Source organism: Prionailurus viverrinus, chromosome C2 (genome assembly GCF_022837055.1).
Source record: "Prionailurus viverrinus isolate Anna chromosome C2, UM_Priviv_1.0, whole genome shotgun sequence".
Lineage (NCBI taxonomy): Eukaryota > Metazoa > Chordata > Mammalia > Carnivora > Felidae > Prionailurus > Prionailurus viverrinus.
Genome location: NC_062569.1, coordinates 60,752,630 through 60,962,567, shown reverse-complemented (window position 1 = coordinate 60,962,567; position 209,938 = coordinate 60,752,630). Strand labels below are relative to the sequence as shown.

The following is a 209,938-nucleotide window of genomic DNA, read 5'->3' as shown; positions in this document are numbered from 1 at the left end:
GTTTTTTATAACCAAAGTAGCCTGATCTACATTGCCTCATGGGTAGCTGTATTCGTGGAGTACTGATTATTAAGCACTCATATTTATTTTCCTAATGCTAAAACACTAGATTTATTCTCTTATTTTCCCTATTTCCCCCAATATATGCCCCCCCCCCACTTTCTTTGCTGATAATTTACCACTAAAATGAAGGAAAGGGGAGAAAAAGGAAGTAGACTGTGTAATTAGGCATTCCTCTTCTTTCTGTTGGTCTGCACAGTTACCAGCTAGAAAGCTCCCCTGGCTAATCAGATTTTTCTTGTAATTTAGAAAAGAATGATCCCTAAAATTCTATCTATAACTAGTTAATTGGAAATAGCTAGATTTGTTTTCCACTTTTTCTTTCCTAAGAGGAAAAAGAAGAAGAAGAAGAAGAAAAACAAAAACAAAACAAAACAAAAACCAGATACTTCTCTGTTCCCAGGTAAAAGGAAAAAAAAAAAAAAAAAAGAAATAACCTTTACCTATTCCTTTGCTGTCTTTGTGTTCAAAATACAAAAAGGCAGAGAAATCTGGGAAAATGATTTCACACCTAAGGAAACACACTCCAGCATTTATGGCCTGTTCTTGATCAGACATGTCACTTAGCTGGTTCTCAAAAACCTATGTCCAGCAATTCCAAAAGCACACTTTAACCTTTTAACCTTGCACATGCACTAGTATTTCCAACAAGACAAATGTTATCTTCCTAGTTGTTTATATAGGTTATTAGGTTATAGGTAACAAAACTCTAAGTAATGTTTAAATAAATAGTTGGTTTTTTTAACATAAGAAATCTTGAAAAAAAAAAAAACAGTTGCTGATGTTGGTTAAGGGGCTTAAGTATTAATTTTCTGACATTTTTGTTGTTTTTTCCCTCTGCTATTCCAGTCATCCTGTCAGCATACAGGGCAGGATGAAGAGAAGAGGGAGTACCTTTCCTGTTTTATTTAAAGCAAAAGACTTTCAAGGTCCCAACAGGCTTCCACGTATGGTTTCATTGTCCAGAACTGTGTCATTATGTCACATGGCCATTTCTGCCTGGAAGGGAATCTGGGAAGGCAAGCTGTCTTTCCTGGTGTTGGGCACAATGTTGTGTATGGAACGGGGTTCTACTAGCAAGGCAGACGCCAGAAGGGGATGTTGGATAGGAAACCCAAATTGCTGGCAAGATAGCTAGGAGGAAAATGTTAATGGGTCCTTTAGTAGCCTTTCTGAGCCTCAGAGATGCCTTGGTATTTGACCTTTTGCAAACTTGCTCTCTCCACATTAATTCCAGGAATTATAAGGAGAATCCAACTAAGGAAACTGTTCAATCACCTATGCTTCACTGTTGCAAATGTTTATACTCAATAGCCAATACTATGAGAAACAAGCAATATTATGAGATGCAGACTCCACTGGAGAATGGGCACTGTCATGGGTACCTGGGTGGCGAGGAGGGGTGCTGTGTGACTCCTGGATATAAAAGCTGAACTGACCCCAGAGCCAGTGGCTTCCATGAGGGAGGCTTGTCCTCATAAACTCAGCAGGACATCAGTGGTGCTTCACCTGCTTGAGCTCAAATTCTGAAATTTTCACTGTTAACTTTTAGCTTGAAAACATTTCAAAACTACATTAACTGTAAGAATAGTGCAATAATATCTATGTATGTGTGTGTTGATAGCTGTTATATAAGATTATTATTGAGTATAGCACTGTAGGATAATCCTGTACTTATTTATCTCACCCTACTAGAGACAGGACCAATTTGGCTTTGTCACTTTATATCACCAGTGCTGAACGCTATGCTTGGCACATAGTATCAAGGTATGAAAAGGAACAACTAAGCGAATAAAGAACTACATTTCAACTGTATTCTTTTCAAAGAATCCACTTGCCATTAAGTGTTAAAATCGCCACTGGCAATGTAACAAGAGTTCCTGGTAGTTCACGGTTCAGCATCGGTAAAAAAAAAAAAACAAAAAAACAAGTACTTACTGCCAGTATGAATGCAGTAATACCACCTAAACATAGCATCTTTTTTTTTTTTGGTGGGGGGGGAAGCCCCTATAGAGCATTCTTATACTTCCCCCTCTCCCCCTTTTTAAAACTAAGTACTGGAGGGGAATTTTACAGATCATGTGATTTAGTCTTCTAATTCTACTCATGACAATTCTGAAACCAGAGAAGTTGAGTAACTTCCCCAAGTTCATGCAGCTGGTTATTGTCATAAATTTACATCATTTTTTTTCTCTTAGTTGAGACCTGACTCACTTCTCTAAATGTAGCATCCTGCTTGGTACATTTATCTGCCAGACCATTACCATCTTTGTATTTTCCCAAAAGGGGGCATGAACTCTTCCCTGAGCTAAGTGGCCTCCACCACACCACATGCACGCACGCACACACACACACACACACACACACACACACTCACACCTGAGGTGACCATGAACACACATAATCAGCACTCCTATCATCTGCTCAACACATGTGTAACTCCCTGCCTCATTCAAGAGTATATTTGTAAAGCTTGTCTTTAAAGGACCTCATGTTTTTCAGACATTGGCAAAAATGAATCTTGAAAATTACAAAATCAAAATATGTTGAGTAAATTAAGATCCATTTTCTCTGACAGTATTTGGTCTAGGCAATGATTGCAAAACTCCATCTGCATTTTGTAAGATGACTTCTCTGTGAGCACACTTGGAACAGCTTGATTTAGGAGTGTCCTTCCGGTATTAATTTGACTATCCCTGCTCCTGCCGCAGAGAAATAGAGCCCCTTGGTCTTTAGGGCTCTTCATCAGAGCACCATGTTTGGGAGCACTGTGTTCTGCGGGAAATATTTATTGAGGCAGCATTCTCTCTCAGGCTCACAGCTTTCAATCTTTTAAAGTACAGTTTGTCTCAGAACTTTGCTATAAGTTTTGAATTCCTTTTTATTGCCTTTTTCCCCTTTGCTTTCCTAGACAGAATTTCTTAGAGTAAACAAAGGTAAAATGGCAGCATTTTTCATAGTAGTTTGGATTTTTTTGTTTCTTTGTGTGTGTGATCAGTGGAAGATTGGCACAGGAAAAAAGAACATATGAAATATATAATATACACTATGAATATATATGATTCATAATATGAAATATATGATATATTCTATATTATAATATACATAAAATAATATATATATTATATGACAATTCCTTTTTGTTTGAGCTCCTTTTAATTTATTAAACATTCATTTGGGGCACTGGGGTGGCTCATTCAGTTAAGCATATGACTTTGGCTTAGGTCACTATCTCATGGTTCATGAGTTCAAGCCCCACATTGGGCTCTCTGCTGACAGCGTGGAGCCCACTTTGGATCCTCTCTGCCCACCCCCCCTCTGCCCTTCCCCTGCTTGCGTGCTCTCTCTCTCTCTCAAAATTAAATACACATTTAAAGAACACATTTGTTCAATAAATATTTATTTGATGCTTACTATGTGCCAAGCTAGCTAGCTGTGCTAGGTACCTAATAAATATATTATTATAATGATTATATTTACATTTTACATTAGTTTATACACAATATACATAATAAGCATGGTAACATAAGCTGTCTTGTATTTTCATACCTCATTTGAATGTCAAAGCAGGTGTTTGAAGTGGTCATGTAGGAATTATTATCTTCACTTATGACCGTAGAAACTGAAGCCCAAAGAAAATATATGTCCAGAGTTACATGGATATGGTGAAGACTGCATGAAAATCCAGCTTTCCTGACTCTGACCTTGGATCTCTTGTCCCATAGTATTTTATCCCTTTTGGAGGTACTTTTGTCTCCACATTTTGCCTCTGCAACCCCAGTTAGTGATCAGTGCCCACCCAAAGCACTGTGGCTGCCCATGGTCCTCCCTTGAGGTAACTTATAGGACAAGCTCTCAGTCTTACACTCTTACATGTCTCCTCTCTCAATCTCTGTTTCTGTCTCTGTTGTATATGTGTATGTATATGTATATGTACACGTACATGTATATGTATATGTGTATATAGTAGCTTGCCTGACACTAAACCACTCAGGGCATTCAGATTGAATTAAAATGCACTTTGCTTCTAGAATAAAGTTTTTAATGCTTTATAAATAAAACATCTAATGCTGGGGATTCAGGCATTCAAATAGTCTAAGAAGGTCATGTTATGACAGACAGTTGTTATACTGCTTTGGTTATGGGAAAAAGTTATTTCTGTTATTATTAAAAATAGATTCAGACAGTACCAGATAGACGAAGTCTTCTTAGAGAAAACTTTGATAGTTGCCACTAGCAATCCTAAGGCAGAAAATGTTTTTCAAAGTGATAACCACCCCCCCTCCACACACACACAATAATTACATTTAATAACTAATCTCGAAAAAATTGGTATGCCATTGTTCTCTCTGGGATTAATTTAGATGTAAGAACTTCCTAGAAGCAATGAAAATGATTATAGAATGTCAGCTTCAATACAAAATACCATACTGTGGATAATTTTCCTTCATTCTGTCTTCCAGTTACAATATTCCAATCCCTCCTACCTGGTCTCCCTGAATTTGCAGGGACTTTGCCTTCCTCTGACTATGTACCGATATTAGTGCTAATTCATGTGCAGAATTTATGATTTATATATAGCTTTGACCATATTATCTCATTTTAACCTTAAAACAATTCTGAGATAAACCATATTGCCATCTTTATTTTGAGTTATTACTCAGTTTGCTCAAGATCATAGGGTCTGAAAGTGAGAGAACCAAGACGTGACCCTGGTATTCTGACTCCAAATTCTAAACTCCTTTGACTTCATTACCTAGTATATGCTTTCCATCTCCTCACTTCTTATACCTCTCAGCTTTCAAACTGGATTTGAAATCACCCTGGTGTTTAACAGATTTCTCTGCACATGGCTTTATACTATGGAATACATAAAAGGATCTGGGTTTTCAATTCCAACTTCTCTACTTCTTTGCTGGGTGATCTTAGGTAAGTTATTTAATCCATCTAAGTCCCAGCTTATCCGTCTATAAGATGATGACCATAATAGTGCCCATATCAAAGGATACCAAAGTAAATTAAATGAAATAATCGATGTGAAGTGTTAGCAGAGACCATATCATGGTATTATTACGTTATGCAATTTATAAGTTGTGTAAGGTTGGGCAAGATACTTAATCTTGTTCAGTTCCATCATTAAGAAAAAAAGAAATATTAAGTATCTTGCGGGCGTATAATGAGGTTTAAATAAAATAACATTTGTGAAAGTGCCTAACAGTCGTTGGAACTCAGTAATTTTTCATTTTCAACCCACTTGCTTTCTGTCTTTCTTCAAAGAGAAAATCAATAAATGTTTACTGGATTTCCAGTCACTCCTTTCATGGCAATGATTTTATGACTATGTGTTAGTGGTTCTATACATGGATGCAAGTGTTCGATACCAAGGTGACTTTGATAAACTGTTCTAAAGCTCCTTGTAGAATAAAATGCAGTGTCCTTTGAGAGAGGTAACATAAAGGAATTTGGTAACCTAGTTCAGAGTAATTGCCCAGAAAGTGGCTCCCCAGTGAAAGCCGTGCAGACAGCCAGCCCACATGTACTTTGGGCATGGACGCATTTCAAGGAGAAGGGTTTGTTAAACCAAAGAGGTGCTCAAAAGTGATTAGCTGTTGGAAACACCCATTCAAATTTGCATAAAAACATTGAACCTGAGAATATTTTTAAGCAGTGATTTTCAATATCCCTTTCATTGGATCCTATGTGTCTACTGACACAAGAAAAGCACAGTGGTAGAATGCACCTTTTCAAGTGGTAGAAATACTTGTCAATAATTAGAATGTTCTTAATTTTACCTTTCACTTCCACATATTTTTTAATTTGGCTGCCACTGCCAAATTATAAATTTATAGCATGCAATTTATTGCAAAATTATATATTTAGTTCTTTTAGGATATCATTATTTTGTGACTTCTCAGTGTTTAAATACTTGAACAGTCTGAGAAATGCTATTATGAAAATACGGTTTTGTTACTATGGACATTGTTCAGCAGATCAAGAGGCAAACATTACATTGCCTAAGAGTTCACTGAAGACCTGCTTTCTCCAAAGATAGGATTAATTTAAAACCAACCTTTTACTATTATTTGTGTCTCTGAGCAACGGTGCGTGTGTCTCATTCATCGTTGCTTTTCTGGCATCTAGAGCAGTGTCTGGGATGGAACAGGGTTGCAACACATTTCCATCTTACACAGAAACTGTATGTATAAAAAATGCTTTGTTGCAAAAGCACTTAACTGGTTTATTCTAAGTGCTTTGAAGATTCAATCTTTTGTTTCCCTCACTCATTTTATTTCTCATGGAATTTTGCTTCTGTTTCTGATTCAGTGTCACCCATTCCCAGGATCCTTCCCTGACATCTCAGAGCTATGGGTGAAGTTCACTTTCTGCCCATCCCATTTTAAAATGAGCACACATTGCTGTACTGCTGTGTGGCTTATGCGAAGCTCTGTGTTGGCAATGTAAGTCTCGAGCATTAGTGAGGTATCATCCTTGTTCTTAGAGAGTTAATGTAGTAGGAGACAGAGATACACAGGCAACTAATTATACTGCAAGGCAGAAAGAAAAAGTGCTGTGCTTAAAGTATAAACAAAATGCTGTGGTTGCAGAGTGGAAGGAGTAATTAATTCAAACGGGGAGGATCAGGAACAAGGAAGGAAAGAAGCTAATATTTATTGAGGACTTAAAAGTTGCAGAAGGCAAGCCTAGTGCTTTCCCTCAGGCTCTGGCAGGAGGTTGTTATTTAAACTGAGCTGTGGGGTGTTGGGCCGCTGGGCCATGTTGGGAAGGCATGGGGTCAAGAAACAAGGATACCAGGAGAAGACACCCTTCTGCTGTGCCCGTGCAACGGGGACTGGGACAGCCTTCACGTGGGATAGTCTGGTGGAAAACTGGGTTGGTAAGGGAAAGCCGGTTTCTGTCAAAATGAGGAGGTGCAGGGAGAATTCTAGGCAAAGATGAAGAATGTCGGTAAGGATAGGCTTCAGTGTGAGGGGAGGGCAAACTAAGGAAGGGGGATTGGAGGAAAGGCGAGGCCCACATGTACACTGGTGGGTATAAGTTACGGGCTGGACCGGGGCGTCACGTAAGCACACTTAGGAGAGCGTGTTCGGTGGGGACAATGATTCAGTCCCAAGGTTCCAAAGGAAGCACAGGCCAGTGGACGCTTCCGCTGGCTCTACCCTTTCACGTGTGAGCGCTCCACGGGGCTGGCGAGTGTTGGCGGGTCCCTACAGGGAAGGGGAGCAGGTGTCCCCTAGCTCACCAGCCTTCTCTGCTGACTCAAACGTCCACTCCTGCTCTCCTGACTCAAACTGTCTTCATCACTGGGCGTTCGCCCACAGAGCCCGGCATTGGAGGTGGCCTGGGGCAGGTTTTCACACAATCATAATTGATTCCCGGCAAGCAAGAAGGTAAATTTCAGCGGAGTCAAGAGGCTAGTTATGGATTTTACAGTGCTGTGGAAGTTTAACCTGAAAATTAACCACACAGTTACTAAGAAGGTTAGAGCCATTTAAGACTTTACGATCAAGAATTATTTCCCACGCCGTAATTTTACCTAACCAAACTGTGTCGATTGATTAACTTCTGCGGTAATTTATTAGCTGCTCGTTATACTTTCCTGTTTTGACTAATGAAAACGTTTAGAGCTGCATCTCGATGGCAGCTAAGTAGGCCAGGCAGTTTGTCTAAGAATAATTAGAGAATTTTGCATTGTTAGCCAGTGGGGTACCTACCTCTCCCGGTGCAGCTTCAGAGAATGGTTTTTCTGTTTCCTCAGCCTTCCCTCATTAGTGGCTCTTCCTGGATAAAGCCCAACTCTCCAGAACATCACTATAAAATATTTTACAAACATTTATGAGACTGATCCAGCTGATCCAAACTATTATTAGTTTTCTAATTAGGATGGCAAAAAGAACTATTTTGTTCCTATTGAGACAGCTTAGGGGAATTTATAATATTAGGGCTTAAAAACATTTTCCTAGCTTAGGTGAAGGTCTAAATCAGGAAAGGCCAACCTTGGGTAAACACGCCCCCCCTTTGCCCTTCTGTGCCCGTGATACACATCTGTAATCTATAATGCCACTCCTTTCCTCTGAGCCTAGATATGACTTCAGAATCTTTCTCAACACAGCACCAGAAACAGCAAGAGGTTGGGATTGGCATGAAAGATGAACTAGCCAGGTAATTGCTCCTACAAGCCTATAAAACTCCCTCAGGTGCAGGGACCAGATCCAATTCAGGACACGACATACAGTAGGTTCTTAATAAATGGTCTTTGGAATGAACAGTGGACAGAGAGCTAGATGAATTAAATGGATGCATGAATGATATTTTTCCCCTCTAAAACTGGTGTAGGAATGCCTTTAGGATGCTTCCTTCTCTGTGTTCTTCGGAATGCACTGTGTATCACCATAGCCTTGTGAACACCAGCTCATAGAAATGATAGAGCTGGAAGAGACCTGAGAAAATACCGAGTGACGGCTTTTCAGTTTTGCAAAGGTGAACGAAAGGTGCAGAGAGGACATCCATCTGTGGCTCAGTCTCTGAAGCCTGGGAGCCATCCCCCGTATTTCATACCTTATTATCTCTTGTGGCTTTTGGCATTTTCTTTTTCTCTTCACCTGTAAAGTGGGGAGAGTGATTTTGTCTATCTCGTCTGCTTTGCAGGGTTGTTGTAAAGCTAAGCAAGCAAAAGAATGCAAAATGCTTGGTGTAGTGCCTAGCATATGGTAAATACTCAAAAGTACTTCTTTTTTCCCCCTTTCTTTAATGGTAGCTGAACCAGTGATGATACTGTAAGTGGTTTTATTACAAAGCTTATCATGTGATGCTGTGGTTTCCCCCCTTCTGTTCAATGAATTGATGAACATCCCCATTTTAGATACATAAAACTAAGACAAAGAGAAGATAGGAATGGATTCTTATTAATTAAGAATAAAAGGTTTCCTATATGGAAAACATAAAATTCCAGAATGTCATTCTCTTTGCTTTGGCTAATCTTATTATTTCATAATATATAACATGCTTCATAGAAATACATATTTATAAAACTTACTTCTAAATAATAGAACAATGAAGTTTAATTAAAAAGGAGGGAGATGAGCAGTGCCTGGGTGGCTCAGTCGGTTAAGCTTCTGACCAGCTCAGGTCATGATCTCAAAGTCTGCGGGTTTGAGCCCCATGCTGGGCTCTGTACTGACAGCTCAGAGCCTGGAACCTGCTTTGGATTCCTTGGTTCCCTCTCTCTCTGCCCCTCCCCCACTCATGCTCTGTCTCTCTTTCTCAAAAATGAACAAACATTAAAAAAATAAAATAAGGGCCGCCTGGGTGGCTCAGTCGGTTAAGCAGCCGACTTCGGCTCAGGTCACGATCTCGTGGTCCGTGAGTTCGAGCCCCGCATAGGACTCTGTGCTGGCAGCTTGGAGCCTGGAGCCTGTTTCGGGATTCTGCGCCTCCCTCTCTCTGACCCTCCCCTGTTCATACTCTGTCTCTCCCTGTCTCAAAAATAAATAAAACGTTAAAAAAAATTAAAAAAATAAAATAGAAAAGAAGGTAGCTGAATTGTCCTTTAAAAAAAAACAAAAACATTTACATCACACATTGAAACCTTGAGGCCAGTAATTAGTTGTGTGGGCGGGGGGTGGGGAGCGGGGAGGGTTAGGTAAAGTTGTAGTTGGCTTCACTTTGGTTGCCAGGAAACACACAAAGGCAAGCAGGAGCAGATGAAACAAAGAATTGCACATTGCTGGTAATGTGGCCTTCGGAGGCAAGCCCTCCGTTGGGACAGAAGTCTTGCAGCTGCAAGTCACACAAGAAAATGGAGTTTAAACCCCTGACATGCTAACGGAAGCAAGGTTAGCCAAAGAAGTTTTGAGAAGTTGCTTTTTTAAATGCGTTTCAAAGGAGATTTACAAGCTGCGTTCTGTATTGGTTGGTATAAACATGGGGGGAAGCTTTATCCATTTTTAATCAAGCCAGATTAAACAGAATATAAGGAGGGGTGTTCTAAAAGGATTCGATTTTAGATTTTGAAAGTAAACTGTGGAATTAAAGACATGTGGGGGTTGAGGGCTTTTACTCCCTACCTTGAACATTTTGTCTCCTAATTGTCTGCCTTGAAATGTGCTTTCATTTTGGAATTCTGTTGCTAAATTGGGTTTGTTTTCAAAGGCACCTGTTGAATAAAACAAAAAAGTATAGAAATAGTTGAAGGCAGCTGAAAAGAGGTGAAGCCATTATGAGTGACCAGAATGCACTTGAGTTGAACAAGGGGCCACAGCTGGGGTCAAAGAGCCCCAGGGGAACAGGAAGTGTGGCCACAGATGAAGACCACCACCCTGCCCTGCTTGAAAACCAGCTCTGTGTGGGCGACTTTCTCAAAATACAGAGTGCTTTTGAGGTAAGCCTTAATCTTAATTACTGGAGGGTTTAAATTGTTCATGAAGACTAGGATGAAACAGATTTTTCCCTTAAAATTGTTTATGTATTTAATGGTTAAGACCTTCGATGGTTAAGTGTCTGACTTGGGCTCAGGTCTAGTGGTTCATGAGTTGGAGCCCCTCGCCTGGCTCTGTGCTGACAGCCTGGAGCCTGCTTTGGATTCTGTGTCTCTCTCTGCCCCTCCCCTGCTCACACTGTCTCTCTCTCTCTCAAAAGTAAATAAACATTAAAAACAACAAACAGGGAATTGAAAAGAACTGATCAGGCTTGGATTTCACGCCAGAGTAACGTTAGTCCTCAGTTCTGTGGGCCAAAAAATATGATTTAGTTCAAAATTGCCACTGTTGAATATCCTTGCCATCAAGGAAGGATTAATTCTTGGACAAAATTTTTCTTAGAGATCACCATTGTTTTGGAAACCCAAAGGTTATGGTTGTGAGTGGGGACCAAGGTGACTCCCAGCACAACTGTCCTTAGGAAGTCTGGAAATGCAAATAAGCAGTTTGTAAACATTCTCCCCTGCTTCACTCCAAGTGACTCCATTTTGGGGGGGTGGGGGGCACTTAATTGTCCCAGGATCCGTGTGAGCGACAGTCTCCCACTTTTTTGGTAATTATCGGAACAATGCCAATCGAAACAAAATGTAAAGTTTTCATTTTAATTCTACATATGAAATAGACCTTAGGAATTTTAACTATAAATAAATAAGTTCCTTCTCTTTATCTTAGCTAATTAATTTGGAATTCTGCAGCTGTGCATTGTAACCCGCATACATCAAAATGATTTTTAGTTTCTCATGTGAGTACGAAGAAGTGCTCTTTCGTGCTGTGGAATTTAGGTAGACATGAGCCCTCCTCCTTTCTACTTCATTATGTTTGCTAAAATATGTTCTCAGGACTTCAGAAGATCCTCTGAGGGTGCTTGGGAGTATCCACATTAATTTGAGACAGACATGCAATATTTTGGAATACCACCTTGAAATTAATAAAGCATGATGAAATGTAACAATTATATCAGCCTGTAATTGGCATAAATTTTAATCTTCAGCTTTCTCCCCCCAAAAGAGTTGCTAACTACTGGAAAAGTCTGCTGTACCCTGTTTTGCATAACCAGTTAGATTCTACCTATAGTGATAAATTAATGTCCCAATTATATCAATCATTTCTTTATAATATAATCCATCATATTTAGTAGGAAAGACATGCTCTGCCCTACACTTTCCTCATTTTAATTGTCATATATTTGCTATTCGTCCAACCCCATTTGCCTGAAAAGTTTCAGTGTTGCTCATGTCCAATGCCCCAAATGGATCTGGCATATTTTGATAGACATAGCAAACATTTTGACAGCTTGAGAACATTCAGAAAAACGTAACTCCAGATCATGACAGCTTTGACTCCGCCATGAACAGAAATATGGTGGTTTGTTCTGCTAGGACACAAAGAATCTGAATTCTAGGGTCTGTTAGGAGAGTCGACATCCTGAAGTTGATGTGTTCAAGCGTGAAACTGCTGCCGAAGGGTGGGAGTGGGTGTTCTCTTCAACCACTGATCAGCCTGGAGTGAAGCCAATGAAACAGGATAATCAGTCTCAAGATTTTTTTTTTTTTTAACTTTAAATGTTTCAAAGATTGGATCACTTATCTTGAAATTACCAGTTGGAAAAGCAGGTATTACTGAGAGAGAAGAGATTGCAATTGGAGCTTGCATGAACATAGAAAATCTAATGACAGTTAAAAAAAAAAAAAAAGAAATTGAGCTTTGCATATACACTTTTCAGAGAAAATGAAGTCTGTCCATTTTTCACAGACTCAACAGACACAGAATGGAATAATCCAATGGCAAATGTGCAACAGGACTAAAAGGCCCTTGAGACAGTCTGATTTCTAAACACAGCATGGATACTGAGAGAAGGATGATACACTTGATAATTTCACTGGAGTTCGGTCCATCTGTCATGAACGTTAGGCCCACAGGCCACAGGTGTAGATTGCTGTAAAAGGACAAATTGCCCTAAGTGTCCTGCAACATGGAACTCTAAAGGTGGTGATTTGTAGTCCAACCATTAAAGACATGCTCTTGGAAATGCGAAGATTCTGTCACTAGATCTCTTTATCTCCTCTTTTTTTTTGTACACAGATTGCTTATTTGGGGCTGAAGATTTGTCAGATATTAGATAAAGTCCATATCCTTAATTGAAAAATGGGGAGTTGGATCTTTGAATTTGCATATTGAATGTTTCACGTGTATTTCCAAATGAAATATACACACCGTATACATCTTAGTAGTAACATTTAGGAATGAAGCAAGTAATGCTTACATGTATTGTAAAGTGGTATAAATGACTCAGAGTCACTAACCGTAAGCTCTTTTATCAGATTTCTTGGATTTAAATCCCAGTTTTGCCTCTAACAGTATGTCTTTGTGCAAATTACTTAACCCTTTGGGCCTTGGTTTTCCTTTATTTCTAACGTGGGGGACAACAGATTTGTGGTGAAGATTAGATAAGCTGTTATCTGAAAAATACTTGGAAGAGTGCTTGACACAGAGTAAGTGCTCAATTAACATGGGTGTTATTCAGGGAGTAGACGTTGAATCACATGGCCTCTAACATTCTCCTGATTCTAACTCCTACATTTCCTAAAGGGATTTGAACTTTGAATAACACAACTATGCTTTTACATTCCTTTAGTTGCTGTAGGAAGTGGAAGCAGTGAGTTGCAAAGACAAATTCACATAGAAGTACACAAAGGCATCATTCTTCACCTCTTATTTCACATTTTATTAGCATTCAAAAGATTTTAACTGATGTCTTGATCCTCATCTTTATTTTTTTAAATTTTATTGTATTTTATTTTAAATCGATCCCCATCTTTAGAACAAAGAAATTACCTGGATAGAAGTACTAGAAATTTCATTTTCTTTCAAGTGATGGTGTCCAAAAAGCCATATATCAACCTGAATGGAATGAAACTTGTATTCTTCAAAGAATTGTAAAATGGTTGTTACTCAAACTTCCCTGTAGCACTTGCAATGCTTAGAGAAATGACATGGTCTCTGGATATTCATATTATTTTGATGTCCACCATATTTTACATTTTCTTAGATACTTCAAAAGCTATAGCTATTATGTAGAAAAAGATGGCTGTGGTTTGATGATTTTAGAGGAATGCAGATAAGTGAAAATTATGGTCCAAGGGAAATGGAATTTTGGAAAAGCCCCATTGAGACCTGTTATATATTGAGGTTCTTCAGAGTCTGGCTATGTAAATTTGTGAGTATTTCTTCCCTTGAATTCCACATTGTTGACCTCTACATGCCAGGACTTTCTGTTCTTCAGTCCTGGATGCCCTGCTGCCTGTTTGGCCTGGGATTATGGTTTGCCCACCCTGCTGGACTCACTGGGTCGGGTCCCTACCTACCTCTGACAGCAGCTGTGTCTGTATATCATCTCCTGGAACTTCTGTTCTGGCCAAGGTTGTGGGCCCAGAATGAGGGACTGGCCCTATCCTGTCTATTCCATGCCGCTATTTGCCCCAGCCCTGCTAAATTTTTTGCTTAAATAGCTAGAAATGAAATCTAAACCACATGCAAAAGATGAGCTATTTATGCTCAAAGCATAAAACATTGAGAAAAGCATAGCAAAAATCCTAGTAGAATTTTTAACATCCCCAGAGATGTTCAGGGAGGTTCTCAGAACAAACCTGTCTTGGGGGTAAATGGAATGTGCACAGTACACTTGTGCTAACTTAGTCTCGAAACATCAGAGAAGTTCAGAAGGCAATTCCACGGTTCCTGAAAATTGTGCTTGTGATGTAATAAAACGATTAAATCCACAGAATTTATGTTATCCTTATTCTTGGTCGTCTTTATAAAATTCGCAAGAGTCTGCCTATAGACAGATTCTACAGCTGAGCCTATGAATGATGCTTCCTTGTTCCGACAGGACAAAGCTAAAGGCTCTGAGATCCTGCCAGGCAGTGTAGACTCTAAGGGAATATGGAAAGATGGATTAGGTCTTTCCTGCCTTTGCTTTATTTGTCCTTTTTTATTATTATTATTTTTTTCTTTGTCTTTTTTTTTTTTAACATTTATTCATTTTTGAGAGACAAAGAGAGACAGAGCACAAGCAGGGGTGGGGCAGAGAGAGAGAGGGAGACATAGAATCTGAAGCAGGCTCCAGGCTCTGAGCCGTCAGCACAGAGCCCAATGTGGGGCTCGAACTCATGAACCATAAGATCATGACCTGAGCTGAAGTCAAACACTTAACTGACCGAGCCACCCAGGCACCCCTATTTGTCCTTCTTTCTAATCCGTCAAGATTTCTCCCTGTTCCATAAGGTCCCAGTCTTCTCTCAGCCTTTTCATTGCTCATTGTATCTTCACTATTAAGGTCCCCAAATGGACAGGCCTTTTTGGACATATCTCATGTTCCAGAAGAATTCTTGTCTCTTGCTTCTTTCTTTTCCACTCCAGGCATTACTATCCTAAACACAAATAAAATCCCCCATCTTTGTTTCATTCCCTTTCCTTACAACTATTAGATTTTGCTTATCTCTGACAAAATAGGAGACAGTTCAGGAAGATCATTAAAAAAAAAAAATTAGGTAAAACTGATAGTTAAAAACTCTATATTATGTTATCCAGTAAAGTTCCACATTAGACAATTTGTATTTTCATAGCTTGTGCACACTGTAAAATATATAATAGCTCATACACATTAGAGGTTTATTTCTTGCTCATATAAATTAGAAAGTAGATATTTCTAATTGGTGGGCAGCTCCAGGTAAGGATTCAGGTGCCTGGGCTCCATCCATCTCTCACCATTTGTGATTGCCACACATCAAGCTAGTAGCAGGAGTGAGAGCAAAAAGGGTCACATGTGGAAGGTTTTCATGGATCCCGGACGCATCCCAACTGCAAGGGCAGCTGGAACACAGGTTATGTACACAGGTTGTGCCCAGAAAATAGTCTCATCCCCAATCCTTAGAGTTTAATGGTAGAAAAAGTTCTGTCTCTCCTAATAAACCAACATGCTTCCTTTCATAGATTAAGGAGAATTCATGTGCCTAACAATGTTTTGTGTTTTGCCTTAATTGCCAGGTTTGAATTTAGTGTTCAATTAATACCACTCTTCTTAATGTAGATTTTTCTGGAACAGCTATCTGCTATTTTCATTATATGACCCCTGTTCTTTTATCTTTGCTTTAATGGTCTAACCACCTATGTACCTTCATTGTAACTGAACTAAAACTCTTTCTGGAAATCAGTGGAGGTGAAAATGATGAATAAAAATTTAATATCTTTCAAGTATGATAAGATTTTATAAAGCACTTCTATAGGCATCATGTTATTTGATCCTCTCACCAGCCTGGAATGTAGGCAGGGTAGACATTTTTATTTCCCATTTACACACAAGAAGAATGAAGCGCAAAAATATTCAACTGAATTACCTCGTGGGGCAGAGCCAGGACCCAGGGACAGATTGTCAACTTTCCAGCCCATTGTATGGCACGGCTCCCATTGGCCACAAGGCAACGCTGTGGGATGTTGTTGTAAGGAACAGGAATCCGATAGGATAAGGACTTGGTTAACAAACCAACCACGTTAAGTTAATAACACATAGGCGCTCAGCCCTCGTAACTTGGGATTAACGTACAATCAGCAAATAATCAATAATCAAATCAATGCAGAGAAAAGGTGGAAGAAAAAAAGGAAAAATAAGAATAATTTAGTACTTTATTATTATTTTTTTCCTTTCTAAAGACATCTTATGGGGCACCTAGGTGGCTCAGTCAGCTAAGCATCTGACTCGAGCCCAGGTCATGATCCCATGGTTCATAGGTTTGAGCCCCACGTTGGGCTCTGTGCTGACAGCTCAGAGCCTGGAGCCTGTTTTGGATTCTGTGTGTGTGTGTCTCTCTCTCTGCCCCTCGCCTGCTCACACTCTGTCTCTCTCTCTCTCTCTCAAAAATAAATAAACATAAAATAAAATTAAAAAAAATAAATAAAATAAAGGCATCTCAATGGAGGCTTATGAGAAGGTAAACAGGTAAAGCTTAATCTAGAACTCTGTTATATAGTACGTTGTACATTCAGCAGCCTCAGTCAATTCATGACCTGCTAAACAAAGGCAGTAGGTCAGAGCATTTCTTACCTCAACTCTCTTAGTGGAATCAAAAAACCCATTTTTGGTGGCAGCAGGAAATCAGTGAAGCTCAGGGGGGGTCTCCCCTACCGCTCACCCAACACTAAAGTAATAACACGAAGCAAATCCAACACCACTGCAGCTGGTACAATTGGAAATGACTGACATTCTTTGGAGGTTTTGTTTGACTTGCTAGAATTCATGGTTGAGGCTAGCAAACAATGTCATCACCAAAACAAAAGCAAGTAGTTTGTCAACACACATGAAAAATCAGCCTTCTTAAACGCTGCTGACTTTGTGCCGAATTGTGTGATGAGTTCTAACAGCTTCATGCCCTTTCCCATTTCTCTGTGTGCTTTTGGAGCAGGTGCTTATAAAAATTGATCCGGGTCAGAGAGGGTGGTGAAGAATGCTTTAGGTGAACAAATATTTTAACCTTGAGCTTTGGCCAGGATTGGAGCAGAGAAGGCAACCAAGAAACTTGTTATAAAGGTGAGAGAAAGACAGTACAGTGCCTGTTGCTATTCATTTGTGGTGCATCAACTTAGCCAGACCTGTAGACCAAGGGCACGGCCTACTTTTTCAATTTTCTTGAGAATTAAAAAAGAAAAATTAAACAGGCAACCGAAGGACTATAACGTGTGCCATTACTGCACATTTGTCATTCATTACCAAGTATATTACACTCAGTGATAACACAACCTACCACCCCAGGAAGTCTTTGGATTGTCCCTTGGTGATTTCCAACTTTTTCCCAAGGCTCTGCTTCACACTTCCACAAGCACCTCAGAGTCTTTTCCTCCCTCATCGTGTCTTACCACCATCTCATGGATATATGACCCCCATTAAATCTGGACTCTCTGGGCACTGACATTCTCTGCTGAGGACTACCAGGGGCACTGTTTTCCTCTACTCCTTCCCCTTCCACGTGTGCACATGTTCTTCTCTAATTCTCTCAACACTTCTGAGGCCAGGTTGCCACATTGCTCCAGACCTGCGTTGTCCAATATGGTGGCCATGAGCCCCAGGTGGTTATTTAAATTAAAGTGAAAATTAAAAAAAGAAGAATTTAATAAAATGAAAGGTTCAGTTCTTCACAAGCACCAGCCATATTTAAAGTACTCAGTAGCCACAAGTGGTTAATAGCTATCGTATTGGATAATTAAGTTTATACAATGTTTTTATCATTGCAGACAGTCCTATTGGGCAATGCTGTTTTGGACCCTTCTCATGGTATCCTTCTGATTTGTTCCATTTCTTTGTTTCTGGTTACATTAATATGGCAAAGAGGTTACTCTTTCTGTAAACCTACCCGGAGGTTGAAGAAAATATTTTTCTTCAGAAAATAGAGCCTGGAGGCCAGAAAATATTTTCCTTCACTCTAGTCTCAGACCTATTTTTCTACATTCCTCCCCTGGGATGGTAAAGAATACATAACATCTATTCCTTTCAGGGGAATCCTTATCTCCTCATCTGATCCCTTTCCACCTCCCCACAGGTAGTTCGTCTAGATTTATGGTTCCAACATATCAGTCACAAAATTATCCAGCACCGTAACATTACCCAAATTATTTAAGTCATGCTGGTCATATTTTAGTTATTTGAATGATTTAACAGTATTGCTATTTTAGGGCCTATCAAATGCTGGTGTCAGCTTGGAATATTCCTGCCCCCTCCCCCACAATTTCCCAGCAAGTTCATACTCATACTTCATATTTACATACTTCCCTCTCGAGAAAGTCTTCTCTCACCATCAAGGCTGGGTTATCACCTTCCCAGGTTTCTGTTCACCTCTTTTTGTAGCTTTCTGTATGTTCTTTTTGTTGTTTTAATTGCATATGCCCTGACTAAGTACAATGCTGTTATTTAAAACCAAGTAGAAGGATCAGGCAGGCAGAGAGAAGTCAGTGCGACGTCAATAGATCCCAGAGGGTGGACACTATGGATGCAGATGAGATATCTGGAGAAGAGAGCAGAGTGTCTAAGACAGATCTTAGGGGAATTTTTCAAGGAGGTAGAGAAACTGGAGTGGATACAATAAACAAAGAAGCAAGGTTATTTCCTGGAAGTTGAAAGGAGAGAAGCCAACAGAAAAAGAGAGTATAGCCAGTGAAATACAATTTCATTCATTTTTATGATTCCTATTTAGCAGTCCCTTTATTATTAAAACAAAGGTAGGAGGAAAACATTATTCTCATTGTAAAAAGTTGAGTCACACATGAAATTGCCCTCTTACCACGGCCCACCCTCAGCCACTGCTCTGCCCCAAGTTAACTACTCTTGCGTTGCATCTTTCCAATGTATTTTTTTATTCATTTCTGCCCATAAATGCACATCCCCATATCACATATAGTTCTATTCTTCATAACTATGCCTACATATTTTATGCATTCAAGGACAAAATGCCACACAAATAGCTCCTAATCATGTGAAAAGATATTCAAATTCATTAGGAATTTGATTTGAAATGCAAATAAAAAAAGAAGACATCTTTTTTCATTCATCAGCTTGGCAAAGATATATTCCCGATATACATTGTTGGCAAAGAATCAGGGAAATGGGTACTATTATTAAGACTGAATTGTCAAAGCTTTTTTGGTAGGCCGTTTTCCAGAACATATCAAGTGTAAAATGTATCCAATGTGTACTTTTTGAATGAGCAATTCCAATTCTGTCAGCTATCCTAAATGAATTATGACGTGCATAAAAAAAAATCTATGTACAAGAATATTCATTGTAATTCATTTTAATATTGTCAGTAAGATGGACTATTTAAAATGGCCCAAATATTTGTCAATAAATGAATAGATAAGGAAATTACAGTATACTCCTACTACTCAGCTATTAAAAAGAATAAGGCAAGCATATGAAATTGTCAGGATTTACCGTTCAATGGAAAAAGGAAAATTGCAGAACCGTGCAAATCATATTCTAAAATGAAAAATGTGTGTGTTTCAATATGTATTGAGGTCTCAATCACGGACAAATAGAATCTTACTTGTAGCAGGACGAGCATAGCAGATGACTTGTGGGCACCTTATCTGTATCGTAATTCAGAGCAAAGATAAATGTCATTAAAATGTCAGCATATCTAATAACCTAAAAATTCCATGGTACTCTCCTAAATGTGTGTCTAACAACGCTGAATTTAAGCAATGCTGAATTTAAAAGTGACGCCTTTTATAAATACTTCGAGCTTCTACTAAGTAATGTTTCTCCACCAGCTTCCTTTCGCTGAGTTTTAGCATTAAGAGACAGACTGTGGAGACCTATTTTATTGCCTTCATTTTACATGAGAGGAAACAAAAATCTGAAACAAAGGGATTTGTTTTTGTCCAGCTCCATTTGACTTGTGGGCAAAGCCAGAACATTGCTCAGTGTCTTCTGATATCCATTTCCGTCCCTTTTCTCATGGTGGACAACCCTAAACTTCGTTTAGAATTGTTTCGAATTTTCCAACATTATTTTACACAGTGTTTTCCTATAACTTGACCGTTGTTTATTACTATGATCTCCTTCTGAAATTTGCTGTTACTGGTAAAACAGATGAGCATCTCTTCCGCAGTATGGAAGAGGACGGTAAAAATATTTTCATCCATTATCTCATTCTTGCAACAGGTATTTATTGAATGTCTACCCTGTGGGATTTGAAAAGCACTTAGACCCTGACCTTCCTTCACAGAAGGGTATATGCCAACAAGTAAACTTGCAGTTGCTCTGTAATCACTCCGTGCTCTGAGGAAAGAACAGTACTGGGAGAGCATATGGCTCACATAGGAGAAGGGCCTCCTGGAAGGCTTCTTGGAGGAAGTAAAGTCAAAGCCACAATCTGAGGGAAGGGCATCACGCAGGCAGGTAAATGCAGGTTGGGAGGTCAGTTTTCTGGAAAGAGGATATGAAGTGCAGAGTTTGGTTGGGCAGAAGTAGCTGGTACTTTCAGGCATCGATTTACCTGTGTCTTTGTTAGTCACAAGATTTTAATTCTGTCCAGACTCGTGAGCCCTCGAATCATTGATATCATCCTGTAAATGAAAATTAAAACTAAAATTCATTGAAGCAAGCCAAAAAAAAAAAAAAGGCAATATGAACCTTGGCTGGCAGACTAGTGTCTCCTGTTGTGCTGTTCAGTCTCTCATGAAAGTTGGTAGGTGAACATAGCAGACGATGATTTAAACTGATGCATCTGTTTTGAAATAGCATATCTAATCTTCTGCTCCAGAAGATGTTCACAAGGGTTGACAGCAAACGCTAATACATATTCATAACCAATAGGCTTCGTAACCAAGGGAAATTGAGGCAAGTGCAACAGAATGCAGCATGAGACAGCAGCATGTTAATTTTAAATTTAATTATAGAGATGGAGGAAAGAATGCATTTTGATAGTGCACACTCATTCAGCTGTCATGGAACATTACCCCCAAATCATGCCAAATATTTGACAAGAAGAAATAGTATTTTGGGTGAAATGCTTGATAAAACTAGCAGGTTCTGGAGAAAATGAGACTCTGAAACCGTATTAGAAACTATTTTTCATGTAGAGAAAAAAAAAAGCATTGCAGAATTTTAATGATAGGAAGTAAAAAAAAAATAAAAAGCTTTCAAACTAAGGAAAGGTTTCTGGTCTATAGAATATTTTCAACATGCGTAAATGCTAAATTCAGTTTGAAGATCATGCATCTTGTCTTGTTCAAAGCTGATACCAAATGCTTCAAATAGTATTTGGCATGGAGCAGTTGCTTGATAATTATCTGTTGAATATGAATATGAATGAATAAATAAACCTACCCCATGCTACTTTGTCTGATGTACAGGTTCAATATATATTTATTAATGAATAGATCAGTGGATGGATGGATGGATGGATGGATGGGTGGGTGGGTGGAAATATCTGCCTAAGCCAACTCACATTTTGTTTTTGTTTTTGCTTTTAATTTTTTTTAATGTTTATTTATTTTTGAGACAGAGAGAGACAGAGCATGAACAAGGGAGGGGCGGAGAGAGAGGGAGACACAGAATCTGAAGCAGGCTCCAGGCTCTGAGCTGTCAGCACAGAGCCCGACGCAGGGCTCGAACTCACGGACCGTGAGATCATGACCTGAGCCGAAGTCGGACGCTTAACCGACCGAGCCACCCAGGCGCCCCATGCCAACTCACATTTTGGCATTAATTCGCAGGATTCATTACTCACCAGTGAATGGTGGCAGTGAACTTTGGGTCAGTGACATGTTAACCCACTGCTAGCTTTGACATGGGAGAAAATACCTAGATTTCTGAGGAAATTGGATTGTCAGTCTCTCCATAGTTTTTAACTGGCACTTGTATTCTTATCTTGGGCAAATCCTTATTTACAGAGCAGGGAATAAAGAGGAAAAAATTTCTTTCCCTATTTAATTAAAAAAATATTGCTACAAGAAAAAGTTAAGGAAAAAATAAATATAAATAGCATTTCTAAAAGTTGGCAGAATTTAAAAGAAGGAAGCGTCTGCTTTAAAAATGTATTGCTTTGTTTTGCCAGCAAGTATGTGAACGTTTAGGCTTATTAGAACTTTTTTTTCAGCAGCCAACTGGTGAGTCTTAAGAGGAATGAGCTCAGTGGGGGTTTTGGGTATAGACAATCTCATACTTTACTGATGGAAATGTAAATTTGTTCAACTTTTTGGAGGAGGATTTGGCAAGATATATCAAATGCTTTAAGAATATTTAAATTCTGGGGCGCCTGGGTGGCGCAGTCAGTTAAGCGTCCGACTTCAGCCAGGTCACGATCTCGCGGTCCGTGAGTTCGAGCCCCGCGTCGGGCTCTGGGCTGATGGCTCAGAGCCTGGAGCCTGTTTCTGATTCTGTGTCTCCCTCTCTCTCTGCCCCTCCCCCGTTCATGCTCTGTCTCTCTCTGTCCCCAAAAAAATAAACGTTGAAAAAAAAAAAGAATATTTAAATTCTGACCCAGCAATTATGTTTCCAGGAAATTTCCCTCAGGAAATAATTGGACAAATAAGCAAAGACATATGTGTTGGGATGTTTATTGCAGGACTGTTTATATAAAACAACAAAGCATTGGGAACAATTGAAATTTTTACTACTGTGGGGCCATAAATTGTATATCTTCTCCATAGAATATTGTGCAGCTGTTAAAAATGATGGTAAAGACCAACCTATATTGCACAAGGCAACCTTCATGATATGCTGTAACATGGAAAAGCAGCACACAAAGATACATATATCATGACACCATTTCAGAAATAATACACAGGTATTTCTATTTCTGCCCAGAAGAAAATCTGAGCCGTTGATGGCATTATGGAGGATTTTAATTTTGGGATTATTTATATTTTCTATTTTCTATAGTAAACATGAACAATGTTGTGCAAAAAAATGATTTTACAAATGTATTGGCACACTTACACGTTACTAATTGAAAGCACATGATCGCTTCTTAATTTAAAGAAAGGCTGTCAAGTTTCTTACAAAGGGTATATTTTTGGAGGTTTGCACTGAGGTTTTAGTGCTTAGTTTTGACATAAGTTATAGTGAAATCCAAATCTTAGAAATCTCAAAGGCTGGAGGAAGTTTTATAGAGTTCGCGCTTCTTTTTTTTTTCTTTTTTTTTATAAGAATAGCTTATGAGAACTGAGCGTATCTGCAGAAAATGCTTTCTAGGCAAAAGGAAAGGATTTTTCGAATATTCTTTGAAAGGTTTTCAGGCAGACAGGAAGATTTTCTAAATGTCTAAAGTTGTGCCCACTGAGATAATCAAGCAGACATCCTGAGTATGTTAGCTTTTTTGCAAGAAAAGTTGGAAGCAATACTGGGGTTTTTTTTTTTTAATTGCTCAATAGTTACATAGACATAGGGAAATAAATTTACAAGGATTATCTTAGAAGAGCTGAATGAGAATATGTTTTCTAATAGAGCAGACATTTTTCACGTTTATTATAAGAGAAGTTTCAAAAATACAGGGATATTAATTTTTTACCTCAAAAAGAACCAGACAGATGGGGTGCCTGGGTGGCTCAGCTGGTTAAACATCCAACTCTTGCTTTTGGCTCAGGTTATGATCTCGCAGTTGGTGAGATCGAGCCCCTTGTTGGGCTCTGTGCACTGACAGTGAGAGGCCTGCTTGGGATTCTCTTCTCTCCCTCTCTCAGCTTCTCTCTCCTTTCCCCCACCCCAGAAAAAAATAGAAATGAAAGGGTATACTTTCAAAATCTGTTAGGAGTTTTTGTTTGGAAAGTCTGTATTCAAATTGGAACAAATGTCTACCAGAAGAAGGTTTTATTAAAGCCATACTTTTTACTAAAGCCAAATTAAATTTTCAACTGAAGGGACTGACAGTTAATTATTTTAGGCTGTATGTTTTATATTTCCTAAATTCTTTATATTTCCCTAGCTATATTAAATATATGCTTGTGAATTTAGGTTGATGTGTATGTGTCTTCAACAATAATAACTTAAAGTTGTAATAAAATTATTTAATGTAAAGAAGGCCTATGTGCAGATTATCTTATTGGACCTTCATACAAACCCTGAGAGATGTTATGACTGACTTGTGGGCCCACAAATATTAGGTAGTGAATTCAAGCATAATATTCAGATGTTAACTAAATTAGTATTAATTTAGATATATACATATACTTAAACACATATACATGTATTTTTTCCCCAAAATGACTCAAAGGTATGTTATTTCGCCACTGAGTACTGAATCTAATACAGATTGAGAGTTTATAGCAACCAAATCATGGTATATGGAAGCTCATTTTTAGATTGAAGGATTATTTTATCTTTCTTCCTGTGGAGTTACCTTCTGCCAAGAAGCCCAGGATAGGAACCTCTGGCTCACCTAAAGTTCATAAAGTAGCAGTTGAAATGGCTCATGATGAGGTACAGGCTACAGTGAGTCACAATGACAAGATGTTGGTCTTGTATGCATGAAATGGTTTTGGGTTCTGGAAACGGGTAGGTAAACTTTACTTTCACTGGGCTCACTTGGAACAGTTTTGTATTTGAGGAAGACCAACTGACACAGTGTATACAGTTGCTATTTTGTATTAAGCCCCAAACTAGCATCTGCTACCCCGATGGCAATGGTCACAGAAACTGAGAACTTCGCATAATCCTGTTAGTAGAGTCTCCTTCACATAATCTTCGGGCCCGCTGAGAAGTCTCTTAGAAGCTAATTAGCAACTAGCCCCTCCTGATAGATAGGATCAGTTTACTAAAATTAGTAATTATGTACACCTCCAAATCCTTACACACACACACACACACACACACACACACACACACACACATCAACAAATGAATTTAGCTAAATCCTTACAGAAGACTCATTGCTGGTGTGAAGTCCTTCTGTTCTTTAAACTATTTAGCAGGGAATTAACATTTCTTGGGTATAAATGTGTTGTACTCACATTAAATGATCCCATGTTGTCCGCATAAAATATCAGCTAAGCCTGGTAACAACCCTAACAGTTATTATTATCTCTATTTACTTTTAAATGTTTATTTATTTGAGAGCACACGTGTGTGCATGTGTATGAGTGGGGGGGAGGAGCAGAGAGAGAGAGAGAGAGACAGAGAGAGAGAGAGAGAGAGAGAGAGAATCTCAAGCAGGCTCCACTCTGTCAGCACAGAGCCAGACACAGGCCTCATTCCCACACACCCATAAGATCATGACCTGAGCTGAAATCAAGAGTCAGTCACTCAAACGACTGAGCCATCCAGGCACCCCTTATTGTCCCTATTTAGAGGTACAGTAACTGAAGCTAAGGCTTAGACCTCCAATTGCACACCTACACTCTCCCTACCACAGTGTGCGATGAGTATAATATAATGGAATGAGTGAATTAATTCTAGTACCAGAAGATAAGTGGGAGCCACTGATAAAATGAGAATTAACTGTGAGGTTGAAGTTAATGCATATGTGCCTTTAAGTTTATATAAAAGATCACATACTTTCTTGTACATTTAATTTATTAAAGCTGGCATATAATAGAATTAATAAACCACATACTGATCAAAGCATAATGCTTCTTGAAACAAGTTGGGAATTTTTAATAGCAAATTCGTTTTTTTCTTTTTTTTTAATTAAAAAAAATTTAATGTTTATTTATTTTTGAGAGAGAGAGAGAGAGAGAGAGAGAGAGATAGAACACAAGTGGGAGAGGGACAGAGAGAGAGGAGACACAGAATCCAAAGCAGGCTCCAGGCTCTGAACTGTCAGCACAGAGCCCAACGTGGGGCTTGAACCCATGAACTGTGAGATTATGACCTGAGCCAAAGTCAGACACTTAACAGACTGAGACACCTAGGTGCCCCAATAAAAGCAAATTCCTAAATTTTAACCAAAGGTATGGCAAAAACTGGTTTTATTTTCAAACTTAAATCACTAAACAATCAATAATAGAGCTTCAGGTATATTATATAGTTGCATAAATTGGGAGTATTCCTCAAATCTCCCAGTGCAGAGTGACATTATCAATGTGTAGAAAATTATAAAGGTCATTGTGTATGTTACTTTGGGGAAGAAAGTTTGTTGTCTTGTTTATGGTCTAGTTGTAATTCCATATTTTAGAATATAAAAAAGACTCATTTTGGTATTTATCAATCAAAACAGTTTCCTGTTCTTAGAAATAAAAATAAATCACTAACTCATAGGAAGAAAATACTCTGAGATTCAGCTTTAAAATGTTTTAAACATAACATAATATAATAACATAAATATGCAGCCGATTGATGTCATTATAGAACAGTTTAAAATAAAACTTTTGATCAACATTGACTTAGCTTTCAGAAACAGTTTGCAGTCTTGGCTCAAATGGAGTGGTTTTAGGATCAGATTTCTTTCTCCACACTTAAAATCTGGGTCACTGAAAATTTTCCATCTCTCTAAATGTTTGGGGCTAAAAATAATTTAACAAACAAAAGAATGATGGACTTCTGAGTAGTTCAAAGGGATGTATACCAATTATTTCTCAGAAAGTTAATTTAATTAAGTTAAAAGCCTAGACCAAAGTCTATTAAACACTTGACTACTTAGTTTTTGCTCACATGATACCTCACTTGATTTTTTTTTATTAAGATGTCATATTTTTAAAGTAGTTTTAGGCTAACAACAAAATTAAGGGGAGGGTACAGAGATTACCTATATCCTCCCTACCCTGAAACATGCATAGCCTCCCCCATTATCAACATCCCCAACCAGAGTGGTACATTTGTTACAGTTGATGAGCCTACATTGACCTATCATAATCATCCAAAGTCCACAGTTTACATTAGGATTCACTCTCGGTGTTGTATATTCTGTGGGGTTTGGACAAATGCATAATGATGTATATCCACCATTATAGTATCATTCAGAGTAGTTTCACTGCCCTGAAAATCCTCTATGTTCTGCCCATTCTTCCCTCCCCCACTCCTCCAACCCCTGGCAACCGCTGATTTTTTTACTGTCTCTACAGTTTTGTTTTTTCCAGAATTTGATGGATTTGGAATCATACAATATGTAACCTTTTTCAGAGTGGCTTTTCTCATTTAGTACTATGCATTTCCAGGTCTTTTCATGACGTGACAGCTCGTCTCTTTTTAGCGCTGAATAATATTCTATTCTCCAGACATGCCTCAGTTTATTTATCCATTCACCCATTGAAGGACAGCAACTGGGTTGCTTCCAAATATTGGCAATTATGAATAAAGCTACTATAAACATCTGTGCAGTTTTTTGTGTGGACATAATTTTCAGTTCATTTGGGTTAAGACCAAGGAGTGTGATTGCTGGATCATATAATAAGAATGTGTTCAGCTTGGTAAGAAACCACCAAACTGTCTTCCAAAGTGTCTGTCTGATGTTACATTCCCATCAGAAATGTATGAGAGTTCCTGTTCTAGATCCTTGCTGGCATTCGCTGCTTCAGTGTTCCAGATTTTGGCCATTCGAATAGGGTGTGTAGTGATACCTTGCTGTTTTAATTTTCATTTCCCTGATGACATATGATGTTCTTTTCATATGCTTATTTGCCATCTGTATCTGTATATCTTCTTTTGTGAAGAATTCAGTAAGGTCTTTGGCCCATTTTTAAGTTGGGTTGTTTTCTTATTAAATTTTAAGAATTTTTAAGACATATTTTGGATGAGTTCTCTATCAGATATATCTTTTGAAAATATCTTCTCCAAGTCTATGGCTTTTCTTCTCATTCTTTTCACATTGTATTTCACAGAGCAGAAGTTTTCAATTTTAATGAAGTCTATGAATTCTTTCTTTCATGGATTATGCCTTTGGTGTTGCATCTAAAAAGTCATCTCCAAACTGAAGGTCATATAACTTTATTTCTATGTTATCTTCTAGAGTTTTATAGTTTTGTGTCTTACATTTAGGTCTGCAATCCATTTTGAGTTAATTTTTCTGAAGGGTGTAAGGTCTGTGTCTAGATTCGTTTTTAATCATGTGGATGTCTGGTTATTCCAGCACCACTTGTTATAAGTATTATCTTTTCTCTATTGTATTGCCTTGGACCTTTTTCAAAGATCTGTTGACTATATTTATATGGGTCTATTTCTGAGCTCTCTGTTCCATTGATCTTTTTATCTGTTCTTATGCCAATAATGCACTATTTTGGTACTTACTGTAGCTTTATAGTAAGTCTTGAAGTCAGGTAGAGTTAGTCCTCCAACTTTGTTCTTGTCCTTTAATATTGTGTTAGCTCATCTGGGTATTTGGCTTCTCCATATAAACTTTAGAATCAGGTGGTTGATATCCACAAAATAATTTTCTGGGATTTTGATTGGAATTGCAAAGAATCTATAGATTATTTTTGGAATAATTGAGATCATAACAATATTGAATCTTCCTATCTTGGATCTTGGAATATCTCCATTTATTTATTTCTTCTTGATTTCATTGATTGGAGATTTGTTTACCTTGTTTAGGTCTTATACATATTTTGTTAGATTTATATTCATTTCATTTTTCTGGTTACTGATATAAATGGTATTGTGTTTTTAATTTCAAATTCCACTTATTTGTTGTTGGTATATAGCAAAGCAATCGACTTTTATATATTTTCCTTGTATCCTGCAGTCTTGCTGTAATGGCTTATTAGTTCCAGGAGTTTATTTGTTGGTTCTTTCAGGTTTTCTACATAGATGAGTATGTCATCTGTGAACAAAGATAATTTTATTGATTCTTTTCTAATCTTTAAACCTTTTATTTTCTTTTCTTGTCTTATTGCCTTAGCTAGAACTTTCATTATGATGTTAAAAAGCAATTGTGAGATATCTTGTACCAGATCTTAGTAGGAAAGCTTCCAGTTTCTCACCATTGAGTGTGATGTCAGATGTCCATTTTTTTTTTGCAGATATTCTTTAGTAAGTTGAGGAAGTTCCCCTCTATTCTTTGTTTACCAAGAATTTTTATCATGAATGGCCATTGAATTTTGTCAAATGCTTTTTCTACATGTATTGATATATCAATTAATTTTAAAAACAATTTTATTGTAACTGATATTGCCATATCCACTTTACAGATGGGGAGAGTAAGCCTCAGCACTGAAGTAACTTTCCAGCAGTTCCTACAATTACTGGTGGAATTAGGGTTAAATCTGCAATTACTTGACTTGCTCTGCAATATGCTTCCTCCCAGAGCTTACTATCAATCCTGACTCTTTGACTCTAAGGTAGTAGGAAAAGTAGATTACTCATCATAAATCTCACCAAACTAAACAACCTATTAAATAGTAAAATATATACTTATTTGAAATATTATTACTTCAAATAATAATAATAATAATAATAATATAGTATTATTCTCTTTATTCACAGATTTTGTATTTGTGAGTTTGCCTACTTACTAAAATTTATTTGTAACCCCAAAAATGAATCCTGAAAACACTTTCATGGTCATTCACAGACATGTACAGAGTGGCAAAAGGTTTCTGCCTCCAATGTTCATATTCCAGGATGAGGTCAAACAACATAACACTCTACCTTTTTATTCTAGCACTCACACTGCAAACAAGCGTCCTACTTGAGGTCTACTAATACCAAGTTCATTTTGCATTTTTTGTTTTTGTTGGTTATTTCACTGTTTAAAATGGTCCCCAAGTGTGGTGGTAAGGTTCTGATTAGTGTTCCTAAGTACAAGAAGGCTATGATGTGGGGTCACCTGGGTGGCTCAGTCTGTTAAGCATCTGACTTTGGCTCAGGTCATAATCTTGAAGTTTGTGGGTTTGAGCCCTGTGTTGGGCTCTGTGCAGACAGCTGAGCCTGGAGCCTGCTTTGGATTCTATGTCTCTCTCTCTCTCTCTCTACCCCTCTCAGCTCATGTTCTCTCTCTCAAAAATAAACATTAAGAAGGCTGTGATATGCCTTATGGAGAAAATACAGGTGTTAGATAAACTTTGTTCTATTGGTCATGAATTAAATATTAATAAGTTAACTTCATATGCTAAGTTAAGTGTCTTTCAACAGAAACACACAAAACAAATTATGAATTGATCAAGTGATGAAAATATTGTGACCAAAGGGTCATAGAAACATAACTCTGTATTTCGTCTCTGAACTATGGTTCAGTAGCTGCTAATTTAGTATTTGCAAAGACTTTATAGAGCATAAGTGCCACTCATCACAAAAATCAAACATATGTGCTTTTACTGTAATGGTGTACTTGTAATTTCACTGTAATGGTGTATTTACCAAAGTGGACTGCTTGCTTATGGATTAAAGTTTCACTGTGGTATAATTTCACTGGCTGTGCTAAACTCTGTTCATCTATCTTCTGTTAACCACTATACTAGTTTCCGACTGATGTTATAACAAATTAGCACAAACATAGTGGTTTAAGCCACAAGTTTATTATCTTACTTTGGAGGTCAGAAGTCCAAAGTGGGTTCGACAGGGCTAAAATCAGGATGTGTCAGAATTGTCTTCCTTCTGGAGTCTCTAATGGAAATGCTGTTTCACCTTTTCCTGCTGCTGGAGGTGCTTGCCTTCCTTGGAACATAGCCCCACGTTACTCTGACTGCTGCTTCTATCATGGTATCAAATCATTGACTCTCCTGCCTCCCTTTTCCAGTTATAAGGACATTGGTTATTGAGAATGTCAGCTTGTAGCCCTGTCAGTTATTTGCTCCCCAGCCCAAATTAACTTAAGTATAGTTATAAAGTAAAAGACAATTTTTTTTTAAGCTGGGAAGACTTGCTGATTAGGTCCACATTTGGGTGTGGTATCGTACAATGCCCTAGTACTTATGATGCTTTCACTATCATCTTGTTTTCATTCCTATTTCTAGCCCTCAGAACCATGTCAAACTATTTGCATGTCCAGAGAAGAGTTTATGCAAAGAATGACAGAGATTGTTGGTTGGGGCACAAAGGAAGAATATGGGGAGTTCTTTGACAAAGTGGATGTGGCCCAAGATGGCTTCATTAACTGGGACAAGTTGACTTCATTTATGCTGTTAGCACTTCATGAGAACGATGAACGAGCAAAGGCAACTGTGGTTCCCCAGTGGAAAGACCTTGAACTCCTTCCAACGAAACACAAGGACATCATTCAAAAAGTAATTTTCTTAAAAAGTTCAAGTCGTTATCTGACCATCAGTAAAGAAGGTTTATTAGGAATCTGGGGAGAGAATTTAAAGCTCCAAGAAACATTTCCCATCACTTCAGATGCCACCAAGCTTAAACACCTGTGGGTGACAAGTATGGTTTCTCTGGAAAATATAAACAAGGTACCAAGTCTTTATAAATAAATTATTGCCTGTAAAAGGGGAAAAATGATAGGATGGGGCTCCTGATCAATATCAAGTATAACACCAGCAGGGACTGAGAGCTTCAGTCCCACTTTGTGCCTCTCATCTGATCTGGAGGGAATGCGAGTAGAGCCAGTGAGCTTCTCAATTTCCCAAACTGTTTTCTTCAGCTCCTTTAAAGGACACAGCTGACAGTGACTCAGATTCTTGGCTCTGTCCCAAATGTGGCCATGCTGCATTACTGGCTGGTAAGACGTTTCTGACTCCACAGTTTGTGGTAGAATCATGGGTCTATATGAGGCACTGAGAGGTTATTACAATGCATGGCACAACTCAGTGCAATCACAGGGAACTGCTTATCTGATTTTAACCACTGTTCAATTTCTTAATTCTGATGGGTAGGGCCCACTCAGTACAAATATCCTTATGTAACAGCCTATGAGCAAGATAATGTATTGAAAGGAAAATCAGTGTGTGAAGGAAGGATGAAGATAACTTAAAGAATCCATATTCTTAGTATTTTATATTAAGCAGATGATAAACTTCACTATGAAAATTAAAAAAAAAATCTTTTAACATTCAGTTTTGAGAGAGAGAGACAGAGCATGAGCAGGGGAGGGGCAGAGAGAGAGGAAGACACGGTATCTGAAGCAGGCTCCAGGCTCTGAGCTGTCAGCACAGAGCCCGACGCAAGGCATGAACCCATGGACTGTGAAATCATGACCTGAGCCGAAGTCGGATGCTTAACCAACTGAGCTACCCAGGTGTCTCTACTATGAAAACTTTTAAATGCACATACAAGCAGAGATAACAGTATTTTTTTTTAATTTGTTTTATTTTTTATTTTTTTAAATTTACCTCCAAATTAGTTAGCATATAGTGCAACAATGATTTCAGGAGTAGATGCCTTAGTGCCCCTTGCTCATTTATCCCATTCCTCCTCCCACAACCCCTCCCGTAACCCTCAGTTTGTTCTCCATATTTATGAGTCTCTTCTGTTTTGTCCCCCCTCCCTGTTTTTATGTTATTTTTGTTTCCCTTCCCTTAAGTTCATCTGTTTTGTCTCTTAAAGTCCTCATATGAGTGAAGTCATATGATTTTTGTCTTTCTCTGACTAATTTCACTTAGCATAATACCCTCCAGTTCCATCCACGTAGTTGCAAATGGCAAGATTTCATTCTTTTTGATTGCCGAGTAATACTCCATTGTGTGTGTGTGTGTGTGTGTATATATATATATATATATATATATATATATATATATATATATCACATCTTTATCTAGTCATCCACCAATGGACATTTGGGCTCTTTTCCATAGTTTGGCTATTGTTGATAGTGCTGCTATAAACATGGGGGTACATGTGTCCCTTTGAAACAGTGTACCTGTATCCCTTGGATAAATGCCTAGTAGTGCAATTGCTGGGTCGTAGGTAGTTCTATTTTTAGTTTTTTGAGGAACCTCCACACTGTTTACCAGAGTGGCTGCACCAGCTTGCATTCCCAGAGATAACAGTATTAAGAACCAATATCTACCCTTGGCCATTTCCAATTCACAGCCAGTCTAGTTAGATCTATATCTCCCCTCTTTGAAATCCAAAACATGCAATTGCTTAATCTGTAAATATTTCATAAAAAATCTCCTTTTTTTTAGCATAACCATGATACCACGATCACATTTAATAACAATTACAATAATTCCTTATTCTCAAATATCCAGTCAAATACACATTTTCTTTTCTTGTAATTTTTTAATAGTTTGTTAATTCCTCATTTGATAGTTTATTTGCATCACAATCTGAGTAAGATCCAAACCATTGTGAATTGTTGATATGCCTCTTTTGATCTATGTGTTTTTCTCCACCTCTTCTTTATTATTGCATTGTTTTGTTATTGCTATTCTGTTTTTGTAAGAGAAAGTGGTGTTTATTCTTTAAAGTGTCTCAGTCTGGATTTTGCAGACTGTGTTTAGAAGGGGTTGTTTTACATGTCTCCTTGTTCCCCATATTTCCAGTAAATTGGTAGTCAAATCTAAAGCCTTGATCGGTTTCAAGATGGTTTGTTCTGGAATAGGTGTTCCTCAATCAGGAGGCACAAAATGCCTGTTCTCTCTCTTCTTGGGATGTTGACAGTTATTGCTGATTATTCCTTGATCTATCAATTTATTAGGGGTTGCAAGAGGATGACATTCTAATTCCATCATTTCTACTTTCTTTATAAGCTGGAATACCTGTATAAAAAGAAATTCCACCTGTCAAGTATTTAGTTATAATGTAGTACAAATCATAGAACAAAGGCAGGATGAATGGCTAATTCTTTACTTCTATTTGCCAGTATTCAAAATCCTCTAAAGACGAAAAATGAGCAAAACTATCATTATTGTTATCAATATCATCACAAACTCATGAGTTTAAGCAATTTTATTTGCTTCAGTCCACCGAGTTGCTAACTCATCCTTAAAATTGTACCATCTTTATACACTGGAATGAATACAAGTCAGCTTCTGAGTCTTTTCTGCTATAACTGTGTTAGTCTTTGAAAGCTTCTTTGTTTTCTGGTGTGACAAGCTGTTCCAGGATCATCTTGCATATTTATTATGCCAGAGCCAGAATCCTCCATGTTTCCAAAAACCCAGGGTTTTTGTAAGTGGGAAATGGTAGGCTCTACTGCCTTGAACGTAAAGAATCATCATCATCATTAACTTCCAACGTGATGCACCCTGCTCTATTAATCTTCTCGAGATCACCATGAAGTGGACATTGCTCCTACTTTAAGAATGAGAGACTAGGCAAGGAGAGGTTGTGGAATTTGCCCCAGGTCACACAGAATGCATGTTGTAAGATTTGTATACAGAGGCAGCTTGATTTCAGAACCTGTGTTTCAGAGTCTTTGCTACCTCTAGAGTGGTAGCTGGACGTCATCACATCCAGTCTCTTCTTGCTAAGGATCTGGTGTTAATGTTAACTATATGGGTTACAAGATGGTTCAAGCCCAGATTTTCTTTTATATCTGTGTGCAGCATTCTGTTATTATCATGCAATGTTTATGTTGTTATGTTGTGTAATGATTATGTTGCATTGTTTCTTCTTTCCAGGACTGATAACTAAATCTTAGCCTTTCCTTTGCACTTTTGCAACATAGAAGTTTAAAGAGGGTTGCTTTTTTCTTCTTTCCTCAAAGAGCTTTATTGAGATGTAATTATACAAAAAGCACCGCACATACTAAAAATACCCAAGTTGACAGATTTTAATACATTTGTCTACTGTGAAAAATCAACAGTACAATGAAGATAATGAACATAATCATCACGCTCAAAAATGCCCTTGTGCCCTTTTGTAATCTGTCCAATCTCTCCCATCTCCCCTTGTCAGGTAGCCACTGATATGCTGTGACCATACAATAGTTAGCATTTTCTAGATTTGTATATAATTTACATCATATAGTGTATACTCGTTTTGGTCTGACTTCTTTAACTTGGCACGTCATTGGATATATCAGTTTATCTTTTTATTGTTGTGTAACATTCCACCATGTGGATATAACATATCCTTACCAACATTTGGTATGATCAAGGTTTTCTTACCCACTTAATTTTGGCCATTTTAATAGGTTTGTATTTGATCTTATTGTGGTTTTAATTCACATTTCCCTAATGACTAATAATATTGAGCTTCTTTTCATATACTGATTTGCTACCTGTAGATCCTCTTTGGTGAATGTCTGTTCAAATCTTTTGCCCATTTTGTTGTTGGTTTTATTTCACTGAGTTTTGAGAGTTCTTTATATATTCTGGATATATACATTTATCAGATGGATGATTTACAAATACTGTCTTACAGCACATGTTTTGTCTTTGCATTTTCCTAACAATGCTTTTGGTAGTATCATTTTCAGATTGTTCATTACTAGGGTATAGAAAAAAATAGATTTTTAAAAATGATCTTATATCCTACAACTACACTGAACTCATTTACTGGTTTTGATCATTTTTTGTTGCTGTTATTCTTTAGGATTTTCTGTGTTTACGATTATGTCATCTACTAACAAAGATAGTCTAACTTCTTCCTTTCCAAACTGGATGCTTTTATTTCTTTTTCTTGCCTAATTTCCCTTTCTGGAAATTGCAGTGTGGTATTGAATAGTAGTGGTGAGAGTGAACATCCTCATCATGTTCCTGATCTTAGGGAGAATGCATTCAGTTTTCCACCATTAAGTATGATATCAGTTGTGGGTTCTTTGTATCAAGTTGAAGACGTTTTCTTCTATTCCTGGTTTGTTGAGCATTTTTATCATGAAAATGTGTTAGAATTGGTCAAATGCTTTTTTTGGATATATTGAGAGAATCATATAGATTTTGTCCTTTATTTTATTAATAGAGTGTGTTACGTTGATTGATATTTGTATGTTAAAGTAGGCTTGCTTTCTGGTATAAATATCAGTTGGTCATGGTATGTAATGGTTTTTATATGTTGTTGGATTCTCTTTGCTACTGTTTAGTTGACAATTTTTGCATCTATATTCATTAGGGTTCTTGATATGTAGTTTTCTTGTATGTTTTTGTGTAGTTTGGTATTAAGATGGTATTGGCTTCATAAAATGATTTTGGAAAAGTTGCCTCCACTTTATTTATTTATTTATTTTTTGTTTTTTGAAGAGTTTGAGAAACATTGTTGTTAATTCTTTAAATGTTTGGTCGCATTTATTAGTGACGACATCTGGGCCTGGGATTTTCTTTGTGACAATGTTTTTGATTACAATTCAATTTTGTTGTTTTACTGATACGTTTGCTGAGATTTTCTACTTGGTCTTGAGTTAGTTTAGGTACTATTTTTGTTTTCAGAAATTTGGAATTTCATCTAGGTCGTCTACTTTGTTGGCATGCCATTGTTTATGATATTCTCTTATAATCTCCTTTTATTTTTATCAGGTCGATAGCAGAATACACTTTTATTTCTGACTTCAGTAATGTGTATTTTCACTCTTTTTTATCTTGGGTTAGTTTAGCTGAAGTTTGGTCAATTTTATCGACAAATGTATTGACACTTTTAAAAATAGTTTTGGGATTTTACCTAACTTGTGAAGGCTACTTACAGAGTTTTTATCAACTGATTTTTGTGAAAGACTCTGCTTGCTTTATAAAGCATAATTTGTAAAGCTTCTGGTATGACTGTGTGATGCTCTAGACCTCTGTTTTTGTCTTTCCTTTGTGATTAATCATCTCGTCTCCCATGGATGGATGAGGTCGGCAGGTGTGTGAAGTGGAGATACAGAGGAAAATATGTTCAAATGCCTTTAACGGGAAGAACTTTTTCTTGGCTAGAGTCCAAAGTTAGAATGAAGTCCACTTGTGCCGCCATGCTGTGCCTCTATAATACTGTTAGTGACCTGAAGGGAACAGTGTCTGATTTGGGGCTAAGAGTCGCATGTCTCCTTTGTATACTGATTTCACTAAATTCATCAGAAAAAATACTTTCTGTATTTCTGTATTTCTTGAACAAATATTTTCTATTTGTTACTTTAGATAGCAGTGGCTTTTACGAGTAAAGAGATTTGTTTCTATGATCTTCTGTCCAAAGGAGAATTTCCTTGTCAATATAAACTCCAAGGCCTGAAGGGAACACCGATTTGTATGGAATATTGGTATGACGTCCTTGATGCCAATGAATCGATTCTTTCTTTTGGGGACATAACTGGAAAGGTAAGCGAGGGAAGGAAAAGTTGAACACTATGGATTTAATCAGCAAACTGTAGCTCAACATAGAAATAGTATACAACGAGTGTGACCTCCTAATTGAGCTACACTACAAATTATAAAGCCACACCTGCTGGGCGTGGAAAAGAAGGATTAGGTCACAGTTCCCTTTCTTGCTTATGAAAAACAGTCTTCATGTGGTTTTCTTGTCTATGTATAGTCTCATTTTCCTTATTTAGAAAGAAATTGTAATTTTTTTTCACCAAACGATGCTTGATCTCTTAGGTCCCAGTTTTAATAAACATCAAATTTTAAATGCCCAAAATTATCTCTTATAACTCTTTCAAATTAATTATCCTGATTTTCATTTAAAAGCCTCCTCTGGGGGCGCCTGGGTGGCTCAGTCGGTTGAGCGTCCAACTTCAGCTCAGGTCACGATCTTGCAGTCCCTGAGTCTGAGCCCCACGTCGGGCTCTGGGCTGATGGCTCAGAGCCTGGAGCCTGCTTCCGATTCTGTCTCCCTCTCTCTCTGCCCCTCCCCCGTTCATGCTCTGTCTCTCTCTGTCTCAAAAATAAATAAACGTTAAAAAAATTTTTTTTAAATAAAATAAAAGCCTCCTCTGTACCAGCTCCCTGGGCAGTGCTTGTTTCCTGCATCACTTAACAAAGGGATAGATGCATTAGAGAGGGCAGCACAAAAACCCGGACATTGGATGCAATGACTCCTCTATCACATTCCACCTATCCGCTAAAAAATTATTATTTGTTGAATGCCCATGAACTCTGAAGTGGTCTAATTTGAACAATTTCCTTTCCTAATTGTGAAAGCTTTTCACTCTTTGTGTTTTTAATCACAAGTGTATCATAAAAGCAAATAATGAACTGCTCTTGGTAATTGCTTTACCAACATTATAGTTGTTTTGTCTTTTAGTATGACTGCCTGCATCCTTTAAATAATATTGAGGAAATTCCCATTAATTCAATACCTATTCCTTATTAGTCTTAAAGAACATAGATTTTTTTTTCCAACAATGATCCTGCCCATTTTTCTTTTCCTTTCAATATCTCTCTCAAGGTTCAAGCAATTGTTTTCACTACGGCCTTGATTTCCCTGTTTGAGCGTCCTGCTAATGCACATGAAGACGAAGAAGCCACTGTGACTATTAACTGGGCAGAGCTGCTCTCTGGATATCACAAATGTTGCTATATATTAGAGCATAATCTTCATCATGGAGATTGGGTCAGGCAAGGTACTCAATTTGAACAGTAATGAAAGAAATGGTCACCTTTGACATCTACATTTACATTTTTTGTTGAAAATGTTTCCCATAAAATGTTAGTCTCACAACCAATAATTGGTTCTCTGGAGGTTTGGGCCTGGATTGTCAGCTATCCCCTGCACACTAACAGTTCTTTCTTTCTTTTCTTTCCTTCTAAAATTTCATGCAATTAGTTCAGGTGAACTGTGCATTGAAGACATCTCAAGAGAAAGGAAAAAATTATCATAGAATCCATTTAACTTCAACCCAACTCTGATCCTAAAAGTCTCATCTAGGGGCACCTGGGTGGCTCTGTCGGTTAAGCGTCCAACTTCGGCTCAGGTCATGATCTCACGGTTCGTGGGTTCGAGCTCCTCATCCCGCTCTGTGCTGACAGCTTGGAGCCTGGAGCCTGCTTCAGATTCTGTGACTCCCTCTCTCTCTCTCTCTGCCCCTCCCCTGCTCACACTCTGTCTCTGTCTCTCTCAAAAATAAATAAAAAGTTAAAAAAAATTTTTTTTCTAAGTCTCATCTAGCCACATCCATGGCTGCTTAGTGAAAGAATGTAACAAGTGCCCTCAAAACCACTCCTTTGTTTTCTTCATGTTTCATGAAAGTATATTCTTTTGATTGTCTTCAAAAAGGATCTTCTTTTTTTCCTGTTGATATAGTGACTGGGTTCCTCTGACTACAGTACTTGAGTAGTATTTCTCTGTGTGACAGATTATGTCATAAAATAGCATCTATAGAAAGCCAGAAAATTCCTAATACCTTGTCATCAATCAGTTTATTAGTTTCACAGTATATATAACTTATACAAAGTTTGCCTCTGGTCCAGGATCTACATGTGCAATATCTGTTCTGATATCTCTTGGGTCCTAGTATCTACTAGACTATGGTAACTTTTTCACTTTTAAATTACAACATTAAATTATGCCCATTGAAAGGAATGGAAACTAACAGTCTCTTTGACTATTATCTTATAGGTCTATTCCTAATATACTTTGAAAGAGAGATAGTCAAAATGGACCCAGCTCTTGGCCCTTTTAGTATTTTTACCCTCTTTGGAGTTTAGAAGGTTGCAACTAATTCTTTAATTCATGGCCCACAATAGTAATATCCCACAAGATGGGAACTATAGGTTCTATATTTTTTTCTTCACTATAAATCGTATCACATCTTTGATACCTTCTGCCCATCCTTTAATGCTGGCATGATATTGAATGTGGGAAAGACAGAAGATGATATTTTTTGGTTATCTCCTCTGTGTTGCAGGCACAAAATTGTGTGTTATGTTTGTATAACATGGATGTAAGAATCACAGTACTAGAAACTGCAGGGAGCTATTGCAGCTGCTTCCAAACAAGCATGGTAATTGAAATATACTAGACATGCAATGTTACATTAGGTTCAAGTGTACAACATAGTGATTCCACAACTCTGTACGTTACACTGTGTTCACCACAAGCGTAGCTATTATCTGTCACCATACAACCTATTACAATATCACTGACTATATTCCCCACACTGTACCTTTTATTCCTGTGATTTATTCATTCCATAACTGGAATCCTGTGTATCCCACTCCTCTTCATCAGTGTTGCCCATACCTCATCCCCAGCAACCATCAGTTTGCTTTCTGTCTTTATGGATGTTTCTGCTTTTTGTTTATTCATTCATTTTGTTTTCTAGATTCCACATAAAAGTGAAATTATAGGGTATTTGTCTTTCCCTATCTGATTTATTCCACTTATTATAATACCCTCTAGGTCCATCCATGTTGTTGCAAATTGGAAGCTCTCATTGTTTTTTATGGCTGAGTAGTATTCCATTGTGTGTGTGTATGAGTGCGTGTGTATATATGTATGTATATATGTATACCCGTGTGTGTATATATATATACACACATATATATATATATATATATATATATATATATATATATGTATATATGTCACCTCTTCTTTATTTTCCATATCTGGGCTATTCTAAATAATGCTACCATAAACATAGAAGTGCATCTATTTTTTTGAATTAGTGTTTTTGGGTTTGGGGGGTAAATACCTAATAGTAGAATTACCTGATCATGGTATTTCTATTTTAATTTTTTGAGGAAACTCCATCCTGTTTGCCAATTTATATTCCCACTAACAGTGCATGACGGTTCCTTTTTCTCCACGTCCTCACCAATACTTGTTGTTTCTGGTCTTTTTAATTCTAACCATTTGATAGGTGTAAGGTGATATCTCATTGTGGTTTTGATTTGTATTTCCCTGATGATTAGTAATGTCAAGCATTGTTTCATGTGTCTGTTTGCCATCTGTGTGTCTTCTTTGGGAAAAAATGTCTATTCATGTCTTCTGCCCATTTTTTAACTGGATTATTTTTGGATTTTTTCCTGTATTGAGTTGTATTAGTTCTTTATATATTTTGGATGCTAATCCCTTGTTGGATATATCATTTGAAAATACCTTTTTCCAGTCAGTAGGTTGCCTTTTCATTTTGTTGATGGTTTCCTTTGCTGTGAAAAAGCTTTTTATTTTGGTGTAGGTCCAGTAGTTTATTTTTACAAGCATGTTATTTTAATACATAAAACAAACACTAGATAGACTATAGTAATAAAGTACTAGTTCTTAAAATCTACTTGTAGTAGGCTTCCTCAAGATTAGTGTATTATTTGAGTTCCATGACCTTAAATTACTATGAATAAATACAGAGAAGTAGCTAAAAGAATTTTGTTATTGAAAAGATTGGGGATACAACAAGTAAAGTTTTCAATTTGATATTATATTTTCTGAATGTGAGTAGTATCTAAATACTCTCTTCACTTTCAGTGAGAGAATGAACAGTTTCCACTCTAGACCCTGTCATAATTTCATTTAAACCTCTCTAAATTCAACTCTGCTGGTAACTGCTTATAAGCATTTGTCTGTTAAGTTGCAGGACAAGGAGTTTTCTGTAGGTTCAAGTGAAATCATTGCTCATCGTGTTTCCAAAATATCATTCTAATCTTTGGTTCCCTCATCTAGTGACAAAAGAACATGGAAACTTAGTTTAGTATCAACACTGTAATTCATGTTTATGAACTAAGCAATCCAACTTTGGAATCTGGCCTCTGAATCACTGCAATTAGGAACTGGCTACAAAAACATTTTACATATGAAAGAAATATCAAGGATGTTTACTATCTTATTAGGATTACATATTTCTTAGCTCTGTGAATCAAAACTCATTGTAATTAAGTGATTAATTTTTGGAAAAATAGCCGAAAAAATATATTTACATTAGTCAGTTTATTTCAATTGTGGACTCAATTGAATCAATTGAGTCAATCAATCAACAATTATTTATTTGTCTTTTATGTGCTCTAAACTGTTTTAGGCCTTGGAGACTGTAGAAGAAAGATTAATTATAACCCTCAAGAAACTTAGTATAGGAATAAGAATTAAAGACTCATGTAAAATAACTTATTAGAACATTGTACAATGGTACTGAAAATTAGCTACTAAACCACATAAATGAGATATTAACTCCCATAGTAATTCTTAAGCAGCAAACATTATGAGGAAAGCTTCAAGAGTAGTTGGTGCTACTCAAAGGATGGATAGGTGGAGGGAAAAAGAACACAGAGAACATGAGTAAAGGGAGACAAGCAGACACATGAAGGGAAGAGAAATGGGCATGAATAGATGAGAGGCTGAGTATTGAGGAAATACAAGTGAGTAGGTCTAATAGGGACATATGTTGGAAATCTTGGCAACTAGCCCTATTTACACTTGATGGAAAATGAAGCAGTGAAGCATTGAAGGTTTTTGAGGATACTTGGAAGACCTAACGCACACAACATTTAGGAATGGTTTCTTTGGTAGTTCTGTTTGGCATAGGTTGGAGGACAAAGAAAGACACTGCGATCAGACTGGCTAATTATAAGGCTTTTGATGATGAGAAAGTGGAAATGATAAAGCAAGCAAGGAAGGAGGGAAATAAGCAACCTTCTGAAACAGGAATCTTCAGGACTTGAGGTCTGAAAATTTGAAATGATGAGCCATTTTAGAATGTCCCATAAAGACATCAGTTTCCAGGTGGGGCATGTTCTATTTGCAGATTGCAGATGCCCTGGTCCTACCCAGTGCTCATATTCTTCTCCATTCACGTTCTCAATGTGGACTACCTCTGAAGGATTCCCTTATTCTGGGATATTCCAGATCCTGCCACCAAAGCAGAGTCTTACTTGCCAGTTTTGACCCCGAAACTTCCCTTACCTTTACCAAACTCCTTATTTTGCTGTTTCTTGTAATTCATATGGACTTTGCCTTACATGATTTTCAGGGTTCTCAATTTGAGCTATGCTCCTGGCTTCTTAAAAATCTTGCTTTCAGGGACACCTGGGTGGCTTGGTCAGTTAAGCGTCCGACTTCGGCTCAGGTCATGATCTCGCGGTCCGTGAGTTTGAGCCCTGCGTTGGGCTCTGTGCTGACAGCTCAGAGCCTGGAGCCTGTTTCCGATTCTGTGTCTCCCTCTCTCTCTGCCCCTCCCCTGTTCATGCTCTGTCTCTCTCTGTCTCAAAAATAAATAAATGTTTAAAAAAAATTGAAAAAAAAATCTTGCTTTCAGATGCAGCTCAATCTGTGAAGGAATCCTAAAAATTTCTGTACCTACATCACAACTTTTGTCCTGCCTGTCATAACTCTTTCAAACCCAGAGGAAATTTGGATGTATCACATGCAAATCACATGTATACATAAACTGAAAGCTAAACTATCTTCTTAGGGCGTGTGATAGGTTTTTTATTCTCCATAGTGTCTACTGTAACACATGGTACCATGTTTTGCCCTATTTTCCCTTTCTCACTGTTTTTAAGTAACTTACTTGTGATGTGCTTCAGTTTATTGGTGTGTGTGTATGTGTGTGTGTGTGTGTGTGTGTGTGTGTGTGTGTGTGAGAGAGAGAGAGAGAGAGAGAGAAAGAGAGAGTGTGTGTGTGTGTGTTTACACTGCTTAGAATTCATTGAAATTCTTGGATATATGGGTCTGTAGTTTTTATTAAATTTGGAAATTTTTCTATTGTTATTTTTCCCAAAATTGTCTGAACCCTTCCTTTTTTTTTTCTGGGGCTCCCATTATGTGTGTGAAATATCTTAGATGTTTCATATTATCCTGCAATAAGCTTTATACATGTTTATTCAGTCTTTTTAAAATTTATTTGAAATCACTATGTTTTAGTTTAGTTAGATTTTCTTTCTATGTCTTTGAGTTTCTGTTTCTTTTCTTCTGAGATATTGCAGAATGGTTTCAGAGGATGGGGCTGCCTCTCTGGTTCATGTGGGCCAGATCGTCCCAACCTAGCTCTGAAGGGATGATGGCTCTGCAGAGTCATGGTGTAGCCACACCCAGAGGAGCCAGCACAGCGGTGGGACCTCCTCAGAGAGCTGCAGCATAGGTGGACAGCAGCACCAAGCCATGGGAGTAGCATGGCCATTCCAGTGGATTTGGAAGGGAGAGCATCAAGCCAAAGAGATTTATTCTTGAGTGTTAAGGTTTCACAGAGTTTTCTTGGTTAGACTTTGTATTTACTTAGTATCTAGTACCCCTTTATTCTTTCCTATTTCTCCCCTTTGGAATGGGAATGCTTACCATATGCCTGTTCCACCACTTTTTTGGAAGCACACAACTTGTTTGATTTCTTGAGTTCACAGCTTGGAAAGAAATTTTCCCCAGGATGAATTGTATCCCAAGTCTTTGTATCTGATTTAGATGAGACTTTGAACTTAGACTTTAGAGTTGATGCTGGAATGAGTTAAGACTTTTGAGACCATTGGGATGTAATTTGCTTTCAAGAAGGACATGGATAGGGGAGGGGCAGAATGTTAGGGACTAAATGTTTGTGTCCATTTCCAAATTCATATGTTGAAATCTTAAGCCCCATATGATGGTATTAGAAGGTAGTGCCTTTTGGGGCGCCTGGGCGACTCAATTGGTTGAGCGATCGACTTCAGCTCAGGTCACAATCTCATCATTCGTGACTTCAAGCCCCATGTCGGGCTCTGTGCTGACAGCTCAGAGCCTGGAGCCTGCTTCAGATTCTGTGACTTCCTCTCTCTCTGCCCCTCCCCCACTCATGCTCTGTCTCTCTCTGTCAGAAATAAATAAACATTAAAAAAAATTAAAAAAAAAAAGAAGGTAGTGCCTTTCGGAGGTGGCTAGTATAGCTCTCATGAATAGAATTCATGCTCTTATAAGATACCTCAGAGAGTCTCTCACTTCTTTCCCATGTGAGGATGCAGCAAGAATTTGGCCACCTATGAACCAGGAAATGGGCCCTTACCAGACACTGAATCTATTAGCGCCTTGATCTTGGACTTCCCAGTCTCCAAAACTGTGAAAAATAAATTTTTGTTGTTTAAGCTACCTGGTCTGTATATTTCATTATAGCAGCCTGAATAGATTAAGACACTGGATAAATACTACTGAAAAATATTTCAAAAGGAAAGAGAGATACCAAAAGAAATCTTGCTCATTATTAGTAGATTTAAAAAAAATAGGGGGCTTTTTATGGTTAAAAAAGTGATTGGGGTAAAAAAGATTGCAAATAGTATATAGTTTAATACTATGTGAATCAATATTGAGGAAAATGGATAGGGGAAAAGGCAATTTAAAAAGTATATAGAGTCTAGAAAGGTGAAGAGTTTATAACATTTTCTCTTATTTCAAATTTAATTTTTCTTAAAAATAATTTGTTTAGCGTTTATTTATTATTGAGAGACAGAGAGAGACAGAGCATGAACAGGGGAGGGGCAGAGGGAGACACAGAATCTGAAGCAGGTTCCAGGCTCTGAGCTGTCAGCACAGAGTCCGATGTGGGGCTCGAACTCACAAACTGCGAGATCATGACCTGAGCCAAAGTTGGACGCTTAACCGACGGAGCCACCCATGAGCCCCTCTTATTTCAAATTTTAGATTTGAAGCCCAAAGTACCTGTGAAAGAAGGACCTAATTCAGTCCTAACCAATGAATGAATGCCTGTTCCCAGATTTAGCAGTAGCTATTAGAAGCTTAAATACAACTTTTTTTGTTTATTTGCAGCTCAGTTATTTCAGTATGAGGAGAAGGAAAGAAATATTAAAATAATGAAGCAGGGAGAGGAGGGCAGGAAGGAATAAAAAATAGAACAGTGGGCCTAATAGTGATCCCTGGTCCACAAGACTTAACCTGCCAGGAGCAAGCAACCAACAGTTGCTTTCATTTGATATATAATTTTTTTTTTTTTACCCCAGCGACATGAATCGATACTGTTAGAACTCCTCAAGAAATATTTTTTGCTGATTTTATTCTTAGTGTGAGAAGAGAATATACAATTGGGGAAAGAAAGAAATAGATGAGCAAGTATGGTAATAATGTTTCATTGAAGCCAAGGATAAAATATTTATAAAACTGAAATGTCAAAGGAAAAACTTAGAGTCAGGGGCGCCTGGGTGGCGCAGTCGGTTGAGCGTCCGACTTCAGCCAGGTCACGATCTCGCGGGGTCCGTGAGTTCGAGCCCCGCGTCGGGCTCTGGGCTGATGGCTCAGAGCCTGGAGCCTGTTTCCGATTCTGTGTCTCCCTCTCTCTCTGCCCCTCTCCTGTTCATGCTCTGTCTCTCTCTGTCCCAAAAATAAATAAACGTTGAAAAAAAAAAATTAAAAAAAAAACAACAACTTAGAGTCAGACATAAGAGTATTAACTTACTGCTTCAAGATAAGGTTCAGATTTCTATTTTAAAACTTTGAAGGAGAAATATTTTCGTCTTGTCTGAGTGGTTCTGTGTCACATTTTAATAGAAAAATAATTACATTCTGAAAATGCTTGTAAAGTACAGAGATTTTATGCAATAGGGGCAAGACATAAGTGTCTTAAATCTGAGAGAAGTTTTCCTTTTTTGGTCCCAAGTAATTGTCTCCTCTTATAGACAATATCATTGGAAACCTTGGAAACCATAGACTGGCAGTATAGCTTTTGAAAAAGTGAGCACTAAATTGCCAATAATAAAAAAAGCATTGATTTTTTTTTTTTATTACGTTGAAAGGTGTTTTGTCTCCTTTGTTTGGCCATGGCTGGGAGAAGGTACAAAACAGTTTGGACTGATAACAAAATCACTAATTGCTGCACTAATTAATAGAGGTGTGCCAGAGAATTGAGAATACAGCTACCAGGCTACATTTCCTTAGGAAGCCTTTATAATTGATAGAGATGAACTTTGGAATAAGGGCTACATTTAGTCTCTTGTTGTGCTTTGTTCCACTGCTCTGCATCTAAATCAGTCCGGACAAAAAGAGGGTGCCTTCCTGAGTTAGCTAGAACACCGTGTCCTTCCTATCAGTTCTCTCACTGTGTTTAAAGCTGTCGAAATCAGCTTTGAGCTGGTAGCCTAGGTTTGAAGAGGTCTCTTCCTGCAGCCTGTTTAACAGCGTGATGGGCGTTAAGATCCATTTGTATCATGGGCATGGGCGTCCAATCAGCATTTTGAAAAGTCATTAAATTAATTGCATTATTATTTTTTAATGTGCCCAGCAGTACTGAGTTAGATGCATTTTGATTTTTAAAAATGAAATAAGGTGATTCTTTCTGTCCTTCTTACAATGGTAGCTGGTCAGAATATAGGCGGCCATGTGGTGGTCTCAGAGAAAGGGAGTCAAACTTCAAAATAAGAAATGCAACTGAAAACCAACTCTCACAAGCAAGAGATCATCAAAGAAAGTTCAAGATAGGGTGTTTTCCTAAAGCCGTATGACTCCTAAAGTAAAAAAGCTTGGAAAATGATAAGAGTTCTTAGAAATGGCCCCATTTTCTACTTTGCTACAGCTTGTACCTGTTGGCAGAGGATATCAGGTGGCCTCATTCTAGCTTATTTCAACTTCACCTAATGGCATTACTTACTTGGTTTTTAGGGATCACATTCCATTTTCAGATCACTTTCCTCACCTTAACTAATTGCCATTACACAGGGTCATCCTGACAGCACACCCACGAGAACAGAACAGGGATCAATGGCAGTTCGCTTAACGCCTTTTTTATGACTAAGTGGCAAAGAGCGGAAGCATGGAAAGTGAACATCTTAATGGACAGACATGATCAAGTTGTCTTTTTTCCCCCTGAAAATAGCATCTAAAAGTAATTTAAAAAGTATTTTCCTCCACCAATCTTGAAACTCACTGAGAATATTAAAAACAAATCATTTATTTTATCAGCTCACCCCATTCCCTAGCTTGATATTTTAAAAACTTTTCCATCATAACCTATCATTTCCTTTCCTGTCTTCAAGAAGGGAGGAAAACATTTTTATTTATCAGATAATTTGATTTTAAGGAAATGGCTTTACCCTCACCTTTTACTCAGGCATTCTCAGGAGCTCTGGCATTCCACAGTCTAATCAGATACAAGTTATATCTTGGTCTAGAAATAAAGTGTGAATTGTTAAGCCTCCAATATGTAACACTACAGGCCCATAAATGTCACTTGGTAGCCTGCAGATTCAAATCTAAAAGCAGTCCTTCGAATACCAGAGCAGAACGTACTTTTTTATATGTTTTTTCTTTATAGCCTCAAAACTGAAGATGATAGTTCAATGTAATGTGGGAACACAAGACAAAGTAATCTTCTGCACAGAAATACTTTATTTTGATTGTACCATAATGACATCGTGAAATTTCCATGGATTTGAAGATACAGCGTTTGTTATATACTCTAGATCAGATAGTATTGCTTCACTGAGTCAAGTTACAGTAACCCTTAGCATTTTCTGTAAACAAAAGGAATATTTTCAGTGAGGTTGCTTCCTAATGAGAACAGATGTCATCAGACTTAGACTGTTGGTACTTCCTGTAAAGAAGCAGCAGTGGTATAGCGGGTGCTCAGGGACCTTTATTGTCCTGACATTAATTGCTCCCTAGTGAGGTTCACCTTTGTAGAAGCTGATCACTTCTTTTTTTTAAATTTGTAATGCTTATTTATTTGAAGAGAGAAAGCCCATGCATGCACACGTGCGCACGTACACGCGTGCGTACACACACACAGACACACACACACACACAGACACACACACAGACACACACACACGAGTGGGTGAGGGGCAGAGAGAGGGAGAGAGAGAATCCCAAGCAGTCTCCATGCTGTCAGCACAGAGCCTCAACGGCACTTGATCTCAGGAACCATGAAATCATGACCTGAGCTGAAATCCAGAGTCACATGCTTGACCGACAGAGCCACCCAGGCGCCCCAGGAACTGATCCCTTCTTAGGTTTGTTCTCCCTTCCTTCTTCTCTCTTTTCTTTCTCTCTCTTTTTTTCTTTTTTGAAGGAAAGACAGGTGAGAGAAAATGATGGAGAGGAAACAAGGAGGAGATAAGAATACTGTTTCTGGAGGAACAGGCTATTTGTTTTTTGGAGCCTGGGAGTCCGACAGGTCCTCCTGGCAAGAGGCAGCAAGATCCTTGCTTGGGGAATGGGATTTTGTTCCACGGTATCTGGTGCTGTGTCCCTGAGGACATAGGAACAGCCATTTTACCCAAGTCCCTGGCTGTGTTTGTGCCAGACGTTGAGCTCTGTCTAGGTCCAGTCATGACTTAAACGAACCATGGTTCTGGCCCGGTTTGGACCTTGGAGAGCAGCAGAGGGTGTCTAAGCTTCAGTTTGCCTGCTTCAGATCCAGGAGGAAGAACCCAGGAATCTGGCCAATCACTCATCTTAAGACTCCAGAATCCCATATGATTATTGTGATTATGTTGTTTCCTGCCATGTGTGCCAACTTAAAAAAAAAATTTCAAGGTATCCTTAGATTGGGTAAAAGGTCAGAATGCAGACTTTGCTGTAACTTCCCACTGTAAATTCTGTAGTGGAGCGGGGAGGCATTAATGAGGTATTTTCTATGTATTGGGTTGTGTCCTCATAACCTGGGTTTAATTTTTGACTTTAGGTATTAAAACCATTGAATTTTGCTCGTGTTTTGTGAGAAACCAACTAAAGATCCATTTCTTTTTTTTTAATCAGTTACTTACAGTGCATCTTTAGATGCTATCATTTCCAGTACAACCAACAATACAAACACTGTGGTGCTGGCTTGGAGAGAGAAATCAAAAAAGCCTCTTAAAATGACATCCTTCAATGTTGCCGAGGGCATTCATGCTTTTGATTACCACTCTCGGCTCAATTTAATTGGTATGTAAAATAAATCATGGTAACTCTGAGGGCCTCATAAATAGTCTGGGATGTGTATTTGTATGCACGGGGCCTCTCCACCTTCTTGCTTTATTGCCAGAGAGACCAAGTTGAACAGCTCACATTTTATTGCCTGAGAATGTCTGATAATGATGCATTATGATGTGCGGCATGTATGAACTACATTGGGGTGGAAATACGAGGAAGGGCCCCAATGCTTGAATTAGCGTTTTTATTAGAATTTGGGGGAGATGTGAGATGATACAGAGAAAGAAGATGGTTTTGGTGCTGTGTCTGCTATTTTGCCATCTTTCTAACACCACCAAATGCTCAACCTCCTGCTGCTGCTGTTGTGGCTGCTGCTACTACTACCACCACCACCACCACTGCTGCTACTACGGCTACCACTACTACTATTACTACTACCACCACAACTACTACCACCACCACTACTACTACCACTACTACAATTATTACTACCACCACCACACTACTACTACTACAACCACCACCACTACAACTACTACGGCCACTACTACCACCACCACCACTACAACTACTACCACACTACTACCACCACTACTACTACTACTACAACCACCACCACTACTACAACTACTACCACTATCACCACCACCACCACCACCACCACTGCTGCTACTACAGCTACCACTACTACTATTACTACTGCCAGCACCACACTACTACTACTACAAGTACCACCACTACTACAAGTACACTATCACCACTACTATAACCACTACTTACTACTGCTGCTGCTGCTACCACTACTACTATTACTATTACCACTGCTACTACTACTACTACCACAACTACCACCACCACCACTACTACTACTACTACAACCACCACCACTACAACTACTATGGCCACTACTACTACTACCACCATCACCACTACTACTACCACTACTACTACTACAACCACCACCACTACAACTACTACGGCCACGACTACTACTACCACCACCACCACTACTACTACCACTACCACAACTACCACCACCACCACTACTACCACCACCACCACTACTACCACTACTACTACTACTACTACAACCACCACTGCTACTACTACTACCACTACAACTACCACCACCATCACTACTTCTACCACTACTACTACAACCACCACCACTACAACTACTACGGCCACGACTACTACTACCACCACCACCACTACTACTACCACTACTACTACTACTACTACTACAACCACCACCACTACAACTACTATGCCCACTACTACCACCACCACCACCACACAAGTACCACCACCACCACTACAACCACCACCACCACTACTACCACTACTACTACTACTACTACTACAACCACCACCACTGCTACTACTACTACCACCACAACTACCACCACCACCACTACTTCTACCACTACTACTACTAAAACCACCACCACTACAACTACTACGGCCACTACTACTACTACCACCACCATCACTACTACCACTACTACTACTACTACTACTACTACTACAACCACCACCACTACAACTACTATGGCCACTACTACCACCACCACCACCACACTACTACTACTACTACCACAACTACCACCACCACCACCACTACTACCACTACTACTACTACTACTACTACTACAACCACCACCACTACTATAACTACTACCACTACCACCACCACACTACTAGTACTACAACCACCACCACTGCTACTACTACCACTACCACTACTACAGCCACCACCGCCACCACTACTACTACTACAACTACTACCACTACCACCACCACCACTACTACTGCCACTACTGCAATTACTACTACTACCACTACTATGACTACGACTACTACTACTACTACTATGGCTGCTGCTGCTGCTTCTATAGCCACAACACACCTACACCAGAACTATGAAATATAGAATGTTTTCACTGTTCAGAATGCAACCCCCACTGCTTTTTGAACATTTTCAGATTACCCTAGTTTTAGTTTAAAATGAGAGTTCTTTTTTTGATATGAAAGAGTATATTTTAGCTGAGGAAATAAGCTATAAAGTTTCGGGCACTATTTAAAATATGTGATGTTTTGAAAGCTGATAATTTCATATGGTATATACATTAGTTCAAACACTATGAAAAAGTGAGGCACTAAAACCTAATAGGTTAGTTGTAGAGAATGGCCATACATGGCCTTTGGAATGGGTCATATTAATAACCCTCATTTAACAATTATCACTCACATGAAGAGTATTGGTATCAGCTAGGAGGCTGAGTCTCTAAAATCCCTAATAATCATGGCTGACAATCACAGTAAAAGATACCTTGAATAAAAAAAAAAAAAAAAGATACCTTGAATAGAAACTCAGGAATATGCCAATATTCACCTTTCAAAGAGAATTGTAGATCTATCTGATAAGGTTGGGTTAGCGAGTTGAGTTTGGAAGGATGCAAATATCAACTATTTCATTGATCCATCGATTGACTATTTCAACCCTACACACTGTCACTGCTTTGTACCTGGCATAGTGCTGGAAAGAGAACAGTGAATAAGTTCAGCTCTACAGTCGGCCCCAAAGAAGAGAAAAACAAAGAGTGCTCTACTGAGTTTCCACAGACCAGAAACATCACTGTTCCGCATGCTCTTGATGTCCTCCCTGAATAAAACAATTCATGTTCAAAAATATCGTGTTCTCTCAATAGAGCAGGTCAAAAATATAATTCTGCTGTTTGTGTGCTTGTAAATATTCAATTGTTTATATGGCAGTGGAAATAATTTGTTTCTGTATCTTTTTCATTAATTTGGAAACTTTAAATATTGGTTTAGTTCTTTCTTACTCCTGGGATAACTGACTGTAACTTGGTGTATATTCCTAGGCTGTGCTAGCAGTAGCAGGAAAGCATGAGGACTGAGAAGCAGGATTTTGTGGCCTCCTGGCTGGGCCATTGGCTGCCTCCTAAATGGGACTCTCTTGTCCTGTGGCCCCATGAATACTCGTTCCCCACGTCTCCTTCCATTTCCACCATTTCCGGTAATAGAACTCAGGCCCGTTAGTTTGCCATGATCTTCCTTTCTTCCAGGCAGGGTGCATTAGTGCTCAGAAAGCATTTAAGAACCTACAGATGTGCGACATGCACTCATTTCAAAAAGAAAATGTTATGGGTTATTCATGTACTAAAAGCACTTTTTTTTTTCTTTCTAATTCTGGTTAGCAACTGCTGGCATCAACAATAAAGTTTGCCTTTGGAACCCCTATGTTGTCTCTAAACCGGTTGGTGTCCTCTGGGGTCACTCAGCCAGTGTAATAGCTGTCCAATTCTTTGCTGCAAGAAAACAACTTTTCAGCTTCTCCAAAGATAAAGTGAGTGATATCGTACATTGAAAGTATTTACTTCTGCCTCCTGGGTTCCTCCCTAAATCTATCCTTGGTCCTGAATTCCTCTGGGGGATGGTGTAGATTTTTAAAATATACTGGCTAACTACTATGTCTTTGGAAATCTAAATTAGGAAAAGATATTTATGGTAACTTAAGCATAGTCCTGGGCAACTAGACAAAGTATTTCCTTAAAAAACTTTTCTAAATGATATACTCGTGGATTTAATCTTTATAGCTGCACTCTCAGAAGCTCACATCTGGAGAGTTTCCAAAGTTCTCACTAATGCAATAGAAAAAAAAAATAGCGATGGGGAAATGTTGCTTGGTAATTGTAAGATGTGGAATAGGCACAGCTAATTAGTTTTTTTTTTTATATTGAAACTCGGTAAATTAGAAATTTAAGTTAACCTGAAGACTATCAAGTTCATTAAGTACATTTCGATTGTGTAAATCAGTCCATTTCCATTTGGTGATGTTGATGGGATATTTTTTAAATGTCAGACAAAAACATGGTACCAGAACCAGGCATCCAGGTTGAATCCTGACCACATTATTTACTACCCATACTCCCCTTAGGAAAATTTCTTAATCTCTAATAATCTTGTCATTTGTTTCTCTGTCAAACTTTCATTTTACATAATACCTAATTTATAGATCCAGTTAACATGTGATAGATTTCAAGACACTTGGTTGTGAAGAGAAGAAGGGGCTCAGGGCTATAGGCTTATGGGAACAGGCCCCACCTGAGACTTTCAGTGAATCTGACTTTTTATTTTATTCTAAAGTGATACGTGTATATGTAAAATCTAAACAGAAACTCATCTTCAACTCCTTAAGCCTCATCCCACTCACAAGTCCTGCCAAACTTGTATATTTTGCTATAATACCTATTGTGTCAATCTTCTCCCAATTCTGGTTGATTCTACCATCCAAATATGTTTATCAGCCTCACCTCTCCCTCTCTGCTGCCACTGCTCTTAGTTCAAAATCTCATTTTCTTTTACCCAAAATATAACAAAGATTTCCTAACATTTCTCCCTACATCCCCATGATCTGACTCCAGTCTGCCCTTTATCCTGCTAATGAAGCGGTTTGTAAAAAAAAGCTTTTTTAGCACTTCATCTAATCCTCCGTCTAAATATCAACTCCAGAATTCTTAAGCTTTCATACAAAGCCCTCTCCCAGTCTGTCAGCCCCACTTTATTTCCTGCTTTTCTCTTTCATTCATTTAAGGCTTCAGCCATATCCCAGTTGGCTGTTCCCACCCTGCTGCCTCAGGGCTCTGCAGTGTGCTCTTCCTTCTGCCTTTAGTTCCCTCTCCTTGATGATCAATTGACAAACGTCTTTTCACCCTCAGTCTCAGACTTTCTGGAGTCTTTCTCGCACAGACTTCGGTGTTTGCTTCTCCACACTCCAGTTGCACCTGTGTGTCTCTTATTGGAACATGTATCCTGTTGTTTCAAAATTAACTGTTAGTTTGCTTCCTTAAGCAGGCGGTGGTGTCTTTTTGGCTTGTATCCTTGGTATCCCTAGTGTCTGGGACCTTGTAGTGTTTGTTCTGTGGTTATTTGTTGACACCTTGAAGGGAAGACATGTTACTATGAATCTAGAGTACCAAAAAACTCAGACTGAAAACGTTATTGATGTCCTCATCACATTTAATTATTTTTTGAGATCTTTGAGCACTTGGATATAACTTCCACTACTGAATTGAACGTAATGTGCTTTGTGTACTCAAAGGTTATACATGTATCTTTTCCTAGATTTTGAGTCCTTAAGAACAAAGGTTATTTGTTGAGTTCGTTTTTTTCTGTTTCCCAGGGCATAGCACATATTAATGTACTTAAACACATGTTAAATGGGACATATAAAATAGTGTAACTATCAATTAGCCGATGGGATCGATGAGGTTAAGGACTATTATATCTTTTTTGAATTGTGCCAAACACATAGTAACTCGTCCATACATCTTAAATGAATGAGTCTTTATCAAACATAAATACGAAACAAATAACAAGTATTTTATCATTACAGAATTCCATGAAAGTGTTGAGTGAAAGAAAAAAAAAGCCCATCTTAGAGTGGGTTAGTAAACACTTTATTTGTCTTATTGAAGATTCTACCCTGGGAGACAGGATTTCAGGTTGTTCTGAAGAACTGCTCCAAAGTTTGTCTATTATTTATTTATTTATTTATTTTTTCATTTTTTCTTAACGTTTATTTATTTAAAAAAAATTTTTTTTAAACGTTTATTTATTTTAGAGACAGAGAGAGACAGAGCATGAACGGGGGAGGGGCAGAGAGAGAGGGAGACACAGAATCTGAAGCAGGCTCCAGGCTCTGAGCCATCAGCCCAGAGCCCGATGCGGGGCTCGAACTCACGGACCGCGAGATGGTGACCTGAGCTGAAGTCGGATGCTTAACCGACTGAGCCACCCAGGCGCCCCAACGTTTATTTATTTTTGAGACACAGAGAGACAGAGCATGAGTGGGGGAGGGTCAGAGAGAGAAGGAGACACAGAATCTGAAACAGGCTTCAGGCTCTGAGCGGTCAGCACAGAGCCCGATGCAGGGCTCGAACCCCCAGACCGCGAGGTCATGACCTGAGCCAAAGTCCGAGGGTTAACCGACTCAGACACCCAGGCACCCCCAAAGTTTGTCAATTTATAGGGGATTGTATACAAAACGAGGGGAGGGGTATACATGCTCACAAGCAGTTCTCCAAGGTATAATTGCGTGTCACAAGGCAGACTTTGGTTGTAAAAATTAAGGTTTACTGATTTCCACACAGATGTGTGAAAGACCCCTTAGGTCATCTTAATACATTGTGTTTCTATCATATATGATTGTTCAAAAATACTGCCTGCATGCTTCCGCTTAACTGGTTTTCTGCTTCTTGTTTTTGGTTTCTCCTTGAGATCATTTGAGAGCCAGAGAAGGCTGACATCAGTTATCCACTCTGGTTTTAATGCACAAAGGGTTTTATAACTTTAAAAGCGAGTGAAAAAAAAAAGTTGTCAGAGTCACAATTGATTGTGTATAGGTATCATCAATGTTAAGACTACCTAACCTCTCCCAAAGCTGTTTTATCATTCTATTTTTGCTTTGACTTCTAAACCATTACGTTGTAATAAAGCTTGTCATGCTGTCTTTTACATTAGTCTAAATCTATTTCACTTTGATAAAGGCATAATAATCTTAGTCTTTACGTCTTTATAACAAACAACAGGGCTTTCTACTACCCGGTTAAGCCTTTGCTTTATTGCTATACAATTCTTTTGGATGTTTTATGGGACTAGGGTAAAGGAACAGGGCAAATGAAAGACAACATCTTTTTTTTTCAAAGAGCCTTTGAATGAATCGTATTTTTGTCAATGAGTTAGAGACTTTCAGACCAAAGCAATTTAGATCTAAATAATTTCTTCCAAAAATGATCTGAGACTTCAGGCGGTGGTTTTTTTTTTTTTTTTTTTTTTTGGAAGACTGCTGTAGTACCATTTTCCAGTGATGATTAAATAAATTTATCCCTATAGAATTTGGTAAATTTGGTACCATACTAAATAATAGTCCATTTGCATTTGGCTTTAGACTCCTAAACCTCACTAATGACAGCACCCTGCTGGGGGTCAGTAACTTGGGGATTTGGAGGAGGAATTACCATGGGGAGTAAAAGGATTTTCAAAGCCTAGCAGAGATCTCTCTGCTGGAGGCCAACATTGCAACCCGTGAGCCTGATTAGCCTCTTCTATTGCTCCTAACTCTTCTAGGCTCTTGACCTGATTTGCCCATCAGAATCATATCACTTGGGAACTTAATCCTTCATTTAAGGTTGTGATTTTTCTTCTTTTTTTTTTCTTCAAATTTTTATTTAAATTCTAGTTACATATAGTGTAATATTGGCTTCAGGAGTAGAATTTAGTGATTCATTACTTAAAACAGCCAGTGCATAACAGAACAAGTACCCTCCTTAATACCCATCACCCATTTAGCCCATCCTCCACCCACCTCCCCTCTATCAACCCTCAGTTTGTTCTCAATAGCTAAGACTCTCTTATGGCTTGCTTTCTTCTCTTCCCCCCCCCCCCCCACTTCCCCTATGTTCATCTGTTTTGTTTTTCTAAATTCAACATATGAGTGAAATCATATGGTATTTGTCTTTCTCTGACTGACTTACTTTGCTTATCATAATACCCTCTAGCTCCATCCACATCACTGTAAATGGCAAGATTTCATTCTTTTTGATGGTCAAGTAATAGTCCATTGTATCTATATACCACATCTTCTTTATCCATTCATTAGTTGATGGGCACATTGGCTCTTTCCATAATTTGGCTATTCCTGATAATGCTGCTGTAAACATTAGGGTGCATGTGCCCCTTCAAATCAGTATTTTTGTATACTTTGGGTAAATACCTAGTATACTAATGCAATTGCTGGTTCATACTATAGTTCTATTTTTAACTTTTTGAGGAAACTCATACTGTTTTTCACAGTGGCTGCACCAGTTTGCATTGCATTCCCAATAGTATAAGACGGTTCCCCTTTCTCCACATCCTCATCAACACTGGCTGTTTCTTGTGTTGTAAACTTTAGCCTTTCTGACAGGTGTGAGGTGGTAGCTTATTGTAGTTTTGAATTGTCATTCCCTGATGGTGAGTGATGTTGAGTATCTTTTCATGTGTTTGTTAGCTATCTGTATGTCTTCTTTGGAAAAAATGCCTACTCATGTCTTCTGCCCATTTCTTCACTGGATTTTTTTGGAGGGGTGTTGAGTTTGATAAGTTCTTTACAGATCTTTGATTCCAACCCTTTATCAGAGATGTAATTTGCAAATATCTTCTCCCATTCCACAGGCTGCCTTTTAGTTTTGTTGATTGTTTCCTTTACTATTTCCTTTGTTCCTTATCTGGATGAAGTCCCAGTAGCTCAGTTGTGCTTTTGTTTCCCTTGCCTCCAGAGATGTGTCTGGTAAGAAGTTGGTCAGGCCAACATCAAAGAGGTTGCTGCCTGTGTTCTCTAGGCTATTGATGGTTTCCTGTGTCACATATTGGTCTTTCATCCATTTTGAATTTATTTTTGTGTATGGTATAAGAAAATTTCATTCTTCTGCATGTTGCTGTCCAGTTTTTCCAACACCATTTGTTGAAGAGAGTGTCTTTGTTAATGGATATTCTTTTCTGCTTTGTCAAAGATTAGTTGGCCATATAGTTGGCCAGAAGTTGGGTCCACTTCTGGGTTTTCTGTTCCATTGATCTATGTGTCTGTTTTTGTGCCAGTACCATACCGTTTTCATGATTGCAACTTCATAACATAGCTTGACGTTTGGAATTGTGATGCCTCCAGCTTTCTTTTTCTTTTTCAAGACTGCTGTAATTATTCAGGGTCTTTTGTGATTCCATGAAAATTTTAGGAATGTTTGTTTAAGGTTCTGATTTTTTTCAGATGCTGATTTCTACATTGTAGACCCAAAGTTGATAAGAAAAATACAAAGTGAGACTTTGTGTTATGATTATATCTTACCTGCTTGTCTTCCTTTTCCTTCTGTGTACTCTTCCTCCTCAACTTCCCTCTGTTCATCCAGAAACAAAGCCATTTTCATTTTGTTTAAACTACACAGGTAAAGGGGCGCCTGGGTGGCTCAGTCGGTTAAGCATCCGACTTTGGCTCAGGTCATGATCTCACGGTCCGTAAGGTCGAGCCCCACGTCGGGCTCTGTGCTGACAGCTCAGAGCCTGGAGCCTGCTTCAGATTCTGTGTCTCCCTCTCTCTCTGCCCCTCCCCTGTTCATGCTCTGTCTCTCTCTGTCTCAAAAATAAATAAACATTAAAAAAATTTTTTTTAAAACTACACAGGTAAATAGGTTAATGCCCTTCCATAAATATTATAAATGAGGAAAAATGTAGTGCAAAAAATGGATATTCCTTTTGTTTATTTCCCCTTCAAATCCATTTCTCTCCCAAGAAACAGCCATTATTAACCCTTGATGTATATCGCCTCATAATTTTTGTTATACAGTTGGCCCTTAAATAGTGTGGGAGTTAGAGGCACTTACCCCACATATAGCCAAAATTTCATATGTAACTTTTCACTCCTCAAATACTTAACTACCAGTAGCCTACTACTGTTGACTAGAAGTCTTACTGATAAGTAAGTTAATCATAATAGTTGATTAACACATATTTTGTATATTTTATGTATTATAGACTGTATTCTTACCACAGAGTAAGGTGGAGAAAAGGCAATGCTAAGGAAACATAAGGAAGAGTAAATACATTTGCAGTACTGTACTGAATTTATATAAAAAAAAAAATCACATATAAGTGGGCCTGCAGAGTTCAAGCCCATGTTGTTCAAGGGTTGACTGTATTATATATTATGTATATATAATAATAGAATATATTTTATTATGTTATGTTATATTGTATTGTATTATAGTATTATATATACTATATATATAGTATGTATGTGTATGTATATACTATATATATAGTATATACATATATATGTATATGTTTATACTATATATATAGTATATATAATACTGTATACTATATATACAGTATTATATATACTATATATACAGTATATACTATATATAGTATATACTGTATATATAGTATATATACATATATACTATAGTATATACTATATATATATACTATATATACATGTATATACTATATATAGTATATATAGTATATACATGTATATATATAGTATATACATGTATATACTATATATATATACACTATAGTATATACTATATATATACTATATACGATATATATATACTATATATACTATATATATACTATATATACTATCCTGTGTATATCCTGTGTATAAATACAAGGTAGTATTTATTATTAATTTTTATGTAAATGGTATCATACAAGACATATTTTTTCTGCAGCTTGGTTTTCCTTAAATAATAGCTCCTGGAGATCTTTCTGTGTGACTACACAGAGACCTGAATTTTTACTTGCTGCATAGTAATCCATAGTAATAGATAGTCATAACTTTATTATCAAGCACCTGTTGATTGTAAAAGATATTTCTAAGTTTTTACTGTTATAAACAATCTTTTAAAAAATTTTTTCTGTTTATTTTTGAGAGAGAAAGAGAGAGAGAGAGAGAGAGAGCATGTGCGAGCATGAGTGAGGGTGGGGCAGAGAGAGAAGGGGACAGAGGATCCAAACTGGGCTCTGTGCTGACAGCCTGATGGGGGGCTCAAACTCAAAAACCGGGAGATCACGACCTGAGCCCTGAGATCATGACCTGAACCAAAGTGATAAGCTTAACCGACTGAACCACCCAGGTGCCCCAACCTTTATAAACCGTCTTACACACACACACACACACACACTTTAAAACACTGTATGTTAATTTCTTTGTGATAAGTTACTAATGTAAGTCCCTAGAATGAATGCTCTTGGGTCAACAGAGATGCATTCCTTAAATATTTTTTTAAATATTGCTGATTTCGGGGTGCCTGGGTGACTGTTGATTAAGCATCTGACTTCGGCTCACATCATGATCTCACCAGTCAGAATTTGAGCCCCGCATTGGGCTCTGTGCTGATGGCTGAGAGCCTGGAGCCTGCTTCCGATTCTATGTCTCCCTCTCTCTCTGCCCCTCCCCCATTTGTTCTATTTCTCTCTCTCTCTCTCTCTCTCTCTCTCTCAACAATAAACATTAAATTTTTAAAAACATAATCCTGATTTAGATCTAGAAACATTGTACTTGTCGATATACTCATCAGACGTGTGTAAATATGCCTGTTTCTCCAATCGTGTCAATAATGGATGCTATTGATGTGTTCACTTTTTTGTGTGTAAATCTGATGGACAAAAACCTATGATGAGTTTCTTTTTCACATTTCTTTTTACCTATTTATTTTTGGGGGGTGTATTACCTGATCATGCCCTTCATCTTATTAGCTCTTGTCTTTTTCTTATTGATTTGTAGTAGTTTGAAAAATATTTTGATTTTCCTTTATTATAGATAATGCAATATTTCACTTGCTTCAAGCATATAAGAAATGATTTTCTTTATGGCTCTAGATTTTGTATCTAGCTTAGGAATGTCTTCCACACTTCCTATTTATAAAATATGAAATATCTTCTTTATTTTCTACCAATAGTTTTTCTGTTGTTGAATATATTTTGCATTTACCTTTGCAGTTTGTCTAAAGTTTTTTTTCCTACAAATGGATATCCGAATTATTTTTTGAATAATTTGTCTCTCACTGGTTTGAAATGCTATTGTTATCATCATTTGAATTACTGTATGTATATGAATTTGTTTCTGGATGCTTTATTCTTTCTATCAGTCTACTTGTCTTTTCCTACATAATACACTATCTATCCAGCATAACTATTGATACCTGGTAGGTCGTTTTCTACCTCTTCTTTCCCTTTTTCAGTTTTAACTGTCTTCTGCATTTTATCCCTCCAAGTACATTTTAGGATCAATATTCATGTTTCATGAAAAAAAAATACACTAGTATTTGGGTTGAAATTTGATTGAATATGATGATATTTGACATCTGTAAAGTACTGAGAAACCACAGCCTCTATTTCACCATTTATTCATTCTTTTAGCTGTCTTTCAGAAAAATTTCATGCCACAAATCTCTTTCCCATTCCTTGTTCAGGTTTTTTGTACGTATTTTAGCAAGTGTGACCACCTTTAGGAGGTGTGGCCCCTGTCTATATAACCCATTCATTGAGTTTTTTATTTTAATGTAGTTTTTTTCTTCTAAAACATTTTTGTTAACTGTCTGGTAATTTGGGATACTCTCTTGGTGCTTGCTCATTTTGGGGATTTTGACTTCCAGCTCTTTCATTTCAACGTAATTATTATCTGTCCTTATGTAATAATTCCAGTATCTGGACCTTGAAAGATCTAAATCTGATATTGGCTATTCTGGTGATTCTTTCTCTTGGTGACTTGTTTCCTTTTTATGTTTTGTTATCTTTTATTGTCACCTCATTTGTCACTGTTGCTAAACTCTAGGCATTCTGAGGAACTAAACTGGAGATGCTTTCCTCCAGAAATTTCTATATGTTTCTGAAGGTGGAAACGAGCAAGGATGCTGCCTGCGGCTACCACGTGCTCCCTTTCTCTTGTCCAGTTTAATTGAACAGTCTTGCCTCGGTGCCTGCACCTAGCAGATGGTCCAGGGCTTAAGCTCCTGGTTGTAGGAGCTTTTCCGTGTTAAGTTTGTTACTTTTTTCCTCTTTTTTCTTTTGGATCTGTGGAGATTGTTCCCACTCCTTGAAAACTCAGCAAGGCAGCAGAAATGATGTTCTGTTCAGAACTGTGTTCCTTTGAAGCAGAAAGGCCCCCTACAAAAACCTAGACTGTAATGACACTTGAACCAGAGTTCTCTTGTTCCAGCTGGTTTTCATTTGTTTCCTTCAAAGCTGTGATTAGTATAGATCTCAAGAGAGAAGAAAGAAAGAGAGAGAGAGAGGAAGAAAGAAATTTGAAGTGTTTAAATTTACTTTGTAAAATAAGATAGGAATGGTGATCTTTGAAAAGCAAAATTAGAAAAAAAATTTTTTGAAGACTAAGAAAAATTCTGTTATGTGAGTAATGATAAGGGCAAAAAAATCAGTTTAATTGAGATTTTTTTCAATATCCCAAGTAAACTTTTGTTCTGAAAAAGGGAATCACCTGAAATAAAATGTTGGTATTAGTTAACTGTATTAAACTTGAGTTTGTTAAATTTAAATTTATTAAGGCTGAACTAGGACATCAATGAGATTTTTGCAGAATAATTCACAGTGTTAGTTAGAAAGGTTTTGACTTTTTCTAGTTCAGCAATAGAATATACAAACCAACACCTAACAGAAATTTAAGTCTTAGAGCTGTAGATCTTCTCTCATTTTCATTGAAAAGAATGAAGACAAAAAAACAAAAACAAAAAAAACCAGAGAAGATAATGGTTATGGTAACAATTTAAAGATGATTAGCTTGGGGCACCTGGGTGGCGCAGTCGGTTAAGCATCCGACTTCAGCCAGGTCACAATCTCGCGGTCCGTGAGTTCGAGCCCCGCGTCGGGCTCTGGGCTGATGGCTCAGAGCCTGGAGCCTGTTTCCGATTCTGTGGCTCCCTCTCTCTCTGCCCCTCCCCCGTTCATGCTCTGTCTCTCTCTGTCCCAAAAAATAAATAAATGTTGAAAAAAAAATTGAAAAAAAAGATGATTAGCTCAAGAGAAGATTTTAATTTCCAGCCAATATTTTGGGTTTGACTTCAGTCCTGGGGCAGGGGTGGGCGGGGGGGGGGGGGGGGAACTGGTAAAAATATTCCTTAAAGGAAACTCTGTTCTATGACTTTATGATAAAACATTATCTGAGGTATTCAGTAGAATACTTTTGCTTGCATATATCATGTCAAACAAAATAGCCTTTCAGGGTTCACTGGTGATGCTTTCGTGGATTATCCAGAGGCTTAAATTCTAAATAAATAAGCTTGTTAAAACATAAAGGACTATTCAGGAGACCCAATTCCATCAGGTCCTGTTATGCTATCGTCTGCAAGTAGGTTATCCATTTTTGTGGATTACCCTGGAGAGCTGAGCGGCTGTACTGCTGTCCTCAAAATCCCCTCGTGATACATACTCTCTTTCCCTTTTTCTTGTTTCATTTTATATCTATCCCCTACAGGACTGCAGGAGTTAGTAGCAAATGTTTGATGAAGCCAAACAGGTCTCACTTTGATAGCCACCTGAGTCTGTTTTCTACTTTTCTTTCCCTCACTTTTATATCATTATTGGGAAACTATAAACCTCTTTTGTCTCCTACTTTGAATTAAACTTGGAGGGGCGCCTGGGTGGCTCAGTCGGTTAAGCGTCCGACTTCAGCTCAGGTCATGATCTCACAGTTCCTGAGTTGAAGCTCTGTGTTGGGCTCTGTGCTGACAGCTCAGCCCGGAGCCTGCTTTTGATTCTGTTGTCTCCCTCTCTCTGCCCCTCCCACACTCACGCTTTTTCTCTCTCTGTCTCTCAAAAATGAATAAATGTTAAAACAAAATTAAAAGAAAAACTTGGAGATGTTGCCAGTATATAAATAATGCTGATTTGGTTTTCGAAAGTGCACTAAAAACAGATTCTTTATCTATCCGTACATCTATTCATGCATCCACCCATCCATGAAGTTACCCATTTACAAATCTAATAGAGGACGAAATAACAGTTTTATTTATTTATTTTCATATCTGTTTAATACAGTTTTACTATGTTTATGTGAAATGATGCTGTCTCTTGCAGGAAGCAGGGAAAAAAATTCTTCAGCAAAATTAGACTGACAACATGGTGAGGTCCTACATTTCTTTGGTCCAGTCTTCAGAGTGCACCTTCTTAAATCTGTTTGAATTGTTGTTGTTTTGGAATGCACAGATAATAGGTTGAGCAACCTCGGTACATTCTAGACACAATTGAGAGAATTTCAGAGCTGGCAGGGGTCCCTTTAGGAGAAAGGTGAGGAAATGAAAAGGTAACATTGCATACCTGAACTGCCAACTCGGAGTAGTATTAAAATGAGGGTCTAGGGGCGCCTGGGTGGCGCAGTCGGTTAAGCGGCCAACTTCAGCCAGGTCACGATCTCGCGGTCCGTGAGTTCGAGCCCCGCGTGGGGCTCTGGGCTGATGGCTCAGAGCCTGGAGCCTGTTTCCGATTCTGTGTCTCCCTCTCTCTCTGCCCCTCCCCTGTTCATGCTCTGTCTCTCTCTGTCCCCAAAAAAATAAATAAACGTTGAAAAAAAAATTAAAAAAAAAAAAATAAAATGAGGGTCTAGGTGTCTGGTCTCAGCCCAGTGACTTCTTGTTCTAATGTATACAAATAACAAAATATTTGCTTTGATAATCCTGCATTATTAAATGGCCAACAGTTGAAACAAGGGGAAGTTTAGGCAGAAAAACATGTCCGCATTGTTACGTAAAAAGCTAAATGTTGTCATGCTATTAAATCATAAGCTCGGGTACTCATTCCTTTTAATATAAAAATGGAGATGAAATAGAAAGCTCCCAAACATGCCATTTCAAGGACTAGACTTAGGAAGGCTGAGTGTGGACGGACATCACAAGCTCTCAGCTATCATGATGAAAGCCGGATGTGCAGTTTAAATGAAAATTTGTGGAAAATATAAAATAAAAAAGCATCGATTGTTCAATTGTAAGTTTTAAGCTTAGATGTTTGTCAGTCTATCTATTTTTCCTACTGAGAATGACGAAAACCTCTCTAGGAAATCTGGAATGAAAATTGGGATTAAATATATGTCTTTCTGCACTGTGGCCTAATTCTATCCCTGAAGTCAATTTCAACGTAACAGAGAAGAACCCGGGCTTCTCAAATACTAACTAGATATTTAAGTTACATTTTGTCAAAGAATGTGATTAATAAAACTGAATTAACGTGAGATATTTTTGTGATTAAAAGCATAAAGACTGATGAGGAAAGAAGGGGAATATAGTTATCTGGTTTAAAGCCAAGCCACATAATATTACTGACTAAGCTGAGAGAAAGATTTCTTGTTCAAGGATATTAGCACTGACCTGAAAACCATGTAGAGAAGCAGTCAAGGTAGAATGCAAAAGAAATGCTTGGGAAATTAAAAACGAACAAACAAAAACAAGAAAACAAAACACGAATGCCTGAGCCCCATCCTCAGAGATTCTGATTTAATAGACCTGGCAGAAGGGCCCAAATAGGTCATTTCTAAGGTACCATTGGTGTTCCTAACGTCAAGGTTAAGAACCATTTGTATAGAATGTGGTAGCGTAGAAAAGCTGGAAAACATGGTATGTGACATGATTTCTAAGAGAATACTAGAACACTGTTTTGTGCAGTGATGGTAATACATCAATATTGTTGCTTTGATTCTCAACAGAGAGAAAAATCAGGGAATTAAAGATGGGAGGGGACTTAAAGGGATCAGGGATCACTAAGAGAGTTAAGGGATCTTCAGAGGAAGAAGAGAAATCAGAACAATAAAATTAATTTTAAGAACAAGTAATGAATATACACATTTTGATAAAAACATATTTCTAGTTTTGACTGCTAATAGCAAGAACTAACCTATCATAGATGAGAGGTTATCACTCATCAATTTTTAATTTTTCATTTAATTTATGTAACTAAGTGTCAATAAAATATTAAAGGCAATATAAATTACTTGAACAACACAGTGGAAAATGATTCTGTGAAAATTATAGTCCATTAATACTGTTGAGTTATTATTAATCTATATTCAACTATGCCCCAGATTATTATCCTGACATGAAGTTAGTTTCTATTTTTTAGAAGGGAGTCTATACTAAACAAGACAGGATTCTGAACAATGAGGGTATAACGATTATAAGCAGTACGAGTGTTTGAGAATGATGGAGATGCATCTAATCTTGTGGCTTTAACATTCAAAATAAGTTTATCAATTCTATTTATATTTAGAGCACATTGAAAAATATTTGCAAGTCTTTGTTATTATAGTATTTATATATATATATATATATATATATATATATATATATATATATATTTTTTTTTTTTTTTTTAAGAACAGAATCTTTTTTTTTTTTAATTTTTTTTTCAACGTTTATTTATTTTTGGGACAGAGAGAGACAGAGCATGAATGGGGGAGGGGCAGAGAGAGAGGGAGACACAGAATCGGAAACAGGCTCCAGGCTCTGAGCCATCAGCCCAGAGCCTGACGCGGGGCTCAAACTCACGGACCGCGAGATTGTGACCTGGCTGAAGTCGGCCGCTTAACCGACTGCACCACCCAGGCGCCCCTGTTATTATAGTATTTATATTTTTGAGGATACATATATTCTGGAGTATTGCCAGAATAGTTTAAATAGAAATAATTTAGTAATGTTTAAGAACCAGAATGGTTCTTTAATGAAAAATTCTTGCCACAGAACCAACTTACTTCATAAATATATATTCTTGGGGTTAGAAGGATTGGTAATGCTGTTTATCTGGCAGGGGTTGATTAGGTCATTTTAAGTTTGTTATAATTGTTGGTAGATGGAGAGATTACCCTATACATGAAGCATAATTATTTCTATAAGATGTTTGAAAAAGTTTCATAAAATGTCATTGTGGATTTTATGAGACTTGCAATTGGGTGAATAACGATGCAGAAGTGAGGCAAGTTTTTATGGGGTTCTATATTCTTGGATTTTATCCTAGCTGATGAACTCCACCAATGAGCTGGATAAATAGTTATTAGCTGAGCCACAATGTTCAACAAATTAAAAAAAAAATTATTGAACATCTATTATGTCTCATGGGATATGTGGACAATTTAGGGAGGAATTGTCAATATAACTGAATTAGGATTCAAAACTATATTGTCATACTTGGAAACTTTTAACAAAAAGTAGGAAAATCCTAGTCTTAGCTTAAAGCATCAGATTTTTGAAGGCAGGATGATAGACGTCTGGATTGATTATTTGTTCGTGGGAGTAAGATTTAAGAGTTTTGCACAGAGCCTCAAGGTAAGCAAAATTCCTGATGGAGTGACTTAATCACGATGCAAAAATAAGTGACTTGAAAGCGGTCACAGCGCCTATAACAGTGTAGAACACACCTGAAATACTGGATCCATTCTGAGGATTTGTCTTACATTTTGATGAGTAGAGAGATGCTGTCTTAAATTGATAACGTGATAATTATTGTGTAAGTATATTATTTTAAAGTATCACAACCAGTAGGGCCAGAAAAAAAAGTTTAGATTGGGAGGAATGAGAAGGGAGAAAGAGCATGTAAGCAACGCCTTTTCATTCAAAGGAGAGTCATTTGATCAATATGTGATATTTGCACACACACACACACACACACACACACACACACACACACTGCTATTATTTGGTGTCATGGAGAAATCCATGACTCAGGAAGAGTTAAAGAAGGCTGTCTCCAAATAATAAAAATTTAAAAGATAATTTAAAAAAGGCTGTCTCTGAGGAGTAGGGCTTGAGGTTTAGAGGGATGGGGGATGGGCTGCTAATAAAGCCCTCCAGTGCTATTGGATTTCACACCGTCAACATATCCAACTATGGTTTCAAAAGTTAAAAAAATCTGAATGATGATCCTCCCCTGGAGAGAAAGTGCAAAGACTGAGAGAATCAAGAGGCTGCTATGGATCAGTGAGTTCTGATGTTAAGATGGTTGAAGGAACTGGGATCATTTACCATGGACAAGAAGTGTTAAGAAGAGGCTTATGATAAGAGACTCTTAACAACTGAGAGCAAACTGAGGGTTGATGGGCGGTGGGAGGGAGGGAAGGGTAGGTGATGGGCATTGAAGAGGGCATCTTTTGGGATGAGCACTGGGTGTTGTATGGAAACCAATTTGACAATAAATTTCATATATTAAAAAATAAAATAAAATAAAATAAAATAAAATAAAATAAAAAAAAGGCTTATGTAGAAGGTAGAAGAGGATATCTCTGGGTGAATGTACATAGTAGATACCACAGGGACTTTTAACCTGAAGATTCTGAGTCTATACATATGTTTGGGAGATGCGCATGTCTATACACTCAACTTATATGAAAGATTCTGTATATATATATGGGCATATGCATTTAGGAGGAGGGGATAGACCATCATTTTGAACAGATTTTATTTTCCCGAAAGATTATATGATTTAAAATAGGTTAAGGGACACCTGGGTGGCTCAGTCACTCAAGCCTCTGACTCTCAATCTCAGCTCAGGTCATGATCTACAGTTCGTGAGTTTGAGCCCCACATCAGGCTCTGTGCAGACGGCTCAGAGCCTGATTGGGGTTCTGTCTTTCCTCTCTGCCCCTCACCTGTTTGCGCTCTCTCTCTCTCTCTCTCTAAAGATAAAATAATGTACTTTAAAAATAAATAAATAAAATAAAATAGATTAAGAACTGGGGTGTCTGGGTGGCTCAGTCAGTTAAGCGTCCAACTCTTGATTTCAGCTCAGGTCATGATCTCATGATTTGTGAGTTCAAGGCCTGCACTGGGCTCTGCACTGACAGTGTAGAGCCTGCTTGGGATTCTCGCTCTCTCCCTCTTTCTCTGTTCTTCCCCCACTTGTGCTCTCTCTCTCTCTCAAAATAAATAAACTTAAAAAAATAAAAATAAGTTAAGAACTACAGGGTTGCCTGTAAACACTCATTTAAACAGAGACCGTTTTTTATCAATAATTTAGAAATCTTACATCGGATAACACAAAGACTAGTTTATTTGAAAGAACCCTTTCTGCTCTTAGGTTCTAATATTTACACGATGAAAAAAATAATAAAATACACTTAATAAAAGCATTTATTGAACACTTTTTACATGCTGGTTATCATACTAAATGCTTGACACGGGCTCTGGTTCAATCTTCAGAGCATTGGATGAGTTAGGTACTACCTCAAAACCTCAGACAGACAAATAAACTTGTTAGAGGTCACTGTAGAATAAGAGGCAGAACCAAGATGAGAACTCAAAAAGTCTAACTCTAGAGCTGGCCTGCTCGCATCTTTTGGAGGGACTTTTCACCGTCTTCACTGTGACTCTCCCTCACTGGCCTGCGTTAATGCTGTTCCATGAGTGAGAACAGCAGCGTGTATACCTGCAAAGCTGCTCTTCCTGTTTTCTCCCGTGTTTGTCTCATTCTGTCTGCATGTCATTTTTGTGCCTTGTTTGTCTGTGTTTGAATAAGAATCTGATGTCTGTGGTTTATGTGAACTTGAGTTCACTTAATACCGAGTCTTTTACTTCACACGCATACACAATATATATGTATGTATATACTATGTAGGTAATATGCTATACTCTATAGCTATAAAAGAGGTTAATATGTACATATAATGTGTAACAACTATATAAAAAGTGTTGTATATAATATTGCATATAGGAGAGAGAGAGAGAGACTCTGTATTACTTTTCATTTGCTATTGTAACAAATAACCACAAACTCAGTGGCTTAAAACAACACAGATGCATTTGTGTTCTGTAGGTTAGAATGCCAGCATAGGTCTCACTGGGCTAAAATGAAGGTGTTGGCAGGACTCTTCCTTTTTGGAAGCTCTGGGGGGAATTAGTTTCCTTGCCTTTTCCGGCTTCTTTGGCTCATGGCCCCCTTCCTCCATCTTCAAAACCAGCAATACTGGATGGAGTCCTTCTCATACCCCATCACTCTGATCTCCCTTATGATTACACTGGACTCACCCATAGCATCCAGGGTAATCTCTCCATCTCAAAGTCCTTAATTTATTACACCTGGAAAATCCCTTTTGTCATGCAAAACAACATATTCACACACTCCAGGGATTAGGACATGGGCATTTGGGGGGACTATTATTTTTGCCTACTACAAGCATTTGCTAAATACAACATCCTTCCGGGGATTGAGACAAAACACAATTCTTCCATGCGGAAGATTACAAGTGAGGAGACATTTGGGGCTTTTGGGTGGCTCAGTTGGTTAAGTATCTAACTCTTGATTTTGGCTCAGGTCATGACCACACAGTTGTGAGATTGAGCCCCACATTGGGCTTTGCTCTGGGTGTCGAGTCTGCTTAAGATTCTCTCTCTCTCTCTCTCTCTCTCTCTCTCTCTTCCTGTCTTCCTCTCTTCCTCCCTCCCTCTCCCTCAGCCCCTCCCCCCACTTGAGTGTGCTCTCTCTCTCTCATGTCATATGTGCCATATGTTACAGTATAAATAACTGTAACACTGTGGAGGAAACAACTATCTGCCCTGGGTTGAGAGTGAACTAGAAAAAAATTGGGCTAAAAGACTACAATTATTCTTGACATGTTCATATGACTTTGTCACTTTTTAACCAGGTTTTGAGACTCTGGGATATTCAGCACCAGCTGTCCATCCAGAGGATAGCTTGTTCTTTCTCCAAAAGTCAGGACTTCAGATGTCTCTTCCACTTTGATGAAGCCCACGGACGACTTTTCATCTCATTTAATAACCAGCTCGGACTGTTGGCAATGAAAAGCGAGGCCAGCAAGAGGGTGAAGAGTCACAAGAAAGCAGTCACTTGTGTTCTTTACAGTTCAGTCTTGAAGCAGGTAATGATGCTCCTCTGTCACTCTTCTGACACGTCCCCATGTCCAGAGGCTCATTTCCTTAATTCAGTGTAAGGCAACTGAGGACAAATAGAAAAAAAAAAAAAAAACCGTGGGGAAGAAATGATTGAACAGCCATGTGCTTTTCTGCAATAATGTGTGTTCAGGTGGAATTGAAGGGTGATTTCGTGTCCAGCCCGTGACCACAGCAGCACAGATAGAGTTGTAAGGAATTAGGATAGTCCGACTAAAACAAACACAACGTGTAATATAATTGAGCTTCTGTTCGTCGCTGGCTAGTTTGGGTCTTGGTGCCAAATGCCAGTGAACCTGGCTGTAAAGTTCTCTTTTATGAGCACCATCCTCCTGGATCTCCGCGGAAAGTTCTGAAATATGCATGAAATGTAATTAGCAGAGATCCATTTTGCCAGGCATATTTTACACCAGCGGCTCACAGTGGCAGCCCGGAATGTATTCATAATAAAATGATTCAGTTAAATGTGGCGCCACTTGGTATGCAGCGCCAGCGGCGTCTGTCTCCCCGCTACTTTAATGACACTTTGCAGCCTTTGCTTACGGGATCGCCACCTGCATGTCAATGAGGACGCCCTTGCTCCTCTGGACCTCCTCTGGACCCCAGGCCTTCCAAGAGGACCAGCTTGCGGCGTCGTGGAGGGAGAGGCACCGGGGAAGTTTAGCCTGCTGCAGTGATCACCTCAGGCCTGATGGTAACTGCACAGCAGGAGCGGAGCAGAGAGCTGGTATCCAGCTTGCGGCCAATTAAACAGTAACTCCAACCCGTCCTCCCTTCCCCTCCGCAGAAGCTTCTGCGCTCGTGCAGAAATGAGTGGTTCGGTTTTTGTGCAAGGGGTGGAAAGCCCTTTGTTGGTAATGAGTAGTGTGCCGTGTCAGTACTTTAAACACTCTGTTTTCTGGTTATTGTAGGAGATAAAAATCCTTTACAAAACAATCCATTTCGAATTCCATCTGCGGGGAACATTCTCCCGTAAATGTTTTACTGAAGTTTATGAAGGCAGCCAGTTAATTCGGCTCCCTGGTGGCCACTGAGAGATGTTATTTATTTCCAGGAGAACATTTTGCTAATTGAGATCTGCAAAATTAAAAAGCTAGGTCTGTACGTGGATGTGAAGCTCTTATGTTGTCTCGCCATTAGATGAGCAATCTCCCAGGCGGAATTCAGGAAACGGGACACGAAGATGAGGGATCTCCCATTTGGGATGTGAAGATAAAGCCAAGATAGCGGAAATATAGGCGAATTGCAGGGAACAATAGAACACGCACATATGGGGTACAAGCGGGAAGAATCACGTATGGTTGAGTTGGGTGTTCACACCTCTACTTATTTTTGCTGTTAGCAGTATAAATAATTAAAAGCATCAATATGTATATAAAGCACATAGAACCGACCCTAGCATACGTGTTTCGTAACTATAGCGGCTAGGCTACAGAGAAACACTTTAATGTGGCATTACATTTATAATTATAAACATGTATTGCAGTTAGGAGCAAAGAAAACAAAGTCACCCACAGTCCCACCCCCCAGTGAGAATGTATCATTTCAGAGTAATTAGACCAAGCAAATAAAACAGTTTTGAACAAGTCCAGGTGCCAGGAATGAGGAGTCAGATTCCTATACTCCCGTCTCTTCCTTCCAGTAGCTCGGGGAGATTCAGGTCCAGACCATCTTGGTGTTCACTGCTAAGCAGGGGCTCAATTCAGGATTGAGGGATGGAAGAAGGGGAGGCAGACACATTCCTAATTCACACCTTCAAGGTGGAATACAGTAAAACGCAGTAGAGATGAGAGCAAAGTGCTGTGTCCACGGCGGGTGGTCAGTTCTGCCTGGGGCTGGGCTGGGTGACAGAACAGAGCCCTGAAGTCTTAGAGTGGGACTCTGTAAAAGGGGAAGGAAGCAGTTCCAGACAGAAGACACAGCATGAGCTTTCAGAGAGCCTCCCGTACTCACAGGACATTTTTTTTTTTTCAACAGGGAGAGGATTTATTCTGGTGTTTGCAGGTACTTAGCAAATGTTGTGGGAGTTGAGGCAGTAAAGGGAGTTTACAGCCAGATTGTGAACGGCATTCACTGAATGTACCACAGCCTGGTCTTGGAAAAATAAAGCATGGGCTTGAGTTTAAAACGGCAATTTTCGGGGTGCCTGGGGGGCTCGGTTGGTCACATGTTCAGCTCTTGGTTTCAGCTCAGGTCATGATCCCAGGATGAGGGAATTGAGCCCTGCATCGGGCTCTGCGTTGAGCTCCATGCTGAGTATGGAGCCTGCTTGTGATTCTTTGTCTCCCCCTCTCTCTGCCCCTCCCTCCCTCCACTAAAATAAAAACTAAAAAATTAAAAAGAAAAAACCAGCAGTTTCACAGTGTGACCTCAGACCCCTGAGGGAGCTCAGATTCTTTCAGAGAATCTGCAAGATCAAAACTCTTTTCATCATAGTAGTAGTCATTCACGTTTTTCATTATTGTCTCCTGAGTGTATACTGGGGTTTTCTAGAGGCTGCGTGAGGGGTGATGACATCATTGCTGTAATGGTTAAAAGAATATAAGCTTTTGTATTCTTGTGTTTTCACAGTTTCTCAGTTTAAATTTCTAATATGGTAAATATATAGTATATTTATCTTTGTCTCTGTCTCCCACATAAACTAAACCTGTTTGGATTCTTCAGTAATTTTTAAGAGCCTTAAGGGATCCCAAGATCCCTTTGAGAGAGAGAGAGAGAGAGAGAGAGAGAGAGAGAGAGAGAGCACATGCATGGGAGGGGCAGAGAGAGAGAGAGAGAGGAGAGAGAGAATCCCAAGCAGGCTCCACAATGTCAGGGAAGAGTTAGAAAAGGCGCTCGGACCCATGAACTGTAAGATCATGACGTGAACCGAAATCATGCATTGGACACTTAACCAACTGAGCTGTCCAGGTGCCCCCAAGATCTAAAGTTTTTAGATCTGCTGAGTTAGATCAGAGTTCAGGGTCCAGCAGATAGCTTAACATGTCTAAGCTTCAGTTGATTGACTCTTAAAAATGTATGTGTCTTGTGGTGAGGGTGTTGGGTGATGGAGGTGGGGAGCATAGATGTGAAATTGGCAACAGCACATATCTTTGCAGCATTGCTTTGCTATAGCCTGCCTCTTAGAAACAACCAGCTTTATCAAGGCTCCCCCTGCCCCCTATACCTCTCAGGCTAAATGCTGGTGATTTACGACACTACTATTCTTAAACTTCTTGCTATTCCTTAATCTTTGTTTTAACCATGTGCATGTGAAAGCAAGATGTTAGGAGGATTAGAATGGAGGAGGGGATCCTGAATTGGGCTTATCGGGGAACACCACTTTAGGAGAGGTAGTTGTTGATCCTGCCCCTTCTCTCCTCACTTCCTGCTCATAAACATTCATCCCCAGAGCTCCTCTTGGGCCTCTCCGCTCCCAGAATCTGCAGGGACACCCCACACTTACCTCTCCCCTCTCTGAGTGTTGCTCACATTTCTAGTTGTTTCCCGTCAAACGCTTAACTAAACTCCCATTTTTCTCTCCTCCTTTGATTTTGATGTAAGGGGAAAGATCCTTCCATTCCACTTCTGTATCTCCCTACAACTCCTTAGACTCTCCCGAGCATCAAATACATCTCAATTGCTAGATTTGGTCACATATCACCCTTTCTCATTCCAGGTTCAAAAGGAATCCAGGCTTTTTCAGTCCACAGGAACTTGTTCTTGGGTTATCTGGTTTGGTGGGGTTTTTTGTTTTTTGTTTTGTTTTGTTTTGGTAGACTTTCTCTTTGTCTGAGTTTAATGAAAACCTCCCTTTCTGTTGTCATTTTAATATGTTGCCGAAGCTTTATTATTATTTCGTTCTCTTTGGACTTCGGCAGAGACCTGACATAATCCCTGTATTAAAGCAACTGGGCGCAGCTCTGCGACTTTTCTTTATCCACCTGCCTTTTGGTATCCTTGTACCCTAATCTAAGAAAGTGATGTTATACCCTGCAAAATCTTTTAAAAGAAACCACATGCTTTACCTCACCCGGCAAAGCTTGCCCTCACAGCTCACAGCAGAACAAGTTGGGACAGGATGAAGGAGTCCCTGGAATGCTGAATTTTGAAAGAATCAAAGGAACTCAATATCCCCGAGGCAGTTCTATGAACTGTCTTTCATAGTTCTTATGAATAGAACTTATGAAAGAAGTTCTAATGAACTGTCTTTGCACCGAGTTCTTAAATAGAGCTTTTATTAAAAACTCATGAGGTTAGGAAACTTAAAAGAAATGTATTTGTGGGACTCCTATAAACTGGAATAGATAAAATTTCTGAGTGATCACTCTGGCTCTCATCCTAATGATGTGGGTTTATGTTGTTTTTGTAAAATATGGTGATGTTTCAGTTTGTCTTGCATCTAGGACACATTTATAGTCAGACTAGATATTTAGGCATCATTGCATTTAGGCAGGGAACCATATTAACTATTTTTTATTATTTAAATAACTTAGCTTTGTAAAGCACTACATGCTTATTATAAGAAATTAAAACAATGCAGTAAGCTCAAATAAGGAACTAAGTATTGCTGAAATACCATCAATATGTTCTAAATATCTCTGTGTGCATAGAATATTTTATATAAATATGGTTCCGTAAGCTTCTTTTTTATTCTATAATATATTGGAATATATTTCCTTGTACCTAAGTGTATGTAGATCTACTAAATCATTTTTAAAAAGCAGCACAGTATCCCTGTGTGTGTATCATAATTTACTGATCCATTTGCCTTGATGAGAATTTTGCTATTATGAACTTTTTTGTGCATAAATATATTCACACTCATGACTTTATTTCTCTAGGGTAAAATCTTAGGAATGAATTCTAGGTTAAAATATATGCATATTAGATAATTTGATACACAAATTGCCTCCCAGAATCTTGCCATTTTACCCAATCTCCAAGAGTAAGCATATTAATCACATGCATGGTTATGTAAAGAGACATGTCCGCGGCTGCCTGGCTGCCTCCAGCAGGACCCTCGAGATCATTGGTGGGGTTCCCACGTCTCAGCATGGGATGTTGACTTGGAAAATTTGAAGACTAGACCCTCTTCATATTAGCCAGAGTGGTGCTCTTTATCGAGGACCACCTCTTGTACTATCACAGCAAGGCATAATGCCAAATCATTCATTAAAAATGGGGCTGGAGCCTGGGTGGCTCAGTCGGTTAAGCATCCGACTTCAGCTCAGGTCATTCTATAGAACCGCTATTCTATTCATACACAAGGAAACATATATACTCACTTTTAAATATAGATAGATTTAATTCTTAATATTTAAGAATTGATGTTATTTTAAATGCTGTTTACACAAACGATAGCATATTGTATGCACAGAAACACTGTTCTGTACATTGATTTTTCACCTAACAATACAGCCTAAAGATCATCTTATCTCATTACCTAGAGTAGCCTCTTACTTTGTTACAGTTGCACAGTATTCCATTACATGGTTGTAACAAAGTTTTTTCGTCAGCTTGTAACAAAGTTTTTTCGTCAGCTTTTACGGACATTTTTTGATTTCAGTATTTTTATATTACAAATAATGTAGTAGTTTTCAACCTTGAACACACAGATTTTAGCACTAGTGAGGAAATATCTGTGGAATAAATTCCTAGAGCTGAAATTATGGAGTCAGAGAGTATTTATGTCAGTGACCTTGATGGATATCGTCAAATAGTCTCCATAAAAGCCACCCTTTCCTCAGCCTCTCTCAACATCACAGTCTCAGCCTTTTTTAAAAAAAGAATTTTTGTTTTTTTGAAGACCACTTTCAGGTTCACAGCAAAATTGAGTAGAAAGTACAAAGATACCCCCATAGGCCCCCTGTCTTCCCACACTCATACCCTGCCCCACTATCCACACCCACCACTAGAGTGGTACATTTATTGCAAATGATGAACCTATACTGACACATCATTATCACCAAGCGTAACCACAGTTTACATTAGGGCCAATCTTGGTGTAGTACATTCTGAGAGTTTAGACAAATGTATAATCTCATGTATCCACCATTATAGCATACAGCCTTTTCAGATTGGCTTCTATCACTCAGTAATCTGCATTTATGTTTTCTCTATGTATTTCAATGGCTTGAGCGATCTTTTTTTTTTTTAATATTGAATGGTATTCCATTGTATAGATGTTCCACCGTTTATTTATCCATTCACTTACTGAAGGACATCTTTTTTAAATTTTTTTAAAATTTTTTTTAACGTTTATTTATTTATTTATTTATTTTTTCAGTTGAAGTTTTCTTTTAATGAAAGACCCAAAAATATGGAACGCTTCACGAATTTGCGTGTCATCCTTGCGCAGGGGCCATGCTAATCTTCTCTGTATCGTTCCAATTTTAGTATATGTGCTGCCGAAGCGAGCACTATTTATTTTTGAGACAGAGAGAGACAGAGCATGAACGGGGGAGGGGCAGAGAGAGAGAGGGAGACACAGATTCTGAAAACAGGCTTCAGGCTCTGAGCAGTCAGCACAGAGCCTGACGCGGGGCTCGAATTCATGGACAGTGAGATCGTGACCTGAGCCGAAGTAGGACGCTTAACCGACTGAGCCACCCAGGCACCCCTTTTTAAATTTTTTTTAATGTTTATTTTTGAGAGAGAGAGAGGAGAGACAGAATGCAAGTGGGGGAGGGGCAGAGAGAGAGACAGAGACAGAATCTGAAATAGGCTCCAGGCTCTGAGTTGTCAGCACAGAGCCCAACGCAGGGCTCAAACTCACAAACCATGAGATCATGACCTGAGCCCAAGTTGGATGCTTAACCGACTGAGCCACCCTGGTGCCCCTTACTGAAGGACATCTTGGCTGCGTTCCTGTATTGGCTATTATGAATAAAGCTTCTATAAACTTCCATGCATAGGCTTTTGTGTGGTCATGAGTTTTTAACTCCTTTGGGTAAATATCAAGAAACATGATTGGGAGCTTGTATGGTAAGAATATGCTTAGTTTTGTGCCTCCCAACGTGGCTGTACCAGTTTGCTTTCACACAGGCAATAAGAATGAATGATCTTACTGCTTTACAGCCTCATCAGCATTTGATGTTGTCAGTGTTCCAGATTTAAGCCATTCTATTGGAACGTGTAGTGTGTACAATAGATGTATAGTATCACATTATTATTTTACCTTGTATTTCCCCAATGCCATATAATGTGGAACATCTTTTCATATGCTTATTTGCCATTTGTTTATATTGTTTGGTTAGGTGTCTGTTAAGATCTTTGGCCCATTTTTTAATTGGATTGTTTTCTTGTTGAATTTTAAGAGTTTTTGTATATTTTGTATATTCTGGGTAACAGTTCACTTCAACATAAGTGTCTTTTGAAAATAATTTCTCCAAATCTGTGCCTTACCTTTTCATTCTCTTGACAGTGTCTTTTGCAGAGCAGAAATTTTTAAATTTAATGAAGTCCAGCTTATCAGTTTTTGTCTTTCATGGACCATACCTTCAACGTTTTATCTAAGAAGTCATTGCCAAACCCAAGGTCATTTAAATTTTCTCCAATGTGTCTTCTTGGCGTTTTACAGTTTTGTGTTTTATGTTTTTAGGTCTGTGATCCATTGTGTTGGTTTTTGTGAAGGGCTTGAGGTCTGCGTCTAGATTCATCTTCTTACATATGGATGTCCAGTTATTCCTGCACCATTTGTTGGAAACACTATCCTGTCTCCGTTATACTGCCCTGGTTTCTTTGGCAAAGATCAGTTGACCGCATTTATGTGCATCTATTTTTGGGGCTCTTTTTTCTGTTCCATTGATCTAGTTGTCCATTTTTATGCCAGTATTATACTGTGTTGATTATTGAAGCTTCATGGTAAATCATGAAGTTGGCAGTGTCAGTCTTCCAATTTTGTTCTTTTCCTATAATATTGTGTTAGCTCATTTGGGTCTTTGGTCTCTTTATGCAAAGTTTAGAATCGGTTTGTCAATATCCACAAAATGACTTGCTGGGATTTTTATTTGCATTGCATGGTATATATTGGTTAAGTTGGGGAGAACTGAGATCTTCAAAATATTGAGTTTTCCTATCCATAAAATATGGAATATCTCCATTTAGTTAGTTCTTTGATTTCATTTATCAGAGGTCTATAGTTTATGTCATATAGATCTTGTTCATTTTTTAAATTATACCTAAGTATTTAATTTCAGTAACTACGAATGTAAATGGAATTGCATTTTTATTTTCAAATTCTACTTTTCATTGCTGCTTTATAGGAAAATGATTGACTTTTATATATTAACCTTGTATCCTGCTATCTTGCTGTAATCACTTTGGTTCTAGGAGTTTTTTATTTATGCTTTTGTATTTTCTACATAGAGGATCATGTCATCTGTTAACCAAGGCAATTTATTCCTTCTTTTCTAATCTTTATACCTTTTATTTCCTTTACTTGTCTTAGTGGGTTAGGTAAAGTTTCTAGATGATGCTGAAAAGGAGTGATAAGAGGGGATATGCTTGCCTTTTACCTTAGTATGGAAGCTTCGTGTTTCTCACCATTAAGTATGATATTAGCTCTATGTTTTTTGCAAGTACTCTATCAAGTGGAGGAAGTTTCCCTCTACTGGTAGTTTACAGGTATATATATGTATATATATATATATATATGTATATATATATCTTTTTTTTTTGATAGAGACAGAGAGAGAGAACGAGGGGGAGCAGGGGAGAGGCAGAGGGAGAGGGTGAGAGAGAATCCTAAGCAGGCTCCCCTATCACAGAGCCTGACAACTGTGAGACCTCGATCTGAGTTGAAATCAAGAGCCAGTCACTTAACCACCTGAGACACCTGAGTACCCCAAGTTTACTGATAATTTTTATCATGAATAGGTATTGGATTTTGTCAGATGCTTTTTCTGCATCTACTAATATCACATGATGTTTCTTCCTATCAATGTGATGGTTTGCATTAATTGATTTTTAAATGTTGAAGCAGCCTTGCATACCTGGAATAAGTATCACTTGGTTACGCTATGTGACTTTTTTTATGCATTGTTGGATTTGATTTGCTATTATTTTGTTAAGTATTGGTGCATCTATGTTTATGAGACATATTGGTCTGTGGTTTTCTTTTCTGTAATGTCTTTGGTTTTGGTATTTTGTTTGGTTAGGGTGATGCTGGCCTCATAGAATGAGTCAGGAAGTATTCCCTCTGCTTCTATCCTCTGAACAAGACTATAGTAATTTGGTATCATTTCTTTCTTAAATTTTCATAGAATTCATCAATGAACCCATTCATCCTATGCTTTCTGTTTTGGAACATTATGTGTTTTTAACTTTTTTTAAGTTTATTTATTTATTTTGAGAGAGAGAGGCAGGGAGGGGCAGAGAGAGAATCCCAAGCAGGCTCTGCACTAACAGAGCGGAGCCTGATGCAGGGCTAGAACTTCATGAACCATGAGATCATGACGTGGTTATGAGTCAAGCGTGGTTAAGAGTCACGCTTAACCAACTGAGCCACCCAGGTGCTCCTGATTTAGAATATTATTAATTATACAGATTCATAGAGGTACATGCACCCCAATGTTCATAGCAACCTTGTCAACAATAGCCAAACGATAGAAAGATTCCAATTGTCCATCGACTGATAAGTGAATAAAGAAGATGTGGTACATATATACAATGGCATATTACTTGGCCATCAAAAATAATGAAATCTTGCCATTTGCAATGACATGGATGGAACTAGAGTGTATTACACTAACGAAATCAGAGAGAGACGAATAAATACCATGCGATTTCAGTCATGTGGAATTTAACAAAATAGATGAACATTTGGGAAGAGGGAAAAAGAGAGAGGGAAACAAATCATAAGAGACTCTTAATGATATAGGACAAACTGAGGGTTGATGAAGGGAGGTAGGTGGGGGATGGGCTAGATGGGGGATGGGCATTAATGAGGGCACATATGATGATGAGCACTGAGTGTTGTATATAAGTGATGAATCACTGAATTCTACTGACACCAATATTGCACTGAGTGTTGACTAACTAGAATTTAAATAATTTTTTTAAAAAGGCACATTATTAACTATTGATTTAATTTTTTTCACTGATATAAGCCTATTTGGACTTCTCTTATGTCTATTTTTTTCTAATATGTCTATTTCTCGTGAGAATTTGGGAAGATTGTGTATTTAAATAAGTTGGCCGATTTTGTCTAGGTTGTCAAATTTGTAGGCATAGAGTTTTTATAGTATGTATTCCTCTATTATCCTTTTAATGTCTATGGGATCTTTAGTGATGTCCCCTCTTTCATTTCTGATATTAGTGATTTATGTCTTCTCTCTTCTTTTTTTTCTTACTTAGGCTAGCTAAAGTCTTATCAGTTTTACTGATCTTTTCAATAAAGGTTTTGGTTTCACTGACTTTATTAATTTTTGGTTTTCAGTTTCATTGATTTCTGCTCTAACTTTAATTTTTTCTTTTCTTCTGCTTACTTTTAATTGCATTAACTTTTCTAATATATGCATAAATTTTCCTCTAAGCATTGCTTTCTCTGCATCCTAAAATTTTTATTTGTGTTTTAATTTAGTTAATATTTTAAAAATGCTCTTGAGAGTTTCTTTGACCTATGTGTTATTTAGAAATGTGCCATTTTTTTTTATTTAAAAAAAAATTTTTTTTTTCAACGTTTATTTATTTTTGGGACAGAGAGAGACAGAGCATGAACGGGGGAGGGGCAGAGAGAGAGGGAGACACAGAATCTGAAACAGGCTCCAGGCTCTGATCCATCAGCCCAGAGCCTGACGCGGGGCTCGAGCTCACGGACCGCGAGATCGTGACCTGGCTGAAGTCGGACGCTTAACCGACTACGCCACCCAGGCGCCCCAAGAAATGTGCCATTTAATCTCCAAGTATTAAGGGATTTTTCTAGTTACCTTTCTGTTGTTGATTTCTAGTTTAATTTCACTGTGGTCGAAGACCAGACATTGTATGATTTTTATTCTTTTAAATTTGTTTAAGGTGTGTTTTATGTCCCAAAATATGGGGCATATTATTTTGGTGAAAGTTCCATACAAGCTTGAGAAGAATATGTATTTTGTCATTGTTGCATGAGGTAGTTTATTTTATATTTGTATCCACTTGATTGATGATATTGTTGAGTTCAACTATACCATTACTGATTTTCTGCCTGCTGGTTCTGTCCCTTTCTGAAAGAGGAGTGTTGAAATCTTCAACTATAAAAGCGGATTAATGTATTTCTCCTTACAGTTCTACCAGTTTCGCCTCCTGTGGTTTGATGCAGTTTGTTAGAGTCACACACATTAAGGAATGTTATGTGTTCTTGGAGACTTGACCCTTTATTATTATTCCCGTCTTCATCCCTAATAACCTTCTTGCTCTAAAGTCTGCTTTGTCTGAAATCACTATAGCTACTCCCATGTCCTTTTCATTTGTGGTAGCATGGCATATCATTCTTTGTCCATTTTACTTTCAATCTGAATGTATTTTTATATTTAAATTGAGTTTCCTTTATACGACATATAGTTGGGTCTTGATTTTTTTATCCAATCTGACAATCTGGCTTGATTTGTTCATTTAGTGCATTTAGATTCAAAGTGATTATTGATATAGTTGGATAAATAGCTTTCACTTTGTCACTGTTTTCTATTGGTTGCCCTCGTTCTTTGTTCCTGTTTTAATCTTCTGTTCCTTTTCTATGGTTTTAATTGATTCTATTTCCTCTCTTTTTTTAGCATATCAGTTACATTTTGCTTTTAGCTTTTGAAAAATGGTTGCTCTAGAGTTTTCAATGTACGTTTATAACAGATCCCAGTCCACATTCACATAACACTATATTACTTTACAAGTAGTTTTCATGCCTTATAATAACAAAATAATGTAATTCCTCCCTCTTTCCCCCTGTATCACTGTTGTCATTCATTTCCCTTATATATTAACATATATCTCTATATAATCATGTATGTATACATAAGCATACATAATTTAGTGCATTGTTGGTATTATTGTTTTGATTGTTAGATCAAATTAAGATCAATTAAGAACAAGAAAAATAGGAGGTTTTGCAAGATGGCGGCTTAGGAGGACGCTGGGCTCACTGCTCGTCCTGCTGATCACTTAGATTCCATCTACACCTGCCTAAATAACCCAGAAAACCGCCAGAGGATTAGCAGAACGGAGTCGCCGGAGCCAAACGCAGACGAGAGGCCCACGGAAGAGGGTAGGAAGGGCGGCGAGGCGGTGCGCGCTCCACGGACTGGCGGGAGGGAGCCGGGGCGGAGGGGCGGCTCGCCGGCCAAGCAGAGCCCCCGAGTCTGGCTTGCAAAAGCGGAGGGGCCGGGCGGACTGTGTTCCGACAACAAGCGCGACTTAGCGTCTGGGAGGTCATAAGTTAACAGATCTGCTCAGAAAGCGGGAAGGCTGGAGGACAAAGGGAGGGAGAGTTGCTGAGCTCCCGGACGACAGAGCTCAGTTTGGTGGGGAACAAAGGCGCTCGCCAGCGCCATCTCCCCCGCCCATCCCCCAGCCAAAATCCCAAAGAGAACCAGTTCCTGCCGGGGAACTTGCTCGCTCCGCGCAAACACCCAACTCTGCGCTTCTGCGGAGCCAAACCTCCGGCAGCGGATCTGACTCCCTCCCGCTGCCACAGGGCCCCTCCTGAAGTGGATCACCTAAGGAGAAGCGATCTAAGCCTGCCCCTCCTGCCCCCGTGCACCTTGCCTACCCACCCCAGCTAATATGCCAGATCCCCAGCATCACAAGCCTGGCAGGGTGCAAGTAGCCCAGACAGCCACACCACCCCACAGTGAATCCCGCCCCTAGGAGAGGGGAAGAGAAGGCACACACCAGTCTGACTGTGGCCCCAGCGGTGGGCTGGGGGCAGACATCAGGTCTGACTGCGGCCCCGCCCACCAACTCCAGTTATACACCACAGCACAGGGGAAGTGCCCTGCAGGTCCTCACCACGCCAGGGACTATCCAAAATGACCAAGCGGAAGAATTCCCCTCAGAAGAATCTCCAGGAAATAACAACAGCTAATGAGCTCATCAAAAAGGATTTAAATAATATAACAGAAAGTGAATTTAGAATAATAGTCATAAAATTAATCGCTGGGCTTGAAAACAGTATACAGGACAGCAGAGAATCTCTTGCTACAGAGATCAAGGGACTAAGGAACAGTCACGAGGAGCTGAAAAACGCTTTAAACGAAATGCATAACAAAATGGAAACCACCACGGCTCGGCTTGAAGAGGCAGAGGAGAGAATAGGTGAACTAGAAGATAAAGTTATGGAAAAAGAGGAAGCTGAGAAAAAGAGAGATAAAAAAATCCAGGAGTATGAGGGGAAAATTAGAGAACTAAGTGATACACTAAAAAGAAATAATATACGCATAATTGGTATCCCAGAGGAGGAAGAGAGAGGGAAAGGTGCTGAAGGGGTACTTGAAGAAATAATAGCTGAGAACTTCCCTGAACTGGGGAAGGAAAAAGGCATTGAAATCCAAGAGGCACAGAGAACTCCCTTCAGACGTAACTTGAATCGATCTTCTGCATGACATATCATAGTGAAACTGGCAAAATACAAGGATAAAGAGAAAATTCTGAAAGCAGCAAGGGGTAAACGTGCCCTCACATATAAAGGGAGACCTATAAGACTCGTGACTGATCTCTCTTTTGAAACTTGGCAGGCCAGAAAGAATTGGCACGAGATTTTCAGGGTGCTAGACAGAAAAAATATGCAGCCAAGAATCCTTTATCCAGCAAGTCTGTCATTTAGAATAGAAGGAGAGATAAAGGTCTTCCCAAACAAACAAAAACTGAAGGAATTTGTCACCACTAAACCAGCCCTACAAGAGATCCTAAGGGGGACCCTGTGAGACAATGTCCCAGAGACATCACTACAAGCATAAAACATACAGACATCACAATGACTCTAAACCCGTATCTTTCTATAATAACACTGAATGTAAATGGATTAAATGCGCCAACCAAAAGACATAGGGTATCAGAATGGATAAAAAAACAAGACCCATCTATTTGCTGTCTACAAGAGACTCATTTTAGACCTGAGGACACCTTTAGATTGAGAGTGAGGGGATGGAGAACTATTTATCATGCGACTGGAAGCCAAAAGAAAGCTGGAGTAGCCATACTTATATCAGACAAACTAGACTTTAAATTAAAGGCTGTAACAAGAGATGAAGAAGGACATTATATAATAGTTACAGGGTCTATCCATCAGGAAGAGCTAACAATTATAAATGTCTATGCACCGAATACCGGAGCCCCCAAATATATAAAACAATTACTCATAAACATAAGCAACCTTATTGATAAGAATGTGGTAATTGCAGGGGACTTTAACACCCCACTTACAGAAATGGATAGATCATCTAGACACACAGTCAATAAAGAAACAAGGGCCCTGAATGAGACACTGGATCAGATGGACTTGACAGATATATTTAGAACTCTGCATCCCAAAGCAACAGAATATACTTTCTTCTCGAGTGCACATGGAACATTCTCCAAGATAGATCATATACTGGGTCACAAAACAGCCCTTCATAAGTTTACAAGAATTGAAATTATACCATGCTTACTTTCAGACCACAATGCTATGAAGCTTGAAATCAACCACAGAAAAAAGTCTGGAAAACCTCCAAAAGCATGGAGGTTAAAGAACACCCTACTAACGAATGAGTGGGCCAACCAGGCAATTATAGAAGAAATTAAAAAATATATGGAAACAAACGAAAATGAAAATACAACAATCCAAACGCTTTGGGACGCAGCAAAGGCAGTCCTGAGAGGAAAATACATTGCAATCCAGGCCTATCTCAAGAAACAAGAAAAATCCCAAATACAAAATCTAACAGCACACCTAAAGGAACTAGAAGCAGAACAGCAAAGGCAGCCTAAACCCAGCAGAAGAAGAGAAATAATAAAGATCAGAGCAGAAATAAACAATATAGAATCTAAAAAAACTATAGAGCAGATCAACGAAACCAAGAGTTGGTTTTTTGAAAAAATAAACAAAATTGACAAACCTCTAGCCAGGCTTCTCAAAAAGAAAAGGGAGATGACCCAAATAGATAAAATCATGAATGAGAATGGAATTATTACGACCAATCCCTCAGAGATACAAACAATCATCAGGGAATACTATGAAAACTTATATGCCAACAAATTGGACAACCTGGAAGAAATGGACAAATTCCTGAACACCCACACTCTTCCAAAACTCAATCAGGAGGAAATAGAAAGCTTGAACAGACCCATAACCAGCGAAGAAATTGAATCGGTTATCAAAAATCTCCCAACAAATAAGAGTCCAGGACCAGATGGCTTCCCAGGGGAGTTCTACCAGACGTTTAAAGCAGAGATAATACCTATCCTTCTCAAGCTATTCCAAGAAATAGAAAGGGAAGGAAAACTTCCAGACTCATTCTATGAAGCCAGTATTACTTTGATTCCTAAACCAGACAGAGACCCAGTAAAAAAAGAGAACTACAGGCCAATATCCCTGATGAATATGGATGCAAATATTCTCAATAAGATACTAGCAAATCGAATTCAACGGCATATAAAAAGAATTATTCACCATGATCAAGTGGGATTCATTCCTGGGATGCAGGGCTGGTTCAACATTCGCAAATCAATCAACGTGATACATCACATTAACAAAAAAAAAGAGAAGAACCATATGATCCTGTCAATCGATGCAGAAAAGGCCTTCGACAAAATCCAGCACCCTTTCTTAATAAAAACCCTTGAGAAAGTCGGGATAGAAGGAACATACTTAAAGATCATAAAAGCCATTTATGAAAAGCCCACAGCTAACATCATCCTCAACGGGGAAAAACTGAGAGCTTTTTCCCTGAGATCAGGAACACGACAAGGATGCCCACTCTCACCGCTGCTGTTTAACATAGTGCTGGAAGTTCTAGCATCAGCAATCAGACAACAAAAGGAAATCAAAGGCATCAAAATTGGCAAAGATGAAGTCAAGCTTTCGCTTTTTGCAGATGACATGATATTATACATGGAAAATCCGATAGACTCCACCAAAAGTCTGCTAGAACTGATACAGGAATTCAGCAAAGTTGCAGGATACAAGATCAATGTACAGAAATCAGTTGCATTCTTATACACTAACAATGAAGCAACAGAAAGACAAATAAAGAAACTGATCCCATTCACAATTGCACCAAGAAGCATAAAATACCTAGGAATAAATCTAACCAAAGATGTAAAGGATCTGTATGCTGAAAACTATAGAAAGCTTATGAAGGAAATTGAAGAAGATTTAAAGAAATGGAAAGACATTCCCTGCTCATGGATTGGAAAAATAAATATTGTCAAAATGTCAATACTACCCAAAGCTATCTACACATTCAATGCAATCCCAATCAAAATTGCACCAGCATTCTTCTGGAAACTAGAACAAGCCATCCTAAAATTCATATGGAACCACAAAAGGCCCCGAATAGCCAAAGGAATTTTGAAGAAGAAGACCAAAGCAGGAGGCATCACAATCCCAGACTTTAGCCTCTACTACAAAGCTGTCATCATCAAGACAGCATGGTATTGGCACCAAAACAGACACATAGACCAATGGAATAGAATAGAAACCCCAGAACTAGACCCACAAACGTATGGCCAACTCATCTTTGACAAAGCAGGAAAGAACATCCAATGGAAAAAAGACAGCCTCTTTAACAAATGGTGCTGGGAGAACTGGACAGCAACATGCAGAAGGTGGAAACTAGACCACTTTCTCACACCATTCACAAAAATAAACTCAAAATGGATAAAGGACCTAAATGTGAGACAGGAAACCATCAAAACCTTAGAGGAGAAAGCAGGAAAAGACCTCTCTGACCTCAGCCGTAGCAATCTCTTCCTCGACACATCCCCAAAGGCAAGGGAATTAAAAGCAAAAGTGAATTACTGGGACCTTATGAAGATCAAAAGCTTCTGCACAGCAAAGGAAACAACCAACAAAACTAAAAGGCAACCAACGGAATGGGAAAAGATATTCGCAAATGACATATCAGACAAAGGGCTAGTATCCAAAATCTATAAAGAGCTCACCAAACTCCACACCCGAAAAACAAATAACCCAGTGAAGAAATGGGCAGAAAACATGAATAGACACTTCTCTAAAGAAGACATCCGGATGGCCAACAGGCACATGAAAAGATGTTCAGCGTCGCTCCTTATCAGGGAAATACAAATCAAAACCACACTCAGGTATCACTTCACGCCAGTCAGAGTGGCCAAAATGAACAAATCAGGAGACTATAGATGCTGGAGAGGATGTGGAGAAACGGGAACCCTCTTGCACTGTTGGTGGGAATGCAAATTGGTGCAGCCGCTCTGGAAAGCAGTGTGGAGGTTCCTCAGAAAATTAAAAATAGACCTACCCTATGACCCAGCAATAGCACTGCTAGGAATTTACCCAAGGGATACAGGAGTACTGATGCATAGGGGCACTTGTACCCCAATGTTCATAGCAGCACTCTCAACAATAGCCAAATTATGGAAAGAGCCTAAATGTCCATCAACTGATGAATGGATAAAGAAATTGTGGTTTATATACACAATGGAATATTACGTGGCAATGAGAAAAAATGAAATATGGCCTTTTGTAGCAACGTGGATGGAACTGGAGAGTGTGATGCTAAGTGAAATAAGCCATACAGAGAAAGACAGATACCATATGTTTTCACTCTTATGTGGATCCTGAGAAACTTAACGGGAACCCATGGGGGAGGGGAAGAAAAAAAAAAAAAGAGGTTAGAATGGGAGAGAGCCAAAGCATAAGAGACTGTTAAAAACTGAGAACAAACTGAGGGTTGATGGGGGGTGGGAGGGAGGAGAGGGTGGGTGATGGGTATTGAGGAGGGCACCTTTTGGGATGAGCACTGGGTGTTGTATGGAAACCAATTTGTCAATAAAGTTCATAAAAAAAAAAAATAAAAATAAAATAAAATTAAAAAAAAAAAAGAACAAGAAAAATAAAAGTTTTTATTCTACCTTTACTTATTTTCTTTAATGTTTTTCCCTTTTGGTGTAGATCCAGTTTTCTGACTTTATTTTCTTTATCTTTAAAGATCTTTTAACATAGTTTGAAGGTAGGCCTACTGGCAACAAATTCCTTTAGTTTTTGTTTGTTTGAGAAAGTCTACTTCTCCTTTATTTTCAAGGTTATTTTCACGAGATACAGAATTCTAGGTTGGGAGGTTTATTCTCTCAACACTTTAAATATTTCACTTGACTCCCTTCTGGATTGTGTTTTCTAAGGAGAAGTCAATTGTAATTCTTATCTTTATTGTTCCTTTGAAGATAAGTTGTCTTTCTTATCTGGCTTCTCTTAAGATGTTACCTTTGACTTCACTAGGCCTAGGTGTTGCTATTTATTTATTTATTTATTTATTTTTATTTTTCTAGCATTTATTCTGCTTGGTGTCACATGAGCCTCCTGAATCTGTGGCTTGGTACCTGTCATTAATTTGCCAAAATTTTCTGTCATTACTGTTTCAGGTATTTCTTTTGTTCCTTTTTTTTCTTCTCCTACTTGTATTCACATTGTGTGAATATTATACCTTGGGTAGTTGCCCCACAGTTCTTGAATACTGTATTTTGTTTTTGTTTTCAGTCTTTGTCCTCTGCCTTTTCAGTTTTCAAGGTTTCTACTGATATATCCAGAAGCTCAGAGACTCTTTCCTCAGCCACATTTAGTCTGTTAGTAAGCACATGAAAGGCACACTTCCCTCCTGATCTGTAGCACCTCTTTCTGGTTCTTTCTAAGAATTTCCATCTCTCTGCTCATGTTACCCATCTGTTCTCACATGCTGTCTTTACCCATTAGAGCCTTTAGCACGTTAATCATAGTTGTTTTAAATTTCCGATCTGATAATTCCAACATCCCTGCTGCCATGTCTGGGTGTGATGCTTGCTCTCTTTCTTCAAACTATGTTTTTTTGCCTTTTAGAATGTTTTGTAGTGTTGCAGGATCTTTCACCACAATACCCAGGATTTGTTGTCTCTCCGCTTTGAAGAATTAAGAGGTGGACACAAAATGAGCAGCAGGCAAAAGTTTATTAGCGTATAAGATTACAAAGTTAGACTAGTTGGAAAGCTCTTTACAGATGGGGGATATTCAAAAGTGAATGTCCCCCCCCCCCCCCCCCCGCCCCCCAAGACACAAGGGTCTTGTTTTATAAGGTTTTGGTTAGCCCTCCCCTACTCTCCCCTTCACTTCCCCCTTGTTCCTTCTCAGGTTCTACCCTTATTGGCTGGATAACTCGAGGTGTTGAGTTGTCCATTCCTGATTGGCTAATTTCCATTGTATGAGGGGTGGCCTATAGCCATACCTAGGTCTTTCCTCCAATTCCTGAGGGAAACCTGAGGGACAGTAGGTGGGGGTATGTTAGTTCTTAAGAGGAACATTGCACCTGAGGGGATTTGCTGTGGTCAGACACTCCCAGCATTGTTCCAAAACATGTGTTTTTCCCCACCCAGGGACCTCAGGCCCTAATCTTTCCCTCTCTGCCTACTGAATCGATCTTCTCCTCTCATATTAATATTTTCTTGATAGTGGGACATATGGTGAAAGGAACTGCTGTAAATAGGCCTTTAGAAGTGTGGTGGTGAGGTGTGGGGGGCGGGGAAGGAGTCTATATTCCTAGGATTAGATGTCAGTCTTTTGTGAGCCTGTGCTTCTGGACATATGTGAGCTTCACATAGGCTTCCCAGTTGTTCCCCACCCTTATATCCCACAGGAAGGCTAGAGCCAGCTAGAATTTGGTATTTTCCTTCCTCAAGTCAGTTAAGTGCTGATAAACCCCCAGCAGGTGAGGCCCTGGTTAAGTAGTTTCCCTGGAGCGCAGACCTTGTTAAGAGGAACAGAATTACTCTAATGTATTTTGAAATCTTTTCTTTGCTTCTGCCCCTGCCAGAAGCAGGAGGGGGTTTTTCTCCAAAATTACAGTAAAAACCTGGTCGATATCCTCAAAATAAAGCTCATAAAATTGTGGGCCCCCCCCTATGACTGGCTCCCCCTGGAATTTTTAGCTCTCAGACTCGTCCACTTAGAGCCTCCAGCAATTCGTCAATTACGGTTCTTGTTTTTCTATCTCAGCACTGTTTCCCGTGGAGTTTCGGTTCACGAGTTCCTGCTCTGGTAAATTGTTATTTTGTCTATTTGCCTGTTGATATCTCCAGTTCTGGGGGATAGCGATTTGCCCTCATTTCTATTATTGATCCGGGAAGGGTTGTTGATTTTTGAATTTTGTTTGGCTTTTTACTTATTGTTAGGGTGGATGACTTCTGAGCAGGCAGAACTGGAACGTTGGAAGTCCAATCTCAACTACTTTTTGAAGTAGTGTTTTCTCAGCTATTTGTTTAGAATGAGGGAAGTGGTGAGGTTTTAGTCAGAGTTCCCAATACTTTGTATTGAGCAAGTGATTTTTAACTTCTTTAAACAAGAGTTTTCTTATCTATAAAATAGGGATTATAATACCTCCCTTGTAGATGTTCTGACAAAGGACAAAGGATATTCCATATAAACACACATGGAACAAAGCAGGAGTAAAAGCTAAGTAAATATTAGCTTCCTAATATTTACTAGTATGGCTTCCTCCTTTACCTCAGTCATGTCTTTCTTCAAATGATTCTTCAGGGAGGCTTTCTCTGAGCCCCCAGCTTTGCATTCACTCCCAGTGATTTCTTCCTCCTCAGTTTTATTTTTCTCCATAATGCTTATCACCACTAGCCATATATTTTTATTTTATTTTGTTTTCTCATCTGGTTGCGTCTCTTCCTCCTCTAAATGTAAGGGCAGGAATTGCTTACTGCTGAATCCCCAACACCTAAATCCCGGGTCTTCCATATTGTAGGGGTTCAGTAAACTCGAGGAATGAATTTGAAAGAGCAAATTACAAGTTACTCTACAAGAGGTAATAAATAAGATTTATAAATGGAGAATGGCTGCCTTAAAATATTTGAATCCTCTTCCATACCAGGACTTAGATATTATCATTCCCCTCGCCTCACTACTTACAGAGATGTAACTTCTAAGAGATTTGATGCACAATAGAAATAAAGGAGGTAGCCTGCTTTATATTATGGGGCCTCAAACAGGACTGACTGAAAATAGAACTATAAACAGCAATTAAATCAAATGTCCTCACCCCTTGGTAGCCAGCGATATCTGCTGCTGTAATTTTTGATTTCCCTTCCTGCTTAGACCTAGGACTTGGAATGCATGGAGAGACAACTAAAATGCCTACTGCTGTTGGAATATAAGAAGACAATTAAGGGACATGGATACAACCTCGTATCTCCTAGAATTGCCTCATTGGCTGTGACAGCTTCAGATGAGAGAGACAAAAAGACCCATAAATTCCTAAATGGTTATTAGCTTGGGTACATAAGGTGGAGAACAACGATTTGCTCTGAAACCCACTTGCGCTGGAGTGAAGTTCTTAGGTTAATGTCATTTCTGCCCTGCATACTTCTGGGGCCCTGCTGCTTCCTCATCAGTTGAGGTCTCATCTGATAAGAAGCAGCCAGGAATGAACCTAAAACTTCATGAGATTTGGTATCATCAAAATCCGGCCTGTAAATATGATGCCAATACTTATTCCTGGGCTTTATTACTGAGAAAATCAGCTTGCTAAAAATAAAGTCCTCACCGTCCCGTAGTCAAACACTTACTTCACCTGCCAAGTGATGTTTTTTTTTTTTTAATTTTTTTTTTCCAACGTTTATTTATTTTTGGGACAGAGAGAGACAGAGCATGAACGGGGGAGGGGCAGAGAGAGAGGGAGACACAGAATCGGAAACAGGCTCCAGGCTCTGAGCCATCAGCCCAGAGCCCGACGCGGGGCTCGAACTCACAGACCGCGAGATCGTGACCTGGCTGAAGCCGGAAGCTTAACCGACTGCGCCCCCCAGGCGCCCCCCAAGTGATGTTAAGTGCACTCCTCTCTCACCAAACTTTGAAAGTCTTTTCACCTGCCTTGCTATTCTTGTATTCTGAGATTGTCATAGTGACAGCAGAGTCTGGTTAATCCTGGTAGGATGTTTGTGACACAGTCAGTCCTTGTTTTTCAGCACATTGTTTTCCTGGGGGTTGCAGACTGCCATAAAATGAAATCCGACTGGCTATATACTATTGCCATTATTGATTCTGATTTCATGAAAAATCATTAAATGAGCAGAGAAAGGTGCTGAAAACTGATGAATAGTGTTGGGGCTCAGCCAGGTGGGCAGCGGAGGGAGAGTTTTGCTGCAAGTAGCAAAGTGTGAAAGTTACTAATTCCTCACTGAATGTCTACAGCAGATAAAAGTGGTGTGGTTGCTGATTAGATGCTTTGTGACGCGGACGATGCCAGTCTCGGACAAGTAGGCAAGGCTTCTCCTTGAACGTGGTTACATTTTACTTTGCTTTTTTCGTTTTGTGTTGTTTTGTCCTTATCAGGGAATGCCCATCATTTAGTATGGAAATGCCTAACATGTAAGTGGTCAATAAATACTTTTTGAATAGAAATAATAAAACCCTTCACAACCTTTAACCTTTTCTTAAAACGCCATCAAAATTTTCAGTCATGCTTGGAAAATTGTATGTTTTCATGGTTTTGTTTTTGATGAATGCAATTGAAATTCGTAGGTAATTACGTGAAAAATTCACAAATCTGATCTAATTTGAAATTTCAATGTACATCTATAATCTGGCTTCTAAAATTGTAATTGTCTATATTCGCTGCCATGGTTGAAAGAAAGAAAGACATTAAATATTTTTGAACTAGTTTGGATATGAAAAGTGATATCACCTAAAATAGAGAGTCAGACAAATAAAGCTTAACTAGAATAGTAACACTAGTTAACTTTTACGGCTTATTTATCGTATGCCATGCACTGTGCTAAATGCTTTATAAATATTAGTTTAGTTAAACCTTTTAAAAATGGTTTGAGGCAGTTACTATGATTCTCCCTGGTTTATAAGTGAAGGAACTGAAGCTTAGAGAGGTTAAGTAATGAGCCCAAGGTCAAACAATTGACCTCCAAACTCAGGCATCCTAGGTTCAGACCTGGTGCTCTCGACCCCCATGCATATTGCACACAGCAAAGGAACAGAAACACAGTCAGTTAATATCCAGTGGTAATTGAAGAGGTAGGTCACATTGTTTCAAGATTCAGGCCATTTGTCCTAGAAACCATGCTGTTGTTTCACAACGGTGATGAAATATTTAAGCTACTTTTGATTTCATGAGAGAAAATGTGTAGCATACATATAGTTTTACATCATTTAAGAATTGTTTGATTCAGAGTCGCAGTTTGTAATTTCAGGGGAAAAAGGCTGTAAGAGATCATGTGCTCACGATCAGTTCTTTGCTGAGCACAAATGTTGCTAAATGATGGCCCCTTTTTTCCCCCTGTCTCTTTTCTCCTTTTTACCTCTGAACTGCTGTTTCAGGTGAACATCTCTTGCCTGGACTATGACAGAAGTCCCCAGATGGTCTTCCTACACCCCCAGCTTGTTCTCCACATCGTTGCCAGGAGTACCTTCACAAACCAACAAAAAATGCTGTATCACTCTCGCCCTCACCAAGAACAGTGATTGCTGCTAATTTTGACGCATACATTCCACTTGACAGTTTCTTGCAAGCTAAGGCCCCTACCTAGTCATTTATACACATGACTCATTATTCTCTAACATTGCTCTTTTCAAACATTTTAATTGCAGTTTAGCTGACATACAGTGTCATGTTAGTTTCAGGTGTGCAGTATAGGGTTTCAACGTTTCCACACATCACCTGGTGCTCATCACGGCAAGTGCACTCCTTAATCTCCATCACCTGTCTCACCCAACCTTCCACCACCCCCCCCCCCCCTTCCCCTCTGCTCACCATTGGGCTAGTCTCCCTGGTTAGGATCTCCAGCACAGCTCAGTAGGAATTTCAGTAACAGTCACCAGCTTGCTTCTTCACATCGTATCCCACCGTCTATCTCCTCCTCTGCATACTCTGGCTCCATCACACTTCGTATTGCTTCTCACGTGTAGAATACTGTCTAAGTTCTCTCTTCTAACCACACTCTTAATTATCTGGAATACTATGCTACAATAGAGAAGGCCTGATGATGTGTCTGTCATAGATAGCCCATGATTCAAACCTCATTATGTAGGCTTGGGAATGGTGCTTAGCTGGTTAGAATCTCAATTTCGTCCCTAGTAGAATGAGGGCACTAACATTATTTACAGAGTTTTTAGAAAGACTCAGTGAGATACGCAGCGTAAAGGGCTTGGCATCCAATAAATGCATGTTCGTATCTTTAATCCCACATTGACCATCCTCACTTTTTATTCCCCATCCCCCATCCCAGCGAGTGGATTTTGGGTTTTCCTCTCTGTGCCTCTGCAACAACCAGGGGAGAGACCTCTAAACCTGTAGTTTTGTTTGGCATTTGTCTGTGTCTTGTCTGTTCTGTCTACGCCAATAGTGCTCAACCCAGGGTGCACACTTCAGGAACCCGAGAAGCTCTTTAAAAAATGCCCCTTCCTTAGTTCAGTTACAGCAGAGTCTCTGATCTGGTACACAGGCATGGTTTGTAAAGTTCCTCGGGTGATTTTAGTGTTCAAGCCTAGGCTGTAGATTCCTTCAGAGCAGGGATTCATTAGTGATCCCTGCTGCTGTCACGGAGCTGGGCACAGAGTGGACATTCAATGCTTGCCACCAAAACGAATGAATGCATGCATGTGTGATGGCCAGCTCTCGAGGCCTTCTGAATATACATTTGATACATTTTAATAACCTATGTAATTATAAAAATGGGATACTCAAATTGACATATTATTGTCACACTTAACATTTATACCATGGTAATCGATACCTATGAAGACAAAAACATGCCAGAAGTTCTCCCAAAGTCTGCCTGTTACTTCAGGCCCCTTCCTATCTACCAATTTGTGTGTTCAGTGTTGTCCATTTGGTTTTCATTCTTTTGGGTCTCAAAATCATATGGGTGAGATGATTTTTTGAAATGTGTATTTATTTATTTTAGAGAGAGAGAGAGAGCATGAACACAAGTGGGGGAGGGGCAGAGAAAGAGAGAGAGAGAATCCCAAGCAGGTTCCACACTGTCAGTGCAGAGCCCTCCACAAGGCTCAGACCCACGACCTGTGAGATCACGACCTGAGCCAAAGTTGGACACGTAACCTATTGAGCCACCCAGGCGCCCCTGGGTGAGGTGACTCTAACCTCTTAAAGGGTGCCTAAATACCTAGCGCTGAAATTAGCAGGTGGCTTGCCACTATAAAATTTCCCATTGTCAGGCTACTATACGTGGTCCCATCCCTTCTAGCATTTGCTTTGTTGCCTTCCTCTTGGGGTGTATATTGCAGATTTAGATTTAACCCTCTTGTGTTCTTTGTTTTTAGCAAGTCATGAATAATTGTGTTTCGCTGTATATGCAGCACCTTGAGAAAGGAGGAAGAAAGGGACTAATGGCATTGAAAGTGATAGCTCTAGCATTTTGTTAAAATTAACTCCCTTCCCCCCGATAATGTTGGGTAGCACTTTCTTTTCTGAATGCTAAACGGAAGCTGGTGCATAGTAAAATGCTTCTTTCATATAGTAAATAGTGTGGGAGCACTGTGACTTAAAATCAGCTTTGTCACTTAAATGCAGAAGATTTTAAAGTTTATTTTCAATAGGACTCGATTTCAGTATGGCCTCTAGACAGTAAGCTGAATGGTGGGTAAAAGAAATAAAGTCCTATCTTTTCTGGTAAAGAGACTCGGGACTGCATTACCTCAGTTCTAGCTCAAGAATTGAAATGTTATCAGCTTAACAAAGAGAAAGTAAGTATGTTACAAATGTGCCTCTAACGATGGCGGTGGGTGGATCTCAGTAGTGAAAATTCACAGATTAGATATTTTTATTGAAATGAAAATGGTGGCTTCTGGGACTATATTTAATTTCTTTACAATGTTATTTTCTCTTAGGTAATCAGCTGTGATGAGGGGTCTACTGTTGCCTTCTGGATGATAGACACTGGGCAGAAAATCAAACAGTTTACTGGTTGCCATGGCAATGCAGAAATCAGCACTATGGCCCTTGATGCAAATGAGACACGGCTTTTGACTGGCAGCACAGATGGGACCGTAAAGGTGAGAACACAGTGATGCTTTCTATCCACATATGAGGAGGCTAAAATACTATGTGAAGAGACACAGCTATAGCTATATTTGTTTCTGCCTTTTTGGCCATGCAAGAAGAAAGACAAGACAAGATTAGAAGAGTTAAATAACCCATACCATCTAATAACAAAGCTGTTAGGGGGAAAAAAAAAGCCTCAGTGGAAAAATGAATAAATGATTTCTCTGAATAAATTATTTAGAATAAAAACACAACTTGGCATACTTATTTCAGAAAGCCTTTCTCCGAGTTCTGGATAGAGGACTACTTTGGGGAATAAGAAGTCTGAATAATTTTCCTATGCTTCAGCTAATGTCCCTAGTTTTCTTCTTAGTTTGTAAAATGAGAAATCAGTGCAACCAAGAAAACTTGTTAAAATGCACAGATGCAACTTTGGGGGCAAATGAATATTTCAAAATCAACCCATGATTTGCACGTTTATGTGAAGGCAAGTGAGACAGTGAAGACAGATAGTAGAAAGAACAATCACTATCTTATTTATTATCATCCTAAACCTACAGTATTTAATACTTCCACTTTTATTATTTTATAGCTATTACTAATTTCTGTTGGGAGATGAGAGCTATTATACTTTAAAAAATGATCAAATTTTCATGCAAAGCTTAGATATTTGCTATCTGCAATCATGCCTACTAGTGAATCTTCTCTGCCCCCCTCAGCTCTGAGACTAATGACAATCTTTGATTGGAGATGGCTTGTGACACTTTGAGGCAACAGAAGGCAGTTTCCCGGAATAAGCTTTGAATATTTCTCAACTTCTGTCATAACTGGAATGAGAAGGGTATTAATTAGGTGTATCTTCCATGGTGGGGTGTATGTTGCATGCCGGTAGCCTGCCAAGGGGTTAGCGGAAGGTTATCTGGATATGTACGTGGAACATGATGGAAGTTGGAGTTCAGGGGATTCTAGGGTGGCACCTGTCAATGTGAAGGAGGTACTATGGCAGGCTGCAATGAGAATTTCTGAAAATCAACAGAGCTGGGCCTCTGGGAAGGTTAACAGCATGAGGTTAGGGACTGAGAGCTTGGGTTTAAGTAATCTAGTTTACGGGACTACTGGAAAGGCGTTGGGAAGGTAATGGGACAATTCCAACCCCAATAGTCAAGGTGGAATAAACAAGAACAGCTGAAACTGGAGTATCAGACAGGCTTAGGTAAAAGGAACAAGTGAGTATCCCACTTACTAGTCCCAGGGTATGAGACTGAACTGAGAACTGAAATGAATAGATGAGGTTTCTTTCACCCCTGTCTTGGAAAGTAACCAACTACACAGTCCAGAGTAGGGCAGACTTACAAACCTACAGGGTTGCTAAGAGCTTGCAGATAGTCCCAGCTAAAGGACTTAATAGGACTTGGGGACAGTCAGATCTTCGCGATACCTATGTGTGGGTGTTATTTTAGGTGGGTTTGGTAGGAGCCATGTTGAGAGGACAATGTAGTGACATGGGTGAAGAACACCCTTCAACATTTCAGCTCAAGCCCTGCATCTTAGAAGGCTTAATGTGAATTTAGTAGTATAATCACAGCTTTTGAAAGTACATTTATCTTTATCATAATAACAGAATTCTGAAATTTGGCAACCTCTATGTAGGATGCATAAATCAGAGTTGAGCTGCTCTGGACATATTCTATGAAGAGACAGGAATCAATGGCATTTTCCAATCTCATTTATAATTTAGAATCCAAAACCAGTACCTATGTCATCAAAGATTTAAAAGTATTGCCCTATTTATCATGGTTTTGAAGTGTCTGATTTTTAATTAATTAGTGTTTTGAATAATTAATGTATGCATATAGTAAAACTTGAAATATCAAAGAGTTATACAGTGAAAAGAAAGTCTCTTTCTCACCTCCCTTGTAGCTACCACTGTTAATGGTTTCTCACGCATCCTTCTAGCCCAGGAGCACCATTTGTTTCTCAGTGGCAACCCAGTATATACAAAGTTCCGCATTTTGCATATTGTCTTGGACCTTGACATTGTTATTAACAATGTAGTTCACTTTTATTGCATACTTACTAACAGCCAGGCACTGTTGTAAGCACTTTATACATACACACCCCTTTACACATGTACACCCCTACACTCCCCACATCTATATATCTATATAGTTGGTATTATTATTATGCCACTTTTACAGAGGAGGACACTAAAGCCCAAGGAGATAAAGCAAATTGCTTAACGTTTCATAGCTGGTCCAGTTTGGGCAGAGCTTAGAAATATGGAAATGATGTATTCGTCTTAATGGCTGCATTATATGCTACTGTATAGATATTCCATATTCTGATTGTTTAGCCCCTTATTTTTTGGTTTTTGTTTTTAAATTTTTTTTTAATGTTTATTCATTTTTGAGAGACAGAGAGAGACAGAGCATGAGCGGGGAAGGGGCAGAGAGAGGGAGACTCAGAATCTGAAACAGGCTCCAGGCTCTGAGCTGTCAGCACAGAGCCTGACGCGGGGCTCGAACTCACAGACCGCGAGATCATGACCTGAGCTGAAGTCGGACTCTCAACCAACTGAGCCACCCAGGCGCCTCTGTTTAGTCCCCTGTTAATGAGCAACTGGGTTGATTCAGGTCTTGAGCTTTTATAAACAGTGCCTCAAGAAGAGCCTTCAAGGCTGCCTGGGTGGCTCAGTCTTCAGTTCAGGTCATGATCTCACGGTCCGTGAGTTTAAGCCCCACACCGGGCTCTCTGCTGTCAGCATGGAGCCTGCTTTGGATCCTCTGTCCCCCTCTCTCTCTGCCCCTCCTCTGCTCATTCTCTCTGTCTAAAAATAAATAAATGAACTTGAAAAAAAGAATCTTAAAAAAAAAAAAGAATAGCCTTTAAAACATATCATTTCACACATCTAAGTGTCTCTGTGAGACAGTTTCCTAGAAGTTGAATTTTTAATTCAAAGGGTATATGCAATTTAATTTTCATACTGCCAGCTTGGTCTTTGTGTATGAGGCATCAGCAATGTTTCATAGCAGGGCTTAGTTTTAACTGCTGGTGATGTTTTGTTGTAAAGTGTCCCCATTGGGCCTGGGTCCTGACCCACTGCCTGAGGAAGTAAACTCAAGATTTCTTCTCCTCTTTAGGACTGGGTCTGTCATCCACTAACAATAGGACATTTTACTGGGAGCAGATGGGAAACCTATACCTAAAGACTGTATTTCAGGCTCTGTATTAGATGCTTAATCCTCCAAATGTCCCAGAGGAGTAAGCTTCCTGTGTCATAAATGAGGAAACTGAAATTTAGAGCGATTTACTTAGAGAACCATGATCTCAACGCTCCAAAATGTAACTCTAAGTGATTTTGTAGTCTCCCCCTTAAAAATACTAACTAATAGCTTTTGAGTCAACCATTATTAGAATAGACGGGTAGGGTTACAAGTAGAATTATAAATATAATGGGTAAATTTAAATGGTGAGAGGATTTTCTTTAATTGTTGCAAACCTTAAGTGAATCAACCCTAGTCCAGAATATAAACACAAAAGCTTAAACAAATCTGATTACCCTGTGTCCTTTTACTCACTGAAGAAGACATTTTCTTTTCTTGTCTCAAAGGTGATTTAAAATTTTCTCTTAAAGGTATGGGACTTCAATGGATACTGTCACCACACCCTAAATGTTGGGCAAGAGGGAGCTGTGGATATTTCACAGATTCTGGTTCTTAAGAAGACAATACTGGTTACAGGCTGGGAGAGGTATGAGACGCTTCATGCAAAACCGTGGGAAGGCAGAAGGAGAGTGTTTTTATTTGGATCAAAATCTACAAGATAAGACAACATAGAAACCTTGACTGATTCTGAGTCATTAACTTGCTGGTGACCTTGGTGAATGAAACTGTTTGGATTGACTGAGTGCTTAGGGCTAAAACATCACAAGATCATGGCATTAGAAGGCTTTCTTCGGGCTTTTGGAATCTTTTTCTTTAACCATTCCAGACAAGGCCCTAATACCCCTTCCTCAGTATTAACTCCAAAAGTTTCCTAAATTTTATAGTCCATAAATTCCTAAAGTAGAAATTATATTCTTTCAACTATCAAGGAAACTCATTTCTTCTTCTCTCGTTACTTATTTTAAATTGCAGCAAGGAGGGAGATAGGCTGCCGAATTGTGTTAGCATTTCCTTCATATCGGGGCAGAGAGGGCTTTCACAGCCTGCTTACTGTTCTCAAAGAGCAATTCTTCCATTTCATTAGAAGGAAAATTACTTTTCTTTCCTTTTCTCCTGAGAGAACTAAGGGATCATAAACAGGACCTTTTCTGTGACACTGTATAAGCACTAGGAAAATTAAAGTGTGATATTTTCTGAAAAAATATTGTCCATAAATTCAACAGTTCACAAAATATGGCTCCAATAGGTAATTTGCCGCACATTTTCACTATGGAATTTTGATCTTCATGATTTGAAGCCAGGATTAAAATCAGATTTTATACATGGAAAACTAACGGTATATAGTTGGGGATTTTTATCAATCACATGAAAGGCTTTTTCTTCTAATACAAATGTGCATGTGCAGATGAGAAAACATAATGACACAGCTTAGTTTTCAGGGGTAGTCTGACTATAAGGAAAGAAAGTATAATCCACGTTACTCCACTCGATTTTAAGAATTAATTCAATAATCTTCACCTTTGAAAGACAAGGCTTCTTCACATCTTGGGAACAGTCACAATCCATTAATGACTTATCTCTTAACAGATTTTGCCTAATTATTCCTTTTGGGCTGTGGCAGTAAATAAATTTAATTCTCAAATATTATGGTATGGTAGATGTAAAGTATATAGCTGATCCAACTTAAATTTTGAACATAACAAAAAAAAAATTAAAATTTATTAAGTGTAAGTCAAAACTTTGGAGGTACTGTTTTCTTAATTATAATTTTTAGATATCCATAGTTAGAAATTTGTATCAAAAGTAAGTATTCTTTGATTGCTTGCGCAGGTGAGTTTTAAAAGATTAGGGGCGCCTGGGTGGCGCAGTCGGTTAAGCGTCCGACTTCAGCCAGGTCACGATCTCGCGGTCCGGGAGTTCGAGCCCCGCGTCAGGCTCTGGGCTGATGGCTCAGAGCCTGGAGCCTGTTTCCGATTCTGTGTCTCCCTCTCTCTCTGCCCCTCCCCCGTTCATGCTCTGTCTCTCTCTGTCCCAAAAATAAATAAACGTTGAAAAAAAAATTAAAAAAAAAAAAAAAAAGATTAAATGAGTAGAGTCCTCTAAAAGTGGCCTAAAAGAACACCCGGGGTGCCTGGCTGGCTCAGTCCATAGAGCATATGAGTCTTGATATCTGAGTTGTGAGTTCAAGCCCCACACTGGGCATTGAACTTACTTAAAAAAAAAAAAAAAGTATGCACCTGGGTGGCTCAGTCGGTTAAGTGTCTAACTCTTGATTTTGGCTCAGGTCGTGATCTGACAAGTTCCTGAGATTGATCCCTATGTCAGACTCTATGCTGACAGTGTGGAGACTGCTTGGGATTCTCTCTCTCTCTCTCTCTCTCTCTCTCCCCTCCACTCTCCCCCCCCCCCCGCTTGCATGCTTGTGCGTGTGTGCTCTCTCTTACTCTCTCTCAAAAATAAATGAATAAACTTTAAAAAAAAAGAAAGACAGGGGCGCCTGGGTGGCTCAGTTGGTTAAGCGTCTGACTTCAGCTTAGGTCACGATCTCACGGTTTGTGAGTTCAAGCCCCACATTGGGCTCTGTGCTGAAAGCTCAGAGCCTGGAGCCTGCTTCCAATTCTATGTCTCCGTCTCTCTCTGCCCCTCCCCCACTCATGTTCTCTCTCTGTCTCAAAAATAAATAAACATTAAAAATTAAAAAAAAAAAAGAGAGACAGACAGAAAGAAAAAGGAACACTTGATGTTCTGATCTCTCTTGGTGGGTTACTTTTTTTTAATCTCAGAGAGGGAGATGTGGACAGACTGAGGTAGGAGGAACAGTTGCCACTCCCTCCATCTTTCCCCAGCTTTTTCATTTTCTGCAAGGTTGTCAAGACTTGGATCCCTTAGTTGGAACTGAAAGTTGAAGGACTGCATTCTCAATTGTGTTATTTCACTTTTATATTGGTAGATTTAAAAGTTTATTTCCTAAGTCAAAGGCCTTAGGTTAGGATACATTTTACCGGACTTTGACAGGTTCCTTTATATCAGGAGGTATTTAACAAAGGAGGCAAGTGGACAGGTCAACTGTTGGGTTATAGTGGGGGGAGGATGGTCCATTGAGCCAACTCCTTGACAGTTTAGTGATTAGAGAAGAAACAACTGGATGATTGACAGCTTATTAAGCTTTCTCTTTTTTTAACGCTTATTTATTTATTTTGAGAGAGAGAGAGAGAGAGAGAGCAAGCAAGTGGTAGAGAGGGGCAGAGGGAGAGAGAGAATCTCAAGCAGACTCCACACTCAGCACAGATCCCAACACAGGGCTCAATCCCATGACCCAGGGATCATGGCCTGAGCCAAAATCAAAACTCAGATGCTCAACCGACTGAGCCACCCAGGCACCCCATTAAGCTTTCTTTAAACCTAGAGAGAGGCGGCTCGAATTAAGCTGTAGCTTTAATTTTAGACTCTATCTAACTAAAGAGATTGGTTTATAATCTTGCCCAGGATAGGATAGATATTACATTTATTGACTGAGGTACCTAAATATACATCTGATTTATTTTATTTATAGCGCTTTCTAGCATTAGGCCCTTTACATGTATTATCTGCCTTAGTCCTGAGCTTCATTTGAAAGGTAGGCAATATTTTGTGTAGATGTCTCAATCTCTATCTTCAGGTTTTAGCTCTCTAAGCTCACTTACCCATTTGCTTTCTGGACACGTCTGACTGCAATCTCAAATTCAACATATTGTAAACTGAATTTATTATTTGTTCCCCTCCTCACAACCTGCTTTGCTCTCTTGGCTTCAGAGCTTTGGTTATCAGCCAGAGACCTGAACATCCACCTTGGTTCTTCCTTCTCACTCAGCTTCACAACCAAGTAGTCTTACCTGTTTTATATTCTAAACATTTCTCAAACCTGTCCCTATTTCAACTACAACTGTATAATTCAGAGCGTCATTTCTACCTGATGAATGTCACAGCCCTTTTCTCTAGTGATACCGCCTTGTTCTTAGGTTCTGCACATTTTAGCTATAATTATTTCTTTCTACAATGCATTCCATCGATGTCACTTCCTTGTTTAACACCTTTCAGAGTGTCTACAAAATAATTTGAAGCCCCCTCTAGCCTGGGCCTATTCTTAGTTTCATTCTTACCCATTCTCACCTCAAATAGGATTGTGCTATCAGGGCACTCCAGGTAAACCATACTTTCCCACACCTCCTTGCCTTTATTCTCTCCCCTTCTCTAGAAATCCTTCCCCAAACATTGTTCACAGGGCTGGCATTTATTCCTGCTTCAGGTCTTTGTTCATTTATCTTCTCCATCAGGACATCTCTTTTTACTCCCAGGGTGGAAATACACCCCCTATTTGTCTGTGCTGTTTAGCTTCCTATACTTTATTTAACATCGGACTGGATTATAACATATAATGTGTGTGTGTGTGTGTGTGCACGCGTGTGCGTGCAGTGTCTGGCTCTTAGTAGATGCTCAATGATATGTGTTGAATGACTTAATTAATATTTATTAAGTAGACAGGGAATCTGAGAACTAGAGAGATTAGTTATTCGTGGTCACACTCTGAATAAGAAGCAAGCAGGATAGTTATTCAAATCTATTCTCTCTTCATGATAAACCAGGAATCTAAGTATTACGAGTCCTTTTGTACAAGGGAGAAAATGAGGCTTGAAGAGGTTGGGTAGCCTGGTCAACGTTACAAAGTAGTAGACAGCTGAATTGGAACTCCATGTCAAAGTCCATGCTCTTTCCACCATTCCTGAGTTACAAATGGAGTCATTAAATCCTAGAACAACTATATTCTCCTAAAGAATCTGATTGAATAGGTTGGTTATGTCAACCAAAGCTAATGAATCAGTTTTGCGTGTTTGAAGAAACGCGTAAAAAACATGTATTATCAAATTAATACTTCAAAGTTTTAGCTTACTCTTATTTTTCCTTTTTCCTTCCCACAAATATTTTTAAATGGCACCTTGGTGGAAAGTGCTGAGTTAGTAACTATGGTGGACAGAATGTGAAGAAGCATGATTCTTGCTCTCAAGGGCATCACATTCTAACTGGGGAGTCAACTCACACAAGGCAGGATATGATAAATGCCATTGTGAAATGCTCCTAAGCAAAACCTGAATTGGAGAGCCTATGTTGGCTATCTAGAAATACATTTGTTAGGGGTGCCTGCCCTGCATGGCTCAGTTGGTTAAGCATCTGACTTCTGCTCAGGTCATGATGTCATGGCTTGTGAGTTTGAGCCCCATGTCGGCCTCTGTGCTGACAGGTCAGAGCTTGAAGCCTACTTGAGATTCTCTCTCTGCCCCTTCCCTGCTCATGCTCTGTTTGTCTCTCTCTCTCAAAAATAAATACATATTAAAAAAATTTAGAAATACATTTGTTAATATCAAGAGAATATGTTAAATCTTTTAAAAAGAAGCCCCAAATTCAGAACTTCTAGAAACGTGTTTCTTACCATTTTAGGCAAAATATATTTAGAGACAAAGTTGTGAGTTGACATAGGGCCAATTAAATAATGCCCGGTTAAATATCCGGTCATATTTACATTGGTGAAATTATATGAATAGATGATCGATTAACTTTGCATTTGCATATAATATTTATAGTTCTGGCAAAATCAAATAATCATAATAGTTCAAGATTTTATCTTGCCCTAAAGTTCTATGATTCTATACTTTTTAAAAATAGACTAAGGCTTTTAGTTTCTCCCACTTTATTTCTTTCCTTCCTGTTAAAGGAAAAAACCTCTGTTTAAGAAGGTTTTATCTCTGTAAAATATCTAGACTCATACAAATATAAAAATAATCTTTTGTACAATTTCAAGTAGTTCTGAAAATATTATTGATAGCATCTTTCACAAAGCTCTGTAAAAGTAGGTGCTCAATAAATAGCTGTTGATATCATTTGATTTAGAAAAGTATTTTTAAGCAAAATTAGATTAGGGATTTGAAGTTCCTCAACAATAAAACTTATCTATCAGGAGATATTAAATTCTTAATAATTGCTTTACTTTGGTACTATACTTCTATGTGACTCAATTGGTTTCTATTATTAGGATGAGAACCAGAATGAAAATTTCCAAAGTTTAACTTGCTCTGAATAACCATGTTGGAAGTCAGGAGGGGGCAGGTATGTTGGAAAATCACAAATAGCCCTCAAATCATATTTTGCGATGGTTTTAGTGTCCAAAATTTGACACCACAAATTTTAGGAAAAAGAATAAAAATGAACGGATTTATATCGAACACATTCTGAGATACTTCTTTTAAGCCTAAAAGGCAATGGACTGAACACGGGTAGAGTCTTATAATGGGACTAACAACACATGAGCAATTAGCCTCTAAGGGAACAGATAGTTGGTTGTGTTCTTTTGTTCTCTCCATGACAACTTCTACAGGATAAGTTTTGGTAGAAGTTATTTTCCCAGCTCATTCATCCTAAAAGAGGTTTTTGGTGGGTTTTTTTCCTCCAAATATTTTTTTTTCTTTTTTGTATTTTTGTGTACTTGTCAGGTAAACTAATTTTGTTCTCACAGAATTGGTCATTATATCTACATTCTGAATGAGAGGTCTGATCGTCTTCACAGATGACACAGTGACTCAGGATCTCAGATGGGTATGGGATGAAACTAGTAAACTCCTTCAATGTCAAAAGAACAAATCTCTCAGACTCCTCAAATGCCTTAAAATTGGCTCGTTCTGCACTTCAATTTAACTCCTGGCAAAAGTACAAACTTAAAAAAAAAAGCTATCTTTGAAATGGCCAAAGTAAGAAATGCAGTGTGGATTCTTAAGGTATTTTAAGGATAACTGTCACTTCAATGGAAAGATTCAGGTTAGGTTTTAAGGGAAAGGTGGCAGCTAATTAGTTTCTCAACATTTTGACACACAAGGTCAAATACCAGAAGGGATAGTTTTTACACCATCTTGGGAAAAGCATTTTGTGCCTTTGGGTCGTACAACCTAAATATATGTAGTTAATATGGGTATCTTGGCAAAAAGACATTTGACATTGACTTTTGACTGAGAGGTAATAGAAGAGATATAGGATTAACTTCTTCCCTCTCGCTCCCATTCTGCTCTCTCCATTCCCAAAAAGTAATCTCTTCAACCAAACTTATCAATAGGTAAAGAAAAAATTAAAAATATATGCATGTAAAGCTCTTATGAGATTCACGGCAATTTCAGAACTGCAGAGTACCTTATTTATAATATCTTACCTTGCTAAGCCTCATAGTAATATTATTAAAAAAATATTAGTATTAAAATTATTGATTTTTTTAAATAAAGAATAATTCATACATCAATTCTGCAAATATTTATTAAATGCCTATTATGTGCTAGGTACTAGTCTAAGCACTGGTGATACAGGAAAGAAAAAAAACAAAGTCCCCGCTCCCCTAGAGCTTATTTCTGGTAGCAGAGACAGTAAGTAAACAGACAAATAAATATAGACCACAATATCACATGATGATAAAGAGAAATGACGTAGGGTGAGGGATGAAAGACTCAACGGAGAGTCTTCTTTATTTTATCTTTTAATTTAAATCAAGTTTTATTCTGATTGGAAAACTCCAAGTAAGTAGTGCTACCCACTTCAAATTTTCTTTTATTTATTCAAGTATGTTTAGCATGCAGTATTAGATTAGTTTCAGGTGCACAATACAGTGGTTCGACAATTCTATGCATTACTCTGTACTCATCATGGTAAGTATACTCTTGATCCCCTGTACATATTTTACCCATCTGCCCCACCAATTTCTCCTTTGGAAACCACTAGTTTGCTCTCTATATTTAATAGCTTTTTGGGGTTTGTGTCTTTTTTTCCTTGTTCATTTATTTTGTTTCTTAACTTCTACATAGGAATGAAATCATAGGGTATTTGTCTTTCTCTGACTGGCTTATTTCACCTAGCGTTATACCCTCCATATCCATCCATGTTGTTGCAAATGACAAGATTTCGTTCTTTTTTATGGCTGAGCAATATTTCATTTTATATGTTTATATATATACATTTTTTATACAGATCTTCTTTATCCATTTATTCATGGATGGACACTTGGATTGCTTCCATATTTTGGCTATTATAAATAATGCTGCAATAAAGATTGGGGTGCATATATCTTTTTGAATTAGTGTTCATTTTATTGAGTAAATACCCAGGAGTGGAATTATTGGATCATATGGTAATTCCATTTTTAAGTTTTTGAGGAACTGTCTCCACAGTGGCTGTACCATTTTACATTCTTACCAACAGTGCATGGTGGGGGGGGGTCCTTTTTCTCTACATCCTCAGCAACACTGTTCTTTTACATGGTTTTAGCCATTCTGACAAGTGTGAGGTGATATATCATTGTGGTTTTGATGTGCATTTCCTTGATGATCAGTGACCTTTTCAGGTGTCTGTTGGCCATCCTTATGTCTTCTTGGGACAAAAGTCTATTCATATCCTCTGTCCATTTTAACTTGGAATTATTTGCCTTTTTGGTGTTGAGTTGTATAAGTTTTTTTTAATATATTTTGGGTATTAACCCTCAAGGAAGAGTGTTTAGAGAGGGTAGTCACAAAAGACTTACTTAAGGAAGTGATATTTGGACAGAGAATTTTCCATTCATTTATTTGACAAATATCTATTGAACACTCAATGTGAGTAGGTCACAATGCCTGCTATTGTGGTATTGTAGAATAAGACAAGATTCCTTGTTTCTGAGAATTTGTAATCTAGCAGGGGAGTATAGCTATATAATATTCATTACATGTTATAAGTAAAATGTGAACAGTGTAAGATGTGTAAGATGAGATGAGAAGAAGGAAATATTTCTTTCAACTCTAGTTATTAAGGAAGTCTACCAGAACAAGATGAGTCTTAGATAATGAGTATATGGATGGATAGATGTGGGACTGCATGTGAAAGGAAATCCATAGAGGGATGGATGAGCACACCATGAATGAAAACGAAGCAGCTAGAAATGTGAAGGGTGCTTAGAGAACAGTAAAGATATCATTTGTGTTGAACAAGAAAGTGTGCTTCAGGGGCACCTGGGTGGCTCAGTCAGTTAAGCGTCTGACTTCAGGTCAGGTCATGATCTCACGGTTCGTGGGTTTGAGCCTCACGCCGGACCCTATGCTGACAGCTCAGAGCCTAGAGCCTGCTTCGGATTCTGTGTCTCCCACTCTCTCTGCCCCTCCCTGACTCGTGCTCTTTCTCTGTCTCTCAAAAATAAATAAACATATTTTTTTCTTAAATAAGAAAGTGTGCTTCAGAAGCTTAGCCTTTGAATACCTCTAGTAGTTCAAACAGTTCCTGTAATCATGACATTTATTTGAAGCCTTGTATTCTACTTAAAAAATTTTTTTTCAATGTTTTATTTATTTTTGAGAGAGAGAGAGAGAGAGAGAGAGAGAGAGAGAGAGAGAGACAGCATGAGCAGGGGAGGGACAGAGAGAGGGAGACACAGAACCCGAAGACAGGCTCCAGGCTCTGAGCTGTTAGCACAGAGCCCGACGTGGGGCTTGAATCCAGGAACGATGAGATCATGACCTGACCTGAAGTCAGATGCTTAATGGACTGAGCCACCCGGGTGCCCTGGAGCCACCCAGACACCCCTCTACTTTTTAAGTCCAGATTAATTTTGCATTCTATTACATAAATTCATTTATCCTTATTTTAAAATAAAAAAATATTTCCCCCAAACTCTTTTACATAAAATTAACACTTAGGAAGGTGAGCCATATTTATCCTATGGCTCCCAGTAGCTCTGTCAAATATTTAGCTGGACATTCACATTTGACTTTGAATATCAAGGATACAGGAATAGAGAGAACTAATTCTAAAATTGTAGATTAGACCCAAAAAGTATTGGGCTTTGAATGTAGGCCCACACGTTTAAAATTTGCCATGTAGAGAATGGAAAACTAGTAAATTTTTTTTAAAGGGGCATTAGACTTATATTTGACCAGACTGTTCCCTCTGTGTATAGTGCCCTTCTCTTCCAAATACCACCCATCTGTTATGGTCCAGCTCAAATATGACCCCTCACTCAGCTTTCTGTGGTTTCTATATCTGGACTTCCACAGCAATTGATCAGTACTTCCCTGGCATTTGCCACATTTCACTTTTCATTTTAGTCATTTTTATGCTCATGGCTCTATCCCCTGCAGAACCTGACTATGGACTTCCAGGTGGAAACCAGAAATGCCTGTAAAATGAATATATATTAAAAGTCCCCAAATGGAATGATTAATCCAGAAAGGGTAGACTAAAGGCAATGAAATTGGTCAAGTGCCTGTTACAATTATTCAACGATGAAGTTGTGACCACTGAACTAGGAAGCTGTCATTGGTTGTTTATTTTTTTTATTTAATTTTTTTTTCAACGTTTATTTATTTTTGGGACAGAGAGAGACAGAGCATGAACGGGGGAGGGGCAGAGAGAGAGGGAGACACAGAATCAGAAACAGGCTCCAGGCTCTGAGCCATCAGCCCAGAGCCCGACGCGGGGCTCGAACTCACGGACCGCGAGATCGTGACCTGGCTGAAGTCGGACGCCTAACCGACTGCGCCACCCAGGCGCCCCAAGTCATTGGTTGTTTAAAATAAAAAGGAATGAGGGGCACCTGGGTGGTTCAGTGGGTTGAGTGACCCACTTTGGCTCAGGTCATTATCTCATAGCTCTTGAGTTCGAGCCCCGCGTCGGGCTCTGTGCTGACAGCTCGGAGCTTGGAGCCTGCTTCGGGTTCTGTGTCTCCCTCTCTCTGTGCCCCTAACCCCCTTGCATTCTGTCTCTGTCTCTCTCAAAAATAAATAAACATTAAAAAAAATTTTTTAAATAAAAAGGAATGAATATGGTGACATCTCACAGAGGTGGAATCTAAGCATTTGATATGCCTAAGGAAGAGAAACACACAGGAAGCTGGAGTGCTGGTAACTGTTAACCAAAGTAGGGAATTTAGGATCTACACCTGGTGTGGAGGGAAGATGAAAAATTTGGATTTCTTGATATTTTGCTGATGCGAAATTATATGAAATTGTCAGCTGGCAAATGGAGCTTCTCAGCACTGGGAAAAGTTATGAATGTAGATAAATTTTAGGGCCATTTGTAGAGAAGCAAGATTGCAACTTACAGCGGTATGTGGATTCCCTGCACAAGCCCACTTGGGTAGAGAGAGAGTAACAGAGAAGTGACAGTAAGGAGCATCCATAGCAAAAGAAGGGGAGAAAGAAAGGAAGGGGGGATAGAGAATAGGGAATGAAAGATCAGGAAGTCAGGAAGAGAAGTGGGATGTACTAGAAAGAAAAGAATTCTCAGGAGGAGAAAGCCACATCCTTCAGAGTGAGGAGCTGCTGTGATAGAGCAATTGGGAGACCTTTGGAGCGGTAGGAATAGAAGCAGGATTTCGGGTAGGTGAAGAGAGAGTGCGGGTGGAGACCCCAAGCCTGTTTGTAAATGCTCATTTGAGATGTGTATGCCTCTAGAAGGAGAGAGACTTAGTACAATCTGGTAGCCAGAACTTAAATCATTAAGTGGAAACAAGGTGGCATTGATGCCTTCACAATTTAATTTTCATGCTCCTCCCTTCTTTACTAGGCACCAGGCATTTCATTTTCTGCCCATCCTGGCCTGTCAAATTCACAGCAGTGCCCCAAGATATTGGCTTTTTAAAAACTATTATTTCTGTTCAAAATGTACCTGTCCAGAGTCCTAGTCCCTTGGAGTGGCATTTTCTAAGTGGGTTTCACAAATGATAGCTCTTCGAAATGCTATATGAAAAAGGACTCTGTGGTCAGGTAAGTCTGGAAAATGCCACAGGGAATGTTAACATGTTAGCTCTTCTGGAATCTCTAATAAAAAGAAAGCTTACTGATTTTGTTCAAACTACCAAATATTATTTCTTCGCAGACTCATGTCATTTTTTATTGTTACTGTCAAATAAGTCTTTGTGGTTCCATGGTACCCATATGGGGAGATGTTGTTTAGAGTCTTAGTGGTGGATAATTGATCTGATAAATGCATACATGTTTAATGTTAATGACTGTGAAAAGGTAATTAACTTTCTAGTATTAAATATTCATAATATACCAGAGAATTCAAAGAGAAATAAAAAAAAAGTTTAGCGTAGGAAGTTCAGGATTATGGATGACAAATGGATGTTGGCTACTCAATGTCTATATCACATTTGGTTTCACAGCTAAATTTTACTTCCTTTTTACTAGGGCTATTACTGTGTTCCGTCTACAAAACTTCAATCAATATTTCATCCAGCCTGAGAAATGGAAAGGTGGAATACAGCACTGTGATGATATCTTGTGTGCTGCATTTTTACCTCCACAAACTCTTGTTACAGGTTAATTGAACCTTCACTTGACAATCGGTGGTTGAAAGTTTGGTTTCTTTTGGCTCAGTCACTTTTAAAAAAGTCTTTTCAGAACTACAAAATGGACGACTTTCTTGAAGAATTGGCCTTTGCCCTTACAGCTACCCTTGGTCCGTATCTTTAGGGCAATATATTAGTGGCTACGCTTGTCAGCTCTTGAACATCGCTACCTGGCTTTCGATCCTGGTTCTAGCACATACCAATGCATCCTATCGAACACGTTATTTAAACTGTAATCATAGCCTTCTCTGGCTAACAATAATCTATCAATATCTTGGTTTAAAGTGAAGACTGAGTAAGATAATCTGTGTAAGGGCTTAATACAGTGCGTGACACACAGTAAGCTTATCAGTAAATGGTTAGCTTTTATTTTTATTATCCTTTTCCCAGAAGCAGCATTAGGGATGATGGGAACGAATCACACTTCTCTGGCACTCAGATATTTCATAATGGGAACATACTAGCCCTTTGACACAATGTAGCCTAAGTGATGTTGGTTAAATACCGACCTCACAAAATGTCTACAAATCCAAGCAAGCTCTTAAAAGGTTCCATGGGCATGCTTTGATGTGACAAATGAAAGAGGATCAGAAATCATTGTATCGTTTCTGGCCAAAGAAAACAAGTTATAAAAATAGATTGCACCATGAAATTATAGAGTCCATATTTTGACAACCTAATTTTTTTTAATAGAACCCAAAATGTCATCAATTAAGAGGAATGAAAACTTACAATAAAAAAGCCAGGAAGTCTATGACGTGTTACAATATGAGGCTTACAGCTCTGTGTACACTTAAATTTCCACTGTCTTCAGGACTTACCTGATTACTTTCCAGTAGGGCCAACTCTGCAGTTGAATTTGCTTGATAGCTGCTGAAAGTCCATCTCTGCAGGGAGAATGGCATACTGAAATGTGATGGAGACAAATAAGCTATAAGGCTGCGTCTTTGTATTGCGAAAGTGTCATAAGAGGCCCTTGTAATTGGTGGGTAGATGATTTCTCCATTCGTTATCATCCCTTCAGTCCTATGTGAAAATGTTTGGTCAAGCACCTTACAACATAAGCCTTTCAAAATCATAGGAGTAGATGGATATTCCCCCATACAGCTAATCCATGCAAATCCATCATCCTTGGCCAATATTTGAGTTACACAGGTTACCCCTTCCAGAACAATACAGAGTTTAGTATGTATCACTCTCTTTCTCCAAATCCCAAGAAAGACACCATTTGTACATTGCACTCAAACTTGGCTCTTCTGTTCTCCTCTTCACTTGACGTTGACTCTCTGCTCAGTAGGGAGCGCTCCTCACTGAGCCACTAAGAGCAGCAGTCTGGTCATGTATTGCTTCTCCCCAGGACAAGTTTGGTCAGACTGAGTCTCACTATTTGGGCTTTTCTATATTGTCTGCGACGAGCAGTAGGGAAGGACTTTCTATAGGGAAAATTTTAGAATTGGAGAAAGCATTATTAAGTAAAGAATATAGGAGGGAGGGAAGGAAAAGAAAACATGTGAGCGTGTACACACACACACACACACACACACACACACATATAAGAAAAGGTGAATAGATGCAGGAAACAGAAACCTAGAATGATTTGATTTGCTTCCTTCACTCAATAAAAAAAGCATAATGATTATTAGGAATTGTACTTATAATATGCTAGGCACTATTCTAAGTACTTTCTGTTTTTCACAACAACCCTATGAAATAAATACAATTTTTAATCCAGTTTTATAGGTGAAGAAATTGTGGCATTAGGTAGAGTTAAATAACTTGCCCACATTTGCACAGCCAGTAGGTGGTAGAACGGGGAATCAAACTCAAGTTGTTTAATTACAAAGCCCTTATTCTGAATGACTGATTACTATAAAATAAAAAGATATGACGGTAATTTCTATCACAGTGAATACACAGGCGTGCTATGAGGAGGGTAAGTTCTAAAGTTTAATCAAAGTACCGGTTATTCACTCGTGTTTCCAAAAATACAGAGTACCTACTATGTGCCAGACTCTGCATAAGGTACTAATGATAATGACTTCTCATTGCGGTTGCTCATATTTTCTAACTTTCTGACAATTTACATTCGCCATCCTGGCTCATACAGGAAGCTATGATGGAGAAATTATTCTGTGGAACAACAACACAGAAGACGCTCACTACGTCCTTCACCCTGATTACCAGAGGCTGCTAAAATCAAAATGGGGTGAGTGCAAGTTTGAAACTAAAATAAGGTGGCTGAATCAAACCACAGTAGGCTTAGCTGTTTATGCATGTACCTGATACAGCTTGCTCCTAAATTATAGATGATTGGCTATAAGCACAAGGGATTAGTGATACCGTTGTCTTGTCAAAGTGACTAAAAAGAACCTTGAGATTTCCTTGGCTTAGCAAATTCTCCATGGCGTGCTGTTTCTTGCCTTTATGCCACATCAGCTTTTCTGAATTACTGACAGCAGGGAGCAGGCCTCTCATTTCCATCTAGTTTAGTTTTTGCCAATAAACCTCACCAAATTGCCTTTGAGTGAAACTTGGTACCCCTCAGTAGGAAAATAGGAACTCGTGTTCACTTGATAGGCTGCTCAGGCTCAGTCTAGAGCTTGTATTAAATATTATGCCACCTGGAAATCTTAAATTATTTCTTGCTTTAGAAACCTGTGAGGAGCATGAGACGGAAGTATATTGTATTTTATGGGAGTTTAGCAGAGCACATGAATATTTTATACTTAAGCAAAATGTCTTGACAATTGCCTTTCACATTTTATTTCAGTTTCCTTAGATACTGAAGATTTTTCCTTAGACTTATTTATTTAGGTAATGAATATGTCATTCCTCACAGCCCGGTGAGGTTCTATTGTCTCAATTGGATAAACTCACAGAGCTGAATTGGACCGTGGGAAAGGACAGGTCATCAGATAAAGCTTTTTGTGTGTGAAAACTGAGGGAGTAATTTGTTAAGAATAAGCCCTTAGGAGATTTAGGGCTTACTTACCTGCAGCCACAAGGCTCTGGCCTGTTTTATGTGCCAAGACCTAAGCACTAGGGTTCATTTGAATCCTCCACGGAGAGGTGCAGTTCTGCTTTTTCCTCTGCCTGCAGGAGAATGACGTCTTGCTGTTACGGCAAACCTAATTGTGGCTACAATGAAAACCACAGAGAGATAGATAAGAAAAATGGGTAATATCAGACTTCTAAAAGACAGAAGAGGCATTGCGATAGATGTCTTGCTTTGAAATTCTGAAGATATTCCTGTATAGATTTTTCATAACTATGCACACACTGTTTATAGATTCTGAATATTCCCAGTTCTTAGTGTGGCCTGGAGATGATGTCACGTGATAATTAAAGGACCACTGGGAATGCCCTCTCCAGGTTAATTCCCTAGCAAACAATACTGCTAAGAATGATCATTTAAATATATTTTTTTAAATTTTTTTTTTTTAACGTTTATTTGTTTTTGAGACAGAGAGAGACAGAGCATGAAAAGGGGAGGGGCAGAGAGAGAGGGAGACACAGAATCTGAAACGGGCTCCAGGCTCTGAGCTGTCAGCACAGAGCCCGACGCAGGGCTCGAACTCACTGATCTTGAGATTGTGACCTGAGCCGAAGTCGGCCGCTTAACCGACTGAGCCACCCAGGCGCCCCTCATTTAAATATATTTAAATAGTCATTATAGCTCATGTTCATTACATTATTCGCAAGATTAATATTAATGATTGATAAGCTGAAAATGCTATGATATTAGAATCACATTTGTCTGGAACCCATCAGGATTTCTAAGATGTTAACAGTGACAACGAAATGAAGTCCCTATTAATTCATATCAAGGGAAAACACATTAAGTGTGTATGTAATATGCAAAACAGAATGGAATCAAATGAGCCTTTCAAGTTGGTGTTGAAGAAGTGCATAGCAGAAGGTTCAAAGGATATTGACTGGAAGCCTTTTGTGAGACTTGATAGACTCACCAGAGACCGTGAGGGAGGCGGGCCTCTTGTTTTGCATAAGCATCTGTTTGAAGAGCAGATTCTCCTCGTGAAGACACCTAGCTTTGTATCCATCACAGATACAGAGCCTCAGAAGCTTCTCAGTGCTGGGAGGAGCCACTCTGCCTGCCCCAGTGCAAACCAGGCTACCCTGGGACCCTGCTCCTTTGAGACAAACACCACATACAATAATGCTGTTGTGAGGCTTTGCATCCTTGAAGCAAGAAAAAACACTGCAGAGACAGGTAAAATACATATTTCGAGTTTGATCGTACATGGATATATTTGTAAACCATTGGAAAAGGGAGCAATGAAGACAGTTTATTCCTATCTAGGTCCTATAGAGCTTGATTTTGTGTAGCTAATAATCAGTGCTGGGTCATGGGAGGTCACAGGCCACAGCAAACAAGGTCAGGGTTCAGGAGGAAGGATCCAGGAGCAGGAACCAGACTACACCCGACGTTTGATTTATACAGTGCTGTATAGGTCAGGAGCAGAGTGGGAAAACTCTGGCAAACAATTAGTTATGGGTGACAATCAGAATTACTGTTCTAGCCATGGCTTAAAGAAGTCTGGTAGGGTAGAGGGTACAGCAAGAAATATGCTTCAAATATATGAGCCAAGGCTCAGGTCTACATGTGCCAGAAGGATAGAGTCTGAGACTGCCGGCACCTAGTATCAAAATGGGCTAGGAGAAAATAGTAGGAATCTTGGAGATTAGGGCAATAGCAGAATTTGAAATAACTGCTGATCCTAGGTCAAGAGAGCTGCTTGCTTTTTTCTTATTTTTTTTTTATTTTTTATTTTTGGTAATGCTTTGGGTATCATTACCAGTTAGGCCTACTTTCCAGAATAAGTCAGAGTCCTGATTTTTAGGATAGATTCCAGAGTACTTAGGATAGAGCTGTTGCTGAGCTGTATGCTAAGACTGTTGCCATCATATCACTTACTGTAATTGTTTGATATTATGTAAATGAAATAACCATTTGCTTAATTTCCACCTTGTTTTCAGTGGCTATGTTAGCATAGTGTTGACACAGCCTGCATCGTCCCCAAATAAAAATCTGCCTTTGAGAATAATGCATCCTTTTTACCTTTTATCTAAAATTTATCTTTTTTTCTTAATATTAGGCAAATACATTTACTAATGTTAGGTATCTAGACATATAGGTATTATATGTTTGAAAAAATGAACATATCTGAGCTGTGTTGTCCATATTTATTTTCCCATATTCAGTTTGCAACTAGAAAATCTGCATGATTTGCATATAAAAATTTGGACCATTAAAAAAATCAATAAAGGTATATCCTTATAGAGTTTTAGAAACCTGGCGGGGTATTCAGGATAGACTTTGAAATGGTTAGATTCTAACACTCTCTATTTTCTAGAACTCACTTATAGTCACAAAATGAACTATTATCCTGAAATTGCTCTCATTTCCTCAACACTAATTCTTCTTAATGTTATCAGTATTCCCAAATTGTTTCCACTGAAGCGGCTACATGCCATTATTTCTACCTTAAACAGATATGATTGTTAATCGGCAGTACATTTGCGAAGTAAATTGAAAGTCATCTACAGATTTATCAAATAATAATAGGAACTTTGCCACAGAAGAATAATTTAGGTAGAGTGCTTCTACAGGGCATATGAAAATAGAAAATGAAAAGGTTAGTTCTAGGCCTATGAACCAAAAGAGTATTCCATAAAGGGTTCTAATGAATTCTTGATGAAAAATGAAAAACAAGCTCATAAATAGAATCCTAAGCATGATGCCACATAGAGTAATTAATAACTATGCTGCTCTAACTAAATATATGCATCCAGCTCTGTGCAGGAGGAATTTTCCTTGTTTGGTGTATGTGTCCGCTGGGTTATTAAGAAAGATGAGTTTATGTAACTGGAGTATTATAACGTCTTTGTAAATTTATTTGGAGTAACAAATTAAGTCTATCTAGCTTTAAAAACCCAGTTTTATCAAAATAATGAATGGAGGAAAAGGAACTCAATGTAATGGATCATCTTGCCTTTCCTATCTCATTTAATACTCCACCCAAACCAGTAAGGGTACCATAGGATTATGTCCATTTTATATTTGAGAGAGTGAAAGTGCTGGAAATTGGTATCAGGACTGCCTACCTCTCCAACATCCTTATGCTTCCCACAGGGTGAGCCACTGAAGATATTTTTTCTCTGGTGTTTGTTGTCACATTTTCCTAATTAGGTGCTCTCTTATATGTTAGGAGGAGCTAACCTGGTCTCATGTGGAGGTTCTGGCTATGTCAGGTTCTGGGACACATTTAAGAAGCAACTTCTGGCTGAATTTTTGGCTCATGGTGGAGTTGGATCCATTATTATGTGTACTGATAAGTCAAACCAATACCTTGCCACAGGAGATCTGGATGGACAGTTGAAAATCTGGAATATAGAGGTAAATTGAAAGAATTCTCATGTTTATTACTTTCGATTGCCTTTGACGGCAGACAACTATGAGTTCGGTTTTGTCTGTGTCCTGGGTAAGGGAAGACGTGATCAGCCTGAGTATTTTAATGGAAACATTTACATGCTTTAAGCAGAGAAATTTCTTCCATGATGTTTGGAGAAAACTAGATTTTTCTCAATATTGAAAATCTTCTGCTAATATGTAGTCAAGTCAGTCACCGAATTCAGAAACGCGGTATTGTCAGTTAGGTACTGCAGCATTGTTTGAGCATAAATAATTAGGACGTACCTTATTTGAAATGAGATTGTAAACCTCATTTAGAAAGAGTACTGGCCCTTCATCCAACATTATTGTCGTCTTGAATTGGTTTGGGATTTTTCTGTCACTGATAAACTGCTCAATTTTCTAATAATATTATAAAATCGTACAATTGCATAAAATTGTACAATTGTACAATACACATCTATATACACATGATAAAGTTCATCTCTATCAAATAACTGACTTCCCTGTTCACTTTTTCTTCTTGTCATTCTTTCTTTCTTTCTTCCTTTCTTTCAATGTCTCGAGTTAGGCAAATCGGTTAGAAACTTTTTTTTTTTTGAAACTTAATACCATTTTTTTGAACTCTGTTATCATGAACTATTCTTTTGCATTTGGAGAATAGATTATTATTCCCAAATGTCCTTTTTTTTCATTTCCGTATCAGATGTTTTAAGAAAAAGTGTTATGTCACTGGAAGAATTTAATATTTGGACTTTTTAGAATGCTGGCGTTTCTTTTTATTCAGGAGTACTGTCTTAATTCCAGTAAGAGCAAAATCACACAGGCCCCAACTCTGATAAGATCATTCCGACCTCATGAAGCCCGGATAAGTTCCTTAGAGATGTGTAAGTCGGGCGGCCGCCTACTGATTATCTCCTCCTCTGCAGACTGCAGCATTTGTGTGACTGACGTCTTCGGTGCTCCTGTCTGGATCTTTGGTCAGGTAGAAATATTGCTTCTTTGTTATTCTAGTATTTACGTGACATGTAGTATGAACTTGGGCTGATTTCTATTTGAATCTCATCGGCTGTTAATATTCATTAGCCATGAAAGAACTGACTTCCATTTCTAGAGCTGTAGCTCCAGGCGTCTCTTGTCCTGTTTACCAGTAACCATGACAGTTCCATCAAGTGGAAGACTCTGGAGACATGGAAAGATGGTGGCTGTATACAGCTCAAAATGTTCCAGGATTGCTGAGAAAAGTTTCTCCTCTAAAATAAATGAAGTTCTTCCATTTCAATGCTTAGTAAAAATACAATGTAGAAAAAATTACCATGTTGTTCTTAAACAGATAGAAGACAATGTCAATTAATAATCAAGGTAATAATGAAATATGGAAAATTTTAGAAAAAAACAAACCTTCCTATTCTATGTCTGATTTACTCCTGTCAAAATAACAATAGCGAACATTTGCTGAGTTTTTCCTATGTGAGTGAGGTCTTGTTCTAGGTCTCCCATGAATTATCTCATGTAATTATAATTGCTCATCCGATGAGGGAGGAGCTCTCATGATTCCCATTTTACAAATGGGAAAACAGGTACAGAGTTTCAATAAATCTCCTGAGCCCACAGAGGCTAATAAGTAGTAGAGTTTGGCTTTTAACTCAAGCTGGCTCATTTCAGAGCTCATGGTTTGAACCTCCCTGCCTACTAAGAGAAATGGAAGTTGGGGGGATGGTAGAAAGGAAATATTAATTGTCTCACATTTCTTTTATCTTTTCCATTTATTTTCATGGGAACTCTGTTCCTGTTTTCTTTGTGATTTGGGGTACAACATTACAGATCTGTTTCTTTTTTTTAAATTTTTTTAAATGTCTATTTATTTTTGACAGAGAGAGAGAGAGAGAGAGAGAGAGCGCGAGCATGAGTGGGGGAGGGGCAGAGAGAGAGACACACACACACAGACTCCGAAGCAGGCTCCAGGCTCTGAGCTGTCAGCACAGAGCCCAACGCGGGGCTTGAACTCACAGACCGTGGGATCATGACCTGAGCTGAAGTTGGACGCTCAACCGACTGAGCCGCCCAGGCGCCCCAGACCTGTTTCAACCAGTACTATTTTTTTTTTTTTAATTTTTTCCACGTTTTTTATTTATTTTTGGGACAGAGAGAGACAGAGCATGAACGGGGGAGGGGCAGAGAGAGAGGGAGACACAGAATCAGAAACAGGCTCCAGGCTCCGAGCCATCAGCCCAGAGCCTGACGCGGGGCTCGAACTCACGGACCGCGAGATGGTGACCTGGCTGAAGTCGGACGCTTAACCGACTGCGCCACCCAGGCGCCCCTTCAACCAGTACTACTGAAGCATGGTGACGTGAGGTCAGGCTGAAACCTTTATTTCTGTCTGGCTCACTGGCTGGGTTCTATCCTGCAGCCCCCATTGCCACTCATGCCATGAGAACACAGCAACTATCTTCATGCTGGAAGACAAAATATGTTGTTGCTCTGTTTTTGAATCAGTTTGATGATGTCAACCTGTCCCAAAAGAATTTTATCCAACCCTATGGGACACAAAGGGTGATGGTAAATCAGAAAATAATCTGGGATGGTGGGCCCATATTTGGCTGGGTAATATGGGAGCCCCAAGGTAACACTCAAGAGCTGTATAGTGTCTTCTGCCCTGTACCCAAGGCAAGTGCTAGACTTTCCCCAGTCAGGAAAAAGAGCATCTGAGTGGGAACTCAAATGGGTATGTGTGTAGGTGTGTGGTAAGTGAGACAGAGGAGCACAGCTGGCATTCTGAGCACAAAATGAGTTGGAAAGATGCTTCTGTAAGTGAGGAAGTTAATGCAGTGCTGAATTGCTGTATGCCATGCCTCATGGGCTCCGGAGAGATGAGGTAGAGGTTAGAACAACAGGTAAAGAAACAAAGCCTCATCAAGTGGCTGATACCTGGAGTGTAGTTCTTTAGATGAGGCTGAAGCAAGAAATGGGCCCATTCTAGGTGTGGGTGCCATATTGTGCCCACCAAACAGAATCTGTGACTAAATTTTATTTTGGTGAAGAAGCATGTGCTAGTAAAATTGTTCATTTTTATGCCTTTGATTTTTGTCCTTAGCTGTTTTATAAAGTCTTTGTATTTTGAAGGATTTTAGCCTCAAAAAGCCCGTGTAAAAATAGTTCGGTATTTTCCTTATGTTCAAGACAGGAAAAAGAGCCACCAGAGCTGGGATAGTCCTAGAAAGTAAAGGCTGGCAGACTTGGGGACAGCTGGATTTCCTGGTCTCTTCTGCTTGAGGTTTTTTTTTTTTTTTTTTTTTTTATCATTGTTGTTTTTGTGTTTTATTTTGTTTTGTTTTCCCTGGAGAGCTCACTTTGATCAAGCTGTCTTGAATATAGGTGCCGCTAGTCCCAAGGGGAAAGGGTAGGGTGAGAAGAAAAGAGAGGAGGGGGGAAGGGAAGACAATAAATTAGTTGATACCGGAAAATAGCAGTTTTGAATGTCCTTCTCATGGTGTGTAAGAAGAGTCACTCTTTTGGAGAAAGAACAGAAGGATATGGAAGGCAGATGGTAATGCATAGATAAGAAGGAGAAGACACCCAATTAGTCAACATACTATGATTAGAACAGTTTTTGCTAAACAAACTTAATGTGTACAGTGTCATGACTTTTGCCTTACATTTGAATGTTACATTTGTGTTTCAGTTGAATTAATTCTGGCCTAGCAGTTCTAAAAATAGGAACAAAAACAACAATGTACTTTAATTTCCCACATTAAGACTTAATTTTCCAGTCACATGCAGTCTGATTAAAATATTTAAAATTTAGTGCCAGGTGATTGAATATATATCATGGATGAAGTTATTATTTTCAGAAGTGTAAATAACTTTTATAACGTACCTATGGATCTGTGGTTGGTTTTCAAGTTAGATTTTGGAAAGTAAAGGTGTGGTAGGTCTATTTCTAGAACTGGAAAATGGGGTGGGGATGATGTCACTTGTGGAGATACACTTGTCCCAGGTGACTGTCAGATGATTGTATTATCGAAAGAAATTAGGGGTCACCTGCATGCCTTCAGTGCCCCTCTTTGCACACTAACGGCAGTGGTATTGGGCAGAATGTGCTCATTGGCACCTCTCCTCCTGGTCCTGTGGGGGCCAGTGAGTTTGGTTGTGACTATTCACCCAGTGTTTAAAATTTGACTTAGTTGCTCATTTTTTTTAAGTTTATTTATTTTGAGAGAGAGAGGGAATGTACATGAATGGGGGAGGGGCAGAGGGAGAGAGTGAAGGACAGAATCCCAAGCATGGGGCTCGATTTCATAAACTTGTGAGATCATGACCTGAGCTGCAATTAAGAGTTGGATGCTTAACCAACTGAGGCCCCCGGATGGCCAGCTTGGTTGCTCATATTTAAACAATTAAAGATTTCATACCAGATCCAGATTTCTTGCTTCTCTTGAAAAAGAACATGTTGAAAAAAAATTAAAAAAAAAAAAAAAAAAAAAAGGGGCGCCTGGGTGGCGCAGTCGGTTAAGCGTCTGACTTCAGCCAGGTCACGATCTCGCGGCCCGTGAGTTCGAGCCCCGCGTCAGGCTCTGGGCTGATGGCTCAGAGCCTGGAGCCTGTTTCTGATTCTGTGTCTCCCTCTCTCTCTGCCCCTCCCCCGTTCGTGCTCTGTCTCTCTCTGTCCCAAAAATAAATAAATGTTGAAAAAAAATTAAAAAAAAAAAAAAAAAAAAAAGAAAAAGAACATGTCAGTCCCTGAGAGTAACTATAAAGTGGGTTCTCTGTAATTCACTGTCGTCCCACTTTTCCCATTGATGATGAGCACTGGGGCTGAACTTCATTTGCTACTTATCACCTTATATGAGGCTTGATTCATTCATTGGCATTATCTTCCCGGCCCCTGTAGCCATTTTACTATGCAATATCTGCTGACAAGTTATCAGTTTATAGGCCACACAGATATCCTGGGGATGCCTAATTCCCTCCTATCACACATATCATGCATTCCGGTGTATATAATAGGAATTGACATAAGACAAGGAAATTGATTCTGTTTTTCAAATATAAAATAGAATGTCAATGAGGGCTTCTGCTAGGTGGAAACGTATTAAGACTTACAGCCAAATTTTGTGAAAACTAGCATGTAACATATTTTCTGGAAGGAAATGCCCAATAATTTGATTGGTTTTTGAGATATTTTTAGGAAGATGCAAAGAAAGCAGTTGTATGAAAAATTAACTGGTAATTTTTTGGTAAAAGTTTTGTTTTTCTTTTTGGTAAGCATACATCTTGCTATTCAAGAATTTAAAGTGGGAATGTCAGTTTTTTTGTAGTTCATTATCTTTTCAGAGAATGTTTGTTTCTCACAACACTTAGTCCTGTCTACATTTATTAAGGTTACGTGTAACAAATAGCATATGATTTCACTCATATGTGGAATTTAAGAAATAAAACATGAACATAGGAGAAGGGAAGGAAAAATAAGATAAAAACAGAGAGGAAGGCAAACCATAAGAGACTTAAAACAGAACAAACTGAGGGTTGTTGGAGGGGTATTGGGTTGGGGGATGGGCTAACTGGGTGATGGGCATTAAGGAGGGCACTTGTTGGGATGAGCACTGGGTATTATATGCAGGAGATGAATCACTGGGTTCTACTCTTGAAACCAATACTACCTTGTATGTTAACTAGCTTGAATTTAAATAAATAAATTTAAAAAATAAAGTTACATATATATGCCTCATCTCCCTTATAAAACTGTAATGACTTTGAAGAACCACGCTTCATTAATTTTTTTTGTGTGTGTACCCAGGACTTCAGTTAATAAGTGTAGCACATAAACGTTCAAGAAAAATAAAGGTCATAAAAATAAAATAATGGTCTGTTTTTTCAGGAAAAGCACTGGCAAATTGAAAACAGTTTTCCCCTTCCTAAAAGGGATACTAATGTAATGAAAAGTGAGAGTCAAGAAGAAACCATAAGAGAAATTCCTTTACTTTCTAAGGAGGAATCATGTTTAGACCTACCAGAACGTTCTCTACTTGATAAGAAAAACAAAGATGGCTCCACATGCAAGTAAGTAATTTTAAGTGTCACCTGGATGCCATCTGGAGTCTAGATAAGACCTAAGTGAGATTGACCCCAAACTTCCTTCTGTTCTACATGGAATAGCCAATGACTGCTTCAAGGATGTGTGTGGTGGGGGGAGAATTTATATTTTCAGGATTATAGCTGGTTTGATTTCTTGTCTCCATTTCTATTCAGGATCTTCTAGTCTTCTGTTTCTGCTCCATCATCAATCTAATTGTGGGAATTAGCCCTTTTCCCCAAAAACGATACACTGTATGTGTGTGTGTGTATGTACGTACGTATCTATCTCAAAATGTATGTCAGATTTGCTCCTGGATTTGGTAACATGTACAGGGGTTTATATGACAGAGGTTCAGAGAGCTTACCTTTGAGTCTTAGATATGACTCTCCTTTTAACTCTTGCCTTTTCTTCATTTGTTCAGCCTTTTCTTCTCTTCACCCCGCTCTGCTAGATCCCATTCTTACACATTCCTCTTACTCTCTAATGCCAGGGAGTTTTACTGATTTCTTTTGTCTCCTACACTGTTGCTAATCCATGCCCTCATAATTCCATCTTTCAGACTCAAAAACTATTGTTTTTGAAAGGCTGATTTTATTCATTGTATTTTCTTTGATACAGATGAAAGCAAAATTTTTACCATGTGCATATTACCTTTGGGGGGTTTATAGAAAAACTGCACAGAAAGTATAGAGAGTACATTCTCTACTCCCATCCCACATTAGTGTGGTTTATCTGTTACAACTTATGCACCAATATTGATACTTTATGATTAGTAAGGTACATAGTTTGCATTAAAGAGTTTGGGTGGGAGGTTCTTTAACGACTATTCTCAGGTACCTCTGCATTGCCTATGTCCAAATCAGCACGTTCTTTGGCCAATCTCTTATGGCCTAGCCCCACTAACTGGGGTTACTTTCGGTAATACATATCCAGTGTTTTTCTGTTACAGTCTCTCACAATGGCAGGCCTCCCCACTTGCCCCACTTCTCCCGAGTCAACTTGAGCTTGGCCCATAGGAAGCTCACACCTTGTGGCCACACCCACGGCTCCCTGGCTGCCCCTTCTTTCCTTGTTCACATGGGTTGCTTCAGCCTCAGCTTTTTGCCTGTAGACTTTTGCAGGTATTAATGAGCCACTGATCCATTCTGTCTCTCTAATGGTTACCCCAGAGGGCATACACTAGACTTTTTGACTGGTCCATGGGAGGCGAAACTAGAACTGAAGGGGAAGCTTCCCTCCTGTCCCAGGGGAGCTGGACTCAGTGCATACCTACGATGCTCCTCTCTTTCCGGCATCTTTGGTCTATTTATATCCTAGAGTGGTGCCTGGCCTGGGTGTCAGCAGGTTGGTTTCAGAGCTATCTCCTTGTTCTGCCCCAGGAATCTATCACCTCACTCTGGAAGATGAGAATACTTTTTGCCTCTTAACTAATTAATTACTTTGCTTTCAGACTTTTTGGACCTCGGTGGACAGGGAGAGAGAAGGGGGAAAAAAATCCCCTTAAACATCCTGTTACACTAAATTACACTTTGGTATTTGTTCTTCCATTTCCTTGAATTATGGTTTGCTGAAATGTCAAGTGGCATTTTACTTTCAGGCAGAAGGATCTTTTCAATTTAGAAATATAGCATGACCAATCCTGTACAATAATAGAATGCTGGGAATAGAAAGATTTTAGACACGATAAAAATGCCCTCACCCAGCCACCCAACACAATTTTACAGATAAGGAAATAAAGTTACCCCAGGGTAACACAGATAGATCATTGTTTCTCTTCCTGTCACACTCCTAGCAGAGTGAAGGCAACTGTTAGAACACATTCTTTTTTAAGAGTATTTCAGCTAATATTCGAATTTTCTATTCCTATTGACACACTCAATTCTTCTTTTTTCCTTAATTCAAGTTTTCCTTAGAAGTTGTCAGCAGTAAAAAGCAGAGCTACCTCTATTCTACTTCATCTTTTCAAATGACAGTATGTAAAAAATACCCGTGATTTTTAAAATTTCTGCTCTATCTAAGTCAGATGACTTGATTCAAACAAGTTTAAGACTTTATTGTAAGGAGATAGTACAGAATAAAGTCACTTTGGAGCTCTTGAACTAATTGAAAGAAAAGGGCTAAAAACATATCCTCAGAATTGGCAGGTGTCCTTCACTTCTCCCAAGAGCACAACCAGGGATCCTCCATGGAAAACATACGAGTGCGATGTAATTGGCAACTGGAAAATGTCCTCTGTGGCCTCCATCCAATACTAAAGAGATTGCAGGTTGTATTCTCCTTAAGGGAATATTATTCTGAAGAACATACCTTATTCCTCAAAAGATTAGTAAATGCAAGGAGGGAATCATGCCAGTTCTTATCCATATGCAAAACTATTTTTTTAAAAATAGGTGAGAGAATTTACGAGAACTAAGGAGAGAAAGAGCACATCCGGTGAGTCCGTAGGCAGGTGGGGGTATGTTCAGATGGAGGGGAAACGGTAAGAAAAATGGAGATGCAAAAAGGAAAAGCCAATAGAAAATGGGAGAAGCAGGAAAAATAAAGGGAAAAATCAGATGCTTTAAAGCTACATTCTCATCTTAACTCCTAAGATCCTGTCTCCAGGAGAAGAATCTTGGCATGTATTATCTTCTGGTTTATGCATAAATAACAGGTTTCCATAACACTTAAGGTATTGTATAATATTATGTGTGAGAAGTAGGTAGGTGGTAAAATGTCATTTTCAATTTAAGTCCTGGGGAGATAAAGGTGAATATAGAATTTAAGAGACTAATAGAAATTCCTAATGTTAACAGTTAATGCAGAGACATGGAATTTTTCCTTCCTTAGATTCAGAAAAGAAGGAAAGAAGGAAAGAAATGAAAGGATAAAATAGGGAACAAAAACCACAGCAGACATGCATTTTTTCTTAATTAACGCATGTTTGGTTTCTGGACCCACACAGAATATTCTTACCTAGAAAAGTTATAGACAAAATGAAGAATTCAGACAATATAACTTTAGAATATTTCTTTATTACAAAAATAATGCATGTCCTTTAGGAGAACTTTTGGATGTACAAATAAGCACCAAGGAAAAAGATAAAAAATTACCTGTAACAAAACTGTTGCTGGTACTTAGGCATTTCTAGTTCCAGGCCTGTAAACAAATAAATAAAGGCACATTTTATGAAACTGGAGACTAGCATACCTAGCTTATAACCTGCTTTATCATTCAAAAAATCCACAGTGAAGGGGCGCTGGGGTGGGTCGGTTGGTTGAGCATCGAACTTTGGCTCAGGTCATGATCTCATGGCTCATGAGTTCGAGCCCCACATCAGGCTCTGTGCTGACAGTGTGGAGCCTGGAGCCTGCTTCGGATTCTGTCTCTCTGCCGTCTCTGCCCCTCCCCTGCTCATGCTCTCTCTCAAATAGGAATAAACATTTTTAAAAAGTTGTTTTAAATAATTAAAAAAAAAATCCACAGTGATTACATTTCTGTATGAATTAATAGGAGCGTCCACAGACATCGACATTCGCCATGACTCCCTAGGAACTTATTATCTAGTTTTGTAACCATTTTCTTTTTTTTTTTTTTTTTTTGAACACTTTGATTGTTAACAAACTTTAACCAGGGAAACATTTCTTCAAACGCTTTCATGCATACGTGTTAGAATACCCAACTGAATTCATCATTAGAATAAATTCTTTGAAATGAAGTTGCTGAGACCAAAGTTGCAAAGGCCTTTGGGTCCTCTTGCTAAATGGCTGTTCTGAGACATGTGGGTTCCTCCAGGAGCAGTGTAGACGGTGTAGAGTAACTGCCGCCTGTGAACCAACACTGCGTGTGGTCATTGTCTTAAACCTGTTGCCGTGAGATCTCATCATTGGTTTAAATTGAATGTTTTGATTATTTGTGAGAGTGAACTTTTTTCCCCACATGTTTATTAACCTTTAATAATTTAATAATGAGTTGATAAGAGGTATTAGACATCCACTAGACTGATTCCTAACACATCCTTAAGAGAAGCACATCCTGGAGTCTTTCTGAATAATTTCTGTGGGATGCACTCACCATCTTAAAGATGGCCTTCTCTGTTTTTTTAAAGTTTTTTTTTTTTTTTGAGATGTTGCCTCATGCTGGTCAGAGTGGCTAAAAGGAACAAATCAGGAGAGTATAGATGCTGGCGAGGATATGGAGAAATGGGAACCCTCTTGCACTGTTGGTAGGAGTGCAAACTGGGGCAGCCACTGTGGAAAACAGTATGGAGATTCCTCAAAAAAATTAAAAATAGAACTACCCTATGACCCAGCAATAACACTGCTAGGGATCTACCCAAAGGATACAGGAGTGCTGATGCATAGGGGCACTTGTAACCCAATGTTTATAGCAGCACTTTCAACAATAGCCAAATTATGGAAAGAGCCCAAATGTCCATCAACTGATGAATGGGTAAAGAAGATGTGGTTTATATACATAATGGAATAGTACCTGGCAATGAGAAAGAATGAAAGCTGGCCATTTGCAGCAACGTGATGGAACTGGAGGGTATTATGCTAAGTGAAATAAGTCAGTCAAAGAAGGACAGATACCGTATGTTTTCACTCATATGTGGATCTTGAGAAACTTTACAGAAGACCATGGGGGAAGGAAAGGGGGGGGAAGTTACAGAGAGGGAGGGAGGCAAATCATAAGAGACTCTTAAGGACTGAGAACAAATCAAGGGTAGATGGGGGTGGGGGAGAGGGGAAAGTGGGTAATGGGCAGGGAGGAGGGCACTTGTTGGGATGAGCACTGAGTGTTGTATGGAAACCAATTTGACAATAAATTGTATTTAAAAAAAATAAAGTTTTTTTTAAGGTTATTTATTTTGAGAGAGACAGTAAAAGGGGGAAGGGTAGACAGAGAGAGAGGGAGACAGAATCCACAGAGCCCGATGCGGGGCTCGAATCCACAAAACTGAGATATGACCTGAGCCAAATCCGAGAGCCAGATGCTTAACTGACTGAGCCATCCAGGCACCCCTGGCCTTCTCTGTTTTTGAACCACTCTTTATTATAGAATGATTCTAATGTTAAGTCAAATCTATTAATTTGTAAAAATCTCTCTCTCTCCTTGATCTTCATTCTTACTCTAGGGCAACAAAAAGGAAGTCTGCCTTCTACTATTTGACACATTTCACTGGCTCCCATTAAAAAAGTTACTTATGGGGAAAGGGTTAATTATCAGAAACCAGGATAAAAGAATCAGATGGGAAATGAAACAAATTTCCATTAATTTCTCTGTAAATTTCTATGAGACAGAAGGCACACTTAAAATTGATGTTTCTTAGACTTGAGAAAATATAATGATGTTCTAAATTCCTTACTATGGTTAAGAGAGAATTGATATTTAATATTATTTATATGCTGTTGATTACCTAATTATCCTGCCAATTGATCTTATGTGAGAAATTAAATTAGAAAATTTATGGACAGCTGTAAGACAAAATATACAAAACTTTTAAAGCTCATTTGAAATTAGGCCTTATATGCCATAAAACACTTGGAGGATTGACAATCTACTTTTGCCAACAATCTGTGGCAATAACTATCCTTTGCCCATGTATGACAAGTAAAAGTCTACTCGGTTTTAAAAATTTAAGTGATAAAAATACTACGACACCAAATTATAATTTTTGGAAGTGCCACATCTCCTTATTGTTTGTCTTATCATTTGATAGTTCCCAAGAGTATTAGAATTGTCCATGAGGGGTGCTGGAACTCCTACTCTGAGTGGAAAATATTTTATTATTCTTGTTTAAAGTGACAACAGTCGGTACTTATGGAGCTCCTACCATATTTCAGGCACAGTTCTACTGTCTTTATGTGTTTCACTCATTTAATTGTCACTGTGATCTTTGGCATGGTAACAGTTACAGTGCCCATTTCATGACTAGGAAAGAAGGCAGGAAGACATTAAGTGATCTGCCCAGTGTCCACCCATCAGTAAAAAGGTGAATCAGAGATCCCCAAGCAGGCATCCTGCCTCTAGAGACATTGCACTTAGCCGCCCTTCCATATTGCCTGTCCAAGAAGCATCATGTGTCAAAAAGGAACAGTTATTGGATTCTGAGTCGAGTGATCAAATATTTTATCAAGTACATGCTATGCTAAGCCACAACTCTAGTTGCTTTTACTTTCCTTCAATGCCTAGTAAGGCTCTTGGGGACTTGTCACATGTCATTCCTTCCTTCCATACCCTGAACCAAGAGACAGGAGATCAGTTAGAGCCTTTCTCATAGAATTGATGGCAAGGCTGCCAGAGCCCCTGGTAGGCGCCCTTTTGGCATCACCATGTAAGACTTTTTTGCAAAGTTTTAACTCTATCCAGGCTTTTTATTGCATTATTCTGCATTTTTGTCTTCTTCCAGTAGGAATATTGGAATTTTGAGAATATTCATCTCTTTCCAATTTTCTGTTTACATTTTCATAGTAACCATCCTCCCAAATGTCAAATGTCTATGGAAAGGAAGCAGTATGTTGGGCTTTGAACATGACGTTGATTCTGCTGTCTCGTGGTTCATAGAACTGCCCTTTGGTTAGAGCTTTATCACTGTGGCTATGTTTCCTTGGCAGTCAATTCAGTAGTACAATTTGTTGTGAGTCCCAGGAGATTCTCTCCTAGTTTTTGCCGGCCCCTTTCCCTCTGTGGATTAAACTCTTTAGTGGAGATAGACAAAGTGATTTTAGTATCACTGGATGACAGCCAGGAAGCAAATGGACTAAAAGTGGGAAAGAATTCAGAGTGTTTGGGGAAAACAAAGGTCTGGTATTATCTGGTGCCAAGATAGACCTCCTTACTTCTAGGCCTCCCTCAACATTTTGTACCTCAGTTTGTAACAGTAATACTTTTCTGGGGGGAAAAATATTCCAGACGTGATAACTACAACGTATAACTGCACCACTCTCTACCCTTCCTGTACCCACCACCAACTTCTTATTGTTACAAGTTCTCTTACTGAAAATGACTGTCTCTGGATACTCTCACCATTTCCAAGCCCAGATAGTGGCTAAATAATATTTCCAAGCCCAGATAGTGGCTAAATATCCCTCTTATTCAAGAGGGATAACACATTTTGAGGGAGCTATTATAGCGTACTTTGGGGCAAATATGCCACCTGCCTTTAGTCTTTTCGATGCCAAGGATTTCCTTTAAAAATCTATAATTTTCAAATAATTTATGTTGATACTTCACCCAATCAGGGAAACAGAGCTTAAATCCCATTGTCACCCCCCCCCCCCACCCATAAGCATAGGCTGTGTTTGGAAACTTGCTTCTAGAGTGTAGTATATGAAAAGGAAGAGATAAGTAACTTTATAGGGCAGAAGCTTAGCAAACATAACCTTGGCAAATGATAAGGTTGACATGAGCAGTAATGTCAGGTTGATAGCATGTACTCTTGATAAGATGTAGTGAGAATAGATAGCACTTCATCTCCATTGTCTTCCTCCCCACAACCCATAACCCCAATCTAACCATAGGAAAAACATCAGACCAACACAAATTGAGGGACACTCTGCAAAAAAAGTCTGACAAGTATTCCTCAAAACTGTCAAGGTCATGAAAAACAAGGAAAGTCTGGGAAACTGCCATAGACCAGAGGAAGCTAAGGAGTCAGAAAGCTAAATATAATGTGATTTCTTAGGATTGAAAAAGGACATTAGGAAAAAAGTAGGAAAATCCTAATAAAATATTGAGTTTAGTTCATAGTAATGTACCAATATTGACTTCTTAATTGTGATAAATGGTAATATAAGATGTTAACAACAGGGAAATTGGGTGAGGGATATACCAGGACTCCGTACCGTCTTCACAACTTTTCTGTAAATCTAAAATTACTCTAAAATGAAAAGTTTGTTTCCGTATAAAAAAGCAATCAATAAATCGCTACTTAAAGCTGTATAAAGAGCACACAATATTAACTTTGAGATACATAGACTCAATTTCACTTGTATTGATATTTTAAACTCTTGAGTTTGGGAAATACCGCCCAAATAGAGCAGAGGATAAGGAAGGAAGTGAACAGTTATTGAATACTGTTATTTATTAGGCACATCGCTGAACAGCCATCCATCTCCTCTCCTTTAAAACCACAGTAAGAATCTCATTGTGTAGAGCAGGAAATTGAGGCTGAGAGTATAGGAAACATCTCGAGGTTCTGCAGCTACTCAGGAGGCAGCAGAACTGAGAATAAAAGCTAGGGGCTGGGAGGGCAGCAACCATGAGAGCTAACAGACTCAAGGAGAGGAGGTGCAGGGAGAGGGCAGGCCGCAGGGCTCGCAGTAATTGTGCGAAAAATGGGTGTGTTTTCTGACCTGATGCCTCCAAGAGAAGAATAATGATTTTTGGCAACGCAACTTGTCACTATCAAGGTGAAGGTCCACACAGTGGATGCTAACTATATTTGAGACCGTTTCCTGTTTTCTGGCAGGAATTAGGGACAGCTAAATAATGATTACACTCCCTCTGTTTTACTGAGAAAAAATTTTCCATGCAGTCAAGTTAATCTAAACTTTTCCTATAGATGCATATGATAAGCCTCAAAACTACTGAACTTTTTTTTGCATTTTGGATATCATAAGTGACGATTCAGGCCTCACATTGAATAAGTTTTTGACACATACCACTGATTAGCCCATATAATTTGTACACAGGGCAAGAATAGTGTGTTTTTCTGTGAAATTTTCTTCTGGATAGTTTTTTCTCTGACTTGCCAGTTGCTATGGAAATCTTTGCTTAACTAGCCTCTTGGCCTTAACTTAGCTCTTACCCTTTTACATCATCACCTGGCTAGCAGACATTTTATTCAAAGATATGGCTTGATTAGTGTTAACAAATATCGCCCCTTAGGTCCACAGTATAAAGATTTTTTCTTTTTTTCCTTTTTTTGGTCTAAGTAAGGTATGTATTTAAAGCCTGAAAGTACCTGTTCATCCTTTGTGGTTGATATTGTATTTCATCATGTGTTATTTTCTTCCAGTGTCAGACCATCAGAAGTCATACATTTAGGTATAAAATATAAGGAAAGAAATATCTTGAAGAAAAAAACACATAACCTTTACAAGGGAGAATTTATACAAAAATCATCCAGTAAGTAATCACTGTTGACATATTTTTATAGTGTTATTTTATAGATTGGTAGACATACAACAAACAGCTACTCTATGTGCCAGGAATGCTGGTGTTTCTTCATAAAGGTAGGTGAAGTCCTGTGATCTCTATTTAACAAAGGAGAAAAGTGAGGCTCAGACACATCAGAGAGACTGTGACTTGTCCCAGGCTGCACAGCATACGGATGGCTGAAGTGTAAGGTCTAAGCCAGAAAACACACACACACACAAAGTGCCCACTATAGTATCCAAAATAGAGTTGGCACAGAACCCTAAGTATTTAAGAGATGAAAATGAATAAAATATATTTTTGCCCTCAGGAAGCCCAAAGCTATACAGAACAATATTAGTTTGGTTTGGGCTAACCAGAAAAAGAATTATTTAAAAAGTAATTGAAACAAGAGTTGTTATCATACTGAAGGGTATTATTTAGAAGTGTAATGAGAATAATTTCGTAAAGCTCCACTATGTGAAACTATTTCACTCACTATAAATCTTATTTCAACTTATGTCCAAGGGATAGACTTTGATAGAGTAAATACGTTGATTTTAGAATTTCTACTGAAGTTTTGTTGCCAAAACGTACATTGTTATTTAATATTAAGTGCACATTTATAAACAAATCTACTCCATAGGCTTTTTGTCAGGATTACATGAGGTAATATGTATAAAGCATATTATACATACAACAGTACCTGGCATATTATAGAAACTTATACAATTTTATTACTAATGTTACTCTTATTATTATTGCTATTATGCCTTGGAGCATGACCTTTGGAGTGAAACGTATTTGAGCTTATGTTGAAGGTCTGCCATTTACCAGCTATGTAAATTCCAGGCAAGTTATTAAAATATCTTGGGCTGCGATTTCCTCATCTGTCAGAAGGGTGAACTGATACTTTACAGGTTGTAAAGATGTCTCCCTTGGTTCGATATAACACATTGATTCTTAAAGTCTGTTCCCTGTGCAGCAGCATGAACATCACCTGGAACTTACAAATGTACCTTCTGGGCCCCCACCCCTACCCTAGTAAATCAGAAATGGGAGTGATATATACCACCTTATGTTTTTTTAAAAAATTTTTTAAGTTTATTTATTTATTTTGAGAGAGAGAGAGCATGAGCAGGGTAGGAATAGAGAGATCAGCACGGAGACTGATGCAGGACTTGAATCCACGAACTGCAAGATCATGACCTGAGCTGAAATCAAGAGTTGGATGCTTAACCTACTGAGCCCCTAGCAGCTTATGTTTTCACAAGCTCTCCCAGTGATGGTGATGCCTGGCAAAATTTGAGAACTGCTGACATAGCACATGACTCGTCCTGTTATGCCCAGAATTCATGATCCCCAAAGACCACTAAGGAGCCGAGTCCGATGCAAAAGCAAAAGAGCCTTTATTCGAGCTAGCTCGAGCTCAATCCCCTACCTTCACCAACGCAGCGGTGAGATACCAGGGAGAGAGATCGAGTTTCAAAAGCACAAAGGTTTTATAGGGGTCTAGGGGCAGTTGGTGAGGTAATGGCTGTGGCCTCAGCCGATTGGCTGGGGAAGGGTCCTGGCCTCGGCCGATTGGCTGGGGAAGGGTCGGAGTCCTGTTACGCAGGTTGCTGGGCCTGTTTTGATCAGGAAGTTTGAATGGGTGAGCTGGAGGTTACTCAAGGGGAGGAGGCTCGGTCTGAGGTTTGTGCGATTTTCCTGCAAAAGGGGTCATGTCGGGGACATAGTCACTCAAGGTGGAGAACACAGAACAAGATGGAGTCGGCCGGTGTAGGCCCGCCCTTTCAGTCCCATAGCAAGTGCTAAATATGTATTAGCTCACTTTTCTTAGGTGTTGAACCACCATGATGACAAAAGCACAGTTCCTACCTTTGCAGTGCTAACAATCAAACAAACATAAAATCACGTCTGAAGCGAAGCACTTCCCATTTATCCTGTGAAGCAAAACGAAAACTTTTCCCATTGTCCGAGACTTTGCTTTAAGGCACAGGAAGAAAAGACCTTTCCTTTCTGTCGTCTCATTGTGTGCATCTTAAATACAATGGCACAGCTCTGGTTTACATGTTAGCGAAATTAAAAAGTACCTGCACATTCAAAATTTTAGATACGTTGTTGAACGGTGAAAACAAGATTCCATCCCGCAAAAGATGCAGTTTTCTGGCAGATAAAAGAAACTGGAGCTCTTCCAAAATGGCAGAATACACACTTTCAAGGGAACATAGCAAAAGAGTCCAACTAAAAAAATAAATGAAAGGGGGGCCTCAAGTTCCTTTTGGTCCCTTTGAATACAAGGACCATGGATTCATCGTGAACAGCTGTGTTTGCCGGCATCGCTGATCACTGCAGCTGTACCAGCTGAGTAACAGGAAGGTTACATTTTAAAAAGTTAACTTGGAAATGTGCTAGCTCCTTCTGAGGCATTAATGATACTCTACTTTTTTCCTGTCCTCCCCTAAAACCCACTGTGGTCAAGGTGCATTCAGGTCATTAAGCATCGGAGCCCTGAAAGAGCTGCCTGAAGTGACAAAACCAGCTTTTCTGTGGGACCCGGAGAAATATTTCAGGGAAGAGCCAAAGGAGGAGTGTTCCCAAATTCCAGAGCCTCCATTGCTCTCCGAAAGTAAGTCCTCAGCCACCACACCCCTCCATCATCTGTCCCCATTCAACTCAATCACTTCAAAAAACAAAGTAGGAAAGCGTGGAAGTAACATGTTTGCCTTGTAGGTTGCAGTGAAAGGAAGCGTGGTTTGACTGCTAAGATTTGTAGCTCAGCCATTGATCTGTGTTCTCAAAAAGGGCAGCCAACAGGCTGGAATACATAAAAAGTGTATTTTTATTTTGTCAGTTTTCTGAAGTCAGTATGCCATGAATATGTATTTTGAGTCTGCTACGGATGAGAACCCCCTTCCCCAAATAATCTTCATTTTCAAAACTGATACCAGAGAAAGAGATATCCTAAGACCGCTTTCGAACCGAGTCTTTGACAATCTGGTTTTGTTCTTGGCATGTGGAACACTGTAAATAGAGGCTATTTAAAGTGCATTGTGTTCAAGACTTCCAGCTGCAGTGTTGGGCTAATATCATGAGAGGACAAGAAAGCTCAGCTTAGAAAATATAAGTGAGTAATCTCCGGAGATTCAGAAACAAGATGTGCAAAAGAAGGCTCTGATTTTCAGACTGTTACAGGCTTCCAAGTTCCTAAGGATTTGAAGAAGAGTTTCGGTACAGAAATCCTCCCCGCATAGAGGGGCCTTCCGGGAGTGCAGCCGGCACAACCTGAATCTTAGTGAGGCACTCAGAAAGCATATGGACCCGGCGGGGAACTCATTTAAAATAATTAATGAAGTGCACATTTCCAACTTGTCACAGTCAGATGATCAGAACTATACTCAAACAATCTGAGATCTGTGGTCTCTAAATTTTTCAAATCTTCTGGGATGAGGGTTCAACATCATCCCTGAGAAATAATCACCCTTTAGGAGGGAGGAGGTTTTTGTTGTTGTTGTTGTTGTTGTTGTTGTTGTTTTGTTTTTTATGTCCACGCTGGAGGAAGTTTAAGCTTCTTGTCTCTGCTTGGTTCCCTATGGAAAAGGAGAGCAGCTGGTCAACATTTTTTTTTTTTTTTAATTCTACTTGTAAGCAAGGGACAGCTGTCATTCCTCATTGCCATGGTTTCCAGTCTAATTGTTATCAGCTTCCTTTGCCTTTACTCAGAGTTTTTCTTTTCTAAACTTATAATCATTTATTTGGTCTCCTGAGAGTCATCTAATGGCTTCTGCTCATTTCTTTTAAAACCATGAATCCTTAAACTTTAGGGCTCTAAATAGCCATTTGTGCATCTGACAGAGCTTTCAATCTATCATCCTGCCTTTTTCCCCCCAGGATGATTCATCTTTTACAAATAAATATGGGGAGCATTTATCTTGTCCTTCTGAGTCACAGACAGATGAGAATCTGAGGAACAGACAGTAAGAAAAGATCCCCAGAGCCAGGACAAAGTGTAAAGACAGTAGAGACATAGAACATGAACACGGGAAGAAACCAAGAGAGAGCGAGGGATCAGAATTGAGGCAAGGGAAATAGAAGACAGAGAGTATGCAGATGCTGGGGGACAAGAAAGTGGGAGAGGGCAGCAGTGAGGGCAGCAAACACCTGTCCTCAGCAGTGCGAGGTCCTGTTCCTGTGAGGAACCTTGTACATTCTGCAGCAGGCAGAATTCTCCTATGGGCAGGTGGATGTACTTGTGGGGAGCGGGGGGTGGGGAGGGGGGCGGATAGATGGCTGGATGGACATACCTAAAATACTCTAATAAGTTTTCAAAGAAATTTTTTTTCTCCTGGATTTCACAACATAAATTTTTTTTCTGTAATTTCCACACAGTTTTTTTTAAAGATCTTTTCATCCCTCTTTTTTATTTTCTTCTTCAGCTTTTCATCCTTTGCTCTCTCTTCAGTACTTCCACTTATTTGCCTTCCCTATGAGTGAATTTTTTTTTTTTTAAGTTCTATCAACTAAAGGGAGAGGCAGATGCAGACTTTGAGGACAACAGAATGCATGACTTGTGACACCATATTCTGTGGAAGCATCCAGGGTGAAGCCAGATTAACTGTGGGGGCATAGGAAAGAATGCAGAGAGGTGGTCACATCTGAGCTGGGACTTAGGGGAAGCAGGAGTCCAAAGGGTGAAGGAGGAGAAGGGCAAGTCAAGATGAAGGAAACAATGTAAGGAAATTCATCAGGGATGAAGTAGGGCAGAAGTCCACATGATCCTAGGTTGACTGCATTGGGTGACTTCAGATAGTGATACGTTGAGTTTGACACACATGAGTAAAGTTGAGTTTCGAATGTGTTGAATTTGAGGGGTACCTGGGTGGCTTAGTCAGTTAAGCATCTGACTTGGGCCCAGGTGATGATCTCGTGGTTTGTGGGTTCGAGTCCTGCATCGGGCTCTGTGCTGACAGCTCAGAGACTGAAGCCTGCTTCAGATTCTGTGTCTTCCTCTCTGCCTGTCCCCCACTCATGCTCTGTCTCTTTCTCTGTCTCTCAAAAATAAATAAACATTAAAAAAAAAAGAAGGTGTTGAGTTTAAGCTACTGGTATGCTATTTAGAAATAAAGTTCTTGGGGCACCTAGGTGGCTCAGTCGGTTAAGCATCTGACTTCAGCTTAGGTCATGATCTCGCAGTCCGTGAGTTCGAGCCCCGTGTTGGGCTCTGTGCTGACAGCTCAGAGCCTGGTGCCTGTTTCAGATTGTGTCTCCCTCTCTCTCTGCCCCTCCCCTGCTCATGCTCTGTCTCTCTCTGTCTCAAAAATAAATAAAAACATTAAATTTTTTTAAAATAAAGTTGTTGAGGATGATGGAGGATTGCACCATGCTTTGTATAATATTATAGAGTCTTCAACTAGCAGATATAGAGATAATGTTTGTTCATTTGTGTGTGTAGCCTTTTCTGTGGTAGATATTGAATGCCTTCTCTGTGCTGGCCTCTGTGCTAGAGGCTGGAGACAGAGTCAACCTGTAGAGGCCCAGCCTTCAATGATCTTGAAGACTAGTTGTCAAAATAGATAAGGAAACAAATAATTGTGTTTTATACCAAGGACTATGACAGAAATATGCACTGGCCAGTGTGAGACCACATGGAGATTCATAGATGGTTCTTTTTTTTTTTTTTTTTTTGAGAAACTTGATTATGTTGAGCTGGGTACTAAAAGTCAAGTTGCTATTAGATTAGTCAGGTAGGGAAAAAAAGGGGATGATATTTCTGGCAAAGGAGCAGCACATGCAAATGTAAGGTGGTGGGAGTGACATGGGTTGCTGCGGAAGCTACACATAGTCCCAAATGTCTGGGGGCTACACATAGTCCCAAATGGTTCTAGAAGGAGCATGGCAAGAATTAAGGCTAGATAGGTAAATAGGGCCAGATTCTGGAGTACCTGGTGTGCTGTGCTAAAGACGTTGGTGTTTATTTTATCAGAAACGAGGACCCATTAGAATATTTCAGTCAAATATTTTGAATTATTCCATTTTATCTCTACTATTAATTCTTCTGTTTTTATATCTCTTCGTATTATTCTTTTAGTGATTACTCAGAAGACTGCAATACTCTTTTCTGTGTCCTTTATCCCTCTTATGATAGCAGGCTCCCACCTGAGATTATATTCCTTCCATCTGAAGAATGTCCTGCAGTATTTCTTATAATGTGAGTCTTCTGGGGAGTCATTTTATGTGTCTTAAAAAGGCATTTATTTTATTTTGACTTCAGAAGGATATTTTCACTGGGTTTAAAACTCTAAATACCAGTGATTTTTTTAATTCTGTTCAGCTCTTTAAAGATAGCATCTCATTGTATCCTTGCTCCCATAATTCCTGATTAAAATTCAGTTTTTAATATGATTGTGGCTCCTGGAGCTACTGAGTAGCTCAGTCGGTTAAGCGTCCGACTTCGGCTCAGGTCATGATCTCATGGTTCGTGAGTTCGAGCCCCATGTCGGACTCTGGGCTAACAGCTCAGAGCCTGGAGCCTGTTTCATATTCTGTGTCTCCCTCTGTCTGCCCCTCTGCTGCTTTCACTCTGTCTCTCGCATTGTCTGAAACATAAATAAACATTAAAAAAAATTTTTTTAATTATGATTGTGGCTCCTTTGAGTGTAATATCTTTTTTTTTTTTTTAACCTGGCTTCTTTAAAGATTTTTCTCTTTACCCTCAGTTTTCAGAAGTTTTATCATGATGGATATAAATATGCTTTTCTCACTATATTGCTTGGTGTTGATAGGAACTCTTGAATAAATCTTTCTTCAAGTTTGGACAATTCTCGGCCATTATCTTTTTGATTATAATTTCTTTCCAATTCTCACTCTCCTGTCCTTCTGGGATTGCATTTCTGTACATGTTAGACACTCCTTACATCATTAATGTTTCTTACATTCTTCTCTTCTTTCCATTTGATTTTCCTCTCTGAGCTTTATTTTGGGTACTTTATATTGACTTGTATTTGCTTTACTAACCCTGTCCTTCACCAGTCTGCTGTTAAACTCATGTGATCAGGCCCCAATTTCAGATTTTACATACATATATTTTTTGGTTCTTCTCAATTGAAATTATTCACATTTTCATCCATTTTGTCCAAACTTTATCTCTTTTTCTTTAACATACTTATAATGGTAATTTTTTTTTAAATTTTTTTTTCAACGTTTATTTATTTTTGGGACAGAGAGAGACAGAGCATGAACGGGGGAGGGGCAGAGAGAGAGGGAGACACAGAATCGGAAACAGGCTCCAGGCTCTGAGCCATCAGCCCAGAGCCTGATGCGGGGCTCGAACTCCCGGACCGCGAGATCGTGACCTGGCTGAAGTCGGACGCTTAACCGACTGCGCCACCCAGGCGCCCCTATAATGGTAATTTTAAAGTCTGGGCCTGCTAACCTCAATATCTGGATGATCTTGGGGTCTGCTTCTAATGTCTATTTTTTCTTCTTTGTTATTGGTCACATTTTCCTTCTTTGCAAGTCTAGTAATTTTGCATAATTTTAAATTGTATGACAGGAATTATGTGTAAAATATCTATAGATGCTGAAATTAATGTTATTTTCTCCCAGAGGTAGTTGACCCTTTCCTTAATTGGGCAGAGAACATGCAGGGTACATCATGTTGATTCAGTTACAAGTTGAGCTTGGTCAGTGCTTGGTTACAGTCGACTTAGTCTACTTCTGATTTCAAATGTCTGTCTGTTTTAAGCCTCTCCTTTTATTGATATATTGTCTCCTAAGTACTGCAAGATTACAGGACACATTCCTTTCCAGTCCCATCCACAGTCTCAATCACCCTAGCACTTAAAAAATAGCTTATAGGGAACTGACTATTGTGGAATTTCTCTAGATTCCAATATGTCAAACCTTAACCCACATTGTCATCAAAACTCGTCTCTTTGTCTATTGACAATCCTGTTTCTTAGCGATGCCCAGATGTGATAAATCCATAAAGAGAAGAAAATATTTGGCAATTTTAGCCCATCTAAGAGGGATTCTACTGCCTCTGGAACTTTAATTTGATAATCTTTGCTTCCGTCGCCCTCTGATAGCTTTGAAAATATTATTTCTGTAATTTACCTGTTTTTGTTGTTCTGTCTGGTGAAATGAAAAGGATGACCTACCACTAGCTATTAAACCTCTTCAGAAAAAAAGATTTCTGCTGAAATGTTTAAAACAGGAAAGTGACACGACCGGGTACGCATTTTACAACGCTTTCTGGAAACTGTAGTAGATGCATTATAATGGAGTTAGACTGCAGGCAGCATATTAGAGCAGTAGGAGCTTATTGTTTGTAGCCAGCTATCTGCTTTTGAATCTTTAGTTTGCCTTTCACTAGTTGTTTATATCTGGATAAATTACACAATCTACCAAGTCTCAGTTTTCACGTGTATAAAATGGGGCTAATCATACCTGATTTTGAAGTGGTGTGGGCTAACTTCAGCACAATGGCTAGCATATGTGCTGCATTCATTAAATGGTATCTATTATTATTTTGAAGCCATGGAGATCCTAGAAAGGAAGTAACTAATTTGAGACATGCTAAGGAGATTGAACTTAAAGGTTCAATGATGATAGGTAAGCACATGAATGACTTTCAGATTTCTAGCTTGGATAACTATGTCCGAGAGAGAGAGAGAGAGAGAGAGAGAGAGAGAGAGAGACTATTATTGAGAGAGGAAATACAGGAGGAGAAGATGGTTTAGAGTCAGTTTTCAAAATATGTTGTGATGGAGGTGGCTGGGACATGAACCAAAAAAAGCTAATATGTTTCCAAGAAACTGACTATAGTAGGAAAGAAATACAGAGAGGTAGCTGAAAAGCAAGTACAGGCAAGTTTCAGCATTCCTTTTATATTTAAGTTCATTTTCTTTTTCTGGTTGTAGATATAATCATGGGTATTATAGAAAATTGGCTAGTAGGAAGTAAAGAGAACTCTAAAGAACTTGGGAATAGCAGATCTAAAGAACCGCCACTCCCCCCTCAAGCTTGAGATAGACCAAGGAAGATGCCCATCCAAGCTAGGGCTGACACCTAGACCTTGTTTGAGAAGGCTTCTTCGTGTCACTGGATAGCAAGGTGACAGAGCTGTCGCAGGTAGGACATGGCAAAAATCTCCCAGGGTGGCCATGGGAAACCATCCACGGGGAGGTGCTGCACCTCAGAACTCACTGCAAAGCCACCAAAGGAGTGCAGGGGAGGCTGTTCACAGGGAGGAGTCACAGTGGTGGACCTCTGCTCACCTCTTGGGGTGTTACGGAAAGCCATTCACCGGGTGGTGCCAGATGGGTGGCACTCTGTGCAAAGCTTACCTGAAGGGTGACAAGGAAAGCTGCTGATTCTGGGCTCTGGAGAAGTCAGCCATGCCTGCATCATAGGAGTCTGGAGGGGAAAAGCCACTGTGGGGCTTGGTACTGGGGGAGTCCATACTATAGGAGTCTAGTGCTGGAGAAAGTGCCCTGCAGGAGTATGGTGAACAGGAGCACCCACTTCTCCTCCAGTGTCCTGCTGGCATCCCCTCATGATAGGGAGCAACATCACACCAGCTGGCAAAAGAAATACTTATAGGGCTCCAGTCCATTATCACAAAGCAAGCAGTGAAGAGTGGACTTGGAACTGAGGGCAATCCATTGGTAACTGGCCTATTATCATTTTACCTCTGTTTCTGTGCTTTCTCCCCCACGCCTGGCCCTTTATGTTATTTTCTATCTTTTGAAATTACAGTCATCATTCCTATGAAGTTATAAGGTGTTGGTGGCTATGGTTGTCTTTTGGGAGAATTTCCATTTATAAAGGGAATCAAACTTGGGAGACTTGAAGCAATAATGGTCTAAAGGCAAAATTTTGAGCATACATTTGGCTTCAAACCAAGACTCTATCACTTGCTAGCTTTATGACTTTGAACAGGTCAATTAAACTCGCTGTGCCTTAGTTTCTTCAAATGAAAATGGCATCATATTAGTTACCATCCTCATGTTGCTGTGAACAGTTAGTGAAATAATTCAGGTGAAGCCTTTAGCATAGGGCCTGACACCTACTGAGAATTTGATACATGTTCTTTATTGATAATATTGGGTTGTCATTGTCCCATTGTTATTGCACTAGACATCTCTAAGTCCCTATTTTCTTTATGCAGAATCTGTGGCACGGACTCTCTGGGCCCTACGTGAGCAGTGGCCATGTTATTTAGTTGTTCGTGTTGTTAATATTTCTAGGTGTCCTCTCCCTTGTTCAAATGGTGTTCAAATCATATTTCCAGGGCAGCTTATTCATATGCTGATTTCTAAAATCAACCACTTTACTATAATAGTACCTATTTTTATCACTTTCATTTAAAATTGTTCTTCTTTTCAGGAGGCTGCTGCTGAATTAAAAAAAAAAAAAGTTACAATAAAAGAGCACTTAAAAAGAATCTCAATTACCGACGTATCCCCCCTCCACAATTTCATTACAATGGTCTGCCTTAAATCTTTGTGCTGCATTTTCCACACACGCCTGCCATCCCCGTAATTACAGTGTGTGGAAGGTTATTTGGCAATTGTATGATGAGGGGCATTTTGCCAGACTTACTATCAATATTCTAAACTACCACTTTGGAACTCGGGACAGTTTTCAAACACTTCATAATCTCCTGGTGACTTTTTTAGTCTTGCCTACTGGGTTTTTAATGTCCTGTTGTATTCTCTTTCTTTCCCTTTCAAGTTGAAACATCTTTCATACTCTCTCTTTAGCTTCCAAGCTCTTCCCTGTGGGTTCTCAAACAGCTTGAAACCCCTCTTTGATATGCCTTATTCAAAAACCTAGAAGTGACTTGGAAATGTCTCTGGGTCAGGTTTCACCAACAAATTCCCTAGAACCCATTTATACTGTATCTGTAAAATCTTTAAATTTTTCAATGTAGAGAGGATGCTCCATTGGCGATACCTCAGGTGAATTGTTGTTCTCGTTGTTGTTGTTTTGGCAAAGACAAAATGAACAGGACAATTAAAGAGATGATTTTATTGCAAGCTATTGCATAGGGAGAATATTTGTTAAAAGGAGTGTCTCAAAGGAAAGGAAAGGGGCCTGACCTGTTACAGAGACAGGTTAGTGAATCCATGAGTCTTACTAGACTTCTGGGGACAGGCACAGAGGGTCTTATCTCGCAGTAGGAGAGCAGAGTCCTCCTTTACTGTTATTTGTCTCCCAAACACAAAATAGTAGAGGAGTTTCTTAACTGTCTCTGCTTTCCGGGAAGGAGTACAGGGCTCAGGTAAAGTTCAATACTGTCAGTCCCTCTCTTTTGTTTAAGAGGAAGGAATAGGGGTGCCTGGGTGGCTCAGTAGGCTGAGCGTCTGACTTTGGCTCAGGTTGTGATCTCGCGGTCTGTGAGTTCGAGCCCTGCGTCGGGCTCTGTGCTGACAGCTCAGAGCCTGGAGCCTGCTTCGGATTCTGTGTCTCCCTTTCTCTCTGCTCCTCCCCCACTCATGCTCTGTCTCTCTCTCAGAAATAAACATTAAAAAAAAAAATTTAAAAAAAAAAAAAGAGGAAGAAATATCTCTCATCATGGAGCAACCCAGAGGTTGCTCCTGGAGGCACAAAGCATGGTCTCAGAAGTAGTTCCTCAGGGATTCTCATTGGTGTTGCTCCTGCAAAACCAGCTGAACCATATGTTGCGAATTGGTGACAAAGGTCAGTTGTTCTGGATCCTGAAGAGATCCTGAGAGAAAAGCACAGTGGCAGGCAGCGTAGAGTCTAGAGAGGGATTTGGGCTGTCGGGTTTTAGTTCTCAGTTTTAGTCGGGTGTGAGAAGAAGTGGGAAAGTTCATTTGGAGTATTGTAGTGAGATACTGAAGGGAACTGGAAAATTTGAAAATCTGTAAGAACCGACAATTTGTGCATGTTAACAGACTCCAGTCCAATCTGCAGGTAGATTCCAAAACGTGTTTCCGAAGCAGGAGAGGAAGTCAATTAGAACTCTACCAGAGGGGGCGCCTGGGTGGGTCAGTTAAGTGTCCGGCTCTCTTGATTCTGGCTCAGGTCATGATCTCATGATTGTGAGATTAAAACCTGCATCAGGATCTGTGCTGACAGTACAGAGTCTGCTTGGGATTCTCTCTCTCCTTCTCTCTCTTGCCTCTCTCCTGCTTGTGTGCATGCATGCTATTTCATGATCTCTCTCTCTCCCTCTCTCAAAATAAATAAATAAACATGAAAAAAAAATTCTACCAGATGAGACAGAATTTGTGTATCCATTGGCAGGATAACCTGCAATTTACAAAGAGGGACAAAATAGCTCAACAGTGGTGAACTCAGCAGACAGACTCTGACAGCTCGGAAGGGTGTAGTAGAGGCAATGTGTGGTTTTCCATTGCAACACAAAATTCTCTGCATCGTTCTTAAACTATAGGGTGAAAATATACACACAGGCTTTTAGTAAAATCTAATTTACTATGTTTTTGCTTTAGAATATAATCTTAAATCTAGTACCAATAAAGAAAAAATCACTGATATTGTGAGAAATTTCTCACTGGAACAAATAATTAAAATACAAAAAGGAAGCATGAAAGCATGTATAGATATATTCACTTTAAGTAAGAAATGAGAGACCGTTATGTGTGATGCACCTCAGGAAATTTTAAATAACTAAAGAATGGGCATAAAACAGACATCTTAGAAGTGGAATTCCTTCTTATCATTTTATATCTTTATATGATAGCACTAAATTATCTTGAAAGTCAAACACACACACACACACACACACACACACCAAAATTTGGGTTCTACAAGATAGACATTGTTAATATGTGAAAAGCATCTGTTGAAAGGTTCAGCAGATACCCCACATATATCATCAGGGAAATACAAAGTGAAACAACAATGAGATACCACTCCTCACCTGTGAGAATGGCCCAAATCTAGAACACTGACACCGCCAGATGCTGACGAGGGCATGGAGCAACAGGAAACTTTATTCATTGCTGGTGGGAATGCAAAATGGTACAGCCACTTTGGAAGACAGTTGGCAGTTTCTTACCAAAGGAAGCATACTCTTACCATTTAATCCAATAATCATGCTCGTTGGTATTCAGCCAAAGGAGGTGAAAACTTACATACACACAAAAGCCTGCACATGGGTGTTTAAAGCAACTTTATTCATAATTGCCCAAACTTGGAGGCAACTAAGATGTTTTTCACTAAGTAAATGTCTAAATAAATTGAGGTACACCCAGATAATCGAATATTATTCAGCACTAAAAAGAAATGAGCTATTAAGCCATGAAAAGACACGGAGGAATCTTAAATGAATGTTACTAAGTGAAAGAAGCCAATCTGAAAAGGTACATATGATGATTCCAACTACATGACATTCTGGGAAAGGCAAAACTATGGTAAAAAGATGAGTGGTTTCCAGAGAAGGGGAGATAAGACGAATGGGAGCAGAGGGTTTTCTAGGGCAGTGAAAATACTCTGTACGACATTATAGTGAGGGATATAGGTCATTACTCTTTTTTCCAAACCTATACAATGTACACCACAAATAGTGAACCCTTAGGTAAACTATGTACTTTGGGTGATTATGATGAGCCAATGTAGATTCATTCTCGGGGAAATATGTACCATTCTGGTGAGTGATGTTGATAAAGGGGGAGGCTATTCATGTATGGAGGCAGGGGATATATGGGAAATCTTTGTACCTTCTTTTCAATTTTGTTTTAAACCTAAAACTGCTCTTGGAAAATTGAGACTTTATCCCTATGTAAACTAAAGTTCAAATACATTAAAATCTGAAATAAAAAAAAATTGAGTCTTAAAAAAAAAGTTCAACAGGTCCTGAACCACAGTCATTTAAGCATTATATGAAGACTGTTAAAGCATTTAGACCAATCCTCACCACCTTGCCAACAACCTTTTGCTTTGGTACCATATTGTTATTCAACGATGGCTGAAGTTGAATGACAGCGTGGCTATACTGATCTAGAGTCTATATTCGGGAATTAGAAACTTGGTCAGCAGATAATAGCATGGGCACAACCTGGGATCATGCTAGAAATGTAGCAGCACAGGCCCCAGCTCAGCTCTATTGAATCAGAATCTGCATTTTAACAAGTTTTTTAGGTGATTCTCATGCATATCAAAGTTTGAGAAGTAGTTATCTAGAGGACTTAGACTAGGATGCAGGATGTGAATTAGAAGGTTTTCAGAATACTGTATATTCATCAACAAACAACAGCTGGTAATTGCAGTGCTATGTTTAGATCGCCATCAAGTCCTTTCTTGCCAGGATGCCTTTGTGAGCTTTTCCATTATTGCTTGTCTAATATGGTTGGTTGCCAATCAGGGGACAAGGGAAGGATCAGACGATAAAAGATTAACTTTGCTTTATTAGGTTCACTGAATCCTTTCATTTTATTGGAAATGTTTTAATAGCTTCATGACCACCACATCTTTCATTTTCATGACCTTTTTTTTTTTTTAAATATGGAACGCTTCACGAATTTGCGTGTCATCCTTGCACAGGGGGCATGCTAATCTTCTCTGTATCGTTCCGATTTTAGTATATGTGCTGCCGAAGCAAGCACTCATTTTCATGACGTTTAAAACACCTTTTGGGTATCATTATAACAAACCTTGTTGGACAGCCACCTATAAAATGAAGGGGTGAATGTATAAATGTCGTATTTTCCCAGGTAGGAAATGGTAAATGTAAATGGTTACCCATAACATTAGATATTGATTTTTAAGAGCAGGGGCTGTGCTAAGTGGATGGATACATGGATACATGACATGGAGAACCACCTTTCTCAGGTCTGTAGAATGCAAGAATTCCAAAGTTTGAGAAGTGAGCCCCACCCTTTGCATTCCTGGAGGTATCTTCATTCATTTGTTCATTTATTATATATATAATATATATATATTCATTTATTATTTATTCATTTAAATTTGTTCATTTAGTTTATACACACACACACACACACACACACACACACACACACACTTAATATTTTCCATGTACCAGACACAATGCTGGGTACTATGAATATATGAGGTATAAAGGCAGACAAGATCTTTGCTTTTGTTGACTTTACCACCTAGGGGAAAGACAGACAATAAATAAGTAAATATAAGAAGATAAGATTGGATAACGATATTGTAAGAGGTAAGAGTCATGAAGAAAGCACAATAATGTGATAAGACATGACTAGGGGGCATCAGCAAAGGTTCCTCTGATTTTTTAGCTGAATCCTGAAAGAAAGCACTCCCACTAAATATGAGGGGTAGAATTTTCCAAGGAAATTATCCAGAAGTGTAAAACTATTGAGTTGGGAACAGGGTTGACATCTTCTGGGGGCAGAAAGAAAGTCGCTCTTGCTGGGGTAGTGTGAGAGAGATGGAGACTGGTACAAAATGAGATTGAAGAGGCTAGGGATCCGGTCATGTGGGGCCATGTAGCCTGCACAAGGAATTTGGATTCAGGTGTGAAGGGAAGCCTTTAGAGGCTAATGTACATTAACCGTTATTAGCCCTTCTAAACCAACTACTCTTCAAGATTCAAAGTAATTTGTTGAGGGCAAGAAGTGGGAGACTTGAGGTCCCATATAATACCTATTGTATTATTGAGATATTGAGAGTGCTTTAAGATCAGCTATATATTTGAATAAACACAAATTTTCTTCACATGGAATATCCCAACAGACTCTAGTCACAAAGCATCAGAATCTTGACAAACCAGTCTGTCTCAATAGGAACACTTGACCCTTCACAATTGTCCTATAGTACACAATGTCCTTTATGGCAAGTGTACCAGTCAGGTTTCAGGGAAGCAGAACCAGCAGGACCATATACTGAAATTTATGACAAAGAATTGGCCTATGGGACTGTGAGGGCTGCTTTGGTTTGAGCAAATCCAAAATGAGTAGGACTGAGTCAGAAAGGGAAGATCATGGGCAGAGTGGGCACAGGTTAAAGCTGTTGTCCACAGGCAGCCAGGAAAGGTGAGTTTGAAACTCCATGGATACAGGAAGAAACTCTTGTCCATTGGTAGAATTTTTTCCCTGTCTTTGGGGAGCCCCAGCCTTGCTTTTAAGGCCTTCCAGCTGATTAAATCTGGCTCACCCAGATTATCCTGGATAATCTCTTTTACTTAAAGTCCATTGATTAGGGACTTTAATTATATCTGCAAAATCCCTTCAGAGAAACACCTAGATTAATGTTTGATTGAATAACTGGGAGCTTTAGCCTTGCCAGTTAATACTTCACGAAAACAAGTTATCACAGCAAGGTTAAAGGCATTCTTTTATAATCTTAAATAAGTTCAATAAATGGTTAATGGTCTCTTAGATACATCACACATTCCATTGCAGACTCCCTCACATCATCATATGAAAACATTGTGCGTAAACGTAGCAGATGTTGTTACTTTGAATACTAAGATGAATTGATTACCATTATCCATTTAGAAGGTGTTAGGTTAATGACATCATTTTTGCCAAATAAAAGAGTTTGCCAGTGAAGCCAAGAAGTTTTAATAGGCCTCATATGCAAAGACCCTTGTGAGTATTAATAGTTGCTGGAAGTTTTATTGTTCCCGGTTCCAGGAAGCCCCACTTGCAAGCAGGAATCATTTCCGGGTAAGCATTTCTGGTGTGTTTCCTAAAAGAAATCTCAGAATAAAAGGACCCAACTCTACAAAACTTTAATAGTTTGCTGAGATTTATTTTCTCATCCCAAATAAATAGCTAGTTTTATGAATAATTATATATTTGTAACTTTATATTTTTTCTTTAAGAAAGCCCCCCCAACTTGTAAGCTTTGGGCCCAGGAAACGAGGATCCACCCTTGCATATGAATTTTTTATCACCTTTTTTAATTTTAATTTTAATTTTAATTTTTTTTTAATTTTTTTTCAACGTTTTTTATTTATTTTTGGGACAGAGAGAGACAGAGCATGAATGGGGGAGGGGCAGAGAGAGAGGGAGACACAGAATCGGAAACAGGCTCCAGGCTCCGAGCCATCAGCCCAGAGCCTGACGCGGGGCTCGAACTCCCGGACCGCGAGATCGTGACCTGGCTGAAGTCGGACGCTTAACCGACTGCACCACCCAGGCGCCCCATCACCTTTTTTTTAACTAAACAAAAAATGGGCAAGATTTTCTCTCAAGGCCCTATCAGTTAGTTATTGGTATAACTGTCCTGAAACCCAGTCAATTATGTAGAAATTCCTCATCTAGTTGAGAGACAAATCTCAATAAAACAGCGAGAGTTTATTTCAAAAGGAAATTTCTGGCTTCATAGTGGATTTCAGGAGAGCTCTAAGGCATTCAGAATGTCTCATGATTCTCAAATGCTAATCCGCAGGCATACAGGGCAGAATCAATGGCTAATATACAGAAATCCATATATCTTACACTGCTGGCATTAGACAAATGGAAAGTATTTTCATTTGTAGTTTTGCTTAAGAGATAGTCCAGGTTTATTCATTTTTGTGCTATTTCTAAAAACCAAAATATACACGGTCAAATATTAGAACATAAGAAAAATTATTCAGTGAGAAATCTCCCTCTCCTCTATCACACTGGTTTGTTCAGTTCCAGGTATCACTTATTTCTGGAATCCACTAATATGAGTTTCTTTTTTTTTAAATTTATTTTAATTTTATTTTTTAAAATTTACATCCAAATTAGTTAGCATATAGTGCAACAATGATTTCAGGAGTAGATTCCTACTGCCCCTTACCCATTTAGCTGCCCCCCCCACACAACCCCTCCAGTAACCCTCAGTTTGTTCTCCATATTTACGAGTCTCTTCTGTTTTGTCCCCCTCCCTGTTTTTATATTGTTTTTGTTTCCCTTCCCTTATGTTCATCTGTTTTGTCTCTTAAAGTCCTCATATGAGTGAAGTCATACGATTTTTGTCTTTCTCTGACTAATTTCACTCAGATTTACACCCTCCAGCTCCACCCACATAGTTGCAAAAGGCAAGATTTCATTCTTTTTGATTGCCAAGTAATACTCCATTGTATACATATACCACATCTTCTTTATCCATTCATCCATCAATGGACATTTGGGCTCTTTGCATACTTTGGCTATTGTTGCTAGTGTTGCTATAAACATGGGGGTGCATGTGTCCCTTCAAAACAGCACACCTGTATCCCGTGGATAAATGCCTAGTAGTGCAATTGCTGGGTCGTAGGGTAGTTCTATGTTTAGTTTTTTGAGGAACCTCCATACTGTTTTCCAGAGTGGCTGCACCAGCTTGCATTCCCACCAACAGTGCAAAAGAGATCCTCTTTCTCTGCATCCTCGCCAACATCTGTTGTTGCCTGAGTTGTTCATGTTAGCCATTCTGACAGGTATAAGGTGGTATCTCATTGTGGTTTTGATTTGTATTTTCCTGATGATGAGTGATGTTGAGCATTTTTTCATGTGTCGGTTGGCCATCTGGATGTCTTCTTTGGAGAAGTGTCTATTCATGTCTTTTGCCCATTTTTTCACTGGATTATTTGTTTTTTGGGTGTTGAGTTTGGTAAGTTCTTCATAGATTTTGGATGCTAACCCTTTATCTGATATGTCATTTGCAAATACCTTCTCCCATTCTGTCGGTTGCCTTTTAGTTTTGCTGATTGTTTCCTTTTCTGGGCAGAAGCAATATATGTTTCAGTGTATCCTTTGAGGGTTTCTGTATGCACTGATGATTTTAGATTTTGACCTCTGCTTTCTCTGGGTTTTGATATGCCTGGTATACTTTTCAAATCCTTCTATTTCAAATTTTTGGAGTCACTTCATTTTAGATGTGTGCTGGGTTTTGCTTTTGATCCAACTAAAAAATAATTTTTATGATCATGATATTGAGCACATTTAAATTTGTCAATATATTATATATAAAAATATATATTATATATTGTTTGGTTTTATATTTTTCACACTCTTTTTTATGTCATTCATTGGTTATATGGGTTTTAAAGTTTTCACTGGATCTGTAATTTTTTCTTTGTTTTTATTTGGGGAGGGTATTATACATTCTAGTGGTAACTTTATACTCATAGGTTGGTATAACTCTTCTAGCCCTTCAGTTTTCTAGGACAGTAACCATTACATCCATGTTGACTAATGATAAAATGAGCATGTTTCTTCACTCCCCTCTTTCTCTTCTTTTTTTTTTTAATTTAATATTTATGTATTTTTGAGAGTGAGAGACAGAGTGTGAGCTGGGGAGGAGCAGAGAGAGAGGGAGACATAGAATCTGAAGCAGGCTCCAGGGTCTGAGCTGTCAGCATAGAGCCTGACACGGGGCTCAAACTCAAAAACTGTGAGATCATGACCTGAGCTGAAGTCAGACCCTTGACGACTGAGCCACCCAGGTGCCCCTCTACCACCTAATTTTATTCACCAATGTGATCTTTTTTTGTGCTTCTTTTATTTTGTTAAATTTATTTATACTACTATTCCTTGACTTGTTGGTTTAAGTCCTTTGTCTCTTAGCTGTTGCTGATTTATCATGAATGAAGCTTCTCCCTAATCATTCCAGTTTTTGTTAAATTGTATCATTTTGACATTGTCAGGCATGTGGCATTTACCGTCTGTTTTGTTATCCTAGGCTTCATATTATTTTAATCTCACTTCTACATTTAAAAATACACAGCACTCTCCACTAAGTCTTTTTCTAAATTTTCTTCAGTCATCCATCAGTTTACTTTGTAGTAGTTTTCTCAAAAAGGTCTCTTAGAAACAATAGTCCCCGAATTTCCTGAATGTTGAAAATTTGCATTTTTAGATTTGTTGAAACTTTTGTATTTTTAGATTTGAGGCGCAGCTTGAGTGTGTATAATATCCACACTCCACACGTTCTTTCCTTGATTTTCTTGTTGGCGTTGCTCTCTCTTCTGGTATTGATCATTGCCGTGAAGATATCTAATGCAAGATACACATTTCTCTCCTTTTAAGCAACTTGATCATTTTGTCTGGCTGCCAAATGATTCTCTTTAAAGTCTAATAATTTGACGAAGATGTGCTTCGGTTTGACTTCTGATTCTGTTATTCCTGGTGCCACAGTATGTCCTTCCTGTGTATGTCAGATTGTCTCTAAGGAAAACTTTACACATAATACCTTCAAATATTTGTTCCATTTTGGTGTTCGTTCTGAAGGATTCATCTGATTGCTGTGTTGGTTGAATCTATTTCTTTTTCAGTGTCACTTTCCTCTCTCATTTCTCTTCTTTTCATTTTCACCTTATTATATTTGTTTGTCTCATTTGTAAACTCCATTTCCCATTATGTTACCACACACTTGTGAGTGAAAATCTCACTTGTGAGATTTTTCCTGAGCTCTGCCAGCTCACTTTCCTCACTTCCTGTTGTGACATTTCCGGAGCTCTTTCACTTCTGCTCTGTGATCTTCCTTTACAGAAATAAGTGCTTTTTCGAGTTTTAAAATATAGTTTGTGACAAAGCGCTTAGTAACAATATTTATCTGGCCAGCGTGGCAGCGTATTTCTGGAGGTAGTTTATGTATTGATTCATTCTTCTCTTTTAAAATTTTTTTAATGTTTTTATTTATTTTTGAGATAGAGAGAGAGAGAGAGAGAGAGAGAGCAAGCAAGCAGGGGAGGGGCAGAGAGAGAGGGAGACACAGAATCTGAAGCAGCCTCCAGGCACTGAGCTATCAGCATAGAGACCGACCTGGAGTTCAAACCGTGAGATCATGACCTGAGCCAAAGTCAGACGCTCAACCAACTGAGCCACCCAGGTGCCCCTCTTCTGCCCTTTTTAAAGTTTGTTTTGTTTTGTTTCTAATTTTGCTTATAGTCCTTTGTGTCCACTCTATGCCATTTTTTTAAATTTCCTGTCTTAATTAGTTTTAATGAGTTGGATTTTTTTAGACCTGAAGTTTGTAGTAGGTCCCTAGGTGAGAGTTTGTGGTGGGGGATTGGAGTGGCCTTCAGTTTTTACAACTGACAGGCAAACTGCTTTTAGGAAAAAACGGCTCATGTGTGTGATTCTTCATGTAGCCCTGCCTCATCTGTTTCTCTGAACCAAACAAGGTGTGGTGGAGGGCTTTTGTTCTGGCCTTGTTCACCTCTGTTTGCATCCATAGATATAAATGAAAGATAAAGCATTTGTACTGCAGGGTGAGCCCCTCACCTTTAGTCAGTGTCTTTTTGCTAGAACTTTCTGAGATGCTGTGGCTGCTGTGCTGTGGCTCCTGTTTTGCAGGCTGCAGGTTACCTCTATCTTTGGGCTTCACTCACGTGGAGTTTGTTTGCCAAATTATTATTTGTTTTCATTTTTCCTGGTTGTTCTAGTATAATATTCAAGAGAAAATGGGGAAGGATATTGACTTACACAATCATGTTTATATGGGAAGTGGAGAGGGGTTTTTTTTTGGTTTTTGTTTTTTGTTTTTTTCCCCCTAGTTCATATATGTAAAGATGGCAGTATACGGTGAAGTTGTTCAATGTTTATGTAGTTTATTTCATATTCCTCGGGGTTGCCATTTAAAGTATTCCTTTGTCCCGCTCCAACCTCATTCTCTCTCTCTTTTGAACCTTGGTCACATTGTACTGAATTATTCAGAATTACCTGAACGGTGGCTCTTGTTTCTCCACACTTTGGTTTGCTTTGTTCTCTCTCGTTGACATTTCCTTTCCCTCTTGCTAACCCTTCCTCACCTCCGTGGCCCTTCTTATCAATTAGAATCCTATCTGGACTTCAAAATCTGCCTCAAATAGTGTCTAATTCTTCAAGCTTTTCCTCTGATCTCTGCATATTGTTACAATCTCTTTATATGCTTAACCAAAATTTCTGTTGCTCCTATTTTCTCAGAACTGTAACTTATTGTACTTGATATTTTGGTCATTTGGGCACTGTGCCTGCTTTCTACCAGTTGGAAGAAGGCCTGCGACTGAGTCATATCTGTGCCTCATTTATGCCCAAGCATAGGACATTGTGCATAATATACATCCAGTAAGCATTTGTTGAAATGATAGAATTAAGCAAAAGGCCAAAATTATTTTCTCGAATGCATGGCACAATTTCCTCCTACATCTCACTGATGCATAAGACGGCCACTCATGGGGGATAATTTGGCTCTTTTTTTCTGAAGCCACAGATCCCTGTAGATCAAAGTATCTTATAAGGACGTGATTGCAGAAGAGCTTGTTTAGTGGTGCAGACAGTCAAACTGTGTTTTGATTGTTTTCATTGTCTTATTTCAATACAGAATAATCTGTTCTTGGCTTATTATGAGTCTTTGATAACTGCTAAGTAGATGAAAAAGCAAAAATGGAAAACACAAGCTTCTTTAGTCTTCTGTGAAGTGGTGGAAATCATCATGATATAAATACATTAATAGAACAAACTCTGTTAAAATTTAGCTTTTTAATTTAAACCGAAGTCAAAGAAATAGCAGGAACTTAAGAGAAAATCCCCCCAGATACACTCTTGGTGTTAGAAATATACAAATTTTCAGATGAATTCAAATGGGAATTTTCTCCCCACTATTTCATTTAATTGGGCCTCTTACCAAGTATAATTTCCATGTTATTTTCTTCATCATTTTGTAGCTTTGAACGCTGTATTTGATGAGAAAAACCTGTTCCCCAAAGAAATTCTGGATCGTGAACGAAGAGCCAAGCAATTATATCAAGAAGCAAGTAGTGAAGTGAAGATTAAAAGAAATAAGAAGCAATTATAATTGAAACAAAAGTAAATATTTCATTGTCACATAAAATATGAATATAAAATGCAGAGAGGAATCAAGAATTCCGTGCCATTCTTTGACTTTATATTTAAAAAAAGATTTTTTAAATGTTTATTTATTTTTGAGAGAGAGATTAACAAAGTGTGAGCAGGGAAGGGGCAGAGAGAGACAGAGACACAGAATCTGAAGCAGACTCCAGGCTCAGAGCTGTCATCGCAGAGCCTGGTGCAGGGCTCGAACTCAAACTGTGAGACCATGAATCAAACGCTCAACCAACTGAGCCATCCAGCTGCCCCTCCTTGACTTTGTATTTAACCTTCAGAAAGTTTCGCCTTCAGACAATGTCTTAGTGCTGCTTTTATCCATCACCTTTCACTTTCTGTGCCTTCTTAATAAAAGATAGATTGGACTACAGAGGGGCCAATATTAACTGGTATCATCTATTCCCAAGTGGTTTTATATAAAAATGTACATTTTCAGAGCAATGCATTCTACCCAGTTGCCCTTCTGGTTGCTTCTATAGGCAAATATTTTTGATCAATTATGATTATAAAAACCTGCCTTGAAGTTAAATATGGAAAGTACTAACACAGCAAATATCTACAAACTTAACTAAGAAAACCATTTCCATGTATTTACATACTTTCTAGTTTTTTGAAAATGATTCTGATAATGCAGTCAGACCATGTCAGTAGCAGCTATTCCTATTAATTCTTACAGATTTATATCCATTCTTCTGTGTACCTATTGAGAAATTACTGCATATGTTCTGCTTCTGTATTTTGTCTTACCATATTATTGAAGAGCATAGCACTACCAAAGAGGTAATAGTCTCAGAAAAAAAAATTGTTTTGAAGAGACTGGGGCTAAGTATAGGACTCACTCTATGTAGAAGCTCAAGTGGGAAATGTCTGGTTCTGAAAAACAATGCCTCGCTTTTTGGATCCATTTTTCTTTATAAATGTCATCATCTACCAGGTAACCAATATTCTTATGCTGCTTTATTTATTGTGTTCTATAGGAGTAATTAATAAATTCATTCATATAACTTTAGTTACTACACATTTGCATTTTAAAGACTTCTTTCAAAACCATTTGTATTTTTTAGAAGAATTTTGTACTAACACACACAAGTAAAGGAAATAATTAATATATGAGGGGTCTATTCTGTTCAGTAACTGCAAAATTTCATTGTGTTTAAGCCTCACAGTAATCATATATCTATTATAAGGTTAAAATCTGAGATTTGGATTTGTTAGAAGAATGCCCAATTATCTATGGCAGAGTTGAGGTTGGAGCCTGGGTGTGTTTTACTCCAGAGTGTGGTTTTGCACTTCAACTTTCTGTTCACTCTCTTCTTGTCAGTATAAAGTCAGTGGACTGAACTTTAGCAATGGAGTTTCCAGAATCAGTGGAGCAAACGTTTTAGCTGGTGAGGAGGGAGGCAGAGGAAAGGTTTTCAGAAGACATTGCCTATTCCATTTACATTTAAGCGCATCCTGATCAGGCCCTGTGATGTCTATGTATACTGCTTTTCCCTCTCCTTGAATGACAACCACATGTGGGAAAGATTTAAAAGAAACATATATTTGAATGTATCAACCAACAAATGTTGGTGAATGTTATCAGAGTGATAAAGACTCTGGAAACCATGTTCCAGAGAAACAGGTAAAGAAATGGGGAAGTCTGGCATAAGAAAGAAAATTCATGGGACATATAACCTATTCTCAAATATTTCAAAGCTGCAATGAGGAAAAAGAGTAGAAGTAGAACCAATGCACACAGTTTTAAGGAGGCAGATTCTAGAATTCTTTCCTGATACCTGCTAAAACAGGAAGGGATTTCTCGTCTTCCCTTCCCTTCCCATCTTGGTGGAGAGGAGTTGGCAGCAGGCTGGCTGCATGGCTGTGAAAGGAAGAAGGAGGAGCTGAGAGAAGTCATATGCTCACTGGATCCAAAGAGTATGGGACTGGGGAGTGGGAGGAGTGTTTAGGTGGTGGAAAGGCAGAGAGGGTGAGTAGAGGAAATGGCCGGCACAGTTGGGAGGTTGCTTACACCGAGAAAATAAACATTGAGTAAGTAAATGAATAAATTCGTGAATATATTAAGAATGAGAGGCAGGTGTCTCACTTTTATAGAGGTATTTATAAAATTTCAAAGGGGGGAAGCTAGAAAGAACCCTGAGATCATAGATTGGGTCTGAGATTCCAGTGTGAATTCATGGTTTTAGAGAGAGGGAGGGAGGGAGGGAGGGAGGAAGGAAGAAAAGAAGGAAGGAAGGAAAGGAAAAGTAAAAAAGAAAAAGAAGGAGGAAGGAAGGAAGAAATGTTTAAGAGTGATTAAGAAGCTATGTTTGCAGCTTGCTCACAAATGATTCAGAAAATGCTAATTATAATTGTGTCTACACATACATACACCATATATATATAATGCATGTATATATGACTTTATGTATATATACATACATACATATATATAATATACATACATATATACATACATACCTATATACATACATACCTATATATACATACATATATACATACATATATATACATACATACATACATATATATAATATATAATGTTATATATACTATTATACTATTATATATACTATATATATACTATATATATATACTATATATATAATATATACTATTATATATACAATTATATATACTATACTATTATATATATATATATATAGGAGAGAGAGAGAAGGAGGGAAAGATTAGCTATATAGATTGAGCATACCTATGTGGTAGAAGGCTAACAATTGGGAAAACAGAGAGAAGGAGAGAGGGAGATGGTAGTTCTTTTTATTATACCAGCAAATTTTCTGTAAATTTGGAAGTATTTCAAAGATTTTTTTTTTTTAGATGAAAAAGGTTGCCTTGGGAAAAAAAGATTTTTTGAGATGTTCCAGCAGAGGCTGAGTAACTCTCTCACAGGGATATTGCAGAAAATTCTTGCACTGGTCGGGAGGTTTGATTAGATAATCCATCATTTCAAACTTAGAGCATATGATTTATGAATCATAGATTGATGACAGTACAGTGGAGTGAAATTTGAGCCACATTTCTAGAAATTTAGAGGAATATTAAGATGTTAAAGAGAGGAAATATGGGTACCACGTATTTTGTGAAGGCTCTATTTTCCATTCATGCGCCCACCCATCCATCTGTTCATCCATTCATCCACCTATCCAACCAATTATCTAAGATACATACAAGGGAGTGTTTTAGATACCAGGTATATACCTATAAATAGAATACACTTCTCTTACCATCAGGTTCCTGGAGTGAAAGTACACAAAATGCAGTGATTTATTAAGCAAAGATTGAATGAGCCCACCAGTTTTTCTGGTATAAATTGGAAATTCTTTTGCTAGACATCTTTTGCTTTTTTTTTTTTTTTTTTTACCCTTGTAGATGACTTTGTTTGAAACGATTAGTGAAATAGTCTGTTTCATATGGACATACCTTCTCTCTGTAGCCTACCACATGTGTAAGGCAATTGTGCTGTGTTAAAACCCTAATCCCATCTTTAATTAACTTCAGGGGCTCTTCCAGGAGAGGAAAAAGACATTTAGTTATTATGTCTCTTCTATCTTACAGCATCTAATTGTGCTAGGCAGGTAGCAGGGTCTCACCTATAAAATGTTAATAGAACTGAAGACTTTATAAGCTATTTCTGAAATTAACACTTAGATTCAATGATTTAAGATCCATTTTTTCTACAGTGAAAGGAACTTGTCACATTAAAATAGAATGTGCCAGAACTTTCAATAGGCTACTTTGTTTGTAATATGTAGGTTTATACTAAATATAATTTAACCTGTTATCTTTTCAGAACATTTTCCTCTTATCACATGATATATGGAGCAAACTGAGAGAGGAACAAAATGCCTGAAATTAACCCATGCTCAGATAGAATAATTAGCTTTTAAGTCCTATATTAACGAGAACATTTGCTTGTATGTTTTTAAAGTTGGGAATTAAATACAATTTTACTTTTAAAAAGCTACAAAATGCTAAGAAAGATAATGAGATTGAACCTATAACTTCTTGCTATTGTTTTTATTATACATATCACCAGATTTATTTTTTACAGTGGAGGAGTGATGGCGCTCAAATTTATAGCAAGACACTTTGGCTCTCACTAATGAAATATTATATATATTATATATATATATATATATTTATATATATTTCAAATATATATATAAATATTTGCTCATGCTCTAGGGGCAAAATAGAGTTGTAGAAGGAACAGATTTATGAAAATATTTAAAAGGCCTGCAGTAATATTTTATGGACAATTGTGGTATCATTATTGTCAATTAAAAGAGCTTAAGCCAGGGAGGAGAAATTCTTGGCCATTCTTTTTTACTCCTCAAGAGACAGGAAAATGCACAGTGTGCTTGAACTGCTCTAGCATAAGATCCTTACAGAAAGTTTCATTAAGTGATCTTACTAAGACAGAGTGTCTGTCTCTGTCATTGCAAGGAAAGCAATGACCTGTTCCTGGGTAAATCACATTATGATCTGAGTAATATGGAGAAATAATAACTTGGTAACTCAGGGTACTTGTGATGGATGTTTGCTAGTGTCACTACAGGGGTAGAAAAACATTGATTGAATGAGAGTCTTTGGACATTCAGACTTATTGTTTATGAATTACACAGTAAAACAAGAAGGATAGAGCTCTTGTGCTGCCTGACTCTGTTTTTGGAAAATTATCTCTAACAGTGTTAAGCAAAAGCTGGAGAGGAGTTCGCTTATGTTAGAGCAAGTGATATTAGAATATAATCCAAGACTTAGAAAACATTAAGAGATGCCTAGATGGACAATTAAGAATTTTAGTGAATTAGGACAGTATGGCCTATAGCAATTATCAGGCTTCCCATGGCTTTCCGTAAACTCTAGCCCTGTCAGGCCATTGAAAGAAGTTACTTCTCAGGTATTTCCATCCATTTTATCTTGTTTTTATAAAGTTATCAGAAGTGACATTACATTGAGTTATCAATGGTGACTATTTGTTTAATTGCATCTGGAACAAATTTTCCATTTCTCTTCTAGGAGGCCACGGATGAATCAGTGTGTTTAATATCTGATTGCCATTGAGGTGATTGATTTGAACTAGAAGAATGAGATCACAATCCATTCAATTATGAATCCATTTTTTTATTAATGAACTACTGGTAGAGAAAATTACGTAAAAGTTTAAAGGCATGTAAAAGTAACACTGATGTGTATTATCAAATTACCTATGCTTAATCGTATTGTCCTCATATGATTTGGTAAATCAATAATCTTAATCTGGTCTTTTGGTTCATCATGGAGAGTATATTTCTTCAATATCCACCCTTTTTCCTAAGGATTAAAATGAGCCTTGTAACCACAGGAAATTCCTGTGACTATTGTATGCTTTGATGAATTGTTGAGAACTTTGTAAATGCAGCAGCAATTTGTCTCTGCATTCTGGACTTGATTTAGCTTTATCCTTTTTCTCACAGGCTTTCTGAAATATTTATGATGGTATACAGTGGTAATCTGATGCAGAAGTCCTGTGAGAAACAAAAAGAACTAATTACTAACCAATTTACAAGCCTTGGCACATTCTTCCAAATTCTGTTTCGACTTACTATAAAAGAAGTGGAATAATGGATTAAATAATATAAGCTTAATGCTTTGAAAAAATTCTGTTATGGTTTTCTCTCTCACTTCTTGCCTACTGCGTCATTGATCATTAACCAATCATATTAGTCCTTTTTTTTTTTTTTTTAATGTTTATTTATTTTTGGGACAGAGAGAGACGGAGCATGAATGGGGGAGGGTCAGAGAGAGAGGGAGACACAGAATCCGAAGCAGGGTCCAGGCTCTGAGCTGTCAGCACAGAGCCCGATGTGGGGCTCGAACTCACGGACCGTGAGATCATGACCTGAGCCGAAGTCGGACGCTCAACCGACTGAGCCACCCAGGCGCCCCCATATTAGTCCTTTTATGCAAATGTAGTGAACACCTGCTTTGGGTTTAGAGGAATTAATCATACAGTGTTGAAGATAAGTAAATTTGGCCTTGACTGATCAGGTGTTTTATGTACTAGTGTTTCCCAGCAGGCACATTTCAGTTATAACATCACAGTGAATCATCAGAAGCCAATTTGGGGTAAGTACCTTAAAATTAAATAGCTTTTGAATGCAGTACATATGCGATAATATTGATCATGAGTATTTAATAGAGCAGGGGACTGGCATTTCAATTCACTTTGATAGCAGATCTTATTTAAATTTATCAAATTAACACATTACTTTTATTCTCCTTAAATAATGTCACTATAAATTTGAAGTCCTATAAATTCTTATAGGACTAGTCATTATGTTGTTTAGTTCGCCAGTACTTCATGCTTTCTAATGAGATCTAATGAGATAGGATCCAAAACACAATGAGGTTAAGTGAACTTTTGAAAACATTTCGTGTGTGTGTGTGTGAGATTGTAATTTGTTCAATGCCTAGAAATTTTCTGGGAGAATTAGACGCTCAAATAATATAAAGGTTTTTTTTGATGTTTATTTATTTTTGAAGGAGAGAGGGGGAGACAGAGCATGGGGGAGGGAGGGGCAGAGAGAGAGGGAGACACAGAATCTGAACCTGGATCCAGGCTCCGAGCTGTCAACACGGGGCTTGAACTCACCAACCAGGAGATCATGACCTGAGCTGAAGTGGGACGCTTAACCGACTGAGCCACCCAAGCACCCCGATGCTCAAATAATATAAATTTTAATTATGAAGATTATTAGTATAATGAGAGGATACCCCTCAGATTCTACTATAAGGAAAAATTTGTATCCTTCATAGTATTGTTTATTATTGTATTACAAACCAGATCCATAAAGATGTACCTAAAGAACTACCACTTGATGACTTAAAAGTACTAATAACATTGTGACTACTTATATATCTACAAACTTCTATTTTTAATCAGAAATCTTCTGAGATAGCGAATGTATTCAAAAATGGTACATAGGGGCACCTGGGTGGCTCAGTTGGTTAAGCAGTCTGACTCTTGATGTCTGTTCAAGTTATAATCTCATGGTTCATGAGTTCAAGCCCCATTTGGGCTCAGCGCTGACAGCTCAGATCCTGCTTAGGATTCTCTCTCTCCTCTCTCTCTCTCTCCCCTCCTTCCTCTTACATGTGCTCTCTCTCTCTCTCTCTCTCTCTCTCAAAATGAATAGATAAACATTAAGAAGAAAGAAAATGGTAAACAGAAATTTATTTTTGTGTATAAAACTTTTGTTACTCACTGGCTTTTACTTTTGTTGCACTTCCACTCACAATCTTATATACTAACTTAATCCTCAATAAACCATTTGATAATATATATTTATATTTGCAATTTACCAACATGCTATTTTTTAACATTTGTTTTAAATTGCATTTTGAAGTCTTTTTCCTTTGCAAATTGTATATCTAAACAAATAGAGTTTAGCTACAAATATTAGAAGGCAATTTGAAGTAGCTACATAATGACTCCACAGATTAGCTTTAGAGAGTATTTGACTATTAGTAATCTTTATATGTAATAGTGACTCTTAACCCACTTATGGTCGTGGTGACCCTTCCAATGGTCTGCAAAAGCACTTTAGAAATATAGTTCTTCATTTTTAAGGGTAGCAATACATTGTTCTGGAGGCTTTCATCTTTACCCCCAATGAACAGTTACTTCCTAGTAACCTATGAAACTAGGAGTTATTAAGAGTTCCTGAAATATAGTTGTTGCAAGGTAAAATTAGCGTTACTAAAATTTATGAGGTTTTGGGGTCAGTATTCCATGAAGTCTAATCTTGCAAAACTCATTCTCAAGACGTAATCAGATGGTTGAATTTCCTGTACTTTTAGTGGAGGGCACTTGAATAAGGTGTCATTAGTGTTGTGACTTGGCTAAAGTTTTCAGCTGCAGCTTTCTTACGTGTTAACTTGTCAAATTATTCTTGGTTTCTTAGAAAGTGCTTTTTTCTTTTGTTATTGTTGTAGTGTTACATTTAATTGCATTTCCTTACAGGTTTTCTGAGTTTTTCCTTCCTTTGAAAAAGTACAATGTGAATTTTAGGGTATTTCACCCTCTAGAAGTAGGAGTCCACAAAGTATGAAAATTCATACCATGAAAACTTTGCCAGATTACTCAAACTGATTTAGAATACATTAACTTTGCACTATTATAGGTTCAAAACCACACTGGAGTGTCTTCATATTTTATTCCATTTCTCTTTTCATCTAGAAACCATTTTCGAGTAGTGTGGAGAGAGGATTCCCTTGATAAAGAGTTACAGGTATCTCACTTAAAACCATGGGAAAGATAGGAAAAAGTATCATTTAGCTATTTAGAGATCATATTGCTATTGACGTTTTTCCAGAATTATAATTTCTTCTTTGATTTTAGAAGACTGCCTTATGTTTTGGACTAGTTCTTGAAGGGATATAAAAATGCCGTTTGCACATGCTTATTTCTCCTAATAGATGAGGCTTATTCTGCAAACTGGCATGAGAATCTCCTTGTAATAATGTTTGACTTAAGACAAAGAATTCTAATAGGAAGAAGGTTGTCAGTTGAGCTCACTATGGTCACCTCTGGTTATTTTGAAAACTAATGAATTTTAAATTAATGCACAGAAGTCAAAATGGATAAGATCTTGTTGTGGAGTCTACTGTTGATTTGTTCTGGAAGTCAAGCCTCAAGACCCTTGGCTCAAAGAAATATCAAATTTGCAGTGGATCTTTATCAAGCTATTTGTTTATCTCATAAGGACAACATTATATTTTCCCCCCTTGGAACAACGTTGGTTCTTGGGATGGTACAGCTGGGAGCAAAAGGAAACGCACAGGAGCAGATAAGACAAACGTTAAAACTTCAGGAAAACTCAACTGGTGAGATTCTTACATATAATTATTAAAATTTTTTTTTAATGTTTATTTATTTTTGAGACAGAGACAGAGCATGAGTGGGGGAGGGGCAGAGAACGAGGGAGACACAGAATCCAAGGCAGGCTCCAGGCTCGGAACTGTCAGTGCAGAGCCCAATGCGGGGCTCAAACTCACAGACCAGGAGATCATGACCTGAGCCGAAGTTGGATGCTTAACCAACTGAGCCACCCAGGTGCCCCATTACATATGATTATTTATGCTGGATAAGATCTGGCCAAATTTATTTTTAAAATTAGAAGTTCAGGGTGACACAATTTAAATCAATGGAAAATGTTATCAAAAGTGTAAAATTATAATAAAATGGAGAATTGTATATAATAATCATTTTAATTGCTTCCCAATGAAAATGTTACCAAAAGAATGTATTATTTTTAATACAGATATAAAGCTGTGAGTGTGACAGTATATTTTCTTCTGGTCTGGTTTAGCTAGATTTAATTAATTGAGATCGTGTTGTGTGCGTGAATGTGTGTACGTATGTGTATGGTTTTCTGTTTGTTTATATTTCCACTATCATGATGCTATGATCATTTTTCGCATCAGTTTCAGAATATGGTTCTTAATTGTTGCATTTCATGGCCTCTTATGGAACTATCATTACTCACTAACCCCTTCTTCATTAGGTTGTTTCCAGTATTTCTGTTATAAAAATGCTTCAACGAGCATCCTTACCCAGAAATCTTTGTGTGCATCTCTCATTACTTTATTAGCTTTCTAAAGTTAGTTTTCTAAATAAAATTTAACTTTTTCACTTAACTGAGACCAAGAAGAAGTATTAATTTATACATTTAAAAAGCTTGTTTGGTTAATAGTTTTTAAAGAAAATCTGAAAAAAAAATTACATAAACCATCCAAGGCCTTTTGGCGTTTGAGGGGTTGCTGTCTTAGAGTCTCCCAAAGGCCTGTCTGAGCTACTGTAGAGCTTTGGAGCTGGTGTCGTTTGAAAGGGCAGTTGTCCCTTTCTCGGGCTATCCTGTGTTCTCAATTTCCATAATAATTTTAATTTTAAACTTCTACATCACTGTCAGATAATATGTCCTAAACATCAGAGCAAATTTCCAGATTTTTCGATTTGGAAATGTAATCACTATAACTATAACCAATTTCAGTATGTTTGCCTTAGAACAGAGCACTTATATTTAGGAATTTGCCTTTCTGTTTTTACAAAGTCTCATTTGCTTCATTTTAAATAAAGGCAATTTTATGTAGAAAAGAAGTTGGTGATAGTGAAGTTAATTGCAAGAATTTTCCTTTGTGAATAATGTAAAATGAAGCCACTGTGTTCCAGATTTAGTCTTGACTGTCTAGATTAATTTCAGCAAATCCCATAAGAGAGTCGCAGAAGCATTTCATCACTTGATACTGCTTTGAAAAGTAAAAATACATTTATAAAGATATGTAAAGTTGACTCTAAGATAAATTAGCAAAATTAGTGCCTCTGAAATCTAAATTACTCTAAATGGGTATATCTTGTAGAGAAACAGAAATGTTAACAACTCTGGATTGTGAATGTAATGCTAATCATAGCAATAATGATGATGACACTATCAAACATGTATATAGTGTAGCAGACACTTTTTTCTGTGCTTGATATCTGCTCTCCTACTTAATATTTACAGTTACTCTGTGAGGTAGACATAACCCTGCTGTTTAGATGAGGACATGGAAGCAAAGAAAGGTTAAAGTAGCTTGTCCAGAATGAATTCCAAAAATGATTCAGTAAGAGTTCTAGATCAGAAGAGCAATATATTATATTTTCCTTGGGAAAATATAGACGGGCAATTAAACATTAACATTGTAACACATGTAACAAAATCTATCAAAATTGCTTTCTTTTTTTTTTTTTAACTTTTTAAAATCTTTCTTTATTTTTGAGAGACAGACAGAGTGTGAGCAGGGGAGGAGCAGAGAGAGAGGGAGACACAGAATCTGAAGCAGGCTCCAGGCTCTGAGATATCATCACAGAGCCAGATGCGGGGCTCAAACTCATGAATCATGAGATCATGACCTGAGCCGAAGTCGGATGCTCAACTGACTGAGCCACCCAGGCGCCCCTCAAAATTTCCTTCTATTATGTTTTGTGAAGGAGAGAGACACAGGGACACAGTTGGAAGGTTATTGCAAAAGGAAAAGGAAGATGAGCCAGAGAGAGAGAGAAAATATGAAAAAATAAACTCTGGAGAAAAAAAGGAGGAGAGAATTAAGGAACAAAGAAAAAGGAGACAGAGTTAAGGAAGGGAACAGAGTGGAAGAGAGCAAGGAAATGGAGAAGAGGCCCAGATGGTCTAAAGAAAGAAGAGCAAAGTGGTGTGAAGGGCGGAACAAGGTGTAAGATTAGAAGGTGGTGCCTGGTAGGGCCACATTGGAACCCAAGAGGAACAGGAAAATCACTAGTAATGATCCTGTCTTCATTGAGCATTTTTACAAATGTACCTCATGGATTTCTTTGATTAATACGGATTTTTACTGTTACAGGAAAATATTATCTTGATTATTGAGTCTGCTGGCATCTCATTAAATTTCATGCTCAATATAAATGCCTCCTTGACTCATCTTGGTCCTGGCCCTACCTTCCATTCCCAGTGGTTATCAAAAGTTACTACCTGTCATACTAGGCTGTTTTATGTTAACACCTGGCTTATTCTACAGATGGTCATACAATTCCTGGCATCCTCACCCCACAGGGCTCTCAGTGTCCTCAGTTTTCCTTCTTTCCCCCAATTGTCAAAACTTCTGCTCAGAATTTACCTTCTCTAGTCTACCGAGCATCTGATAATGCTCCGTTTTGCTTTGCCTCTAACATGCTGCTTACTAATCAAAGACTAACTGGGGTGCTTGCTATTCTAAGAGTGTTATGGAAAGAGGGTCAGCTTTGCATTCTGATCCCAGTTCCAAAACCAAATAATCTTGTGATTTGGCACCTCTCCAGTGACTGTACGTCTCTGGATTTTAGATTCCTCACTATAAAAAGAAGAGTTTTAATAAATGATTCATATGGACCTTTTGGCTAAAATAATCTATAATCCTATGACTGCCTTTGTTTTCATCTTTAGATCTCTCATATTTCACACACAGTTGGCCTTTGGGCTCTTAATAGCAGGAGAAGTATACATGTACTGAATTTTAGAACATTTTCTGGAGGACTAGTACAATCAAACCAAAAGTTATACTCACCCCATGGCCTATAGGTGTTCTATGACTCTGTTTTAGGAAATGAAATAAATTTATTCTCACTGCTTATTGGGAGCCATGTATACATATTCGTTTTGATCTGTGCTAGAAGAGGTTATTAATCTGAAATTAAATCAAATTTATAAGACAGATAACTTTATATTCTCCTCCAAACTTGTGCTACTTGATGACATTTTTCATTGACTTCTGAGTCCAGTGATTTATCAAAGGGAAACTGACTGTTTGTCACACAGTCTTGGACCTTAAGTACATGACATAAATCTATTTGCTCTGACAAATGAGTTGGAACTATTTTTTCTCCCCCTCCCCTCCCCCCCCAATTCCTTTAAAGATGTTCATAAATTACAAACTTCTGAAGATTGGTTTCAAATTCTGCCACTTCATTTCTGACCTTAATTAATTCTTTTGAAAAAACTCACATGCCTTAACTCAGAAAGTCTCTGTAGCCTGCCTTTATTGAGATATTTCCTCAGCTTCAAATAGCAAATGATTGCATCTAAAACCATCGCAGAAACCAGTTAAATAGATTAACTTTCATTCCTTCCTTATGCAAGAATTCTAGGATTGTAAAGACTTAGTGAAATTCTTCTAATCCAACCAAAGGGAAGTACGTTTTTAGGGCTAAGATTGTTTATATCTGTATCTATATCCCCAGAATGCAGCATCATGGAGTTTGAAACATAATGAAATATACCTCCCAGAGCCTGCGATATGGTTATGTGGGTTGTACCTGCACAAGAGCAGGGGAGGACAAGGAGACAAGTGGGAATGGAAATGCAGGCTCCACTCAGCTAGACGAGATATGAGGCCACTGGGCTGAAACCCTCCTCCTCCCCCACCTGTGAGGGAAGCTGTTCTTATTTATACAAAGATGCCCATTGACTGCTAGCTCTCTGCTAAAGTGCGCAGACGCGTGCATCTCCCCCGGCCGCCATCACATTTCAAGTGGACAACTCAAGACAAGTTCTCAATAAAAATTTTCTCTCTTTATTCAGTGGGTATATTCTAGTGATGAATGATTTATATTTTCTTAAATAAAGATTAATTAGGCATACTCAACTTTTAAGTTATGAAAGTGGTATTTTTAGTATGTAACTCAAAATATAACAATGGCCCTGAAAGAAACTTTGATTTGAAATAGAGTTCCTAGACTTAATGATTGAGTTCCAGGAGTAAGCCAGATAGGAATGAAAAACATTATATTTTTGGTAATGGATAGGAAGCCTCTGAACAAAGATCAAACCTGAATTCTCTCATAGGCACATGTATCTTCCCGACAATCCATGGTGGTCAGAATAATCCAACGGTAAATAAATAATAGGCCAACAGTGATTCTTAGCTGACTCTACTGGACTCAGTTGACTAGTGGTGATAGTTGGAATGGTTAAGACTGGTACTGTTCATGTAGACGGTCACAGGATATACATTCATGAACCTGAAGAAATAGGCAATTCTGATTCTTGCACATCTCTAGAGATGATTACAGGGATTACCTCATAAGTTTCAAAACTTGGACAGGTGCCATTGCTCATGTCTTATGAGAACTTTCTTAAGCTGAAATAAAAGCAATAATGAAAAGGATTGCTCATCACTGTCATACCACCATCAGTATTCATTAGTATTCTCCTTCCATAAATATCGCATGTTATGCAAAGAATGAGGTTCTAAAGATAAATTTCCAACAAGTAAGAATGAGCTAAATTTGACTATAAAAAGGGAATTTCCTTCAGCCTGTTTAAATGCACATTCTTGTTTTTGACACATTTCAAATTTACATGGACATTCTTTTTTTTCCTGTATAAGAACTGAGTTCTTTATAAAATGCATATTGTATGAAGATAAATGCTTAAAATATTTATACTAACTTAGAAAGGATCGTTAGTTTTACCTAAGGGTGCAAAAAATGGTGATATGAATCAACACTTAGAAGTAAAGCTGAAAAGCTGTTGTTTTTATGTTGTTCAATATGTCAGTATACATTATAATTATTTTTTAGGAGAAGAATTTTCTGTGCTGGAGTCATTTTTCTCCGCCATCTCAGAGAAAAGGCAAGAATTTACATTTAATCTTGCCAATGCCCTCTACCTTCAAGAAGGATTCACAGTGAAAGAACAGTATCACCATAGCAACAAGGAGTTTTTTCAGAGTGCCATAAAACTGGTGGATTTTCAAGATGCAAAGGCTTCTGCAGAGACAATAAGTACCTGGGTAGAAAGCAAAACAGATGGTAAAGTTTCCCATTTTCGTAAAATCATTATTTGCCATTGTATGCATGGTTTTTAATATCCTAAAGTAAAGAATGGTTGAATATTTTCCTGTTAAACTGTGGCTCAGAGGAATCAAACCTCCCATTTTGCTTCCCTGTTATTCAAATTAATACTAAATTGTAAAACTGAGAGAAATTGTCAGCTGCGTTGAATAGCATACAGATTTTTTTCAGCGACACCTATTTAGAGAATTTTTAATGGAAAACTTTTAATAATAAGTTTTGTTTAAGCATAGGTTTTTAATCTACGGCAGCCGAAGTAATATCTTGGGCCAGGTAAAAATTAGATCTGTCAGCCTCAACTGCCTTCTTTCCCACATATACTGTAAATAATTAACACATCTCAGTTGGATGGGTTAATGTTTAATAATAAATGTGGATAACCCTGTCATAAACATGGTAATCTAAACTTTAATCTCAATATAAGCTAGCAAAAATTCCTCAGGGATTTTGGAGTGACATAGTAGAAAGAACACAAACTTAAAGTCCTTCAGATCTGAGTTCAAATCCTAACCGGTTCTAAGCTATGCCCTATCTAAGATGAGGATAGTATTAAAATATTTCAGGATTATTAGCAGGTTTGATAATAATGTATGAGAAATAACAAGCATATATCAGGCCTTGATTAACAGTAGTTTGTTTCTTTGTTCATTCATTCTGCTACCAAAAATTATGATGATATATGATGCTACCATATTCTTGATAGGAAGCGTCATTCAGGGAGGCATGGTTCAAAATGTGAGATGGGTGTTCTGAGCAGCGTTCACAGGAAAGTCCCATTGATGGGACACAAAATGAATATCCCTAGACAGCTCCATGGCACTCATTCATGCTTTTATCTCTTAACTGAAATAGTCACTGGACATAGAAATAGCCGACTGGTTGTTTAGAGGAAGAAAATCATACTAACAACTCCATTCTTGTCCCTTCCCAATGGTCAGTGGCTCTAGCCACAGGAATAGAAGGTTTGAGTGTACCACTGACTTATTAATTCTGATTGACCTGCTGGAGAAACTTGAAATAAAGTTTGAAAATCATCAATAAATATGCAGGAAGGGACATTCCGTTTTCATTCTTTCTGGCTGAAAAACGATTTAGACAAACAAGCTCGCTGAAGAGAGTCCAATAGCAGGTCTATCCAGGTTTGCCTAAGACAATCTCGTATCTCCGGTCTCCTAGTGAGATCTCATTTGTACCTGTGTCTAAGTGAAATAAGTAACAGTGCTCCTCTTTACTCTCAAAATTGCCAAGGCTAGATGATAAAGCACCCCATTTATAATGACCTGCAGAAGAAATTTGTGCTTTAATTCTATTTAAGGCATTCCACTGAGTCGCTCTTGCACATCTCTTTCTGCCTCCTCCTGCACCCCCTTCACAGGGAAAATTAAAAACATGTTTTCCGGGGAAGAATTTGGCCCTCTGACTCGGCTCATCCTGGTGAATGCTGTTTATTTCAAGGGCAATTGGAAGCAGAAGTTCACAAAAGAGAACACACAGTTGATGAATTTTACTAAGAAAGATGGTGCAGCAGTCAAAGTTCCAATGATGAAGGCTCTTTTGAGAACAAAATATGGTGAGATGAGAAATCCTGCTTTGAAGCATGATTTGGGGAATTGCCAAGAATATTTAATATTTTATTTCTCCGTTCCAGGCTATTTTTCTGAATCCTCCGTGAACTACCAGGTTTTGGAATTACCTTATAAAGGTGACGAGTTTAGTTTAATCATCATACTCCCTGCAGAAGATGTGAACATAGAAGAAATGGAAAAGTGCATTACTGCGCATCGAATCCTGAAATGGTTCTCTGAGATGCAAGAAGAGGAAGTGGAAATCAGCCTCCCTAGGTTGGTAACGTTATTTTATTATTCCAGTTCTTAGGTTTTCACTCATGGAGGAATTTGAATAGCTGGCTAAAAGATAACAAATATTTGAAAAGGCTATTGTCGAAAAGAAAAATGCATTTGGAAGTGTAGCTCCACTTTATGGAACCACTGTTCCATAAGCACTGTTTTGCCACGTGGGGGACTGAATTTAAGCACCCAGTATTCTCTGCAATAGATGAAGAGGTGTAAGTGTTCAAGCTAGAACATCAGGATAAAAAGGAATTTTTATTCTTTTTAGTATATAAACGTACCTTTCTCTAATCTCTCAATTGGAATTTTAAATATCTGTCTTCTGTTACATTTAAGGAAGATGAAATCCCCCAACCACTTAAGGTACCACAATTAAAAGATGTGTTACACCAGCTTTGACCACCGGTGCTCCAACAGTCATTGAATTTAAATAGAGTCCTATGGAGAGTTTTAGGTAGTTAATACAAAGTGGAAATTGCAAAGGCTTATCTCAGGAAACAAGAATATAAACACTGATTTCTAAATATCATGCTTCTAGCCAACAGGAGAAACTTCAGAGTAAGTTATGCCCAAATAACTCAATTCACATTCTATCTCAACTTTTTAAAAGAGGCAGATGTCTAATAGGTGATATTCTGTTCTTTCGTTTCTAAAATTTTCTGCAGACTCATCAAAGCCTGGATGATCTGTGCACCCCTCTTCCAGGCCTTTTGCCACTTAAATGTCTTGGCTTTTCCTGCATTTTCCACTAAGCCGGGATCCAGTCAGTCATTGTAATCATATTCGCAGATAATATTTTTTAATGCTTTTTGTTATTTTGTCTTTATTCTGCTCTGATTTCTCCCTAATCATCCTCAACCCCAAGTCTACCCCAAAAGCCATTCCTGCTCCCCAACTATTAATTTTGTTAAGCAAAAACCCAGGAAGCAGTCCCTTCTGGCATCATTGAGGCTGGAGCTGGGGACTCCTTACTTCTCTTCAAAGAACTTCCTTTTTTATTTTATTTTATTTAAAAAAAATTTTTTTTTTTCAACGTTTATTTATTTTTGGGACAGAGAGAGACAGAGCATGAACGGGGGAGGGGCAGAGAGAGAGGGAGACACAGAATCAGAAACAGGCTCCAGGCTCTGAGCCATCGGCCCAGAGCCTGACGCGGGGCTCGAACTCCCGGACCGCGAGATCGTGACCTGGCTGAAGTTGGACGCCCAACCGACTGCGCCACCCAGGCGCCCCAGAACTTCCTTTTTTAATACTCACGCACACCACACCAAAATTTAACTTCTGTTCCACAGGCGCTGCTTTATGTTGATTTCTCTTACTCTCAACATAGGTCTCAACTTCCTGTTCCTTAAATAAAACATATCATTAGGCAAATCTGCGTGCCTACCCTTCACCTCAAAATTCGTCTACATCTTTGATAATCTTCTCTTCCTCTACCTTCCTTGTCATCCTGGAGAAAGAGGTAAACCTATGCTTTTCTCACCCTTACTCTAGGTTCTTGATCCTAATATTATTTACTATTTCCTTTTTCTTGAAAAATCTTTCTTTCTTTAACCCCTGGAGCACTCCTCACTTCTGTTTATTTTTCTCTCCATTGTAAAATTGTGCTGTTCCCTGACCTACATTTGTTTTTCTTTCTATTCCCAGCTAATATTTACTAGAATTGTTTCTTCAGAATTTTCTTCTTACTCTCTTTTATTTGTCCCTTTTTCTTCATGTCTCTAATATCTGAATTTCTCCCCCAATCTCTCTTCTAATTCCCTAGCATCCCTGTATATCTCTACCTGGATGTGATTTAGTCTTTCAAAGAGTTTTGGGTGTTTTGTTTTTGTTTGTTTGCTTGTTTTGTTTTGTTTTTGCTCCTATTATGTGTGAAACATTGGAGATGAAGTGATGTGACAGTTTATCTTCTAATAACAGTTTGGGGGATTAACTTATTTATTTTCAAATTTATTTTTCTCTCTCTCTTTTTCCTTTGGAAAGATCACTGTTTGGGGCCAAAAACACTGAGTTTGAAAATTGTTCATGCCTTGTACTACAGTGGTATCTTAGGAGAGTCATCAGCTGTCCTGAGTTGTGGTTTTATTAGTATGAAATTGGAATAATGACACTTGTAGCCAAGGTGGCCCCAGCATCATCAGCCTAGTTAACAAATGCCTAGATAATAATGCATAAGTTTCAAACTCAGTTGGCAACAGCAAATACAGGCTTTTTTCAGAATTCCTTTCTCCAACATTTTAGTAATCTTCATAAGAATGTTGCCCAGACGACAATTCCATCCAGGCTACTACATTCTGGACAGCAGACTCTTTGGTCTTATTATCAGCTTCTCCAAACTGGCCACACTTCTCATACAACTTCTCTCATAGTGTGACACAGACTTCTCTTTTGATTCCTCCAAGAAAAACGGTTATGGGTTTGAGTTATGTCCTTCCGGATTCATACGTTGAAGTCTTAACTTCCACTCCCCCCAAAATGTGTGACCTTGTTTGGTGACAGTCTTCACAGAGGTAATCAAGTTAAAGTGAAGTTATTAGGGTGGACCCTAATCCAGCACGGCTGGAGTCCTTATAAAAAGGAGAAATTTGGATAGAGAGATACACAGAGCAGGAAGGCTACATGAAGAGACAGAGGGAGAAGATGGCCATCTACAGGCTGGGGAGAGAGGCCTAGAACAGACTTCTCCCTCATAGTCCTCAGAAAGAACCAAAGCTACCCACACCTTAATTTTAGACCTCTACAATTATGAAACAATAAGTTTCTGTTGTTTAAGCCACCTACTTTGTGGTAATTTGTTGAGGTAGCCCTTGGCAAACTAATACAAGAACAACTTCAATGTTTAGCCAAATTTTACTGACAGCTTTATGTTAACAAAAGAGGCTTCTAAGGTGGAAAGTAATTTAAAAACCAGGTGTCGGGGAAGAGTGTTCTGGAGTCCAAGCCATGTCTTGTAACCAGGGAGTCTTCTCCTGTCCACTGCTGACCTTAGCCTACCGCTGTCACGGTACCAGAACCCACCCTCACCCAGAGTCTTTTTCATCTCCCTCCAACCCAGCAGTTGGAGTCCTCCAACTTTTCCCAGCAGAAAGAAACACAGATTTTCTCCCATCTCTGAGGCCAGATTCCCAGTCATGATCAGAATCGACAACAGCAGATTCTGACCTTCATGAAATACCTTTTCATACCATATAAAATAAATTATACGCTCATCATTTCAGACTTCACTATTTCCATCCCACTTGTTCTATTTGCATAATGGAAATTTCATCATGTTGCTTTTCCCAAACAAATAAACACTTTGTCTTAAACGTGAATGTAGATCTTTGGTGATATGAAAGCAGAAACATTAAATGGCAGTTGTACTCCCTCCCTTTTCTCAAATAAATTCCAGGCACCAAATATTTAAAAAAAATTTTTTTTAAGTTTCAATTATAGTACCTCATTACATAATTATATTCATAACACAAATTCTGGCAAATAGAAGATGTTAAATAAGTGATGACTATTTTTCTTTCTTTGTTAAGATCACCGCCCAGCCAGTACCAAAGTAGAAAGTCTTCTCTGACTTCTCAGTCTCTCTTATGCCTGTCCCCTCTGTCTGGCAGGCCCTTCTCCATGGTATCTACCCAGGAAATTCTCATTCATCCTTCATCTTCCCCTCACAATTAACTCTTCAGTGTACATTTCCCCAACATGCTCACTTAGACTCAACCATCCCTTATCTTTATGTCTAGAACATTTTATACAAATTTACATTATAACACTTATTACATTGCATTTCCATCTCTTGCTCACATTCTTGTGTATCCTATTAAAATGTGAGCTCTGGAACAGGAGATTATGTCTCCGTCATTTTGGTTTCCATAGTCCTTGGAGCATTTCATAGTATATAGTATGTGCTAAATGAATATTGTTGAATTAAATTATATAAATAATTTCAAAGAAACCAATTCTATGTTGTTTCCCTTTATCTAATTTTAAATACCTCAAAAACCAGAATTCAACTTTCCAATTACACTTTAATTCATTCCCTGTGAGGATCCTGTTGAAACTTTCCCATATGTGCAGCATAATGAAAGATAGAACATCAACCATTTTCTTGGAAACCTCTCTAGAGAAATAAAATGAGTGTTTTAAATTCACAATATTGAAAATTTTGTTATTAATTATTCAATCACATTAACACAACATTACATTTAAAATACATTCACTTTTGGGGCGCCCGGGTGCTCAGTCGGTTGAGCGTCCGACTTCAGCTCAGGTCACAATCTCACAGTTTGTGAGTTCGAGCCCCGCGTCGGGCTCTGTGCTGACCGCTCAGAGCTCGGAGCCTGGAGCCTACTTCTGATTCTGTGTCTTCCTCTCTCTCTGTCCCATCCCCACTCATGCTCTCTCTCTGTCTTAAAGATAAATAAAACATTAAAAAAAAAAATCTTAAATGCATTCACTTTTCACAAAAGGATGAGTCTTCTGATTGATTAAAGGAATGATTTGATTATTTGTTAAGTTCACAAACAATTTTAGTCCATGAGGGCACATTTATTGAATTAAGTTTCCTGAGCACTAAGATCATGGATTGGAAGTTCTGACATACATTTTCTCCCAAATGAATAATTTCCTCACAACAGAAAAATACCCACTTAAAATCTGTGTTCAGTACAGAGAGGGAAAACCATATAGGCTGAGTAAATACTTTAGGGTGGACTGACAATTTTAGATTTTGTTACTCAGTGCCATGGTTCTTTTGTATCTGGATGACTCCATTATGCTTTCAAATTGGTAACTAAAGACTTTCGTAAAACTGAATAGTTTAATCAGCTGTATTAGTTTCCTAGGGCTGTTGTAACAAATGACCACAAACTAGGTGGCTTAAAACAACAGAAATTCATTCTCTCACAGCTCTGGAGGCTAGACGTCCAAAATCAAGGTGTCAGCAAAGCCACCCTCCCCGAGACTGTGTGGAATCCTTTCTTTAAAAAAAATTTTTTTTTTACATTTATTTATTTTTGAGAGACAGAGAACAAGTGGGGGAGGGGCAGAGAGAGAAGGAGACACAGATTCCAAAGCAGGCTCTAGGCTGTAAGCTGTCAGCACAAAGCCTGACGCTGGGCTCGAACTCACAAACTGTGAGATCATGACCTGAGCTGAAGTTGGACTCAACTGACTGAGCCACCCAGGCGCCCCTGTGTGGAATCCTTTCTTGCCTCTCTGCCCAGTTTCTGGTGGCGATCCAGAATCTTTGGGGTTCCTCTGCTGATAGATGCACCATTCCAATCTTTGCCTCTATTGTCATATGCCATCTCTCTTCACATGGCATTCTCCTTTCTAATAAGGACACTAATCATATTGGATTAAGGGCCCGCTCTATTCCATTAGGACCTTGACCTAACTAATTGTATCTGCAATGACCCTATTTCTAAGTAAGGTCACACTATGAGGTACTGAGAGATAGGACTTTAACATATGAATGGGGGAAGGCACAGTTCAATCCATTACACCAACTATGCTAAGTTCTGTTAATGTAACACAAAATAAAAGCCTCTTTGGTGGCAAAATTTAGTAAATGCCAACAAGAGAAAAATTAATCGTAAGAATGCTTGTATATTAGTAACACTAGGAAGGAACATGTGAATGACTATTTAGATTATAGTTACTATTTAAGAAACATTTCTTTTCCTTTAATGTATGACTAGTTTAGAATCAAGGTCAATAAGATATAGACTAAAAATGCTAGAGTGCTTTCTAGTGTTTATTATTTGTAACATACCAGATATCTAGTTTTAGAATTACCCCATGTTGGATAGCAGCTAAAATAATCATGTTGCTTTGTCTAAATATATACGGGATCCTGAAAACATGATAGCAGTCAAAATTCCTCAGATTGAAGAGTCTGACACACACTTTCTATATATCAGATCTTCTCTATATAAGAAACATTCTGAGAACATGTTCTTATGATTATGTGTATGGGCAAAAGTGATTATTTATACATGCAAATAAGGTAAATGAAAGAAGTAACTTTCATTTATATAGCATTTTAACTTTGTAGGGCATTTAAAGTATTTTTAAAGTTTATTTATTTATTTTGGGAGAGACAGAGACAGTGCAAGCAGGGGAGGGGAAGAGAAAGAGAAAGAGGGAGAGAGAGAGAGAGAGAGAGAGAGAGAGAGAGAGAATGAATGAGAATTCTTAGCAAATTCCACAAAGCCAGTGCAGAGCCCTATTCAGGGCTCAAACTCAGGAAATTGTGAGATCATGACCTGAGCTGAAACCAAGTGTCGCATGCTCAAACAACTAAGCCACTCAGGTGCCCCTAATTTAAAGTATTTTAATACTAAATGTTGTGGTTCTACAGTCTGACTTGGTTACATCTTGCATTTTACAGAGAAGGAAACTGAGTCACTCAAAAAATAAATTGATCAACATCCAACTAAGTGTTGGGAGACAGAATTAGCTCTTATGACTACTGTCTTACAGCCTTATGGTTTGTTGGTTCGCTACTTCCTAGAAATTTTATCTCCTGTTCAAAAGCAGATTGATTGGGACCCCACTATGGACAAGGAACTGGAAAAGATGCAAAGTGATGGACATGTTCCCCACTGATAAGATGGTTACCACTTAGATGGAGTGGGCAAGATTTGTACAAGAAATTTACTAGCAATATACATCAGTACACAGTAAATATTAAAAGAAAGGTCCAATCAGTAAGCACTAAGGGATTCATGAAAAAGAGAGAGAGAGAGAGAGAGAGGGAGGAAGGGAGCACCAGAAACTGGAGTTATAAAAAAGGGCTTTATGGAAAGGGAAGAACTTGAACTGGGCTTTAAAAGAATTGAGGGGCACCCGGGTGGCTCAGTCAGCTAAATGTCCGACTCTTGACTTTGGCTCAGGTCATGATGTCACAGTTCATGGGTTCGAGCCCTGCATCAGGCTCTGTGCTGTCAGCACAGATTCTCTCCCTCTCTCTCTGACCCACCCTCACTTGCACGCACACTCTCTCTCTGTCCCCCCACCTCAAAATAAATAAACTAAAAAAAAAAAAAAAGAAGAAGAATCAAGAGGGTTAAGTCCCATATGGAAAGGGGAATTATTGAAAATTTCCAAGTAGGATAGTGGAATGATGAAGGCAGTGTTTTAGAGAGAAGTATGTGGCAGTCACAATGCCTTTGTTCATGCTGGATAATTTGTCTGAACCCTTTCCCTATTTCCCACTGTCATCCCCATGTTTCTGGATAACTTCTATTGGTCCTTAAAACCAAGTTTGGGTTTTAGAAAGCTTTTCTGATCTTTCCATTCAAGATAACACATCTTCCCATTTCCCTGCTGGGAAAACTTCTCTGAGTATCTCATGTTTATTGCTGCATAGCAGTTATATTAACATTATTATTTCACCTCCCTCACTGGACAATAAACTTCTTGAAGTCAGAGCTATGCATATTTCCTTTCTGTGACCTCAGCACAAAGTGTGCATCTGAAAAACAGTAGTTGTTCAATGAACTTTTATTGCTTTAATCTGAAGAGTAGTGACATTCAAGATGTGTTAGAGAGGGAAAGACTGAAGCCCAAAAGATTAGTTAAGAAACCACTGCAATTATACGTGGCATGAAGTAGTGAGTGTTTAAAGGGCACAGACTCATTGGGAATAGCAAAGAACTGGTGATGTAGAAAGACATTTGGTGGAGTATTGACTAATGAGATCTGGGTTAAGAAGAAATAGATTGATTTGAGGTTCTAAGTTTGACTTACCAGGAAAATGAGAAGACTGATTTCTTATTGTTTTGTGGCAGTCCTTAGCTGGGCACCTTGGACTTCTAGAGAGTTCTGTGGTAGACTTCTGAGAGTCCTTGAAGCCCTTGACACTATTAGCAAATGTATGCATGGATCATCATACATCTGTTTTCTTTGGGGGAGGCCTCATAGTTGTCAATGAGTTTTCAGTGTTCTGGGTCTTTAAACCTGTTAAATACTACAGTTCTATTCAAGAGTATAGTAATAACTAAATAACCTCTTTGTGAGAAGTATCATTCTTCAAAAATATTGACTGATGTGGCATCTCACAGTATCTTTAGCAACTGTTGAGACGAGATCATGGCAAATAGAATATAATACTGAAGACCAAGAGCTTTGCCACCTTTTCACTGTGTAACTTTAATGAACTTTCCTAAGATGTTTCTTTAAATGTTAAATGGGACAATGATAATACACGCCTCACAGAGTTACTTTGCAGGTTACATGAAATCCTGTTTATAATGTTTTTAGTACTCAATATTATCTATTATTATTTTTATTATTATTCTCACTCATTTTTAAATTTTTTTTTCAACGTTTATTTATTTTTGGGACAGAGAGAGACAGAGCATGAACGGGGGAGGGGCAGAGAGAGGGGGAGACACAGAATCGGAAACAGGATCCAGGCTCTGAGCCATCAGCCCAGAGCCTGACATGGGGCTCGAACTCCCGGACTGCGAGATCGTGACCTGGCTGAAGTTGGACGCTTAACCGACTGTGCCACCCAGGCGCCCCACACTCATTTTAATACATATCAAACATCCCTTGGAGTGCCAACACTGTCCTAGATGCTGCCTCTCTTTACCACATCTCATTTAATCCCCCAAATAAATTTGATAAATATCAATTTTTATATGCACATTACAGATGAGGTACAGACAGGTGAATGCCTTGCCCGTGGTTACACAGCTAATACATGGCAGAGCCAACATTGTGAAAGTCAGAAAACAGGTGTAATGTAGGCAAGCATGAGGGACAGCACAGAACAGAGCAAGTGTCCGTGATACAATGAGCAACATGAGCTGTAGAGAGGCAGTGCCCAGGAGATAACACCTTCCACAGGACATGAAGTATGTTCTTACTGGGCTAGAAATCGGTCCCAGCTTTGGCCAGCTTTGGATCTCCAAACAGGTGAATGTGAAGTGTATGGGTGAAAGAAAGTGATCTCAGGGTAAATGAGGCTGAATATGAGGATAGAAATGTCATGACTAACTGCAGTAATGATTACGAAATGTTCACTTACTTTAACCTTTTGGACACTGATACCAATTGGAATCTTGACTTTACATTAAACAGTGTCCACATATGTCTTGTATGTGACAGAAGGCATTTTTAGGTCAGTCCTTGAGATTAACGGAGTATTTCATACATAGACACACACAGACATAGACACATCGATACGCACACACACACACACACAAATATACTGCAGGTGATTGGTTAGAAAGTGACCAGAAACTGCCATGTACTTATATAATAATCTAGGCCCACTACTGTCCAAGAGTGGGATTTCAAATGTTGAGGATAGGGACCCCAAGGGAGACCCATCCAAGGCTTTGTGTCAATAACCAAGAGTGCTGGGTGTAAAGGGTGAGGAAGGGACAACACCAATCCACAGTAGGGCCTGCAGACCAGGAGTGGATCCATCTTAAAATGGAAATGCTAATTTTTTTTCCTTCATTTTCTGCACCTGTTACCTATGTTAAACCGCTTCAAGCCCAGTGCTCCTGCCTGGCAGTAACTGTTGGCTTTTAAGCAAATAGATAATGTTTACATCTGCTGAAATATTCATTTCATGATTACTTAATTGTTAATTGTCTATCCAGTCTTTTTGCTGCTGCTTCTTTTTTTTTCTTTAGATGCATCTTTTGACAATTTTAGATGAGGGTCAAGGAAAAGGGGAAATGAACCACATCTAAAATAAATATTACGACTCACAAAATTTGGAAGAGGTACATAATGAATTCTGTATCTATATTGATTGAGATTATGACTTCAAATTATGTTTTGATGAGAAGGCAACGTGGGTTAGCACATTAACTTTGATTTGGAATGGACCTGAATTTGAATCCCGGCTCTGTGTCCTATCTTGAACCCGAGCCTGGAAATCCTCCTCCTCTATCCTCCACTTTCTTAATTAATGGGAATACTAACTTTCTCAGGTTTTTGTGAAGATTAAAAACTATAATCTATATTAAGTGTCTAACACAAGGAAGTGCTGCTTCACACCTGGCTCTTCGTGGCTCCAGTAATTATGGCTAATTAGAAATTGGCTGTAGATTATACTTTTATTAAACGGTTGAATGAGTTTCTATTGCTGTAGGTTTCATTGGGCTATATTACAGGTAGGAACTGTAGCTTAAATGACTCTCCACTGATAATTAGGCATTATTAAAAGTTGTAATAAGTCTTGCAGTATTCTTGTCATTATCCTAAAACTATTCTACTAAAAATAGCCTTTTTTTAGGCGAAGCAGAACATTTAGTTTCCACCTTTTAGATGCCTATCCTCCATTTAGTTGTCAAAAAGAACGTGGTAATAAAAACAGGAAAAAAAATGAAGACTTCAAACCCATCATGTTGCCTATTATCTTTCTTAGCTGGAACCGAAAAGAAAGAAGCTGATTTTAAATCACTATCGGTAGAATTTAATGCCCATGTTGTACCCCATACTCAGGGCTCTGAATAAGTTAATATTTTCCAAAAAGTATATAATATTTTACCAAGATGTAATTCAGGCCCGGTAAATTTCTGACATATCATGTTCGTTGTTTTCAAGAATTATAATTAAAAAGACTGCTGAATATTTGGCAACTGAAACAATGATGTAATCGGACTGACTGCTCAAGCTAATTTCTAGCTCCTGGTATGGGCCTACCTATTAGTTAAGCAAGGATTCCATCCTTGACCAGCCTTGTCTGTATCCAAACTGGACAGCACAGGGGCAAATGCCCATCAGTTCACAGACTGAACTCCTCAGGCAGGACTTGCTCTGGAATCTCACTGATGTAAGACATATACAGAACTTCCTGTTTTTTTCTTTCATGAAGTTTCCAACCTGGTCTTAAAAGGCACATCGATGCTTCTGGCATCTATAAAGTCGGTAAGTACTAGCTTTTCTTTTTGCTTCCTTTTTAGTGAGATGGTAAAGTGAGGCTCAGTGTTCTGTTAGCTTGGAATCACAGATCAGCCTGAGAGACTCTTTGAGAGTCTCTGGTTAAGGTCTTCACATCAGGCAAAGTGAGGTTGGAAGACTTGAGTGGAAGCTAGGGTCCTAACTTAGGGCCCTGCATTGGAAGAAGTGGCCAGCAATTTCTTTCCTCCTATAATTTTTATCTTTAATTTCCTTTCTCTGTTTTACCCCTTTCACAGGACCTGTTGGGAAGACATTAGGTGTGTCCATAAAGTGAAGGAAGTCACATCAGCTGTGACAATAGATGGGAAGAACAATAGATTATTAATGCCTCTCTGTACTTCAGTAGCCAACAGTCTTCTCCAAGGGCTGTTGGTTCCTGCTCCCTTTCCACAGTATTTTGGATGTATGCCAGGAGCCATCTTTGATGGTGCGAAAAACAGTATATGTAGTTGCTGGAGGGAAACTTTACATTTCTAGGGAAGGAGCCAAGTAATTGAAAACTTAGAACTCTCACCCTGTTTCATTAGATAATTACAACTTCAAAAAATATAATATTTTCTTCCCCCTTCTCACCAACCATTTATCTGGGAAGCAAGTTATTAGCAACCTCAGAACTCGGGGAGCTCGGGGAAAATGGTATTATATATGAGAAAATGCAATTGGGATAATGAAAACAAAAGATTTCACATTATATTCTCTTCCAAGTCATCCATTTTATAGAAAACATTTTGGTAGCATAAAGGTGCACGGTTTTTCAAGACTTTTCCTCTTCATTTTTTTTTAACAGATTTAAAGTCGAACAAAAATTAGACTTCAAAGAAGCTTTGTATTCTTTGAATATAACTGAGATATTTAGTGGTGGCTGTGACCTTTCTGGAATAACAGGTAGTATGATAAGTATGTCTTATGTTATTATGTTAATATGTTTTCCTAGTAATTCTGTTAACTGACTGATCTGAAAGAGCATTCGGCCTCAGAAAACACATGCATGATAACTAAATGTCATAGTCATGTTGAGCCGTCTGTAAACAAGCACTTTATTTTGCATTTAAGTCATTTTCCTTAATGAAAGTCAGAAAGCATTTTGGAATGTTAGCTAAGCCTTCTAACCATGCTTGTAATAAAACTATGTAGGTAAAGTATTACAGGGGCTTTTATTTCAGCCCTGTTTGGATTTCCTTATCAGAATAATGGAAATTACAACGTTGAGTCTCTCATCTAAGCAGAGCTAATAAAACTCTTATAAACCAATTTGCAAATGTTAATTTGGTAATATTGGAGCCCATGAAATAGGCATCCACAAGCTGCTGGGTGATGAACGTAACCTAGAAATTGTGATGAATCTGAAGCTTGCAGGTTCAGCTTAAGACTAACCACACATCCCCGGGGATGGAGCTTTTGTGCTAACTCACACCTGGGAAACTGCACATGGCTAAGATGCTCACTCACACAACAAAGCCCAAGACACTCTTATTTTTTCTTGTCCTGGCAGTACCTGCTAGTTCAAAAATTACCAGCTAAAAAGAAAAAAAAAGTGGACAAAGAGGGCTGATGTGTCCCCATTTTCTTACCTGCTTTTAAATTCAGTCTTCTGTTTTATAAAAAGGGGCCTAACCTTACAAGCTTGTCTGTCTGATGGAGTTTTGTATCATCACATGGAAATATTGTGTATTCCTATGTAAATTTCTGGGCTTTGGAGAAGTATTCATTAATCTATTCACTCATCAATTATGTGGGTAAATGAACAGAATGAGTGAGCTTTCCTGGTGGAGGAGGTGGGTGGGGTACTCTGGTGACAGATGTTCATTATTACCTTCACACATGATTTAGCTACTTGTTCTCACACTGACAGATAGATCTGACTTCTCTGACAATTTCATCAGCATCAGGAATGAGGCAGTGAACGTTAAATACTGCAACACGATGCTATCTAAGTGTGCCCTGGAACACAGCCACCTTGCCAACCTAAAATAAACCAAGCCATTTGTCAAGCACCTCTTCCTGTTAAACTTCTTTCTGGCCTTCAGAAGCTCACTTGCTGTACCTCAGACATTTAAAACAGCCACTCACCCTGCAAATCCCCAGCAATTTGTGACTTCTATAAAATTTCCTTTCATAGGCAAATTTATCACAAAAATACCTCCAAATGCTATATAAAAGAATTTGTGCAAGAGGAAAACCTTAAATAGAGAAAAACAAATATCCAACACTTTCTTCTCTTTCTCTCCTGAGTTGCCTATTTGAGTTGCTTTAACTGCTTGGGTTCTGTCTGACTGCCTGAAATAAAATAGCCACTGGCCCTACGTCTGGACATTAAGAGAACACTACATTCCCTGCTATCCCTACATATTATTTGTACAATAAACATTCACTAAAAGCTACTGTGAATCAGTCCAAGACCAGTGCCTTGGGATATTTACACAAGAGCTACTATCCTATACTCCTGTAATTCACAAGCTTTGGATGAAATGTTTTCAGACAGTTACTTTGGAAACCTTGAGATGAATGTTTGACTTCACACTGTTATTACTTCTTGTGTTACCTTTAGTAAAATATTTAACCTTTCTGAGCCTCAACTTTCTAATTTTTTAAATGAGATAATAAATCCCGGTGGAGGAAAAAAAAAAGAAAGAATGGATGTAAATCTCCTCGTTCAACATCTGACACAGAGTAGATGCTCAATAAATGTTAAATACAAAAAAAAAGTGGGGTAATGGCACATTAATATTTATTTGGATGTTTTCTAGCAAAGCTGTAAAAGGGTTCTCATCCTCTTAATTTGACAAAGACATAGTTGGAATTATCATAGAAAAGGAAAAAAAAATATTACAAACCTGAGAAATCAGTGAGTTTATAGAGTCCAGATTCCTTATTTGTCCAGATTCCTTATTTGTCTATTATCTGTCAGGTCCCGTTCTTTTCCCAAGATCAGGCCTACTTTGGGGTAAGACAGGATACATGAGTCCAGAGGCCCAGTCTAATAGCCATAGAGTCACTTGATCTGGTACCAGTGCTAAAGTGGGTGAAATTCTCCACTCCATCCCAACATGCTTTTTGTTCTTCACTCTTGCCTTGGTATGGCGCCCTAGGTCCTCTACTCTGGGCGCCATATGTGAATCTTACCTTATTTTAGGTAGTCCTTACGAAAGAACACGCCTATTTGCCTGACCTTTTAATAGACCATTCTCTTGCATTTCAAGATATGCATGCCCCCTCTTTTCCATCTTATGTGTCTCTGTCACTGGACATGTTCATATCCTTTGATTTATTTGTTTGATAAGTATTTATTGTCTACCAATGACGTGCCAGGCAGTTTTCTAGGGATGCATGAAATGGACAGAGTTCCTCTTCTAGTGAAGTCTACATCTACTGATGAATAATTAACAAGTAATTAGTTAATTAAATAGTGAGGTGATGGATGCTGTGAATTAACTAAAATACCATCATGGAATAAAAGGTGATTAGGTCAGATAAAAGCAGACTTAGGGTGGGAAGGGAATACTGGATTGGGAAGTAACACTTTGGGGGGACCTGAAGATCAAGGGAGCCAGTCCAGGAAAACTCTGGAGAAGGGCTATTAGGCAGGAGAGTTAGGGCTAACGCCTTGATACCTGACCTTGAGCTGGAGCTACTGGCTGAGGAGAGGAGGGTGGCAGAGGTAATCAGGGCCCCAGATGAAACATCGCAAGCGATTTGGAGGTTATTTTTAGGAAGCCATTTTTTATGCAAATATCCCTTTGATGACTTCTATATCTTACCTGTGGGGCTCTGCCTTTTCATAAGCTGTCAGAGCTGGTTACCGTTAGTAAGGTATTTCTTCCTGAATCCGTCTAAATCTGGTGGTTTGGGTGGAATCTGCGTGACCACATCAACTTTCTCTCCCAAGAGAGATAAAGCTCTCTTTTCTCCTTTCTCTTCAAGATTCCAGGCCCATGGTCCTTCCTTTACCTTCTGGCCACAACTGAACCCATGACCATGTTTCCGTTGTCTCTCTGGGGGACACTGTTGGATCTAAGTGGTCCTGACACAGCAGGAGTGGCTGATGGCTTCTGAACTCGTGGCTTCACTTCCCCATTGTCAAGGAGACTATCCCCGCAGGTCACAAGATCAGAAACGCTTCACACACACATCAGTTCCACCAAGGGGAGATGAGGGGCATGTTCTCTCAGCTTGTATCCATACCGGAACAGAATGTTGTAAGACACTATCTTACACTGAGAAATTTGACAGGTTTTAAAGCATAGCTCTGAAGTGATTTTGTAACAGATGACACAAAAGCTCTTTAGACTTTCATAGCCTCACCAGTCTTGAAAGAAAGTAAATTTTGTTTTAAAGTCAGATCAAAACTGAATACAGAATTTGAAAGGCAAGTTGGCTTTGAGGTTGAATACATAGGGTGGGATTAATTTAAATCTGAAAAGCCTTTCTCATCTTGTCTGTAGACCATAGCTAAGGGGGCAAAACCTTCTGTCCATACAAATATTTCACTTAGTGGGATACCTGATTTGAGACTTATCCTCTTCTGTCTTTTCTTTTGTATCTGGGCTAAATTTGATCTCTCTCTATGGGTCTCCGTATCATTTTTGCAAGAGCCAAACCTAAGCCACCGTCATCTCTAGCAAATTAAGTAACTTGGAGTAAGTTTTTTTTTTTTTCCTATTCTTTGTTCATTTGAAAACGTAATTAACATGGGACCCAATAAGTAATGGCTCTGACATTTTAATCCTTAAATACACTTTTCTATTTTCCAACAGATTCAGCTGAGGTATTTGTTTCCCAAGTCATGCAACACGTTTTTTTTGAGATAAATGAAGATGGGAGCGAAGCTGCGGCATCAACCGGTAGGACAAATGGTTTTGTCGCGAGAAAAGACTCGGGGGAGAATTCGCGACATTAGAGTACTGGCGTTTCTGCATACCCAGATCTCCTGTTTCCCTCCTGCTGTCTAGTATATTATAGAAAGAAAAGAGAAATTGGCTATTTTTGCATCTCTGCAGCCGCAGCTTAATAAAAAAGGGAAGGGAAGGGATTTGGTTAGGAGATGAGGCCCATCTACTGATATTTGCTTATTTGTAAATGGCATTTTACCTGCCAATTAGGAGATAGGACCTGTGGAGGAAACTGTAGGCTGGCTCAACCAAGAAATTCTTATTGTCCAGGAATGCTTACTTTTAAGGGACTGAATTAATTGCATCCTTCTATTACACCAGGCAAGTCCCTACTTTTCTAATATGGTGTTTGTCATTATCTCTATTCCAGTGGCTCTCAAACTTAGCTGCACGTTAGAATCACCTGGAAAGCTTTTTAAAATCCTATGCCCAGGCTATCTCCCAAAATAATTAAAGTAGCATCTCTGGAGATGCAGTCCAGACTCTGACATTTTCTTATGTTTCCCTAAGTGGTTTAAATGTGCATCCAAGGTTGAGAACCATTGCTTAACAGTGGCTTCCAGCCACCTGTTACTCCAAGTGTAGTGCATAGACCAGCAACATCAGCATCACTTGGAACTTGTCAGAGATGCAGACCCGGAGGCCCAACCCCAGACCTACTGAATCAAAATCTTTGTTTTCCAAGGTCCCTAGGTGATGTGTGTACACATAACAATTTGAGAACCACTCCTTTTGATGGATTTCCTTGAATTAATGGTATTTTGAATAATATCTAGGCTGCACACAAGTAATACTCAAAAATCATTGGAGGAAATTTCATTAGAAATGCAAAAGCCACTTTCATGAATGTCTCATAATTCCTGTTTTAATTCCTTAGACTACTCTGATTGTAGTCAATATGTCGAAGACATGCACCCTTTACACCGTCTTATTGATAAATTTCTGTAAATTTACATCCATGTCGTTAATTTCTTGGTTAATTTGTAATGCTAGGTAGTGCCAATGGATTTTGATATCTGGGTGGGTCACACCAGACTCCCACTGCCATTCTGTCGTCTCCTGAAGGACTTTGCATTACTGTGCTCAAGGAACGTAGATTGGAAGAGATGGGTTTTTTCAATATAGGAGAAATAAATAAGTTGCATTGGATGAAGTTGTTGGCCTATGTGGACAAATTTTCCAGCTGTTTTGACGTGAGAGTCTTTATAGATCATCGCCTGATCCTCTCACTGTATTGGTGAAGAAACAGGCCCACAACGTGAACTGGTTTGCCAACGGTCATACTATTAATTGACAGCAGAGTATGAACTCTAATCAGGTTCCCTGACTTCAAGTTCGGCGCTCTTTCTACTATCACCCACGGCTTCTAATGTTTAGAGTTCTCTAAGAGGCCATAAGGATCACTCGGGGATCAGCAGGCCCCCTGATGTATTACGCATCAGAATAGGTTTAAATGTGAGCATCTTGACTTTCAGGCATCTGCTCAGTGGATGCTCAAGAACAAAAAAAGCTCCAGCACTCGTCCAAATGAGAACGAGAGTGACACTGACTATGCTTTTTTTGTATTCTATCATCAATTCAGATATAATTTGCCTGAATACTTAATTACCTGTATTTGCTGGTAATTTGGGCATCATAGCCCTGATATTTCAGGTAGGAGAGTGCCTTGCATTTTGTATTTTGCAATTAATTCTGAAGGGCATCAGAATCAGCCACTTTGTCAGAAGAGTTGTTTTGAGCTGAAGAAAATTGAGAAACAGCACATAAAAAAGAGCTCTCTACTCTCCCCAGATCTGCCTACAAGCAGGACGTGCGTTTCCTTGTGAAGGTGTCTCTCTTCTCTCCCATATCGGGAGAAGGAGAACAACCTTTACCACAGGACGTGACAACTGGCACTGAAATCAGTCTGCATAACAAACCTTACTGAATAACCCTCTCATACCATTGATTGCCCCTATGTATTTACCTTCCCACAAGTTATTGTCCCAGAAGCATGCTCCCCTCCTTTTTTTTTTTTTTTTTTTTTGTCTAGTCACTTCTCCACAGTTTGTTAAACAGGTAGATTAGCTCTCAAACCTAACATTTTTGGGAATATTTACTTCTTTTCCGTGAAGCTTCTCTGGGGATATGAAATGAACCATTTTTTCTGTTAATGTCTTTTGTCAGTTTAATTTGCATACCCCAGTCACAGTGTAGAGGATACATTTTTTTCCTTCTCTACCATTATTTTCCAATTCTGATCACCCATGTGGTATTTTTTTAATGACTTTTTCATGACTCAGAAAATTGTGTGAAATCATTGTGGTATTGGTAAAGAACACATCTGAATTGAGTGTAGACACAGGAAAAAAAATCCAACCATTTAAATTTACCCACTCTAGGGGCGCCTGGGTGGCGCAGTCGGGTTAAGCGTCCGACTTCAGCCAGGTCACGATCTCGCGGTCCGTGAGTTCAAGCCCCGCGTCGGGCTCTGGGCTGATGGCTCAGAGCCTGGAGCCTGTTCCCGATTCTGTGTCTCCCTCTCTCTCTGCCCCTCCCCCGTTCATGCTCTGTCTCTCTCTGTCCCAAAAATAAATAAACGTTGAAAAAAAAAATTAAAAAAAAAATAAATTTACCCACTCTAAATGTTGGCAAATGCTATAATGGAGCTGCCTGATATACATTATTATAGTAAATAATAATTAAAGGCAGCAAATCTCTGTTTCTAATCATATAATAAAAATCCCATACTCATTCACAGTACAAAGCCTAAAAACTCTGAGCCCACAGAATGATTTTGGAAAAGTTAAAAAAAGAATAAATTTGAATGCAGATGTAATTACCACAAGCCTGAACAACAAAAATAAAGTGCAGACATATCTGGATAGGAATTAAGAGTTAAAACATTATAAGAATAAATCATATAATGTAAATAAAAAGTGAGTGGAAAATTACTGTTTAAAAGAAGAAAATTTTCAGCTGCTTTCACTAAATTGAATCAAGAATCTGGCTTTCTTCTTCACTGAACATAAATGTGAAGTGAGAATAATTCCATGAATAATCCAATATTTGTTCTTCTGCTCTTTGATTTTTAAATTTATTCTAAATTTCCCTGTATTTTGAAAATGGTTATTTTTCTACACGTTAACTCCTGAAACAAAATGACTTTTCCTGTTTACAAAAAAGTATTATGGATATATTTTCTTTACTCATCTTTTAATGTGAACATCTAAATAACTGTTGTCTCTGTTTCATAGGCATGAACATCCCTGTGATCATGAGTCTGGCTCAAAACCAATTTACAGCAAATCGTCCATTTCTGTTTATTGTGAAGAATAGCCCAACAGGTATCTTTTTGAGAATTCTCTGGGGCAACTGCTTATGTTAAACAGACCCAGTTCTAGCTGCTATTTAGTTTTTATTTTAAGTTTATTTATTTATTTTGAGAGAGAGAGAGAATGTGCCCGAGACAGGGAAAGGCAGAGAAAGAGGGAGAGAGACAATCAGCACAGAGCCTGATATGGGGCTGGATCTCATGAACTGTGAGATCATGCATGACTTGGGCCAAAATTAAGAGTCGAGTAGAGTGCTTAACTGACTGAGCCACCCAGGCGCCCCTAGCTGTTATTTGTAATCTATATATCTGAAATCATTTATTCCTTCAATTTATTAAGTTTATTGCAATTTTTACATTTATTCCTTCAGTGGCTATTTGTGGAGTGCCTCTTTTATACCAGGTATTTTAAAGGTGACAGGGGCCTAACAGTGATAGTAATAGCTGCCAACACAGCTATTAAATATGGTAGCCATTTTAAATCCCCATCTCTAAAGCTAACACCATTCCAGTAGCTTAGATATTTGACAAATAACAACACAGAAGCTCAGAGAGAGGTTATATAATTTGTCTAAGGTCATATAGTTGAAACACAGCAGAGGGGAAATAGCACCTGTTTGTCCCAGAAGGTAACTCTCTGTGATGTTATAATAGGAGTAGAAATTGGGAGTTGCACAGTTGCGAAGGTTTCAGAGGTAGATTCCCAAAGAAGTGACTAGCTATGGGCTCTGAGTGGGAGGGAGAGGTCACATATATGCAAATATATGCAAATACATACAAATCTCCAATGTGGGCTGTTGGTGAAAGATGATGCAGTTATAGTTACAAAAGGTAGAGGTAGTAGTGGATTGGATTGCATTTGACACAATGGCAACAGGTGGAGTATTTGGCCAAGGGCTCTGCACACAATGTCAGTATCCCTAGAGACTGACAGTGTGAACGTGGGTGTCAGAGTGGGCTCAAGTCCCAGCTCTGTTAACTAATAGTTGTAAGACAAGTCAATTAAACCTCCTAAGCCATATTTTCTTCACCTCCAATTTAAACAGAATATTAGTGCTCATCTCCTAGAGTTAAATAAAAGAATATATGAAGCCTGTAACACTATGCCTGACACATAGTGCTCATTATGAATAAATCAATAAATATAAATGAGTGAGTGACTGAATACATGAAAGAAGGAAGGAAAATGGAAAAGTTGCTTTTTAAAATTGTTATATGGAAAAGAGACATAGTTAATTTCAGATCTGAATCTGTTAGATTAGTTCATGATGGTGCTCATACTATCGACCCCCTAAAGGATATACTAGTGTCTTTTTTTAGGCTCCATGAAACCAATGCTGAGTGATCCTTTCGAAAGTTATATCTTGGAAACAGTGAGGCAGTTTTAGATTTGCTGAGATTGCATTAACACAACTTCAATTCCAGTGGATGGGTCAGTGTTAAAAGATATTCTGAGAATGTCATTTGATCTATACATCTTTAACCTTTGGATAACTCTAATTTCTTACAATTAGTATGTAATTGTTAAGTATGGAGAACAGAAAGAAATGGAGCGGCATTGGACATCAGTGCATAAGGAAATAATTTAGAATAATGATGTTTGACTCTCAGTTTTCTAAGTTGAAGAACAAAGGCCATGTAATTGCTATCTGTTAAGCAGCAATGAAAATTCAAAACCCCAAATAATCCATTTATTTATTTATTTGTGATAATGCTTAACCATCAGACCTTAATGACAATTTCTACTGTTTCGTGATCTTTATTGTAATGAGACTTTCTAAACTAGGGTTACTCCCTTAAAGTATTGTTTGAAATGAATAGCGACTCATTCATCGGAGGCTGTAAATTGTTGCCATATAAAATGTAGATTGGGCTATTATGTTAAGACAATATACATTCAGTGATTTATTTATTTTCCTCTCACAAATGAACTGAGGAAATCATTGAGGTTGATGAAAATGGTGCCTTAGCATAGCATAGTAAACTACTAAGTGGCTTAACACTTTATATAAAATATATTCATTTGATGATTTCTGAAGTATGAGGGATGGATGATTTTAGATTTACTGCAAATCAATTTTTATTTAGATTTAATATTTTATTTCATTCAAACAGTCCTCTTGTGCAAAATACAAACATTATTTGTATTTTTCTATCATGTTCGTCTTATATTTCAGTATATTCACCCGAAGCTCCTATTAAGCCAAACTTGCAGGGAAACAAAGAACACTTTTTCTTCTCTTAGGCTGAGGGTATAGGCCAGTGTTAGAGACTTTCAGAAGAAAATTGTGAAAGATGCTACACGAATGTGCCATTTCTTAGAGAGTGAATGATGATTCTGAAACTGACAGTACTCCACACACAATAAAAAAAAATATATGTATATGTATATATATATGTATATGTATATACATATATACATATATATACATATATATACATATATATACATACATATATACATATATATACATATATATACATACATATATACATATACATATATAGTGTGTTTACAATTCTTTTGGGTTTTGTGTTTGAAGAAGCAGACTGAAGGATATCTATTAAGAAATCCTTCTTCTGGCTTTGGTTATGCTATTGTACTTAGTATTGTATTAGGTGGTAAAAGTTGTTTCTATCTGATGGAGATGTATGAATATATTGATTAAATATGGGGGACACCTCTTTGAGAAGGGGGACTGTAGAGAAAAACGGAAACAATAATTTCTGTTTCAGCCTACCTCTAGATCCATTCCTGTTATGTCCGGGAAGAGTTTGCTAATCCATCCAGTTTAGTGGAGAGTAGATAGGTGACTGCATATGGACTCCATTCAAACTGTGGTTCTCCGTGGTCAAAGAAACAGATCGAAAAGGCTAGGACAAATGGCTTTTATGTAATGTCTTCTGCTTCTGAGCATTTAAAATTTTAAACAATTGTCTTCAATTATGAGGTTAGTTTCCATAAAAGTGACTTTAAAAATATCTAAACAATTCCAATAATCATTTTAATGCTGTAGAGTTATAAAGATACAACCATCATTGCTGACTCCTATTGTCACAAAATCCTGGGAAAGTTATTTATGTGTCTCCATCTATTTGAAAAAAAGGAGTATTTGTTTTCTTTTTATTGGAGTTATTTTGAGATTTTTGAGGCAAAGTATTATTGATTATAATCATAAAAAGAAAAAATCTGCTGGAGATTATGTCTATTTCCATGTTACTGGCTCTTCTAAGAGTGACTGTCTTTGGACTGAACACTAGGGTTAATGAAAACTCTCTATTCTTTCAAATACATTTCAGTATAATTTTCATTAGCTTTAAACTTATGTAAAATTTATTTTATCACTTTTGAAATTCACATTTATTTGTTTTCTTCTCTCTCTCTCTATATATATATGTAATTTATTTTCAAGTCAGCTAACATACAGTATATATAGAGTGTGCTCTCGGTTTTGGTGGTAGAGTCTCGTGATTCATCACTTACATATAACACCCAGTGCTCATCCCAACAAGTGCCCTCCTCAATGCCCATCACCCATTCGCCCCCCTCCTCCCCCCATCAACCCTCAGTTTGTTCTCAGTATCCAAGAGTCTCTTATGATTTGCCTCCCTCTCTGTTTGAAACTATTTTTCCCCTTCCCTTCCCCCATGGTCTTCTTTCAAATTTCTCAAGTTCCACATATGAGTGAAAACATGATCTTTGTCTTTCTCTAACTTATTTCACTTAGCATAATACCCTCCAGTTCCATCCACGTTCTTGCAAATGGCAGGATTTCATTCTTTCTCATTGCCAAGTAGTATTCCATTGTATATATAAACCACATCTTCTTTATCCATTCATCAGTTGATGGGCATTTGGGCTCTTTCCATAATTTGGCTATTGTTGAAAGTACTGCTATAAACATTGGGGTACATGTGCCCCTGTGCATCAGCACACCTGTTTGGATAAATTCCTAGTAGTGCTACTGCTGGATCATAGGGTAGTTCTATTACATATGTCTGTAAGGAACGTAAAAGTCAAGGCAACGCTTGGCACTGATCCATTCAAGCCACTTATCTTACCCTAGTTTAAAAGAAAGGTGAATGGGTTTTTGATACATCTTGTATTTCTACTTTGTCCTCTAGTTCTTAGTTCCCTTTCACCTGCAAACACAGAACAGCTGGACTCAGGTGTTTACGTGTGTGCTGTGTACAATATCACCCCAGTGAGGATTTGAAAGCACTAGACAATAGAAAATATTGTCTTTTGCAGTAAGTTTTGATTCTGAGCTGAAGGAAGACATCTGAGAAGCTGCACTCTTAACCTTAAAGACTTATGTTGCATGTATAAAAAGATGACTGCAAATACCTTAAATTAAAAACTCCACCATGCTCGTCACCATTTCATTATATTATGTTTGCCTGAGTCTCTATATTTAGAAGAATACCTCTCCGCCACTTTCTTTTTGCCTTCCTGTATGAAAAACAGGACTAATGCATTTTCCATGACAAGCTGTTGTCGGTGTTAATTTACTTCATAAATTACCAGAAAATGATTAATACTTATATAATTACATATTTTAGACAAAGGAGAGGGTTTCGCTGTTCGACCTGGTCTATTTATCTTATAGATAAATAAAATATTAAATGATTTGTTAAACTATTCAGAAAGACTAATTATTATCAACTTTTTTCTCCAGTAGTTCCTAGGTTTTTTTTTTCTTTTCCTAGACTCAATTTTATTTATGGGAAAGGTGACAAATCCTGACACCCAAAAGATGAAGGCAAGAGATTTGGATTCACTGTGAACGAAAAACACAGCCTCAGAATATAAGATGATTCCTGAAAAATAGTTGATCAGCAAAATAGCATCATCTTGCAAATACTTCCTACACATCTTTTTCTGTTTTAACTGTATCTGTATTAATCTGTACTAATACAGACATGTACTAATGAATAAGGGAAATTATTAATAAATGAAATTGTGCATTTAATGTTTCTGGTCTTTCTGTATGTTTTATAAAGTCTATATGAATCAAAAGCGGAGAACTTACATAAAATGTTAGTGTGTTAGAACAATCTCATCAAATTTCTATCTTAGATATCAAAGTCTCTCTATTCCTCAAAAACTGACCATATGACCTCCAGGCACAGCAGTGTTATCCAGACCATGTAGAAGTAAGGTCAAGAGAGAGAGTGGGCCTGGTGTGTGTCTCTCCAGTTGCCAGTTAAGGTACAGAGATCTAGTATCTATCTATGACTGTAGATGCACTTTAAGTATTTTGCTAATCTTAATCTTGGTTTTTTTTTCAGTTTTTATTTTAATTCCAGTTAGTTAACATACAGAGTTGTATTAGTTTCAGGTGTTCAAATAGTGATTCAACAATTCCATACATCACCCAGTGCTGGTCATGACAAATCCATCCCTTAATCCCCATTACCTATTTTACTCATCACCTCACTCACCTCCCTTCTGGTCACTATCGGTTTGTTCTCTATAGTTAAGAGTCTATTTCTTGGTTTCTCTCTCTCTCTATCTGTCTCTTCTTCTCTTTTAATGAATGGATAAAGATGTGAGATATATCTATACATAAGATAGGTAGATAGATAGATAGATAGATATAGATATAGATAGTGGAGGAATATTATTCAGCCATAAAAAAAATGAAATCTTGCCATTTGCAATGACATGGATGGATCTAGAGAGTATAATGCCAGGTGAAATGCATCAGTCAGAGAAAGACAAATACCATATGATTTCACTCACATGTGGAATTTAAGAAACAAATGAGCAAAGAGAAAAATCTTAATTGTAAGTCCATGTATTACATTTAACTATTTGCCATTGTTTCAATACCTTTTGGGGTATATCAATTTTTTTCTTCTGATTTATGCTTTAAACATGTATAAGAAAGCAAAATAATGAGAACTTTTATAAAATTTTCCTATGCATGAAAGTGGCAGCTAAATTAGTGTGATTTAGGGAAGCTGATCTTCCAAGATTTTGTAACACTGAATGACAGATGTATTAGGGCCAAGATTGTAATCTATAAAGATTAAATGCAGAACCCTTTCTCTGCCTACTCTCAAATGTCAGATCCAAATATTCAAAAGAATGCTACATTCCAATGATTTACTAGAACACGTTTCATTGTTTTTCCATTTTGATGTTAATACTGTAAAGTGTCCTTTTGTTTGTCTAGGCAGCTCTTGGTAGAGAATTTAATGATAGTGGCAACCCATTGTTGAGCCTAATCACCTGTTAGGCACCGAAATAGGTATTTTATCTACATTATGTTAAACATACTAAAAACCCTGTGGAATAATGTTACCCATCTTCCAGATGAGAAAACTTAGTCACAGAAATAAAGCAAATAAATATGGTGGCCTTTAAAGTATTTCCAAGTTTGAAGACAAGAATATCTGAACTAGAAGCTTGTGACCATAATCAGTGAGTCATATTCCCTTCTACATAAGTCCTTCCAAGTGGTACAGATCTTCCCCCTAAAACATTGTGCTGACTAGTCTCCGAAGTCTAGGTTTCTATCTACAGAAGAATCTAGAACAATACTCAAGACATTATGAAGACAACTTTATAATTATGATTGCGTAAAACTATAACATAATTGCAAGCAATGTTCCTTTTTCTAGACTGTCAACTTGAGCTTACTTAACCTATAGCACAGTAAATGCTAATCTATATGTTAATGATATGCCACAAATTTGTTGCTCATCACGGAGCTGGTTTAAAAATACGCTTCCTCGATTAAGGAAGAAGAGAGTAATAAGCTGTTAGAGGACAGTGGTTGTCTTCAGGTCTGTCCACATTCCTGTTTCCTTTGGATGGTGTGAGTCTTAGGATCCTCTTCCATGTGTAACATGTCAGGTTGCTCTGGAGATTGATCTGTGCTTTCCAGAACTATTAACTGAGCTTCCACCCTGTTCCAGGCACTGCTCTGGGTACCAGGGATATACTAGTGAACAAATCTACCGGGGTCTCTGCCTTCATGGAGCTGACATTTTACTGATGGCAGAAAACAATAACCAGTGAACAAATAAAACAGGGTAAGGAAATAAGAAGGGTTTTATAAATGAGACTATGTAATAAGTTGACTGCCCAAGTTTTAAGTTAAGTAGATATTTTCATAATATGTTTCTAATGTATTTGCTTTTCTTGAATAAGATCTGCCAAATATCTGCCTCAGGTTCCCTCCTATGGAGCCTGATTTTGCACTGTCAAATGTTTTTCTTCCCTGATTTCATGCTCTGCATCTGGTAGGTGTTACTTGGGTTTCAAAAGGAGAGCATTTAAGCTCCTTATAGAAGAAGGAGTAGCTTTCTGGTGTGGGTTCAAGGTGAAAATCCCCTCTTTCCCCACTTCCAGGTTCAAGAAACATAGTTGCCATAGCACTTTCAAGATTAAAACCTGTAATCTTTACCTTCAGGGAAATTAACTCAGTAGTTATTATAGGTCCATATCACAAAGGTTAGAAATTTCTGGAACATATTTATAAAATATAAATATATATATATTAAATAACATAAGTATGAAATCATTTTCTTTGCCAAGCTATATACAATCTTTAAGATTCACAACAGTCCATAGTCTATGTAGGATAAAAATATTGTCAAATAAATACCCCTTGAAAAAGTCTAATGCATCACAGACATATCACATATACATTTTTTTTTCCTCCTTGAGGCAAAATGGCCATAGTAGTATTTGGGGGGAACTTTGGAATTGGGTTTCTTGACTTCACATAGTTATAATTCATGGTATATTTTAGGGTGAAGAGTATACTATATTGGGCAGTGGGACCTAAGGGTCAAAGACCTGAGATTTCTGTTTTGGGGTGAGATTTATAGAATTTCATAAATTGCATAATAATGATCTGGAAAACTTGAAATACACAGAGAAAAATTAGGCAGATTTCATTAGAAGTCAGTGATTTGGACTTCTGGAAATAAGGTATTTTCTCACTGGATAGCCTCAGACCATTGAGATACACCCAGTGTGCGGCTGACCCCTGAGCTGGGGATCCTGAGACTGACTCCATGCATAGGATGGAAAAGTGGGCCTACTATAATCTGTTTGTTTGTAAAGCAGGTTTTTTGTTGTTGTTGTTTCTGTTGTTGTTGTTGTTGTTGTTGTTGTTTTCCCCCCTGAATTTCTCTTTTTCTGGCTTCATGTGTGATCAACTCTAAATAAAGTCTGAAATTCTAGAGGTCAAAACCCGTTTTTTTTTCTTTCTCTTTTTGATGCTGATGGTATAATATAAAGGAAATGAAAGATGAGACATTTTTCACTTTCTAAAATTGTATTTTTAGCTTGTCACCTACCTCAATTCTCTGGGGCTTCAATGTCCTCACCAGTACAGTGAAGGGTTGGACAAATCTTATTTTAAGTCTTTATTCCAAAGTCCTATGTTTGTAAATCTTAGACTTCTCAGTGAAGACACATTTCTGGAATAATGTCTTTTGATCATCATTGTCCACAAGCGGTTAGAGTTTTCATAAAACAAAAATTCCAGGATGTGCCTCTCACTAGGATCTTGCTCTGTTACCTTGTCCTTAATGTATTTACAGTTGTCTATTTATAGGTTTGAGATTCAATTTTTTTTTCTTAATGTTTTTATTTATTTTTGAGACAGAGAGAGACAGAGCATGAGCAGGGAAGGGGCAGAGAGAGAGGGAGACACAGAATCGGAAGCAGGCTCCAGGCTCTGAGCCATCAGCACAGAGCTCGATGCAGGGCTTGAACTCACAGAGTGTGAGATCATGACCTGAGCCGAAGTCGGATGCTCAACCGACTGAGCCACCCAGGCGCCCCGAGATTCAATTTTTAAAAACAGAATACATATAAAACATTTTACTCTTGTGGCAGAGACCTGTATCTGGTGATTTTTTAAAGTTTATTTATTTAGTTTTGAGGGGGAGAGGAGGGGCAGGGAGAATGAGAGAGAGAGAAAGAGAGAATCCCAAGCAGGCTCCCCATTGTCAGTTTGAAGCCCAATGCAGACTTTGAACTCACAAAACATGAGATCATGACCTGGGCCAAAATCAAGAGTCGAACATTTAACCGACTGAGGTGCCCTAGTGAAGATTTTTGACCATGACTTCCTCAGTGTAGAGCTACTGCTGGACAGTGGTGGACGAGCTGGGGACCACATTTCATCCATCATTGTATTTATCTGAGTGGGTCCTTGCCATTGGTTCCCACCCATGGAATTTGAGTGGAGGTGAGTGTTTCACTTGTGAGCCCAAATGATTAAGAAACAAGTGCCCCTCTTTCACTGCTCTCTTTTGTACCATCTAGACCTCAATGCTGAAGATGTCAAGCACTGACCCTGGGGGCTTTACTTAGGTGACAGAGCCTTTGTTAGCCTGGGTGCCTCTGTTACTGTGTGTTGCAGATCCTCTCTGCTGCCCAAGCAACCAGGAACACCCACTGGTATTGTAATGTGACATGAAAAAGAGTTACAGTCTCACTGACATTGAAGGGGTTGTTAGTGACAATAGTAAGTTAATTTGGTATTTTTAATGGGGTGTTTCCATAACAAGACCCAAAGGATGTGGAACAATTTGAAGTTGATAGCAGCAGCAGCAGCAACACAAACACAGCAGGCTGGAAGGCGGGAAAGTTTGTTAACCTGTGGAAATATTTAGTACAATGGTTGCTTGTAATAACTTCAAAAGTAGACCATGTGTATACTGACCCAACAGCCAGCCAGAGACTACATTCACATCTCTCTTAAACTTGGTAGACTGCTTGGTCTATTCTCAGCATATAGAATATGGGCAGAAATGCCATGTGTTACTTCTGGTTGCGGTAGTTACAAAGCAAGTTTCTCTCCTTTTCTTTCTCTTCCATCCACTCTGCTGGCTGTATATCAACACTGTATATGACCATGAAAGTCTTATAAGACATCTGGAAGATGGCAGAGGCTCCATCAGCCTGGGTTTCTGAATGATTGCATGGATCACATCTGTCTTATCCTCTGCTGCCAGCACTGACCATGGATTGCCACACTGGACTCTACTGGGAGCAAGAGATACACCATATAGTGTTGAGCCATAGGAACTAGGTAACTAGGTATTTCACTCCGTGAAATAATACAACTTTGTTCTTAACACATGTTTTCCATGGATTAGCCCGTGGTGTATGTTTTCTCATCCTGGTGCCTGACACCTGGTAAAGTTCTGGAATGCTATTTCAATTTTCTTAGTTCTGTGAAAGAACTTCAGGATTGATGTTCCAGTGAATTTTGCCATGCAAATTGCTCAGTGTCATAGTAAAAATATATCTTCATCAAAAGAGAGGAAAGGATGTAAAATTCAGATGGGTGCTTTGCTGACTGCTACACAGCTGTCTTGAATGAGACCCTTTCCATAATAAAAAAGCAAAAAAGCAGCCTTTAACTTCTAGTTACTGTGTGTGTGCGCGCGTGTGTGTGTGTGTGTGTGTGTGTGTGTGTGTGTGGCAGGGGTGGGGAGCTAAAGGTTGAGGGTATCTTCTTTAAAGCTTTGTCCTAAACAGACTTCTGACTGATATAAAAATTATACCTACTTGTAAGGGATGAGGGCACAGGCTTGCTAATGATCTTTAAAAGCATGTTCTCAATGCTTCACAGAAAATGACAGAAGAAAAGCTGCTCTGAGGAATTCTCCATAGACATTTGTGGAGACCAAAACAGATTTTTCTTTTGGATTATATATGCATATTAAATTTGAAGTATTTGTGTACCATTATTCATATCCTTATGTCCATGAAAGTATACAAAGAAAAATTGGGGCCAGTTAAGTTCCTATTTAGTAATTAACTACAGCTTACATTTATAGAGATCTTACTGTCACTGAGTAGTGCATATACGGTATTTTATGTAATCCTCCTATCTCTGTCCCACCCTTTATAAAATGAGAAATTTGGAATCAAAAGGTGAAGAAACTTTGCTCTAGGATACTCATGGAGTATAAATGGTAGAATTAGTACCTGAACTCTGATTCTCTGACTCCAGATCCCACCTCTTAGTCGCTAAGCCAGCAATTCTCATACTTTAATGTGCATCAGATTCACCTGGAGGGCTTGTTAAACCAGACTGGGCTCCACCTCCAAAGTTTCTGATTTGGTAGGTCTTGGTTGGGTCCTAAGGATTTGCATTTCTAACAAGTTTCCAGGTGATTCTGATTCTTCCAGTCAGGAAAGCTACCCTGCGAACCCCTGAAATAAGGTAGACTGCTTCTCTTCTGTGAAGGTTTCTTTGCTAATGTTCAGAATAATCTGATATTCAATAAAATAGTATAGAAGCTACAAAAATACAAGATTCATTGAAGAAAGAGACAAATGAGAAAAGACTATGTTAAAAATTCAAATAAAAAAGGTAAGTGAGGGGTGCCTGGGTGGCTCAGTTGGTTAAGCATCCAACTCTTGATTTCAGCTCAGGTCGTGGTCTCACAATTCGTGAGTTCAAGCCCCCCATCAGGCTCTGTATTGACATCGTGGGGCCTGCCTGGGATTCTGTCTCCTTTTCTCTCTGCCCCTCCCTTGCTTGCTCTCTATCTCTCTATCTCTCACTCTCAAATTAAAAAAAAAAATAAACTTCAAAAAAGTAAGTGAATTATAAAGATGATGTCTCCTTATTGCATTAAGAATAAAAGCAAGACTCTGCAGCCAATATTCAAGGTCTTCCATAATTTAATCCCACATTTCTAGACTAATCTTTACTCACCTGGTGCTTGGTTATGCAGCACATCTCCAATCTCTCACTTTGGGTGGGTGACTGTTAAATCTGCTTCCTCTACCTGGAAATGTTTTCTATCCCCTCCTGCAAAATGTCTGTCAAAGGTCTAATTTTGCTTGAAGACCTAGTTCAAATATTTCCTTTTCTAAAAATGTCATCCAAGTTTCTCTCAATTGCTACTTGTTTCCACTAACTGTCCCCTTATATCATAATAGTCCACCATCATGGAACAGCGGGCCCAGGAAGACTTGCATAGTTTTAATTGTACCATAATGGAGTCTTATTCATCTTTATGTTTCCCATAGGACCTAGGACTCTGTTGTATTCTGGCAGTTGCTCAATGAGGAGACCTTGAACTGAAATAAATAAAGAACTTTGTTAGAGCCAACAATTCAGGTATGTTTGCCTTATCAGTCTATATGAGGTCCCCAAAGTTGTAGATAATTGTATACAGTAAGATGTGTTTTAACTGTAATAGTGACAAGCAAAAGTGGCCTAAGATGACAAAAGTTTATTTCTCTTTCAAGTAAAAGAAGTTTGGAGGTTGCCAATTCATGGTTGAGATAGAGGTTCCATGGCTTTATCTCTATGGTATTGTGTCTTAGCTCAGGCTGCTACAACAAAATGTCATACATTGGGCAGGGCGGTGGTTAAACACATTTAATTCTGACAGTTCTGGAGGCTGAGAAATCCACCATCAAGGTGTCTTCTTTGGTAATGTGATTCTGTTCTCTACCGGCTTTTCAGCAATTTTATTAGAACATGCTGTGGTTGTATTTTCTCTGTGTTTATCCTGCTTGGGGTTGTTGTCCTTATTGGACCCATCAGCTAAGAGTTAATATCAGATTTGAACATTTTTGGCCATTATTCTTCAAAAACCATTTTCTTTCCTCTCTCCACTTCTGTACTGGAATTCCAGGCATGGTAGACTGTATTACATCCCTCCACAGGACACTGCAATGTTCACATTTTTCTGCAGGTGCTGGTTTGCATAGTTTCCATTGTAATGTCTTTGAGTTCATTAATCTTTTCTTCCATAGAGTCTAATCTTCACTGAGTTCCATCCAGTAAGAATTTTCATTTTAAATATATTTTTTAACTCTAGAAGTTTGATTTAAAAAATATCTTCCATTTTCCTCCTAATTTTATTTAGGTTTAATACTTAATATATTTATTTAAAATCTTGAATGTATTTTCATAGCTGTTTTAAGTCCTTGTCATCTAAATTTATAATCACTGTTGTTTGGGGGTCTGTTTTTTTATTGATTGATTTTCCTTTTACTTATGGATCACATTTTCTGCTTTTTTTTTTTTTTTTTTTGCATTTGTAGCACTGTGATTGGATGCTGGGCACTGTAATTGTTGTTAGTATGTTGCTGTGATTCTGGATTTTGTTGTCTGACTTTAAAGAGAATTGAATTTTAATAGTCATAAAATTACTTGTAGGTCAGATTGATCTTTTTGAGATCAAAGACAGAAAATTCAACTATATACAGATGATAATAACATGAAAGTGGAGAATATGATTTGTATAAAGAAGGGTTCAGTCTTGAAAGAACTTCTGGAAACTGCTGACCAATTGCTTTTTCTGCTGGTTGTTAAAGTCATTATAAATATTTACATATTTAATTCTATATCCTCATTTTCTTTCCTTGTCTCTACCATGCCATCACTTCTTGGAAGAAAGAAGCAAAAATATGGAACTTGGTAGTGAAAGTATAGATACATATTCTCTCCCATTGCCTTGTGCAATGATTTGCTGCAGTTGAGGCAGCCTCATCCTTAACTTGATTTCCTTACTTTTATATCACCTTGAAGGGTTATACACGTGCATCCTGGAGAACAAGGAGATAACGTTAGATATCTTTGTAAATATTGAATTTAGCATGGAGATAATCATTTAAGAATAGATGGAATATGATTAAGTGAGTTCTGCTCTGGTGCCTTTTCAAAAGATTATAAGAAGAACCTTTTATTTGATCAAATTATCTAGAGATTATGGAAGAAAGAATTTAAAAGTTGATGTGTTTGAGCATTCTCAGATATACCAAATCACAGCATATATTCTCAGCATACATTCTCCTCCTTTTAGAGATTTGTAGAATTCTGTGATTTGAATTTGACTAGTATATTTACTTACTTATTATACCAGTAGGTTAGGATAAAAATATATCAAAACTAAAAAACTGCTGAAAACATCCATTTCTATATGTAGGTGTTCAAAGGAAAAAGTAATGTTAGTCATCTAAGGCATTTAAGTAAGTCACTTACTAATTTATTCATTCTACCTACGTGATGATGAAAAGTTAACAGAGCAGGTTACCATAGGAATTTAAGCTTTTTCAGATTCAATTTAAATTTCCCCAAAGTATTTTATGTGTCAGCAAAATTAAAATAAGAATGAGATTTTCCCTTCAGAAGTTATTGGTATAGGATGCCCCAAATATGTGAATTTGGTTGGTTCAGCTAAAAGCCACAACAAAAAGGTATTTTTTGTTAAAATATTTAGTTGTTTACTTCTTGATTGTTAGGTTAATGTTGCAATTGTATAATTCGTAGCAATACTTCTCCAAGTGGCTGAGATTCTATGAAGTCAAACTATTTTCGTAATAATATCATGAAGCTATTTGCCCATTTCACTCTAAGTCTCTTATGAGTATACAGCAAAGCTTCCATGGTCTATAATATGTATGCCATTGCAACAGATTGAACAAAGAGGCAGGTATAAGGCTACTGATGTCATCAATTAATAAAGGCATAAAAGAAATATGAAAAATATAAAGACATACTACTCTTCTCTGAAACTCTATTTCAAATTGGAAAATGCAGTTTTTAAAATAAAAATATATTATTTATGTAAATGTGTAATAATTTTATTACTGCCATTTTTAAATGAATTTATTTTTAAGTGCTCAGTTTTATTTCCTAAGATGACAAATATCTAGCTCTTTGGTATGCTAAACGATTAAGTATGGAAAGATTTCTTCAGACCAAAAAGTTTGAGAACCCCTAGTATATATTTATATAGGCCATAATGGCATAAGACAGTTAAACATTAAAAAACAACAACAAAAATCTAGGTGACTAATGGGAGGGAGATGGGGAAGCATGAGTCTGGGAAAACAGGAGTATATGACACTGTGAAAAAGACACATCACAGTCAGAGATATGGTCACAATGTGGATAACTATTTCAAGTATTACAATCCCTCCCCAATATTTTTCTCACATCAGAAAAGGAAACAGAATAGCTCTAAAGTCTTTTACATGACAGAACAGATGTACTATAGAGCAGAATATAGCCGTAGGGAGGGCTATGGAGAATCAACGTAAATTAAAAAAAACAAAAAAACAAAAAAACAAAAAAAACATCCATATGTGTGTGGATATGTATGTGTGTGTGTGTGTGTGTGTGTGTGTGTGTGTGTGTAGATTGATCTACTATCTATCTATCTATCTCCCCCTCCTGAGAAATTAGAAAAGAGAAAATGTTTTTTAACAGAACATGCATTAAGAGAAAAGCAAAACTCATTTCTATTTTCCCAGTGTTTGCAGAGATCTTTGCAAGGTAAATGAGAAATTCATGAAATTCAAGTAATGTTTAGTCAAGGCTCTTTGGCTATAGAAATCTACCATGCTGAAACAGCAAAGGGGATTTATTTGAGAATACAGGGATATTTTGGTTACCCAGGGAGAAACTGCACCCAAGTTTCTGGAGGGACCAGAACACAGAAGTGACCAACATCAAATCTTCAGGACGTTATTAAATTATTCTCCTTCCTTTTAAAACATTATGGTTCCACATCTTTGCTTCTCTCTGGGATCCTAATAAATTCATGTGTCTGTAGATTGGTGTTTGTGCTGTCTCATGCATGTGGTTAAATAGGTCTCACATAAATTCTCATGTTTACAAGCCAAGCCATCATCATTTTAGTCCAATTCCAAATGCTTAGAATAATCTCGTTGGCCCAGTTTAGGTCATATGCTGAGCTCTGCTCAGGATAGTTATTGTCTAGAGTTAGTTACGAGCTGCTGCTCATGAAAGAATATGTTAGCTCTCAGAGAAGTGCCTTATAAACTGGACAAACACTGCCTTTCAGCGGAAATGAGATATGTAAATATATCTAGCAGATTTCTACTTATCTCTAGGAAACTTAGTTACCCTACTCAGTATTTCAGCCAATCACTCAGGCAATCACAGTGCCTCATGATTTCAGTACATGATCACCACAATTTTAGTAATTGGTGTAAAGACTCTTTTCACAAATAACATTGTAAGTTGACTGTTTTGATAGAAATCTCCTGGACAGTTTTCCTTATAAGCTTGAAGCTCTCTAAGCAATTGCTACATTGTAATGAAATTTATTTCCTTGGGCCCCAGACTCTAACCTAAGTGAATCAAAACATATATATATATATATATATATATATATAAATGGGTGCAACCTGAGAAAATAACCGTGGATATCCGTAGGTCTGCACTGGAAGCACAGAGTTGGCTTTTAGCCCTAGGATCAATTGCTAAAGTAGTATTCTGTCCAGAATGCTCTCTGTCAGATTATCCCATCACTGTTGGTGATGTTAGAACTACATTCAATCACACTCATAAAATGGAAAGCCTCAAGGCCACCCCTTCCCTGCAGACTGAGTCAGTGGGACATGGACCATCTGGTCTGACATGCAATGATGGACCTCGCCTAGAACAGTCAAAACACGGATCTGTTTTCTTACTAATACGACCCACTCCCTATGAGTCCTACCTAGAGGGTGCTGAGAAAATGTGATACCCAGCTCTTCTTTGGCCACGTACTCTGTCTTTTATTCCTCTAGCTAATGGGAGAAATTAGAACTAGAATTCAAGGTTGACTGTGTCTGATGAGTACTGTCTCACGTGTGTCTCTATGTAAGTTCCCACTTAATTAAAGGGGAAAAAGTAATTTCTGTAGGTCCACTCTTGGGATTAGAAAGTTAGATCTTAATTAGACTAATTTAGTAAGTAGGGCAATATGATGTGTGCTACAGTTATAGTTCTTTTTATAAACAATTCATTTGAAATCTCCACTCTCAATGCTTATCATGGCTATACCCAGAAATGATTTCTTCTAGTCTTTAACAGATCCTGAGGTCCTAATTTGATGTTCTCAAATTCCCTGCCATCATCTAACATAGCCAACAACTGATGTACTCAAAAGAATACTTACCCAAATGTTGAAATTGGGTGGTGGTATTAGGAAACAGGACCCAACTCCCAGACCTTCTCCTGGCTGGTTGCCTATTGCTGCCCTAGATTCAATATCACCCTTAGAACCAGACAAGAGAGTTTGGGTCCCCTGTATAAACCTCTTCTGTCTATGCTATCTCTCCAAGGAGTCAAAGTCTGCAAAACCAAGGGTTATGTCCATCCAAAGCTTGGGACTCTATCTTCTAAGCCAAGTTCTGGATACCTGAAAGCCCACAATTCACTTTCTAAACAGCCCAAGCCTACTTCCAACATATATGTAGGGCATTCCTAGAGTCTGTTTTCTCTGGGAAATAATGCGCAGCTATAGGGCCCACTCCAAAACCCAAGGAAGGGCCAAAGGACTGGTTTTTGCAGGAACATAGATGGACCTTAGATTTATAGATTGAGATAAGCATGTAACCAGATCCTTCCTAGGGTGCGGTAGAGGCAGGAATAGAGGAAAAAGGAATAGGTTACCTCCTTTAGGGCACAAGGGACTGGCTCTCCTTTTGCTGTCATCTATTGTTA

The 209,938-nt window shown here is 38.4% G+C and overlaps 2 protein-coding genes and 2 non-coding genes across 6 annotated transcripts; 2 read left to right on the top strand and 2 right to left on the bottom strand.

Annotated features, from left to right (window-relative positions):
• Positions 1 to 9,759: 9,759 nt before the first annotated feature.
• Positions 9,760 to 158,037, top strand: WDR49 (WD repeat domain 49). Its single transcript, XM_047876467.1, has 19 exons — positions 9,760 to 9,914; positions 10,231 to 10,459; positions 30,930 to 31,370; positions 36,912 to 37,088; positions 38,158 to 38,332; positions 49,363 to 49,530; positions 52,740 to 52,888; positions 70,721 to 70,954; positions 96,997 to 97,161; positions 100,785 to 100,900; positions 112,536 to 112,666; positions 114,804 to 114,902; positions 116,763 to 116,927; positions 118,927 to 119,114; positions 119,917 to 120,114; positions 125,011 to 125,192; positions 134,210 to 134,319; positions 136,814 to 136,960; positions 156,911 to 158,037. The coding sequence occupies exons 2-19, from the start codon at positions 10,298 to 10,300 to the stop codon at positions 157,039 to 157,041; spliced, it is 3,138 nt and encodes a 1,045-aa protein (XP_047732423.1). The 5' UTR covers positions 9,760 to 9,914; positions 10,231 to 10,297; the 3' UTR covers positions 157,042 to 158,037.
• LOC125175793 (U6 spliceosomal RNA) lies at positions 77,281 to 77,387 on the bottom strand. Its single transcript, XR_007155968.1, has one exon. It is a non-coding gene; the product is annotated as a U6 spliceosomal RNA (small nuclear RNA).
• Positions 148,822 to 148,928, bottom strand: LOC125175797 (U6 spliceosomal RNA). The gene has a single exon (XR_007155972.1). It is a non-coding gene; the product is annotated as a U6 spliceosomal RNA (small nuclear RNA).
• A 1,041-nt stretch (positions 158,038 to 159,078) lies between the features above and the next one.
• SERPINI2 (serpin family I member 2) lies at positions 159,079 to 197,424 on the top strand. Of its 3 annotated transcripts, none has more exons than XM_047876469.1 (9): positions 159,079 to 159,122; positions 165,726 to 165,980; positions 171,226 to 171,456; positions 172,874 to 173,068; positions 173,147 to 173,339; positions 185,059 to 185,156; positions 189,026 to 189,112; positions 192,397 to 192,486; positions 197,184 to 197,424. In XM_047876469.1, the coding sequence occupies exons 2-9, from the start codon at positions 165,734 to 165,736 to the stop codon at positions 197,258 to 197,260; spliced, it is 1,218 nt and encodes a 405-aa protein (XP_047732425.1). In that variant the 5' UTR covers positions 159,079 to 159,122; positions 165,726 to 165,733; the 3' UTR covers positions 197,261 to 197,424. The 3 variants fall into 3 exon arrangements, with proteins under 3 accessions (XP_047732425.1, XP_047732426.1, XP_047732424.1); XM_047876470.1 differs by having other exon boundaries at positions 159,098 to 159,122; positions 165,860 to 165,980; XM_047876468.1 differs by lacking the exon at positions 159,079 to 159,122 and adding an exon at positions 165,218 to 165,385.
• Positions 197,425 to 209,938: the final 12,514 nt, after the last annotated feature.

Coding starts and splice junctions, on each gene's coding strand:
- WDR49 (XM_047876467.1), top strand. CDS start 10,298: ATGAGTGACCAGAATGCACTTGAGTTGAACAAGGGGCCACAGCTGGGG. Junction 49,531..52,739: donor CTCTCGGCTCAATTTAATTG/GTATGTAAAATA, acceptor AATTCTGGTTAG/CAACTGCTGGCATCAACAAT. Junction 100,901..112,535: donor CTGGTTACAGGCTGGGAGAG/GTATGAGACGCT, acceptor CCTTTTTACTAG/GGCTATTACTGTGTTCCGTC.
- SERPINI2 (XM_047876469.1), top strand. CDS start 165,734: ATGGATAAGATCTTGTTGTGGAGTCTACTGTTGATTTGTTCTGGAAGT. Junction 173,069..173,146: donor TCTTTTGAGAACAAAATATG/GTGAGATGAGAA, acceptor TCTCCGTTCCAG/GCTATTTTTCTGAATCCTCC. Junction 192,487..197,183: donor TGTGAAGAATAGCCCAACAG/GTATCTTTTTGA, acceptor TTCTTTTCCTAG/ACTCAATTTTATTTATGGGA.